The 285,032-nt window shown below is 46.4% G+C and overlaps 8 protein-coding genes and 4 long non-coding RNA genes across 19 annotated transcripts; 6 read left to right on the plus strand and 6 right to left on the minus strand.

The window, feature by feature from the left end:
• The first annotated feature begins 833 nt into the window (after positions 1-833).
• Positions 834-2,907, plus strand: LOC121135887. Its single transcript, XR_005872994.1, has 3 exons — positions 834-1,057; positions 2,087-2,277; positions 2,820-2,907. It is a non-coding gene; the product is annotated as an uncharacterized LOC121135887 (long non-coding RNA).
• A 10,033-nt stretch (positions 2,908-12,940) lies between these two features.
• LOC121135879 lies at positions 12,941-22,573 on the plus strand. The gene is made up of 2 exons (XR_005872986.1): positions 12,941-13,241; positions 18,669-22,573. It is a non-coding gene; the product is annotated as an uncharacterized LOC121135879 (long non-coding RNA).
• Piwil4 (piwi like RNA-mediated gene silencing 4) lies at positions 15,230-57,678 on the minus strand. Of its 2 annotated transcripts, none has more exons than XM_040735264.1 (20): positions 57,492-57,678; positions 56,490-56,616; positions 54,398-54,526; positions 52,143-52,357; positions 48,091-48,212; positions 46,081-46,161; positions 45,269-45,466; positions 43,856-43,967; positions 33,145-33,235; positions 32,101-32,218; positions 31,028-31,139; positions 28,949-29,133; positions 26,424-26,496; positions 24,177-24,377; positions 22,974-23,077; positions 20,585-20,655; positions 19,224-19,377; positions 17,256-17,384; positions 16,505-16,652; positions 15,230-15,831 (listed from the first exon to the last, which is right to left on the minus strand). In XM_040735264.1, exons 1-20 carry the CDS (start codon positions 57,564-57,566, stop codon positions 15,715-15,717), a joined length of 2,562 nt encoding a protein of 853 aa, XP_040591198.1. In that variant the 5' UTR covers positions 57,567-57,678; the 3' UTR covers positions 15,230-15,714. The 2 variants fall into 2 exon arrangements, with proteins under 2 accessions (XP_040591198.1, XP_021090911.1); XM_021235252.2 differs by having other exon boundaries at positions 33,145-33,268.
• A 9,008-nt stretch (positions 57,679-66,686) lies between these two features.
• Positions 66,687-70,697, minus strand: Fut4 (fucosyltransferase 4). Its single transcript, XM_021235258.2, has one exon. It carries the CDS (start codon positions 70,285-70,287, stop codon positions 68,983-68,985), a length of 1,305 nt encoding a protein of 434 aa, XP_021090917.1. The 5' UTR covers positions 70,288-70,697; the 3' UTR covers positions 66,687-68,982.
• A 6,148-nt stretch (positions 70,698-76,845) lies between these two features.
• LOC101824480 (60S ribosomal protein L35-like) lies at positions 76,846-77,306 on the minus strand. The gene has a single exon (XM_040735271.1). It carries the CDS (start codon positions 77,263-77,265, stop codon positions 76,894-76,896), a length of 372 nt encoding a protein of 123 aa, XP_040591205.1. The 5' UTR covers positions 77,266-77,306; the 3' UTR covers positions 76,846-76,893.
• Positions 77,307-82,720: 5,414 nt separating this feature from the next.
• CUNH11orf97 (chromosome unknown C11orf97 homolog) lies at positions 82,721-97,070 on the minus strand. Its single transcript, XM_013123552.3, has 4 exons — positions 96,839-97,070; positions 94,389-94,493; positions 85,668-85,793; positions 82,721-82,983 (listed from the first exon to the last, which is right to left on the minus strand). The coding sequence occupies exons 1-4, from the start codon at positions 96,975-96,977 to the stop codon at positions 82,979-82,981; spliced, it is 375 nt and encodes a 124-aa protein (XP_012979006.1). The 5' UTR covers positions 96,978-97,070; the 3' UTR covers positions 82,721-82,978.
• A 36-nt stretch (positions 97,071-97,106) lies between these two features.
• On the plus strand, positions 97,107-109,944 carry LOC121135861. Of its 2 annotated transcripts, none has more exons than XR_005872982.1 (4): positions 97,107-97,297; positions 103,576-103,701; positions 109,025-109,226; positions 109,668-109,944. It is a non-coding gene; the product is annotated as an uncharacterized LOC121135861 (long non-coding RNA). The 2 variants fall into 2 exon arrangements; XR_005872981.1 differs by having other exon boundaries at positions 97,109-97,297; positions 109,665-109,944.
• Ankrd49 (ankyrin repeat domain 49) lies at positions 106,872-111,777 on the minus strand. 3 transcript variants are annotated; one of them, XM_013123547.3, is made up of 3 exons: positions 111,645-111,777; positions 109,651-109,999; positions 106,872-108,664 (listed from the first exon to the last, which is right to left on the minus strand). In XM_013123547.3, the coding sequence occupies exons 2-3, from the start codon at positions 109,906-109,908 to the stop codon at positions 108,203-108,205; spliced, it is 720 nt and encodes a 239-aa protein (XP_012979001.1). In that variant the 5' UTR covers positions 109,909-109,999; positions 111,645-111,777; the 3' UTR covers positions 106,872-108,202. The 3 variants fall into 3 exon arrangements, with proteins under 3 accessions (XP_012979001.1, XP_021090889.1, XP_005084087.1); XM_021235230.1 differs by lacking the exon at positions 111,645-111,777 and adding an exon at positions 111,411-111,634; XM_005084030.4 differs by lacking the exon at positions 111,645-111,777 and adding an exon at positions 111,154-111,404.
• A 27-nt stretch (positions 111,778-111,804) lies between these two features.
• Positions 111,805-159,770, plus strand: Mre11 (MRE11 homolog, double strand break repair nuclease). 3 transcript variants are annotated; one of them, XM_040735222.1, is made up of 20 exons: positions 111,805-111,935; positions 112,524-112,637; positions 114,048-114,180; positions 117,185-117,345; positions 121,576-121,663; positions 122,849-122,990; positions 125,970-126,084; positions 128,322-128,507; positions 130,639-130,810; positions 134,258-134,338; positions 137,028-137,154; positions 139,388-139,491; positions 140,408-140,581; positions 142,692-142,754; positions 148,449-148,665; positions 149,868-149,948; positions 152,801-152,859; positions 154,199-154,263; positions 156,436-156,511; positions 158,744-159,770. In XM_040735222.1, the coding sequence occupies exons 2-20, from the start codon at positions 112,618-112,620 to the stop codon at positions 158,798-158,800; spliced, it is 2,121 nt and encodes a 706-aa protein (XP_040591156.1). In that variant the 5' UTR covers positions 111,805-111,935; positions 112,524-112,617; the 3' UTR covers positions 158,801-159,770. The 3 variants fall into 3 exon arrangements, with proteins under 3 accessions (XP_040591156.1, XP_040591155.1, XP_040591157.1); XM_040735221.1 differs by having other exon boundaries at positions 111,839-111,991; XM_040735223.1 differs by lacking the exons at positions 111,805-111,935; positions 112,524-112,637; positions 117,185-117,345 and having other exon boundaries at positions 114,052-114,180.
• Positions 159,771-182,076: 22,306 nt separating this feature from the next.
• On the plus strand, positions 182,077-194,003 carry Gpr83 (G protein-coupled receptor 83). The gene is made up of 4 exons (XM_005084032.4): positions 182,077-182,863; positions 187,734-187,859; positions 190,017-190,150; positions 191,408-194,003. The coding sequence occupies exons 1-4, from the start codon at positions 182,483-182,485 to the stop codon at positions 192,030-192,032; spliced, it is 1,266 nt and encodes a 421-aa protein (XP_005084089.1). The 5' UTR covers positions 182,077-182,482; the 3' UTR covers positions 192,033-194,003.
• Positions 194,004-222,999: 28,996 nt separating this feature from the next.
• On the minus strand, positions 223,000-226,806 carry Izumo1r (IZUMO1 receptor, JUNO). 2 transcript variants are annotated; one of them, XM_005084043.3, is made up of 5 exons: positions 226,673-226,806; positions 225,395-225,538; positions 224,608-224,796; positions 223,727-223,862; positions 223,000-223,589 (listed from the first exon to the last, which is right to left on the minus strand). In XM_005084043.3, exons 2-5 carry the CDS (start codon positions 225,530-225,532, stop codon positions 223,321-223,323), a joined length of 732 nt encoding a protein of 243 aa, XP_005084100.1. In that variant the 5' UTR covers positions 225,533-225,538; positions 226,673-226,806; the 3' UTR covers positions 223,000-223,320. The 2 variants fall into 2 exon arrangements, with proteins under 2 accessions (XP_005084100.1, XP_040591200.1); XM_040735266.1 differs by having other exon boundaries at positions 225,395-225,535; positions 226,673-226,804.
• On the plus strand, positions 224,632-228,062 carry LOC110343517. Its single transcript, XR_002385824.2, has 4 exons — positions 224,632-224,739; positions 225,484-225,795; positions 226,581-226,630; positions 226,768-228,062. It is a non-coding gene; the product is annotated as an uncharacterized LOC110343517 (long non-coding RNA).
• The last annotated feature ends 56,970 nt before the right edge of the window (positions 228,063-285,032 follow it).

Here is a 285,032-nt window from a genome sequence, read left to right on the forward strand (position 1 = left end):
TGCTGGAGAGGATGTGGAGAAAGGGAAACACTCCTCCATTGTTGGTGGGAGTGCAAACTTGTACAGACGATTTGGAAATCAGAATGGCAGTTTCTCAAGACCCTGCAATACCGCTTTGGGGCATCTACCTAAAGGCTGTTCACTCACACCACAAGGACACTTGTTCAGCAATGTTCATAGCAGCATTATTTGTAATAGCCAGAACCCAGAAAAAACCTAGATGCCCCTCAACTAAAGAATGGATAAGGAAAATGTGATACATTTATGCAATGGAAAATTACTCAGTGGTAAGAAGCAATGTCATCTTGAAATTTGCAGGCAAATAGATGGAACTAGAAAAAAGCCATCTTGAGTGAGGTAACCCAGACCCAGAAAGACAAATACAACATGTACTCACTCACAAGTGGATATTAGACATAGAACAAATGATAACCAGCCTACAGGCCACAACCCCAGAGAACCTAGGTAACAAAGAGGACCCTAAGAGATACATACATGGATCTGCCTAGGAAAAGGAAAAATACAAGATCTCCTGATTAAATCGGAAGTGTGGAGGGCAAGAGGGAGGGTGGAAGGGGAGAGGAGAGGAGGGAAGTGGGGAAAATGTATAGCTCAATTAAAAACTGACAAAAAAATCTGTCTACCACACCCTCCACGTTCTGAGGGCTCTCCCTCACGTCACACGTTCACGCTGTCTCTCTCCCTCCCTTTACATTCATGCTGTCTCCATGTAAGGAGAGAAGCTTGGTGGGTATCTCAGAGAAACAAAAGAACTCCCACGAAATTCTGGATTATGACGACTACTGTCATCAGTGGCCAGTGGCCATGTTTCAGTTCATCTGTGACATTAAGAGCAAAGCCGTTTGTTCGGTAAGAAGCAGAGCAGGACGTGATTCACGGGGTCCCTCGGGTCATGCTGTGTGCCGCAGGCACCAGGGACTTGTCTTCAGCCGGAAGCGACTCTTGTCGAAAGGGGTTTAATACTTCGTGCCCATTGCTGGCTTCCACAGACGGCTTCAGTAGCTTCAGAAGGCGGACCCAGGCACAGAGAGCCCAGGTCAGAGACAGAGCCGCAGCAGCATCTTAGAAAAGCTTTCCGGGAATTGTTGGGGGAGGGATGCTTGGAGCAAGTGCGGAAAGGGAGCAGCACTGAATGATCCAAACCCTGATGGAGAGAGGAACGTTCGAGCACAGAACGTACCGGTACCCTCACAATCCGGTCAGAGCAGAAGGAGGCAGGGCCGGGAATTTGACCTAGGCCGTGTGGCGAAGCTCTCTTACCGATTCTTACTCAAGAGGAGCTGGAGTGAGACTCTGACGTGTCTTACCCAGAGGCTTTCTGCGCTTATGCACTAGGTGTGGCTCTCACCCCGAGTGTGGGCGCACTGCCAGCAAACTCCACCGTGAGCTCCACAGAGTTCAAAGACCATTCCCTCATTGACATGTTGGTGCTTGCAACCCTGGATGAGGTTCTGAAGTTCCCAGGGCTCCGGGTCACCTCTGATCAAGAATCCTATGGCTCCTGTGTATAGGACACTCTCGGAGCTTCAGAAGAGGCTCAAGACTGCCTTATGACAGAATCTCATGGTCATGGGCGGCTGTGACCAAGGACTGGTCATCTCTCTGTCATGGTGCCAGAATGACTCAGAAACACGCCCCAGAAGCTCGAGATGGCTCAGTGGCTAAGAACACTCGTTGCTCTTGCAGAACCAGGGTTTGATTCCCAGCACCCACACTGGGCATCCCCTGACCTCTAGCTCTGAGGCATCCAGTGCCCTCTTCTTTAATTAACACATAATTAAAATAAAAATAAAATCGATAATAGACTTTGGGTAATACCCCTCTTGCATGAGTGGAGTGACAAATGTACTGAGCTAATCTTTCTCTTGAGCAAGACTTCAGGTCATTTGCCACTCAGAAGTTCACACTTTGACCAGGTCTGAGGGTCCAGCCTTTTCCCTTGGGATTTGTTAAGTATTTCCTGCTCCAACTTCTCAAAGCCCTTCCCCATGTTTTCTCCTAGTTGTCAAGTTTTGTCACACTTGAGTTCAACCTAATAAGCCTTCTCTTTTCTCTTTTGCTTCAGGTAAGAATCCCACACCCCGCCTCCCCTCAAGAAGCTCAGCTCTCTTAACACAGCCTCCTGGTATATGGTACCAGGATCCCTCGGTGACAATGGTCTCTATATGATGACTTGTTTTGAGAATTTCGAAACTGCTCATGGGCAGCTCAGGTTAAAACAACTCTTCCACTTAATCAACTCTATAATAGACGTTGGTATGTAGTAAAATACATAGTTCTTTCTTGATACTCTCAGCACTGTACTGGCTATTTTTGGACTTTTCTTCTCCCACATGAATTATAAAGTAAATGTATAACGTGTTATGTTAGGACTTGTATCAGGATTGCACAGGCCCATGTTTTGAGGACAAAGATTTACCATACTGATTCTTCTCTCAGGGGACAAGTTCATTAAGATTAACTCAGCAAAGCTTCAACAACACTGATAATTTCTCAGTTAAAAAGCTTACAAATCTTTTGTTGTCTTATTGCTCTAGCTAGAACTTGAAGTACAATATTGAAGAGATATGGAGAGAATTGACAGCCTTGTTTTGTTCCTGACTTTAGAGGAATTACATTGAGTATCTCTCCATGTAGTTTAATGTCGGCTGTTGGCTTGATGTATATTGTCTTTATTACGTTTAGGTATGTTCTTTTATCCCTTATCTCCCTAAAACCTTTATCATGAAGGGGTGTTAGATTTTGTCGGAGGCTTTTTCAGCATCTGGTAAGATGATCACGTGGTTTTTCTTTTTCAGATTGTTAATGGGGTGGATTACATTAACAGACTTTCATATGTTGAACCATCCCTGCATCCCTGGGATGAAGCCTACTTGATCATGGTGGATGATTTTTCTGATGTGTTCTTGGATTCGATTTGCCAGTATTTTATTGAGTATTTTTGCATCAATGTTCATGAGGAAGATTGGTCTGTAGTTCTCTTCTTAATGTGTCTTTGTGTGGTTTGGGTACCAAGGTAATTGGAGCATCATAAAAAGAGTTTGGCAATGACCACAAAAGGAGATCAAAAGGATACAAATTGAAAAGGAAGAAGTCAAACCTTCACTATTTGCAAATGATATGATAGTTTACATGAGTGACCCGAAAAATTCTATCACCTTCATTAAAGTGACAGGATACAAGATTAACTCAAAAAAAAAGTCAGTAGCCTTACTATATACAGACAATAAATGATCTGAGGAAGAAATCAGAGAAATATCACTCCACAATAGCCACAAATGGCATAAAATATCTTGAGGAACTCTAACCAAACAAGTGAAAGACCTGTATGAAATAACTTTAAGTCTTTAAAGAAAGAAATTAAAGAAAATATCAGAAAACGGAAAGATCTCCCATGTTCTTGGATAGGTAGGATTAACATAGGAAAAATGGCAATCTTGTCAAAAGCAATCTACAGATTCAATGCAATCTCCATCAAAATCCCAGCACAATTCTTCACAGACCTCAAAAGGACAATCCTCAACATTATATGGAAAAACAAAAGGCCCAGGATAGCCAAAACAACCCTGTACAATAAAGGAACTCCAGGAGGCATCACCATCCCTGACTTCAAGCTCTATTATAGAGCTATAGTCCTGAAAGAGCTTGATATTGGCACAAACACACACAGGTTAACCAATGGAATTGAATTGATGACCTTGATTTTTGACAAAGAAGCTAAAATTATACAATGGGAAAAAAGCATCTTCAACAAATGGTGCTGGCATAACTGGATGCTGGCATGTAGAAGATTGCAGATAGATACATATCTATCCCCTGCATCAAACTTAAATGAAAATGGATCAAAGACCTCAACATAAAATCAGCCACACTGAACCTCTTAGAAGAGAAAGCAGGAGACACCCTTGAACGAATTGGCACAGGAGACCTTATCCTGAATATAACACCAGTAGCACAGACACTGAGATCAACAATTAATAAATAGGACCTCCTGAAACTGAGAAGCTTCTGTAAGACAAAGGACAGAGTCAACAAGACAAAACGCAGTCCACAGATTGGGAAAAGAGCTTCACCAACCCCACATCTGACAGAAGGTTGATCTCCAAAATATACAAAGAACTCAAGAAGTTAGTCACCAAAACACCAAATAATCCAATTAAAAAATGGGTGTACAGATCTAAATAGAGAATTCTCAATAGAGGAATCTCAAATGGCTACAAGGCACTTAAAAAATCGTTCAGCATCTTTAGCTATCAGGAAAATGCAAATTAAAACAACTCTGAGATACCATCTTACACCTGTCAGAATGTAAAATCAAAAACACCAATGACAGTTTATGCTGGAGAGGATGTGGAAAAAGGGGAACACTCCTCCATTACAAACTTGTACAATCACTTTGGAAATCAGTATGGCAGTTTCTCAGGAAAATGGGAATCAGTCTACCTCAAGATCCAGCAATTCCATTCTTAGGCATATACCCAAAGGATGGACATTCACACCACAAGGACATCTGTCCAACTATGTTCATAGCAGCATTATCTGTAATAGCCAGAACCTGGAAGGAAAATGTGGTACATTTACACAATGGAGTACTACTCAGCAGAAAAAGACAATGACATCTTGAAATTCGCAGGCAAATAGAGGGAACTATAAGAAACCATCTTGAGTGAGGTAACCCAGTCACAGAAAGACAAGCATGGTATGTACTCACTCATATATGGTTATTAGACATAGAGCAAAATATTAGCGGTCTACAATTCACACCTCCAGAGAAGCTAGTAAACAAGGAGGACCCTAAAAGAGACATACAGGGACCTCCAAGAAGGGAAAGGGGACAAGATCTCCTGAGTAAATTGGGAGCACGGTTGGGGGGAAGTAGGAGAAAGGGAGGAGAGAAGGGGAGGGGGGAGGAGAACATGAGGGATCAGGAAGGTTGAGTTGGGGGAAGAACAGAGAGGGAGAGCAAGGAAAGAGAGTCCTTATTAGAGGGAGCCATTATGGCACTAGGGAAATCTCCAGAGATCTACTAAAATGACCCCAGCTAAGAATCTAAGCAATGGTGGAGAGGCTACCTTAAACACCCTTCCCCTACAATGAGATTGATGACTACCTTCATGCCTTCTACAGCCTTCATCCAGTAGTTGATGGAAGCAAAATCAGTGATTCACAGCTAAGCACTGAGCAGAACTTCTGGAACCCAGTTGTAGAGAGGGAGGAGTGATGAGCAAAGGGGTTAAGACCATTTTGGGGAAACCCACAGAAACAGCTGACCTGAGCAAGTGGGAGCTCATGGACACCAGTCTGATAGCTGGGGAACCAGCATAGGACCAAACCAGGCCCCCTGAATGTGGGTGTCAGTTGGGGGCCCTGGGCAGTCTATGGTGCCTCTGGCAGTGGAAACAGTATTTATCCCTCATGCAGGAATGGGCTTTGGGAGTACATTCCCCATGGAGGGATACTCTCTCAGCCAAGATACACCAGAGAGAGCCTAGGTCCTGCCCCAAATGATGTGACAGACTTTAATGATCCCCCATGGGAGGCCTCCCCTTCCCTGAAGAGTGGGTGGGATGGGGGGTTGGTGGGGGCAATGGGAGGATGGAAGGGAGAGGAAACTGGGATTGGTACGTAAAATAGGATTGTTTTTAATTTAAATAAAAGTTAATTTAAAAATGCTTACAAATGTTTGCTTTGCGGTCTTAGGCATTTGATTATTTTCAGTGAGAAATTTTCCCACATTGTATAAATATTGGCTTGTAAGAGTAGAACTGGATTCATTTATGATTCATCTAGAGAAAATATAGTTCTGTAGGAATGCCTAGGCTTTATAATAGACCGCCAAAAGAAATTATCAGGTCTCCCTTCTCCTCCCTTCTCCTCCTCATCCTCTCTCTCTCTCTTGTTTCTGTTTCTGTGCTTTGGAGACAGAGTTTCATGTACCTTAGGCTGACCCCAAACTTTCCATGTCGCTAAGGCTGGCCTTCAATTCCCAACTTTTTGCCTCTGTTTCCAAGTGTTGGGACTGTACGCCTCTGTCCCACACCAGCCTCTCGCTCCTACCTTGAATGGAAAAGCCACTATTATATACATTATAACGCATTAATGCATTACACAATGTAGTTTTTAGATGCTTTTTTACGAGGCCAAGACTTTTCAGTTTTTCTTGCTTTGGTGTTTGTTGCCCTTTCTAAATCACAAGCAAACACTATGTATTCCTGAGCGCTGTTCGGTGCCCAGAGCTGTCATCCAAGGACTGTGCCTTTTAATCTGCTATTTGATAAATAACATAGCTGTTCTTTCTTATTTTTGTTTTTGTTTTTTACACAGCTAAGTCTTCTATGCCTTCCTGGGGGAAATCAAGCTTGTCCTTATTTTTAAAATGTTTCTTCTGCACTTATCTGGGTTTGCAAAGATTTCAGATTGGTTCCACGGATGTCTCTAGATGGGGTGGAATATGCTGTCCCTGACTAGTTTAGGAATGAGATTATATCGTCTCGTAAAATGATTGGAATGGCTTTGTCCTTGGCTATTATCTGGAACAATGTGTATAAGATGGGACGATCTGTTCTGAATGTAGCAATCTTTACCGCTGCTCTCCTTTTGGGGGAAGATGCTTTTGGTGACCGGGGCTTCTTGCTCTTTTCCTTTTAACACACCGGCGGAGATAAAACACCAAACGCCAGCTTTTCCTCTAAGCGGCGTCATTCCCCAGGTGATGCTTGCTTAGCCAACACAGCCATCTCTGGGGGCAGTGCAATTATATACCATTTCACACGTGAGGAGAGGCGAGCAGCTTGCTTGTCTGGCTCACCATCTGTAACAGAGCCAAAATCGATCCCAGCCAGTCTGCATTCCAACCGCAGAACTCGTCCGTCTAACCCCACACTATAGTGACTTTTACTACTCTTAGTCCTGCCAAAATGTTGTTAATTCACGTACTCTTAAAAATTATATAGCAATGTCTCAAATTTCAGAAAGATTAGTAAACGGGTTCTAATAGTCCCACATTTTGACTCTTGCTGAACCTTAAGTTTTTCCTTTTTTTTTTTACTGTGCCTCCTTTTGCTTATTTATTTATTTTACTATTGCTGTTGCGTATATGTGGGGGCGGGGCGGGGTGGCACACAAGCCGGTGTCAGGGGACGACTCTTTGGGGGTTAGACTTAGGTCTTCGGGCTCGTTCGTGAGCAAGCTCTTTTCCCTGCTAAGCCACGCTGCCTGCCCAGAGCCTGCTTTTTTAAATTCAAGAGTTTGCTAAAAGTTCATTCTCCTAGTCCACCCCTTCCCCTGACTCCGCGGGTAAAGCATTGGAGGTTGGGAGGATGATGAAGTAAATATAACCCACTGAGCTGAGTCAGCAGGGCTCCACGCTATGCTCGCTCCCGTATTTGGAAGTTTCCACAGTGGAAAGTAAGCAAAAGAGAAAGAACAGGACTCCTTTTGATGTTCCTGACGGATTTTAAAATTCCATTGTTTTCGGTAGAATATGTCTTTATCTTTATTCTCTAATTCTTTCTTTGGGTTTTCATAATGCTCATTTTTGTTCTCCCCACTAATGCTTAGCTAATGGCGGCAATAGTTCAGGGGTGGAGTGTTTGCCTGATGTGGTAGAAGGCGCAAGTACAGTTTCCAGTATTGTCGTGAGAAAACAGCTTAAATAATGTTCAGTTTTACTTTTAATACACACATCTAAGGCCACAAACTTCCTTGTAAATATCAAATTCGCTCTATCTTGCAAACTTTCCAGTTTGTAGTATCCTTTTTTTTTTTTTATTTTAAAGAAATTTCCAGTACAGTGTTTTTCAAGCCACAAACTGTCTAGGGCTGTCTCCACCAATGTCTTACAGTATCATCAGTTATTTGCAAATAGTGGAGATTGACTTTGCGCCTCTCAGAAGATCAGGTTTCACAGCTACTTTAAAATTATCTCCACAGGGTCAGTGAGATGGCTCAGCGAGTAAAAGTACTTGCTGCCAAGCACGAGTTCAATCCCCAGGCCCGGCATGGAGGGAGGAGAGAAGCAGCTTCCACAAGTGCAGACACAGGGCAGGCACTCTCCCAACACACACACACACACACACACACACACACACACACACACACACACACACTAAAGAACCTCAGTAAAATTATCCTTATCTTTATATCTATGTAGAATATTTGTGTTTTGGGTTTTCTCTTGTTTGGGTGTTTTTGTTTGTTTTTTGGCACAAAGCCTACCACTGATCCAGGCTGGCCTTGAACCCTTGATTCTCCTGCCTCAACTCTATAGTGCTGGGATTAGAGACATGCACCGCTATGATCACCGTGTTTGTCTTTTTAATCGGTTTTTAAGAAGCTGGTGTTAAAGTCTCCTTGCTTTTGCTGTGAAGTAAGGGACTATTAAGCCTGTCTTTGTAACACCTCGAGTCTTGTTGGGGGCCTGGGTTCAATTCCCTGCACAGCTCACACCATCTAATATCCTCTTCTGGCCTCCTGGGATGACAGACTTGTATGTGATGCACAGCTGTACGTGCAGGAAAACACCCATACACATTAAATTTAAAAAAAAAAAACGATTAAAATTTCCCTCCCAATGTGCTGTTACTGTTGCTGACATCTAGCTAACCGCTGGTTTACAGCCGATACAACTGAGCTTTACGAAGCAATACCAACTTCTTAGCTCAGCTTGTTTCTTTCAGCTTATCTTCTATCTTGCATGCTTTAGAAGATCTTTCAACAGCCAGGCACTGGGCCTTTCTTATACTTGAAGTTTTAAATTGCTCATTCGTGAAAGGCCAGCTAGCTTCTCAGAGTACCAGCTTCATCAATCCTTTCTCTTCAGATGTTAAAGATGTCATCTTACTTTCCCCTTTCCACAACACAGCCTGGGGCTGCTTCTCTGTAGGCACCGCACGTCTGTGTCTTTCCTGAAGTCTTGAGAGTTTCCTCCACTCTTGGTACTGTGCAGTCTGAGGATGAGTCTCTAGGAGCACGGGGAGCTTCTGCTGGGTTGAGAAGGGCCCCCGAGAGGCTGGTGTGTTCCCATGCTTGGTCCCCAGTTGGGGACAATAGGGAGGATTAGGAGGTGTTGCCCTGTGGGAGGAGGTGTGTCGCTGGGCCGGCTTTGAGCCATTCCCACTTAGCTCTCTCTCTGCTTCTTATTGTGGATCAAGATGTGAGCGCTCAGCTGTTCCTGCAGCCATGCCTCCCTCACCCTGTCATGAACTCTGAAACGGTAAGCCAACTAAACACCGTGCTTAGTAAGCTGCCCTGGTTGTGGTGCCCAATCATGGTAATAGAAAAGAAGACAATGCTTTGCCTCATTTTTCTATGACTATACATCTCAATTAGAACAGTACTGGGCATTGTCTCCTTGGACTTGTCCCTGCTTCCCCCTCATTCTCCGCGTTTTCTATGGTGTGTTGGTGGTCTAACTGACACTGTCTCTGCACCTAAAAGTGGCACCTTAAAGTCTGCCTTTCCCCTATTTACCCTGCTTTCAAGTTTTAGTTCAGTTTTCATAAACTCAAAAGGATTTGTGATCATTTGAATATAGAAACTTGAAGTGTGTGTAGTTTAAAAAGCATCATAACACTTGAACGCACACAGCAAATTGAAAACAAAGAGTTATGTTCCTCTGTATAACAGTTTCATAGGTGTTGATTTTAAAGAACAAACAAAACCATAAATGACTTATAAGTATGTTCAATTTATTTTCACCTATTAATCCAAGAAATATAAATACAAGCATGAAAGTAATGCCACCACCAACAAAAGGAATCCTTTTTGATTTGGTGGAATATACAAATTTTACTATAATGCCACCCTGAGAACACAATATCAGAGACATTGGAGAGAAATTGGCAATGTATATTAACAGCTTTTGATGTATTAGAAAGTTTGGGGGGCTGGAGAGAAGGCCCAGTAGTTGAGAGCACTGGCTGCTCTTCCAGAGGCTCTGGGTTCAATTCACAGCACCCAGGTGGAGGCTCACAACTGTCTGCAGCTCCAGGAGATCCGGTGCCTTCTCCTGACCTCTGGGGCACTGCACACAAACGGCACACAGACAACTCACACATAAAATAATACTGACAATAAAGATTAATTTCTAAGTATTAGAACTTTCTGACTCAGCAATTTTTCTTGCAGAAACCTAACCTCAGGAAGCTACCCCAAAACACATGGGGAGAAAAATCATATGCCATGTTTTCATAGCAGGGAACAATTTAAAATACAACAAAAATAGGGAAAGGTATTTGCTACATCTACACAGTTAACTATTAGTCACTAAGACATGCCTACAGAAAATTTGTAACCAAATAGAAAAATACAGCCGCTGTAACCTTATGTAGAAAATAAAGTTTATAAAACTACACGTACAAAACAGCTAAAGGATTAAAGCAAAACAAGTCCAAGTGTTGACCGCATGATACCAATATTGGTTAACTTGTTTTCTACCTATTTTGTATTTTCCACATATTTTACAGTGTAATTTAAAATTAATGGTTACACAAAACAAAAACAATTTCACTACACAGTCCACAAGAAGGATTTTTATTTTGTCCTTCATATTATTTGATCTTCCTCATTTCTTCATTGGGAACGAGTCTTCCCTTCATCCTCCCAGGACCGGCTGGAGGTTATTCTTGGCCAGTGGGCACCGGGGCACACTGGCGTGCCAAGCTCAGGTTAACGTAAGCAACGAAGCCCTAACTTTTGACAAAAAGCCTCAAGAGCAGCTGGCGTTTTGTTTGAGATCGTGGATTCTGCTGCAAGGTCTGTGAGTAAATTTTCCCATGGGAAACTGCTAAATCAAAACCTGGAATTGAAAAGATTATGGCAAAAATAAATAAATAAATAAATAAATAAATAAATAAAAGGAAGGAAGGAAGGAAGGAAAAGAAAAAGATTATGGAGTCCCACAGTCTACAATTTCTTTGTTTTGATTGGTAGACACCTTGAGACTAAAAACACTTTTTATTAAAAAACAAAAGATAGGCTTCACGAAGAGAATTGGGATCTCCCAAGCAGCAGACACCAAGAGAAACAGATGTCCGAGACCCGGCGGGGCGAGGCCATAGGAGGGAGACAGGTGGAAGAGAGCCTGGGCAAGCATGAAGACTTCAGCACCCTCATGCCTCCGGAAGAAGGAGGCGGGGAAGGAAGGCGGAAGGGAAGAATGGGCCAGAAATTCTAGCTCATCTCTGAGATGGACTTGGCCACGTTCAAAAGGAGTCAAGGTGTGAAACGGTGGAGTCTCCCGTCAAGCAAAAGAAATGGCCCGAATCTATTGCCTCTGCTTTGCTCGGGTGAGGCCTAGGCAAGCTTGGAAAGAGCCTAAGAAGTCCCATAGGAGTGGATCCCGAAGCTGGGACATTTAAAAGCTGTCAGTCATTCTCGTCCCTTGCAAAGGTTTTTATTAGGAAAGAAGACTTGGTTGTTGCATTCCATGGCACCTACAGAAATTCCCCGAAACCCTGTCCTTAAACACCAAATGTGAACCTCCCTGCACCAATGTGTGTGGATCCCTCAGGAGGCGGGGCCTCACTGGAGGAGGCGGGTTGGCTGTGACAGTCGGGAGGCGGGGCCTCGCTGGAGGAGGCGGGCTGCTGGAGAGACCCGCCTTCTCCTGTCTCCGCTTCTGATCCATGTAACAGAGCCACCGGCCTCTCAAGACACTCTAACTGAATGTCCCTCCTTCCATGATGCGCTCTCCCTTCAAACTGTGAGCCAAAATAAACCCTTCCCTCGTTAACCTGCTTGTTGTGAAGGGTTTGGTCACAGCATCGGGAAAAGAAACTGATAAATATCTTAAAAAAAAAAAGTGACGCTTTAAGGAGAATCTGAGACTCGGAGCACAGCACAGTGCCTGTCATGCAAATCTCCGGGCTAAACCTTGTCGTTCCCTGTCCTCTCATCTGATCTAATAAGGTGGTCCTCTTTATGAAAGCCAGCTACGTTGGGTTTGGCACTTACCATCCTTGCAAATACTACAAAACGGATGAGGGAATTTTAAAAGATGCCAGGAGGCTCAGGATGGTTATGTAATTTACCCAAGGCCACGGAGCTACCAAGTGGTAGTTCTAGGACCCAAACTCTGGGCCATCCCGAAGCTGGGTGCACACTTCCGTTCTCTTTATATATGGTAGCTTTAACGGGAAGCTGATTAATGTAGGCAATAGGAGGCCGTCACATAGCAGGAGAGCCTGAATTTCGATTTTGTAAGCCAACTGTCATTAACCCTGGCAGCATACTGGAACATGGCATTTTTCAAATGTTAAACCTGGTATTAAAGCCATTTGGACACCCAGGCTTCGCCCATGATCTGTGAAATCACTGTGTGTGTTTGGGGGTGGGGAAGCATGTAGCTAAACAGCAGAATGTTTGACTAACACATTTGAGATCCCGGCTTCAACCCCAATACTAAAGCAGCCACAACGAAAAGCTGTTTCTGTGGTAAGTTCTGTCTCCCATCGTGCAGTGCACTTTTCCTCGTGGTGTAGGCAGGGTAAGAGAGTCCCAGGAGCGATGAGAAGCCTACACATTGCCTGGCCTGTTGGAATCTGAATTCAAATGAAGATTTCTGGATCCCAGGCACTGGGCCGCTCAGCACAGCAATGGGAGAGTCTGCTTAAAGAACAGTGTGCGTGCGCCCTCTGGTGGGTCCAGGCAGAAAGGCATCCTTGGCAAGCGCTAAAGACCCCAGCGTTGGTGCATCAAAGCGCTGCACGCATCGATACAGGGCATCTGGTTAGGTGGGGCCTCTAGATCACCTTCGCTTGTTCATTTTTGTCAGCTCGATACTAACTACATTCACCTGGGAATCAGAGACCTCAGTCAACCTTACCCGATGGGCCTGTGGGACATAGTCTTGATTGGTTGATATGAAGGTGACCGCCCACCGTGGGCGGTGCCACCCCCGGGCATGTGGTCCCAGAGCTGCAAGAAAAAGCAAGGTAAAGAAGCCGTGAGAAGAAGCAGCCAACAGTGTTCCTCCATGGCCCCTGCCTCTGTCCTTGTAGAGTTCCTGCCTTGATTTCCCTCAGTGACGACCCGTGATGGGAACCAAATAGAGACCTTCCCTCCCCAAATTGCTTTTGCTCGTGGCGTTTAGCACAGCAACAGAGGGCAAACTGGGACAGCCCTTGAAGTCTGAAGGATGGAAACTGTGATGCAAACCGCCACGCCCTGCCGGCGCCGTGTCTCTTCAGCCCCCTGTACATGACACCTCCTCACACAAGGTACTGGCTCCATGCGACGGGGGCGGGGGAAAGGGGGTCTCCTTCCACTTTGCAGTGGTTCCGTCAAACAAGCGCGAGGACAACTCCATCTACACCACCCGCAACCTCGGCCCCGCTGGCTCTTTCTCAGTGGCTGAATGGTGTCATAGCCTCCTCATACCGCCGCGAGTATTAAACGTGGATGCCGAGCTGGACACCGGTCTGAACAGAGCTCCCCAGCACGGGCGGAATGGTTTTGGCAGGGCACACCTCAGAGGGCTGAGGCAGGGGCGAAAGTTTCAGGCCAGCCTGACTCGCACTGACAGGAGCCAGTCTCGAGACAGAGAAGGGGGAGGTGGAAGAGGAAAAAGAACAAAAAAGAAAGTTCTCAGCGCAATGTGACAAGACCGCTGCCCGGTGTCCCTCTGGTGCCTGCCTCCTCCTCGGGCCTCAAGAAGACCTGCCTCTCTCCTCCACTGTACCCCGCTGCACCCCGCTGCACCCGCTGCCCCCTATGCAGCCCACTGCACCCCACTGCACCCCGCTGCACCCTCTGCAGCCCGCTGCACCCCTGCACCCCACTTCACCCCGCTGCACCCTGCTGCACCCCGCCGCACCCTACTGCAGCCCGCTCACCCCACTGCACCCCACTGCACCCTACTGCAGCCCGCTGCCCCCACTGCACCCCATTGCACCCTACTGCAGCCCACTGCACCCCCTAAACCCTGCTGCACCCCCACTGCAGCCTGCAGCACCCCACTGCAGCTGCTGCACCCCGCCGCAGCCCACTGCACCCTGCTGCACTCCACTGCACCCCTGCTGCACTCCACTGCACCCCTGCTGCACCCCCCTGCACCCTGCTGCAGCCTGCTGCACCCCACTGCACCCTGCTGCAGCCCGCTGCAACCTTCCCCATGACCTCGACTCTGTCTGCACTCTCCTTCCCGGGTCATTCCACTACAGACCAGAGCTGTGGGGGCGGGGGGCTCCAGTAGGAGGAGTGCTGGTGAGGAGGGAGGACTCCAGAGGAGGAGGAGTGCTGGTGAGGAGGGAGGACTCCAGAGGAGGAGGAGTGCTGGTGAGGAGGGAGGACTCCAGAGGAGGAGGAGTGCTGGTGAGGAAGGAGGACTCCAGCAGAGGAAGAGTGCTGGTGAGAGGGGAGGACTCCAGAGGAGTGCTGGTGCGGAGGGAGGACTCCAGCAGAGGAGGAGTGCTGGTGAGGAGGGAGGACTCCAGCAGAGCACTGGTGAGTGGTGGTGAAGGGGAGGCCAGCAGAGCACCGAATGCCCAAATGCTGTCACAGGACATCTGGCTTAACTCTTAATAAGGTGGAAACCCATGATGCCCTTGAATAAAGCAGATTTGGAGCTGGGCAGTGGTGCACGCCTTTAATCCCAGCACTCTAGAGGCAGAGGCAGGCGGATCTCTGAGTCTGAGGCCAGCCTGGTCTATAGATCGAGTTCCAGGACAGCCAGGACTATTGCAAGGAGAAACCCGGGGGGGGGCTTGGCGGGCAGATTTGATTTAGTGATTGTGATGAAACTGTAATTAGACCAAGGAATTGTGCGCATGGGAAGCAGTTTATGACGTGGAGGAAAGGAGTGGGTAGTGGCTGCCAAGGAAAACGGTTTCTTTTTAAGGACATTGGAGAGAAAACTCTGTTTGTAATGTCAGAGGTCAGTGGGCAGAAGAGAGAATAGCGAAGGGTACCACCCTTCATTGCCGGCAGGGGAGCTCTGGCGCAGAGGCGTAGTCTTCCACCAGGGGGCTGTTAACAGGCAGGGAGGCCAAGTCTACAGGCACGGGCGCCCTTGTGTTCAGGGGCCCTCCCTCTGAATGGGAAGGGCACAGCTGCTGGGCCAATGAGATCCTGCTGTAGACCAAGTGCGGAATCCTGCTTCCGAGACAGAACACTGATTGACAGAGAGGTTGGTCCAGTGGTCCCCGTCTGTGATACAGCTACTTTAACTCCAAGGTTCATGTCACTCAACTTCAAATAACCATAAAAATACGATGCTCATATTTTCTTTATTTTGCAATAATTACTCAGGCCATTCTACGAAACGCTCTACAATGTTTAGAAAAACTGTGAAAACCTCAGGGAAGAAGCTAAATCTCACTTAACCACCATCAAAAGACCAAGCAGGCATTGTTTTAGTGAACTGTGTTGATACATCCTAAATGCCACAGTGAGAATTCACTCAAGCATCTGCTTTTATAAAAAGTACAACAATAAACAAGGGCAAAGTTAAATGACATATATGTATGGAAAAAAAGCCATAAGGAAACCCATTACTTTGGTGTTTTGCTATTTTTTTAAAAGACGCAGTGGGGGGGGGCATAGATTTGTTCTGAACTGTTTCAGCTGACTTAAAAAAAACTCTGCTCCCCAATACTTCAAATTAGGCTCCTTAGGCAGCTTGGGCAGATCTGTGCAAAACGTAGCAACTGCTCTTTCGGGCGTCTCCACCAAACCATGCTATTGGCTCAGCTGTCACAGGTAGAAGAGATTCTCGGCTAATTCCAAACTTGGTTCCTTGTGGATGCTCTGTGCCACCAGGAAGGTCAGCTTATGGGCGTACTGGCATGGTGCGGGGACACTGATTAAGCCCTGGGGAGGAAAAGGAGGGATAACATTGCAGAGAGAGATGTCAACGTGATTTTTTTTAAGAGTTTTTTTCACCTATGGGTTACTTACCTGATAGAATGTGTTCTAGATGGATGATAATTAAACTCAACCAACAGAGGGCAGCCACGGCCAGTGGAAATTTAAGCTCACCAGCAAGATGGGCTGGAGTTGGGGGGGGGGGAGGCTCTGCCTCACCATGTCGGGGCTGGGAGGATGCTATACAGGCGTGCCCTCAGCTTCCCGTTATCCTGTGTTCTAGAGGGGCTCAGAGCAAACCTGAGCCTTGAGGTCTTGCCTAATACTCAGGCCTACAGGCGGAGGCTGTCCTGGAACTCGCTCTGTAAACCAGGCTGGTCTCGAACTCCCAGAGATCCGCCTGCCTCTGCCTCCCGAGTGCTGGGATTAAAGGTGCCCTCCACCTTGGGCCCAGCAGGCCCAAGACTCTGGAACCTCACCAGGCACGGTGGTGCTGGCTTCCTGTCTTTCACAGGTAGCAAGGGATTGACTAAACTGCTATCCCCAGCCTTGCCCTAGGGAATGACACTTGTGACTGCTGTGTTTCTTTGGCTGAGCGGGCTCCTCCTACCATGGACTCCTGTGCTCACTCTTCCCTGTAAAATCAGGAGTAAGGCTTCAGTGAACAGCTGTCACTCACCTGCCAGTTGTAGTAGAGATGGCACAGTTTGAATGTCAGTCTCTGCATGTGGTCAGGCTTCAAGCCGTTGTCGTCGTAGATCACGTTGTAGTAGGTGGGGCTAACAGTCCCCCGGTTAGCAGTCTGACTGACCAAGTAGAAGTCGTACCTGCAGAGAAACAGGGAGGAGTGGAGAAAAGAGGTCACAAAGCCAATCAAGGTGAAACAATACGCGATGCGTGTGTGCTGGCGAAAAGCCGGTCTCTGGGGACTGGGGGAGTCCTTAGAGAGCAGAGCTCTGCAAACATGGAGCTCTGGGGTGGATCCTTCAGCTTCATGTGAATGCAAACCAACCAGGTGTAGCTGCCTGCCATCCATCTCAGCACTGGGGACACAGGGACTGCCTGGCCAGTCCCTCATCTCCAAACGCAGTGGGAGACCCTGTCTCAGCAAAGAAGGTGGAAAGCCGGGCTTGGCGGCGCACGCCTTTAATCCCAGCACTCGGGAGGCAGGGGCAGGCGGATCTCTGTGAGTTTACAGATAGAGTTCCAGGACAGTCTGCAAAACAATACAGAGAAACCCTGTCTGGGGGAAAAAAATAAAGAAGGTAGAGTGCAATCAGGGAAGACATTTGCTGCCAAACTCTGGCTCCACGTGAGCATGCACCCCTGTGCGCACACATACAGACACACGCACCCGTGTAGACACACACACACACGCACTCACGCACGCACGCACGCACGCTCGCGCGCGCTTTCCCAGCAACACTTGCCACTCAGCACGCGTTGCTTCAGAATCCACGACAGTGCCAATTGGGGGGTTCTGCACGATGTGGCCCGTCTCGGAGAAGAACCGTAGCAGGCATCTCTTCCTGACCACGACCACCGACAGTCTGCTGCTGCTGCAACCGAAAAGGGGGCACGTGAGGGCACGGAGGCCGAGCCAGACAGTCCAGTTTTGTTGGCTTGTTGCCGTTTGGTCAGCTTGTAAGGGAAATGAACAGAAATCCATTCTAAAACACTGCAAAACAAAGGGGAAATCTCATTCTCTAGACAGACAGACAATCATTTTAGTTAGGATCTATTTGGATTTGTGACAAAAGTGAACTGTGCCGCTGCCTAGCTTAGACCATTTAACAAACCAGAAGAGTGGGGCGACTTCAATTGCCTTTTCTTTCAGTATGGGGGGGCTGGGGGAGAAACAAGGGTCTCACACATGCTAGCCTAGTGCTCTGCCCCTATGGGGTGGAACCAAGGGTCTCATACATGCTAGCCTAGTGCTCTGCCCCTATGGGGTGGAACCAAGGCCTGTGCCACCCAGACTTTCAGCTGAGTCTCAAGGACAAATAGTTTTCACAGGATTATCCCTACAGGAGACATCCCCTGTATTAGCAAGAGCCTCCCATTTCCACCCCACTCCCTCTCTAAAGCTCATGTCTGAGGAGCCAAGGAAGAACCATGGTCCCTCTTCTCCTCAGACAGTCATGTAAACCCATGCTTAGGCTGGTGTGTGTAAGGATGGGTGAGCGGATGGACAGAGAGACGGGCGAATGGAGGAAGGGAAGCAAAAATGGACCGAATGCTGGACTGAATGCTCACTGGCCAGGTGCTAAATGTATTTTACAATACCAAGGCCAACTCCCAGTATGCTCTGTCACGGAAGGAACTTGGGGGAGGTTCGCTTTGAGCAGTTTTGGGATGCGAAGACCCATTTCGAGCTGTGTGCAGTATCCACAGTGCTCTTGGTGCTGACGACAACGCTCTCTTGCATATACAAATGAATAAGTAGTTAAGGATGTCTCCTATAACGAAACTTAAAGGTTAGTTCCTTGGCACTGTCTCTCTGGATCCATCTATCTCCACCAATGGCATCATGTTTACGTTTAATCTTGCAACTGTGACACAGTCGCCCGAGGTCTGGCAAGGGGCAGACAGATGTCCCTCTACTAGTTTAGCTACAGCTGCAAGAGGCATTGTCATTGTCAGCACACTGTCTGGCTTCGCCACCTCTGCACAAGTAACAGCCCGAGGCCAAGGCCATTCCTCCATGTGTTGACTGTGGGCTTTGGTTGATCATGATGGGAGTGTGTCCAGACCTAGAAATGCCTTGCCTGGGGATAAGATGAACCCTAAGAATTTTTAAGGCACCAACTTGAGAGCGTCGTCTTGGCTCTTTCCCATTCTAGAGTTTCCCTTGCATCTATCCCTCCACAAAAATCACTGAAGAAAGCTGTCCACGGCAACACTGGATCTGGAACATACCCAGGGCACTGCGTGATCAAGACAGTCTGGCTTCTGCCTGCAGAGAGGCTCCCTTACACCTATCCTGACTTATCTGTGCTCAGGCGACTGCTGTATCCAACTCCTGTCCGTGTGCTGATTTCAGACGCAGTTTTTAAGTCAGAGCTCCCACCCCAGTGGAGCACTAATATGCATTCAGCATCTTTGGTACCCTGATCCCGCGAGCTCTTGGAAACACTCTGCCAGCTGCTCAGAAGGATGCTTGCCTCCTTCTAGGGGCCCGATTCAAGGCCCCCCAAAGCTTACAGTACCGGGGTATTAATATCAGACCATCTGAACTACACCCTAGTGTCAGGAAAACCCATCCAGTAAGTTGGGTAGGACACAGAAACATAAGAAAGCTTCACTGCCAAAGAAATAAAGTCATGCTCACAAACGACACGTTCGGGACTGCAGGGGCATATGTCAGAGGTGTCAGAGAAAGAGAGGGGACAGAATACCTGACACCTGAGCCGCACTCAGTCACACTGCTCAGCAGCTGCGGGACTTCATATTCCAAAACTGTCTTTAGCTGCCCATCCCCCACACCGTCTCGGTATATGATTATCCTCGAGGGCAAATCGTGGTTGTGCTTATACCACTTGTTGAGGGCACCTGGAGAATGTGACATTGATGAGAAGAGAGTCGTCAGTCCAGGGCTACCAAAAATAACATCACCTTTAAATCACTCTGCTTTTTCAGACCACGGAAAAAGGCAAGACTTAGTCTGCAGTACTAAAATATGGCTAACCAGCACTATTCCTCCATCCCTGCTGTCTGAGCAATCACAAGGGTTTCTGTGGCATAATATACTCTTAGATTTCACATATTTCTTTACTCAAATTTGAATATTTAAGTGACAAATCAAAATTTGATTCACGCAGTAGACAAATGCCTAGAGCCAAATTAGCACTAATTCAACTTTAAGCCTTCGAATCTGCTCAGGACAGACTGGGTGTGTTTGTGTCATTTTCTTCCCTAATGAGAACTAAGATGAAAAAACAAGGAAATGACTCGGCCGTCTTTGAAAACAGCTCCTCGCACCAACTCCCAAGCTGAGTCTAACTGTCACAGATGGGATGGAGTCTGAAACATTTCCACCCACTCTAAATGTAAACTGCCTCAGAGCAGGCACCAGCCGGGAGACTTTCAGCAAGGATGGCTAAAACATTAGCCAGGTTTTTAAATGAAGAGAAAGTACCGGCATGCAGTAATCCCTTTTTGTGTGTATGTTGCATAATTCATTTCAGGAGAATTTACTGCCTGGGAAATTAGTTTGGTTTGACAGAAGATAATCACACTTCCAAGAGCAAGCCCATCAAGGACCATCAAGTTCACTTAAAAGACATCCCAAGCCCTCAGCTTTACAGACTGGAAGCTACAGATAAGAACAGGGCAGATTTGCATATGGATCCCAGGGTAAAGCCCAAAGTGGCTGGGCTTGTGGAGAGGACACAGCTCCTCACTTCCTGCCTCCCCTGTCTTCCTCTATCTTACTTCCTGCATTTCCCACCCTCAGGGCAAAGGGCTGGTCAACCCCCACCCCCGCCCCCTGCAGATTTACTGCTGCCGGCATCCTAGTTTCTCCAGTGCAGGCTTCTGTCTGCCCCAGTCTCTCCAGGGCCACCTGGGTAAGCATGCACTATTCCCTCTTGGCTTTGAGCTCAGCACACCACGACATAAACCCCACACCGTCTGTTAGCACACAGACGCGGGGATCTCCAGCTGGGTGAGAGCTGCCAGGCTTGGGCATTTGCTTCCATCCGGTCTATGGATTTGGGGTATGAAGGAACAGTCCCCAGAGTGCACCCCATTAAGATACCAGTCAAGCAGACTTTTAGGCAATCTGCAGTATCAGCGGCCGTTCTCTGAAGAACACATCGGGAAAACCACCTGAAATAAAACGCAGAAGGGAAACACAATTTCCAGATCCTGCTATAAACACGTCCATCAAGTTAGAGACAGAAGACAGCCACAAAAACCAGGCTCCTAACTCTGTGTATGTCAACCATCATGCTAAGTGGTCCTCTTCCTAGCTTGAAGTCATCCTTCAGATTCCAACCCTGACCAGGAAACTCAACAGCTGTGTGACCTTGACACAAACCCAAACTTGAACTTCTCTCTGTTCCAGGGGAGTTTAAAGGACAGTGATGAGCACCTCCTAAAGTGAACAGTTTTAACTCAACACCACACGGGAAGTATTTGCAGAAGGGGTCCTGATACAGGCTCACACCTTGATTGCAAGAGAGTGTGTCAGCTGAGCACATATTCTGCTTGTAAAATGTTCGGAGATTTCTCAAACTTTAACCCAGTCCTAGAGGTGACTCTCCCGGAGTGACCACCTCAACAAGATTAAGCTGTTGGGATTTCAAAGGTGGTCTTGAGAGTTGTTAATTAAGGCACATGGAAAATGAAAGTCCAGACACTCAGTGTGTGTCCGGACATGGATATGAAGGGTCCCCTCAAGAGCTCTGTATGCTGGAGGCTTGCACTTCAGCTGGTGGGGCTACGGAGTAGTGATTCCATCACCAGAGTGCTAACAGCATCAGATTAATCCACAGAGCTGATCTGAACTAACAGCTGGGTGTGTGCCAAGGACCGAGGGAGGCTTGGCTGGATGCAGGCCACTGGGGCCTTTGAAAGGTGTCTTTCCCTGTACACCCAATCCCCAGTGCTGCTTTCTGTCTCCGCCTCCCGGCTGCCCTGAGGTGAGCAGCTGTGCTCAGCACAGCTCGGATCTCATCCTCACCCCAGGTCCAGAGCAATGGGGTTGTGTGCGGATTGCCTGACACCTCTTTGTCCCGATTTTAAGAGCCATTCACGCGCCCCACACATCAAGCACACGCAAGTGCTAGGAAGAAAAATAACTGTGTACCGAGATATTCATTGCAGGTTGCAATGTTTGGAGCATTGATCTGATACAATCCCACGGAAACCTTAAGAAATAGTCGCTGTCATTCTCCCCTTTTAATGGGCAACTATGGGACCTGTAGCTAAACTTGACAATTGGGCCTCACTTGCAAAGTAAAAGGCAGACCAGGTACAACTGAAAGCAATCTGTTTTCAACACCAAGGGCTTTACATACTACATGCTACATGCTACATACTACATACTACATGCTACATACTACATACTACATACATGAGGTGCCTATTCACAGAGTGCTTCTCATCCACGCTTATAGCAACATGCACAAGAAATTTCCATGCATTCATGATCCAGGGATGTGGCTGGAGGACAAACAGTAACTCACCCCAGCGAATGTGTGAAAAACGGTTTCAAACTGGTTTCACTCTAACAGTGCCAATCACATTGTAATACACCGTGCATTAACTTAACTGTCCATATTTAAAATATGAGTAAGTAATACCGACTGGTACGTGTGTCGCATGTTCTTCAAAATGTGACTAAAACTCTGGTGGAGGGGCAGGGGAGACGGTTCAGGAGGTAAATGCACTGGACTTAACACCAAACCTAATGACTTAACACCAAATCTAGTGACCCGAGCTCCATCCCCAGGCCCCACATGGTACAAGGAGAGAACCCACTACGGTCTTCTACTGAAAGTCGTCTTCTGACCTACACACCACACACACACACACACACACACACACACACACACCATGACATACACATACACAAATTAATAAAATATTTAAAGATTGTAGCAGAACAATAATGGCAATAATGGGGGGTGGACTGATCAAAGTACTTTCCAGATGTTTCAAAATACAACGAGACACCTATGCTAGTGTTTCTCAACCTTCCTGATGCTGTGGCCCTTAAATACAGTTCCTGATGTTGTGGCGACCCCAACTACAACATTATTTCGTTGCTATTTCATAACTCCAATCTTGCCACTGTTACGAATTGTCATGTAAATATGCGATACGCAATCCCCAAGAAAGGGTTGTTGTGACCCACGGGTTGAGAACACTGGTCTATACCATTAGTGTGGGCTACTTTAAACTTTAAAGTGTATCCTAACAATACGTTTTTAAACATTTATTTATTTATTTTAGAATTTCATGCCCTGTCCCTAGATGAAGGCAACAAATGGCTTCAGAGAGAGAGAGAGAGAGAGAGAGAATGACTATTTCTCTGGGGTAAGCGCCTGATAGGTTACCCAGCCCAAAGGAGTCATCCCTAAACATACAGTCACATAAGCAGTCCTGAAGGGACGCAGAGGGTTAGGAGGAGGTTAAAGTACCTGGTGATCCTGGAGTTAATGCTGGCTACGAATCCGACAACCACCACATCCTTGTTGAGGGCGTCTCTACAGATGTCAATACCCACCACCATCAGGGACTTCAACTGTTAAAGCAAGTTAATCATGGTTTAATGGCATGAGCATCTTTCTCCCAGACAATGGCATTTTAAAAACTCTCCAGTTACCACGTTATTGAAGTTAAGCTATGTGTCAAAGAAATCAAGTTCCAGATGGGACAGACGATTATGCCAGAAACCAAAGAATGAAAGATGGGGAAGACTATGATAGACACTTCACTGAAGAGCCTAACTGACCATCAGCGTCCGTGGGAACAGCTGAGGCAAAGAAGGTGACAATCCTGTCATCCTCTACCTGGTGAGGAAGATCTGAAGATGAACCCCACTCTCGTGTTCCCGACTGCTTGGTGAGGATCCTCAGTTAGCTACTACTGAGGGAGTGGACACGTGACCACATCCGCCATGGCTGAGGAGGTACAAGGGACAGGCAGCATTGCCGATTCCCATTTCCCTCACTCACCAGTTATTTGATGAGTATCCGCTCCCGGTGGGCAGTTCAGACAGCAGGCTGTGTTCCCTCAGGGTGCAGGGCCACCCTCAGAAAGCCCACTCTACCGAACACAGGTACAGACAGGGAGCTGTGTTCCCTCTGAGGAGGCACACTCCACTAGACACAGGTAAAAGGAGAGGCCATGGGACGGCATTTAAAATGGCAGCCGGAGAGCCAAGAGAACACAAATCAGTCCTCCTCCGGGCCTGTAACACCCGAGAGCCTCTTCCACAAAGTCTGTCAGCAGCTAAGCAGAATCTCCCAGAGAGGAAGGGCACTGTCTGGCCCACTTTTGGAATTTCTCTGCCAAGGTTGCGTAACGTCATAACCCAGGGGGAGCTCAACCACACACGTGGGAAAGAGTGGACCACAGAGGGTCACGGGTTTACATGCCTGTCTCATTAACAGACAGAAGCAACCTGGAGCTGTCTGACTGGAAGTACGCAGGAGACACTGATTGCACACACCACACCAGTTAACTATATAAGGAAACCAGGCACCTTCAGGAGATCTGAGGACCAGCCCTCTGCCCCCAAGATATCAAGGGGCAACTGAGGCACTGGGCTCACACGACACTGTCTCTAATAGGATCTGGGAACTACTGGCTATGAAAAAGGAGAGTGTGACAGTCCTCACTGGAATCTCCACGGCCCACAGCTCGCCGCCAAGTTTGCAGGTCATCTGCATGGCGATCTTGGTGGCCACACTCATCATCATTCCTTGCTTAGTCAGGGTCCGGGCTAGCACACACTGGCTTGGGACTGGGCAGTCAGAGCTCAAATACTTTTTAATGGAGTCGTAATAGTTCTTCGCATTAGAAGGCAGAATGCACATCACCTAGAAGCAAAATGACAACAGATCAAACCCAGCTAACTACACTTTGGAGCAGCTTATGGGAAACATGCAAGTATAGGTTCTCCAAACATCCTGGCAGAAGAGTCAAGACAAAAGCATGGATTCTCTAGATATCGTCTGCTCCATGTTCCCAAGGAGCAAAAGCAAACATGGCCGTGGATCCCTTAATGGTCTTGGAGCCACTGATGAGTGAATCTGCCACTTGAGATGCCATGTTGCTCAGCCGGCTTCCCTCCAATTGTACCCATCACCCTGGCAAAGTCAGCTACACAGACACTCAAGCTGCATGGGCACATTCACAATCCCTTCTCATCCTCTCCTGTCCTGCACAGTCTCCTGGAGTCCCCCTCTTGCATGATCGCTCTCCAATGGTTAGCTGGCCACCCTGTGGTTCTGTAGGAGTGGCCTTGTTTTTAGGGCATTTGTACCAAGAGTAGTCAAGAGTAAAGGGCACCCTGTACCGGACCACCAAAGGGTTCTAAAAAGTGACGGGAAATGTCAGGAACTCTGGGTTCTGGGAAAGAACATGAGAGTATTTTGTACATGCTTGCACTTTTCTTTACAGGTTTGCATTCCATGAATTTAATGCTCTTAGAGTGATAATTCTCTTCATTTAGTGTAATATCCATTGAATGGGATGTGTGTGTGTGTGTGTGTGTGTGTGTGTGTGTGTGTGTATGTATAACAGAGAGAGATAATTACGGTGGTCTGCAGGTCTGCAGGGGAACTGAACAGGCTTGTGAGCAACTGCACGGTTCAGCTGTAGGGGCCCAGGCCTGGTAGATGAGTAAAATGCAATTTTTTTATTGTAGGCAGAAAGCTTCTTACTAACAGGGATGCCAATCTTAACTTTCCTAGGGTGTGATAAAATCATGCTTAGGTCCCAGTCTGCAAAGTCAGCTATACACGCATGCATGCATGCAAAGCAGGAATACGTGCATCCAAACACATATACACAGGAAAACCAACACATATGCACGCAGACAGACAGGCACACATATGGGTGTGCAAACAAATGAGTAAGCACATACACAAGGGTAAGCACACGCACACACAAACCTCTAAGCATGCACACATGCATATGGGTATACACACACAAACACCCAAACGCTACACTTGGGCAAGCAGCCACACACAGAGCGGCACACATATGTGCTCACATGACTGTTTTGGAAAATTGGGTAGTTGCAGATGCCCCACAGAGTCATACCATGCAGGAAAAAAATGGCCCCTTACCAAAGACGAAACCTACATCAGGTGGCAAGGACTCAGGGGACCTTGGACCCAGAGGCAACTAAGAGATACCTAAGGCTTGAAATAGTCCCCTGGACTACTGTAAGGACCGCAAATATCCTAACACTACAGGATGACATGGGGGTCAGTTTCCCTAAAGCATATGTAAAAGATGACCCCAGCAAGTTATAAACTATGTAGACATGACTAAGGCTTGAGAGAGTCGTAGCAGATTGTTTAAAAGTTGTTAGGGTTAGGAAAATCAAACACTGATAAAAATGCTGGCATTTATACTTTGAGTATTTTGAGGGAAGTGCACAGTAACTTCAAAACTTGAGATGGGTCTCATGTCAGCTTAGCTCAAGTCACCCGACAGGAAAGATGGGGCTGTAGGCAAGTCTGTAGGGCCTTTTCTTAATTAGTGACTGAGGGGGAGGGCCCAGCCCACTGTGGGTGGAGCCACACCTAGGCTGATGGTCCTGGGTTCTATAAGACAGCAGGCTGAGCAAGCCAAGGGGAGCAAACCAGTAAGCAGGACCCCTCCATGGCCTCTGCATCAGCTCCTGCCTCCAGGTGCCAGGCCCGCTTGAGCTCCTGTCCTGAGTTCCTTCAGTGAGGGACAGTGATACGGAAGCTAAGTCAGGTAAACCCTCTCCTCCCCAGGCTGATCTGGTCACGGTGTTTTATCGCAGCAATAGTAACCCTGACCAAGACAGCAGTATGTTCAGAACCTTTATGTTAGACTTCAGACTATAAATACTATACATGCAAAACCCGAACACACGTCACACTTACCAACTGAACGTCAGGGTTGACATGCAGCTGGATGGCTCGAAGGAATGCCGCTGCTTTTTCGTCTACTTTTATGCTACATGAGAAGATCATTTAATTGTCTTTTTAGTAACGTCATCATGGGGTATTAGAAAAAATACAGATGGGCTCTTCAACGGAACAGTCATTTTATGAAAAAAAATCCTTAGAGGAAGATGAAACCCTCTCAAATCTCATGCTGTTTCTCCAGTACGGGATGTGCCAAAATACTCAACGACATTCTGTTAGATTACTAAAATTAAGGTAAGTAGAAATTTCCACAATTGTACAGAATCCCCTTACTTAATGGTTTGCTATTCAACATTGGGTTAAACATAAAGTTCTGAAATTTCAAACCCGTAACTTCGAATGTCTGAAGCAGGACTGATGTTTCTAAAATGCTTCAGGAGTCACTGACCCACGGCTCAGGTGTCTGTCAACTCCCTACAGCTCACAAAGGGGTCACAGTGGCAGTGTTTGCCCTTACCTGGGAACAGCCTGTTTGGAGCCTGTACCTTCTAGCCTTAGTCAGTCATTCAGCCAGCAGGTACTGCCAATTACACAGCTGTATAAGGGGCCAGAGGCTACAGAAAGGATTCTTACGTGTACGGGTACTTGCCACTGTAGCCTCTACACGTAAAATAAAATTATCTGTCCCCCATGAGGTGGGCGGAGGGTTAATGAGGAAGAGCCTCAGTGCTCCGTGGCCTTTTTACACACAGCTGCCCAGCAGGTGGCAGGTCTCCTGCCCTCTTCCAGCAGCCACCCGAAAGGCTGCAAGCACTGCTTCAGCAATCCAGCGGTTCCGACATTTCCAGTGCGGACCCTCGGCCTCCAGCTCAGACACACTCATCGTCATCAGGTAGAAATGTTAGATGAAACAGGCCAGGCATGTGACTCTAGCTGGCAAACAGATGCTCCATAGATGAGAAAAGGTGGAATAAAGTAAAGGCTTTCACATAAGACAAGTCCAAAGACACATGGGCACAGGCTTCTCACCGAACCTGTGTGGCCCAAGGCCTGCCGTGGCAGCCCAGACCTGCTGACTGTGACTTCTACCGTCTTTCCCTGCCGCATTAACTCACAGCTCAGAGAAAGCGGAGAGGAGAAATCCAAACCTGACGATTTGTCAGCGGATTTGGTGGTAAGAGGAGAAGTCTAATGTGGTGTAAAACGAGACTTTGGGAAGGGCTGTGGCTGTGGAAGCTACATATGCTGCTGATGTAACCCGTTAGCTATTGTGTGTTTACGGGGTAACTTCAAACAACACGTAAGAGTCTGGCTCTCTACTAGTTCATCAAGGTTAATCCCATGGCAAAAGATGCTCAGTGTTGATCCTGGCTGTGTCTGTACCCACATGGGCCTCAGGCCTTTTCGTCCGCATTCCCATCAGCCAACTGAGCATCTATTGCAGAGGAATCACTCCAAACGCTCAGAGTGTGAAACGGTGGCCTGAGTTTTTGTTTGTTCGTTTTGTCAGAAAGCTGTCCTAACACTAGTCTTACTGTAACTTTTTGAAGCCTAAGATCTCTGAAGTCACCCAGGAAGTGCAATATTTACTTTTTGATATCATGCTTGCTAACGAGTTTTACAAATATCAGACCTGAAAGGTTAAAGTAGAGAAGGCGCCACGTGGACTTAGGTGTTCCCAACTGAGGGAATAAGTCTTGCCTATAAAACAAACTTTCACAAAGCCAGTAAAATGTATCTTAGCATTCTTTAATTTTTTAATTATTTATTATGTATGTAGTATCCTCCCTGCGTGTATGCCTACAGGCCAGAAGAGGGCACCAGATCCCACTGCAGATGGCTGTGAGCCACCATGTGGTTGCTGGGAATTGAACTCAGGACCTCTGGAAGAGCAGCCAGTGCTCTTAACCTCTGAGCCATCTCTTCAGTCCAATATTTTAGCATTCTTAAAGATTTACATATCTTTGTTTCCTGTGTATGAGTGTTCTGTCTGCATGCGTGTCTCTGTACGGCATGTGTGCCAGGTGCCTTTAAGAAAAGGCTGTCAGATCCCCTGGAACTTGAGTTACACACAGTTGTGAGCTGCTGTATGAGTGCTGGGAATTGAGCCTGGCCCCAATGCTCTGAACTGCTGAGCCATCTTCAGCCCTTAAAGTTTAGTTTTATAAAGCAATTAAGTAGATATAAAATCCAGCTTCTTGTGACTACTTTTGCCATGTTAGGAAATGCTGCTGATGCCTGAAGAGGTGGCTCAGAAGTCAAGAGTCCATCTTTTTCTTGCAGAGGACTGAAGCTCACTTCCTAACACTTACACTGGGTGATTCAAAACCACTTCTAACCCCAGGTCTGACACCTCTGCCTTCCATGGACACTCACATTCCTGTGCCCATACCCACACACAGACATATAGACACACACATAATTTTATAAAATAAATCTAAAAAAGAAATACTACTACAATGAATGTTTTGCAGCTATGCCAGGCATTATTTCTAACTTCCGAACAAATTAATACATGGAAAAAGTCACTGTATTCTCACATTTTTGGGTAGCCCACGTTAAATCCCATGGGACCTCCAACTCTCCTCAAGCAGCTCAGGAGGGCTTCGATCAAGTTCTCAGCCCTGTTGCAGCATACGATCAACCATCTATTCAAAGGCTGAGAGCTCAAAACTTTGCAAGCTCGCATATCCTTGGACCAATCAGCAGCAGATGCGGGCTGACACTGGGAAAAACCAAGATCATGAGAGGACCGAAAGAAGTTATTCAGAGAGTAGTTTAAGAACGCTTGTCACAGCCCGGTGTTGGTGGTGCACACCTTTAATCCCAGCACTAGGGAGGCAGAGGCAGGCAGATCTCTGTGAGTTCGAGGCCAGCCTGGTCTACAAAGTGAGTTCCAGGACAACCTCCAAAGCCACAGAGAAACCCTGTCTCTAAAAACAAAGAACAAACAACAAAAGAAAGAATGTTTGTCATTCAACTAGAAGACACAGACCCGAAGGACACATGGGTTTCCTGGTAGTAGAGGCTTTGGGAGTCACTCAAGGTCTGATGGGTCCTGTGCAGGCAACCCTAGATGAGACACACAGCTAGTGTCTGACTGAAAAAGAGATCTCGGGGTTCCCTTCCACTTCTGTTTGTCATGTTACATGGACATTCAGGCATGCAGGCTGTCAGCTTTGGACTTCTCGCTTAAACCATTCAAAAGAATGACTATTGACACTCTAAGTTCGCCATGCTATGGTGGATTAGGCCTGCAGGAAGGAGACTGTTTCAGTGAGAAACAGCTACACAGAGGAGCAGAGATGAGGTCAATAGTGGTTTCATGTGTGTATTTGTGTACATGCCTGTGTGTGTGTTCAAAGGTCAGAACCCACAGATTCGGAGCCCCAGGGAGCCCCCTGCCTCCCACAGGTAACTTACAGCTGTAATTGCTTCACCTAGCTTCTATGGGTGTTGGAGACGTGAACTCAGGTTCAACTGAACCATCACCCCAGGGCCAAGGCCACCAAGGTTACAGAAGCAATGTGATGCTTCTCTCAGTTTTTACAAACTGAAAAATGGTAGCAGAGAGGTGCCGAGAGCCAAACAGCAACAAGGACAGGTTTAGAACGCCAGAGGCTTTGTCACAGCCGAGGGACTTTCTACCAGGGACTGAGTTCCAGCCACTGCCAAGTGCTTCAGGTATATGGATGGGGTGCAGCTCCAGGAGACCTGGACACACAGATGGAAAGGGAAGGCTGAGGCTGACCCCTCTAAGTGGTCACACTGGGAACCGTGTTCATCCCAGTGTTCAGAGAGCCCCGCTCAATTACCTCAATGCTGCCATCATCCTATGGAAACCATGGTCCAGGGCAAAGTACCCACAGACCTTTAGTTCACTTGGTCCCAGGGTCCCTCTTGACCCAGAAAAGCATGGGTCAAGAGGCTAATAACACAGCCATCTGTAATCAAGAGGTCTCTACATTTTGTTTTTTTGTTTTTGTTTTACAAGACAGGGTTTCACTGTATAGTTTTTGGAGGCTGTCGGTCCAGCCCAGCCTCAAACTCACAGAGATCCACCTGCCTCTGCCTCCCGAGTGCTGGGATTAAAGGCGTGTGCCACCAACGCCCGGCTGCCTTTGTGTATTAGTTAGGTTATTTTGTATTCAGTTACGGTCTCTACGTTTTGATGCCCATTTCATGTCTGCAACCGAAGCCTGGATGAAGGGTGACTTCTCTCTTCACGCCACAGCTCACTTCTAAGCAAGCACCGTGTCTCCAGGTGAGGTCTGTATGAATCGCTGACCTTCTATGTGGAACTGGACAATGCTAGCTATTAAAGTCACCCATATCAGCTAGAATTGACAGGGGTGATCATGCTTGCTTGTTTGTTTTTAGTTGCCTAGTGTGACAGCTGGTCATAGGCAGTCTTGCAATGGTTTGAAACAGCAATTACAAAATACCTGAACCATGCCTACTGGATGACGCTAAGTTCACACAACTAAACTGACACCAAAGAGAAAATCAAAAGAAACTCAAAGTCTCAGGACCAAGACAGGGCAGGACTATGGTCTAACACATGTGACAGCCACACATTCAAGCAAACACTTTCAAATGAAAAGAGAAGGAGCACTCACTGTGTGGTCCAACAGCAGTATTTTTTCAGAAGGAACTACCCGGCCAGTTAGGGATATCTGGCTTCCAAATTGCAGTCCCCAGGTCTCAAGCTCAATTCGAGCCACTTGGTTTCTGTAAACACAGTCATTTTCAGTCACTTCAGTGTATGCCTGCTGAAGGTTTTCAAAAATCACAGATACAACAGTAACTTACAGAATTATCCAGGGGGTGATTTTCTATCTTTAGGGTTTCTGGCTCCTATTTCTCATGATATACATCAAATGCATGTAAATATATTTATTTTTGGCAGCTCAAAATAATCATGTCAACCCACTGTGCCCGCCAAGAACAGGAAGGGAGGGGAGGATCGCAGTGGGGTGCAGGGTCCCTAGGCAAACCCAGTCTCCCTGTATCTGCTCTTCAGTAACAGGTGACCTTGAGCAGACTGTCACATTTTTTTCAAATGCCTTGCCTCCTGAAAAGCAAGATGCAGATACTGTATCATACACTTGTAAAGATTAAAAATGGCAAGACTTGAAAGTGCTCACCACAGCGCTGCCTGCTGCTGCCAATGAAGGTAAGATACCATCCTAGAACGCACTATTTACCAAAGGGATTATTTGGAGTTGGTATATGCAGATTTCTCTTGGGAACATTTGAATGTGTTGGCTATGGAGAAGATGGGAAATGATAAAGGATAAGGAGATGCAAATTCAGCTGTATCTTCTAGAGGAGACAAGGCCGCAGCACCTATGAACTCACTGTGGGGTGGCTACCTGCACTTAGACTGGGCCATCGGTGTGGACAGGGGAGGGGCTCCTCCTCCTGGAGCTTAGGGCAGTCAACAGCTGCTGGAGGGGGGGGAAGCATATTCCTCAGGGGCACAGACACTGGTACAATGTCCCTAATCAAATAAATAGCACCCCCCATCTTTTGTAGGTAACCCAAATTAAATGCAACGGGGCACTAAAAATATATTACCCATGCATGTATTTTGAGTATATGAAATTTAGCTTCGGAAGATTCATAGGCTACACTTGTTGGGAGGAGGGCTGAGGAGGCTAGCCTTATCAACAGGACAGGCGGCCCGTACCTCTGGATGTCATCCACAAGCCGCACCAGTTGCTGCTGCCGTCCCACAGGACTGAGCCGCGTTTCTTCAGCCACCGCCTTCATCAGGTGGAAATCCGAGGTTGCCTGGCTACACAGGCCTGTGAGAGGCAAGCAAAAGCAACATGAAGAATAGCATGGGGAGAGCGGCTGGCACTGCTTAGGCAGGATTCCCACTCAAAGTAATAAGACGCACCACCCGCGGAGCGCTGCAGAGTAGATGTGCAAGCCCGGGAGTCATTGACAGCCTCTAATAGTTGAGTGTGGTGACACACGCCTACAATCCTAGCATTCGGGAGTTTTGGGCCAGCCTGGGCTACAAAGCCAGTTCAAGGTCAGTCTAGGTTATATGACTAGACTGTCTCGTCTGTCTCTCTCTCTCTCTCTCTCAGGAAGTTTTAGGCTGGAGGGATGACTCAGCTGTTAAGACCACGTGCTGCTCTTCCACAGGACCCCAGGATGGATTCTCAGCAGCTCATAACTGTATGTAGCTTCAATCCCAGGGGATCCAATACCCTTTCTGACCTCATTGGGCACCAGAAACATGCGTGACACACACAGCCAAAACACTTATACACATAAAATAATAAAATAACTAAAGTTCGGGAGACAGAGAGATAGCCCAACAGTTAGGAGCACCGGCTCAGGCAGACACTCAGGCAGGCTCTACTACACAGTAGAAGCTGATGCATGAAGAAACTAAGGGTCATTCTGGTCTCACTCTAATAAAATAACTCAGCTAAAAAAAGTCCCACAATTTCCTTCACTAGTAAACTTCAAAACAGCAGCAACAACAACAACAAAAAAAAAGCAGCTTGGCCTCTGGGAGTGGCCAGAGTCTGGTCTGACATCAAGTTTACACGTTGAATGCATGGCAGGAAAGAGGTTCCAGAGGGCACCTCACCCTCCCATTTGGCCCAGCTATTGTTTAGGCCACTTAAAGGGCCCCTTGTCCCGAGTTGTGTGAACACTTTGGCATTCAGGTAACGTAAGCGGAGGCCAGTGGTGCTCCTGACATAAGCCTCACCTGTGAGAAAGCAGAGCTCCGGGATCAGGTGGACCATCTGAGGCTCCGCGTTATCCTTTCTCTTCCTTTTCAACAGACTAACAAGCACGGGCTGATTTAGGTCAGACAAAGTGATATTGTATTGCTATAAAATACAAGATTAATGAGGGGACAGCAAATGCGGACACACAGCAGAGGGGCATTCTCCGTTACAGGCAACACACAAACCCCCAATGAGTCACTCGGTAAATCTCTTACTGCTCCTCACAGCCTTCTTCCCGGGACTCATCTTTCCCACCTCTAACTACCTTTTACGTTGAATTGTGTTTTAATTTAATGCAGTGAGTTATATGTACGTGTGTGTCCGTGTGTGTGTAAATGCACTTACGCCATGAGACAACTGTGTAGTCCATTGTCTCCTTCCATTATGTGAACCCCGCTTCCTCTGGGTCTCCTCCAGATTCAAGACAGCCTTCAGCTGTCTGTATACACATTATGATTGAAGCATATGCTCCATGGTACTAGCCTTCTAAATTCACCTTAACGTTGTTTACCCACTGATGGGGAAGTCCTGTGTGTATGTCAATAAAGCACTGTTGGCCAATAGGGAAGCAAGATAGGTGGGACTAGGAGTCCAGGAGGATTCTGGGAAGGAGAAACACAGGGAGTCAAGATGTAACCGCCATAGGGGTAAGAAGTCCGGAACTTTGCTCCAGTAAGAGAAATACTTGGATTAACAATTATGGGATAAATACTTAAGTCAGAGCTAGCCAGTAAGAAACAAGCAAGGCCAACAGCTTCATAATTAATACAGTGTCTTGTGTGTTATTTGGGGACTACAACACAGCAGAGCCCAGGTGACTGGTGGGGGAAAAAACCAAAGCGGCAGACAAGGAAAAGGCTTCTTTCTACAAATGGTAATCAGGAGTGGGATCATGAATTTCCACATAGAATGACAAAAGCTTTAAAGGAATTTTAGAAACAAAAGAACGGAGAAAAGCATGGGTTCTTGGTAGCAGCATTTTTCTCAGGTGGGCTCTGTTTTGCTAGCAACAAGCAGAGACTCATGCGGCTCGCTTAAGGGAGTCTTCCTGACTCAGCATAAGAAAACAAAAACAAACACACAAAAAAAGCCCAGCAAGGTTCTTTTACGAGGCTTTTACATACAGCTGGAAGTGGCAGTGACCACATCTCCAAGCTAATAGCTTTTGCTGGATGTCAGCATAGACTGAGACAGTGAACTGGTATCACACTTATGCCCGCCATCTTAGAAAAACTGCAGTTTAAACAGCGGCTGTTTTAAGAGATATGACACGTGGCCAGAAAAACAAAGATTTACAGTAAAGTCACAGAGAGTCTGGATACTGTATGCTATTATGTTTTTCAGTTTTTTGATTGCTAAGGAAGGAACAACTACTAAAGTACACTTGATTATAAATGCCGCTGAATTAATTTAACTTATGTCTTTTGAAAATGCCTTGACTTCAAAATTAAAGTATAAGGATATGTTACTTGGGAAAAGAGTTTTTGTTTATGTTTCTACAGGAAATGGAAAGCTATGGATTCCTTCCAGGCTTCTGTGGTTTGATGAACCAAGACCCCCGGAAGCAATGGCCCAAGTGATTCAACATCTAAAACAGCTAAGATGATACAGCTTTACAAACCACAAAAATAAGGACTTATACTGGTTTCTGAGTTTTGTCATGATCCCTATGGTATGAACAGCCTCCAGCACAAAGCAGCTTGGAATGAGCGACATCCAAATCCCCATATTGTTTATAAATCTTTGTTTTCATTTGAATGGGGTTGTTTATAATTGGTTAATGATCACACCAATCTCTTTTTAAAGGGAAAAGGGGATTATGGTATGGAAACGAGTACTTTGTTTTGGTATGGTTTTTCATTTATTGATATAAAATTTAAGGTCAATTTTATGATGTGTATATTTCTCCTCTTGATTAAGTATTGTATTTATACTAATCTTTTAAAATGTCATGCATAATTAAATACAAACTATAGATAGTTACTTATATTATTCAGAATTTATAGTTAGGTAAGTTAGGTTTTCTAGATATACAGAAATATATTTGAGATAGATAGACAGTCTTCAAACCTTTCAAAGACCTTCAGAAAATAGCATTTAAAATGGTTTAGGGTTTCTCTTAACAATGAGAAATGTCTGCTCCTGGCATCACCAATTACGTCTGAGAGGAAGATGGGCAACGAAGAAACTCGTTATGGAGTTTGCTTTCAACATGGCAAGATTAGCCATTTGGGCAAGAAATGCTTTTGCCTGGACTGTTTGACTGTTTATAAACTGGGCATACAGGACCCACAGAAAAGTGACTGTTGAACGCAAATAGTCCTTCAAGGTTCCTGCTTCATGGAAGAGTCTACGAGACTTTCTGCAGAATGACTGACAGACTGCTGATGCAGATGGACAGTTTGAAATTTTCTGCATGTTCCAGACACACTGTGGCCTATGGGCTGAAGATGGATGCCCCAACATTACAGAGAAACTTCAGGTGACTGTCCAGGCAGCAAGATGTCTCTGTCAATCCTAGTGTTTATATATTATCCTTCTGTGGTCTTTGATAGAGTTGAAGGCAGATAGTTATAATTATAGTTTTCCTTAGTTATGATAAAAGGTAAGGTACATATAGAACTTTGGACTCACAAGGATGGGATGGATGATATTTTCTTTAAATCTTGCTAAATGTTGATAGACAAAATATTGTAACTGTGTTCTTACTTGATAACTGTTCTGTTAAATGTAATTTGACTTTGTTACAGTTAAGACTTTTCTTTTTGTTTAAACAGAAAAGAGGAGATGTTGGGGAAGTCCTGTATATATGTCAATAAAGCACTGTTGGCCAATAGGGAAGCAAGATAGGTGGGACTAGGAGTCCAGGAGGACTCTGGGTAGGAGAAACACAGGGAGTCAAGATGTAACCGCCATAGGGGTAAGAAGCCCAGACCCTTTTCTCCGTTAAGAGAAATACTTAGATTAACAATTATGGGATAAATACTTAAGTCAGAGCTAGCAAGTAAGAAACAAGCAAGGCCAACAGCTTCATAATTAATACAGCATCTTGTGTGTTATTTGGGGACTACAACGCGGCAGAACCCAGGCGACTGGTGGGGAAAAGCCAATGTTGCTGGCAAGGAAAAGGCTTCTCTCTACAACCCACAAGTTGCAGGCAAAGGTTATACTGTACTCAGCTTCCCAAAAGAGCAAAATGGTTTTTGATACCTGGATGGTAGGGAAGTAGAAGCAGTTTAGCACTGACAAGGGGGAATTTGATACCCAGCTCTTCTGTTCATTTGTCTTATATAAAATTAGTATGCCAGCAGTTTGCAGGTGAACTACTCACACAGTGTGTGATCACACTCCTCTCCATACCCTTCCTAAACTTGAATTTCACCTTGCCAAAGTTCATTTCCAAAGGCAAATCATAACTAATATTAACTTCCAGTATGGCTAATGACAGGACTAGAATTATAAAATTATAGTCTACAAATTACCTAGGAATTATATTTTACTACCCATCATAATTATAATTAAGGGCATAATATGCAAACCTTCTCTAGTCCTATAAGGGCTTTTATTCTTTGAAATAAAAACCAGTTCAGGAATAGGGGATTAGAGTTTGGAGCACAGCAAATGCTGAGGGAAAATACTCAGAGAGGCCTTTATCAAGAGTCTCTACAGGACTTCACTGATTCAGTATAGGTGGCTGGAACATGGTCTTCCTCCCGGGAACTAAGGTGGACACAGAAACAGAAGAGAAACAGTCCTTGACTTTTCTGGTAACGACATCTGCGTAGCAACGCTGCACACAGGAAGGACCACATCCGTGGGGACAGACCCTGCATGGCCCCTCATAATGAAACTGCAAAGCATCAGATGAGTTCCTGAGGGCTCCACAGTCGCAGAGCTGCGACTTGACCCCTCACTCTGTGCCACACCAGAGCGTGCTGGGCTTGAGCTGGTAAGTCAAGACAACGTCATGAAGGAGGCAGAGTCCAAGAATAGAGGACAGTCAAGAGCAATGGAATCCTACAGAACAGCTCTGCCTAACCCGGGCTACTTCAGGAAGAAGGTCTTCTACTCATGACTCAAAGACAAGCATTCCTGAAGTGGCTGTCCAAAGGTAGATTTTTTTACCTTCTCCCTGGACCCAATTTTCTAAGAATTTTCAAATATTTTCCATAAGGTAATGTTTTTCACTTTGAAAATTAAATAGAAATTTAGTATGCATTTGCTACTTCAGAAAGTAGGACGTTTTGAAATCAGACATAATTTTGTTTCCTTTCCTTCCTAACTAAACAGAGCATGCCACAAAAAAAAAAAAAAAAAAAGGACTGGGTCTTTTTATGGTGCCCGTTTTAGAAAATGATAGATCCTAAAATACATTTGTTCAAATAAGAACCAATTCACTGATGTGGTGCAGAAGCCCAACCATTTAACAAAGTACGGGTTTGGAGAGAGAGCATCAGTACAGGTTGGGAAGGGGGTGGGGGAGGGAAAGAGAGAAACATCGGCCAAATGAGAGGCCCCAGAAGCTGAGAGAGGGAGGGAGAGAAGGAGGGAGGGGGGAAGGAGGGAGGGACACACACACACAGAGAGAGAGAGAGAGAGAGAGAGAGAGAGAGAGAGAGAGAGAGAGAGAGAGAGAGAGAACACATCGGTGTTTGAGAGAGAGAGGCCCGGAAGCATCAACACCAGTAGCTTCCAGAAATTATTTAAAGAAGTGCCTCTGGGAATGCCAGGAGACAGTGTCCTGGCTACACCAGGAGACAGCATCAGGACTGTGGGAGGCCCAGGCCACCGCTATGAGACAGCATCAACACCGTGCTTGAAAACTGAAATAGAGGCAATAAAGAAAACACAAATTGAGGGAATTCCTGAAATGGAAAACCTGGGTAAATGGTCAGGAACTACAGATGCAAGCACACACAACAGAATATAAGGGATGGAATAGAGAATCTCAGGCAATGAAGAACGACAGAGAAAATGGATTCATCAGTCAAAGAAAATGTTAAACCCAACAAATTCTCAACACAAAATATCCAGGAAATCTGGGACACCATGAAAAGACAGAACCTAAGAATAATAGGAATACAAGAAGGAGAAGTCCAGCACAAAGGCACGGAACATGTATTCAATGAAGTCAAAGAAGAAAACTTTCCCAGCCAAAAAAAAAAATGGCATACCTATGAAAGTACAAGAAGATAACAAAACACCAAAAAGGCCCCTCACCACATAATAATCAAAACACTAAAAACATTTAAAACATACAGAATAAACAAAGAATATTAAGAACTGCAAAGGAAAAAGGCCAAGTAACATTTAAGGCAGACCTATCAGAATTGCACACAACTTCTCAATGCAAACTGAAAGCCAGAAGGTCCTGGTTAGGTGTTATGAACACACTAAGAGACCACGGATGCTAGCTCAGACTACTATATCCAGATTTCTATTATCATAGATGGTGAAAACAAGATATCCCATGAGAAAACCAGATTTAAACAATACCTATCTACAAATCTAGCCCTACAGAAAGTTCTAGAAGGAAAACTCCAACCCAAGGAAGTTAGTTACAACCACAAAAACACAGGCAATAAATAATCCCACACTAACAAATCCCTAAGAAGAGAAACATACACACACACACACACACACACACACACACACACACACACACACACAATACCACCACCACCACCAAAAACAAAAATAACAGGAACTAGCAATCACTGGTCATTATTATCCCTTAATATCAATGGACTCAATTAGCATATAAAAAGACACAGACTAACAGATTGGATACGAAAACAGAATCCATCCTTCTGCTGCATACAAGAAACACACCTCAACTACAAAGACTTATTACCTCAGAATAAAGGGTTGGGAAAAGTTTTTTGATCAAATGGACCTACAAAACAAACTGGTGTAGCTATCCTAATATCTAACAAAATAGACTTCAAACTAAAATCAGTCAAAAGAGATGAAGAAGGTCATATTTGTCACAGGAAAACAGTCCATCAAGGTGAAGTCTCAATTCTGAACATCTATGCCCCAAATACAAGGGCACCCTCATTTGTAAAAGAAACATTACTAAAGATTAAATCATACATAAAGACCCACACACTAATAGTGGGAGACTTCAACATGCCACTCTCACCACTGGACAGGTCTGCCAGACAGGAACTTAACAGAAATATAAAGGAGCTAACAGATTTTATGACTCAAATGGGCCTAACAGACATCTATAGAATATTCTACCCAAACATAAAAGAATATACCTTTTCTCAGCACCCCACAGAATCTTCTCTAAAAATCAATGACATACTTAGTAACAAAGCAAGCCTCAACAAACAAAAATTTTGAAATAACCCCTTGTATCTTATCAGATCACCATGCTTTACAGTTAGAAGTCAGCAACAACACTAGTTGCAGAAAGCCCACAATCTCATGAAAATTGTGGAGCAGGGGGAACAGTTCTCCATGGCTGATGGGAGTACAAACCTGTACAGCCACTTTGGAAACCAGTATTGTGGTTTCTTAGAAAACTGGAAACCAGTCTACTTCAAGATCCAGCAATTTCACTCTTAGACATATACCCAAAGGATGCACATTCATACCACAAGGACATTTGTTCCACTATGTTCATAGCAGCATAATTCGTAATTGCAGAACCTGGAATCAACCTAGATGCCCCTCAACCAAAGAATGGATAAGGAAAATATGGTACATCTGCACAATGGAGTACTATTCAGTGGTTAAAAAAATAACATCTTGAAATTTGCAGGCATATGGAAGGAACTAGAAAAAGGCATCCTGAATGAGGTAACCACCCAGAAAGACAAACGTAGTATGTTCTCATTCATAAGTTGACACTAGGATGTTAGACATAGAGCAAAGGATAACCAGCCTACAGGTCTGAAGCCCAGAGAACCCAGGTAACAAAGAGGGCCCTAGGATCTGCCTAGGAAGGGGAGAAAGACAAGCTCTTCTGAGTAAATTGGGAGTAGGGGGAAGGGGAGGGGGGAAGAGGAGATGAGAGGAGGGAAAGGGAGTTGGAAAAAATGTATAGCTTAATAAAAAAAGTGGCAGAAAAAAAACCAAAGTACAGTTTTAATGCACATACTCAGAGCGCACATTATACCCAAGACACCTTACAAGCTGCTGTGCAAGCCGGGCATTGGTGGCGCACGCCTTTAATCCCAGCACTCGGGAGGCAGAGGCAGGCGGATCTCTGTGAGTTCCAGGCCAGCCTGGTCTACAGAGCGAGTTCCAGGACAGCCTCCAAAGTAACAGAGAAACCCTGTCTCAAAAAAAAAAAAAAAAACACACACACACACACACACACAAAAAACCAAAACCAAAACAAACAAACAAACAAAAAAAAAAACAAGCTGCTGTGCAGCCAGGATTCCAAAGGCCACCTCTGCTTGAAAGAAAACATGCCCCAGAAGCAATGCGATAGCTTGGTGCTTGCCCACCTTTCGCCTGAGTAACAGGAAGTAAAGCCAGAGAGCTTGCCACGGGCTAGGTAACACTTGACACTGAAGCTACAGTATGACCTAGTGACAGGGGAATGTGTGACCTAGTGACGGAAGGGAATGGTGCAGTGTGGCTGCTTCATGAAGGAAGTTCATGAACATCATGCACAGAGGTGGCGGCGGCGGCGCCACTAGGGACCGGCGAGTGGACAGGGATACAGGCGGGATGGATGAGTCAGGATGCTGAGGGAGATGAGGCTAAAAGGCAGGATGGGGCAGGCTGTGATTCTAGAGATGAGGAGGAGGAGGGAAGCAAGGGACCCCACCACCTGCCTGTGTGCAGTGTGCAGACATCAGGTTAAAGGCACTGGACAGGCTACTGCCGTGCTCACTGCTTCACCACGCCAGGAAGGAAGGAAGAAACGACGCTGTAACAGCGAGCTTCCCTAGACCCCCTCACTGAGCTCTGAGTTTAGCTTCCCTAGACCCCCTCACTGAGCTCTGAGTTTAGCTTTGCCTAAGTTACACAGCTAGAGCCCCGCCCTTCTCATCTCTAGGCTGAGGTCCTTCACCACGTCCCCGGGCAATATACACAGCACGCTCTCTCCAGTGGCAGAGGCGGCGGCGAGGAGCAAGGAGACCACGGGACTGACCACATCACCTGCCCGCCAATGCGCTGGGACCAGGCTGAGGAAGCGTTCCAGAGAGAGTGCGGCAGTGAAGATGGAGAGCTCATCCCAGGGGCAGCTCCCTCCGTGAGGAGGTGCGGCAAAGAGGAGGGGGGAAGAAAGCAAAAAAAAAGCGCTTTCCTAGCTGAAACGTACAATTCTAAGAAGAATTGCGGAGGTGAAAGATGTCCGCCTGAGGCTGCCACAGGACACTCAGGCAAATAAATAAATTAATTAATACATTCAGGAAATGGAAATGCAGAAACAGGCAAGGCAAAATTACTGGATCTGAGCAGACTCAAACCACAACGGAGAGAGCAGCCTTGTGGGAGTGAATGATGGTTCTTCAAAAGGAAGAAAACAACGTCAGAAGAGACCGACCTGAAACTCAGAGGAGAGCCACAAAGGATGTGACCAAGGAGTCAAGGAAGAAGGAATCAGGTCGGATGGGTGGGCGTGGCCACAGAGGTCTAATGTCATTGCAAGATACAATACAGCACTGTAACTTACCGTTATCCTTCCCCTTGAGCGTGGAATGCCAGGAGGCATTCCTCACGTCTGACTGTGACTTTCTCCACCAGCCACACTCTCTCTCACCTCCCTCCTCTCTGCCCTCCCCGGCTTCTGCCCACCTCTGTTGCCCTGGCTAAGTCAATGGGCCCAACTGTTTCAGATTCCAGAGGAAAACTGTGTAATGTGTGTCTTTCTGTGCCTCGATTCTTTCATTTAACATAATGATCCCAGGAACACGATGTAGGAATGTCCCAAATGTACATTGATGGGGGAAGTCCTTCTGTGTACATGTTGTCTTACTAGTTGATAAATAAAGCACTATTGGCCAATAGGGAAGCAAGATAGGTGGGACTAGGAGTCGAGGAGGATTCTGGGAAATGTAGTCAAGAGTAGAGATTCGCCATGTGATCCCGGGAGGAGAGGACACAAGTCTGGCATTTTTGGTATGATAAGTCCTTATAAAAATACATATTAATAATTATGGGTTAGAGCTAGCCATTAAGAAACCATAGCAAATGGCCAACAGCTTCATAATTAATGTAGCGTTCTGCATATTCATTTGGGACTGATGCGGCTCTGGGACCAGGCTGGTGGGAAGAATACATGTTATAGTACATCATGGAGATGTGTAACTGTCTACCCATGGAAAAATAAAATAATTACTGGAAAGTAAGGGGGGAAGAGCCACTGAAAGCCTCTTAGGCTAAGAAAGGTTGAGTGATTTAGTCCCTCCTGGCAGTATTTCTGTAGTATTGAAGCCAGATGCGCGACCAGTGACAATTGCAGGAGGAAGAACTAACGAGGGCTTGATGCCACCACAGTCATTTTCCAAAAGTGGCTAAGGAGGAGATGAGGGAGGGTCAAATTTGCTTTCTGTTTTCCAATGCATCTGTAAGATCTGAGAGGTCTCAATGATCACAGAGTAAACAGCTCCACTGCCAGCCTGGGAAGGGAGGGCGGCAGAGCTGTGAGTGAGCAGAGCTTCCACAGGCAGCAAGACATTCACCAATAAATTGCTCCTGAGTGTCCACTACGGGACAGGAACTCCGCTGGTAACCCAAGGTGCCCAAAACAGTTCAAATCTCTCCTTGAAGAGAGATTCCAGGGGAAAGAGCAGGCCCTGCCCTGAACAGTGAAGCTGAGTTCAGGGATAGCAAGCCTCCCGGATCAGCACCACAGGCTCCCAGGGAACATGCCGCCTGGCTGAGAACTGAAGGCTGATCAGTGCTTGTTCATCTTAAAGGTATCCAGAAAGAGGAAGCAATGTGTATACATGTAGGGGGGGCAGACGGAGTCAAGAGCCACAAAAGGCCAGTACCCCCATACCCAGAACGGTTTAGGAGGTGGGGGTGTGTGAGAGAGACAGGGGGAGAGGAGGAAGTGGGGGGGAGCCAGATCAAAACTCCACAGGAAGCTTACAACTGACTCCTAAGAGTACTGGAAACATTAAAGCTTGGGTGTGACATGACCAGATATGATTTTAAAGCCGACTACTACAGGAAGAAAGAATACTGGGGCAGGGTGAGGATGTTAGACAAGCCAGAGACACTAAGGGTAGAGCAGGGACAAGTAAGAGGATGAGTTATGTGGGAGGTAGACTCGCCCTGACAGTTCAGGGAATCTTCTGGAAGGAATAGTGTTGTAGTCTACATTTGTGAAATGTCCACTACAGACTCCTGTATTTGAACATTTGATATCCAGCTGGAAGCGTTGTTTTAGAAGGTTGTGGGAGCTTTGGGAGGTGGAGCAAAATGAATTGGGTTACGGGGCTGGAGGTGAGGGGCAGTCCTGAGATTTTTATACTCCAGCCCCAAGTCTGGTTCACTGCAGTGTGACCAGCCAGCTTCCTGCCCCTGCCCAGTACCTTTCCCCTCTGCTCCCTCCCACTCTTTCCACCTCATGGTGGAATGACCCCCTGAATGTGAACCAGAAGAAACCAGTGTCCCTTAAATTGTTCCTTGTTAGAAAGGTTACAACCACAAGAAAAGTGACTAAAACAGAGAACGCCCTCTCCAGGCTAGGGAGGCAGGAATCACGCCTACCTGTTTGTAGTAATCCATGTACGTGACCTCAGAGCCGTCCCGCTTCTGAAAGGCATGAGTAGGCTTCACAGACCAGTCAATGTCATCAATGCGGTATGTTTTGTTGTTGTATCTGGTAAATTCAAGACACTTGGAAAACACTTTGCCAATACTTAGCCTTAGGCGCATGGCTACCACACCACAAATCTTGGGTTAACTCAAGATACAAGATCCACTCCTGAGACTGTGGCAGACACCGCTACAAGCAAAGTCACACTCTTGTGCCACACGATCAGCTCTTACCAGAGAAGAGTGTGAATTATTCAGATCTCTGCATTCCAACTGATGCAAGTCGTAACCCACAGTGTTTGTCTCACTGACAGACTGTAGTCATTCTTAAATGCTCCAATGACGAAATTCCATTCGCCTTCCCTGCCCTCCTTTAGTGTCATATGTCAACTCCCAGGCAATCTTTATGATTAAAAAGTACCAATGCATCTGGCTAATCACGCGATTCTGGAATCCTGTTAATCCCTCACCTGGGATTGACTCTCAGCAAAACAGGAACCAAGTTCCTTTTCCCCTTTAGCACTGTGGCCTGGCCTGCAGCAGAGACCTCCCAGAACTCCATGTACCTTAAAAGGTGTTTCCAAAAGAATGTGGCAAGCTAATGTGCCAAAATATACATGGGGCAGGATGGGGGAGCACAGAGGAAGCATTCCAGTGCCTGGCATGGTAAAACACGGCTAGGCTGTCCCTCTATTGCTCAGCCCAAGAAACTGGCTCTAAGATGAAAGTCCAGACCAGGCTAGTCACTGGGATGGCCCAGAAAGGAAATCAGTCTTTGACAAGCTTTTGAGAACCCAGGAAAAGATTCCTAACCTGTTGGTGTTTTGTTTGGCTCAATAGTCTTTGAGGGAAAAACTACACTGATAAACCTAGGAACTTGCAAAGGAGTAAGCAGCTCCTTTGTCTAAAAGGCCTCAGAATCTCAAGGGGGCAGCAGTGGGGCACACATTGGGTCTTGTAACACAACGAATGACCATGAAGAGGTGGTCCTAAGTGGAGCATTACAGGAAGTGCCCAGAGGAGGGTGAGTAAGTGGGGCCCTCAGGAGCTCCAGAGCTGAGTATGGGAAGGTAGAGATCTGAAAGGGGGAACGAGACCCTGGGAACCAGGCAGAAGTCCCGGAACAACACAATGCAGGCTTCTGAGGGCCAGATGGAAGAGGAAGATGGCTGGAGAAAGCATACAGTCACGTTGACTTGGGGCAGTCCAGAAGTCAGAAGTGACTACAGGGACAGGTCTTCCATACGGGCAAGCCAACTGACAACGCCCCTGCCCCCCCAGTACTCTGGCCAGTGTGGCAGGGACATTCTGGATCCAAACACCCCTAAACATCCACTCTAGAAAGCAATCGGGGCCAACCCTTACCGGGTAAGAACAATGAGCCCCACTAGCTGTTTCTGGCACATCTCAGTGAAGTGGGACATGCCGGTTCGGTGGCAGAGATCAGTCATGAATTCCAGAACAGTCTCGTTGCGGAGGACTTTGTAGCTCACATCAGCATTTAACAGAAGTCTGCTTTCAAAGTGGGACACAGAAATAGCAAACCCAGGCCACAGGGACAACCTTCAAAAACAAATGAAAAACAACAAGCACAGTTCTGAATATTTAAAATCTACCACGGGGAAAACCTGTAACCACTCTAACAGTGAGTTTTCATTCTAGTTCACTGGAGGTCGTGACTTTGTTGTGTTTGTTTTGTCTTTTGTTTTGTGTCTTTTATTCCAGTTACTGACTTAAAACACTAGTATTTTTCAGCTGGGGTTTCTCTAAACAGCTTTAGGATAAAATTCCTGTGAATAATAAGATTCGAACTGAGCTTCAGACCCTGCATTTCTGGTGGGAGCTGGGCTGAGTGTGCAGTGTTCACCAGATGTGTTTCGGAATGCAACGCTCTGCTTTGTTCCCGTCTAGCCGCAGAAAGCTGAGTTCCGAGTTCCTTCTGGAATTTATGGCCTAGCACACTAACCAAAGAACATGAACTTCTAGCTTCACATCTGGGTTCCCTATTCCGCAAAACAAACCAAAGAAAGAACACTTGAAACTTTCAGAAGCCCATTACATTCCATATTCCCGACACGTGACTCCTCATGGGAGGCAGAGAGACAAGGTACTATTTCAGAAGTTACACTACTCATGTCTTACCATTTCGCAGGAACAGAAAACACAAAGAATCCTACTTGTACTGGGGGATCTCCACTGGTTCTGAAGGCTTATAGAAGTTCCGTCCAATTTGGTACATTCTCAACTTTTTAAAGATCCTGGAAGCACAGTTTTGGAATCTTTAGTAAATACTAATAGTGTAATTCAGTCTGTGGAGGATGGGGAGACAGTTTTTGATAAACCACTCAAGCTCCCTGGGTGCCCCACATCATTGTGACATTTTCCTCAGCAAGTGTCTATCCCGGTCACCTCTGGAAAGGGGCGGTGGTGTCCACTGCATGGGGAAATGGAAGCAGCTTTGAGTCAGAATACTGGACTGCCGACCCTGGGGAGTTGGCTACTGACGTCACCGAGGCCAGTCTCCCATACGTAAAGCACAGGTTTGTGTGGCAGTGCCTGCTCGGGTGAGCAAGGAACAGTATGATGAAACACACCGAACGCACCGCCCACATGTGGGCCGGTGCAGCACAGTCCCCTCACAGGGCACAGAGGGTCAAAGAGACTGGACGAGAATCTGATTAACTAGAAAATAGCATGCTTTCTAAGGAGGAAGTTACTTTCTGTGCCCAGACATTCTGGAAAGCCCCCAAACTCCCTGACCTCCTCCCCTCCAGGCTGTTGAGCATCTCTGCAACAGGGCCCGAAACACAGCATCCTAACACACGCAGTGCCGTGTGGAACCACACACACACACACACACAACACACACACACACACACACACTGTGGAACCTAACACAGTGCTGCGTGGAACCTGACACTCACACACACACACACACTCTCACATACACACTCACGACACTCACACACTCACACACACACACACTCTCACATACACACTCACACACTCACACAGACACACACACACAGTGCTGAGTGGAACATGACACTCACACACTCACACACACACTCTCACATACACACTCACACACACAGTGCTGAGTGGAACCTGACACTCACACACTCACACTCACACTCTCACATACACACTCACGACACTCACACACTCACACACACACACACACTGTGGAACCTAACAGTGTTGAGTGGAACCTCACACACACACACACACACACACACACTGTGGAACCTAACACAGTGTTGAGTGGAACCTGACACTCACACACACACACACACACACACTCACGACACTCACACACTCACACACACAGTGCTGAGTGGAACCTGACACTCACACACTCACACACACATACACACACACTCACACACACATATACACACACTGTGTGGAACCTAACACAGTGTTGAGTAGAACCTGACACTCACTCACACACACACACACACACACACACACACAGTGCTGAGTAGAATCTGACACTCACACACTCACACACATGCACACACATACATAGTGCTGAGTGGAACATGACACTCACACACTCACACACACACTCTCACATACACACTCACACACACTCACACATACTCACACACCCACACACATACTCACACACACACAGTGCTGTGTGGAACCTGCTCGATTGCTTTGGAGTGTTCACTTGCTCAGTTTCCTTTTGTCACCTCCAGGCCCAATGGAACATCTCCTTTTACCAAGTATAGAGTGGCCCAGGGATTCTGCATTGGTCAAATCCCTTCATCCTCAAGGTAACTGTGGACCACACGACCCTCGGTCCATTCTAAAGATGTCGAAAGCTTATGTACAACTAGCCCCCATCCACACTCCTGCTTCGAAGACAGACGTGGGGCTTGGGATGGAGCCAGGGCAGAACACAGCTAGTGACAGCCGTGTATGTCCCAGACCAGCCAGCTAGTGGAGAAACAAACCCATCATCCGGCCAATTCCTGCTCAGTGAATTTGAGTCTGGGGTAGGGGTGGGGAAAACTAAAAGCAACTAACTTTTGGATAAGTCTGAATAATGAGGAGTTGACCCATCGGTGTCCCATCGGTGAAAGTCATCCTACAGCTGCCGCTGGCACGTCCCCCACCCGGCACACCTCAGTCCCGTGCCCCCCCCGGGCTCTAGGCCGGAAGGTCAGGCAGCTTACTTTCTGAAGATGACGTTGAAGAACTGAATGCTCACTGGGGAGCTTGAGGGCAGCTGGCTTGTCAGAGTGAGAGTGATCTTTACCGTCTCACCTCTTTGAGTTTCGCCTGTCAGTTCTGTGACCTGGGAAAAGGGGTTGGTGAAAAGACACAGTTTATCCTCAAGTGTTCCCAACACAGACACGGTAACGAGGTGCATACGCGTGAACAACTACGGAGCCTTGGGTGCCGGTGTGTGGACTGACCCCATCCACATCTGGGGGGCAAATTACCTTAAAACACGGATAAAGACATTCCCTCGAGAAAATCCCACCTGTGTGCATATAGAGAATCAATGTACGTATTTTTAGGAGGCAGCAGACGGCCAGGCCCCTTTCAAGATCATGAATTCCTGAGATATTCCTCAAAAGGTTTATTCACCAAGCAGGAGAGGAAGCCCTTAAAGGAAAACAGCCAGAAGGAGGAAGAGAAAGACGAGGGGGCAGAGAAAATATGGGTGCTAGGGTGGGAAATTTCATTCTAATAAAAGCTTGCAAAGAGCTGCTGGAAGCCTTGGTGCTGGCCTACACTGAAACTGTTTTAGCAGCATAAGGACCACAGGGATAGGCTCTGTATCAACACCCCAACTAAAGAAAACCCTAAGCCCCCGAGGGCTGGAGGAATGACTGCTCTGCAGGCATCTTGTTCTTGCAGAGGACCAGAGTTTGGTTCTTAGCATCCACCCTGGATTGCCCACAGCTGCCTGGAACTCCAGCTCAACGGGATCTGATGCCCTCTTCTGCACTGAGGACAGCGCGCATGCCCACGCACGCAACCCCCACAAACACACACACATACACCTCACAGAATTAAAAATAAATCTTTAAACAGCTACAACCCCCATAACCCCACATAGAATTAAAAATAAAAATATTTAAACAGCTACAAAAAAAAAAACCCCTCAAACCTCTACACCTTGCAAAGCTCAATACATTATTTTAAAATACAAACATTCACAAATCAGTCAGTAAATGTCAATGGTCAGGGGTTTTTCAAAGGGTAATAGATTAGAAGTCAGCTCACTAGCAGGCATCTGCATATTCCCACCCACCTCCTTCTAGTTAGTGTTGGTTTTTAACAGAACCTGGACTACCTAGAAGGAAAGAGAAACAGAAACTGGCGGGAAGGTGGTGGGGAGGGGGACGGGGAGGGGGGAGGGGGAAGGGGGTGGGTCATTGCCCTGCGGAGACTCCTAGTCTCAGATTTGTCTTACAGAAATGGCAACAGTTACAGAGACCTCACAAGGTCAAGGTCAGGAGAGACATCCTGCTCCCAGCCCCCTGGGGACCGCAGACAAAGGACGTGGACAACAATGGATGTGCTATTAGCTGAGGGGAGATGGCAACAGACAGTCTTAGAAACTGTGCTTCTCAACAGCTTCCCAAGATCAAACACTTCCTCCGGATCCTTGATCCATCCTCTCTGACGGAACACCAAGGGCTCCTGGGCTTCCTCCCTGTGTCCCGGACCTGCCTGCCCGAGCCCCAGGCTGCTAAGCTCCCCTTCCTCCCTCAGCCACCCACAAGTTCCAGTGCATTCACACAGCACCGTCTCTAAGTGGTCTCTGCTGTTGTGACTCCGCCACCATGGCACATGCTTACACAGACTAGGGAGGCTGCCTCTTTCAGTGTAGTGTGTGGCCTGGAACCTGCTTCCTCCTTGAAGCCTCTCCACCATCTCCACCACGGGAGTGAGTCCAGCTGGAGCTACAGGACTGTGAGGACAAACAGGGCACTCCCGGATCTTATCTTAAGGGTCAAATACAGAGCAGCACTTTGGGTTTTCATTCCAGCCTTTTGACACACTGCCCAGGCTAGTCCATTACTCTTCCCACCCCCTTTCAGGAAACTTCAATAGGATGTGGCCGGGAGACTCTCTTGTGGTGCTTCACCAGTCCAGAAAAGACAAAGTCAAGTTCTCCCTACCTTCAGGGCCTCTTCTACACCTGGCTGGTTAAACCTCAATGATCCAGGTTTCTCAAATATGCCCTTCCCCCTTCCTTCTGTCACTAAGCCTTGGCCCTTCCCCACGGTCCACCTGTCTCATCCTGAGACCCTTCCTGAGACCCTAATCGTAACTCTTTTCACCATGCTCTGGGGTGCGATCCTCAAGCTCTCCGAGCTGCAGGGGAGATAAGAGGGTTAAGCGCACCGTGCCAGCAAGAGCCTGGCAGGGCACACGGTCTACAAATGGTGTCTGGCGGATACACCAGCAGCACAGAGGCTAGCCCTGTGGTGCTCATCTAAAGGGCCACCAAGCCCAGAACCCTTATCTATCTACTTAGTAAGCGCTCGATAAACGTTAGCACAACAAAAACACCGATGACCGCCATTCTGCCTCCCTGTGTTCATTTGCAGCTCTGATGTAACCTTTTAAAGACTAAGACCCCTGGTAGTGTTTACCTTTATTTCCCTTCATGGTGCTAACACCTTGCTAAGTACACAGTCGGCTCTGTAAGTTCACAAAGGTTGCCAACAGATGTGAGTGAACGAGCCTCTCAGCAGACAGGTGGAGTACAGGGTAATACTGGGAGGCCATGAGGCAGCCGGAAGGCAGCTTCCAGAAGTACGGACAGGAATGGGATGGGATGCAAAGGGACTCTTCAAACCCTAATTAAGCACCCTAGGAAGATAGAGACTGGGGAGGCGGGGGGGGGGGATTACCCCCCAGTACAACAGAGAGAGCAGTGTCACTGTTAGGATGCTCACTGCGGCAGACTGACAGGACACACACCAAATAAGGGACGAAACAACCTTCACCTGCGCCCAGTGTCACCTAATATGGAAATGGGCCAACAGCCCCGGTGAGCCACAGGCTTTTCTTACAGCCTACCCTGTCACCTGCCTCCTCACTGACTGTCCCCAGCATGGAATGTGTCTGGCGCACGCGGCACGTCAGTTCTGAGTTGAGAAGATGAGCGATGCTCACCTATTCCTGGCAGGGGCAGAACAGAATTTCTCCAGCTTCGCTAGAAACAGCTGGGGTAAGCCTGACCATTCCAGTGACCTCTAACACCACGGAAGCTACAAAGATGGCTCTAAGGACAAGCTGACCTTAATCCTACCGAGGCACTGAAAATACATGACACAGGATAAGAAGACAGGTCTCGTGCTACCGATGTGTCACTGGACAATGGATTTGAAGGGGAAAAAACCCTTTCTAAATGCAGATTCCGATGTTCTGAGCCAGCAGATCTCACGACTTAAAAAGGATAAAGGAATGCTCAGAAACTCATTTCTTGTGTAAAATCACAAAGACTTACTTGTAACCTATCAATGTTAACCCGTGCTGTTGACACCACAGTGCTTAAAAACACTGAGCTCGCTGGCTAAACTTTCTCACTGAAAGCATCAAAGATCTTACTGTAATGCTTTAAAGCCTGGTTCTTTTTTCTCATAGTAATTCTAGTCTTCTTTTTAAAATTGAGAGACCCATGCCTACTGCCATCTCTTTGAGGACTGGTAATGTTGAAAATCTGGGGGGAAAATGGGTAAAGGAAGATTGAAACATTTAACTGTTTCAATGGTCTCATTTTGCAGACACTCAGATTGACAACAGCAGCTCATGTTTCCTATGACAGGGAGTTATGAAGACAGGATGGTTCTACATTCAGAAACTGACATGAAATTATCTGACCACACAGGCACCCTGCACAGGGGCAGAAATCCATAGAGTCGTGGAAATGGTGATTCTGGAGGTCCCATGGCTTGGGGAAGGTTTCCAAGTTCATCTGTCTTAAGAGTCTGTGGCTCTTGAAGGCTTAACATGCTGGAGCATCAGGTTCATGTATGACAACAATGGCTGGCGACATCTTAGGAAACTTTTGAGCTCTCAAGCAAGGGAGCAGGGATGAGGAAGGTGAATAGGAAAACACCTTCAAACTATCAAGAAAATCAATGATCTTCTCTACACATACATAATAAGCAAATACGTCCACACGTGTACACACACACACACACACACACACACACACACACACACACACACACGCAGTGAAATGATGACCACACTGTACCTTCTGGTCCAGTTTTTCTGAGAGGAAAAGAATGGTGCCATCAAATGCTTTTGCCTTGTCCAAGAGTTTGCTGTGACTATAAAGCAATGCAATCCTCAGTTTCTTAGAGGCTAAATCCGGGCTATATGTGACATGGTACTGGTACAGCTGCCAATCCTGGGGCAAATCTAAACTAAAGAGATTTGTAACCAGCCGCAGAGGTATTCCACTGGAACCTGGAGAAGAGAAAAGACGTCTTTCACCGGAAGAGCACACCATATTACTATTAATCATATCTTGAAAACTGACCGTGGACTGTGGTTGCTATAAAGCAGGGGCTTTTCGTCGGTGGTGTTGGATGAATGTCTGCATTTTCCACCTGGCAATTCCACTGGGAGTTACTGTGAGCTCAAGTGCACAGTGGGCCTCCAAAACCACAGGAACAGATGTGATTTTCCAGGCATCTGAAGGCAGCTGCCTGCATCCCTCCCTTCCAGATGAGTCTCTGCGACCCAGATCAGTTATCAGACAGTCTCAGATTCCACTCTGAGACTACAAACACAACAAAAACAAAATGATCCCGTTCTCACCACGAATGATACAACTCCCAACCTCTAAGAGACTGAGATAATCAGAACAAGGATTTAGAAGATTCTGACGAAGTTCCATCAGTAGTTAGAACGCTGTGTAAGGTAGAGGGAGGCTGTAAGACAGAACAGGAACTCCGGTACAGAGCAGCGTGACTTGGGCTTCTATGGTACAGGTACATGGAGTCCACACGTGCTTACTGGAATCCCTTCACCTAATACATTTTTGCTCGGAGTTTAAACGTCTGCAGGACAGAATCAGAGCAGGTCAGAGGAGAGCTGGCTGGACAGAGGCCGTCACAAGCACCTCCCCAGGGGACAGAATCTAGAAAAGTACCAGTGACATTTCCCCACTTGTCTTGACAGAAAATGACTACACCTGTATCTTTTTTGTGTGTATTTGTACCACACAAACACACTACCTTGCTTTTTCCATGGAGAAATCAGAAATGCAAATGAGGAATAAATGGTACTTATATACTTTAGTGCTCCCTCGGCCTGGGCCTACGATACCTGTGTCTGGCAGAGGCAAGAGATAATTATGCCACTTTTGCTTAACAACAAAAATTTTGTTCTCCCAGATGCCTAGTGAATGGCAATACATGTCAGCGTGTCATTACATGGATGAAGAAAAGTCAGTGTAGACTGTCATTAGTGAATGGCAACACATGTCCACCGGTCATCACGAGGACAGAGAAAAGTCCGTCTAGACTGTCAGAACCTTGGAGATCACCTGTGCCGGCGTTTTCAGACTGCAGCAAGCAGCACTAGTGCCAAGGTCAGAAAGGTGTGGGAGTCGGTGTGCTTCTCTGTGGGAGAGGCTAAAAAGGCTGAGGTCAGAAAGGTGTGGGAGTCGGTGTGCTTCTCTGTGGGAGAGGCTAAAAAGGCTTGCCGTTGTGTGTTTGCTCACCGGCATGCACGTGTGTGCACATGGGGGCTGGGCAACTCCTTCGAGCTGGCATTCCAGGGGTTTGTGAGCTGTCTGGCATGAGCGGTGAGATCCGAATGTCAATCCTCTGCTGGTGTGTGCTCTCAATGCCAGCCATATCTCCTCTTGGCTGGTGTGTGTGCGTGTGTGTGCGTGTGCGCGTGCGTGCCCTCACCACCAGCCCTCTCTCCAGCCCAAGCACAACAGAGTGGCCCCAGAGCGCCTGTATGCACCAAGGTGAGTACTTTCTGTGAAACGTTAGTTCCGCTGTACAGCTACTTGCTAGATAATAATATCTGTTTCTTGTTATGCTGCTTTTAAAAACTCAAAACAAAACAAACCAAAAATTCCCATTAGTGACAAGGGAGCCACGACGCTTCCTGCAAATCCACAGAAAACCACAGACCCCGCTCCTCAGAAGACACTTTGGGCCACATCTGTGTACGCAATTTCAGGAGCCTGGAGTCTGAAGGACGACGTATCCCCATTGGCTGAGGTCTCCTTTCGACACTGAAACCCCCACAGGATGGTTCTCCACATAGGATAAGGGTTGGAAAGAGAAGACACGTCTTTCCATGTCTTCCCCAAGTGAGAAGAGGGCATCTTTTCCAAAAGTGGAATCCGATTTGAGGAACAGTTTTGTGTTTCCAAAACTTAGCTTAAACAACGCCTTCAACAGAGCAGATGCTCAGGTAGTAGCTCTTTAAATCCCAAGGCAAGACTTGGTAACCTCTAAAAAGTAACAGGAAGGGGCTGGCTACCTGCTTTGCAGTCTTTCACGTGTGCCAACTTCTCCCTGGTAGAGACACTCAAATCTACCAAGTCCCGTCTGACTTTGCCTCTTTCCGTGAAGGAACGTCCACCATCATCAGAAGAGACAGCAACTTCATCTGGAACAAGAAGATAACATAGTATGGTGGGCTGTGTGCTCCCTGTACACCAAAACCACGCTGTCAGTCAAAACGGGTTTTCCCAGGATGTGCCTGTACTGCTAACGCATCTCTTACTATACAGAAGACTTTAGCCTCAACACTGAAAATCAGAGGAAGTATGGGGTGCTCAATTAGGAGTATTAGTGTTAGCTTTTGTAATACCATAGACTTCCTCTTCTTGGCTCAGGAGACAGCTCCCTCCCTGTCCCAGACCCACCTGCTAGCAAGTGACAAGTCCTCCCTCTCTAGGGCGATGACACTCTGAAGACATCCAGGGGGATCTCCCACTTTTCCCAGTGGGGGAAAAAAACCATCCCCATGCATAGCCATCGACAATCACACTAGAGAATTCCTTGAGATGACAGGGCCCACCTCAGCGTCTACCATTTACATTAGATCACAGAACACTGAAGTAAATGTCTCCACCTGAGTGACTTCTTTAAGTGAGTACACAGGATGGTAGCCTTTTAAATGTCTTCAGCACTTGGAAGATAACTTTAAACCACCAAAATCCAGGGTTCTATGGCAAAATAGCACACACAGCGTTGTGCTGAACCTCTGAGCTTTGAGTTCATCTGTCCTGTGATATAGTCGCTGTATGCGATGTTCCCAAATGCTCTTTCCGCCTGCTCCAAACTTCCTTCCAGACCTTTCTCCATGGACATGGAGTCTCTCAGGAAAATTTAAAACACGAAGAAACCAATTTTTGAAAGTTCATTTAATTTTCAGATACTGCACTAATTTTAATTGATCATCTAGATCTCTCACTGATCTAGATTTTAAGCAATTTTAGACTTAAACTACCAGGGCTAGGGAACCAGCTCAGTGGTTAGAGCACTTGCTTTCGAGGTCTTGGGTTTGAGTCCTAGAGGCCATGTCAGGTGGCTCACAATTACTTCAGGGGGATCAAATGCCTCTGACCTCACACACAGACACAGACGATACAACAATTAAACACGAGATCATTAATTTAAAAAGTTCAAACTATTACAGAGAGGTGGTTCTCAGACACGGGGAGGCGGGGAGTGGGGAGTTATTGTTTAAGAAATAAGTTTCAGTTTTACAATGCAAAAGAGTTCCAGAGGTGGGCGGCAGCGGTAACTGTACAGTGTAAATAAGCTTTAAACCCCAGGACTATACACTTAAATCACAGCACTCGGGAATCACAGGCAAGTGGATCTCTTTGAGTTTAAGGCTAGCCTGGTCTACAGAGCTAGCTCCAGGGCAGCCAGGGCTACATGGAGAAGTCCTGTCTGGAAAAAACAAACAAACAAACAAAAGAGTTAAAATGAAAAAAAAGTGGGTTCTATGTATATTACCATAACTTAGGGAAATCAACAAAAATTCAGTCTGTGTTCAAAAATGCACTGTTTCCATCCTGTGCAACTCACAAGAGTGAAACTGTTAGCGGCTGTAACAGACTGGCCAGCACTCTGCATCTCAGAGAAACCTTCTGTGCAAGTAGTACATTCTCAAAGCGGTCCAGACCACCCAGGACTGTGCTCGTGGGCCTGAAAAGCCCCACTCAGGACAGATGACCACACCAGAGATGGACTCTGAGAATCCACGGGTCCCCAGGTGCTCACAGCTGGAAATCAAGGATGCCACTCCATGGTCAGACTAAGGGACCTGGTAGACAGGTTTTACCCAGGGACATGAAATGAACTGTGTTCTCCTCCGATTCATTTCAACCCTCTGAAGTTAGGGGGAAACAAAAGAATCAGAAAAAGTGCTTCCCCGTTTGGATCCCTGTGTCCCAAGCGTGACCAGAAAGTTCAGAGTCCACAAAGAACATGTGAGGGGGCCCCTCTGGGAGAAGGGAAGAGAGTGGTCGGTGGGGTCTAGTGTCTCAGGGCTTGGTGGGACCCTCTGCTCTGCTCCGGCTGAAGGAGGTCAGGGAGACAGACCCAACTGCACTTACGTGGCTGTGAAATCGATCTACTGCTCGATGCCTGACTGTCCCCGGAAGCAGCAATGCTTGATGCCTGACTGTCTCCAGGACTGGCAATGCCCGATGCCTGACTGTCCCCAGGAGTGGCAGATGTGGCCTATACAAAACAAAAAGTCTGTTTAGATTCAACTCACAACCCACAAGTTGGTGTCGTGTCTGACGGCTTAGATTACCATGATCCAGGAGCAGAAACCCTGAGGGACAAGGGGGAGGGTAGTCATTCTTCTCAAAAGGCTAACGAGGAGCTGGAGTGCTCTGTTTGCCAAGCTTTTAACCTGAGCCCAGATAACAATGTCAGGCCCCAGAGCTGTGAGATGTGGAAGCCGGATCCTGAGCATAGCGATGCCCCCTGGAAATGAACTGAACGAAACTAGTTCGCAAAACGGGTTAGGACAGAAGCCGTTGATATTTTCTCTGCAGAAACTTCCCTTTCCCCAAGAAATTATTGTATCTTGGCCTGTTTGGTTTTTGTTTTACAAAGATAAGAAAACACTAAATGACAACAAAGGTAAAAACTACCAGCTCTGGTCCAAATCTAAAAGTTTCTCCAAATAGTGGGTGTGTGGTTGTTATTCAGGATTGGCTCAGTCTGGCCACCCAAATCCAGCAAACAGCCACACTTGCTCAACCAGCAGCCGTTGAATCTAACACCTGAATTTGATATGATTTCTGCTACAGTTACCAAGACCCTAAGAGGTAAGTGGGGAAACTTCCCTTCCCGGTTTTGACTGTCTTTCGCTCATTCTTTCCTTTCTTTAACAATTTGCAACCAGCTGAACTAAAGCTAAGAACGCGGAGGGCAGTTCCACGCCTGCTATATCCACAGTGCTGTTTGCACTGCCGGATCTCAACAATAGTATCCACTTGAGAGGAAAAAGGTGGGACATCCCGGGAAAGTCGGAGAAGAGAGGCTGGCAGGGGAAAGCAGTATCTGCGATGGACGCGGGGAGGAGGACGGGGAGACACACTCACCGTGAGGTCTCCTGGGGAACGGGCACCATAGCCAGTGGTGATGCCTCGCGCCCTCGTTCGGGCCCGTCCACTCATGTTCCCGGGGACTCGGAGGCTTTCCTGAGCTCCTGAGCCTCAAGAGCGGTGTTTTCTCGTTGATGGGGAAATGGGGAGGCCGTGACTAGGAGGTATTCAGTTCCCGAGATAAACAGCAACCCGAGCACCCGAGCGTGGGCGTGCAGAGCCCGTGGACCCTCAGAATGCAGGAGCACGTGGGACGGGGGCGGCCTCCAGTGGCATTTCAGGAATATCTCTCCCCCTCCCCCTCCCCTCTCCCACCCTTCCTCCCCCTCCCCCTCCCTCTCCTCTCTCCCTCTCCCCATCTCCCCCTTCCCCTTCCCTCCCCCCCCCCCTTCCTAGAAATGGTGAAGCCATGTGACCCAATCTTAAAGAAATTAGGTTGGGGGCTGGAGAGGACAGGGCTTAGTGGTTAGGAGACTTGTTGCTCTTTCAGAGGACCAGGGTACGGTTCCCAGCACCCCACACAGTGACTCACAACTGCCTGGAACTCCAGTGTCAGGATACCCGGCACCCTCTTCAAGCCTCCTTGGGCTCCTACATGCTCCCAGTGCACATAAAGACACACACACACACAAATATGTTTTTTAAAAGTGTAATTCAGACCAAGGGTGTCCAGAGTCTTGAGAACCCTTAAGAGATGCATTGCTGGCGGGATGAGGGGACACTTTCAGGGCGACTTCACTGGGGACAAAGCTGCTTGTGTGACAGTGGATGAGTCACTTTAGTTAAGCCTGATCTGTCTCCGCCTGTGAAGAGCAGCACCGTACCAGAGGCCTGCATGGATTGTGTTGGGAGGTCTGTGCGGGCTTCCTAGGTGTGCTCACTGTTGTGTGAGACTCACAGCTTTCTCTGAGACAAAAACCTTGTGTTTTGGAGGGAGGCTCCAAAAGATTCATCAGAAGCATCTGGATAATGGACACAGGCTAGGGAGAGGGCGTGAAACCCGGGGTGTACTAAGGGAGGTGAACATTCCACCCTGCAGACGAGCTCTTGGGCTCAGGAAATAAACAACTCAGAACTTCACGTGGCTCCTATAGCTGACCAGACACATCAGGCCTCTCCATTCTCAACCGTGCAGAAGCCGTAAGGAGAGCTGAAAGACGTTCTCGAACTGGGAGAGAGACCTAGACCAGGCCAACGGAACAGCCCAACCCTCTGAGCTGCTTGCAAGTTGTGCAGTGAGCTCTGGGCTTCCAGTTTCCGTGAATAGTCACCGTTCACATTTGGGTTTTTTTGTTTTTGTTTTTTGTTTTGTTTTGCCTGTGATGCAGCTGTCTTTGAGTCATTTCTACTCCTGTAAGTGACTCATCACCCATATTCCTGTTAATAAACCCCAATAAAACTCAGTCCAAGTTAGATTTTGGTGTCAGCCTTGCTTTGGTCTGTTGTTGGTCCCTAGCCCGGGGAGAGCGGGTGTTCGTTCATGTCCCCCCAGGAAGTGTCAGGTAACACTCACATGAAATCTGAAATGACACCCAACAGAGCCGCTGGGGTGCGAACCGTTTCAGCCTCCTGGACAGGAAGAGCCTGAACCTCATTTCCCCCCAGCAACAGGAAGCACTGCCAGGTGTGTAAACAGCAAGGAAAAACGATGTGAGAAGCAGCGGTTAAAAGCCATGGCAGCAAAGACGCTAATTCCGCCCGTGTCCTAGAATATTCAAAAGTGGACAGCCAAGTCAAGTAGGATGCAGTTCAAAGCATAAATGGAATAAACAGGAGCTCTCTTGGAACTATCTAGACTAAAGCCCAGAGTTTGAAGAAAAACGGTGATTATTACTTAAAGAAAAACACTCACATTCATAATAGCCAGATCTTGGAAACAACCTAGGTGCCCCTCTATCTAGATAAACAATGGATAGAGAAAACGTGGTATATTTGCACCATGGAATACTACTCAGTGCTAAGAGTAAATGACATCCTAAAATTTGCAGGCAAATGGACAGAACTAGGAAAAAAAATCCTGAGTGAGGCAACCCAGACCCAGAAAAGCAAAATAGTATGTACTCACTCATAAGTGGATACCAGACATAAAGCAAAAGATACCCAGCCTACAATCCACAACCCCAGAGAAGCTTGAACCCTCTTCCAGAAACAGATGGAAGCAGATGCAGAAATCCACAACTATCCAATGGGCCAAGCTCCTGGAGCGCAATCGAAGTGAAGGAGGAGCGATAATATGAACAAATGAGTCAAGAGCATGATGGGGAAACTCACAGAATCAGCTGATTCGAGCTAGTGAGAGGTCACTGACTCCGGTCTGACAAATGGGGAACCTGCATAAGACCAAACTAGACTCCTTAATATAGGTGACAATGGTGTGACTGGGACAATATATGAGGTCACTGGCAGTGGGTCCAAGATCTAACACTAATGCACAAACTGACTTAGTGGAGCCCATTCTATATGGAGAGACACCTTGCCTAGCCTTGACACAGGGGTGTGTGCGGTAGAGAGGTGTCTTGGCCCTGCCTCAGTGAGATGATGGGACAGACTTAGTAGACTTCCAAGGGGAGGCCTTACCCTCCCAAAGGAGCAGATGGGAGGGGGGAAGGGGGAGTGGAAGGAGAGGAGGGAGAGAGAACTGGGATTGGAATGTAAAAAATAAATTGGTAAAAAAAAAAAGAAAACTACTCACATACAATCTTCTTATCCTATGTCCCAGTGAAAAGGGAAAAAAGGGGGAGGATACGGGAAGACAGAGGAGGAGGAAGGGGGAGGGGAGGCAAGGAAAGGAGGAAGAAGGGGGAGAAAAAGATGAGGAAGGAAGGGAGAAATTAAATGATAGGAAACTGTTGATGCAAAAATACCTCTCACCGGGCCTTGGTGGCGCAAGCCTTTAATCCCAGTACTCGGGAGGCAGAGGCAGGCGGATCTCTGTGAGTTCAAGACCAGCTGCTTCTCAGAGCTAGTTCCAAGACAGCCTCCAAAGCCACACAGAGAAGCCCTGCCTCAAAAATAAATAAATAAACACATAAATAAATAACACACCTCTCCATTCCAAGGGAATAAGAGCTAGTTTACTCTGGAACCAAACTATGGGTGACTATGGTCTGAGAGCATGGGGCTAGGTTACCCCAGGTTCCAGGTTCCAATGTGGAAATAGATTCATGGGATTTTTTTATGGCAACAGAACAAAGAATGTTATAAATCACAGCGCTTTTAACATACCTCAGTGGAAACATCTGGGAGGCAGGTTCCTGAAGGATGGCGGGATCTCCACTACAGGCCCTAGATGCTATAGCTTATTCAGCATTTGTAGACACAGATTCTTCTTAGGAGTTCTCATTCACAAAAGAAACAACAAACAGGCAGGCAGTAAAAAAGAAGGAAGAGGGAAGGGGTTTCTAGAATAGTCTTAGAAAGTCAACCATCACGTACATTCATCATTAGTGGTGGGTCACCAATCCCAACCAAACTTCAAGAGAGTGAGCTCATGACTGTGGATACCAGGACACCAGGACCAGTGGCTGTCACCATCCCACTACCTTTCACTGAAGGGCGATGACTGTAGGGAGTATGAGCCTAAAGTATCCTGTATGAACCAGGAGCTTTGCAAATTACAAGTCTTAGTCAGCTAGACCTCTGGCAAAGAGCATTTGTTCAAAAGCTGTGTATTTGTTCCTCTCCAAGAAGGTCTGACAAACTGTAGGGCTTCCAGCATTATCTTGAGGCATTATTATTTGCTCACCAAGATAGTAGGTAGATATGGGAGCCTTTTAAAATGTTGATTTAACCTCAGGGGAACCAGAAAATCAGGAGGTATGGACAGGTGTGTCTAGTTGCTAGGGAGAACAAAGTCTCCTATGGGGCTTAGTCATTTTGAAGGAGCTACTAGAGCACAGCTCTCAGTTTAACTACAGTATTAGTGACAACCGTCAGGTAGACAGCATACGGAGGCCATAAGCTCCAATGCTGGCTTCTCTGTATAACATTACAACTTCTTAGTTTGTACCTGGGGGGAATGCCCCCTTAAATTGCAGGATTTTTATGGGCTTCCAGGGTTTCTATGAGGACTCTAGACTGAGGTTACACATGCTCTGATATTTATTCCTGTAATAGACATACATTGTGGCAACAGCATATGTTGGAGTTATTTGTTATTGACACAAAAGCCACAGATTTCACCTTAAGAGAAAGTAGAGATGGTTTATTCTGGAGGCATTAGAGTGACCATAGCTCGGAAACACAAACTTAGGTTACCTGAAATCCCAGGTTCCAGCCTGGAAGCAGCTTTAAAGTTTTTATAGTGTAAGAACAGAGAAACTCAGGAGGGCCTAGACCCTGCCCTGGATGAAATGACAGACTCTGGAGATTCACCATGGAGGGCCTCACCCTCCTTGGGGATCAGAGTGGAGATTGAGTGGGGGACGGGGGGGGGGGCCGTGGTGGGGAGGACGGGGGAGGAGGGAGGGAGAGGGAGCTGGGATTGACATGTGTAACAAGCTTGTTTCTAACTTAAAAAAAGGGTACAAATCTTTAATAACAGCAAATTTCGTTCAGAAAAATTGAGAAAAGAGAGCGAAAAAATGGATAGACTTATTTAATGCTCTCATGTATAGTGCATTAAATAAGAATTTAAGTTAAAAAATAGGAAAAACCCATAAAAAAGGAATATTAGCCCATAAAAATGCAGATAACAGGTAAAACAATATGAAAAACGAAACCTCTGATTTTTCCAGTTTTGTCTAGATAAATATTTTGGTAACATTAATGAAAATAGTAACCATTTCCATGTTGAAAATTAATAAATTATCAGTTACATGGAGTTGTCACTTACTAATGTTATGAGTACTGACCTTCAGAATTCACCACACTATGGTGATGGCCTGGGTTTGTAAGCTCCACACAAACAAATAAAGAAAATAATTTAAAAAAGAAAAAGAACAGAGAAACTCATACATTAAGGCCAATTAAAAACCCATTGGTGAGATGGGCGAGGGGGTGCATGCCTTTAATCCCAGCACTGGGAGGCTGAGGCCAGCTTGGTCTGCAGAGTGAGTTCCAGGACAGCCAGGACTGTTACACAGAGAAGCCCTGTCTCGAAAACAACAAACAAACAAAAAACCAGACACACTGGTGAGTACGTCAGAGAGCAGGTACACTGAGGCACGGAAAGCTTTCCTATAGGCTCAGGATGCTACCTGATGACATTTTAGCTTTTGGATTGGTAGAAACTAGTTGCTTGCTAGTTTTGACCACAGAGGAGGGCAAGAACTTAGCCCAGGGGGCTGGAGAGATGGCATGGGGGCTGGAGAGATGGCTCAGAGGTTAAAAGCACTGGCTGCTCTTCCAGAAGTCATGAGTTCAATTCCCAGCAACCACATGGTGGTTTACAACCATCTGTAATGAGATCTGGTGCCCTCTTCTGATGTACATGGAGGCAGGGTGTTGTATTTGTAATAAATAAATAAATCTTTAAAAAAAAAAAAAGAACTTAGCCCAAGGGAAGGTCATTAGCCTCTGGGCCTGCAGCTTTCCAGCCTCTCCCTAGCACTGAAATTCTGATCGGCCAATGGTCTCTGCAGACAGGCTCCTCCCAGGAGTTGCCCTGCACAGACAAATGCGGCTTCGCTTTGGAGTTCACACTGTCCAGTGTCCATTTCCCTGCTGAGAACATCTGAGTGTGGTATCCCTGCCTTCATTGAACTCACATCTCCCAGCCGGAGTGCAGATTATCCATTAGCAGTCCACATCTCCTGCTTAGAAAAGGTCTCTCGCATATGCTTAGCCTGTGGTCTAATGGGACATTCTCATTGCCATAGTATGAAATGAGACTCAGCAGTTTAAAATTGCATCCATGGACTCACTCACTGTATATGTGGTGGGTGGGGGCATGCATGTGCCGTACACGAATGTAGCAATCAGAAGACAACTTTTGGGAGTCAGTTTGCTACTTCCGCCATGTTGGATGAACTCTGATCATCAGGCCGGTGGCCTGTGCCTTCATCCACTGAGCCATCTCATTGGTCCAAGACACAGTAATTTTAAAAATGCCAAAGATCTCAAAATGTATGCCATGAAAATCCAATTCACTAAATATTAGATGAAGTAGCCTCAGGGCTTTACAGGCAATGAAAATGTGCTTTATACCCCCCCCCATTTTTCCTTAAAAGAATGTTGATGATTGTTCCAAAATGTCCATTTCTTTAAAAGTGGAAATTGAGAACTAATGACGTATGCTAACTGGAATTGAATGAAGGTCAATAAATGAGATTTTCTCCCCCCAGATATAAAAGTAGCATTCATAAACATTCAAGAATCTGCTATAATGAATCTAGGTTTTGTTTATTCCTTGTTCAGGGAATTCCCACTTTGATTTCACTTCCACTTGCCCACAGAGGCTGTTTCAAGCTGCACAAAGGTTTCTTCTCAGCGAAAGCACAGTGGACGGCCCTCTTTAGGTGGGCATGGTGGACGGTGTTCTGATGGAGGTTGCCCTTCTGTATGTATGTTTCTCTTATTGGTTAAGGAATAAAACACTGTTCAGCCAATAAGGCAGGAAGATAGGCGGGACTAGGAGACAAGGGGAATTCTGGGAAAGGTAGGCAGAGAAAGCCCACCAGAAAGAGTCACCATGTAGGCTGCCAAAGGAGTAGCAGGTCCAGGCATTCTCCAGTAAGCCAAGACCACGTGGAAATACATAGATTAATAGAAATGGGTTAATAACTAAGACAGAGCCAGCCAATAAGAAGCCCTACCCGCTGGCCAACAGTTTTATAGCTAATACAGCATCCATGTGCTCATTTGGGGCTTCGGTTCCCTCTTCTCCCCTTCTCTCCCCTTTCTTCAGGCTCATCTTCTCAGGCTCTCTTCACTTGGGTCTCACTGACTCCATGCCCACTCACCCTCCGCACTCTCCAGACAACTGTGCACTTGTAACTTATATGTTAGTCTTCTTTCCTGACAGCCCTGCTCCTGTTAGACGGCCACGGTGATTCTTTTCTTTGGTACTTAAACGAATTTGTCACCATGTGTGTCCTGGAGAGGACAGAAGAAAAGAGACTCTGTAGTCTTTGCTCCAGCTTCACGTTTTCCTCTGTCAGCGATCCTTGTGCCCTCTATAAAGAATAAAGCTCGCCGGGCATTGGCGGTGCACGCCTTTAATCCCAGAACTCGGGAGGCAGAGGCAGGCAGATCTCCATGAGTTCAAGGCCAGCCTGGTCTACAGAGCGAGTTCCAGGACAGCCTCCAAAACAACACAGAGAAACCCTGTCTCGAAAAATCAAAAATAAAATAAAAAAATAAAGCTCACCTTTTCTGCTCTTATCCCACCACTCCGCCGTTGGGCTCCCAGTCTTTTTAGTCTACCCAAGCTTGACATTACTTAATGTGGTGGACAGAAGCTAATAACTACACTGTCGGGAACATGGGAGCATGTGGGGAAACAAGTGTGTGCCCTCACAAACTGGTCACCATAAAACGAGAAAGCTGAGCTCTGCCTGGGACAGCTCCACACAGTACAGAACCAGTGAACGCACAGACTCCACCCTACCAAAGACTGGATTTGTTGAGCCGGGCAGTGGTGTCGCACACCTTTCATCCCAGGACTTGGGAGACAGAGGCAGGCAGATCTCTGTGAGTTCAAAGCCAGCCTGGTCTACCGAGCTCGTTCCAGGACAGCCAGAGCTACGCAGAGAAACCCTATCTCTAAAAACAGAAAAGAAGGAAGAAAAACAGAAAGAAAAATGTGGGATTTGTTAATAGACCACATGAATCGAAGGTCCCTGAGAGCAGGCAAGAGTGGCCTGAAATGTATACTGCACTCTTACTCACCAAACAACACCAAGAGCTTGGCTTCTCTCCTGGGTATCTGGGAAGTAACGCACGCACGCGCTCGCGCACACACACACAGACACACACACACACACAGACACACACTCACACACTCATTGAAGCTGAAGTCCACATTTTCCCCTCCTCCCCCACCCCATCCCCTGGCTTGCTGCCAGTTTCCTGCTCCTGAGTGTGAACCACCAGAGGATAATTAAGTCTCTAAGCTCCAGGGAGCCAATTAGCAGAATGAGAGCTAGTAGAACCAGAAGGCCCCAAGAGCTTTTGTTCAGGCCCCCTTATTTTGCAGTTCAAGTGACAGTGGCTCAAAGGGTGTGACACACACATTACTGTCACCTTAGGCAAGTCCGTTAGAAGGTCTGGACCTTGGTGCCTCCCTCTGTGCGAGGGACTGGAGGTGATTTCAGCTATGATTTCTAGGCATATCCTCAGGGCCAGGGCTATGTCGAGGGGCTTATTTCACCCCCTTCTGTACCTCCATACATGATTACCTTCAATTAGAGATGAGATCACCAAAACACAGAAAAGCTCAATAATTTGTCCAAGATCAGACAACTAGGGAATGCTGCAAAGCTGGTCTAGGACCAGTTATATCCACCTCCAGAATTCTTAAATCCTAATTATTAAATCCCTTTCAAGGGATGCCCATCAAGTTATACTTTGAAAAAAACAGTTAAGTTTCCCAAATATCTTGCATCATCTATTAACAACCTAGAGGTGGTGGTGAACTCTGACCCCAGTGTCCCTGCTGGGTTCTGCATCCCCCAGGCTGTTCCTGAGCTCCCACAGCAGAGGAGCGTACAGACCGTAGGCTGTCCGGTCTGCAAAGCATACAACAGTCACTCTGGCCGATACAGAAAATGTCTGCTAAGCTCTGGTCTACAGCCTTCAGAGATTTGGTTCTGCCATGGCATAGCACTTAACAGCTTTCCTGGGCACACATCATTCTTCAGGATGGTTTCCTAGGGGCATTCACATTACAAAGGGAGCTACAACTCAGAACTTAATAAGTCAAGCCACGGTCTCAGGTTCTGGCTCCCAACTGCAAGCTCTTTCCTGAAGTCACCCTGGCACCCTAACTGTCTTCCTCTTACTGTCAGGGAAGGGCTTGAGAAGACAAAAGAATCTAAGCACTGCCAGCAAGTTCTTCTGGCTACAGAGAATATCCTTCCAGATTCCCTCATGGAATGAGGGTCATCCAGGGGTAAAAATGTTTCATTTGGGACCACTTTGAAAGGAAAGTATGCCTTAAAAAAGACTCATGACAACTACAGAAAATACATTTGAAATACATAACACATTCAGAAGCACTCTTCCTCATAATAAACATTCTGTAAACATAGGTTAATTTTATATGATTTAATGCAAAATGTATAGGTGAAACAATCCATAACAATTTAATTGCAGAGCTTTACCAAAACAATTTTTTTTTCAGGAAAAAACCCACAGGCACTTCTAGTCTGAAAATACAAGCTTAGTAGGAATCGTATGCTGCTGAAATACGGCTCAGCTTCAAGAACTTACTTGAAATACACGATATGGTAAGACTAGCCTTCCTTTTGTCAGATTGCTTCTGAAATAGATCTTGATATTTAGTTTCAAGGAATGTAAGATGCATATGAGGGCATCCTACAATCACTGCAAGGGAAGGAAACATGCTTATGAACACATTATTTGACCAGCTGCTTGATACATGTGAGGTATCACTACTTCCTTACCTCTGTGCTCAGGGTCATTCCTCGGCCTGGTGTCCCCCCAGCTGGAAGGCAAAGCTTAGCAGATTACTAAGTTCTAAACTCTCCCCCACTGCGCAGTGTAGATCCCAAATACACTGAGACCCCTGGCCAATATTTCATCAATACTCATTTAAAAGCAGAACTTGTAAGCTGGGTGTGGTGATGCACACCTTTAATCCTTGTCCTCGGGAGGCAGGGGCTGGTAGACCTCTGAGTTCGAGGCCAGCCTGGTCTACAATGAGAGTTCCAGGACTGTACAGAAAAACCCTATATTGAAAAGCCAGAACAAGCAAAACCCAGAGCTTTCGTTTTGCCTTTGCGAGGTGGCTGGTGCTCTGTAATTTAGTTGAGCCCACACTGTAACACTTGAAGGAGGAAATGTTATTCATGCCTTTAATTACTCCCTTTATGGAAGGCAGAGAATAGAAGCACCTGGGCCTATGTGGGCTTTACAAGCTTTCGTGTAAAAGCACTTGAACTCAGAAAACTGTCCTAACGGAACAGCAGAATTCTGCATAAAGATAATTACCTTGGACCCTGCCCATAACAGTGATCGAAGATCCTAGCATGAGGCCTTTTGATTCATGAATGATGCTTTATTTTTGCGACTAAAATCCCTGTTCACTGAGGCAGTGATAGATTATAGAAGCCCCAAGGGAAGGCACTTCTTACAAGTTTCTGTACCTCCCTGGGGAGCTCAAGCCCAGTGTTTGGCACAAGTAGGCACACTGACATCTGTTGAACTTGGAAAGCCTGTGGGTGTATTTTCAAGATTGGTCCCACAGCATAGGCTCAAAGGCACCAGAACCAGTGTACTGAGATGCAGATTCACAGGGGAACCTGCAGATTTAACAAAGAACAGTTAATTTGAAGGCACTAGTTCAGTTCCATATAACAACAACAACAACAAAAGAAAAAAAACTGGAAACAGAACAGCCATAGACAAATACCACAAAAGTTTTTTTTTTCCTTTTGCACAGACCCATAGTTCATCAGAATCCCTTTTACTGTTCTCTCTGCGCAGCGCTGCTGACACTGCCGAAGGACTAACACTCCAGCTTAAGTTTCAGGTCCAGCAGAGAGAGACATCTGTGGACATGATGTTGTTGTTTGTCTCTTCCGTTGTAAACACTGCTTAGGAAAAGGGCAAGAAGATCATGTGTGCTTTTTTCATATCTGTATTCTTAAATGTTTTTTTTTTTTTACTCCAGGTTATAGGAAAGCGTAGAGACAGAAGAAACCATTAGGAGACGATCGTTCACATTGTGAAGGGACTTTCCATTTATTTCTATTGAAATCTGCACTCCCTTGGGGCCCTGAACTTGGGGTGCCACTGAAGTGCAGCTTTTCAGGAGGTTTCCAGAGTGAAGTGAGGTGCACCCACATCTTCATCTTGATTCTCTGCTGAGGATAATCTTGCCTCTTGTTTCCAGTCACAGGCTGGGGACCACACATAGCTGGTGAAGGGAATCCATGGCTTATCTTTTCCAGGATTGGAGGGTTTGAGGAATCCAACCATCACAGAAAGACCCACTCGTGGGCACAGCTCTTCCGCTGCACACCCACCGGCTTTCAAAAGCAGTGGACTGCCGCTCATTGACTCTGCCAACCATGGGTCAGAGACCAAATATGTCTAAGATTTAGAGGCTACGTGGACCCCATGAAGGCCCGTGGCCAGAAGGGAAAATGACTTCTCCACACGGATGGCAGGTAAGGACATCATTGCCCCTTAACAGACAGACAGCCCAGCTCTCCATAAAAAGTCACAAGGGCCTGGGAATCTCCCCCATCCCATCCTTGCGCTAAACAGTATTAACTGGTAACTCATCTTTTCCCCATCAAGCAAAATTGGGTAGTAAGAAAACTCAGCCAAGGAGGTGTAGTCAGTTCATAGCAGAGTGGCCTCACCGCTCAAACCAGCTTGCCAAGTTTGGGATGCTCTTGGCCTGGTCCCCAAAGGTCTGCACAGCTTGGCATGTCCGGCACCACGGCTCATCCCAGAAAGAGGTAATGTGTACCGCATAGCTCCGGCGCCAGTGGAAGTAGCGGCGATAGACAGCCAGGTTTCGGTCCAGAAAGAGCAGGTAGGCAGCCAGGGAGGCAGCACTAGGGAAGTCATCCACGTGGATGAAGGATCCACGAGGCACGAAGCGCTCATAGTTGGCACGGTCAGGACCCAGCACCACTGGCACAGCCCCGGCCAGGAAGGCATTCCGCCACAGCTTCTCAGTGATGTAATCCACGTGCTGTGAGTTCTCGAAGGCCAGGTAGAACTTGTAGCGGGCCACAGTGTGTAGCAGTCCGCTGGCTGGCACTGGTTTCCCGGTTGCTGCTCGACCAAACACGTCCACAGGCACATGCTGGATCAGCTGGCGGTAGTAACGGACCCGTGCCTGGCGCTCATCCCAGTGGCTCACAACCCAGGCCACCAGACCCCGCTTGCGGGCCAGCGGGGGGCTCAGGCCTGGCGGCTGATCAGTTGGATGGCTTCTGGGATAGAGGAAGCCATAGGGCACGAAGACATCCGAGTCGGCCCGGTAGGACAGCGTCCAGTTGAAAAGGTTCTTAGCCAAGTCCCGCAGCCCAGGGGAGTGGGAGGGCGATTCGAAGTTCATCCACACCCAGCGTTGACCCGGGGGTCTCGAGCCTGCGGTCTCCAGGGCTTCGCCCGCTAGCATCGCCGCTCCCTCCTGGTCGTCGAACACACGTGGCTCCAGTGCCTCGTCAGTGCGCACTTGGGCGCCCCAGGGCGGGGGCCAGTCGGGGGGTCCCTTCACCAGGTCACGGTGGTGGAACAGCACTGCCTGAGCCTCACCGTAGGCCGCGCGGTCGGTGAGCAAGCGACAGCCGCTGATGTTAAAGCGCAGGTTACAGTCAGGGGGAGACGTGGGGTGGCCGCCGCGCCCCCCAAAAGGTTCCCACCAGAGCAGCACGCCCACCGGGCGCGGCGGGGTTGGAGATGCCCAGGGGAGCGGCGGCAACTGTCCCCAGCAGATGCAGGCGGTCAACGCGGTGCCGAGCAGCCCGGCTACGGCCAGCGCAGAGGAACTCCGGGGTAATCCCCAGCCTCTGCGCACTCGTGCGCGTTGCCGGGTCCCCGGCGTCCCCATGCAGAGCCCAGAAGCGGCCGCCTCCGCTCGCCACGCGTCCACCGACCGCGAGGGGCGGCACCGGCTCTCGTACTGCCGCTCGCGGCCGGCCGGGGCCATGGAGGGGGCGGGCCAGGCATCGACAGGCCCGCGGGCGGTGCCGCGCCCCTCCCAGGTCCAGGGCGAGGTGTGAGCGGGGTGGACAGCCTGGCCCGGCGCCACCCTGTCCCTCCCAGACACTTCGCTCCCAGACCTGCGGGTCCGGGCCCAGGGCGTTTCCTGCTGCGCCTGCGCTGGTTCCCCAGCTAGGGCTCCTGAGCTCCTCCAATGCTCGCCACCGTTGCAACCTCACCCGGGGTCCCGGCCTCACGGTGCGCGTCCGCTGTCTCCGCGCCTAGGTGGCCTAAGCTCTCGCTTTTTAGAGTTATGGACTCCAGAGCTCCCCAGAAGTCTCGAGGGGGTGGTATGGTGGTGGTGGGGGATGCGATTCTACTGCAGAACTCAGAGCAGAATCAACTTCCTTCCGTATTGCCCGCTGCCGGGCCAGTGATGCCTGGGGCGGGAGGGGGTGTGGGACTCAAGCCCCAGAACAGCTGGAATGGAGTCCAGACCTCGTGCGCATGCAAAACAGGCCGGCTGTGGAGTCAGGCACCTGCCCGGAGCAGTGTGACGGGTCCCAAGAACGTCCCAAAAGGTGCTAGTGGGTCCATCGTAGTACAGAAGGCAAGTGTTATCTGAGCTATGGAAATAGATTCTTTCCTTGACTCCCATCAAAAAAGAAAAAAAAAAGATTTTAAGGATTTTATTTCACCGAAACGGATCATATACATGACTTTACCCAAAACGGCAAGCTAAATTTGCTTCGGTTTCTCCAGCCCATGTATTTACAATCTAATCCTTTTTTAGATTGTGTTTTACTTTGTATGTATGGATGTTTTGCCTGTATGTGTACTGCGAGCATGCCTGGTGCCATGGAGGTTCGAAGAGCGCATCGGATCCCCTGATTGTGAGCCACCATAATGAGCACTCTGTGAGAGCAACAAGTACTCTTAAACACTGAGCCATCCATCTCTCCAGCCCCCCAAACAGATTTCTGACCATGAATATTCAATGGAAGGATGACACATAAGAACTTTTTTTGCTTGTTTGTTTGTTTGTTTGTTTTTTTACGAGACAGGGTTTCTCTGTATTGTTTTGGAGGCTATCGGTCCAGCTTGGCCTCGAACTCACAGAAATCTGCCTGTCTCTGCCTCCTGAGTGCTGGGATTAAAGGCGTGCGCCACCAACGCCCAGCGACACATAAGAACTTTTAAATATAAACAGACAAGTCACAAGCAGGCGTGTGGAGCACACTGTCATGGGGATATAGCTCCACTTTAACTAATACTGACTTGAGATGTACTCTGATTTTCATAAGCAATTTGATGCCACTAATGTGAGCGTGGCTGAATGCCTTTTGTATAATCCTTGAGTTATACAACTTCCATCATGGTCTCTGATGCAAAACCAAGTGATCTATAGGAACTCCATTACTCCATTCCCCTACCCCCACACAATTGCTGGCCAACTGCTTTCCTGGGACTTCAGGCTGAGGATGCATAAACCATGAATGGCCACTGAGGCCCAGTGTTTTGAGAACATTCTACTCTTAGCAGAGTGAATTAGGATCATTATTTTTAAGCCCTTAGGAAACAATTTCTACTCCCAAGAAAGTAATGCAAAATACTTGGGACTGTAAAATGGTGAATCAGATAAATGTTCTTGTGCCCAAACAAAGGGTATGTCAGTTCTTCACGTGTATCCAGGCGGTTACAACCAGGCATCCACATCTGCAATCACTTGGAAAGCTTAGCCCTAGGGCTAGACTGTGACCTCCTGGGCTACACCCTCTCTTATTATGATGTTACTCAGCTGTTATCAGGTGGAATTCTAAAGGGGGGGGACTGATTTCAGTCGAGGAAGCAATTTAAGAAGGGTTTTAGTAGATCCCTGATGTGCAGCCCACGGTTCCAGCTTACAGTGTGGTACCCATATAAGCTCTGGAGAACCTGTTGGAAACAGAGCCCTTCATATCATCAGTACAGGGGGGCTGGAGAGATGGCTCAGCGGTTAAGAGCACTGACTGCTCTTCCAGAGCAACCGCATGGTGGCTCTCACATATCATCAGTACAGGAAACACACCTGGATTTGCCCATCTGGATGCATTTTCATGGATTTGTTTTATTTTTTTCAAATGTTTGTTACATTTTGACAGGATGCCTGAATGCCATGGTACACACGGGGAGGTCAGAGGACACCTGGCAGAAATGGAGTCTCTCCTTCCACCACATGGGTCTTGGGGGGGAATCAAGAGTCAAATGTAGAAGCTTCTAGAAGCGTCTTCTGGTGGCTCTTCCTACCAGCACTCAGCAAGAGAGTGGTCACTACGGTTTACACTCATGCGCCTAGTAGTTTTCTCTTCCTGCACCTTACAACATTTTATAGTGTTTCTAGCGTAATGTTTTAATCAAAAGATGAAATTCAACAACTTTTATTTGGAAATAGAAGTTTCAGTAATTTCCCACTGTCTGTGTTTGAGCTAGGGCCTCCTGTAGCCCAGGCTGTCCTTGAGCTGACTACATAGCCAATCTCCCTGCCTTCCCTTCCTGAATCCCGGGACCACACGCACGATCCACTAGTCCTGGCTTCCTGCTGCTTGTCTTTATTAATATAAGAGCTATAAAGGAACAAACAGCATGTTCTAAGCAAACAGGGGTGGGTTGCTTTCCTTTTAGGCAACAGACAGGCTCTGGTGAACAGGTGTGTTGGTCAGGGAATCACAACAAGCTTTTCACTACAGATGTTCTTTTATATGTTCCTAGAAAATCATTAAGCCATCAGTAAGGGATGAGCCCAGTGAAGCCGGAGTGGAAGGGAACACAGCAGGGAACGTGGGTCAGGGAAGCTGTGAGAACACCGGTCTGTCCCTTAGACCAGATTCGATGGCTCAAGAGTCAGGCCACGCCTCCCTGCCGCTCTGTCTGGAAGAGTTAAGAAGCCGTCTGTGCAATATGACTTGACAGGTTTCAGTCTGCGGTATCTGGCTCTTCTGTGCTCGTGTTTACATGTGCTATATTGAATTAAATCGTATCATGATGCATCGCTTCCTGGAAGAACCCCATCGCCCCAACTCATAAAAGTCTGATATTTATCTTGTTGCTCTCGGTAGAGGAGCCTCTGGATGCCTCTATCATCCTCTCCTGGCAGCGTCCCCTCCCCCTCCTGTCTCTGAATGAAGCTCCTCTCTAGATTTTTGTTTGTTTGTTTGGTATCTGAGATGGGGGTTTCACTGTGTAGGCCTGGCTGTCCTTTAACTTGTGCTGTAGACCAGGCTGGCCTCTGAGATCCGACTGCTGGAATTAAAGGCGTGCCCCGCCACTGTCAGCTACTCTCCAGGTTTTAAATGGAGGCCTTTACCTCCTTGTAGGATGCTATCACAAATATCCCCATGTATTGTATTGCTTCTGTCTAATGCTCTTCCTGCCTTCTTGATGCCTGCTCAAGGTCATTTCTCTAAACACACCACATCTTCTATGTGTCACCTGCTTTTCCAGTCCAACCACTGCTAGTCTTCCTCTTTATTCAAAAAAAAAAAAAAAAACAAAAACGACTGTTAGAATTCAAATGTGAACCAAAGAAGGCCTAACCTGTGGCAATAGCTGTGAGGATGGGAGATTATTAGAGAAGACACCTAGGTGGTCCTCTAGGGAGGTTCTCTAGATACTGCTTGGGAAGGCTTTCTGGATTCCCACATGTATCTGTTGCGTGCAAATTACCCCTTGGGTGTGTTTGTGTTGTTTCACGGGGAGGGGATGGCGGCTGTTTCAGTCACAACTCCATCAGCAGCACCAAGCCAGTCACCGAGCAGTTGTCATGCTCCCAGTGACTTCCCACAGAATGGACAAACAGATGAATGGTGGCTCTTACTGTATTGCTGAAGTCATCTGGCCGAGATCATCTGTTCCCTGTGAGAAAGATGTGACTGTGGGAATGGCTTCCTGTGACCTTGAGACACCCCAGAAGCATTCAGTGGAAAATTACACACATGTGTTAATCAAGATTCAAACTCATTCAATTAGGACACTAAGACTGATGCAGCCCAGACCAAATTTACATTCGTATAACAAAAGCCAGGGAAATGTGGACTCTTTTCAGAACCTTCGAAAGACAAAAGAACTTGGAGTGACCCCATCTAGATTTCATGGAACAAAAATGGGTAGAAATTGGTTCCTTGAAAGATAATATGAAGACGGAAGTGATGTGAGTCAGGCAAAAACGTGCCTCTCTCGGTGTGTGAGAGATTTTCTAGGGGATGAAGGGGCTGGGCTAAATGAGCTCTCGAGCCTCCCAGTTCTCACAGGACGTTACTCAGGGGGAGTCAGCTTTCAATTGTCGGCGTGAAATAACGGCCACGTCAGTTATGAGGAAGGGCTTTGGATGCTGAGGTTTGTGTAGAGAAACACTTTACACACGGGCCAATGGTCAGGTGCAGGGGTTCAATTCACAACGTGCAAAGGCTGCCTAGTTGCCTCCGGTTTCGTAAAGGACCGGGCTACCACCCTAATTCCTGCATTCGAACACGTTGTTTTGTTCTTCCCCCATGCAAACAGGTCATGTGACTTTTCTGTTTGTTTTTGTCTCATATTTTGAGTCAGGGTCCGTCCCATGGAGCCCCAGCTGATCTCAATTCACTGGGCAGCCAAGGCTGATTCTCCTGCCTCCACCTCCAAGAGCTGGGGTTACACGTGTATGCCACCATGCCCATCAGGAGACCACACCAGCTCTCCCTAAGACTACCTTAGTGTTGCCTACCAGAGAGAAATGGTGTTTCCCGTGGAAGCCCCGGAACATGTTCTGATGGCCTCAGTCTGTCCCTAAACTCAGGGAGAGCCCGGCTGCTCTCAAAGGCGCTGACATTTTGGGGGTGGGTGTAAGGTTTCTGGAGCTGAATGCAGGCCTCTCAAATGTGCTTTCCTGAAGAGAGAGAGAGGCAGTTCAAAGTCCAATCTGATAATAGTAAGTTTGTGCTTATCCTAAAGGGGAAGGGCCGGTGAGCAGGTGTGGCAGGGAAGGCAAACAGGCAGGGCTGTTTCTTTGTCAGGAACACTTTTTTATCTGCCTGACTGAGGAAATGGGCAGGGAAAGAACATTCAGATAAAGTTGTTGGGAATTGCTTAGGATGAGCATCAACTGCCCTGTTATATTCTCTACGATGCTGCTGGTGGTGCGTGTGTGCTTATATGTGTGTATGATGTGTGTGTATGCGCATGTGGGGTTATGTGTGTGTGCGCACGCGTGTGTGTGCAGGGTTGTATATGACAGGTCAGAAGACAGCCCTAGGTACAGGCCTTTGCTTTTCACCTTATTTGAAAGGATCTTTTGTTTCTCACTTCATATACACATCAGGCAACCGACCTGTAAGGCTCCCAGGATTCCTCTGTCTGCCATCTTGAATCATGCTGCTCTATTTGGCTCTGCATAAGTCCTGTAATCCTACATAGAAATCTGAACTTTGCATACTTGAGTAGCAGACCCTTATCCTCTGAGCCATCGAGTCCCTGCCCCATTAAATTCTTGATAGGAAAAAAAAATGAACACATGTGCTTTTCCCTTTTGTTCAGATGAACCATTTTACTAGCCTTAAATTGTTACAGTCTATATATAAGAATTTGTTGCATTCACTTTATAGTTTTACGCGTTATGCACACATTCTCCCTGTACTCTTCCTTGACTGAACTAGTATTGCAAGGATTTTGAGTGTTCAGAAAAATGAACATAAGTAAATTAGAGGCAAAATCAGAAACACTTGCTCAGTTTTAAACATTCCAACCATTTGTCTCTGCATTTTTCCACACAGCTCTTTTATAATCACGTACAAAAGTTATGGGATATGGAATACAAGACTTACTCAAAACCAAGTTGTTCTGACTGGGAAGGGGGCTGAAGCCCAGCCATCTCTGAGAAACAAGTGCTGGTAAGGTGCCACCAGAGACGGAGCTGAAATTCTCCCTGGACTCAGCGAGATGGGCCTGTGCTTGCTCACGCCTGGGGTGTGCCCCCCCAAGTTCACTGACGGCAGGGCAAGGGAGACAGAGCTGTTTGTCGTCCACGTCAGTGCAGCTGGGTGGAAACAGATGGGGATAGCTCTGAAGGTCACATTGCTGTGTGTGCCAGTTACTTTTCTGCTGCCCTGAAAAAGAATGCTATGACCAAGGTAACTTTTTGAAGGAAGGGTTTATATGAGCTTAGGGTTCCAGAGGAAGAAGAGTTCATCATGACACCAAGTGACAGGCGTGTTGAGAGTGAAAGCTGAGAGCTCACATCTTCCAGCACAAGTGTGAAACGAAGAGAAAACTAGAAATGGCGAGAGCCTTTGCATTCTCAAAGCCACCGTCAGTGACATACCTTTCCAACAAACCACACCTCCTAAACCTCCCCAAGAGTGCCGCCAACTGGGAAGCAAATGTCCAAATCCATGAGCCCATGGGGGACATTCTCATCCAAACCACCACACCATGTATTCAAGGACCTGGAGAATATCGATTAAGAAGCATTTTCATGACTGACGGAAATGTAATTCTATCATGAGCACCTCCCTCTGCTAGCCAGCTGTAACATACACTATGTAGTATGCAATGTCATGAAAGTCTTTTTTTTTTTTCAGTCTCGAGCTTTATTGCCGTCCCATCAGGCCTTGACCGCAAACTTGCGCAGCGGGTACAGCCTCTCCTTCCTCTGCTGCTTCTTGGTCTTCAGCTTCTCCTCGTGTTTGGTGAGCCGGCGGAGCATGGCTCTCGTCTTCTTGGGTCGCAGGTCCAGAGGCTTGTACTTCTTACCCTTGTAGAATTTCCTGAGGTTTTCTTTTTGAGTCTGGTTAATTACGGTGAGGACACGGGCAATGGATTTGCGGACGACTCGTATCTTGGAGAGTTTGGACGCGGCACCGCCCGTCACCTTGGCGACGCGAAGCTGGGACAGCTCCACCTTCAGATCGTCCAGTTGCTTCAGCAGCTCCTCCTTCTTCTTGCCGCGCAGGTCCCGAGCCTTAATCTTGGCCATAGCTGCGCTGCTCGCCGCTGAGACGTCCTGGTCCGAGAGCTGTCATGAAAGTCTTAAAAAGAAAATTATTTTAACATTATATACACCAATGGATACTGTATACATGTTAACTGTTAGACTGTGCCGCATATGGCTTGTGCCTAATGAATATTTACCAAATAGGTGAATGAGCATTGCTATTAATTTTGTACTTCATGAGGTACTAGTTAAGTGATTCAATTTCTGCAGGGATCCAGATAATGCAAAAGACTTTGAACTACAAGGTGATGACTAAGATTACATGTGTGTGTCTTAAGTGTTGGGTAAAAATGATAATGACTGACCAAATCTAACCAGCAGTGTTCCCTTCAACCCAGATATACTTGAGTTGGCACAAATTCTGTTTCAGGAATCTAGACCAATCTGGCTTAGTCTCTCTGTGATAACTGCTGCTCATCAGAGCATTGCATTGTCCACAAAGTGTCTAGCCACTAGCTTGGGTGGCCACCTGCCAGGTGCTTTGCAGATGGGGGCTTGGGTCTCAGCTAGCCTCCTCCTCTTGCTGTCAGACCTCCAGTTCCCCCACAGACCCAGAGCAGATGTCAGGGAAGAGGATGGAAAGTAAGCCGTCTGCTACATACAGTAATTCTCCTTGGTGGAGGCACTCTTCTCAAGCAGCTGATGGGTTGACCAGCACAGTAGGAGGTTTGGCCTCCATCACACCCATCCCTGTGGTCCTTCCTCTGAAAGGGGCCTGGGACCCTTAGATATCAACAAGTACTTGTTGGGTTAAAGCGGACGAGATGACAAACCTATAAATTATTGTATGGCACAGAAAATGGCAGAATAAATGCAGACGGCTCCTTGGCAAGGGTGAAAAGTATTTTCTGAATGTTCAGCTTACACATCTGTATAAGCCAGTTAGGTGCCAGGCACATGGTGTGTAACTAAACAGATACAGAAATTTCTGCCCTCACAGGACATGGTGTCATGTTCACCCTCTCCACAAGAGTCACAGCTTCAGAAAAAATTCTGTATAGGAGTCTAAAGGTTGACATTGGAAGCTGTGCATGGCTTATCCTCCAGTAACCCTGCCACCCAGGACCGAATTTCCTTGATTCGCTCTTTCGTTACTTTCATGTTGATCAATGTTGTTTTGTGAAATGGGGTGTCTTTCCATTGTTGCCCACGCCATTCTCTCGCCCCAGCCTCCCGAGTAGCTGGGGTACAGGCACGCCATTGTACCTGCTAGACATTACATTAGGTGCCTGTCAGATGGTCAACCAAGACTTCCGGGTTAAAAGGAAGCAAGTCTCGTATGCATGAGGCAGTAGGCCACCGCCATCCTTTCTCTGCTTTACTTGCAGAGATGAAATAAGGAACTGTAAGTTAGAAGGGAACTCCTTGGCACACGTGCTGTAGGCAAGAACTGTAATTAGAGGAAACAAAGCTACAGGCAGCTGAAGAGTCCTTTAGTTTCAAAACACAGGGAAGTCCACCAGCCCATGAGCCCTGGCAATACACAACGAGGCTGAATCAGAATTTTAGTCCCTTGTGACTTTTTTCCCAAGTGTATTTTATTGTGGTAAGAATGTTTAACAAGAGGTAGGCACCTGTAACAGGTTTTTAAGTATATGAGACAATAATGCTGTCTCTAGCCATCCATGCTTAATGGCTCCACAAAGTTAGCTCACCCTGCATCTGCAAGTTCTTAACTTTGTTGGTGGTGGTTGTGGTGTGTGTCTGTGGTCTGTGCATGTGTGTGTGCAGGTACACTCGTGTGAGTGTGCAGAGGACAGAGGTACGTATCAAGCGTCTTCCTGGGTCACTCTCCACCTTGGTTTTGAGACAGTTTCTCACTGAACCTAGAACTCATAGCTAGTAAGTTCCCAGACTCCTCCTTCTCCACTAGTGTTACAGACACATACTGCGGCACCCAGTTCTTATGTGGGTACCTATAATTTGAACTCGGAGCCTTGTGCTTACAAAGCAAAGAGTTTACTGACTGAGTCATGCCCCTAGTTCCTGTACTGTTGATTAACTAAGCTCTATCCCCACCTCCATTCTCTTCTGTGTCTGACCATTTAAATTCTTAGAACTAGAATCCTGCCAAACAGGTCACTCTGTGAATGGACTTGTTTCATGTACCATTAGGTCCACTAGGATTATTCATCTGACCTCCAATTCCCTGTGGTGTGTGTGTGTGTGTGTGTGTGTGTGTGTGTGTGTGTGTGTGTGTGTGTGTGTGCGTGTTAGAAGCCAGCCTGCAGCATTCTGAGAACTAAGGAGGTGGGGGTTGTGATGAGCAGTGTTTCCTTGGAACCTAATTACTTTGTCTTCACTCAAAGTCCTTCTGGCTTACTCCTTTCAAAGTGTGAACTCCTGAAGAAAATCAAAGGAATCCCCTGAAGTGGATGGGAAATTAAAATGTCAGACTAGAGACACTGGCAGAAGGCTCTACAGGAGAGGCATGGTCACACAAGGCAAAGCCATATCATGATGCACTACATGACATAGAACATACATGGAAAATTAACAACATGTGAAATCACAGTTAAGGCAAGCATATTTCACCGAGGAAAATGGTCACAATGTGTGGTTGTGTGGGGGAAAAAGTGTGAGCTGTAAAGTGTAACGTATAGTTTTAGGAATACAAAGTCCTAAACTTCCTCATAACTTCTGTCTCTAAAATCATTCCAGCTGTGAGATGCAGGTGTTGACATCATGAACCAGGGTGCAGAGAGTGCAGAGTTTCGGTTTTATGACTTGACTTCTCATCTTCATTCTGTGGCTAAACTGGGAGATGGGTGCTGAGCCCCTGGGGGGAGGCATATCCCGACACTGAGGTAATACTCAGATAGCAACTGAGGACGCTCAGCCGAGCCAGGAAGGTTGGAATGTGGCCAGTCAGGGGACAATTTTCAGAGTGCACTTTTACCTTCCACCTTGCTTTGAGGCAGGGTCTCTTATTTCTGCTCCCCTGCTCCATTCTCCAGGCCATCTGGCTCATAAGATTCTGGGACAGTCTCCTGCCTGCACCTCACCACAAGAGTGTGGGCGTTACAGATGTGGATTAGCACATCTGCTTTATATGGCTCTGGGCATCACTGGCTTGCACAGCAAGTGCTTTTCCCACCAAGCCATCATTCTGACCCATGTTTCATTCTGAGATGTTTATTGTTACTTCATATTATAAATGATGCTGGCATGAGAAGCCCATGCATATGTCTGCTTGAGAAGTGAGGCAGTGACTGTAAATTTAACTGCAAAAGCAGTCTGGTCCTGGAGTAGTAAGGACGGAGGGCGGGAGGTGATGTCTGCAGCTTGGTGTTGGCCAGCCCTGGAGGCAGATCAGGGCAGGCAGCAACCCTGGAAATGCATGGCGTGGGGAGGGGTGGCTTGTTTATTAGTAAGAGTGTGGTGAGAGCAGAAATCTGAGCATGTTTGTAAAGTCACCCTGGGAACCTGAGTGGGAGCAGGGCTTCATTCCGACGGAGTGACTCTCAGCCAGCGAGTCTTCTCTCCATGTGCAGACTCACCGAAAGCGAGGTGGCTGGGAAGAAAGCAGAGCGTGAGGTTTTAGCTGGAGGATTAGTCGAGCTTTGCCCTGGTGCCTCTTGACCACTCTAAGATGCAGTCTCTGGGCTTCGGCTTCTGGCTCACAGTGCTGGTTTTGAAGTAACCAGTGATGATGGAACCTTCCGGAACATGGTGGTGGCTGCAAACACATCCACACCCACCCCTTGTCACACACACACCTCATTCAGGGTGCTTTAGCTAAATGGAAAATTTTGTATTAAGTCTGGAAAAGTTTGGATCTTGACTCAAGACACTTACTGTTTCGCAGTGTGGATGTTTTTAAGCAGAGGCAGGGCATACCAGTGAGCAAATCGCCACCCCCTTCACTCCACCGGAAACAGGGCTGAACGTGGGGATGGGAGCTGAGGTGGGCTTATGCTGAGGTAGGATAACACAACAGCTAACACTGGAGAACAGGGAGACAGAATCTTTACTGTCAGACGGGTCACAAGGATATGAGATCAAAAAACTGGAAAGATCCAAATACCCATCCAACAGACTGACCCATGAGTAAACTAAGTATGGTGTGCTGCTGTTTCGGAGGTCTCCCTCTGTAGCTTGGCTGGTCTAGAACTCACCACAGAGCCTAAGCCACCTCCAGCTCTTGGCAATCCTCCTGCCTTAGCCTCCAAGTGCTGAGATTATAGGCTGGAGTAGCCACACCCAGCTTTATACACACTTTTGCAGAATTATTCATGATGCACAAATGAATCCAAGTTAAGCACTGTTACATTAAATAGGATAATAAATGCATATACTTTAGTGCAGTGGTTCTCAGCGACCCTTTAATGCGGTTCCTTCTGTTGTGGTGACTCCCGACAATACAATTACTTTCACTGCTACTCCGTAACTGTAAATTTGTTACTGTTATGAATCATAATATGGGTATCTGACATGCAGGATATCTGATGTGTGACCCCTGTGAAAGTGTCATTTGGCCTCCCAAAGGGGTCATAACCCCCAGGTTGAGAACCACAGCATGATGTCAAAATAAGCTTAGAAGAGGAATAAACATATCATTGTGCTGTTCATGACTCTGAAAGCACAATTACACCTTTTTCCTTTGTATTTCTGTTGTTGCTGTTGTTCGGGTTAATCTCATGTAGATCCCACTGTCCTCAAACTCACTATGTGGTCAAGGGTGACCTTTAACTTTTGGTCCTCCCAGTGTTTACCACAGAACCGTGGCTTCAGGCATGCAAGCAAGGACTCTGCTTACCACGCCACACCCCAAGCCTCCTTTACATTGTGCTTTTCTGGGATTAAAGGCATGCGCCACCACCACCGGGTTACTTTTTAAAAATTTTTTAGATTTATTTTTACTCTATATGTGTAATGTTATGCCTGCATCTATGTTTATGTATCACAGCTTGTAGCAGCCACAGAGGCTAGAAGAGGGTGACGGATTCTCTAGAACTGGAACTACAGTTATGATCCACGGTGGGAGCGTCGGATTCTCTGTAAGAGCAGCAAGTGCTCTCAATGGCCGAGTCATCTCTCCTGTCCCCTTCACATTCTGTATCTTCCAATTTTCCATGCCATGTGTATATTTCTAGGAAGTGAGCGAAAGGGTTTTTCTCTTCTTGTTAAACTCCTTTTAAACTCAAGGTTTTATATGTGTGCTTCATTTATTCATGTAAAAAGATAGTCTGGCTCCTTACCATCTAGCAAACAAATTCTATAGAAACAATGAGCTCTATTGAGCTGTAAGAAAATAATTGTCTTTGAACAAAAGCTCTTTCATTGGTCATTCATTAACTAATCAGTGGGTTCTGTGCACTCTGTCTGTGTGACACATGTCTGGATCACCTCTATACCAAACAGGAAACGGATTAGCCCACTATAGGTAAAGTTTCAAGTTCTTAATGTTTAACTTGAAATGAAGAAGATCTGTGCCTTTGTTTGATAAATTTAATAGAATAAGTTGAATAGAAGCTTAATACATCTCAACTGTGAAAACTAAAAACAAGTATTTTTTTCTTAGTACATTTCCCCAATAGTGTTTTTTTGTGGCTTTGGACTGGCTTGCATATTGGTATCACAGACTAAAAACCTTTTTCCCATACATCTTAAATTGAGAAACAAGCTTGGGTTTCTTCTGTCTTTGGACATTAGGAGAATGAAAGTTCCATCTCTGTAGAAGGGTTTGTCCGTCTTATCCTAGAATCAGAAAAAGAGTATGTGAGCAAAGTGTTTTATTTGGGGAGATGATCTTTAATCCTAACCCATTTCAATCTAGGTTTAGTTAGATTGATCCAGGATCCGCATGGTGGCTCACATGCAGAACAGATTGTGAAAGCCACACGCTTCCTTGTAACCGGGAAGCCAGGGCAGCCTTCAAGCCTCCACTGCCCTGCTGGAGCATGGTTTTGGACAGTGTCAGCATTACTCAGGTGCTGCTTGAAATTGCTGGGGCCCTGCCTGACCTGAGGCAGAATCGAGTTATCATAAAGAACCCAGTAAGTCATGGGCAATTCAGAGGTTAAATGACACCCCACCCCACCCCCACCCCCCACCCCTCTGGCCTGTCTCTCTCTCTGGTTTGTTAACATAGTGCAGAATAAAGAAGTGAACCAAACCCTGAGATGTCATGAGGAGGGGCTGTGAAGTCTCTAAACCAGGCTTTAGAACTCACTGCATAGCCATGACTCTAAACTTGGGAGAGTCACACTATCCTGATCTCTCTCTCTCTCTCTCTCTCTCTCTCTCTCTCTCTCTCTCTCACACACACACACACACACACACACACACACACACACCAGAGAGAGAGGGATGAGGGAAGGAGAGGGAGAAGGAGAGGGAGAGGGAGAGAAAATGTCTGTGTGAGATTGTGTGTGCATCATGGAGGTCAGGGGTCGGTGTCAGTATTTCTTGATTTTCCCAACCTTATTCTTTGAGACAGGGTCTCTCCTTGAACCTGGAGCTCATTGATTTGGCTGGGCTGGCAGGCCAGTGAGCTCCAGGGATTACAGGTTAAATCAAGTTTACTAAAAGCACTGATTTCTCTGTGGGTTACAAAGGGGCTCACCTCTCGGATTCTAATGCTGCCTTGCCACAGCCCTGGCACTTCTGCCCGGCTAACCACAACTATGTGATTTGATGTCTTCGCCCTATTGTCCAGGGGCCAGAATCTCCATAATGACGGCCAGTGGCCAGAATCTCCATAATGACGGCCAGTGGCTATGGCACAGTCTGGGAAGCCAGAGGGGCATCAGCTGGTAATTTCCACTACAGTAGCTCTCAGACCAAGGATCATCATGTCCTTCCTACCACCAAATTTTCTTACCTGGAAGAAGGAGCTTACCATCCTCAACTTTTGATCATGTGGGCTATACATATAACTATGTAAATTTCTTGCTGTCCTGCCTCGCATGTGGTAAATAATAGCAATTGTTTTATTATTGCCAATCCGTGCTGCATGGCTGAGTCTTGTTTGAGTTTTGGCTTTGATCTTGTATCTGAGTTCTCAGTAGCTGCAGCATTCGGATCCCACAAGCCCATAACGGCCTCCTCCTTTGTGATACTTGTGTTATGCTCACATGTCACTTAGCTCAGTCGGTACCCCAGTTTCTGACCTCTGGGCACAGGAGCACCTCGTGGTTGAGGACATGGGCTCTGGAGATGGGTTTCCCGGATTCCAGACCAGTCCTTCCACTCAGAAACTAGGCAGCACTGGGTAATTCTTCAGTCTTTCTGTGCCTCAGGGTTCTCGTGTGAAAAATACATTATGTCTATTCCTTATGGCTGGTGAAATGCTTAAATAATATAGTAAAATCTGAAACAATAGTGTTTATAGCATTTGCTGAGATGATTCGTATCCTAGTTAAGAACACACACACTGGGCTAACTCAGTGATTAAGAGCACAGTGTCTTAGCCAAGGACCAAAGTCTAGATCCCAATATCTACATCATAAAATGCCTTTAACTCAAGCCCCCAAAGATCTAATCCTGTGTCTGACCTCTGACCTCTGTGGGCACTTAGTAAACACACACACACACACACAATTTTTTAAAAGAAGAGAAAAGAGAAAAGCAAAGGGAAGAGAGGAGAGGAAAGGGGAGGAAAGGGGAGGAGAGGAGAGGAGGGGAGGGGAGAGGAGAGCAGAGCAGAGCAGAGCAGGGCAGGGCAGAGCAGAGCAGAGACCCATGCTTGGCTTCTGTGTGCTGCCGTTTTTCCATGGACCCGGAGGTATCTCACTGCTGTGGACTGTGTGTCCCTATACTATCTGCACATCACTCCTGTGTCAACACCCCTGTCTCCTTCCCATGTTCTGCTACAGACGCTGTGACAAACAGACCCCGTGACAGTAAGAAATGAGGAATGCTTCTCTCTAAGCTTGTGGCATTTGAAGAGTACATATACAGGTGACCCGTTTACCTAAAATAGGGTGAAACTACGTGCCCAGTTCCTCCTTAACTCCCTCACTTCCCTTTCATCATGTTCAGAAGAAAGGAATGTACACGATTCTTCCCTTAGAGCCTGGCTGTACTCAAGAAACTCTTGTACAGAAGGAGTAAAGAGAACAGTCAGTCGTGTGAGTCTGGTTATGCATGTCTCTGCTGTCTGTAGAGGTGTCTTTCTTTCCCCGACTGCTTGAGTCCCAGAATGACAAACTGGTAAGTATGTGACCCGGCAGAGCAAGCTGGCTTTTGGCCGAGCTTCTTAGTGGTGTACCACTTGTTGGCAAGCTGAGCGATCCCCGGGTGCCCACGGAAGTCAGGGTACAGGGCTTACTTCTCAAGCTGAGCGATCCCCTTACTTCTCAAGCTGAGCAACCCCCTTACTTCTCAAGCTGAGCAACCCCCCCCCCGGTGCCCGCGGAAGTCGGGGGTACGGGGCTTACTTCTCAGTCCTCCGTGCCTTGAGTAGTACTTGGCTTGCGGGAGTGAATTGTTTCTGCTCTGCGGTCCTAGCATCATGCCTCCCACAGGGAGGTTCCTTTTAATGCTCCAAATTCCATCCAGGGCCACTGTGAATATTTTACAACAAGATAAGTAGTGTATTCTCTTCCCAGCACAAGGTGTTTCAAAAGTATTTTCTTTGGTTATTACGCTTCCAATTACTTGGGTAGAGGTGTATTTGACTTAATTAATCAAGCCGCCCTAGGTCTTTCTCCTCTATTTAATCTTTAATACATTTCATGCATCCAACTATTATTGCATGGAATTAAATCACTATATGCTGTTACATTTGAGTCTCCAGAAAGATATGAAAGGCCAATACAGTAACATATGCTACAAAACAAAAGAATCAAGAATAAATAAAACAAATGCTATATATTATTGTTTTCCATATCTGATTCTAATTTAATTCCTTCGATAAGTGGGAATATTTCCACAAATAAGAAAAACATTCACAAGACTTGAGAATCTCCTTAATGCCGTGAGCCAGGTGTGGCTTAATGTCCCCGTAAAAAAAAATCCATGACAACTCAGTAGCTCCTGCTGTTACAGTGCTGAGTACCTGGGAAATGGCAGGTCTGGAGTCCTGAAAAGGATGTCTGCACATTAATTAGTAAATGCCTGCACATTACTAATGCTTTATTCTTGGATCCCCCTCCATATACTAAAATCATCGGTCTGGGTATTTCTTTAACTTCTGTACTGAGAAATGGCCGCCACCAGGTTGGCCTGTAAGGCATTTTCTTGGTTGGTGGTAGATGAGGGAGGGCCCAGCTCTCTGTAGGTGGTGCCAGACTTGAGCAGGTGGCCCTGGGACACACGAGAAAGCACACTGAGCAGCCAGCAGCATCCTTCCATAGCCTCGGCCTCCCCTTCTGATGGAGCGTGACCTGAGAGTTACAAGCTGACATACGCCTTTTGTCTTCAGGTTGTTTTGGTCTTGGAGTTTAGCACAGCAACAGCAACCCTGACTAAGACCATTTAACCACGGGGGAAAGCACAACCCACGCTGACTGAGTTAGTGAGCTCGGGCTAGCTGCAATGACGTCGTCGTCTTGTTCTGACTTTGAGCATGCAAATTGCATTGCCGAGTATTCTCCAGAGAGGGTTTCCCACCCAGAGCTGTCTCCCTGACACTCTCATGACACTTGGTCCCTCCATAAAAGACTCCACAGTAAGTAACGTCTGGGAAGGAACGCAGTCTCTGGACTCAGGGCAGACTGGGGTTCAGGCCTCGCTCTCCCGCGGCCAGCTGTGAGCCTTGCACAGGTTGCTTAAACACACCATTTCCCGACATTTGAAATGGGGATAATAATGCCGCCTCGAAGGCTCTTCTCCAATGTGGATGAGATGGATGTTGAGTGCTTTGTGTTCAATAAATGGTTGCTGCCATCTTTACAAGGACAGTGACTTTACTGTTCAAGGGTGAGCTCAGACTCTCCAGAGCTACAGCTTGGAGGACTCACCACGCTGAGTGTTACCTGTCAGGAGGGTAGGCAGTAGCTGGCACTGCCTGTCACGATGAGTGCCATCCTTTTTTCTAGGTCCTTAAAGAAACACTTCACAATGTCCTTCCGTCTTACAAAACTGAAACCGTTCTTCGCATCTTATCTAACCTAAATCTCCCTTCCCGTTCAAGCCGTTTCCTCTTGTGTCCTGGCTAGAGACGGGAAGAGCTCCTCCCAGACGCTGCTCCCAAATGCAGGTGAAGAAGCCTGTGAGAGACCAATAAGGTAGCTATGGATTTACCCTCTGCCGCGGGAAGATCTAGCAGGCAGAAAGCAGGTTAGGCAGGGTTCTGCAGACCAGCCACAGTGAATTGAACGTCAAAGTGTTGCATCCATCAACTTTGGCTCCACTCTTGCCGATAAAATTGCAGGTATGTTGAAGGTTACAACTGAACAGAAAACACTCAAAATATTCCTGCAGGTGCTAAGAAGTGTTTTAAAAAAACCTCAAAGGAAAGTATAGCTGTGCATAATTGATTACTGCTTTCAATGACGAAGACTAATAGAAAAACGATTAGCAGCACCACGCGTTTGATGGGATATTTGGGTACAGAAGTCACCAGAGCTGGCATTCAGGTAGGACAAAAGCAGCCACTGAGCCCTTAGAGGCGGCCACCCCTTTGGGCGGAGTGACCTCCCTGTGCTCCAGGGACAAGGCGGCTGGAGCCCAAGGCCGCGACAGACCCAGAAAAGCCTCAGAGCTGTCATACCTGGCTAGGAAGGGGAAAGAGCAGCGCGCACTAGAGATGCCAAGCCTGTCCTAGGGCCTTCTAGAAATTCTTTTCTCTCCTTGATCATTTCTATTCGGAGAACTTTTTCTGTGGATTCTTATCCTAAATTTAAAAATTAGAAAACCACGTATGCTTTCTCTACCCCCTAGAGAGTCTCAGGTTGAGCTCACAGGTAAGTTAAACTTACCTTTAAAGTATGCTTATAACTAGGCGGTGGTGGAGCACACCTTTAATCCCAGCACATGGGAGGCAGGTGGATCTCTGTGAGTTTGAGGCCAGCCTGGTTTACAGAGAAACTTCCAGGGCGGAAGAGCTATTTGTTACACGGAGAAACTGTCTCAAAAAAAAGTGTATTTTTGATGCTTTTGGCTGTCTGTGGTCTGAGTGGTGAATGGGAAGGCTTGAAAGGCCGGTTTTGAGCCATATCTCCTATACTTCCCTGTGTAAACATGTCCAGAGATTTGATCGGGGGAAGGAAAACTTCAAGCGATTCCATTTCCTACACTTTTGACCTGCTGCCTGGTGTGTAGTAAACCCCTTACACATTGTAGACACAATCTGACCGGACTTTGAGGGCAGGGGGTCAAACCCAGGACCTCGTGCATTCTAGGCAAGTGCTCTTTGACTGAGTTGTACCCCTCAGCCCCTTTCTAGTTCATTAAAAAAAGAAGAAAACATTTATTCATGTGCGTTGGTAGTTAGCCTACAGATACGTCTGTGTGAGGGTGCCAGATTCCCTAGAACTGGAGCTACAGACAGCCGTGAGCCACCGTGTGGGTGCTGAGAACTGAGCCCAGATCCTCTGGAAGAGAAGCCAGTGCTCGTAACCACTGAGCCGTCTCGCCATCCCACCTTTTCTGGCTCTTTAAGACAGCTTCTGATATAACCCAAGCTGAACTCAAACCCTCTATGTAGCCAAGAATGACTTTGAACTCCTGATTATCCCTGCTTCCTTTTGAATTACAGGCATGAACCTGACTTTTTAATGTTGACAAGTGGCTCTGATAAAATATTCACTTGAGAGAAAATAGAGTATTTGGAAGGTGAACTTGGCATATGGCCAATGGTTTGAGGTCTTGATGCAGACTAAGCCTTGCTAGATGTAGGTTATGGCTGCTGCAGGGGGAGGGGATTTTGGAGTTGCCCTGTCATTTGGTGAACACTGATGCAGAGGACTAAGTTGGCCAGGTGGGGTGGGGTCAGGGGGAGGAGTTTCGCTCTAGACTTGCTGATCCTGAGTGCATAAGGGACACCCAGGAGAGAGTCTGCCTAGAGACACAAATGCCAGGAGTGTCCTAGTGAGGTCACAGTAGAGGAATGTGGGAAGAGGTAGTGGAAGAAAATTAGAAGATGGTGGGTATTATCCTGGGAAACCCAAACGTTGGGCATAAAGAGGGGAACAAGAGTCCCAGGGGGAACAAGGCGTTCCAGAGAGAAAAAAGCAGGACAGCTTAGTGTCATGCGGTCCGGGGAAGAACCATCGGGCACAGTAAACTCTGAGCCAGTGAGGAGTAGCCCAGCCCCCACTGGGCATGGCCGTGTGTCACCAGAGACACCATCGTGAGTAGAAAGTCAATGGGTTTGGGATGAGACTTGAATTTGGAGTCCGAGTCTGCCACTTACTGTATAACTCTAGACAACCTAAAAATCTCCCAGTACTCCAGCCAGCAGAGGAATGTGACTTACTCTAGTGTTTGCTTGTTTCAGGTTTTTTTTTTTTTTTTTTTTTTTTTTTTTGGTTTTTACGAGACAGGGTTTCTCTGTATTGTTTTGGAGGCTGTCGGTCCAGCCCGGCCTGCCTCGAACTCACAGAGATCCGAGTGCTGGGATTAAAGGCATGCACCACCACCGCCCGGCTTGTTTCAGTTTTTTTAAGATGGATATTCTGTAGTCCGTGTTGGCCTTGAACTTGTGATATATCCAAAGATGACCTTCAACTCCTGATCCTCCTGTCTCTGCCTCCCAACTGACAAGAGCTTAATTTTAAACAGTGAAAAGACACTGCAGCAGTTCGAATGTGGAGGTGACATGATCGGTCTTGTAGAGCATCTGTGTAGAGAGCAGACCTAGGGACCACAGTGGAAGCAGCTATAAGTGCTGAGCTTGAGAGGCGGAGGAGATAGAGGCGGTGAAGGTCACAGCTCGGGAAATGTAGGGCTCTTCTGCACAGGGAGTCAGCCAGTCATCTAGGATGGAGCTTGAGGACCTGACTTCTAAATGTTACCCTAATCAGGTAAGTGGACTGTGTGCCACTCTTGATGTGGGGAGGACCCCAAAGAGTGGGTTAGGAAAATGTCTGGGTGCAGAATGGGAGCTCTCTTCAGGATGTGTTGACTCGGGGAGGTTGATCAGACAACTATCTGGAAGGATGCTATGCTTACCACTGTCCCACCAACAGCCAGGCATCCATTTGGAAAGTCAAGCAGGCTCTGAGGCGCGAGGAGGGAAAGAAGCTAGAAGGAATACATTGTGGAGTGGTTATAATTACAGGGACATATGTATGGGAGGAAAGGGCTGGAGTCTGGGTGAAATGGTGCACACGTCTGGAACCCCAACACTCAGGAGGCAGTGACAGGGGCATCTCAGTGAGTCTGAGGACATCCGGGCTATGCAGAGAGTTCCAGGACACCCAGAGCTGTATAGAAAGATCCTGCCTTGAAAAGGGGGGAAGGGGGGCTAAGTTATCCATATTTTGGAGGTTAAGCAGAGGCAGAGAAGTTATGGAGAAAAGGTGGTCAAAGAGATAGGAGCAGAGCCAGGGGGTGGGGCTCGGTGGCCTGGAGGCCCCGTTGAAGCTTTAGAGGGGAAAAGGGAGTAGACACCTGTGCCGGATGCCACTGAGAGGCTGGAGGAGTCACAGCTTTGGCCTTCAAAGGGTATTTGCAATCTGGAAATGTCTTCAAACTCATGGGACCAAAGTGTACTTACAACGGGGAGGAGGAGGAACAATGATGAATAAGGACACAGAGGCGGCCTGCCACGAGCACTCACCCTTAGCATCCACAGATAGCTACTACTGCATACTTGAAAGCCGGATGCAGAATCTGGGCTGTATGTGACGACGTGTGTCTTTGGGAAGGAGAAGCTACAGCTGCCATCAGGTACTCAAAGAACAATGTGTCCCCACAGACCCGGCCAGAAGATCCAGTGGCTAGTTAGGGACTGCCCACACTCCTGCTAGACAGGAGTTTTTTCACCCTCTCTGGGTACTGGATCCCTCCCTATTCCAGAGGAGCCCTTTAAAACCCTTTGAGAGTTTTCTGGTCGAAATAGTACCTTTGTGCGCCCTCTGGTGGATGCTATAAAATGCAACCTGGATAGCTACATGCTATATTTGGAAATACTTAAAAAAATAAATATTTTCTGTTCTCTTAGGCTGTCTTACAGTCAAATGCACTCAGTAGGAATGATACAACACTGTTACCTCCCCCCAGAGAATGTCAAATATGCTATTTAGTTTCTATATGGTCCTTAAAAACAGCGAAGCTGAATCCAAACTATTATAATAACTTGAGGAAAGGTTATCACCACAGTGCGCGTAGGCTGGATCGTTCTTTCTACATCCACTCACAGCATGTGTAGTAGACTTAAAACGTTTCTTGATGATCTGTGTCATCGGCGATGCGGTAGCCCCAAGAGTAAACACCATGGCTGCTTAGAAACGCAAGTGGGCTGGAGTCTGGACAATATACCTCGAGGTCGTCCGCGTCTCTTATTAGAAACTTCTAAGGGGTCTTCTGGTCCCAGGTGCTTCAGGAGCTGCCAGTTACCATTCAGACATGGCCAAGTCCAAGAACCACACCACACACACACAACCAATCCCCCAAAGGGCACAGAAACGGCATCGAGAAACCCCGGTCACGAAGATGCTCTTAAGGAGGTCGACCCCAAAGGAACATGCGCTTTGCCAGGAAGCGCAACAAGAAAGGCCTGAAGAAGATGCAGGAAACAGTGCGAAGGCCATGAGCGCACGCGCAGAGGCTACCACGGCCCTTGTGAAGCCCAAGGCGGTTAAGCCCAAGATGCCAAAGGGCCCCAGCCACAAACTCGGCTGCCTTGCTTTCATCGCTCACCGCAAGCCTGGGGAGAGGATGAGAAGCTACATGGCTCTGCCATCCAAAGCCCAAGGTTCAAACCAAGGCAGAGGCCTCGACCCCAGCTCAGGCTCCCAAGGTTGCCCAGGCCCCATAGAAAAGGTTTCTGTTTGCCAATGTGAAGACACATGAATTTTGTGACACACCTACACCCTATTTGCAAATGATCAGGACCCTATGATGTTTTTACAATATACTTGAGGCAAGATATGTTTTTAAAAAATGAAAAAAAAAGAAACTTTTAAGGGGACTGCCCCCCTCTGTGGTGATTTTATGATTTATTAAAGCTTGTCTGAGGATTCAGAAGGCAAAGTCACCACAAGCCATAGAAGCCAGCCAGGCACACACCTCTAATCCCAGCAGCCAGAAGCTAGGAGGTGGTGGTGGTACACACCTTTAATCCCAGGACTCAGGAGTAAGAGGTAGACGGATCTCTGTGAGTCCAAGGCCACCCAGATCTACACAAGATTGACTCAGTCTAAAAGAGAACTATAGCTCACGCGGCACTAGAGGGGTGTGAAAGACAGGATCAAGTAGTCAGGAGGAGGCGTTCATTCTCTCGCAATGCTGAGGGTCTGAGGCCTGGTGAGAGCTCCTGGAGACAGGCTCAGCCCATTCAGCCTGAGGGAGAGGTAAGAAGCTAGTGGCCAGCTACTTTGCTTTTCTGATATTCTGCTTGAAGTTTGAACCCCAATATCAGTCTCTGAGTCTTTTATTTATTTGTGTTACACCCCACTTCCCAGAACAGTCCACCCTAGAGGACAGCCAGTTCTTAGAACACTGGAGTCTGAGGTTCATGGTTCTTTCATTTACTTTACTTTTTCTTAGTATCGTATGTGTGCATGATATGTGGGGGGTGTCTGTCTGTTAGTGGGGGATGTCTGTCTGTCAGTGGGGGATATCTGTCTGTCAGTGGGGGATGTCATCGGTGGGGGATGTCTGTCTGTGGCGTGGATGTGGAGGGTACAAGACAGCTTTGCAGAGTTGCTTCTCTCTCCACCTTTATATGGTGTGGTGATTAGTTCTAATTGTCAACGACTAGACTCACCCGAAGAGTCTCAATGAGGGCTTGTCAAATCAGGTTGACCCATGGGATGTTGGTGGGGGATTGTCTTGATTATGCTAATTGACATGCGGAGACCCAGCCACACATTGGACAGCATCATCCCCTGGGCTTTCGGTCCTAGACTAAATTATAGAGGGCAAGCCGAGCGGTGGGCATGCATGCATGCATTTTCTCTCTCTGCTCTCGACCGTGGATGTGTCTAGCTGCTTCAAGTCCCTGCTTTGCCATCCTTGCCACGAACTGTGGCCCAGAACTGTGAGTCACATAAGCTGTCACTGCTGTATACCAGGGCTATGAAGGAAACTTAGGGGTTGTGGGTTCTAAGGACTGAACTTCCAAGGTCAACAGATTTTCTTTCACAGCAGGTCCTTTACCCATCGAGCCATCTTGCTGACCTTGATATGTCCTCTAGCAAGTTTAGGACCCAATGAATGTTGTTTGTTTGTTTGTTTGTTTGTTTGGTTTTTGGTTTTTCGAGACAGGGTTTCTCTGTGGCTTTGGAGGCTGTCCTGGAACTCGCTCTGTAGACCAGGCTGGTCTCGAACTCACAAAGATCCACCTGCCTCTGCCTCCCGAGTGCTGGGATTAAAGGCGTGCGCCACCAACGCCCGGCCCCAATGAATGTTGTAATGAAAACCTGGTTACTTGAAAGGCAGGAAATACTTTCCTAGTGATGAGTTGCCGAAAGGGAACCATGGGCATGAGGAGCCAGTCATCTCAGAATGATGTCTGTGAGGGAGTGTGGGCATCCCACGAACTATCATGAGAGCTATCAGTGTGTTACTCATGAACTGTGTCTTTCTAAAATGAGATCCGTGGGTGATTTGACCTAGTTCAGTGGCTCACATTCTGCTGGAACAGTGTCGGAAAGGGAGGCTCTCTGCATGAGAAACAACAGTCACCTGGGAATTTGGCCAGGAAGCTGCTTTAAACAAGATAGCAGGTAACCAATACAATGTAACATTTGGGAACCCTTGCCTCTGAGCAAATCAAAAATGATAATCTGAAGATGTTACTGTGTTTCTCAAGCCTGTGAAATGTTCTACTTACTATTAAATAGACTATCATCCACAAGTACGGACAGAAAAACATATATTGAAGATCTAGTTTATTTTCTTCTACATGTAGAGGTATACATGTAGAGGAATAGGCAGAAAAAATAGTTCTAAGATTTCTCTTTATCACAAATAAAGTAGCCATGCTGCCATCAAATAGACAAATTCATATTCATTTAGCAAACACACTTTCTTGTGGCTAAGGTTACCTGCAGGTGGGCTTTTCACGTGGCACTCATCCCTCTTGATAGAAAGTTCTTCTTCCAAAACCTCCTTGATTCTCTTATGGGGCTCACAGTACAAAAACGTCTTCCCTGGAAAGGTATTCACAATTGATTTATCACCAACTATGCCCAGCCTTCCAGCTATTATTCCTATGTGAATAGAGTTCCAAAAATAGCATGTCATCTCTTAGAAATTGCAGACAGCTTGCCCTGCAGGCTCTACTTTGGGATGATCTCTTTCATCACAACTTCTCATTTGGAAGACTTCATGCTTTTTTTTTAAGATTTATTTATTTATTATGTGTACACTGTTCTGTCTGCATTCATCCCTGCAGGTCAGATCTCATTGCAGATGGTTGTAATGGCTGACATGTGATTGCTGGGAATTAAACACATCTTAAAATAATGTTCTACAGCAACCTTTCTTTCTTCATTGTTTCATTTACTGTTGTTTAATTTGCATATTTGCATACAATTATTATGTAAGTGATGGTTTAATGTCTGTCTTTTTTTTTTTTTCAGACAGGGTTTCTCTGTATTGTTTTGGAGGCTGTCCTGGAACTCACTCTGTAGACCAGGCTGGCCTCGAACTCACAGAGATCTACCTGCCTCTGTCTCCGGAGTGCTGGGATTAAAGGCATGCACTACCTATGCCTGGCTAACATCTGTCTTTTAAAACCAGCCATCAATTCATAAAGGCTGAAGTCTTTCTGTTCCTCTCATTGGAATATCAGGACTGAGTTTGGCATAAAAGACAGAAACTGGGTAACGGTGGCCCACACCTTTAAACCCAGCACTCAGGAGGCAGAGGCAGGTGGATCTTTGTGAGTTCCAGACCAGCCTTGTCTACAGAGCCAGTCCTGGACAGCCAGAGCTACACAGAGAAACCCTGTCTGGAAAAATAAGAACAAATAAAAGAGATGGACAACAGCAGATGCCAGGTAGAATGTAATGAGTGCGTGCCTATCAACACAGCCCTACAACCTCCAAGAGCTTCCTGCTGTAAGTCAAGGAGCTGTAGCGAACTCAAGCAAATTCTTCAGATATTTAAGACCTGATGTTACTCTCACAAAAGTATGGCAGGCATTCCCTCTTGTTGCTGTTTAACCAACAGAGAGCAGGAGTGTGGTATGAGTGTACTTGTCCTGAGTGCAGACTGTCCCAAAGAGGACACGCTGTTTGGACAGTGACCCTGAGCCACTTCTGATGGTGAGGACTCAGACATACCCCCCCCACTCAGAAAAGGTACAACCAGACACATTTGGGCTCTCATTCTTGTTTCCTGAAGGTTAGAGTCATGTGAGTAGGAAGCAGGGAGTAGAAAGAGTAGAGCCCAGCGGTTTTAGATGGTGTCTGTGAAGAGTCACAGCCTTCACCAGGAAGGAAGAGTCTATACCAGATCACAGAGAAGAGCTGACTGCTCAAAGTGCAGGGCTCTTGGCAGACCGCTGTGCGGCAGCCAGGAGACTCAGCCCACAGAGGGAAGTGCTGAAGGAGATTTGGGGAACCTTGAAAGTGGAGAATGATGGAAAGCTCGTGAGGGAAAGGCCCCAGTTAAGAGAAAGGAGGTGCAGGAGGGAGGGAAAGGGACTGGAGACAAAGAAAAGAAGGAAGACAGATGTCCATGCACTATACCTCTGCTCATCAGCTCCACCAGCTTGGCCAGCAAACTGTCGTGTGCAGGAAACCAGGGGTGGAGGAATGGGGGGTGGGGGGTGGGGGTACTGCTGAGAGCTGTGTAGCTCTGTGTAGACAGGCTTGTGGACCTCCAACAACAGCTCATACTGATTTTTTTTTAGCGCACCTAAGCATCTTACTTGTGTTTCTTTTTCTCACGGTTACCTGTGGGCTAGTATAACTGTTGACATTTTATAGCAGGAAAAGCCTGGCATGGTGGCATATTGGTCCCTGGAGCTCACTGACCGGACAACAAGTAGTCATTCAGCCAGTCCAGCCAATCCTGCATGCAAACTTCCGGATCAGTGGTACATCCTGTCTCAACCAAACTTGGTGGGACCTAGGGTTGTCTTCTGCTCCCCCCCCCCACTCCTCCCACCCCTCCATGATCACCTCTCTGGGGATTAGTCAGAGGCTCCGACAGCCCTGGAAACTGTTGCATTCCTCCTTGGCACTCATGCATGGTCCCTTTAAAAATCAGAGCCTGTATGAGCCAACTCAGTTGAAGGCAGCACTTGGGCTCAGGAGTCCTTGAAGAGGAATGCCCCCTCCTACACCCTCGGCCTCAAGAGACCCGGGGTACATTGTGCCAGTGTCTTTATCTGTCTTTGCCAAATGGCTCTACATCCGTCTCCTAGACATCTTCAGGGCTTCGTCCAGTTCTGCCCTGGGGTCCCCAGCCTTGCTGTCACTTGTCCCCCACGGTCTCACGGTCCCACGTCTCCACGGCCACGGTTTAAGACTGGAGCTGAACTTACATTGTTGGCGGGGCTCTTGGGGGCCTCCCGGCTCAGCGCGAACCCTGCACCCCAGCCCTGGGGGCCTAGGCTGCTCCCCGTCGCGGCCCGCCTCCGCTGCTGTCCCTGCCGTCACCGCCAGCGCCTCCTGCCGCCTCATGCCACTGGGGTCTCCGCGGCCCGGGGCCACCAGGCCTCTCAACTCCGCCACCGGCTGCTCTGGAACGCGAGGCGTCTGAGGTTGCCATAGTGACCGCGGATGCTCCGGGCCTCTAGGGCTCTGTTAACTTCTCCCAGTCCCCGGGTGCTGGCGACAAAAGGCTGCGATTCCTTAGATACAGACCCGCGCCAAGGACCCAACTTCTCAAGAGAGGTGTTTCAGCTGCGTGGCTGGGAAACCGAGAGTCACAAAACTGAGGTGCCACTCAGCCAAGTCCGCTCCAAAGCCCCACGGGTCGGTCACCGCCTCCGACAGGGAAGGTATGAGCGCTGGAATGCAGCCCCAGGACCAACGATTCCCTACTATGAATTCCCAACTTTGGGGCTGCAAGTTACTAAATAACTGTAGTTTACGAGGAGTTTTGTATTCAACGTCCATGTCAGCCCACGAAACCCCCGTTTTACAGGTGACAAATCCACAGAACTGGAAAAGAAAGTCAGAAAAGTTGAGAGTTTGAAGCAGCGGCTACCTCCGTTTGTCTTTTTGAAGTCATTAAAACGTTACATTACCTTTTTAGAAAGCGAAATAATTCGACAAGGTTTTTACAAAATTCAGGAGACACTCCCTCCCCCAACATGTCTGTCTGTACTGCATACCAGTTGTAACTGCTTTTATTCTTCTTTTTTGGAGGGTAAGACAGGGCTTTTCTGTGTAGAGCTGGCTGTCCTAGAATTCTATGTAGACTCTGCTGGCCCTGAACTCACAGAGATCCTCCTGCCTCTGTCTCCCGAGTGCTGGGATTAAGGACATTCTGCCACCATGCCTGTCTCCCATCTTTACATTCCTGAACAAACCTTCATACATGTTTGCGGCTCATCTGTCACTGACCAGCCTCCCTACACCTAGACATTCCCCTGCCTCTGCCACCTGAGTGCTGGGATCAAAGGTGTGCACCACCATCGCCCGGCCCATTTTTATTCTTGATTGATAATTTCGTGTTTGCAACCATTAAACCACACTGGTGGCATAAAATAGTCTAGAAACTGACCTAACCTTGTATGAGCGCCAGATATAAGCAAAGGCATGTGGGTGTATGGGGTGTGACTGAGAGAGAACCTTTGGAGCAGTGGCGGGAGATAAATTGGATGTTCGTCTGGAAAAACCCCCGAACCTGGCATATAGCAAACACGAAAGCAGATTACATGGGCCATAGTCATAAAGGTGGAACACCAAGGCTTCTAGGTGATGTCTATTGAACATGTTCATGACCTTGGAGTTGGGAACAATTTCCTATGCAAGCCACGAAAGACATTAATCCAAAGAGAACAATGAGTTAGGGAACATAAAAATTAAGATAATCTCTTGACTAAAGTCACCGTTAAGAATGTGGGGAGTCAGCCGGGCGGTGGTGGCACACGCCTTTAATCCCAGCAATCGGGAGGCAGAGGCAGGCAGATCTCTGTGAGTTCGAGGCCAGCCTGGTCTACAAAGTGAGTTCCAGGACAGCCTCCAAAGCTACAGAGAAACCCTGTCTTGTAAACCCCCCCCCCAAAAAAAAGAATGTGGGGGAGTCAAGTCACACACTGGGAGAACATTTCCAGAACACGTTAGCTAACAAAATAACCAGGATTACATAAAGAAGTCTCACGGGTCAGCACGGATAGGGAATAGAACTCAGTAAGAGCATGGGGAAGGATAAACAAATGGACAGTAACAAAAGGAGGGATCCCAATAGCCATCACACACGAGACACTGTCCGACACCATTTGTCATCAGGCCACGCAATGGAAGCGGCAAGGAGCTGTTACTTCCTCTGTGCTAGAGTGGCTGCTAAGCTAGCAACCAGGAAACAGTCACGAAGCAGCGGCACCTGCTGGGGGCACCTAGCAACCGGGCTCGCATTCTCAGCTGCTCAGTGCCAGTGGCCGTGGAGGGTTAGGCAGGATTGTGTGTGTCTGGTTGGGGCAATCCAGTGAGAGATTGTCAAAAACAAAAGTGTAAATTTATGTGACCAATATGAAGAGTCCCCCCCTCCCCCTGCTTCTACTAAGGAGGAATGTAAGTACTCTAAGTCCTAAGATCGGACACGTCCTAAACTGTGTGTACCAAAAACACGCACTAGAATGCTCTCAGCAACACCACTCACCAGAGCCCCAAAGACTTGTAAAAGAATTAGAAATAAGATGTACCTACTAGTTATTGTGTTCTTAGAATAGCACAATGAGAAAGAGCAAACTCCTTCGTGTAGAAATGTAGGAGAATCTACAGTTGTGATATTGTACATTACTCCATGGTGCAGTAGAAACTAAGTAGAGATGATGGAGTAAGACTAGTTTTAAGGAAACGCTGAGGGTGTGCAGGGCAGGCTTTGGGTCCCCAACTCTGTTCCGCACCTTGATCTGAGGGCAGCTACAAGGTTTGTCCATTTTGTATAGTTCATCAAGGTTTCTAAATGTTGTTGTATGTATGGTATATGTCTACAAGTTAACAATTAAGCATATTTTAGTTCGGAAAAACGTTTGTCTGAAATTTTACTCATTAAAAACAATATAGTTCGGCCAGGTGATAGTGGTACATGCCTTTATCTCCAGCACTCTGGAGGCAGAGGCAGGTTGATCTCTGTGAGTTCGAGGCCAGCCTGGTCTACAGAGTGAGTTCCAGGACAGCCTCCAAAACAATATAAACCCTGCCTCGAAAAACAACAACAACAACAGCAAAAAAAAACCCAAAACAGTTTATTTGATTAAATAATAAAGAATCACACAGCTCTTCTTTCCTCTCTCTCCAACATGGAAATCCGGAGGTTATTTTATTTTTGGTTGTAGTAACTGCATTCATTTAGGTAGTTTATTTCTTCTTCTTCTTCTTCTTCTATAATTTTGATTTTTGATTTTCCAGTCACCATATGTGTGTGCTACTTAAAATTCCTCTGTGTTTAAGTTATTGGTAAAAAGTATGCAGTACAAAAACAAGGTTTATCCTTTGTAATTAAATGAGAAAAGACCAAAATGTCCACTAGGTGGAAACAAAACCAAAGACCTAATTTAACACACACACACACACACACACACACACACACACACACGCACGCACGCACGCACGCACGCACGCACGCACGCACGCACACATGCGCAAATGCATAGAAGCATGTACTCAGTCTTTAGGAAAAGAAACGAAGGTCTTATACAATGTATTATGTGAAATCACATGACTTAATGGCATTTCAGTAAAAACCCAGGTGAACATATTTTACATTGTATGTTTACTTCTTTAGATTAGAAAAGGTCTCTGTTTAGGTTTTGAGTAATGAGCAAGTAATGGGGTGTTTCCTGCTGCTGTGTTTCTTTGGAGAAGCAGCTCCTATACTTGCTTTCAGCATCTCATCTCAGTTCCCTCAGTCCTAAGCTGCGTTCAAAGCCAACCAGCCCTCCTACTCTAGTAGGCAGCCGTCAGCTCAAATTCATTGAATGTTTTCAAGTGGATTAAACCTCAGAGCAATTGGATTTCCTTCCTCATCTGTCAGTTAACGGGGAAACTGCTCCTTACAAGGGCTTGTTTGCTTGGGATTTTGAAACTCCAGTGAATTGATATAATACAACTTTTTGGTAACTTACAAGATCCCAAAAGCCATCAAGAAAATATACTTCCTTGAATTTGGTCAAGAGGTCATCATGTGTCCCTACTTGCTATAGAAAAGTAAACGGATAAAATTAGTCACCCTTGGATATCCACCTTCAAAAAAGTGTATGGCCATGAGGTCAAGCTAACCCAAGTTATAGGAGAGTCTGTCTCACAAAATCATTCAAAGAAACCCATGCAATTGCAATATGCTTCCTGCATAGGACCTATATTCTGCTGAAAGACTATAAAAGAAAATGATTTTTGGAAGCCACGCCTACCTGAATACCATTATAATCAATAGGTAGAAAGTTCCAATCAGTCTTGAGATCTCTTGCCCAGCCATTCTGCAATCTGACTGTTGTCCATGTCACTAGACAACTGTAGGATTTGCCTTTTTGTCTATAAACGAGTTCCTCCCCACTCCCACCCCCCAGAGGAACATTCATTTGAAGGAAAAACAAAAAGTCAGCTTGTTACCTACATCTGGAAGTATTTCAGCTTTAGTTCACCGACTGGTACTACCCACTAATACCCCACTGCCCCATACTGCCGTTCAATTTCTAATCTTCAAACCAGGTAGTGTAAATCACCAGCTGGTTTTCATTGCAATGACTCTTCTTATTACACCACAAAGAGAAGTTTGCTCCTTAGAGTGTAATTGTACCTATGTGAGGTGGTGAAAACAGGTAAGCTCATTGGTGTGGGGTAGGAGTGTAGTTTCTAGGATGGGACATGGAAATGGGGACGGTTCACGGGGCATAGTGTCTCAGTTATGAAAGTGTCTTCGTTCTAGATGTCTACTGGGCAGCACTGTGCCTGTGGGTAGTGACACTTAACAATTTTGAGAGGGCAAACCTTATGATAAATGCTCTTCCCATAACAGCAACAACAACAAAAGAGGACATTTTTTACATAGAAGAAAAATAGCATAGGGTTTTGCATGGAAGGAGAGATCAGATTAACACATTTGTGGCCTCCATAAATGTGTATTTCACATGCGGCTTTGTGGTATACATATTTAAAATCTAGATGTAAATGACCACGTTTAAAAGAATAGGCTGGGGGCTGGAGAGATGGCTCATTGGTTAAGAACACTGCCTGCTCTTCCAAAGGTCCTGAGTTCAATCCCCAGCAACCACAATGTGGCTCACAATCATCTGTAATGAGATCCGGTGCCCTCTTCTGGCCTACAGGTATACATGCAGGCAGAACACTATACATAATAAATAAATAAATCCTTTAAAAAATAAAAATAAAATAGTGGGCTGGAGGGCTCAGGCATTAAGAATGCATACTGCTCTGTCCCAGAACCCACATCAGTGAGCAGGTCACAACTGTCAAATCTCCGGGGGATCTGACATATTCTTCTGACTTCTTCTGGCTCTCTGGGCACTTACCCTCATACACATACATGCAACTGAAAAACAAAAGTAAATCTTAAGATGTACCTACTAAACTTTTACAAACAAATGTGAAAAGACAAGTCTGTAAAATTCATTGCAACTTTATTCAGTAACACAATAAAATTTACATTTCCAATCATGCAAACTATTGAAAATCAGGATGTGGCTCTGATCTCCACTGAATCACAGAAATTGAAATTTTCTAAAAATAGTCATTTGACCCAAGGGATAAATTTCCTAGAGGCCAAAATTAGGAGTAGAGAATGTTTCCTTCCAAACAACACACAGTATCGGGCAGGTCTCTTTTCCTAACAGTATATGCTAGCTTGGTGTTTGAATGTATTTACATGAGTTCATCAGTGAAATATAAGAAATCTAAAGTAGAATTGATGACTCCCAATTTTGTAAGTATATAGTGGTTGTCCTAATTTCATTTCTGTTGCCATGACAAAATGTCCTGACAAAAAACAACTTAGGAAAGAAAGGTCTCTTTTTTTATTGTAACTGATGTGTGTGACCCCGTGACCTCGTCTGAGAAGTGGAGTTTCGCTGTCTTCCTCTGTCTTATTTTTTGAGGCAGAGCCTCTCACTGGACGGGAAAATAGCCTTCTCTGCTGGACTGGCTGCAGCGAGCCCTGGGGATCCTGCTGTCTCTACCTTACTGGTGTTGGGGTTCAGGTGTGTGCCATCGAGCTACCACACTTGGCTTCCTATGGGGGTCTTGGGGATCCAAACTCAGCTCTTTCTGCTCACAGAGGATGCACCTTACCCTCTGAACCATCTCCCCAGACTCTCACTTTTTTATTATTAAAATGCTCCTATGTTAGGGTGGCTGTGAGTGAAAATGGAGCTCAGAGCATTTTAAAAGGTCCCTGTCCTTCCTGGACTCAATATAATTCTCCAGTGTTCCCAGTTTCAACTCTAGTCCCTCTCAGAGATGAAATCCGGAGGGCCTTGTACGTATAAAGGGAAAAAAGCAAAACAAATGAGGTAGCAGCTTGCTTTTAGGCTGTGAGAGCCACCCCTTCCTTTAGGCCAAGTTTGAAGCCTCCAGATCCTGCTGTGTTGATGAGATGGACCAAAGGATGGACCAAAGGATGCGGCCACACTATTAACTCCACACTATTAACTCCACAATGAGGAGGACTAAATGAACCTGAGTTCTGAATGGATAAAATGATGAGCCAGAAATGAATGCTTTTATGGATTTTTTCATTTGCTCAGTATTAACAATAATCCATCTTGAAAAGGGAGGAAATGAGGAAACTAATCTGGCGGGCTTCAGGAAGATGAAAACAGAATGAGTCATAACCTGGCATTTCCCCACACGTTCATTTTGTCTCAGAATCTCATTTTTTCTCCAGTCCTTGTAACGGTTTTATTTATTTTTTGCTTATTTCTTAATTGTTTTTAGTTTGCTTATCTTTAACTTCTTATTTTGCATATTCCTTAATTTTCCTGTTGAAGTAAAGCTTTGATACATGGCTGGAGCCTTTGAACTGGGGTAGGAATTTTCTTCTTTAAGTCCAGTTCCTTGAATTGTTGAGAGAAACTCTATGCTGCTAATTTTACAGGAAATGTGTGAGAGAAAACCATAGCCCAGGAAAGGAGAACTGTTGTCAGTCTTCAAGGATGCAAAGTCTAGGGCAAGAAGGACATGTGTCCCTGACACACTGGCAAAAGCAGCTACAATACAACGGGTAAGTACTTTATATCGCGTGCACGCCTTGCAACATTTCAACAGGGTGAGACCTATGCTCATTTGTCTGAAGTCACGCAGAGGTGGCAGTCTGGGCTTTGCCTCAGGTTTGTCATTTACAGTCTGCAAAAGCCCCCAGAGCATGCTTCTCTGCCTTCCTAATGCTGGGACCCTTAATACAGTTCTCATGCTGTGCTGACCTAACCATAACATTGTTTTATTGCTACTTTGTAACTGTAGCTTTGCTACTGTTATGAGTCATAATGTACACATCTGATCTGTGACCCCTGTGGGGTCTCCACCCACCATTGCTCTAGGGATTGTGTTGGGAATCTAGATCTGTCTGTTGCATGCATTAGCCAGCACTCAAGTGTGGTTGGTGGCAGCTTGAAATGTGCCCAGTGTGAATCAAGAAGTGTTATAAAACACACTATACTTTGAAAATACACTATAAAAAGCAAAATGTCTCAGTTTTAAAACAATGTGTATGTTTCTCTATTCATTCATTCGTGTGTGGAGGAGACAGGCCAGCTTGTGGGAGTCAGTTTGTCCCAGGAATCAAACTTAGGTTCTCAGGCTTGGTGGCAAACCCCTTACCAACTGAGCCATCTCTCCAGCCCTCAGTTTTTAAATATGCATCTCATGTTGAAAGGAGCATTTTAGATGTATTGGTTTACATATATATTTTTTTCTTAAAAATTAATGTTACTCACTTTATTAGGGGAAAAAAAACCCTTAACACTATGTATGAGGCACATATTATGTTCCCATGCAAACAACATGGACTTAGATTCTCAGAAGTAAAATTTGAGGTTTTAAAAGTTTCCAGGAATTAAAATCATCGGTTGTTTATACTGGATCCTTTTTCTTCTGAACTTAACAGATCTCAAGTTGATTTAGAGAAAGCATTGTCTTACCTGTGCGTCTAAGAATCCTACAGGGTTATGCCATCTGCTAAATGCACTGTGAATGAGTCAGGGGATCATACTACAGACTAGCCAGCTCCGCAGTTCCTAGAGCCCCTTCAGGAAGGGTGATGACAGCCTGTCATCTGCCTGACAGTGTGCCTTTCAACCATCCATCCTTGGGAGCATGGGTGATAACATCAAGAGCTGTGTCTCAGGCAGCCTCAGACTTCTTTTGGTCCTATCTTTACCATGGTAGTGAAACACCATCAACTAGAAATAGTGCCCTCAGATCTCTAGTATAAAGACCCCACAAATCATCACTGTGATAGCTATGTTGTAGACTGGAAGGCTCTTTGGAACACCAACTAGTTTTGCTGTGGGCCTATGAATTCTTTCCACTGAACAATAACAATATTCTTAAGCATAAAAATTAATAAAGATTAAGCCCTGCCGGGTGTTGGTAGCGCATACCTTTAATCCCAGCACTCAGAAGGCAGAGGCAGGCGGGTCTCTCTGAGTTCAAGGCCACCGTGGTCTCCAGAGTGAGTTCCAGGACAGCCTCCAAAGCAATACAGAGAGAACCTGTCTCGAAAAACCAAAAAAAAAAAAAATTAAGCTTTTAGTTATGAAAGACTTTAAACTTACTTGGAATAATTCCCAAGATAAAAGAAAACTTGGCTTATAAACTGAGCTATTTAGCCTGCATAAACTGGAAAGTACGGGTATATAACAGAATCCAAAGTGAGGACTGTTTGTTGGCAGGAGTCTCCTAAATGAAAAAAAAAAAAAAGGAAGGAAACAAGCAGAATAGCCTTCTGGGAAAATGGGCTTCTATATGCCCATTGCTTTCTGCAAAGAAGAGTAGTCAACCCATTCCCTATGAGGAAGAGAAGTGTGGAGTTAGGACCAAGTTCATCCTCCTTGGCTAGATGACAAGTTTGGGTTACATGGAAATCTATCTTAAAAAGCCAAAATTAAACGTTTTAAATACAAAAGTTTCTTTGGTCTCGTATTTACACAGTAAGTAAGATAAGGGCAGGCACATGGCCCTTTCCAAACAGTGCTAGAACCAAAGACTCCTCGACTGTCAGGTAACTACGCAGCTTTGCTTAAGCAGTTTGAGATGTGCGGACTTTTTTTTTTTCTTTTTTTTCGAGACAGGGTTTCTCTGTGGCTTTGGAGGCTGTCCTGGAACTTGCTCTGTAGACCTGGCTGGTCTCGAACTCACAGAGATCCGCCTGCCTCTGCCTCCCGAGTGCTGGGATTAAAGGCGTGCACCACCAACGCCCGGCGAGATGTGCAGACTTTTTTCTGTCCCTTTTGTATCGTTTTCTTGGACAGACTTAAAAGAAAGCTGCCTTCCACTTCCTTGCGAAGCCCTTGTATCCGATACTTAAGAATAAGGGCACATTCAAGCCCCAGATCTTTTGAAGTTATCCTAATTTCTGAGTGTCATATGTAATTCATTTGTTAGCTTTCAAGAGATTTTTATTTTTGGTTTTTCAAGACAAGGGTTTCTCTGTGTTGTTTTGGAGGCTGTCCTGAAACTTGCTCTGTAGACCAGGCTGGCCTCGAACTCACAGAGATCCGAATGCCTCTGCCTCCTGAGTGCTGGGATTAAAGGCGTGAGCCACCAATGCCCGGCGCTTTCAAGAGATATTGTTCTAAAAATTGCTGCATATATACATATAATCATTTTATATATCTGGGCGTTTTGTCTGCATATCTGTGCACCACGTGGTACATGTAATACCCATGGAAACCAGACTAGGGCTTTGAATCCCCTTGAAATTAAATCTGGGTTCTCTGTAAGAGCAGTTAGTGCTCTTAACACTGACTCATCTCTTCAGCTCCACAACCATTATTTCATCTAAGTTGACTGGGTTATGTGGGTTTGCCCAAGATGAAACTGGGTTGACATTTAAAAATGACGTTGAGGCTGGAGAGACGGCTCAGAGGTTAGGGGCACTGACTGCTCTCCCAGAGAACCCTGGTTCCATTCTCAGCATCTGTGTGGTGGCTCACATCTGCCTGTAATGCCAGCACCCCCACACCCTGACACAGGAAAAAACGACACTGGAACGGACAGCTGTTCAGTGTGTTCTTTTCTTCTCGATATGAGCAAGCACTTAAAACACCATTGGGAAACTGAAGATCGTATCGTGCGGTTTAAGAGGCAGTCGCTGTGAAGAAGGCAGGGCAGTGTGTGTGAGGTAGTTGGTCACACTGTACCCAGTGAGGAAGCTGACACAAACACGAGTTGTTAGCTTGCTTTCTCCTTTTTATTTACCCTGGGACTTGAGCCCATGCGATGATGCCACCCACATCTGAATATGGATTCTGTCTTCAGTTAAACTTTTCTAGAAACTCCCTTCCAGACATGCTGCAGGCATATCTCCCAGGCGAGTCTAAGTTGACAATGAGGTGAGCCCCAGTGGCCTTTCCTAGGGCTCAAGCGCTCATGTTGGGGAGACCCTTCGGGACTAGAGGGGCTAGGGAGTCCATCACAACTGTGTTGCAGGCACCAGGAGGAGAAAAGTTAATGTAGTTTGAACAAAATGTGTCACAGATGCAGTGAAGTTATATGCAAGTTAGAAAAGAACTCATGACTTCTGCACTGTCAAACTCTATTTCTATTTACATTGTGTGTCACAACCCACACTCTGGCTGCTGTTTTGTAAGAAAGCCCGAGCCCCTTGTTGTTCTGGTCCATAGGATAATCATTCCTCACTGTTACAATTCCTCGTCCCTTTGCCTTTGCCATGGCTTGTACAAAATGAGGGCTGTGGGGTGGTGGTGGACACTTCCCGGAACTCATGAGTCTAGGTAAGTAGTGCCAATCCAACAGGGAGAGCGACAGGTGAACCCTTTGGAGGCAGTTTTAATCTCTTGGACCAAGGTACAGTTTTGTGCATGTCTAAGTGGAGACACTGACTGGCCATAACAATAAGGTTCACATGGGTTCACAGGGTGAGGTAGGACTGTCCACAGGATTATGAGGAACATGGTGGGGGAGGCAGTGTAAAACATTCAAGGATTAACATCTCCCTAACTGCTTTCCGAGAATGGCCTATATCTTACAAAACATTCAAACGTTCCCTATTTGTTTTAAACTTACAAAGATGTACGCCACTAATTTGTTAGTGTTTCTTGTTTAGAATGAAAGACACTGGAGATACAGAGAAGATAGCCCAACTGCACCAGTATGTTAAAGATGAAAATTTGGAGTTAGCTTATAAAAATATACATCAATACACTAAACACTGAACAAAGACCCAGAGTATGGGATATTTAAAAATAGTTTTCTCTTGGATCAGCACCAAAAAAAAAAAAATACCCTTAGCTTCTGTATTACCCATGTCCAGTTAAAATTACTTCTAAGAAAACTCACAAGCTCTGCAGCATTCACCACAGATGCATTCAAACACCTCTCAAATACATTTGACATCAAGGGTGAACAGGTCACTTGGAAGAAAACTGTGATTCATACAACAATAGTTCTGTATGAGACATCTGCTCTGTATAGGGGGCTATTTTACATCTCATCCATAGGAGGCATTGGTACTTTGAAGCTTGAGAGAATTACTAAAGCCATTAAGACGGAGGTGAAGAGTTTGTACAGCCTTCCGCGATTTCAAAGAGGTAGTGATAGATGCTTGTCCTCCTGGCGATATCGGAAGCAGTTTCCTGTGAGTTGTTCTTCAGGCCTGGCTTGATGTAGCGATTCATCAGGAGGAGTTCCAGGGTGTCCCTGCTGTCTCTGTTCCCAGCAGCAAGGTGCAAAGGGGTCAAGAGGCCTTTGGTTTGGGCATTGATGTCTGCGTCGTGCTGCAGTAAGAAAGAGGCCACCCTGGTGTTGTTCCACTTGCAAGCACTGTGTAGTGGTGTCCAGCCATCCACAGTCACTGCATGAACATCTGCCCCCTGAGCCACCAGCTCGCGAACAACGTCTAAGTGGCCACTGTAGGCTGCTCGGTGAAGAGGTGTATACTCGTCCTCGTCCCTAGTGTTCACGTCAGTGGCCTTCTCAGAAAGTAGCCTCTGCACGGTAGCAAGCTAAGGAAAAAAACAAGAGAACCTTAAAAGTCCAACCCAAAGCAAAACACTCAACAAGGGTAGTTACATCACCCAGTGGTTTAGACTTTAAGATTTCCCTTAAGGGGAGGAGGTAACTGATTGGTGATGAAACAAGTTACAGCTCATTAAACTCAGTTGAATCTCAACAACCCGATTCTCTGAATATCACCCCACACATTTATCCTACTCAGATAAACGCTTATTGCCCAATGCCATGGCCCTAAATGAACAAAGGGTTTAACTGTATATTTTACCTGTAAAGCAAGCCTAACTTTTATATAACATATCAATATACATAGTATATGAACCAAAAAATAAAAACCAAACTTCTTTTAACAGTAGGAAAAAGGGATGCTGAAGCAACATAAGACTAAAGAGCTCAACTTCTACTACAGACAAGCTCAGATACATGCCACGTTGCTGCGCGTCAAGTCTGGACATGGGCCTCTGACGGAATACATTGTGCTCTGGGATTATAGAGTGCCAAGCCCTTTCCGGTTTTCCTCTAACAGCACAGCCACGGGGGAACTAGTAAAATTAGGTACAAACGGTCAGGAGGGAGAAGTACTTGGGTACTGTTTTTGGATAACTCTGGGCAAACCTGCCTTGCCTTTTCTCACAGGCCTTTTTGAGGGGTTGTCATCTAATTTCCATCTTACCCTAATATCCTTAACAATACTTACCTGCGGAATGATCCTAATGATCTAATTAGAGGGTTGCTAATAATTACCCCCAAACCTCCCAACATCTAATCAGTTTATAATGTAGTGTGCATTTTTATATACACTATTTTATTTGATACTCCTACATACATGGGACAAATATTAAGCTGTCATTTTTAAAGACAAGAAATGAAAAGGATCAGAAATGGTAGAATATAGCCAAAGATAGACAGAGATTCAGGGGCAGGTCTTTGGGCTCCAAACTAAATGCTTTTCCAGCTATGTAATTGTTTCTTTTTTTACCCGATTTTTTTCAGCAGCCCAAAGAAGCAATTTGCTTGGGTCTTTTTCCATTTTTTTCTCTTGCAATTGATACCACTCTTCGTGTTTTTCCTCTTGGTCCTCATCTTCATCAGAATCGCCTACCCAGAGACTCTGAGTACCAGTGGGAATCAGGTGTCCATCGGTCTCCAACAATTCAAGCTGATTAAACTGTTCAGAAAAGTCCAAAGAGTTTTCTGGGTCTGGTTTTTCATCATCCCTTACTTTTTCTTTTTCCATTTTTGCTACTATTCTAAATAAAAAGCATTTCAAGCAGTAGGGCAGTCTTTCTAGAGACAAATTATGTCTGCACTGCTTGATTCACTCCAATCTGAAAACATAAACACAACAATCATTAGACATTGGTTACTGGGCATCAGCAACATGCATACCAACCTTGCAGACAAGATAGATACTTTGTCATAAACACTTTACTGTTTTCTCATAATACCCATTGCATTTACTAAGTATTGAACCTCAGAGGTTTCTGCTACCTATGATCATTTATAGTCTTTATAATTTAAAAAAGTTTTCTACTAATAGCCATAACTACCTTAATTTGAAATTATATATATATATATGTATATATATATATATACATATATATATATTAGGACAGATGGAATCCAGGTACAGTGAGTACATAGGAGGGCTGTAATTCACCCAGTCCTAAAGATTAAAAGTTTTCTGTGGGTAGAGATGATTACTCTGCTAGCTTGCCATATTAATTCATAAACTGACATCAGCTTAAAGAGCTACCCAGAATATAAGCATCAATTAAAGAAAATGAGAAGTTACCCTGAGAACCATTTATCAGTCTCTTACTGTATTTATTAAACTTTGTCATTTTTCATTGCTAGTTTCAAATGTTACCACTTCCAATCTCTGTTGAGCCGATTAGATTTCTCTCTAATGTTTATTCTTTTAGGTGCGATGTCTTACATTGTTCTGCAACTAACCTAACTAATCTTTTAAGGATAGGCCATCTTCAACTTAGATTTTTTTTTTGTGCCATTTGTATGTAACCCTGATTAAGAAGTATTTGTATCATTAAATTTAAGACCTATCATTTAACTTTGCTTTGAATGGCCTCTAAGAGTAGCTAGTCAGTTATACAAACGCCTCATGGTTTTGTTCTACTTAATTTTACGTATTTAGCATTTTGTTGTCCTAGTAAGCTTCATTACTAGTGATGAGAGCACCAAAATCACAACCAGTAACTTCTTAGGGCCTATAACTGCAGTGTAAAATGTAAAAACTCCACTAAGGTTTGTTAGATCTTGACCAGGATTTTTTTAGAAGAGCTATCAGAACTACTTTCTTGCCGTTTTCAAGTTTTCCTTTCATCTTAAACTATTTTCTAAAGAGTTGCTATGTCAGCTCAGTTCATTAAACGCTTAACACGTTAATACCAAAATATCACAGCACCTACCAGGCCCCCGCCCCACCTTCCGTTACGAAAACGCCTATCAACCCTGACTTTACCGTTCCAGATGTAAGCGACATACAATTGTCTTGGTATATGTAATTTAAAAACAAAACCCAGACGTATCTCCTGACTCAGGGTAGAGCCCTTAATGCATACTACTGCGGATGAACAGGGTGCTCCTAACGTAAAGGAAACACTCCACGTCGAGATAGACACGCACTGCCGCGACCCTGGTCTCAATGAGACGGAGCCCCACTTCGGGGGACTGCGTCGAGATCCTGGCGGGCTAAGGCAAGCAGCGGCGCATCAGGACCTTCGGGGGTCTGATGTAGTTCAAAGATCCACATTGGTTTTCCACTGCACTCCCTCCGAGGCTCGGCAAAGGTGGTGAGCCGGGGGTCCCGGGGCGGCCGTCCGCGGGAAAGCAGGGAGGAAAGGACTCTGGCCTAGCGGGCGAGGGCTTCCGAGTCCCACATCCGAGAGGCGACGTGGCCCGCCACCCTCGGCCGCCCGCCTGCCCCACCGCCGCTCCGGACACTCGCCTCACCTTCCACCGAGAGCCCCGCCGAGACCAGCGCTTCCGGGTTCTCCCCCCCTCCGCTGCCGATGATTGGCTAACTTGCGGGGCGAAAGACCTTCTGTGTCCAATGAGAGAGCGAGGGAGGCCCGTGACGCCGACGCCCCCAGTGGATCTCGCGAGAGGTGCAGGTGTGGCTCTCCCGCGCCAGATTCGGGTTTCCGAGTGCGGTGTTGTTGCCCTGGCGGCTCCCGCCCTTTCCTCCCCGAGCCGGGGGTGACCTGTGGTCTCGCTGGTGGGCTCCGACGAGTCCGGCTTGGGGTAACTTAGGCCTCGCGCCGGCCTTTCTGCGTGGGGGTCCACGGCGGAAGCCCCGAGTGCGTGGGGCCGTGGTGGAAGAGGGGCCGGGTGGACCGGGAGGGGTGCGGGCTCTGCGTTCCGGCCTGGAGCCCCGCGGGTGGTGGAGGGTCTTCTGCGGTGGCGGCGCCGCCTTCTCGGTGATCACCCTGAGCTGTCACGCAGACCGCGTGTTTGGTTATGCACCCTAGCTTTAAATGGGGGCTGCCTCACAAAAGCCCTGTTAGTGTTAAGTGTGTGTGTGGTCTCTCCTCTGAAGCCCCGCGCTGGCTGCTTAAATTTATGCACGCGCAGAGTTTTGATCCTCTCCATCCAAGGGATTTTTCTACACACCAATCTCATGTAGGAAACAGGAGAGAAGTAGTCACGGTAGTGCAATTAGGGCCTCACTTGGAAGATACGACGACTTTTCTCTATTTTAGGTCGTGAAACTGGGTAACTAGTCTTCAAAACTGCCAGTGTTTAGTTAAGAAGTCTACCCTGCAACTGAACTCACGTTGGTGAAATGTGTGCAACCTTTATAAAAATGTGTATTGTGATATTTATTTTTAGAATTCGGACTCGGGTGGCTTTTCTGACATACCTGAACCCTGAACCGCAGGGTACTTGAAGAGGAACTCTACTCCAAAGGAGCTCTACCATAAAAATGAGCCCCACAGATCCACTGTAAGCCTCGCTTATTAACGGTGACGATCTTAACAGAAAATGTGGCACTTTCACAAAAGCCGCAGCGGAACTTAATAGTGAACAGAGTTATCACCAAAAACATGGAGTGCTTAAAGGCACGCTGTATGCATCTTAGCAAACAGATAAATACGGCGCTGTAGAGGAGTTTGCTGCAGGGACTCATTACGTGGCCCTGCAGGGAAGCTCATGCTCTGTGCTTTGTAAAAAGTTCGAGTCTATAGATAGTCTTAAAAGTAGGTTGCTCTAGTATTGACTAAATTGGAATGAATTTGAACAAATGGAAATAAACAAAAGTACTATAGATGTTAGGTGGGTGGGGCGGGTGGGTGGGCTTGAACATTGATGAAGTCTTCCACTCCGGTTTCAAGTTCTTGCAAGGTCAGCTACTCTCCGGGCTTGCCTTGTTTTGTTTTTCACTTGTATAGCTAGAATAATACTGCGCCTCCCAGGCGAATTTTGCGGTCTAAATGAAAGAATTTCTGTGAGAACACATACTCTGGAAGCCTGTGGTTTGTGAGCCGAGAAGCTTGTGGAGCAGCGTGTCGAGGACTCCATGCATACAACTACTAAATTTCTGAGTTTGGAGTTGTATACAAAATATATTTTGAATTCATAGTGGTTCAGCGAAGATAGCCAGACTTTTTTAATGCCTTTTAGTCTTGCTTCTACTACGTGTGTGTGGTGAATGAGTTATCTTCTCTGTGTCTGGCCTTCGTATTTTTCAGAGATAGTGACCATACCTGCCTCTTTCCCTGTGGGGACTGAGATGAGATCTTAGATATGAAGGTATCTTAAAGAACTAAACTTAGTGCTAAGTTTAGTGAGTGTTAATAATGGCGAAGCTGCTGGTTCACATGAAAATACCTTTATCATATTTCGTTTGGATTTAAACAACTCTGTTTTGTTACTTGGCCAAATTTACTATTGGAAAACTGTGTAAAGAACAGAGTCAGGCAGTTATTTTCAGGGTTTGGGATGTAAGCAGCCAGTATGTTAGTATAAAATCTATTCTTAAGCTTAGAGGAAGACTTTTAAATGACTTGCCTGGAAAAGTGTACAGTCAGATAATAACAAGGGAGCAAAGCCTTTCCCGTATTTTGTGTAACAACGTAGGAACAGATCTGACAGTGTAAAGAACTGATTATAACAAGGCTATGAATTTTCAGAGGTGACAGGGAACACTTTAACAAATGTCACATTTGCTCTGTATTAGAAATGGAAAGCTGTTATCTTAAAGATCTGTTGAGTACTACAGACTTTCATGTCTGTAGTACTCAAGGCTGAGGCTAGAAAAATGATTTTGTTTTATGGTTGCTCTATTTTATGTTTAGGTCTCCATTTGCTTGAATATCCTTTTAATGCACTGCATTGATTTTTTTTTTAATACAGTGATGATGAAGACACATTTAAAATCCTCGTTGCCACTGATATTCACCTTGGATTTATGGAGAAAGATGCAGTTCGAGGAAATGATACATTTGTGACATTTGATGAAATTTTAAGACTTGCCCTGGAAAATGAAGTACGCTTGAGTTACATTTGTGTGGGCTCTACTGTGCTTCCTTGGGTAACAGGCTCTTCCATTAAGTTAGAGTTAATTGTATAACCTCATACATTCACATTTCCTGGCTAAGTGTCAATATACCAAAAGCCCAGTTAAAATTTCGAGTACTTCCTATTCATAATCGAAGCGGAAACTGCCTTGACAAATAACCTCCAAATTTAGAAACACAGGGTGTTTAGTGATGAAACCTGAAATAAAAAGATAGCTGTTGGTTTTCAAAGAACATACAGTCAACTGGAATATGAGACAAAAAAATCCCAAACATTCAAATACAAGGTTATTTGTGGAGAGGCCCATAGAAGCACCATTTCCTGGGATGTCAGAGGTAGAGGCTGTTTAAATGGAACTACATGAGCTTAGTCAAGGAGTTGACGTTCAATGTATGTTGAAGGAGAAGCAGTCTTTAATGTTGGGGACACAGAATGGACATTCAGTGTGAAGCAGAAATACAGGCACAGGTGTAAGACTACATGGACTGTGTTAGGTGACTGGTTTCGTTCGCCTCTGGGCTGTGTGTGTGCTGAAGAGGACTGAGAATGTAGCCCAGTTGGTAGAGTGCTTATGTACCATGATCCCCAGCACTACATAAAAATTGAGTGTAGTGGCACATCCTAATCCTAACACTGAGGGGTGGAGGCAGCAAGTTCAAGGCCGTCCTCCATCACTCCATTACTGTAGTAATTAAAAACTAGAACGGAGAGTATCTGAGCTGTGTTAATGAGGAGAGCTGCAAACATCAGACTCGGTTTGTGTTCTGTGCAGTGGAATGTCTTCTGGCAGCCTGGTATTGTAGCATGTATTGAAGAGCATTTTAATGCTTTTTAAAACTGGGGCGTTAGGGGTGGAAAGAAAAAGTAAACATGAGAGAAGTTACAAAGAGAAGGTGTGCATACATTAATTTCAGAATTTGAAAATGAGTCAAGTGTGTTGAACCTGGGTGGATGATGGTGGTGTTGCTAAAAAACTAACCGGAGGGGAATCTGCCATGTGGGAGGTTGTTGAACTCTGTCGGGGATTGCAGTGGGGAGCGTCCCAGAGGGTGGATGACTGTCCACAAAGCCCAAGAGGGAGCAGGAGAATAAACATGCTGGTGCCGTCTGCCTTACCAGCCGTTTCCCTCTGGTCCCCCTGAATTTCTGCTACCCTCCTCACTGTCCTGGTAGGCCCATAACAGTACCAGGGCTCTGGGTCCTTACAAGGGATGCTACCTGTTTCCCCTAGGAGTCTGGACCCTTATAATTGCCCTTGGTCCTCCCAGGGCTCTGGGTCCTTACAAGGGATGCTACCTGTTTCCCCTAGGAGTCTGGACCCTTATAATTGCCCTTGGTCCTCCCAGGGCTCTGGGTCCTTGGTTGCCCTGCCTCATGCACACCGGTGGTTCTTCTCCAGTCCCCTGTTGGCCAACTTTTCTGATTTATCACCTGGCTTTGGGTGGGGTGGACTTCTCATTTCACATTTTACTTTTGGGGGCAGTGGAATGGGGGTTTATTGAGGTGGTCTCAGTCCATGTTGCCTCTGAACTCAGAATAGGTAGCTAAGGGCAGCTTTGAAACTCTGGCCCTCCATCTCCTAAATGCTGGCTTATAGGCACTTGTCACCATAATTTACTTTTTTGAAGAGATTTTTCCTTTATACCTCCAAGCACTCTGTGACAGTATGCTGCTTTTTTTTTTGAATGGCCTCATGTGAAATTATTTTATTCACCTATCACTTATTTATGTTCTTTATGGAGAAATTCTATGTCAGTAAAGTCTTTTTGTTGCTTAGTAATGTGTTCTTGTGTGATGCCTAAGAAAACTTAGCTCTTAGATTTGGTTCCAGTACTGTTGTCCTTTGGCTAGCAGTGAGAAATTTATTTAATTTTATTCTAAGTTTCGATAAAGTCTCAGATCTTTCCCAGTGGGTTCAAACTTAACTTATACCTTGAAAGGATATAGGAGCTGTCAGGACCCTTAGAAATTGACTGAGCTTGCTGATTTTGTTTTCTGTTAAGCTGGACTCTTTCCCTGAGGGGACAGAAGCTTAAGGAGGCCTGTTTTCCTTCCACAGAACCCTGGGCATGCTTTTTTGTAACTCTGGGTCTGAAAGCACAACCTCCCCTCCAGCCTGGCTGTAAATTGCTTTGTTCATTTCTGCCTGTTTTCTGATTCCCTTCTCCCTCACTCTGCATCTTCCAAGTGCATATTGGTCTTTCAGGATTTTTTCTTAACTATTTGTTTTTGAAATCTAAATTCTTGTCTTTTAACTTCTCTTATATATGCACCCTTGTCATCTAGCTATTCTTATTTTATTCCTTTGTTCCTTGATCCTCTCCCCTCCTGCAAAACAGGGTTTCTCTATGTAGCTCTGGCTTTGAACTCAGAGATCTGCATGCCGCTGCCTCCTGAGTGCTGGGATTAGAATGTCCTCCAGCACTGCCTGACATTCCTTGATATTTTAAAGCTTTGTGTGTGTGTGTGTGTGTGTGTGTGTGTGTGTGTGTGTGTGTGTGTGTGAGAGAGAGAGAGAGAGAGAGAGAGAGAGAGAGAGAGAGAGAGAGAGAGAGAGAGAGAGAGGGGGAGAGAGAGCAAGAGAGCACATTACATGTTGGTATGTGAGTGCATGTGCTCATATGTGCATGTAGAGGCCAGCGGTTGATGTTGGATGTCTTCCTATTTTTTTGAGAGTCTCTCATTGAGGCTGAAGCTCAGTGTCTTTTGAATAATTGAAAACTAGCTGTCTTTGTCCTTTTCTGTCCATCTCCATTCCTTTGTGCTGTGACTCAACCTCAGGCCGACCACTGGGGTGCCCGCTCCCCTCTTTAAAAGAGAGCAGTAGCCTCACTTGGCTATGTTGCTAAGTGTTGTCTTAAAGTAGAGAGTTAAGGGCTCACATCAGGCTTGAAATCTTTTTTCTGTCTCTCTGTACTTTAGACCTTTGTTACCTTAAACTTACTAATTTAACACTGTTTTCTGTTGATTAGGTGGATTTTATTTTGTTAGGTGGTGATCTTTTCCATGAAAACAAGCCCTCAAGGAAAACCCTTCACAGCTGCTTGGAGTTGCTTAGGAAGTACTGTATGGGTGATCGCCCCGTGCAGTTTGAGATCATCAGTGACCAGTCAGTCAACTTTGGTTTTAGTAGGTAAGAGTACACTTATGTTTGAGGGAAGGTTTCCTTGGGTATGACTTCTGTATAATATATACGTCTGTGTTTTGTTTCTCGTTGCTGTTACAAAATACCTGACGAAGCAACTTTAAGAGGAAAGGGTTTATATGACTTAGAATTCCAGGTTCCAGTCCATCATTTTGGGAAAACAGCTAGTTGCATCCACGGTCAAGAGCAGAGAGACTGAGTACATGCCTGCTCACTGCTCAGCTAGCTTTCTCTTGTCTCGTATAGTTCAGGACTAAAACTTAGGGAATGGTGCTGCCCACAGTGGGCTGTGGCTTTCTTTATTGGTTATTGGAGATGAGAGCATTCCCATAGGCCAGTGGACAAGCCTTTACTGAGGTGCTTCCCAGGTGATTCTAGATTGTGTCATGGTGGTGAAACCAATGCGTTATCTATTACCTGTCAGCACTTTTGCCTTCATTCTAGGCAGTTTCTATAGTAAATGCAGTTTTTTGTATTTCTCAACTAATGTTGGGCCTACGTTTATTCTTAGCTCTTTCATCCTATTTGGTGTCTTATGGGGTTTGTTTTTGTTTTTCAGTTTTAAAACTTGGTATTCTTTAATCAACCTTCCTTCCTTCCTTCCTTCCTTCCTTCCTTCCTTCTTTCCTTCCTTTTCCTTCTTTTCCCCCCCAGTCAGGGTTTTTCTGTGTATGCCTGGCTGTCCTGGAACTCTCCTTTTAGATCAGGCTGGCCTTGAACTCGGAAATCTGCCTGCCTCTGCCTCCCAAGTGCTAGGATCAAAGGCGTGCACCACCACTGCCCAGTGGTGTTTTAAACACATGATTTGTGCAAGCTACTTTTCTATGCTAGCTAGTAAGCCATTTTTTTAGGCTTAGTAAAAGGGTTCCCCAATCCTGTTCTTTTGGCTGTGCTCATGGTTTCTTGTTGCTGCCCGATACAGGTTTGGTGTAGGTCTTACATAGTAAATCTCTTTTAATCTGCCATGTTGGGGATGGGGCCCAGGGCCTTGTGGATATTAAGCAAATACTCTGCCACTGAACTGTATCCCCAGCCCAAGCCATTGTTTTCTTTTTCACTGTTATAAGGATACCACATTATATTTTAGTGAGATGTGTTCTTAGTCGTACATGGTGTCAGGTTCTCTTTCTTTCCTTGTCTTTGATGACCTTGGAACTGACTGGCTAGTCTTTATAGACCTCTCATTTGCTTTTTTCTTGTTTTTCCTAGACAGGGATTGTGGGCTTGCAGGGAAGACTGTCACTGGAGTGAGGGACTCTTCTGATAGCCTCGTGTTAGGACCTTGTGTTGTGACTTCTGCAAGACTTCACTGGTGTCATTGGCCTTGGTCATTAGGCTAAGATGTCTTCAGGCTTCACAGTGCAAAGCTGTTTTTCTTTCCATTGCTCTTAGTTAGAAGTGAGCCCACACTCGATGGGAGAGGACTACAGTCCACTCTGGAGGAAGGAATGCCAGAGTATTCACGGGTATCTGTTAAACTACCTCTGTCCCTGAGCGCCTTCCTTAGCCCCTTCTATTTCCCTAACGTGTCCCACATATCCCCGTTGGCCTCAAACTCAGGATCTTCTTGCCTCGGTGTCCCTGTTAGCTGTGATTACAGGTGTACACTACCACGCATGCCCCCTTTTTTAGGCATATGAGAGAGATGAGCTCTTATTTATTTATTTTGTTGCTGTTGAGTCTGTGTCAGATTAATTGCTGGAAAGCCAGTAAAGCATGGTACTTAAGACATGGATTTCCTGGATGAGGTTATGCGTGCCCGTAATCTCATCACCTTGGAGACAGAGCAGGACTGTGAGGCCTAGCCAGTGTGGGCAAGCATCAGCTTCACAGACTCTCTGGCCTATCTCCCCAGCTACCAAAAGAGCATGGACTCTGCGAGGTGTCAGTTTAGATCCTGGTTCTGTCATTTAATGGTCACATGACTAAGTCATTCACTTACTGTGCCATGTACATACGTTATGGAGATTGAGTTATCGAGAAAATGCTTAAGAGTATTTGTTGACCTGCAGAAAGCATTCAGGTGACTGAGGCATTCCTTATTGCCTTCAGCTGTTAGCTGGAGTTGAATTCTATTTACCTGCTTTGGTTTCATCAAACACTTCACTTTTCATTTGCTCTTACAGTGGTGATGGGGGTTGATCCAAGACCTCACACGCCAGCTCACTTTACTAAGGAGTTCCCGCCCTTTCTCCTGCATTTTAATCAAGAATTGTTTTTCAGCAATTCAGGAAATTCTTTCTTTTGGTGGGGGAGACAGGATCTCATTATGTAGATCAGGTTGGATTGGATTTGAACTCACAGAGATCCAACTTCATCTTCCTCCCAAGTGCTAGAATTCAAAGCCTGTGCCCCTAGACCTGTCTTTTTTTTTTTTTTTTTTTTTTTTTTTTTTGGTTTCTCGAGACAGGGTTTCTCTGCATTGCTTTGGAGGCTGTCTTAGAACTCGCTCTGTAGACCAGGCTGGCCTGGAACTCACAGAGATCCGCCTGCCTCTTCCTCCCAAGTGCTGGGATTAAAGGCGTGTGCCACCAATGCCCGGCAGACCTGTCTTAATTTCAGGAAACTCTTATCTTTTACTTTTTCTAATAGTAGTTCTCATTGTTCTTCCCCATGTGCTTTATCTTTGACTCTCTTTTTTGATATGAATACTAACTTCACTTCATCTCTTTCTGTTGCTCTGGTTTCCTTCTGTCATATGGGGAAAACGACAAACGCAAAAGAGAAATCTGAAACAAGGAAATATCAAGTAGCCTGGTCAGATTACCAGTAATTAAAAATGTGACTCATGAACTAGCAGAGAGGGGAGAGAGACTAGGAACTCCAGAAAGAGCCTCATGTCACAGGCGGTGATAGCTCCCACCTTGGGGGAAATACCTATTATTCAATGAAAGTTCTACAAGAAATTATTAAGTATAGAAGGAAGTCTTCTACAAAGGTTTTTAATCTTAGAGTCCTGTTAACTTCCCAAACTACAAATTGTTTGTAGTTTGAATTTGAGAGGTCATGTATGAAATCCAGGAGCTAGAAAAAAAGATTGATATATTTGTCTTCTTAAAAAAATATATGCCAAAGGAATCCCAGAGAAAATTAAAAATCATAGTTCACTAAGGAAGAGTACTTATAGCTCAGCACAAATTAAGGCTGAATTTCCAATGTTGATTAAAGAAGTCCATTAGTTTATAAACTTCAGGCAGAGTGCACATAGTGCACAGAAATGGGGTAGTGTTAATGCCTGTCAAGAGAAACTGTCTTATTATAAGGCACCAGATGAATAGATTAAATGTTTTCTCACGGACACTGGTGTAGGCAGACAGTTCTCAGTTACCCAGGTGCTCATGTCCCGTCTCCATGACAACTGGTGAGTCTTGGAGTATGGCATGGGAAATGTTTTTTTTTTTTTAAAGATCCTTGGGTAATTAGAGCTTGTGGCAGAGTTCAGAACCACTGGTGTAGACTTAAAGGGTTGATAAGAACCATGGGCTGAGATTGGGAGGCGCGATCTCTGGTACACATTCCCTGTGGCATCACTTGGAAAACAAGGCCAGGAGGAGTCTAAATGGTGGGGGCCTGCTTGAGCTCTGGATAGTCAGCCCCCCTGTGGAGTATGTGCAGCTGGCAAAAAGCCGAGGAGAGCTCTCTGTGTACAGGATCTCTGGAAGGAGTTCAAGGTCAAGCAGGGACAGAAAGCCATATTGTGCTAGCATATGTAAGCAGGAAGGCATGCTCTTTTTAATACATATATAGGTAAATCCTGGAAAGACAGAAGAAATTGCTTACCCTTGTCCCAGAGAAGAGGAGCCTGATGGCTGGGGAAGGAGTGGGCGGGGACTAAAATGCAAATAGGGATGCAGTGGAGCTGGCGATGGACTGTGAATCCTGGTGTTTGGGATCCCAAAACCCCCAAGCAGCAGCACTGTTATATGAGAACGGATTGTTTTCTCCTTTCTTCCAAGCTATGGGGAGAACCCTGACACAAACAGTTAAACAGTTTAGAGACCTCCCACCTTCCCGGTGCTGTCTATTCTTAGACATTCTTACTCAGACATTTATACTTCCAAACATTTAATGTAACAGTTTATTTCCAGCACCGAGCTGGGATTGTCTGCCTGCCAGTAAGTGTTTGTAGTTGCCTAGCGCATTACTGCTTGGAAGGAAAGTTTTGGGGAAACAGCTTTTATCCCTTACAGAAACTTTCGCTCTTTTTTTTCTTTTAAGGTTTCCATGGGTGAACTATCAGGATGGCAATCTCAACATTTCCATTCCAGTGTTTAGTATCCATGGCAACCATGACGATCCCACAGGGGTAATTATAAATCTGTTGGAATCTTAAGAACGACATTGAATGAGTGCAAAGCGTTCCTCAATAATTTGCCGTCACATTGAACCATGAAGCCAATGTATTATTGTTGGTGATGTTTTTATATTTCTTTGTTTGTTTTAACATGGAGTAAGAGTTGTCGTATGAGAGAGTCATGCTGGTTTTCTCCTTGCGATACTGAGGGTGGAAACCAGCATCTGACACATGTCAGGTGACAGCTCTACCATCCTCAGCCCTCTTGTTACTCTTTGAGACAAGATCTCGTTAAGTTGCCCAGGCTGGCTTTGAGCTTGTGATCCTGCCTCAGCCTGTCGCTAGCTGGAGTTACAGCCCCCGATACCAGGCCTTGCTTTTGTTTCTTTGGAGACTGGCTCACAGTGAGTAGCTGGGAGCAGGAGTGACTATCTATTTAGAGCTCCTCAGCATACTTGAGCTCCTGGATTCTCACTGTAAAAATGACTGTTCTCTTTAGTATTTTAAGTCTAGATTTAATTATTTTATTCCCTGTTTGATATGGAAGTAAGCCTGGCAGTGCAGATACAAAGTACCTTTGTGTCTTCCGTCACTGTGTCATTAATGCAATCATATATGCCCCCTTCCCCCCCAAAATTCCATTTTATAAAAGTTCTGCTTCCTACCCCAAGGCACTGACTCCACAGCTAAACTTGTGTTTGGGGGCCAGGGCACCATGGTAGGGATGAGATTCTAGCTTTGCACCAGCAGATCCTCTCAGCTGCTGTGGATGATAGGTAGCTGGGAGAAGGTGGCAAGTAAACATTGGGCTTTTGTTTTGAGAAGACACTGCCATAATCTGGTTTTGTAATTACTGGTTGAGTGCCCTTAATTCAAAAACTATTAAGCTAAAAGTGTTACAAAGATCTCCAAGTTGAGACTCAGAAGTTTTTGGGCATAGATCATTTTAGGTTTTCGGTTTTCACCTTGGGATTCTCACCTGGTAAGATCTGCACAGGCTTTCTAAAGTCAAGAAAACCCCAAATCTGAAAATACTTTGATCCCAAGTTTTGTGAGCAAGATACACTTAACTTGTGGTCTGCAGAGTGTGCTTTTGCTGTGGGAGTGTGATGCTCACTTAAACCGTAGGGTGGTAGATTCTCCCCCAGGCCATCCGTTTCTGTGGACACACTCATGCTCTTTGAAACTTTCGCACAGGCAGATGCCCTCTGTGCCCTGGATGTTTTAAGCTGTGCTGGGTTTGTGAATCACTTTGGACGGTCAATGTCTGTGGAGAAGATTGACATTAGTCCAGTTCTGCTGCAGAAAGGAAACACAAAACTCGCTCTGTACGGCCTAGGTAGGTGGTTGGCTTAGGTCAGATGGTATCCATTGTCTACTTCAGTCAATAATTGTGTGAACGGTTATCTAATACAGTTTTAGAGAGTTTGGACCAAGTGTCTTCCAAAGGAGGAAAAGTCAGACAAATTTGATTATTCCTTATTGATAACTAAAAGATGGTGAAATGCTCTGCTCAAAGTGCTTTAGTATTTCTAGGGACCGATAACTATTCATACTCAAACACTTTGCCTAGTTTCTAGTTATTGTTTTGGACCTTTTCTTTAGTCACATTTGGAAAGCTAGGTGATAGCAATGCGCACTACTTAGCAGAACTGCTTTCGTTGTTGTAGACGTCTGTGGGAGGTCAGAGCATCCTGTCTAGCATCCTGACCCTAGCCTGTTTTGTTTGTGAGACTGGGGTCTGGCTACTGTGAGTTGTGACACACTAGACACGGACATGGAGGAAGGCCCACCATCAACAGATTACATATGTTAAAGCTCGTTTTGCTGTTTCACTTGTTCCGTGTGACTGGTAGAAAATGATTTATATATCTGGTGCATTAGAGGCTCACATTATCACCTATTCTACAACTGACACATTAATATTAAAGCAGATTCAGAGATATGCTTTACCCTGGGTGTGCTGTTTGTGCTTGTAACCCCAGCGCTGGGGAAGTGAAGAAGGGAAAATCCTTAGGGCTCACTGGGCAGCCACCATAGCCAAATCAGGAAACTGTAGACCAGTCGGAGGCTCTGTCTTCAAAACGAGGTAGATGGCACCCAAAGAATGACACTCACGGTTGACCTCTGGTCTCCACATGCACATTGGCATGCATGCTCACACAACACTCACACACACACACACACTCACACACACATACACACTCACACACACTCACACACATACACATTCACACACACACTCACACACACAGACACACACTCACACATTCACACACACACTCACATACACATACACATTCACACACACTCACACACACACAGTCACACACTCACACTCACACTCACATACACATTCACACACTCACACACTCACACTCTCACATACACACTCACATACACATTCACACACTCACACACACTCACATACACATTCACACACACTCACTCACACACTCACTCACACACACTCACATACACATTCACACACACTCACTCACACTCACACTCTCACACACACACACACACACTTTGCTTTATCAGTTTTCATTGTCCCCTCCCTCCCTGTCTCCCTCCCTTCCTTTTTTAATTTGTGTGTTCTTTGGTTTCTTCAAGGCAGGGTTTCACTATGTAGCTCTATCTGTTCTGGAACTCGCTCTGTAGACCAGGCTGGCCTTAAACTCAGAGCTCCACCCGCCTCTGCCTCCTGAGTGCTGGGATCGCAGGTGTGCGCCGCCACTCTTGGCTTCTGTTTCCATTTCTTTAGTGTTCTCTAGAAAAGCTTTTTTTGCTGGGCTTTATTACATGTGAATGAAAACTAAACACTGTTCTAAAGAACATATTTTAAAAATGCTGTATATTTTTCATCTCAAGTGTTTTTGAGGCTAGAAATAGCGTGTGAAGCCCATTGATTGTGCTTTATGTCTGAATCTGAGATAGAACACGAAGCCATTGGCAGGTTTGGTGTCTGTGGTGTTGGACATTGTGTCTGCAGAGAAATGGCTGGCTCTTATGTCTGAACTGTGTCTTGACTGATATCTGGAGCACCCCTCTTCCGTGGCATTTGCTTCCCAAGTTGTCTATCCTGTTCTGTCCTCCTTAACTGGTCCACTCCACGCTAACCCTAAAGCATGTGCTTTGTGTTCAGCCTGGTCCACTCCATGCTATACCTAAGGCATGTGCTTTGTGATCAGCGAGTTCTCAGCACCCGCCCCCCAATCTGGAGCCTGCTGTCCCTGTGTTGCTGACAGTCCTTACACCTGTGGGTGTTGGCAGAAGTGGGGTTCCTGCTCCCCTGCACTGACAACCTGCTGTCTGCACATACTCGGCTCCTAGGAAGCGGCTGCTGCGGGTTGCCCGTTCCCTCAGCCCGAGTCTGCAGGCTTTCCCAACACCTCGGTGCTTTAGCGTGTAGGTTTCCCCGACAGCCCTGCAGGCCTGTGTCCGCCTCACCGTTTACTGCGCACACCCAGACCTCTATGTGTCCATCACTGGCTTTTCTTCTCTAGTCAGAACGTGAGGTAGTAGCCTTGTTTAAACCCTCTCCAGCTCCGCAGCTGCTCTCTGTGTTCTGTGTCCGTGTCTTGGCCTTTCCTTCTAACAGAATGATGAGAATTTATTACTGTTTTGTTACTTGTTTTCTTAATGTCTTCTGCTAAACCAAGGCAAGCCTCTGAGTATAGGAAGAATTACTTAAAATCATTAAATTATTAAAAAGCACAAACTCGAGCCAGGCATTGGTGGCACACGCCTTTAATCCCAGCACTTGGGAGGCAGAGACAGGTAGATCTCTGTGAGTTCGAGACCAGCCTGGTCAACAAGAGCGAGTTCTAGGACAGCCTCCAAAGCTACACAGAGAAACCATGTCTCGAGAAACATAACAAAAAAGCACAAACTCAGTATATACAACAGTATCGGGCCTTAAAGTACATTTTAGAAAATCTCATCATTTTCATGTGTTAATTTCTGTGCATGTTATATGGTATGTCATAGTTGAAAAGTGCATTTACTTGACATTCATATTGAAGGGGTGAGAAATATGTTACTAGACATTCTGATGGGGATGTAAGCATAGAATTTATTTCTCTTTACATGGTTCCCAAAGTAGAAACTGTTCTTTGAATGCACCTGAGTGCTGTTGTACATGAACCTGGGGCATTTGTTAGTAGATACCATTTATACATGTGATTCCAGAATTCAGATATCTGAACAGGAAAATGTAGTCCTTTGAGAAATGCATACTTTACAAGTAAAGATTCTTCACCTTTTAAATCCACAATGGGAAAATCATTTTAAAATAGTGTATGTCTCTCCACAGGTTCCATTCCTGATGAAAGGCTCTATCGGATGTTTGTCAATAAAAAAGTAACCATGCTGAGACCAAAGGAAGATGAGAGCTCATGGTTTAACTTATTTGTGATCCATCAGAACAGGTAGAAGTACTCTGCGCGAAGCCCTGAGGTTCCCACCACCTGTCTGCAAGACCGTTTGCCTGGAATGAGTGAGACCCTAACAGACTCTTTGATGCAGCGAAGAGTGGAACATTGCCACCCCTGCCCCGTCACATCTGCTTCCTCATACCCCTTAGGAAACATTATTTGGGTTGTGAATTAATCATACCATGTGCTTTACTGTTGACTGTATTATCCATAGAAGATACTTAGTATATTAGGAATCGCAAGTGTTTAATATTGCATGTCTGAATGTCATCCTTCCTGGTGCTTAGAAGTGTTATTGATCTGTAGTTGTATTTTTCCTCTGTCAGTTAGCATTTTATTTCACATTGTTTTGCTTTATAAAATTTGATTCAGGGCGCACTTTTTCTACACACCTGTGTGTTTGTGTGTGTTGTGTGAATGCTCTTCCAGAAACATAGCTAGATCAGCTGTCTTTTGCTAGTGGTTGTAGGTAGTTTATTCTGTTGGTAGAGTTCACGGTAGATTGGGAGGAAGAGAAATCAGCATAGTGCGTCCTGTGATCCCTACAGTTGAAATGTGAGGTGAGGTGTTCAGAGTAATTACAGGAAGCTGGAAGGGAAGAGACACAGTTGGGACACCTCTGAAGACTCCAGGGATTTGGGCCTGACTGTGCAGTGTATTGAAGTGCATTTAGGCTAAATGCTGCGTCAGTGCAAGTCTTCAGAAAGCAGACTTAGGAGTCTGAACCTGTGTCTCAAGTGTGTTTTGGTATGCGTGAATTCCTTGAACCTTTACACCGCTGAGCATTTCCTTTTCTGCCTCACCTTGTCCCACACAGGGAAAAGAGGCAGGGAAACCCATTATTCCAAAAGACTAAGCCATAATGGAAGGTGGAAGGCCCTGCTGAGGGTTGTTGTGTGCCATCTCACTGCAGAAGACGGTGATGCTATACCACAGCTTGCCTCTCAGTGCAGTTCCCATTTTCCCTTTTGAAATTAATACTTAGGGAAAATAGGTTATAACCATGTGAATACCTTGTTTCCCATGACACTGTTGGGGACAAACTTGAGCCTGCAAGGTGACTGTGTCTAGCAGTTAGCATTGTGGTGTAAGACTTCGTGCGGTTTGTCTTTATTCTTGCCTTATTCAGTCATTGGGATTCTTGTAGGAAAAACCAGACCCTTCCTCATTGATTTTCCTGTGTTTTTATATCAAGGACTTAGGGCAGGGGAAAGGGGGAGAGAGAGAGAGAGAGAGAGAGAGAGAGAGAGAGAGAGAGAGAGAGAGAGAGAGAGAGAGAGAGAGCGCATCTGTGTGTTTGTGTTTATTAGTTTATTTGTTGAGCACTTACCTCACAAGATGCTGCAGTCTAATCTTGTATTTTCCTGCCCTCCCCTTGGAATCAACCACTCCTTCAAGGAGTTGTGATTGCTTTTATTGGCAGTACTTAGAACTAATGTTCACGTGAACTCTAGGTGTGCCTGTTGGTGCTGGATCTCTCAGCCTTGTCAGTGAACAGTTAATATATAGTAACACGTGTGAACATACCTAAATTTCTGGGCAATGTTTGTGTGCATAAAAAACCACAACCATAAGTTCATGCTGATTCCAATCTAACTATCTAAACAGTACTGTTTTGTCTTTTCCTTTGCATATTGGTGACTTTTTTCCCCTAAAGAAGCCTGGACTATTGGTGCATGTCAGTGTGTGTCTGAGGTTCAAACCCAGGCCCTTGCACATGCTTGGCGAGTGCTCTGCCCCTGAACGACATTTTTGTCCTATTTGTTCCTGTTGTTTATACAGAGTGCACAGAGAACCGTTGTCACTCCTCACGTGCGTGTCTGTGAGGAACACATGTCCCACCAGAGTGCATGTCTGTGATTTCTCTGTGGCTTTGGAGGCTGTCCCGGAACTAGCTCTTGTAGACCAGGCTGGTCTTGAACTCACAGAGATCCCCCTGCCTCTGCCTCCCGAGTGCTGGGATTAAAGGCGTGTGCCACCGACACCCATCGACAGAGCTCTTGTTTCCTGACTTGACCAAAGTAGAGTACTCTCTCTGTAAGCTTTGCCATCTCCTTTCAGTGTAGACCTGGCCCCTTCCTGCTTCCTGTCAGGCCTCTGGTTTGATTATATCCTGCAAGTGTATAATCTGTGCTTTGGAATTCGATACAGTACCCTTCTCCTTGGATAGAGAAAGAAGATCTGTGTAGACCTGCTGTGGACTTACGTTCTGCTCTTAAATCTTGGTGTAGGAGTAAACACGGAAGTACCAACTTCATCCCAGAACAGTTTTTGGATGACTTCATTGACCTTGTTATCTGGGGCCATGAACACGAGTGTAAAATTGGCCCAACCAAAAATGAGCAGCAGCTCTTCTATGTGTCTCAGCCTGGAAGCTCAGTGGTGACTTCTCTTTCCCCCGGAGAAGCGGTGAAGAAGTGAGTACTTACATACTCCAAGTCAGTTCCTAAGAAATCCTTGCTGTAGTCTGGTTACCCCACATCCATGGTGTTGACAGCAGAGAACAGCTTATTTAGTTTATAGATTACAGTCATTATGTAGGGGGGGGCAAGAGGGGAGAGGTGAGGTCAGAACCCAACTTTGTGGAATCAGTTCTCTTTTACACTTTGTTTTGGTTCTGCAATCAAACACAGGTCTTTAGGCTTGCGGGCAAGTGCTCAATCTGCTGAGCACTCTCTCCTCTGCTGAAGGCCACTTTGCGTATGAAAGTTTGCTACTGTAGTTGCACCGGTTTCTTTCTTTTTTTTTTTTTTTTTTTTTACGAGACAGGGTTTCTCTGTATAGTTTCGGAGGCTATCGGTCCAGCCCGACCTCGATCCACCTGCCTCTGCCTCCCGAGTGCTGGGATTAAAGGTGTGGCCACCACCGCCTGGCCCGTTTTCTTTGTTTTGAGGTGTTTTTTTTTTTCTTTAATTATCTCATTTATCTCTGAGTAAATTTAAAAATGAAAAGTGAAACAAACGCTTGCTGCTTTGAGAGGAGTACAGATATGCATAGTTCACTTTGAAAGTCATCTGAAAACTAAAGTGGAAGATAATAGGGAAGGGTGGGTAGATTTAATAAAATGCTTCACAGTAGACTCCAAGAATTGCATAAAATGGGCTCCCTACCAAAGCCCTAACTTTGCTGTGCATGCATTTTCCCCCCACAATAAAGTGGGAGCTTTTCAGTAAGTTCTGAGGTCTTGAACAGTTTCTATGTAGCTTGCCTGGACATGGTCTTCTTTCTCAGTTATAAAGGGAAGCCAGGGGCTGAACTATTTAATTACCAACGTCTCACCTGGCTCCCAGATTCTCCCTTTCCCTCTTCCTCTGTGACAAGGATACAGGGGCAATCACCATGGAGAGCAGTCCTGTAAGCCAGTGGAGAGTGGGTATAGCCTCTTGGGGTAAAGCATCCCAGCTCAGCCTCGGCTCACGCAGGGCCCTCCTCTCCTCACTGCCTCTGGGTTTCTGCAGCCTTACAGGGTCACCCCTAGAATTTCCACTCAGTGCGATTAGATTCAGATTTGAGCAGCTTAAATGGCAGTTGGCAGGATCCCTTAGAGGTGTCAAGGCACTGAAGATCTGGCCTGACTCGCTTCCTGTCCCGGCAGGGCAGTAACACGTGGCTGTGCTGACATGGTTAAGCTTTTTTACTGAGAGCGGTTGCTCGGTGGTGGTTGGTGGTGGTGATTTTGCTGCCTTTTAGGAAAATTCAAGACTAGCATTTATAAATTAAGTTTCAAATTATCTACTATGTAGACATTTACATGTTTTACAAAGTTTGTACAGAAGAACACCCTTGAAAAGTCACTTTTATGGTTTGCCATTACAACTGGGCTGTGGGCAGTTTAAGGATTGCTACTTGTTTATAAAAACTGCTTCTTATAAGTGTGCTGTTGTAGCATATCTAATATCTTTTGTGTCCGTGTTGGGAGGTGGCTTTTACGCTGTCATCTCAAGGTATAGTACAGGCTGACCTTGAACTCATAGTCCTCCTCCCTCCGCTCCCAAGTTTGAGATTAAAGAATGTGCTGCCGTGCCTAGCGTTCCAATTTGTTTAAGTTGTTAACATTTTGTGAACTGGGCTTCTGTGGGAGGCCTTACCCAGTGAATCTGCTCAGGGTTAGATGGCTATGGTAACGTTGGTATAAAGAGCAGGGCAGTGGGTGTGGGCTTGTGGCTTTCTCTGTGACTCTGTCATGATCAGGACAGCATTTTCTTATATTGTTGTCAGGTTTGTTCCTTTATGAAACCGTATTTGCTCAGACAGCAGATGGTGGAGTATATTCCTGTGAAAAAGAATGTTTCCCATTTTCTACTCTAAAAATTAAAATTAACTTGACAGAAACATCTACTTTTAAGAGTACTGTTTTATAAGAAAATATCTTACAAGAAGAAAAAAATGGAGCCTGTTATTTAAGAAGGGGTCACCGATGGCCTCTAACTTGCTATCCTCCTGCCTCAGTCTCCTGGGTGCCACGATCACAGGCATGCACCCCAAGCTTGGTTGAGTCGTCTTCCTGAGGATGTGTACTTTATGGCTGAGCTCTTGTTCTCCGTGTAGACACGTGGGCTTGCTGCGCGTTAAAGGGAGGAAGATGAACATGCAGAAGCTGCCTCTCCGCACCGTGCGGCAGTTCTTCATGGAGGACGTGGTCCTGGCTAACCACCCGAGCCTGTTCAACCCTGACAGTCCCAAGGTGACCCAGGCCATCCAGAGCTTCTGCTTGGAGAAGGTAACTGTCTGAGGACAGCAGTGAGGTCCATGTCGTTTGAGAAATCGCTGAGCTACTGTTACAGAGCTGAGCTGAGCAGAGCAGAGGGAAGCCACCTGTGTTTACTGAGCTCAGGAACTGAGGTCAAAGTCTTTTTGTTTTTTAAGTAGAATTACTTCCTGATTAAACTTGTTCCTTGACAGTTTCATACATGTATCATACATGTATATGATGTCCCCCTTCTCTCCCTTCTACCCTTGACCCCTGTCCCCCAAGGCTTTTCCACATGTGTGTCTTTTTGTTTTGTGACTCATTGAGTGCAAACAGGGTCATCTGTTTTGCCCTGGCACCTGGTGGGCTCGTCTTTAGTGAGTACATAATTGAAGATGACTGTCCCTTCTCCAGAATCCATCAGTATCCAGGAGTTGATCTAACTACTGGTCTTGTGCAAGCCTGATCTCTTCTGCCTCTTACATTCTGCACCCTCTGTTCAGTGGCTCCTAAGCCCTAGAGGAGGGAGTATAAATGAGTTTTAGGGCTGAATGTTTGGTTGGGTGCAAAGACCTTTTTTTTTCATAGAAGAATGCTAGATATAGAGATGTTAACTCTCCCAAAGTTCTTTTAAAGAGCGTACACATCCAGTTTCGTCTCTGCTTGATAATTGGCTCATCTTCCTTGTAAAGGCAGACATTGACTTTGGAGAAGGGGGGACATGATGGGCCCACATCTCTCTGATCTCCATTACACATTCCTCCCACCCTGAAAACTACTCCACATAAAAGCCAGCCTCCCTTTGTGGTGTAGATGGCTGCCATCCCTCAGCCTCTGTGGAGGCTCTGGGTGCCCTGTTGTGGTTGGGCTGTGCATTTTACCGTATGTGGACTGGTGACTTCCCCTAACTGCTCACAGTCTCAGTCCACGCCCTCTGCCAGCTGGGCTTTACGTTCTATTCTCGAGTAAGGGAGGAAATGCGGACAATGGGGAGGTCAGCGATGCATACTGACTGCCTGTGTGTGCTGTGTTCCGGGTACCACTTCATCCACCCACAGTGCTGCGTGTGGATAGGCTCTGCCTCCCGTTTTCCCTTTCTTTCTTCCTTTGTTCCCTCCTCCTTCTCCTCTTCCTTGTTATTTCTAGGAGTTAATCCAGGGTTTTACAGATGCCAAACCATTTCTCTGCCTTTAGTGCTTTCGCCTCCTAATCCGTGTTCTCTACCACAGCCTGGATCTCAGATCAGGCAGCCACAGCCTGGGTCTCGGATCAGGCAGCCACAGCCTGGGTCTCGGATCAGGCACTGGCCAGTGTCACAGCTGAAGGAACAGCGTGTGGCTTGTACAAATGAAAAGTGTTAGTGTGTGCAGGCTCCACACTGACCGGCTTCCCAGACTGGCTGGGTAGTGGGCTTCTCCAGTTTAGGCTCCCTCCTCTCAGATTGCTCTAGCTGTGTCAAGCTGGTGTAAAAGTAGCCATCACCGTCCCTTTGCCTGTAGTCATGGTAAAACACTGGAATCTTCTTTGAGGGTGAACCCACCTCTGCTTGAGCTCCACTGCAACCCTGCTCCCAAATTCCAATTTCTTGCCATCTGCCCCCCTCTCCCTTTCCCCCTCTCTTCCCCTTCCCTTCCCTCCCCCTTCCCCTCTCTTTTGAGACAGGTTCTTGATATGAGACCTGAGCTTGTGAATCTCCAGCCTGTCCCTCTCAAGTGCCAGGATTCCCAGCATGCCCTACCCTTAGGAGAATCATAAGAATCCTGATGGTTGCTAGCAACAGGGAATCAAGCCATGTGCACTGTCGTCATTCTAATATAGTGTGTGGTTAAGTTGTCACACTTGTGAGGACAAGCTTTTTTGTTTTTTTAATTTCACATATATTCGTGTTTTGCTTGCATGTATGTCTGTGTGAAGGTGTCAGGTCTCCTGGAACTGGAGTCACACAGGTGTGAGCTGCCATGTGGGTGATGGGAATTGAACCTGATGCCTCTGGAAGAGCAGCCACTGATCTGAAAGCCACTGAGCCAAGTCTCCAGCCCAAACTTTTTACGTTTTAAACTTTTTTCTGATTTTTGAAACAGCCTTGTTCTTTTGTTAGGCTGGCCTGGAGCTTACTCAGTCTTTGCGCCTCTGTGGTGTATGGCCCCAGGAGTGCCACCTGCTTGGCTCCCTAGCTTTTCTCTTGAGCAGCTGTGCTGCTGCCTGGCTCGTGGGTGCTCCGTGCATGCTCGTTGAACTGAGAGCTGGCCGAGCAGATCTCCTAGCGCAGTCACTAGCACAGGAGGCTGTAGACTGTAAGACGTTCAGTGCCACTTTCCCGACTGTACTACCTTCTTTTTAAGTCCTGTGTCCACCTGTGCTCATGGAGCAGCACCAGATACTGCTGAGGTAAAGTCATTGCCTAGGAGCCAGGCATGTTGATGCATGCCTGTAATTCCAGAATGTGTGTGTGTGGGGGGGGGGCAGGGAGAGCAGGACAGCATTGTAAAATCTCAGACTTGGAGAAGTGCTCAGGCTGACAAGCACCTGCAGCCATTAGGAAGATGTGCCGAAATTAAAATCTGCTCTCTCTGGAACGGTATGGGATAAGTGCTTTTGCTTTTGGGTCTCTGACCTGGTACAGCGTGAGACAGCCTCAGACACTGGAAACACTCATCTTGTTTACTTGAACTTTTCCACGGTGAACAATCCAAGATCCTACGGATTTCTGCAGTGTCTACAAGATGCCACTGAAAACCTTGAATTATTTGGTTTAAAGTTAAGGCAAGGGAACCCGTGTTGAAACATGAACAGAAAATTGAAACAGGATCAGTGTTGTAGATTTTCTTGTGAAGGAATTACATTAGAGATGGAAACATTGTTGAGAATGTTTGCAAAATAATTTGCTAAGGGATGACGTTGGTGGCACCACAGGGTGTGTTAAAAGATGCTGTCAGCGAGCTGGGACGTCACAGTGGCTGGATCAGTGCAGAACTCTGGGTCTAATCCTAGACCGAGTCAAAGACCATTGCCCCAATTCCTTGGTCAGATTAAGCAAGATTTATTTTCTGCCATACAGGGCTGTCTCCCTAAAGGGGCCTGAAAATATAGAATTGAACACAGGAGAAGGTCGGGTTTATATTGTCCAAAAACTGTATGACTAGGGGTTCTCAAGCGTTGGAAGCTTTCCAGGGGAACTTTGGTTATGTAGGAACTTGGCTGAACATTTAAAATATTTGGCAGAATATCTGATCTCATCAGGGTACATTCAAGGTGTGAGTCAACTCTATAGGGTGGGGAGCATGGCAAATTCCAGAAACAGGTTAAAGCACTTTGGTCAGCTTGGATTTTGCAGGAAACAGAAATGAACTTGTTCTACCTTATAACAAAATGGCTTCCATCCTTAGGATGGAGTCAGACTGGTCCATCACCTGCAGTAGTATAAACTGTGTCAACCAATTTACGAAAAATTTAATACTTTGCCATTTTTATTTTGAGATTGAAGAAATGCTTGAAAATGCCGAGCGCGAACGGCTAGGCAATTCTCTTCAACCGGAGAAGCCTCTTATCCGACTGCGGGTAAGTCCTTTGTGTGCATCAAACCTTACTGGTTTTCATGATATACAGACCTCACACGCTTTTCTGAAAGGTGGTAAGTCAAGTGCTCAGAGCGGGGAGAGCGTGGAGGGCAGTACAGGGGCCTGCTGTAGTCACGGGGTGTGTGTGTGTGTGTGTGCGTGCGTGTGTGTGTGCACGCGTGTGTATGTGTGTGTGTGTGTGTGGTGAGAGCGTGGAGGGCAGTAGAGGGCTTGCTTTAGTCTCAGGGTGTGTGCGTGCGTGTGCGTGTGTGTGTGGTGAGGGAGTGGAGGGCAGTAGAGGGGCTTGCTTTAGTCTCGGGGTGTGTGCGTGCGTGCGTGCGTGCGTGCGTGCGTGCGTGCGTGCGTGCGTGCGTGCGTGCGTGCGTGCGTGTGTGTGTGTGTGTGTGTGTGTGTGTGTGTGTGTGTGAGACAGGGGCACTTTACTCACCCTCAGTCACTCCTGAGCAACTTGTCTCCGCCCTGTCTTTGCTCACCTCCCGCCCACTCTGGGCCCCTTGGCCTTGCTGAAGACCCAGGGAGGAATCCTCCACTCCCGCTCTCCCAGAGTCTGCTCCCGTGCCCCTGCAGCCCGGTGGAGCGTTCTGTCCTGAGATTTCATTACAGAGTCTTCTAACTTATGTACGTGATGTACTCATTGTGGTTGCTGTGTGAGCTGCGCTGCCAGCCTGTCCTCCCCACAGCATACAAGCAGGTAGAGCGGGCTTTCATTGCCCCGCCTCTTCCTTTGCAGCAGCCCCCTGTGTGTTTCTTACTGTCTCCCTGTCCTAAGATATATACCTGCGGTCCTGACAGTCCGCTCCCCAGGCCACTGTCATCAAGCTCTGATGGGGCAGACCACCTCAGTTTTGCTACTGAGTTACTCTCAGACCCTCTCTGAACTGTCTCCAGCTCCTCCCCCGTCTTAGCTGCCTTACCACTCTTGGCATGTTCTGGCTTTGACAGCATTTGGTCCTGACTCCTCATTTATTTGTAACTCCTGATGCTTGGGAAGTGTGACCTTCAGCATCACCAGTGTCTAACAGGCGAAACTTGAGGTTCCACATTGACCCTGCTGCCTTCTGACAAGATCCCTAAGAGATTTGTCTGCACATGACCGTTTGAGAAGTCCTGCGATACACCCGAGGGGCTGAGAACCTTGTAGTGCTCAGTCGAGGCGGCTGGTGCCTCCAAGGTCAGAGAAGTCACAGTCTCACACTGTTGAGGCCAAGAGCCCTGTCATTGCACAGTCCAGGAGGCTGGTGCTCCAGCAGTCCCAAGCTGGCGAAGACCTGGAGGGTTCCTGGAGAGCCACTGGGTCCTCATTTTGTGGTCAAAGCCAGGAAATGCGCGTTTAATATCAGCAAGGGAATCAATAACAGAAGCAGCAACAGGATAAATCAACTGGGCAGCAAGAAGGCAGGCAAGTGAGGAAACGGGGAATAGTCTTCCTGTCGTCTTATCTGAGCGCCTACTAACCGGTGCTGCCCATATTTGGGGTGGATTTTCCCACAGTAACTAAGGCAGCGAAGACAAATAATTGTTCCAGAGGGTTCGTGCCCATGCTGCTGGGGCAGAGGCAGAGGCAGCAGGTGACAGGCATAGTGGCTGTCTTAGAAACTGAGGGCTCACATCTTATTAAGTGGTGAGTGCAAGTTAGCGGTAGTTGAGGCTTTTTGCTCTCAAAGTGTCCCTCCAGAAACATACTTCCTTGAATGAGGCCACACCTGCTAATCCTGAGACTATGGGGGATATCTCCTCCAACCTACCATAAGCAGTCATTTCTCAGAACCCACATCATGGAATCTTTCACTGCCTGGATTTTCTTGGCACTTGTCTTTGTGCAGTCTGGAGATGTCTCCCTAGGACACAGCTGAATAAGCTGACGTGCGTTGAAGGTGTTTTCTTTTGTTAAGGATCTGTCTTAGGGTTTCTATTGCTGCAATGAAACGCCATAACCAAAAAGCAAGTTGGATATGAAAGGGTTTGTTTGGCTATACTTCAGCATTGCTAGTTATCACTAAAGGAAGTCAGGGCAGGAACCTGGAGGCAGGAGCTGATGCAGAGGTCATGGAGGGTGCTGCTTACTGACTTGCTTCCCCTGCCTGGCCAAACCTGCTTTCTTATGGAACCAAGGACCACCAGCCCAAGGATGGCACCACCCACAATGAACTGGGCCCTCTCCCGGTGCTCACTAGTTGAGAAAATGCCTTACAGCTGGGTCTCATGGAGGCATCTACTTAACCGGCTTCCTTCCTATCTGAAGACACTACCCTAGTGTGTGTCAAGCGACACACAAAACCAGCCAGTACAGGGTTCATCCCTTTATTTTGAAAGTTGAAAAATGGACCTAAAAGGCCTACCTTGTTTTCAGCTAGTACCCATGCTGTGTACCTAGGCTGTCATGGGAGACAGACCACATTTCAGCATGCTGGGATAACATTTCCTTGTTTTCTAGAACAAGAAGTGCATTTGTGTAAGCTTCACCTTCTGAGTATTAGTCTGTCATCAGGACAAATGGTTTAACATCATCATGATCATTAAACATAGAATATGAGTTTGGAAATGTAAAAGTATTGAGCTTTTAGATTGATATAAATACTATAGACATCAAACTACAGATTTCAAACTATGGATGTCAAAAAAAAAAAGGGTATTTCTCAAAACCTGGTGCCTGTTTCCTGTGTTTCCAGGTGGACTACAGTGGAGGCTTTGAACCTTTTAGTGTTCTTCGCTTTAGCCAGAAGTTTGTGGATCGGGTCGCTAACCCCAAAGATATCATCCACTTTTTCAGGCACAGGGAGCAAAAGGGAAAAACAGGTAAACTGGTTATTTTAAAAAGTTGAAGAATGCTCTGTTGGAATTTGTATAAATCAGTCTTTGGCAAAATAAATGCAAAATAGTAGTAGACACTTTAATATTTGTAATGTTAGATAAAATAATGGTAAGGAGAATATTTTACCTTCTGAAAATGTGCATTTGGGGTATTTTCTGGTTGTTTGTTTACTTGCTTTTGGAGACAAGGTCTTGCTCTGTAGCCCAGTCTGGCCTCACACTCTGGATCCTTAGTGTCCCGAGTGCTGGGACTGCAGGCTTGCACTGACCTACACAGCATTGTTCAGTTTTAAATTTGTGGCCATTAATGAAGGCTTGGAGGAAGGCTTCTGTCTGCAAACACAGCTGTAAGTAACAGCACTCACAGACTTGAGGCATTTATTGTTCATAATACATGTTTCCTACCATGGATTAATGATCAGAGTACGTGCTTTGAACTTCTGCATTTTTAATATTTTGACTTAGTGTATATAGTGATTTAGGAAGACCAGACTTTTGAAGCCAGAAGTGTCCTGTAGTTTGGTATTTTTGATGATTGAGTAGTTCATTTCCAGTTAAATTTTATAAACAGTGTCCTGTTAACTAGAAAACAAAGTCATCGACTAATATAATGCCTTTTCATAAGAAATATCAATCATGTTCATTATAGAGAGCTCTTTTTACTAGTAAGAGAATTTTCAGCAGTGGTAGAAATTAAGAATGATAGGGTTGGGAGAGATGGTTCAGAGGTTAAGAGTAACTGGCTGCTCTTCAAGAGGACCCCGGTTCAATTCCCAGCACCCCCTAGGTAGCTCACAACTGCAGTTCCAGGAGATCCAATGTGCTCCTCTGGTCTCTGAGTCTTATACTTGGTACATAAGCATACATCCAGGCAAACGTTCATACATGAGGAAATAATGAAAAAAAATTAAAAAAGGGGGGGGCTGGAGATGGCTCAGTGGTTAAGAGCAGTGACTGCTCTTCCAGAGGACCCGGGTTCAATTCCCAGCACCCACATGGCAGCTCACACCTGTCTGTAACTCCAGTTCAGTAGATTTGGCATCCTTACACCAATGTATATAGAATGAAGTTAAATAAAGTATTTTAAAAAATTTAAAAAGTAATTTATGAATGCTGTGAATTCAGCCTGAAGCCATCTTTCAGATATCGAAGTAGGTCATATATGCTGCTGTAGGTACAGAAAGCCATATGCAAGAACTGTGTTTTGGATGTGAGTTTTAATCAGTTACTTATTTGTTCTTTGACAAGGACCTTACTCTGTTTGAGTTTTATTCCCAGTAGATTTTGGCCTGGGAATACTTTTTTATTTCAATTTGAGTTATTTGATGGAAATAATGTCACCTGGATGTGTCTTAACTGAAAGTCTATTATTTTGGCCACTTGATTACATGTGTGACATTATATAAATTAATAACTTCTCCACTGTTAAGACTCCTCATTTATAAAGCTGGAATTGTTTTGCAAATGGCCTTAACACAGTGTCTGGAAAATGCAGAATCGTTGTTGTATTTAAAAGTAATATTAACACTCTGTCTTGGAACTCAAAAAGGTGTTTGTCCACCTGTCAAGAGATGCACGGAACTAGACGGTGTCTCTGCCGTGAGTGGGTACTGTTGTACGTCTGCTGCATTTTTGTTGAACTGCCCTGCACAGGAAGTCAGCACAAGAGCGTTAAGCATTCTTCCTGTTAGTGTTCTCAAGAATGCCGACAGGTGCTCAGGGCTGAGAGTCAATGCAATTACTTTTACAGTCTGGAAGAGGCATTGTCATTGAAGCCAGTTCCTTTATTTGGACTGGGGTGGTGCGTGCGACGTCAGCAGCACTTTGGGGTACTGCTGGGATTTACTATGGGCCCCGGAAGTTCTGCTCACCACCTTTGTATCATCAGGGCAGATGTCTGCATAGTGGAAGAAGCAAGCGATGTGTCTGTTCTTGTGAGAGTGTTTTGACTCTGCTTCTTCCTGAAAGAGCTGTGGTGATGAAGGGCCTGGGGACAGTCTTAGTAGAACAGTGCCAATAGCCATGGTCCTTAAAGTGTGTATGGACTGTGTGTAAAAAGAAATAAACACAGAATAACACAAGGCCGTTAGCAAATTTGAGGCCTTTTATGCCTTAAAATTTATGTGGGGCCACCGAGGAGTTGGTGAGAGCTTGACTATTTTAATGTGTCATAGAAGCTGCTGGGTTTTTTTTTTTTTTTCTGTCCTCCTTTTTGTAGGGGAAGAGATCAACTTTGGGAAGCTTGTCACAAAATCTCCTTCAGAAGGAACGACACTCAGAGTAGAAGACCTGGTGAAGCAGTATTTCCAGACTGCGGAGAAGGTAGTTCCTCACAGCTCAGGTTTTTAAGAAGGGCTGACAGCAGATTTTAGTGTGGTGTGTGTATAGTGCGTAAGAGACGTGACTCACAGTGGTTCTATGAAGTAGCCAGTGTGAGGTAGTCTGTTCCAAAGTGCTCGGTGGGCATTGCTAATGTAATGGACTCATTGATGGCACTGGGCTGCACTTCTTGATCTAAGATTTTATCTTAGGTTTCAGTGTAGTTTTTTCATTTAGTTACTTTTCTTTTTTAACCAAAACAACCATATGATAGTACAGCTACTTGAACTTCTTTAGTTGTATTTATTTACACACACACACACACACACACACACACGTTTCGCTCTGGCACTTGTGAGGGAGAGTCTATTTCTTGACCTTACCCAGCCTCCAGCTGTCCTCGATTATCCTGACTGAGTCTCCCTTGTCCATGTGCACAGCCAACAGTGTTGCATCTCTGTCCATTTCCCAGTGATGCCTCCCTCTTCTCCTTCTTGAAACCCTGTGGGGCTGCCTGAAGGGCCCCTGACAATCTCGGTAGTTTAAAGCCAGATGATGAACAGCCTCAATACCATCTGTAGGTTAGACTTCTTCACCATGACACCAGGTCAGAGGTCACAGAGTGAGGTGGCGAAATTTTTACAGCCACCATTTTGCTTCCCGCAATGGTTTCATTCTCCATGGCTTTTTTCTGGGGACTGTCACAACCGTTCAGGCCTCTGAAGTTGCAACTGTATCTGGCTCCCCTCCCGTTTTTCTGGCCCTTTAATTTTTAGCCATTGGTCAAGTGCTGTCTGCTGAGCGCCCCCCCCTGGGTCTTATCTTTTCCTGTAACAGATTGTGTTTTCACTCTGGAGTAGTTACTGGCTGAGGAACAGATAGTACTTGTGCATCAAACAGCTTGTGTTTTCTTATGCAGAATGTTCAGCTCTCACTGCTGACAGAAAGAGGGATGGGTGAAGCCGTTCAAGAGTTTGTGGACAAGGAAGAGAAAGACGCCATCGAGGAACTAGTGAAGTACCAGCTGGAGAAGACACAGCGGTTTCTTAAGGAGCGCCATATTGATGCTCTGGAAGACAAGATCGACGAAGAGGTGAGCTTCTGACAGACAGACTCTCAAGAGTCCCGTTTTGTTTTGGTTTTGGTTGACCACTGTTTAAGTCTAATTAGTTTGGTTTCCTCATCTATAAAGTTGAGGGAAAAAGGAGGAATAAATTAAACAGTGTCTAGGCAGCACCCCGTAGAGTTTGACACGTAGCTGGTGCTGAGAAAAGGTTGGTTCCATCTTGGGAAGGCGTCCTTCCGAGAATGCTTCGGAATGAAGCTTGCAGCGTAAGAATTGCTGCTGTTTTACTTTTTTCATTAGTTTTGATTGGGCTTTTGAGTCTCACCTGGAGCATGTTTTCCCTCTGCATGTATTAAGGAGCAACAGAGAAAAAACTTCCATTGAGATTGAAATTTAAAATGTTGGCATGTCAAAAGCAAAATTAAAGGGTATGAACGTGGAGAAATTATTTGTGCAAAAGAAAAGGCTAGCATTTTCAACAGAACATTGAAAGGCTCATATGAAGCTTCAGAAGACATCAAACATTTCAGTAGAGCCATGAACAAAAGGCGTGAGAAGGGGGTTCACAGGAAGCATGACTGTCTGACAAGCTTGAGGAGGCTGTATTAACCGCAGTTAACTAAGGCCATGAACAGTAATGGATTTATGTGTCAGCTCTGCCTTAAGAAGGCGGGCGGGCAGTAAGTGCCCTGCTGGAACAGCTCGAAAGCAGTGTGGCTGTGGGTACTGGGGGCTGAGGAAGCCCTCTCTTTAGTGTGGCCCCAGGAAACTCAGTAAGACAGCAGGGAGACGGGAAAGACGCAGCAAAGTTACTGCTAGTGCTGACCTCCGGGGGAGTAGCCGGGAAAGTATTTTCAGTATAATGGTACAGACGAACAGTACTCTAAGAACGCAGAGCCGTACACACTGACACACTCATTTTCATCGCGTGCATGAGTGTGAGTAGAGACTTAAGGTTCCAGACACACTGGCAGGCATTGTAGTTACAGATTTGGATTACCTTCTCTATAGGACAAAACACTGTTTCATAAGTGCAGTCCCTTGCCTTTTGTCTTAATGCATTTAGCATGGTCCTCTTAAAGCCTTGTTGTGTTACGTGTGAATAGTATGTTCACTGCCAGGTGCCGGTCAAGTCAGAGCGGGTGTGTACTCAGCACCACTCACTCTGTGACTCTAGATGTGTTGGGTTGGTTGGTTTGTCTTTAGTAACACTGACTCGTGAGCTACACAGTGTGTGTGTCTGTATGTCAGTGGCAGCCAAGGGCGTGGCCTCTGAACTACACTGTCTGTGCTCAGAGTCAAAAGCCTCGTCATCTGTGTGCTGCTCCATCTGTAAAACGGGTTAGTCATGGAGTCTCCTCCTGGTTGTGAGGATTTAAACAGTGTCCAGCAGGTTGCCTCCTACCTGACACAGTGCCCTCCTCCCGCATTCTCTGTGAACGGCTGCACTTTTGGTACCCAGAGCACCGTGCCTTACTCTGCCAACCTTTTTGTTTTTCTTTTGAGACAGGGTCTCTCTATGTGGCTCTGGCTGTCCTAGAACTTACTATGTAGACTAGACTGGCCTAGAGCTCATAGGAATCCACTTGCTCTGCCTCCCGAGTGCTGAGATTAAAGATGTGCAGCACCACACCTGGCTTGCATGCTGGTTCCAGCAAGGTTGTGCTCTTGTCAAGGTTTCCTGTGACCGTTTTGCCAGCCCCCCTGTTGATCCCCCCTGTTGAGGTCCAGACTTCTTGAGACAGTTTTAACTTTTTCTTTCCTTAACGGAGTGTCCTCTCTGTTGGTGACCTTCGTCTCTCCATCCTCTTACGCTAGACTTCTCTGGGGCTCAGTCATTGAACCCTACATCTACGTACCCACTTTCTAACTTTGGTGGTGACTTCACAAGTCTCTCCCAAGCCCTTCCTCTCACTCCAGACTTTCACAGCTCACAGCCTCTTCCTTTGTATGGCGAACAGGTCTCAAAACACCCATTCTCTGCCCTGCTCTCCCAGTAGAGTTGGAGCGGATGCTTCAGGCGCACAGACCAAAAACCCATCAAGTTGCTCATGACTCTGTTCTCCGGTCACCTGTATTCTGATTGGCTCTGCTGTGAGAACATACACAGTGTCTGACTTTCTTTATTGTGGTCTAGGTCCGGCGTTTCAGAGAAAGCAGACAGAGAAATACCAACGAAGAAGACGATGAAGTGCGAGAGGTAATTTCCGGCTGCAGTGGCCCGTGTCCGTAGGTTGGGTATATTTGGACAGATTGCCCAAGGGTGTGTGTCCCGGAGTAAAGTCTCTGCGCCCTTGGTTAATGTGAGCTCAGCTCACATTCGTGACAAGTGTGTGGCTGTTGCTATTCTTCCCTCCGCTTTTATTGAAATATATTTGTACACGTGGTGGGCAGATTCGAAGAGTCCTCATTAATGAAAGTAGCATGTAGAGTCATTTCAAGTTAGAGTGTTGCAATCCTCAGTCTCCTTGAATGTCAGGAAAGGAAGATCTGAAACTGCTTGCTGAAGCTCTGGGCCTCTGTCTCGTGCTTGCTGCTGTCGTGATTGGAATGCACACTCCTGTTTTCTGGTTGTGTGTTCTTAGGTTTTGATTACTGTCACCGTGTCATGGTTATTTCACACACTGTTGACTCCTGAGGTTTTGTCTAGATTATTGTCAACCGGCGGTTTTCGTGGCCACTGTGCTGAGCTTCCTGCTTTTTACCAGCACATGTGGAAGAGGTCTGTTCCCTGACTACAGTGTAGTAAGTGAGGTGTGTGTGAAGGAGGTATTTATTAAGTTATACTGGAATTTGAACACGTTTGTACCTCAAAGTCTTGGCTTGGTGCCAGCCAGTGTCCTTTCAGGGGTCCAGGTTATCATAATACTATGCATGGCCAATCAATGGCTAAAATCGGGAAGCTTCTGAGTCCGTCAAACCAGGGCTAATCATGTGCCTAGGTGCACCTGTTGTGCTTTTTAATTTAAGGAAAAAAACAACTGATAAGGGTTCTCTTACATTTATTCCACTTGTATTCATCCTACAAGGGGCTCTTAAAATAGAAAAGAACGTGCTGGAAAGAAATATCCTCTGGTTCTTAGATCATCTGGTTAATCTTGATTAGCCCTTTTAACTGAACATATAATAAAGACAATTTTCACATTGAGTCCTTTTGGATCGAAGCCACTAGCCTTAGTTTTTCATTATCTTTTTTAAAAGGGTAAGAGCTGGGACTGAGGGTATAGGTCAGTGGCTGAGTGCCTACCTAGCATGTGTGAGAGTGTGGGATTTATCCCACCACCACCAAAAACAAACAACAAGCAAGTGGGACTGTGGATACTTCATACGGAAATGTAACATTTCAAACGGGAGTCCTTCAGAGGAATAAAACTGGCTTAAAACTTAGCTATATTTTTAAAACATTTACAGATAACAAGATTTCCTGGGCTTTTCAGTCTGTTTTCTGTTGCTGTATGAAAATTCCTGAGACCAGATAATTTATAAACTATAGAAATGTTTTGCGCTCACAGTACTGGAAGCTGGGAAGGCCAGAGAACATGGTGCCAGCATCTACTGAGAGTCTTCCTGCCGGGTTCTGATATGTCAGGTGGCATGCGAGGGAGGCAGTGAGTGTGTTAGCATTCTTTCATAACAGCCAAGTTACTGTAGATCTCACGAATCCACCAGTCCCATGAATAGATGAATCCATTCAGGAGGCCAGACCTCGTTATGCAGTGACCATACTGCTGATATGTGTGACTTTGTGGATGAAATTTAGAGCTCAGGAGAGTCTGGAAAGCATATTACACCATAGCAGTAAGCATTTCCAGAATGCTATAGGGTGCTGCCAGGGTTTTCAGCCTCAGCATCTTACTCAGGCAGTGAGTAATAGAGTTGACACTTTCCTAAGATGTAATTCACAACTTTGTCAGAATCTTTGAACTCAGAATGTGACTCCTCGTACCATGTTTCAGTTATTTTAACAGACAAATGGAAGTATTAGTCCTTTAATTTAGAGGGAAAAATAAATCCCATAGAGCTTCTTGTTCACATGAGAAAAACTCTTATTTCTTTAGACACAAGATGACTTGAAAACACAGGACCTGGACCAGTAAAGATTGGGTTTTATAGGTGCTGTGATCTCCACCCATGATCTCAACCCCACACCTACAATCCTTTAAAAATATAAGGCTATTCTTAGTCTGGCTTATAAAATCTTAGGTCCTTTCTGAATTTAGATGGAACTGGTACACCCTTTCCAAATGTGATTCTGAACCCCATGCAGAGTGAAAGCAGGGTTCACAGAATGGGAGGAGTGCTTATGAATTATACATACAAGGAGTTGGTGTCTACATTGCATTTAAAAAGGCTTCTAAAATTCAACAATAACGGCAACTAAAAAATGTACAAAAGCCTTGGATACATCTTTTCAAAGGTTTTCAAGTACTCCATCAGCACTTAGGATTCTAAGTATTCATAATGCAGAGACATGGCACCACCCACATTAGAGAAGCAAGATTGTAACCCAGGATGAGTATTGACACCTATGTGGAAAGCTTGGAGCCCTGTACCTCCTCGTAGGAGCACCTGGTGCCACTGGGGCCGAAGGCAGTGTGGCTTCTGAGAAAGATGAGATGCAGGATTACCGTGTGGTCCTCATACACTCCAGCTTAAGTATACAGCCAAGGGATTGGAAGTAGACTCTCAAGTGGATACTCATATACCAGTGTTCTTACAGTATGATTGACAGTAGCCAAGTTAGACACAGCCAGGTGTCAATCACTAGGCCATTGGATAAGCACAATGTATGCTCCTGCAAGGGAGTGTTAGCACACTGCTACAGCCTAACACATGCCCCAGTGTGCCTGAAATCCACACGCACACTGGGTGGGAAAGGCAGATTCAGATGGCAATGCAGCATTTCATCTGCCTCAGTCATAGGGGTGGAGCAGAACTGGGGTCCCCCAGGGACTTGGGGTGCCAAATGGGTAGAGATGAAGAATAAATCCCAGAGTCAGTAAATTCCAAGCCACTGCATAGAAGTGCTGAATTGGAACACTGGCTATAATATTTAAGAAAACGAAAGTAAAGATGGTATTCAGAAAAAGAAAAAAGGATTTAGGAATGGTGGTTGGTCACTCAAAACTGAGCATCACAGTGGGACATGAGGGTTTAAATGCTGTTGGGCGTCCCTGCTGCTTCAGAGGTGTGGTGCTAGCCTGCCTTCTAAGCACCGGGGTCCATGAGTGTGTATTCCCCACATCCCTCTCATCATGATATTTGGGCAAGGTCTTCTTTCTTGGGTCATGCTTCCTTTCTTTTTCTTTTTTTTCTTTAAGATTTATTTATTACACATACAGTAGTCTGCCTACATGCCAGAAGAGGGCACCAGATTGAATTGTAGATGGTTGTGAGCCACCATGTAGTTTCTGGGAATTGAACTCAGGACCTCTGGAAGAGCAGTCAGTGCTCTTAACCTCTGAGCCATCTCTCCAGCCCCCCCCCATGCTTCCTTTCTTAGCTGAGCATCTCCTTCACTCCTTTCCTAGGGCTGAGGACTGAATCTGGGCTCTCACACATGCTCGGCAAGTGCTGTGCAACTGAGCTAAACCCCAGTCTCCGCGAACAGCTTATTTTAATGTTTATGGAGTGTTCCTGTGGGGTGCCTGCTTATAGTAGGGTGGAAGCTATCTCTGTCCCCTCTCCCTCTTTCTTCTCTCTTCTTCCTCTCTCCTTCTCCCTTCGTTCTTGTATTTTTTGCCATGTAGAATATTCACTTGTTCCTGAAGCCTGTTGGCTTAAATCAGGACTAGTGGAAAGCTAAAGCCTTTTGGGAAGGAGAATGTGGGGCTTCCTCTTTGCATTCTGTTGTTATGAGTTGTACTAAAGCATACCCTATGTTGCCTGTCCTGTTAGTTACATGCCAGTCTTGCAGGGTCTCCTGGACTCTGTGCTCTGTTAGTTACATGCCAGTCTTGCAGGGTCTCCTGGACTCCCTGCTGTATTCATCAGCACAGTTCTGCTGTTTTCTGTGTCTCTGTCCTGTTGGACTGGCTTCGGGAACACTGAGCCCTTGTTCTGTGCTTCAGCACTGCTGAAGTAGCAGTGAGCTCTGTTCTTTGGAAATTTGGCTAGCTCATCTGTAAAACTTCCTTGGTGTCTGGATGGTGGTTTTTGTTTTGTTTTGTTTGTTTAACTTTATGCGTATGACTCTTGCCTGCCTGTATGTCTGTGAATCACAGGCCTGCCTGGTACCCTGGTAGACCAGAAGAGGGAGTTGGACTACCTGAAAAGGGAGTTACTGGCCGTGTGAGCTGCCTTGTGGGTGCTGAGAATCCAACCAGGCCCTCTGCAACAACAGCTAGCGCTCTTGACCTCTGAGTCATCTTTCCAGCTCTGGGATGGTGTTTTCAAATAATTTTCTCTAAAGTCTTGGATAATTAGACTGTTGATGCCATGCTTTTTTTCCTTGGGTCCCTTTAGGTTCTTTTCACGACTTGCATTACAAGTCATTTGTTTATCCTAGCATTGCATGTGCATGTATATGCATGTGTGGACATGTGTGCAGAGGACAGTCTTGGATGTCTTTTCTCTCTAGGGGTTGCCATAGGGTGTCCTCCTCTATGAGTCTCTGCCTGATGTTTCGAGACAAGGTCTCTTACTGAACCTGGAGCTTACTGATGTCACCGAGCTGACTGGGCAAGCAAGCTCCTAAGGTTGTCTGTCTTTTCCCTAGTGCTGCCATGCTAGGCACATGCTGGCCTGGCGCTCACAAAGTAGTCTGGGCTGTTTGTGAGCCCCCAGCAATCCGCCATTCTTGGCCTCCCCGGTGTTAGAATCACAAGTGTCGATCACTGTGCATGGCTTTCACATGGTGCTGGGCTTCACCTCATCCTAATGCTTGCGAGACAGGCACTTTGTCTCCGGAGCCCATCTCCCGAGCCCTTTCCTCACCTCCTCGAAACTGAATTAATCTACCTCCTTCCTCCCATATCCACCCCACTCCTGTCCTGCCGTGTCACTTAGCCCCCTCTCATGGCCGGTGGTGTCCCATTGGAGCCTAGGAATTCTGGTCTCCTACTAGTAGACTCATAGCTTGCTTTTTAGGTAAGAAAGGCAATTGTTACATCTCAGCACTTGTGACTTCGCCCTTCTCAGCTTCCTCCAGATGCCTGCATTTATTAACTGCTCTTCAGGGACAGTGTTTGTGGTTTTCAAGTTGTATTAAAAACCTGTTTTGGGTTTGTTCCCTTTGTTGTATTTTTGACTGATTGAGTGGAGAGGTTAGGGCACAACTTGCTTTCATTCTCTTTTTAATGAAAAATCTGTTGATTGTAGAGTTAAGAATGTTTGGCTAATTCAGATTTCTTACAAAATGAAGAAAATAGATATTCTTGGTTCTAAGATGTTAATTCTCAGAAGCCTTTTTGTAGCAATTTATAAGATTCCGTATTTATGTTTTCTGAGTATAAAAGTACTGTTTTAGGGGAATGACATATTCAAAAATAAGAAAATAAATGAACCCTAGAATTTCAGCACTCAGAGAAAAACTTGCAAGTTTTTTTCTCTCTTCTCCTCCTTCTCTTCCTTGCCCTCCTCCTCCTCCTCTTCTGAGCTCATTCTAAAAAGAGCCCTAACCCTAGCATTGTATAGGGTGAGGCTCCATCTTCAGCACTGCTTCTGGTTCTGAGAGTGCTGACTACGAAACCGAGTTTCTCGGTGGCCCTTGTAAGAGGTCTCCTGCAGGCTGTAGGACAGGTGCAGGTAACTGAGCGGGGTTGTAGAAGAGTCCTTTTGCATTTGCACAGCACACTTAGTGTTTGCGGCGTTGTGAGTGGGTTGAATGTCCACGTGACTGGACGGGCGGTGGGTAAGATGCTGCTTCTCCTGATGCACTGTTTCTGCTGTACAGGCCATGAGCAGGGCCCGGGCGCTCAGATCACAGTCAGAGAACTCCGCCTCAGCCTTCAGTGCCGATGACCTCAGTTTTGATATAACGGAACAGACAGCAAATGACTCTGATGACAGCGTGTCAGCAGTGCCTAGCAGAGGCCGGGGCCGAGGCCGAGGGCGAAGAGGAGGCAGAGGGCAGAGTTCCGCGCCAAGAGGAGGGTCTCAGAGAGGCCGAGGTGAGCACTCACCTTTGCCTTCCAACACTTCACACTTGCAAAGCTACAAGAGAAAGTCCAGATCGTGACCTTTGGTCAGAATCGAATTACAAGGTTTTGTTTCTAAAACAATTCTTTCCTTATTTTTTGTGACGTGCACAGCTGCCTGTAGAGCAACGGTGATAGGCACCCTGGGCTCAGATGAATTGTGTCTGGCCACATGCAGCACTGGGTTTTAGTTGTTTTCAAGCTACAGTGAAGCACTTCTCGTGTATGTATTCCCTCATGGATGGAGGTAAAGAACAGTACAGTGAATGAAGGAAAATGGCTAGTGAATCACAGCTCCAGATCATAAAAACATTGCTACTGTGAAGTCAAAAAACTATGTGCTCATAGTCTCCATGAGCTTGTTGAAAAATGAAAACCACTCTAAAAACTTGATTTCTAAAGGCAGTCACAGCATTGCTGGCATTGTTGTCCTGGGATGGTCCAGATGATAGAACATGGTCATCCAGTGACTTCCTGGTATGGTCCATAAGTGTATCACTAGAAACAGTTCTTAGGGCTGGAGAGATGGCTCAGGGCTTAGGAGCACTGGCTGTTCTTCTAGATGACCTGGGTTCAGTTCCCAACACCTACACAGCAGGTCACAATTCTCTGTAACTTCCCATGCCCTTTTCTGCTCTGCAGGATCCTGCATACATGTGGGGCACATAAACTTACATAAACACACTCACATACACATAAAAATAAAAGGAATAAAAAGTTTTAAAATGTTTTATCTGTGAGAATGTGAGCTGGTAACTTACATTGCGACTTAATATAAGAGCACTGAAGAGTTGGGCATGGTGGCGCACACCTTTATCCTAGCACTTGGGAGGCAGAGGCAGGTGGATCTCTGTGAGTTCGAGGCCAGCCTGGTCTGTAGAGCTAGTTCCAGGCTACACAGAGAAACCCTGTCTCAGAAACAAACAAAACCAAAAAGAGCTCTGAAGAGTCTGCCCATGATTGTGTTTACCATCTTTAGGTTTACAGGGTGTGTCCCTTAGCGGTAATGGAGCACCAGTGTGACCAAGCACAGTCTGCACTCTGGTCCTCAGGCTCTAGGTCTTCACCTACACTGCTGGCGTTCTGTGCATAGCTTGTTACTGAGTTTTCACTCCTGCGCGTGCTCACTTAGCTGCCAAGGGACTGTTGCTGACCACTTGTGACTCTACTTGCAGACCCTGGGCTGGAGACGGCCACGCGAGGCAGGTGCTCAAAGGCCACTACATCAGCATCTAGAAACATGTCCATCCTGGACGGTGAGTATAGGTAGTGGTGACCACACTTACAAACTCCGGCACAGAAAGACTAGACGTGCCTCATTAGTAAGTGACACTTGTGTCCGTTCACTGTCGTCAGCTCTGTTGGGGTGACAGTATCACTCTTTAGAGGTGTGTCTTAGGGCTGGGGCACGTCTACAGCTTTGCAGTAAAGCAGTGGCCTTGCATGTGCCAAGTCCTAGCCATCTCCCAGCTACTGAGAACATGAAAGGAGAAACTGAGAAATCCTTGCCATACATACATCCGAGTTACTGGTGCTTTCTAACTTTTTAGTATGACTTCACTTTCTCTGACAGATTCCCAAAGACATAGAGAAATGGGGGCAGTGAGGGCGGGTAAAGGTGAGAGACGCTGGTGGCCTCAGTGGACATGGGGGCTAAGCTGAGGTAATGAATCTGGCTGATTAAACACTTGGATCCCAGTGCCTTGTAGACACAAAACAGTTATTACTATAAAAAAGGGAAACAGTGACACTACAAAAAGATTTAAAGAGAGTCTCCTGTTGGCATTGTGGTTAAGGTGTCAGCAATTAGTTAAGCTTGGTGCCTTTTTCTCACATAACCTCCTCTTCCCTCAGCTTGCTGTCTCTGAGGGTCTTGTGCAGTTTTGCCAGGTTAAACCTAAATATGGTGTTCTTCTCTGTCCTGTTTAGGATGCGCTGAGCTCATAGGGGTGTGTTTCATTGTGTCTAGAAAACCCTCAGCTGTCACCCCTCAGATACCCTGCTCTACTCGCGAACTCCTCTGCAAATCCCTCCATCCCCGTCACCCTCCTCACTTCCGTTAGTCTCCCTTGTTCCTCTAGACATGCTGATTCTTTTCTTTTTGTCATAATTACGCCATTTCACCTTTCCCTTTCCTCCCTCCAACCCTCCCTCATACCCCCTCATATTCTTTCAGATTCTCTTTTCACTACTTGGTGCATGTGTATGTGCATATGGTGTTTTTAACCTGGAGGTGCTGGCTGTCAGCACCCCCGGAAGACACATCATCGAAATTATGCTTCTAGATGTCCACTGTAGGCAGAGCAGTGGACAGGTGGAACGGGGCATGCTCCAGAGAGCACAAGATGGTCCCTGTTGGGAAAAGAAGAAATTATATGCTGTAAATGAGAGTTGACAGCCAGATGTTTTTCCACTGGAGTTAGTCAGCAGAAGACAGTGACAGAGCAGATTCAAACACCCGTGGCCACTGCCTTTCCGGGAGATTTTCACCTGAGCCACTCTGTCTGTTTTCATGCTAATAGCTCTGGGTATGGCCACCTACTTCCTGCCAGGCTCTTGCCAAAGCAGTTTGCATTAAGTGCCTCTTTATCCTCAGAGTGATTTTCTGTGTGAAATATTGGCACTGTTTTACAGGTGAGGAAATTGAGACTTGAAAAAGCCAAGTCACTTGGCAGTGGGTGCTAGCTAGAAAGTCGGAATGGGTCCAGCTCCAGGGCCAGGCCTGCCTGCCTTACAAAGCACAGCGTGTCTTCTGGTGAACGTCACCTTGCTTCCTAAGTATCCCGTCATCGTTTGCTAGGGATCAAAGGGAAATTTCCTTGAGTTCCAGGACCTCAGCATTTGGGAACTGCTAGTAAGTCCTGCCAGAGTGTTCCTGAAAGCACTGGGCTCCCCGGCTTTTGTCTGTTTTCCCTTATTCTCCCGTTTAGAAAGCAGGGTGAGGCCAGAGAGAGAGAGAGAGAGAGAGAGAGAGAGAGAGAGAGAGAGAGAGAGAGGGAGGGGAGGGGAGGGGAGGGGAGGGGAGGGGAGGGAGGGGAGGAGGGAGAGGAGAGGATGGCCCTGGGCACTGCCTTCCGCCCTCCTCTCAGACAGCACAAGATCCGGCAGGGATGTGAGCTTGAGCAGAGTAACGTTGGGCTGGGTAGAAAGACCTCGCTCACCCTGAAGGGTACCTCGGCTTTTTCAGTGTCTGTCTTTGCCCTCTTTAGAGTGGAGGTTGTCTGAGAGAAGCCATGTTTGATGTTAGCAAATGACAGTGCTTAGGAGAAAACAAACCTCAGTCAGCTGTTTGGATCTGTTAGAAGGTTCGATGTCAGGGGACATGTTAGCCAAACTTCAAGTTTCTATAAAGCAAAATGTGAGGACTTAAGAAAAGTTTTATCCGGGGGTCAAGGATGTGTGATTCGTAGGATTCTCCTCTGGGGGTTCTCCTGTGCCCAGTGTGGCTACAAGGGAGAGGAGTGAGAGCTTGTGTCAGCTGCAAGCCTGGGAGGACCACTGTAGTCCACTCAGCTGAGCGGTTAAGTTACTGTAGTTAACCACTGTAGTCCACTCGGCTGAGCGGTTAAGTTACTGTAGTTAACCACTGTAGTCCACTCGGCTGAGCGGTTAAGTTACTGTAGTTAACCACTGTAGTCCACTCGGCTGAGCGGTTAAGTTACTGTAGTTAACCACTGTAGTCCACTCGGCTGAGCGGTTAAGTTACTGTAGTTAATCACTGTAGTCCACTCGGCTGAGCGGTTAAGTTACTGTAGTTAACCACTGTAGTCCACTCGGCTGAGCGGTTAAGTTACTGTAGTTAACCACTGTAGTCCACTCGGCTGAGCGGTTAAGCCTTCTTCTTCCAGGTGTTTTTATAAAGTATTTCTAGTGTGAGCATACGTATGAATTCTGTTTGTTACTATATTTGAACTTGAGATGGATTCTGTGTACTTCAAGTGTATATAGTTTCACAGCTTTTCAGATTCCAGACTATAATTGGTTTTCTAATTGTTCATCTTAGGTTTTTGTAGGTACAACTTAAAAACCCTTCAGCTGAAGAAGTGGGTAGATTTTTAAAAAAATTATATTCAGAACTATGTAACAGGCATTTTATCTTTTATGCTAGCTTTCAGATCTACTCGACAGCAGCCTTCCAGAAACATTGCCACTAAAAATTACTCAGAGGTAAGAAAATGGCTAGAGATTTGATTTTAGCAGTGTTTTCTGAGTTTTGGACTTTGTAATGGGGACAGAGTGTGAACATCAACACTGGTAAGAACTTGATTATTTAGGCTCTTTTAAAACTAGCAGCAAAATCCAGTGGTTCACATTATTAGAAGTCCATTAGTGTTGTGTGTTTTGAAGGGCAACACTGCTGAGCTAACGGCATCCAAGGAGGTGCTCTTTTCATGCCAGTGTGGCCTAACGATTGAGTAGACCAGAGTTGGGGATCCTTGTGTCCTGCTGCAAGTTCCACATGGGCCTTGCTGTCCCTTGGGAGGTAGAGAATTCAGGATAGGTCTGTCCTGCTGTCTCACCCTCACAATCCATGAATTTTTTTAATGATTTATTTTTATTTAATGTACATTCGTATCTTTCGCACACATATGTCTGTGAGAGGGTGTCAGATATTTCGGTATTAACAGACAGTTGTGAGCTGCCAAGTGGGTGATGGGAATTGAACCCCGGTTCTCTGGAAGAGCAGCCAGTGCTCTTAGCCACTCATAACAATCGATGTATGTTAAGGCCCAGGCTGGGACTCTCCTTCCTGTGCCAGAGGATTCTGCTTGGTGAAGGCCCATCCTACGCACTGCAGGCTGTGCAGCAGCGCCCTTGACATAGCCTGCCATTCTTTCCTAATCCGCACTTCAGTTAGGGGAAAGCATAGCACATGCCTGTCAGGTGTCAAAACAACACCAAACACAGAGCGTGATCGGGTGACATAGATCTTTGCTGACTCTTAACACGTCATATCTACCTATCTGCTACTTCCTGGTCTGGCACCTTATTTAAAATTGGAGCTGAAAGGTGGGCTTGGTAGCACAAATCAGTAATCTCGTCACTCAGCAGGCAGAAGCCAGAAGATTGCAAGTTTGAAACTAGCCTGGGCTACTTAGGAAAATCTTGGAGCTGACACACTTGAGGTCCATCACTTTATCAGAGCCTAGGAAGAAATCTGGGGGGCAGGGGTGAATCACGCAGCATTCTGTGTCCTTGGGGACCCTGGCTCAGTAATTGCCAGGAGAGAAGTGGGCCTTGGAGCAGCGAACAGCATCTGTGAAGGAAGAGATACCTCGTGGAGGTCAGGCTGGGTTTGCCTTATTCTCCCAGACACGGAGATCAGACCTCACTGCTAGACAGTTGCTCTGCCACTGAGCCACACACGGCTGAGTTTTGCGCTAATCCCAAGTGTTTCTGGAGTTGGCCTGTACACACGTCTACCGTCTACACATGCGTCTTGATATTCTGTTCTTCAATTCATGTGTTGAGATGAACCTGCTGCTTTGTGTCCTCCCTTCTGTAGACTATCGAGGTGGATGAATCTGATGAAGACGACATTTTCCCTACCAGTTCCAAGGCTGATCAAAGGTAGGCCAGGGACCTCCTTAAAATCAAAAGTACAATAATCCAGAGTTGCATGGCAATACATCTTTCTGTGCCAGAGAGGATCAATGGAATTCTTTTCATCTAGCAAAGTATGTAGACAGAAAATGGTATGGTTCAGCACTGCTGTTTCTTTTGAAAAGTAGCCTGTGATTCATGTCTCCTGGTCTTTATTGCCCAGCTCCCTTCTTCATGAAAGATTGTCTCTTCAGTAGTAGAGAATGCTTTTGTGAGTTCTGGATTTTGGCTTTGGTTTTTACTATATAAATTTTTCTGTGCTTAATGTACACAGGACTACACAAAACACATGAAGAAGCTGATAGGAACTTTGGAGTACTTATATGCCTGACTAGGTTTTCTCTAGAGTACTTATGAAGCTGACTGGGCTTCCTCTAGAGTACATATGTGGCTGACTGGGCTTCCTCTAGAGCACTTATATGTCTGACTGGACTTCCTCTAGAGCATGTATATGTCTGACTGGACTTCCTCTAGAGTATTTAGAAGCTGTCCGGACTTCCTCTAGAGCACTTATATGAATGACTGGACTTCCTGTGGAGTACCTATGTGGCTGCCTGGACTTGCTCTGGAGTACATATGTGACTGACTGGAGTTCCTCTAGAGTACTTACGAAGCTGACTGGACTTCTCTAGAGTACATATGTGTCTGACTGGACTTCCTCTAGAGCACTTATATGAATGACTGGACTTCCTGTGGAGTACCTATGTGGCTGCCTGGACTTGCTCTGGAGTACATATGTGACTGACTGGACTCCTCTACAGTACCTATGTGTCTGACTGGACTTAGAGAGTACTTAAGTGGCTGATGTGGACTTCCTCTGTAGTACTTACATGTCTGGCTGGACTTACTCTGGAGTACTTACCTGACTGACATGGACTTACTCTAGAATGGCTGAAATAGTCTTAATTCTGGAGGACTTAATTGAATCATTTTGGAATACTTATAAAACTACTTAAAAATCACTTTTTTCTCCTTAATTAGGGGGCTGGAAAGATAGCTCCGCAGTTGGCAGTTGAGTGTACTTGGTGCTCTTATGGACAGCCTGGGTTTGGTTCCTGGTACCGACACAATGGCCCACAGCCACTTGTAACTTGAGTTCTAGGAGGACACATCTGTCCTCTAGGCGCTGTGTGTGTGCACCTAGTGTGTGCGCATTTTCCTTACAAAGAAAATAGTCTGTAGCCCCCTTTTCTTCTGCTTTTCAACACTTTGTGTTTTCACATTCTGTTAGGTCTGATGGATGTAGCAGATTTTGATAAGGCTGAAGACTTAGATAAATTGTCCTGGAAGGGGTTGAACACATACAACTGCATTAAGGATGATTGAATGAGTTCATAATTGTGGGCAAAATGTTATGATTCGGGCCCTTGATTGTGAGTTCTTGTGGAAAAGCACGAGTGTCTGGGGACGGGGTAGAGATGCTCTGGAGAGCGGAGAGCTTGTCTCAAGGTCCTCTGTGTGCTGTGAAGGGTGTGTGCTGTGAGGGGCCCGGTCCTGTGGGTGTGACATGATTAGCGCTTGGGTGATGCTAGCATGTCAGACTGTGGTCTAGTTCTTAGATGAGCCCCTAGCTCTTTAAAAACCAGATGTTTTCCCATTTGACAGATGATGAAACTTACGTATAGAGGGGATAACATAGCCAGGAAATGGTTTTCTTTCTTTGCTTTTTTGTTTGTTTGTTTGGGTTTTTTGAGATGGGTTTCTTTGTGAGGCTTTGAAGCCTATCTCACTCTGTAGATCAGGCTGACCTCGAACTCACAGAGATCTGCCTGCTTCTGCCTCCCAAGTGCTGGGATTAAAGGCATGCGCCACCAACGCCCGGCCAGGAAATGGTTTTCTTACCATTAAGGTTTTGTTTTTTATTAGAAAATATTTGCTATAAAAACATTCAATAATTGAGAAACAAATAGTGCTGTTCTTAGGACTCCTCAGAGAAATAGAGCTTGTCAGCTGCACATACACACACAGTGTGAATATGTAGTGTATTATCTTGGTGTACATAGACATATAAAACTATATACATTAAAGAGAGCTGTGTGTTGTTTGTACTCAGTGGTTGCTATGGGATTGAGCACTTATAATTAGTAGTGCATTTTTGCAGTGTTCTCATTTACCTTTGGGTTTTTCTCTCTTCCTCAGGTGGCCAGGCACAACATCTAGCAAACGGATGTCCCAGAGCCAGACAGCCAAGGGGGTTGACTTTGAATCAGATGAGGTAATAGTCACGTCAAACTGTCTATGAAATGTAAGTGGAGACCACTGGCTAAGCGCTGCGGGTTACATTTTTAGGCTCCCTGATGTCCTTGCTGTGACCTGTAATGATAAAAGTCAGTAAGTGCCCATCAGTGTAATTACCCGCAAAGGCCTGTGAGTTTTTAAAACACAATGTTCGCTCTGCTCTCATTTGTCCCATTAACAGGGTCGGAGCTGGGTTGGCTTTTCCTTTTAGTTTCTGCTGTTCATATTTGGAGAGTCGGGTGATGCTGGTGCAGGGGCTTTTAAGGTTGCCCTGGTGAAATGTTCCCTACACCCACCATGTTCCTCACCCTGGACAGAATGCTACCTCAGCGCAGGCACTCGGCAAGGGCAGAGCAGAGCAGTGGTCTGCACCTGCTCTCACAGGCTTTCACTCACGAGCAGTGGGGAGAAGGGCATGCACCTCCCCGTGTCCATCTGCTGTTGGATGAAGAGGGGCTAGCTGGGAGACTCGGGACTCTGGCCTGGCCTGTTCCCACGGCTGCCACTTGAATCTCTGCAGGCCTCGCAGAAGATGTTTTTGTTGAATCTGCCTTTACTTTCATTTACTTTTTATGTTTTAAAAAATTATAGTCATAACACATAACATAAAAATCACATCACCGTTCATGGTGACATGTTGCTCCCAGTAGGGAAACAGGAACACATGTGACGCCCATGAATGGTAGAGTTTAAAATGCGTATACCAAGGGGTGAGAGGGTGGCTTGGTGGCCGGCCTGCTGCGTAAGCATGAGGACCTTAGACCTGTTGTCCAGCACTCACATAGAAGCTGGGCATGGCCACACGTACCTGTAATCCCAGAACTGGGGTACGGTGATGCTTGGATTCCAGGGGCTTGTAAGCAAATGCGTGTCACAAAAATGCATACACACAGAAGAGAAGAAAGTGTGTATACTGTTTCTCATTTAACTACAGAGAACTGAAGGCACATACCAGTTTTCATTCATGTCTTTAGCATGTGAATCAGCAAAACAGCTGAATTTGTGATCCTCAAGGCATCCATTTCTCACTAGAGAACTTGGTAAAACATGGATTTGTTAATGTCATAAGTAAAGTCTAATACTAAATAATCATTTCTTTTTATTAACATTAATGAAAACAAATGTATATGTAAACATTAATTTATCTTTCTAATATATAGCTATAAAGTACAATCCATTTAATACTATCTTTCATCAGATAGTTGTTTTTTGCTTTCTGACTGGGTTTGAACCCTGGGCCTAGGCAAGCCCTCAACCACTGAGCTGTAACTCCAGCCTTTTTTTTTCATTCCCTTGAGACAGGGCCTCACACAGTTACCAAGGCTTTGAACTCTTTCTGTAGCCCAAATGGGCCTTGAACATGTGATCCTCTGGCCTCAGCCTCCCCTGCAGTTGGGATGACATGCCTGTGACATCAGACCTCCCTAGTTTTCATTCTCATTAACTCTTAGTTAATGTCTGATATTCATACTTATTCTTATCATGCTTGTAGCCTACATCCCATTGGCTTGGGAACACTGGAATCAACTTTTTTTCTGCAAAAGCCGAAAGACAGCTTTGCTTGGCTCTTTCCTCCATTGGGTCGAAAGCAAATTATTCTATCATGAAATGGGTGACAGGAAACAGGAATCATGGTCCTGCAGACTTGGTGCTTTTTCCTGTGGCTTCTTTGTCTGTCACCTGGATTTCCAAGAAGGCAAACACAGTGATAAGTGTAATTGAGGCCAGCACGACATCCAGTGGGTAAAGCGACGGCTGTACAAGCCTGGCAGCCACGTAGGAGCCCTGAAGCTAACAAAGAGTGTATGGAGAAACCCAGCCTCATGACAGGGCACACAACCATGCATGCGTGCACATGCACATACGCATAATAGTAAAATAATAATAATAATGTGAATGAGAAAACTTCACGAATGGAGTAGAAGTGACTTGAATAAATTCTGTCCTAGATTTTCCATACCTTGTGTAACTTTATCATGATTTGTGACTGGGAGAAATGTGTGCATTGTGTTTTAGGGATATATGCAAGACCTGGTAGATTTTTATTCTAATGCAAAAAGAATTGACTTGGGCATTTACATTTTATAGTATCAGAGGAAATAGGTGAAAAAAATGTCATTTCCCCTGATTCTATTTTGCATAATAAGAATTTCTATCCTGAATCAACAGAGGATGAGTGGTTGCTGACATAACATTTGTGCCATTTCAGGACGATGACGATGACCCTTTCATGAGCAGTAGTTCTCTAAGAAGAAGCCGAAGATGATGTTTTTAATGGAGCATGATTGTCATGCTACAGGAAGAAGTCAAAGTGCCGCATGCTGCCTCTACAGCTGAAGATGCCCTTAACTAAGGAGTCTGCAAAGTCTGCCAACCAGGAAGCTAGTATATGGGGTTTATACTGTGTTTCCTGAACGTGACTCCGCTAAGCCATTTCCTAGCCCAGTGGTAAGGAGACTGCTGCTTCTCCTTAGTCTATAGTCTGGTTGTTGGCACTATCTAGGGATGCTTTGCCATGTCACCTGATAAACTGTTTCCTGCTGTAAGAGCTTTGCTAAAATGCCATTCTTGAGTGAGGATTGGAGAAAAAGCTTCCATTATTTATTTCTGCCTCATGTCAAAGACTGTCGGCCTCCTGTGTCACAGCTAGCAGAGTTGATGGGAAAGCTCACAGACCTGGTCCCTTCATGTTGTAAGTATTTCTCGGATCCGGAGAGCAAGAGCAAGGTCCTTCAGGGGAGCAGCCTGAGCCCGTGTCAGTCACCGTGTGTGGGTTTCAGCACTGGAGGATCAGCCGCGAAGAATCAGGCTGGAAGAGCCTTGTATTTCAGTAGTTAGTGTAAAGCTTTTGTTAAATACATTTCTTTTTCATTCGGGTTATGTTCCCATTGAGCAGTAGTCTTTCTCTTGATCTGCGTCATTAATGACACACTTTCTTTTTCTCTCTCATATACTTGTCAGGTGGAAAAGGGTTAGAGAATTTTTCTGTCTTAAAAGTATTGAAAGGCTCTTTTTAGGCAAAGCACCCAGCTGACCTTTGTGGTTGGGCCAGGCTGACATACTGAAACGGAGCTGCTCGGTGTCAGTTCCAGGGTTTCTCATCAGCAATACTTTATCACGGTGCTAGCTGTTACACAGCACCTCTGCAGAGACAAGCTGAAAACTGACTGATACAGCTGTGTCAAGTTCGTATTTTCATACTTGTTTTAGGAAAGAAATAAAAGTGTTACCCCTTCCGTGTTGAGTTAAATAATCTCATTCCCTCTTCCACACTCCAGAGGCCTCTGCTGGTCTTATTCATTTTATAAGTGTGTTCAAACACTCCTTGAGAAAATGCAGCACCTTCTGACACAACAGCCTGATGTTCTTCATAGACATTAGTGCTTGGGCTCAACATTGTTCATGGCCATCAAATTTAATCCTGCTGAACTCACCAAGTATTGGGGCCCAGCACCCGACAGCAGGGCTGCTGTACCACATTGTCTTGGAAATGGTCTGAGTTGGAGTTACACTCCCACACTGACGAGCTGCTCAGAACATGCTTTGTAACTGATGTGAGCTCAGGATTGTCAGCAAGGAGTGTTGACAGCAGAAGGCCAGGTCCTGTGAAATCCCTCGGGGCAGCTTACCCGCATCTTTATCACTGGAAATACACAGTGTTCCCCGGGTTTGAATGGGATGGAGACGAGTGGAGCTCTGTGGGGTGGAGGCTAGTGAGGAGGCGGTCCTCTCTAACGCTGAGTCGTGGGCAGCAGCAGCTGGTGGCTTGACTTGTGTGCCAGTGAAGCGTTCCTCGGTGAGTGACAGCGAGGACTCGGTCACTGAACTTCTTGACAGGCTCCTGGAAAGGAAGGTTAGTGAGGCTTTTCCTCTACTGAAAACCGTGGCTAGGGCGTGGACCGATGCTGACAGCTGCTGGGGGAAGTGAGTGCCTGGCAGGAGAGAGCATGGACATCTTCCGTGCGAGCGGCATGCATCACGCCCTAGCAGTGTGGTGAGAACAAGGGAAATGGCCGTGATTGCAGGTCACGTGTAACGGGCTATACCACAGAGCAAGCCTCGAGCTTGTTTAGAGGTGGTAAAATCTGGCATGGGTTCTTTGGTGACAGTTTTCAAACCTCTGGGTGTCGGGTGGATGGAATCTTCTGACCTGGACCAACAAGTTGTTCTTCAGTGGCAGGTTTCTGAGGGGGAGCACCAGGGATTCAGAAACTGAACAAGATAGGAAAGTTGGGCTCAGGAAGTCTTGCAAAGCTGTGTCTTTGTGCCGAGCAAGTTTATTAAGAAGGACAACATCTTCTATACACTTGGTTGAAAGAAAATGGGACATAGCAGAGAGCTGTCTTACAGTGAGATGAAGTCAGCAGGAAGCTAATCAAGCCACGTTGCACAAGGGGACACAGTGCTTCATAGACTGAGCATGCAGAGGATATCCAGTCTCTTCTGAGGGAAAAGATGGGCTCCCAGGAACCAAAACCTTAACTCCTTCAGGGCCCAGCCCCAGCCCAGATCTTGTCCAGTCTGCCCCCGGGCAGGAAAACAGAATTTGTCCTTTCATGGGGGCCTCTTGGAAAAGCCTTGGATCAGCCTGGTTCCCAAAGACCTCCAGACGGTCTTTGAGCACCTCCAGTTGTTCTTGTAGGATGTGATAGATCCACGATGAAGACCTTTGTCTTTTATGCTAACCAAAGAGTCCATTTCTCCCCGGCAGTGTTTCCTGTGAGTACGTGTGGAGAGGGCATGGTGCCTCTAGTTGTACAAGTCAAACCTCTAGACAAATTTTATTTCAGGAACACAGAAAACTGAATTTCATAAAATTGCTGATGACAAAATTATAGAAAAGCTGTGCCTTAAACTATGAAGTGAGACCTTGGAGGTGCTGCTCCCAGGAGCCAGTGGGATGTGATCACCACTGGAAAGCAGCGTGACAGCAATTCAGAGCACTCGCTCGTGCTGTTGGGAGCACTCAGGGCGTATCGACAGCAAATCTCTTGAGTTTTGCAGCGATTGAGAATGTATGCAGCGAAACTGTAATTATCCTTGATTGTGTGTGCATGTTGTAGTTTATCTGTTTCTGCTCATTACATGGGATGGCTCATTTGATGAGTTTCACATGGAAAGGTTTAAGAAGAATTGACAGTTGATGCCTTCATAAAGGAAAAAATAAAATCTTCACTGGAAAAGTTGGGTAAAAGTGGTCTCCTGGCATGAAAAAAGGTTAATGTAGAATATTTAGGAGTGTTTGAGGCCTTTAAGAGCTAACAGTAAAATATTACGAAAGAAGCTGGTTGGTGGTGGCGAAGACTTGGGAGGGGAGGCAGGTGGATCTCTGAGTTCCAGGCCAGCCTGGTCTACAGAGTGAGTTCCAGGACAGCTGGGGTTGTAATGCCCAGAAACCCTGCCTGGATACAAAAGAATGATATAATGAAGATGTCTTTGTGTTGGATGGAGAGCACCCACATTTCACCGTTGCTTGTCTTCCTCAGTCGGTATTGCCACAGCTTTAGTCTGCTTTTGGTAAAGCAGGGCACGTAACTGTCCGTTGCCACTAGAGTGTCCTTGGGGCTCACTAGATCTAAGTTCTCTCAAGTCCAGACGTGGGAATCGTACCGAATGTTAGGTCTCACCGAATCCCTGTCTTCAGATGTGGTAATCGTACAAATGTATGTCTCCAGACGTGGAAATTATACTGAATGTATGTCTCACCGAATCCCTGTCTCCAGACGGGGAAATCGTACCAAGTGTATGTCTCACCAAATCCCTGTCTCCAGACGTGGAAATCGTACGAGTGTATGTCTCACCGGATCCCTGCCTTCAGCTACCGCCTGTCAGCAGTTAGGCACATGCTGAGCCTGAGCCCACCCCTCCAGCCAGATAGGCTCCTGCCATGCTGTGCGCTCCCCTTGGCATCCTGGGTTTTCCTCCTGGCTTGTTAACCTCCATTCTCAACCATTGCTGCTTACCTTAAGGAGTAGCCACACTAGTTCTCAACGGGTGATTTAAGTGCGCTCTTTGATCTGCATCAAGCGAAAGGGTGTGATGCCAGGGGTGAAGGCAGTTTTTAAAGGGTCCTGGATGTTGTACGGTTGAGTAGCAGGCAGCAGGGCATCGAGTCTCATGGGGCGGCTCTGTTCCGTTAGCTGCTGTGCAGCACAGGCTTAAGCCCCTTGATCACAAGGCCTGTTTGCTTTACGTTACAACCTATTTAAAAGGAAGTATTGTCCATGCCACACTTTTTAAAGTGCCCTCTACTTGTTAATGTGTTTGAAGTGGTGGTGTCAGCATGTTTTTCCAGAGCCAGGAAATATACAAACAAATAAGGGCATAGCTAGTAGGGTGAGACTCACTGCTTTTTTCTTGAATCTGCTCCGGGAAATGGAGGTATGTGTTTTACATAAGTGCTTATCTGAAATGAATCAAAGTAGCCTGTCCCTCACCCCAGGAAACTCCAGTGTCTTCTCATCTCAGTAGGTCCCTGAGCTTGGCACTGGCGCTTTAATTGCACACAGTAGTTTTGAAACATTACTGCTCTGGTTTCCTTGGGGATGGAGCTCACGGTCCACTGCAGACTCTACCCCTAAGTTATACCCAAAATTTCTGAAATGTTTATTTTATAGAAAGTTGGTGAGAATAAGGGACTTAATCCCTCATTTAAATTTAACTTAATTTTTTTCATTTTACTATATATATATGTGAGTGTTACAAATATATCCATACATAAGTGCATGTGTGACTTATCTACCAATACATCCATGCATGTGTGACTTATCTACCGATACATCCATGCATGTGTGACTTATCTATAGCTATACCCACACTAGGTGCGCGTATGACTTCTCAGATTTATTAGTGCCTGTATGGCTTATCTCTGACCTTTGCACAGTAGGTTGTTCCTCTGCACATACTTGCCCCTCACTTCCGTGTGTTTTCAGGAAGCAAGGATTCCCTTCTGTACAGCCATGGCCTAGTGGGTCCGCACTTTACAGAATGCTCAAAGCAGTTTTTTCTCTAGGGTTTGGTTTTATTTTTTTGATATGTAAAACTTTAATATACTTCTTAGATTCTGAGCCATTGAAACTATATTCAGATCTTCCTTACCCATTTCTGGTGACCTATTGTTGTTAACTAGCTCCATTATAATTTGCCTTTTCAATATTTCTTTTTTTTTTTTTTTTTTTTTTTGGTTTTTCAACATAGGGCTTCCCTGTGGCTTTGGAGGCTGTCCTGGAACTTGCTCTGTAGACCAGGCTGGCCTTGAACTCAGAGAGCCGCCTGCCTCTGCCTCCCGAGTTCTGGGATTAAAGGCGTGCGCCACCACTACCAGTCTTGAAGTTACTTCTTTAGAGAAAATTCTTACAAGTTTGATCCCGTAATAGGAGTAAGTGCAGACGTTTCACGTGGTCTTGCTGAATTCTGTTTACAGAGGCTGCAGCAACAGTGTGAGGCTGTGTGCCCCTCACCTCCCAGTCTTTGATGATGCTTGGCTCTTAACCCAACTGTCAGAGCTAAACAGCCTCTCAATGCAGCTAGGCCTTGCATTTGTCATGAGCAAACATGCTAAAAGTGTCTGGGGACATTTCTGTTTCTCTTCGGAGATTGCTCAGTCGAATATTTTGTGTATTTGGGGGGAGATCTTAGTTTCCATTTAATATAAAAATGTGTTGATGTTATTGACAATCTTATGATTTTCCTGTTTTTTTTAATTTTTATTTTTTGAAATGGAAGTAGTCAGTGGTTTTTTTCTTTTTTCCCCTTTTTAATTTAAATTAGAAACAAGTTTGCTTCACAAGTCAGTCCCAGCTCCCTCTCCCTCCCCTCCTCCCCCACCTTCCACCAACCTCCACAGCCCCCCACATAATCCCCACTCTTCTCCCCAGGGAGGGTGAGGCCCTCCATGGGGGATGTCCAGTCTGTCATTTCATCCAGGGAAGGACCTAGACCCTCCCACAAGAGTCCAGACTGAGACAGCATCCCTTGATGTAGAATAGGCTCCCAAAGTCCAATTGTATGTCAGGGATAAATACTGATCTACTACCCAAGACCCCATAGATTGCTGAGGCCTCCTTGCTGACACCCAAATTTAGGGGGTCTGGATCAGTCCCATGCTGGCCTCTCAGCCATCAGTTTGGGGTCCAAGAGCTCCCGCTTGTTCAGGTCAGCTTTCTCTGTGGGTTTCACCAGCATGGTCTTGACCCCTTTGCTTATCACTCCTCCCCCCTCTGCAACTGGGTTCCAGGAATTCAGTTCAGTGTTTAGCTGTGGGTGTCTGCCTCTGCTTCCGTCAGCCACTGGATGAAGGCTCTAGGATGATATATAAGATAGTCATCAAACTCATAATCAGGGAAGGGCATTTAATGTAGCCTCTCCACTATAGCTTAGTTTGCCAGTTGGTGTCATCCTTGTAGATCTCTGGAAATCTCACTAGTGCCAGATCTCTCATCAAACCTATAATAGCTCCCTCTATTATGGTATCTCTCATCGTGCTCTCCTCTATTCTCCCCCAACTCACCCTCCTTCCCCATGTCCTCCTCTCCCCTCCTCTTCTCCCCCTCTCTTTTTCCCAGCTCCCTCTCCCCTCCCCTCATGCTCCCAATCTGCTCAGGAGATTCTGTCCCATTCCCCTTCTCTGGGATACCATGCATATCTCTCTTAGGGTCCTCCCTGTTTCCCAGGCTTTCTGGCAGTGGGATTGTAGGCTGGCACTTCCCTGTTACATATCAAAAATCCATGTATGAGTGAGTGCATACCATGTTTGTCTTTTTGTGACTGGGTTACTGCACTTAAGATGGTTTCTTTATTGTGGCTGTATTTATGTTGAGGTCTTTGATCTATTTGGACTTAAGTTTTGTGTGTGGTGATAGACATGGATCTATCCGCATTCTCCTACATGCCAGCATCCAGTTATGCCAGCATCATTTGTTGAAGATGCTTTTTTTCCCCAATGTATAATTTTAGCTTCTTTGTCAAAGATCAGGTGCTTGTGGGTGTGCGGGTTAATATCTGGGTTTTCAATTCGGTTCCATTGGTCTACCTGTCTATTTTTGTTCCACCACCAAGCTGTTTTCATTACTATAGCTCTATAATAGAGCTTGAAGTCAGGGATGGTGATTCCTCTGGACATTGCTTTGTTGAACAGAGTTGTTTTGGGTATCCTGGGTCTTTTGTTTTTCCATAAAATGTTGAGAATTGTTCTTTTAAGGCCTGTGAAGAATTGTGCTGGGATTTTGATGGGAATTGCATTGAATCTGTAGATTGCTTTTGGCAAGATAGCCATTTTTACTACTACTTTGATCCTACCTATCCAAGAGCTCTTTCCATTTTCTGATGTCTTCTTTAATTTCTTTCTTTAAAGACTCAAAGTTCTTGAGATACAGGTCTTTCACTTGTTTGGTTAGCATTACCCCCAAGGTATTTTATGTTGTTTGTAGCAATTGTAAAGGGTGATGTTTCTCTGATTTCTTTCTCAGCCCTTTTATCGTCTGTATATAGTAGGGCTACTGATTTTTTTGAGTTGACTTTATATCCTGCCACTTTGCTGAAGGTGTTTATCAGCTGTAGGAATTACCTGGCAGAGTTTTTCGGATCACTTATGTAAACTGTCATATCATTTGCAAATAGTGAAAGCTTGACTTCTTTTCCAATTTGTATCCCCTTGATCTCCTTTTGTTGTCCTATTGCTCTAGCTAGAATTTCAAGGACAATATTGAAGAGGTATGGAGAGAGGGGACAGCCTTGTCTTGTTCCTGGTTTTAGAGGAATTGAGTTGAGTTTCTGTCCATTTAGTTTGATGTTGGTTGTTGGTTTGCTGTATATAGCTTTTATTGTTTAGGTATGCTCCTGTTATCCCAGATCTCTCCAAGACCTTTATTATGAGGGGGTGTTGAATTTTGTCAAAGGCTTTTTCAGCATCTAGTGAGATTTTTTTTTTTTTTTTGGTTTTTCAAGACAGGGTTTCTCTGTATTGTTTTGGAGCCTGTCCTGGAACTTGCTCTTGTAGACCAGGCCGGTCTTGAACTCACAGAGATCCGCCTGCCTCTGCCTCCTGAGTGCTGGGATTAAAGGCATGAGCCACCAACACCCGACTTTCAGATTGTTTATATGGTGGATTACATTGATGGATTTTCATATGTTGAACCATCCCTGCATCCCTGGGATGGAGCATACTTGATCATGGTGGGATGATTCTTCTAATTGTTCTTGAATTCGATTTGCTAGTATTTTATTGAGTATTTTTGCATCAATATTGATCTGAAGTTCTCTAAGAAGTTGTGTCTTTGTGTGGCTTGGGTACCAAGGTAATTGAAGCCTCATAAAAAGAGTTTGGCAATGATCCTTCTGCTTCTATTGAGTGGAATACTTTGAGGAGAATTGGTATAATCTGTTCTTTGAATTTCTGGTAGAATTCTGCACTGAGGCCATCTGGCCCTAGGCTTTTTTGGTTGGGAGACTTTTGATGACTGCTTCTATTTCCTTAGGTGTTATAGGACTATTTAAATTGCTTGTCTGTTTTTTTTTTTCTTTTTTTGGTTTTTACGAGACAGGGTTTCTCTGTATTGTTTTGGAGGCTTATCGGTCCAGCCTGACCTCGAACTCACAGAGATCTGCCTGCCTCTGCCTCCCGAGTGCTGGGATTAAAGGTGTGCTCCACCACCACCCGGCCGCTTATCTGTTCTTGATTTTACTTTGATAAGTGATATCTATCCAGAAAATTGTCCATTTCCTTTAAATTTTCAAATTTTGTTGAGTACAGGTTTTCAAAATATGACCTGATGACTCTCTGGATTTCCTCAGTGTCCATTTTTATGTGCCCCTTTTCATTCCTGATTTTGTTAATTAGCGTGCTTGCTCTCTGACTTTTGGTTAGCTTGGATAAAGGTTTGTCTATCTTGTTGATTTTCTCGAAGAACCAACTCTTTGTTACATTGATTCTTTGTATTGTTTTCCTAGTTTCTACTTTATTGATTTCAGCCCTCAATTCGATTATTTCCTGGCACCCACTCCTTGGGGGTGAGTTTGCTTCTTTGTGTTCTAGAGCTTTCAGTTGTGTTGTTAATTCTCCAGTGTGACTATTCTCCAGTTTCCTTACGTGGGCACTTACTGCTATGAACTTTCCTCTTAGCACTGCTTTCAAAGTTTCCAATAAGTTGGTTATATTGTTTCTTCATTCCCATTGAATTCTAGGAAGTCCTTAATTTCTTTTTTATTTCTTCTTTGACTCAGGAATGGTGCAATTGCACATTATTCAATTTCTATGAACTTTTAGGGTTTCTGCAATTTGTGTTGTTGAATTCTAACTTTAAAGCATGGTGGTCTGATAAGATAAAGGGAGTTATTCCATTTGTGTGTGTGTGTGTGTGTGTGTGTACCTGTTGGTGTTTGCTGTGTTGCCAAGTATGTGGTCAACTTTTGAGAAGGTTCCATGTGGTGCTGAGAAGGTATATTCTTTGGAATGTTCTATAGATGTTTGTTAAACTCAATTGTGTCATAACTCCTATTAGTTCCTTTGTTTCTTTGTTAAGTTTCCATCAGGTAGTCCTATCTAGTGGTGAGAGTGGGGTGTTGAAGTCTCCCGCTATAAATGTGTGAGGTTTTATGTGTGGTTTGAGTTTCAGTAATGTTTCTTTTACGAACATGGGCGCCTTTGTATTTGGGGCATAGATGTTCAGAATTGAGACTTCATCTTGGTGGATTTCTCCTGTGATGAGTATAAAATGACTTCCTTCATCTCTTTTGATTGATTTCAGTTTAAAGTCTAGTTTGTTAGATATTAGGATTTGCTACCCTTGCTTGTTTCTTGGGTCCTTTTGATTGGAAAATCTTTTCCCAACCCTTAACTCTGAGGTAACATCTGTCTTTGAATCAGTGGGGTTTTTTGTTTGTTTGTTTTTAAATTTTCCCTCACAGAGTTTGCCAATTGCATGGGTAGATCTTTTACTTGCTTTTAATGATTTGATTCTTTATGTGAGACTTTATTTGACTCTAAAAGGAGGGAAAGTGTCATCAGTGTCACTTTTGATTCTGTTCAGTCAGTACCCTGGTGTAGGTGGAGTTTTCCTGCCTGGCAGCTGCTTCCCAATTACCACACAGAGGCTTCCATGAATTGTAAATGATTGTCCAATAGCTCAGGTTTATTACCAACTAGCTCTTAGATTTTAAATTAACCTGTATTCTTTAATTAAGCTCTGACGTGTGGTGGTGCCTTTATTACCAGGCCACGTTCATCTCCTGCTCCCCCGTGTCTGGCTACCAACCCCTCTGACTCCGCCGTTCCTCCTCCCAACATTCTTAGTCTAGCTCTCCTGCCTAACTTTATCCTGTTCAACTATTGACCATTAAGCTTCTTTATTAAACCAATCACAGTGATAAATCGTCACACTGTACAAAAGAATTATTCAACAGCACCCTGGGTATTGTATGCTAGGCAGCTGCTTTGTCTCTGAGCTTTGCATTCTGCCCACTTGTATAATTTATTGGTATTTTTTCTTAGACCACAGTGTTAGGAGTTTCTTCATGGCATTTTCATGCACGTAGCTATACTTTGTTCTCCTTTGTTCTTCATCCCACCCTCCCCAGGCACATTTCCCCCATGATTCCCTTCCTTCCTTGTTTAGTCCCTTACAGCCTTCTTCACACAGGTGCTCCCCATTTCTCGTCCCTGGAGATCGCTTCCTCCCTTCTCTGATATCCTTCCTGGTTGCATGATCTGCACCCTTGCATACACACGTATATATACAAACCAGCAAATGTGCTCGGGTACACACACCTTTAAATACAACTGTCATTCTGGACTGTTGTATTTAACAGTGGTTTCCAGTTACATCAATTTTTCTATAAATGTCACAGTCTCTGGAAAATTTGCAGCTGATAAAAAATTTTATTATCCATTCATCTGCTGATGGACCCCTAGGCTGATTTCATTTCCTGGCTACTGTGGCTAGCGGACCAATGATTGTGAATGATCAGGAGTCTCTGGAATACATCTTGGCCATGTAGTAACTCGGTTTTGTTTTTGAGACGCCTCCACTGACTGCTACAGTACTGCCCAGGGTACACTAGCTCCCCTTCCCCCACACTCATCTGCATTTGGTACCATTTGGTGTCTTGATGGTGGCCATCGTGACTGGTTGAGATGGCATCAGAAAGCGGTTTTAGTTTGCGTTTCCCCGATGGCTAAAGGTGTCAAACACTTTTTAAAGTATTTATTGGCCATTTCTGTTTCTTTTAGTTGTGAACTGACTGTCCATTCATTAACCCATTTATTGATTGGATGATTTGGAATTTTTTGTGCTTAATTTTCAAACTATGTTGTATATATCAATCCCTGTCTGATATGTTTGGCAAGATTTTGTTCTTTGTTCTGGTGATTGTTTTCTTTTATGTGTCACTTTTAAATTTTCTTATAATCATATTCATCAGTTCTTAGGAATATTTTCTATGACATTAGAAGCTCTTCAGAGTCCTTGACTATGCCTATACACACAGAGGTCAGAGGACAACTTTCAGGAAATGGTTCTCCTACCATGAGAATCCTGACAGCTCAGGTTGTCAGGCTTGTCTCCTGGTCACCAATCTCAACAGCCCCTAATAATTTGTGTTTACTATAGATGGACTTGTCTTTTGTTCCTACATCTTTACAATTTAATTTCATAGTTGATTTTTATCTTGTTTATTAATGATTAATGTTCTTACATCCTGTTTTAGGAGACCATCCCTACCATAAAGTCATGATTCTTTATGTGCCTTCTGGGAGTCCAAGTTGCCTTTTATATTCTATTGTTTAACTGAGAATTGATTTTTATATGTAGCATGAGGTAGGGATCATGCTTCATTCATTCTATTCCACAGCATCTGTTGAGGTGGGCACTCTTTCCCGGGTACTGCTGGGCTATCTCAGCTATTGAATTCCTATATACACAAATGCTTTTACATTCTATACCTTCCTCAAGGCCTATTTGAAATTAATTGCAATTAATTTAATTAGTTTTATGATGAGTGCTAAACTGAGAGACTACTCTGCTACTTTTGTTTTTATTCTTAAAAGCTGCTTTGGGCTTCTAGGCTTTTTAGGTTTTTCAAATACATTTAATAATTACATGTGCTACTGTGACCTCGTACAAGGTTTTAAGAAAATCTCATGCGTTTCAGTTTTATGGTTAAAAGCAGCTGGCTTAATTTAAACCTTGGTCTTGTTCCCAGGGTTTACTAAACATTTCATTTGACAAAGAAGATAATGTGTTCCCTAGGGCTAAAGCATTGTAGTGTGGGCTTAGCAGCATTCCTTCCTGACTGGACTCTCCTCTTCCCCTTGGAAATGCTACCAGCCCCGCTGGCCAGCTAGTGCTCATTGCCCATTTGCAACACAGCCCAGTTGAGAGAATTACGTAGTTTCTCATAGCCACACCTTGTCTGCCTTTCCTCCTTCCAGCCATGTGAAACTTTGGATCCCTCCATCTCTCTCCCCTCCGTCCCTCCCCCTCCCCCCTCCGTCCCTCCCTCCAACCCCTGTGAAGTATTGCACCCCTCCCTCCTCCCTCCCTCCCTCCCTCCGGCCCCTGTGAAGCACTGCACCCCTCCCTCCTCCCTCCCTCCCTCCCTCCGGCCCCTGTGAAGCATTGCACCCCTCCCTCCCTCTCTCCCTCCGGCCCCTGTGAAGCATTGCTGTCCTCCCCTGTTGTTTTGAGACTGATGCATCAATTACCTTTCTCGCCTCTGATCAAATGTTTGGCACAAGGCACCTTGAAGACAGAAGGGTTTACTGTGTTCTATTCTTAAGAGTATATCCAGTCCATCATGGCAGAAGAAGCATGGGGGCAAGAGCCTCAGGCAGATGATCAGTCACATTGTTTCTGTAGTCAGGATTCAGATGCGTGCTGCTTTCGGGCTGGTTTTTTCCATATGCCCACCCCACTTTTGGAACCAGATCTCAGTGCAGCCCAGGCCAGCCTTCAGCTAAAGCCTTTGCTTCACGCATGAGTGCAGGAGATTACAGGCAGGCACCACCACACCAGTTCCGTTCTTCCCACAGGGCCACACTTCCTCCAGTCCACCGAGGCTTGTAACGTAACTTACCATGACTTACCACTGAAATATTAGCCTCAGATCAAAAGTAGATTAGAAAAGAAACTACACACACACACACACACACACACACACAGCAAATCAAAGCTACGAGCATGAGTCTTCTCTAAAGGCAGAGTCTGGCCTGTGCAAGATGAATGTGGAGAGGGCTGTCTCTTGGAGAAAGGCATTTCAGATGACACAGGCTTCATATTAAACACTGAGCTATAGCCATTGGTGGGCCCTTCACCAAGTTCTCACAAGTGGTCTAGATAGAGTCTGGAATTGGGGGAGTCTGAGGGATTCTTGAGAAAATGTCATGTGCCTGATGGCTAAATCACTTTTATTGGTTTCTCCCTATATATTAAAAATGTATGATATTCTACAAGACCTGAAAAGAGCTAGAAGCATACAGGATATCGAAGAAACATCAGACAAACTAGGTTAATTCCTATTTATGGTTAAATCTGCTTTTCAAGGATTGGGTTACGCCCCACCTGTAACCTTAACTACAAATGGTTCTGTACTGCCTGTTCCAGGAATAGCAACCATGTCTTTGTTTCAGAAAGTTGTTTATAACCGTCGGGCAGTCCTACCTTTGTTTCAAAAGGTTGTGACTGCCTGCTGCTATGACTACCTTGTTATGCCCATCTTGCAACCATGTCTTTGTTTCGAGAGGTCAGTAGGACTAACTGGTTATGCTTATGATTCTGCCTATTTTGCCCACAAAATTCTCCATTTGAAAACAACCTACCCCAGAGTTATAAAAGCCTTGTCTTCTTGCATCCAGTGCTGACCTCTCAGACATCACCTTAGGGGAGGCAGCCTGTGCACATGAATAAAAAAGCTTTAATTAATTACTTGTTTAAATTAGTTTGGCCATGATGGTCTGGACCAGTGGTCTTTCCCCTCCTATCCTCGGGATTAGCAGTAGATGTGTGTGTTTGTGGGTGGATGCCTTGTTTCTTTAGGATACACTCTTGGGGATGAAGTGATGGTCTTGGTGTGAGGTTGTATTCAAAGACTCATCATAACACTTGGATGACTAACAAAAGAGTATGAAGGTAAAACGGAAGACTGGAAATTCAAATAGCTAACAGGCCTCGGACTTTTCAGCAGTGAAATTCAACTCTAAGTAGCTTGTCTGTGAGCATGCCACTGCTGGCGAAATAGGGAAGGAAGAAAAGCTTGTTTTTCCTCCATTTCAGAGGCTGGAACCCATAGCTCACTGGCTTCATGTTTTAGGCCCTGTAGAGGCAGAAGATCATGGAGCTTTGTATGATGGGGAAACACTCATTTCATGGCGGCTGGAAAAGCTAGGGATAAAATATATCCTTCAAGGGCAAGTCCCTCAGGGACCTGCCTCTAACCAGGCACATAGCGCTTCCATCCTCTCTCAGGAAGATTTGACGCCACCAGTGGTTAATCCATTGAAGAACATGGATCCCTCCCAATCCTAGTGACTCAAAGACATCACCTTGGGTCAGTTGTTACACTGAGACCAAGCCTTCAACATAGGAGCTTCTGGGAGCCATTTCAGATCCAAGCTATGGCATGAATGTGGTGACTTGAAAGAAAAAGACTCCCAAAGGCAGTGGCACTATTACAAGGTGTGGCCTTGGAGGAAGTGTGCCACTGTAGGAATGGACTTTGAGGTCTCCTATGCTCAAGCTACGCACAGTGTAACAGTCATTTCCTGTTGCTTGCAGATCAAGATGTGGAGCTCTGAGCTCCTTCTCCAGCACCACCATATGCTGCCATGATGATAATAGACTGAACCTTTGAAACTGAAAGCAAGCCACCCAATGAAATGTTTTCCTTTATAAGTGTTGCCATGGTCATGGCGTCTCTTCACAGCAATAGCAATCCTAACTAAGACAAAGAATATACAGCTTTGTCCTTCAGTAATGAGTACCAGGGCCGGGCCTGCCCTGGATTACCTCAAAGCCCACTAAGGTGGGTATTTTTATTAACTAAGGGAAAACAGTGCTCCAAAACTGGCTTGGATGAGTCACACAACTCTAATTACCGGAAGGTGAGTGCCCAGGTCTCACTGACCAGCCATCTCACCATTAGCTTATGGGTGAGGAAGGATTTTAGAGCCCTGAGTCAATGGAAGCATCCTTTTACAATGCTTTCACTGAATCAGGTAATGAAGTATTGGGTGGGGTACAGTCACCTAGGTGTTCTCTCCTGGTGCTGGTGGGAGTAAAAGGATATATCCTTCCTGCCAAACAATCTAACAAATTACCACAAGCCTTAGAACATTTCATCTCTGTTACCTGGAATTCTGAGTTTTGGACTCTATCCCAGCCTCTAATCTGGACCAGTGGGAAGGAAATGAATGAGACTGGGAGATAAATGTAAGTTCCCATGTACAAGTCTACAAAGATTTAATTGCTATTCATTATTGTGGTATTCCACAAGATAAAATACTATCCAGCCTTTTTTTTTTTTTTTTTTTTTTTGGACAGGGTTTCTCTGTGTAGCCCTGGCTGTCCTTGAATTTGCTCTGTAGATCAGACTGGCCTTGAACTCACAGAGATCTGCCTTCTTCTGCCTCCCAAGTGCTGGGATTAAAGGTGTGCACCACCACCACCCAACCTATCATTTAAGAGAAAATTTTAATTTCAAGTTTTAATCTTTGAATTAAAGTTTTTGAGAAAAACTTGATAATGAGGGAAATTTCTTAAGAGTAATATAACATGAAATTGATAAATTACATTTCATATATATATATTTAAAAGAACACCAAAATGTTAGTGGTAAGATTGTGGTTACTTAAAAGAAATGTAAGTGTGCCCCTGAGTGCGGGTGTCTGAGAGGACACAAGAGGGCGTCACTGTCCCCTGGAGCTGCAGTTACATCAGCGTGAATGCTGGGAAGGAGACTTGTCCTCTGCAGGTGCAGACATGCTCTCAGCCACTGAGCCTTCTCTCCAGCTCCGTGGTTGTATTCTTTATGCTCTTTGATATTTCTCAGGGTTTTCCTTTTTCATAAATACCATTTATATCCAGGAAAAAGAGGCTTTTAATGCTCAAACAATAGAGGCTTGCGGAGAGGCTACTAGTCTATTCCAGTACTTCCTGCAGATCAGCGGAGAGGATACTAGTCTATTCCAGTACTTCCTGCAGATCAGCGGAGAGGCTACTAGTCTATTCCAGTACTTCCTGCAGATCAGCGGAGAGGCTACTAGTCTATTCCAGTACTTCCTGCAGATCAGCGGAGAGGATAACTAGTCTATTCCAGTACTTCCTGCAGATCAGCGGAGAGGCTACTAGTCTATTCCAGTACTTCCTGCAGATCAGCGGTCTGTTCTCGGGGAGGGTGAAACTAGCAGCTCTGCTGGGCTTCTCTGAACACTTTGCATGCTTTTTCTCTTAACAGCGTCTATGCTATGTTTTCTTATATTCTTACATTAAGTGGTTGGTAAGAGCTGGCTCTGTGCCAGGCATCATGCCGAGTCATGGTATAAAAGGCAGGAATAGGCGCCTGCCCTTAAGAAAGCTGTGAGAGAAGCCATCTAGAGCCAGCTATTACACCATGCAAAAAAAGGCTGGTATGGAGGGGAGGGCAGGGTGAGTCCACCTGGTCCAGGAGGAGAAGGCAGGGTGAGTCCACCTGGTCCAGGAGGAGAGGGCAGGGTGAGTCCAGCCTGGCCCAGGAGGAGAGGGCAGGGTGAGTCCACCTGATCCAGGAGGAGAGGGCAGGGTGAGTCCACCTGATCCAGGAGGAGAGGGCAGGGTGAGTTCACCTGATCCAGGAGGAGAGGGCAGGGTGAGTTCACCTGATCCAGGAGGGGAGGGAAGGGTGAGTCCACTTGATCCAGGAGGGGAGGGAAGGGTGAGTCCACTTGATCCAGGAGCAGAGGGCAGGGTGAGTTCACCTGATCCAGGAGGGGAGGGAAGGGTGAGTCCACTTGATCCAGGAGGAGAGGGCTGGGTGAGTCCACCTGGTCCAGGAGGAGAGGGCAGGGTGAGTCCACCTGGCCCAGGAGGAGAGGGCTGGGTGAGTCCACCTGATCCAGGAGGAGAGGGCAGGGTGAGTCCAGCCTGGCCCAGGAGGAGAGGGCTGGGTGAGTCCACCTGATCCAGGAGGAGAGGGCAGGGTGAGTCCAGCCTGGCCCAGGAGGAGAGGGCAGGGTGAGTTCACCTGATCCAGGAGGGGAGGGCAGGGTGAGTCCAGCCTGGCCCAGGAGCTTTGGGAAACTCACTTAGTGTTCAGAATTTTTATTTAGCAATTAAGACTCTAGGTGTCATATAAATGGTACGGTTGTTTTTCTCACATAATTTAAATTATATTTTATTACTCTACCCTTAATCACAGTCTTTCAAAATGTCAAGTGAATTTTTGGAATAGTCTGACTGATGGGCCAAACTCTGACTCACATTCTGATCTGTGTGTTTGCTGCATGGTGAGCCTTTCTTAACTCTGTCTAAACGTGGTCATCAGACTTCCACCCCCATCGTGGCCATTCTCAGTCCACGCCTGCAAGTATGATTGCTAGGATTTGTCTTTATCATGGCGTGACTCTTATAAAATAGAAGTCTATAAAATGAATATGAAGGAAGACAAGTTTTCTTTCCTGAGCTCAGAATTGGTGCCCCCAAATGGTATTTTTTTTACAAGTTTTATTAAAGCATTTTTCAAAAGTGTGTACCAAATGACAGCTGTAGCTTCTTCTGCAGAGGGTGACTGCACATCTGTTCATTAGTGCTTTCCAGAAACATCTTTTAAAAATACTTTATTTCATTTTTAAATAGCATTTGTTCAGTGTGTGTGTCTCTCTCTCTCTCTCTCTCTCTCTCTCTCTCTCTCTCTCTCTCTCTCTCTCTCTCTCTCTCTCTGTGTGTGTGTGTGTGTGTGTGTGTGAGAGAGAGAGAGAGAGAGAGAGAGAGAGAGAGAGAGAGAGAGAGAGAGAGAGAGCTACGTGGAGATCTGAGAACAACTTGTAGGAATGAGAACTCATGGCCTTGGGATTGACAGCAGGCAGCTTTACCCAATGGGTCATCTCCCCAGCTCCACCTAGAAACAGCTTTAATAAAATTTTGATTTGGTATTTTTAAAAACACTTTAATCACCATTCTTCCTCTGTAAAACTCAATATTACTCAAGTGGCTTAAAAATCCTGGTTAATTCTCCTCTTTCACCTTCTGAGGGCCTTATTTGAAACAAAGCACACAGCAGGAATAACTGAAGTAGAAAAATAGCTCGGTGGCGATTAGCATAAAATTAGAGCTGATGCTGAAAAAAAATGAGCCAACATGGAATTGTAATTCCCTACAACACCAGTTCCATGCTCTGCCTCACAGGGACTGAGTCTTTGCTCCATCCAAGATCTAGTGAAGAAACGTCCAAGTTGGTTAGCTAGGAGCAGAATCAGAAAATAGTCATTATAGAAGATGGAGGTTTATGTGCTTTTTAATTTTTTCATGTACAAGTGTATACGTGTATGTGATGTATGTGTGATGTATATGTACACGGTGTATGCGTGTATGGAGTGTACATGTGTGTGGTATAGGCAGACATATTCTTGCAGGTGTACATGCACATGGAGACCCAAACAGAAAGCCAGATGTTCTCTGCCACTCTCTGTCTTACTCCTTAAAGCAGTGTCTTTCACTGAACCTGGAACTCATGGTTAATTTCTTGTTCGTTTATTTCTTTGTTTTGGCTAAGCATGCAGCCTGTAATCCCAGCTCCCCAGCAATCCTCCTGCCTCGATCCCCCCATTTTGGGGTGACAGTCATTCATTTGACTTCACCTGGCTTTTGTGGGTGCTTGGATTTCAATCCTGGTCCTCTTGCATTTGCAGCACGTACTGTTAACTGCAGAGCCCTAATATCCAGGAAATGTATCAGAAATGTAGTTTGCATCCTGGTACCCTGCCTGCCTCAGGACATACCCCTGCCTGGATTCTGCACTGCATGTAGGAGACAGTGTTAGGAATAAGAAAACTCTATTAGGAAAGACAGTTGTATAGCTACAGCAAGATGACAAGGAAAAATGAGCGTGAGAGACGGGATCTTGTGTTAGAGAGCACTACTGTACAGGGTGATTTGCATCTGGTAGGAAAGGGCCTTAGAGAGTCTTCAGTGAGGAGGTCACATTAGAACTGGGTTGCAGAGATGCCTCAATTGGCAAAGTGCTCACGCATGCATGAGGACATGTTAGAGCCCCAGAACTCATATAGAAAGGTTGGTTTGATATCCCACCACAGGAGACCTGGAGACTTGCTGTCCAAGTAGCCTAGCCTACTTGGTGAGTCCCAGGTCACAGAGAAAGATGGTCCTGTCTCAAAAACCAAGGTGAATATTGCCAGCAGAATGACACCCAAGGTTGTCTTCTGACCTTCGTACATGTGCTGTCACATACACAAACATGCAAACACACAAAGTTGTTTCTGGTCCTCAAGTGACAGAGACAATTGCCATAGGGTAGAAACAGCATTTTCAGGTGCATTAAGAAACAGATGAGATGTGGGTAATCAAGAATTCTCACTAGGTTGGACAGGAGAAGCTTCATGCTGAGCTGTGTCATTGGGCCCTATATTTGGATGCTTCCAGCTTCTTGGACTAAACAGCTCTCTAGGTTCTTTGCTTCACTTTGCATGCTGGCTAGTCTCCAGTCATGTGAGCCAATATAGTAAATCCCCCGTGGTGGTTTGATTGTGAATGGCTCCTATAGACTCATATATTTGAATTAGTCTCCAGTTGGTAGACCTGTTTGGGAAGAATGGGTGTGGCCTTGGAATAGGTGTATCACTGGGGACAGGCTTTTAAGTACCAACAGACCCATGCCATTGCTACTTTGTTTCTCTGCCTTGTGGTTGCACATCAAGATGTGAGCTCTCAGCTGTTCCTTTGCTCCACCTTGATTCTAAAACCAGAACCACATGGCTGAGGCAGCCAAGTTCTGCCGCTTGCTGGGGCTGGAATGTGGCCCCTTCTAAGAATTACATCTCCTCCATAAGCTTTCTGTTGTTAATCATTTCCTTCAGTGATTAAGCTTTTCTTTAATTTCTTTTCAGAAGTTGTAAGCTTAGCTCGGTGAGCATCTTGCCCTGAGGTCACCATTCTCTTTATTCCATTTAGCATCAGGCTTTTCTTTAAACATTTTACCTCTTTGAGCTTGGACTTAGCTCTATTACTCTTATCTTCAAACTGTATATTTTGTATTTTTCCTTGTTCAGCTTGCACCTTGTCATTATAAATCTGTGTAAGAGACCACTAATAACCACATGACAGAGTCAATACTAGGCTGTCTTGGAATCTCCTCTGCCAACACCATTAACCCAATAGTTTTCAATTTAGGCTCAGGAAGATTTTTAGGACAAGGGAGAAAAGTAGCCACTTCTTTGCCAAAATATCAGAACAGTCTGTAAGCCACTTACTAATATTCTCCTTGAGCTATGTCATCATAATCTACATTGTTCTCAGCACCACTGTCTTCCACACATCTACTAGTATGGCCCATTAGGCCATACTTAAAGTTTTAAACTGCTTTCCTAATCCAGAGTCCCAGTGTCCATATTCTACCAAAAGCAGCATGGTCAAACCTGTCACAGCAATACCCCACTCCTGATACCAACTTTAGTCTTAGTTAATGTTGTATTTCTATGAAGAGACACTATGACCACAGTAACTCATATAAAAGAAAGAATTTACTTGGGGCATGCTTACAGTTTCAGAGGTTTAGTCCATTGTCACCATGGTAAGGACCATGGTTCTGGAGAAGTAGCTGAGAGTTCTATATCTGGGTCTTAAGGCAACAGGAAGATAGAGACAGTGGGGTTGGCTTGGGCTTTTGAAACCTTAAAGCCCACTCTCAGCAACATTCTTCCTCCAACAAGGCCACAGCTATTCCACTAAGACCACACCTCCTAATCCCCCTCAAGTAGTGCCACTCCCTGATGACCAGGGATTCAAATATATGAGGGTATTGGGGGCCATTCTTACTCAAATCACTACAATGTGATTCTCAGAAAACGCTTTGCTTTAATTTTTTTACTGTTTTCACTTTCTAAATGTTTTTTAAACTTATTGTTATAATTTAGAAACACTTCTTTGAACCTGTGTGTAGTATCCTATAAGTTTTTGTCTCGTTTTTGTTGAAACACACTTGGAAAGTGTTGGACAATGATTCTTCAAGATCACTTGAAATAAACCCAGTCTCTGTACTTGGCATGTTTGGTTGTGCAATTGTGACTAGAGATGTAGAAGCCTAAGGACCATTTTCACATTCTGACTGCACTCTCACATATCTTCAGCTTTCTTTATTGAGAATGACAAAAGGAGGTGGTTCCTTCAGTAAGAACAGCACCTATCTCCCCATCATCTAGCGTGATGTAACTTACAGACTAACAAAGACACCCTGAAGAAAGATGGAGTAATTCAGCCTTGGTGTGGCGTTAGGTGAAGAGATGCTCTTGCTTTGCTAAAGGCCAGGTAGATGTACAAGTTCAGGCTAACCTGTGTTGCCATGCTAGGGATCCTGGAGTGCTCGGAGGCCCAGTCTAGCTGTGTGCAGACTGTCTACTTAAGGAAAAGGAGGTGGCTTGGACTCCGTGCCCACTCTTGGGCATGCTCAGTATGTCCTTTCTCTCTAGAGCAGAGGGCAGCTTCTACCTGCCAGCACCAAAACTGACTTAGCCAGGAGCCTTCTGCTTCTCAAACCTACTTTGGCTAAGTATTTGTTACTTGTTTTGTTTGATGCTTTCCCTTAGGATCAATCACACCGTCTCCCTATTCTAACAGGATAAACCTGTAGGACCTATCAGGTTCATCTGTAGAACTGGGAGACACCTGGCTTAAAAGGTGAGTACAATGTGAAAGTGAAGAAATGTTCTGGAACTTTCTGATAAAATAACAGAGAAATGTGGGCTACAACTCCAGGGAGGCTTGAGCCCAATGGAGGATCATTTATGGGTTTTCAATATATTCACCATTTTTCTTTAAAGATTTATTTAACCGGTTTATGAATATGAGTGCTCTATCTTCATGTACGACTTTATGCCAGAAGAGAGTACCGGATCCTACTATATATGGTTGTGAGCCACTATGTGGTTACTGGGAATTGAACTCAGGACACCTGGAAGAGCAGCCAGTGCTCTTAACCTCTGAGCTGTCTCTCCAGCTCCCCCGCTGTAGTTTTTGTGCTGGACTTACTGAACTGAATATCTGACAGTCATCCTGAATTCTTCCTCCAATCTGACATTCTTTCTCATCCCCCAACCAGCACCTTGAGTGCCAGATGACAGCTCCACTCCTAGGTCACTTGCTTCAAGTCCCACCCCCCCCCACACACAAATACTCTCTTGTGTTTCATGATGGTGACATTTAATAGACCCATTTCAAGCTGCTTTCAAGGGGGAGCTACAGAGAGTGCATAGGACCATGCCCACTGTTCCTGGAAAAGGTCCATAGTGAGAGATGACTGAAGCCTTGGTGGGAGGGGCCAGCGTTCCCGGGTTCGGGTGAGACAAAATGCGTGCTTTCTTGGGTCCATGCGAAAGCTCAGAGGGCACCTGTGTTGGAGACATTCGTATTCCAATCTCAACCTGAGGACTGCTCAGCAGAGACAGAGGACAAGTTAGAAAATCTCCAAGGGTTTAACTGACAGAATGAGCAGTTAAGGATGGTCTATCAAGATTAGTAGATACACAAGTAAGAAGGGACCTCTGAGAGGGACTGAAGGGACAGCGAGGGACCAAAGTATGCGTGACATGATAGTGGGAAGAACTATTTTGCCAGAGGAAGGGGACCAGAGAGCCAGCGGGCTGATGGGAAGCCGGGAGGAGGGCGAATAAGAATCAAGTGTTATGATACACGTGCATGAGAATCTCATAATGAAACCCACTACTTGGTGTGCTGACCATAATTTTTTAACAAAATGTAAAAAGTCTCATGGGAGAGGCAGGTGGGTGGCCCGGAGGCAGCTTCCCGAACTCTATGGTAGCGAAGCAACTGTTTCCAGAGGACTGGACATGGCGTCAAGCTCTATCTTTCTTCTGCTTCCTGGCTGTGTCATCAAGTGTTTGGAGTTTCCTTTAAAGCCATCAACATCCATCTCACATCCCCAAGGGCTGTCAATGAGACAATAGGCCTTGACTAAGCCCCACACTGAGTCCACGGTCTCGCTGGGAAGAAATATTCCAGGTCTGTTTCAGGATTTGCCGCATCCCAGGATCCGCCTGGATTAGGAGCCGCCTCGGTATTGGGATGTGCCAAAGTGCCAAGGCTACTGTTCAGATAGAAACCAACGTGGTGCACAAACCCGGCCTCGCAGCAGCGTGACCTCACATAGTCCCCCCAAGGCTGCTTACACCTGTTCTCCGGCTTGCTCTACAGAAAGCCGGTGAGCGTGAGGGAGGGGGGCGGCCCGAGTCCGGGCTGCAGAGCTGGGGGACCGGTGCAGGCTGCGCTGGGGACTGCGGTGCCCGGTGCAGCGAGCGAGCGGGGAGAGGGGCAGCTGGAGCAGAGCGCGTCACGGGAGCGAAGAGACGCTGCACAGCCCTATAGGCGGAGGCGCGCTGGCCGCTGCGGGAGCAGAGGTATAAAAGTGCTGTGAGAACGGGGCGAGCGCCACCGCGGGCTGGGGTGACAGAGGCGGGTGGCAGTCCCGCGCGATCCTGAGCCTCTCTGCATTCCGGAGTTCCCTCTGCGGTCCAGACTCCCCGCGGATCTCCGTTGCCTCTCCAGTAGGGACCCAGCGTGGGCCAGGTCCCTCAGAGGTCGGGGCTTCCTCTGGGCTCCGCGCCCCTCATCCCTCCTTCCTTCTGCCTGGCGAACCCCTGTAGACCGGTGCGCGGAGCGCCTGGCGCCCAGCCCTCGCGCACCGATCCCGGCGGGGAGTCTGGCCCTTGTGCCCAGAGCCACAGTGGCTGGGCGTGATGGTCCCTCCTGTCCTGCTGCTCTTTCTCCTGTCCTCGGTGCGAGGCACTGAGCAGCCGCAGGTCGGCACTGAGCATCCCAGCATGGAGGCATCCCTGACCGGGTCCAATGCCTCACACTTCTGGACCAACTACACTTTCTCCGACTGGCAGAACTTCGTGGGCAGGCGACGCTACGGGGCCGAGTCTCAGAACCCCACGGTGAAGGCCCTGCTCATCGTGGCCTACTCTTTCATCATCGTCTTCTCGCTCTTCGGCAATGTGCTAGTCTGTCATGTCATCTTCAAGAACCAGCGCATGCACTCTGCCACCAGCCTCTTCATCGTCAACCTGGCCGTGGCAGACATCATGATCACGTTGCTCAACACACCATTCACTTTGGTAAGGACAGACCCCCGTGGGCCCCCTCTCTCTTGCGGAAGCATGGGTCCCTTCTCTCTCCTCCTGTCATTCTGTCTCTTCCGAGTCCTCGCTACTTCCAGGCTCTTCCCCCTCCTCCTACCTCCTGTCCTCTGTCACCTCAGCCTTAGTTTTGTCTTAGTTTTGGGTCTCCTTTCTCTCCTGTCACTCACCAATATTCATCCCTTCCGCCTCTGTCTCCCCCTCCTTTTTTCCCTTCCTCTCCAAGCCAGAGTTTCTGCAGCTGTGTGGCACTGGTTCAATACACCAAGTGTTTGCAGTTGGCTCTAAAGGATTGACCACTCACTGTGTAACCTCCCAGGTCACAGGCATTCGGAATGAGCCCGGTAAATCAGGTCCCCGCGATGACAGCAGAGGTTATCAGGTCACTTCTTGTCCCTCAAGTCAGCCTCTGAAAAGCCCGTCAGGTGCCACTTGGAGGGGCCATCTGAAGCAGCAGCAGTAGTTGTTGACCAAGTCTGAAGCATCTCCCTTGATGCTGGTGGGTTAGCTGTGTCCTTCTGTGGCTTGACAGGGCCCCTGTGGGAGGCTTTTGCTGGGAGGGAATAGCATGAGGTTGGCCTGGAGCCTGGGGCCTGGGACATTTGCACAGGGTAAGCAATTGGCTCCCTCTCTGAGCTCCTGGTGCTGCTTCTGTCCCTTAGTGACCAGGGAGCTCATGGACTGTTTGAAACAGCGAGGGTGTGACTGAGCGATCCCGGGGACAGACAGCTCATCTCTAAAGCAGAGTTCCAGCCTTTCCAACATTTTGGGATAACTTGTTATTAGAGTTATAGCCAAGTACAATGTCTGTCTGTCTGTCTATCATCTCATACGCAAATGACAGACAGCACAAAGATAGACAGATGGATCCTCGCGAGCCCATGGCTCATGTGCTGTCCTTCCAAATCTTCCATCTTCAAAGCACTCTCGTGCTCCCCCACTCTCCTCCTGAGAGCATATTCACATAATGTAAGGAAACCAAGGCACAGAAGCCCAGCTCTTGCCCAAGGCCACCTGCAGAGTCAGGAGACCGCCCTTCACTGAAGCCCACTAGTGGGAGTGGGGACCCCTTGACTCACGTTCCGTTTCCACGGCCCCAGTTTCCTTCTGCCTGCACTCACCAATCGGTGGCCACCCAGGGCCCTCTAGGCACTGACTAAGGACATAAGGGCTTCCCAACAATGGCCTTGTGCCTTCCTGGCTCTTAGAAAAGCTGCTTCTTGGCTGTGTGTGGCTTCTCCTCGGCTTCCCATCAGAGAAAGGGCAAGCTGGGGTGGGTCTTGGATGAGAGCTGCAAGTGTCCAGGACTTTGTCGCTGCTGTTGAGAGGCAGGCTGCAGGGTCAGATATACATAGGCATGGGGGGGAGGGGGACAAAGAAGCAGTGGACCTGAAAGCTGAATGCCACAGGGACCTCGTGTGAGAAGGAGGGACTCTCTGCCTTTCCTTCATGACAAACCAGAGCAGCCTGGCTTTGAACCTGATCCATGGAACCTCCCCAGTCCAGACTCCTCTGGAGCCTCCGGGGTGTTGCTGTGGGCACACAGGTGGGTTAGAACCGGGAGAGGGGATCTTCAGATCCCCTGCCTTCTCAGCACGGACTTCCTACTGGGGTAAGGCATCGCCTCTGCCTGCTTGGTGACAGTCACCTCCTCCTGGGCCTCTCTTCCCAGCCACTGTTCCCAAGGCAGTCAGCATGAAGACTGACTCTGATCGTTGAGACGATAATGAACCCTTGCTGACAGCTCCCGAGACATGCAGACAGCGTAGTGGGGCCCGGAGGAGGAAGGCCTTCATTCTGACTCACCAGGGGGTCAAAGGAGACCTCGCAAAGGCAGGATGTGGCATTCCATCAGCTCTGCAAGAGCCAGATCTCCTGGGTTGAGATCAATGACCAGTACACACAGTATGGGGGGGGGCGGCCCAATGGAGGAGCCACTGAGCGCACCTTGTGTTGAGAGGACACTGAGTAGCTGGGGGAAGGAGGGGAACAGAAACAAAGGACACATCAGCTGAGCTGGGCCAGAAAGAGAGGCTGGGTCAGGTGTGGCTGGCCCGGGACCTCCTGGAGCACACGTGTGTCGGGACAAGGACAGGAGCAGGAAGCTTCTGGGAGGTGGTAAAGGGTGGTGGCCTGTCAGAAGTTTAGATTTACTCACAAATTGTGGGCAGGAGGCAGAGGGACTGAAGATGTCCTGCTTCTAGCCTCAAAGGCTCCCCCCCTCCCCGCCTCCCAGCCGCAGGACCAAGCCCTGGATCTTCTGTTTCCCTGAGGGGATGCAGCCAAACTCGACCCAACTTTCCTGAAAACATGCTGGCACACACCCGGCTCCTCCTCGTTTCCCAGCAGACCCTGATCCAAACTTGATGGCCTTTGACCTAGTCTCCCCGTATACGAGTCCGTGCTCATCTTAAGCGCCCCCTTTAAGTCACAATGGCAGTTTAGAGGCTAAGGTACTTGCTAAGTGCTGTATGCATTCTATACCCGTGTTCGATCAGGCATGGGTTTCATAAACACATGTGACAGTGTGAGCCTTCTTCATAGATGTAGGGCGTTAAGAATCAGAGACTCCAGAGTGGGGATGCATAAGCTTTGGTGGGGGAAGCCCGGTGGTCCACACTTCAGCACCTGCAATATTTCTTGGCTGGGAAGGCCAGGAAGCCTCCTGAGGGATTCTCCTTAGATACCAAATAGAGACATAACTGTGTCAGTCAAGGCTGGTCCGTCCTATGATCTGTCTGTCACCTACCGGCTCACTAAGATGACAGCAGGAAGTGACAAGCTCTCCACTGTAAATCCAAGGCACGAGAGAACTCCTGTCTCTTCCTTTGCTGGCTCCACCCCCTCCTAGTGACCAGTTTTCCCGGTATCTGACCCTCTGTTGGGCACTCCCTTCCCAGATCAGACATGCCTTGGTCAGAACTGACGCTCCATCTCCCCTGGATACATTCCTTACTCACAGGAGCTGCTCCAGGCTGAGTGAGCCTGAGTGAGTACAGGGCCCTGAGTGCTGCTGAAGGAGGACCTTGTCTCCCCTGGGGGTCGCATTTCTCCCCATCCTAACCTTCACCTTTCCCCGTATCTCCATCCCCGGTGGTCAGCTGCAAGCTTGGTACAGACCTGGGTCTGCAGTGTAGCTCAGTTGTGGATGGCTCGCATACTGTGTACGGCTCTAAGTTGAAAGACACACACACACACACACACACACACACACACACACACCCCTTCTAAACACACTCAACAGGCTGTATCGTGACGTTTTGAAGATGTTTCCCCCTTAGACTGGGTTCCATTCAGTCAAGAATTTTATTACACTTAAAAATGTTGTTTTCCAATTTCTAATAATCAACTTCCAACAATTTGCTGGGCAATTTCTCCCATCTTTACAGATTTTATAATAAGCCTTTCAGGTAAGGATTTTGAAACCACTTTCTGCAAATGGGAAAACTGTGGTTACCAGAGCAATAAATCGTGGTGGAAAGGCTAACCCCTAGAGCCCACATATTTCACAAGCTTTTCTGATACTTGATGGTTTAGGACCGTGATTGGGGTTTGGTGAATTCAATAAGCAAGAATGGGTTATGCTGGGGAAAGCCCCGAGACCTGTGCTTTGGCACAGTAGCTGGAAGATTCCTTGGCTGGGAGAACTGAGAGATCTCCTGAAGAAATGGTCTTCAGGAACCACTGAGAGGTGGAGATGGGTATCAGTAAAGGCCTACCCACCCTGTCCATCCCCTGATGCCTGTATCCTACCCACCCTGTCCATCCCCTGATGTCTGTATCCTACCCACCCTGTCCATCCCCTGATGTCTGTATCCTACCCACCCTGTCCATCCCCTGATGTCTGTATCCTACCCATCCCCTGATGTCTGTATCCTACCCACCCTGTCCATCCCCTGATGCCTGTATCCTGTCCATCCCCTGATGTCTGTATCCTACCCACCCTGTCCATCCCCTGATGCCTGTATCCTACCCACCCTGTCCATCCCCTGATGTCTGTATCCTACCCACCCTGTCCATCCCCTGATGTCTGTATCCTACCCACCCTGTCCATCCCCTGATGCCTGTATCCTACCCACCCTGTCCATCCCCTGATGTCTGTATCCTACCCACCCTGTCCATCCCCTGATGTCTGTATCCTACCCACCCTGTCCATCCCCTGATGCCTGTATCCTACCCATCCCCTGATGTCTGTATCCTACCCACCCTGTCCATCCCCTGATGCCTGTATCCTGTCCATCCCCTGATGTCTGTATCCTACCCACCCTGTCCATCCCCTGATGTCTGTATCCTACCCACCCTGTCCATCCCCTGATGCCTGTATCCTACCCACCCTGTCCATCCCCTGATGCCTGTATCCTGTCCATCCCCTGATGCCTGTATCCTACCCACCCTGTCCATCCCCTGATGCCTGTATCCTGTCCATCCCCTGATGCCTGTATCCTGTCCATCCCCTGATGCCTGTATCCTACCCACCCTGTCCATCCCCTGATGCCTGTATCCTACCCACCCTGTCCATCCCCTGATGCCTGTATCCTACTCACCCTGTCCATCCCCTGATGTCTTGTATCCTACCCACCCTGTCCATCCCCTGATGTCTGTATCCTGTCCATCCCCTGATGCCTGTATCCTGTCCATCCCCTGATGCCTGTATCCTACCCACCCTGTCCATCCCCTGATGATGCCTGTATCCTACCCACCCTGTCCATCCCCTGATGTCTGTATCCTACCCACCCTGTCCATCTCCTGATGTCTATATTCCATTCATCCTTTCCATCCCCTGATGGATGTCTGCATTTTACTCACAGGTCCATCCTGTCCACGGCTGACATCTGTGTCCTACCCACAGGTCCGCTTTGTGAACAGCACATGGGTGTTTGGGAAGGGAATGTGCCACGTGAGCCGCTTTGCCCAGTACTGCTCTCTACATGTCTCAGCTCTGACGCTGACAGCCATCGCTGTAGACCGTCACCAGGTGAGGGCACCCACCCCTGGCGCCATGCTCCCCTCCCTGGTTACGTCTGCCTGGCGTCCGTAAGGAATAGTCTCACAACAACAGTGACTCGTTCAGCCCAGCCGTCAGTGTGCACACTTGTCTCCTTGTCGATCAATTTCGACAAGGACGTGAGGGGTACTAAAACCTTTGGTAGCTGCAGAACTACAGCTACTCTGTTGTTGAAGTTAAGATTCACTGCTGGAATTTCCCATCTCTAAAGTTAATGAATCGTTTTGGTGGTAGAAAAATCAAACCCAGAAAGTTACAGACGGGAAGGAAGAAGCATGGAACTGCAGGTCGGAGCTGCAGGTCGGAGCTGCAGGTCGGAGAAGGCTCTTAACTGGGAGATGCAGAGTCTCCGGCCCAGACTGTGTAGGAGGAACACAAACCAGGTGTCTTGACAGCAAGAGCAAGCATGTGGGATGATGCCCCGTGGGGTAGGCACTCAGGGAGGACCCAAAGACATCCACTGTGAGAGAGGCTGGCTCTGGGCCCGGTGCATTGCACCTACTGACCCCATGGCCATTAGCACAAATTCTGATTATTCAGTGGTTCTCAAACTAATGCTGTGACCCTCTAATACACTTCCTCATGTTGTGGTGACCTCCAACCATAAACTTATTCTCTCTCTCTCTCTCTCTCTCTCTCTCTCTCTCTCTCTCTCTCTCTCTCTCTCTCTCTCACAGGGTTTCTCTGTGTAGCTCTAGCTGTCCTGGAACTCGCTCTGTAGACCAGGCTGGCCTTGAACTCACAGAGATCCGCCTGCCTCTGCCTTCCCAGTGCTGGAATTAAAGGCCTGCGCCATCACTGCCCAACCCATTGCTACTTCTTAACTGTAGTTTTGTTACTGAGTGGTGTCTCGGTTCCTAAGGCCATCAGAAATACATGTTTCTGGTGGTTATGACCCTCAGGTTGAGAACCACTGAGTCAGACCATGTTAAATTGGGGAACAGGTTCAGAAATGCACACATAGTTTTCCCATGATCATGTGACCAGGCTAAAATGAGGACCAACATCTGTCTGGCTCCAAGACATCCTGTGGCCACTAGACTGCCCTGCTCTGTGATGATTTAAACAGACCCACAAGGCAAGTACCCTGAGGACAAGAGAACCAAGCTTTGCTCTGAGATGACCCGAGAAGCATAGGGCCAACAGAGAAATGGCTTCAAAGACCCAACTAAAAGCATCATGCCGTGTGAGGAACAATTTTCTAGTAGAAATAAATGGTCCAAGTGGACAAAGCTTCCTAGGACACAGTGTCTCATGTCACAGTCACATCTAAGTGCTTCTGGGTGACAACTTGATAAGATGTTTTTGAAGGGGTTTGCACATCAGACAAGGAATGGACTGCCCATAGTTTTGATCTCTCTATTTCTGAAATGCCACGATCGCGTCTGGATCAGGTCTTCACACAGTCAGGTGCATCAAAGCCAGCGGGAAAAAAGTGCACACAGCTATTACTTCCCCCTGCTCAACCTCCACTAATTCAGTCAGAGCTTGGGGTACCTCTGCAGGACCCCATCTCACCAACGGAAACATTTTTAACTTCTATCTTTATTTAAGCTTCTTAGAGTTGTTGATTGGCTGGCACACAATACCAATTCTAAGATGCACTTTGGCTCTGCACCTGTGATGCTGGTTTCCTTTGGAATGCATGGAAGCCACTTTGTGCTGGGATTTAGTAATGGTCTTAATAGGTGGCATCAAATCAACTTTCTGCAGTGAGTGACAAGAGATTACTCCCTGTGGTCAGAATCCTCCATATCACCAGGGCTGTGGAACCATTGAATGGTGGGCCAGATCTCCAGGAGGTGGAGCTTAGCCTGGGGCCCCTCCTACCATCTCTGTTCCCTCCTCCCACCCCTACCCTGCTCTTGGCACGTGAAAGAGGCCCTGGGACTACCAGAGGTCACGAATCCACGCGACCCCCTCTCCCCATCCCTGGAGTTGAGCTGTGGCCTGAGTGACCTCCCTTCAATGCCTCAGCTGCCTGGTGCAGCTCAGGGGCCACCAAGGAATGTAAAGGGTGCTCAGCACTTGATAAATAAGACCTGTCTTACATAACCCATGAGCCTTGCGGCCTGGACTCCAATCTGCTTCCGACTTCAGGGGAGACACTCTTCTCTTGCTTTCTAGGTCATCATGCACCCCTTGAAGCCTCGGATCTCCATCACCAAGGGCGTCATCTATATTGCTGTCATCTGGGTCATGGCCACGTTCTTCTCGCTGCCACATGCCATCTGCCAGAAACTGTTTACCTTCAAGTACAGGTAAGGCATGTCAGTGGGGGCAGCCTGGGGAGTCAGGGAAGAGTGCACCATGCTGGCCTTCTCCAGAGTGGACCTGGACCACAATCACAGGAACCCAGCTGGAGCCCTAACTGTTGGGTGTACCTGCCCCAGTGAGTGGTTCTTACCAGCTCCCAGCCCATGCTTAATCTCTGTGTTGTTTTTCCCTGTGCAGTTCTCACCGTTAGCTCTGCCTTACTAGGCTGTTTGCAAGGATAAGGCAGTTGTTACCAGCTTCGGCCACCAGGAGGCATATGCTCACACAGCGCAAGATGGGTCTCCGCTCTGCCTTGTTTTAAATGAGCAAGATTTCAAGCCTCAGAGAACTTAGAAACAAAATAAGTGCGAGTATATACTTCTGAGGCAGGATTCTGAGACAGGCGTCTCTGCCAACGCCCAGTTTGGTCCTTAGCATGTGCTCTCCCCAAACGGGGAACTGGTTTTTTGAAACACTCATTTAAAAAACTGCCGTCTACATCATTACAGCCTGAGCCCGCACAGACCGACTGCAGGGAGGCTAGCTCATGTTCAGCTTCCGAGGTCTGTCTGAGTTGAGCACCTGGCTCACGGCCTCCACGTCACAAGCCCGCAGTTCATACGCAGACTGGGCAAAGGAGGGCTTTGGATGGCTTCGGCTACTCCCTGGGAACCGGCAGCCTCCCTTCCTCCGCCTCTTTCTAGAATGTGTAAGACGTTAACAAGCCACAGACATGACTAGAGGCATGTTTACTTTGCTGCATACTCTCCCTGCCTTCCATCTTTTAGTGATTTATCAGTTTCTCTTTGGGGTGAGAACTGAGGACAAAGGGGACTCTAAGATTTCCTCAAGAAAGTGCTGGTTTCCTGAGCAGTTACCCTGCTGTTTCCTTCCTTCCTTCCTTCCTTCCTTCCTTCCTTCCTTCCTTCCTTCCTTCCTTCCTTCCTTCCTTCCTTCCTTCCTTCCTTCCCTCATTCATCATCTGTTGATTCATTCACTGACTATCCTTGGGGCCCACTGTGTGCAAGGGATGATGCCAAGTTCAGGGAACACGGAGTCTGAGCCTTCCCATCCTCTATAAAATACTCTATACCCTGTGGGGAGATGGGATGATCAGGCCACAGTTTCAAGAGGACCGGGACAGACGTGCCCAGGCCTGGGGTAGGGAGGCCAGCGTTCCTCGGCAGGAAGTGGTAACACTGACTTCCCCGCTCATGGTCTGCCCTGCCCCCATCTTTCTTCTTCTGTCCCTCTTGGTCCAGCGAGGACGTTGTGCGCTCCCTCTGCCTGCCAGACTTCCCAGAGCCGGCTGACCTCTTCTGGAAGTACCTGGACCTGGCCACCTTCATCCTGCTCTACCTGCTTCCACTCTTCATCATCTCCGTGGCCTACGCCCGTGTGGCCAAGAAGCTGTGGCTGTGTAACACCATTGGCGACGTGACCACCGCGCAGTACCTCGCCCTGCGGCGCAAGAAGAAGACCACCGTGAAGATGCTGGTGCTTGTGGTCGTCCTCTTTGCCCTCTGCTGGTTTCCCCTCAACTGCTACGTCCTCCTCCTGTCCAGCAAGGCCATCCACACCAACAACGCCCTCTACTTTGCCTTCCACTGGTTCGCCATGAGCAGTACCTGCTACAACCCCTTCATCTACTGCTGGCTCAACGAGAACTTCCGGGTTGAGCTAAAGGCATTACTGAGCATGTGCCGAAGGGCGCCCAAGCCTCGGGAAGACAGGCTGCCCTCCCCAGTTCCTTCCTTCAGGGTGGCTTGGACAGAGAAGAGCCATGGTCGGAAGGCTCCAACAGCCAGTCGCCACATGCCCTCTTCCCAGGTCCAGTCTGGGAAGACAGATCTGTCCTCTGTGGAGCCCATTGTGGCCATGAGTTAGGGGAAGCAGGAAGAAGTGGGGAGGGCTCTGTCCTCTCGTGATGGACTGGGTGCTCACAGTGTCAGCGAGTCCCACAGAAGCAGAGAGACTCTTGGGTTCCTAGGAACCTGTCCAGCTTCCTCCCCCCGTGTGATGTGCATACCACCTAGAAGATGCCACAAGGTGTTGTACCAAGATCTTTGAGCAAGAGCCGTGACAGCCACCTCGGCTCCAACAGAGGCTGGCTCAGTCAACCACCTCCAGCTATCCAGAACCTGCCACCTTGCCCTTCCAACTGCTGAGCACTCGCAGGGGGACCTGAATCATACTTGGTGATCCAAATGCCCAGAAAACAGCTTTGCTAGCCGGGAAGAACAGGCACAAAGGCTTTCAGAAGTCATTGAACCAAGCATAACCACACATCTTCAATGGCTCTGGCTCTCCCCATCCATGACCAGACAGGACCCATTTTGCCTTCTTAAAATAAAGAGAAATTAATTAGTGTTACCACTTTTAAAAGTTCAGAGAAGTGCACAAATGAATTAAGATCAGCCCGATAGCCCATCGATTTGTAAAAATGCCTGTTAATGTGCTGTGAATTTGTCTGTAACTCTGCCCTGTGTGTGTGTGTGTGTGTGTGTGTGTGTGTGTGTGTTTGCACTTTTGAAATCCTGAACTACACATGCCCATTTAGATCATAATAATTGGCGAGAAGCAGACCACGTCAGGGTACGACTGAACTCCCCCATGATGAATGGGGCCCCTCAGTGCAACTGAAGAGAAGAGAGGAGGGCAAGCTGAAGGCTGCAGCCAACGGTGGGTGGGGCCTGCCCTCTCCTGGATGATAGCCATCAAGATGAGCAGCATAGGAGAGCTGGGGGTAGGATTCCCCCATGCCCACCACCCCCAGAAATGAGAGGGGCGAAGTACTGTCCTGTTTTCACGGGCAATGAGGGGACTTGCTTTCCAGTAAGCTGGAAATAATTGTGCTTAGACACCTCATCTGCCCGAGCTGTCTAGACAGGACATGTCTCTTTGTTGTCTGAAAGATGAGATTTTTTTCACACCAATTCCTGAAGGAAGATTCCCCTGTCAACATCACCTGAGAAATTCATGACTCATTTTCCAAAACCTACGGGCTTCTTAAAGCAACTTTATTCCCTAAGGGCCCATTGTTGGAGAAATCTCATTCCAGATAGTTGGTGTTCTCATCATCCTGCATGTGGTCTCAGTGGCCTCCAGCGTCACCTAGAGAGTGCTGTGTCGGGTGGACTGAATCTACCCCACCCCCCAGGGCCAGAGCAGCCCCTGCAGCTGCTGTGTGTGCTTTGGACTCCCATCTCATCACGGAGAGGTCTCCGTGGAGTGGGAAACTGAGTCTGAGGGAGGAGAGGCTCGTCCCAGACTCATTTAGAACTCTCAGTTGTTAACTGGAGCACAACTTGACTACGTCTACTTCTCTGTAACAAGGGTAGTTTTTAAATCTAGCTTATCCACGAGAAGGCTAGAAAATTTCCAAGATAAAATGGAACAGCAGATTTTTTTTAATGACTTGAAGAGGGCAGCAGGAGATTTCTAACTATAAAGTGGGTTTGGGGGTCACAGCTTCTGCATTTGCCCCGGTCCCTGTAATGTCAGCCTGTAGCTGTGAGTTGCATTTTCTATGTGGTGGTGGAGAGCTGGGGCACTCACTAGCCTGAGGACAGGCTGCAGAGACTTACCGAGCATGTGTCTTCCCCTGGGAATTGTGGGAAAAGCTGCAGTCATACCTCCCTGAGGGCAGCTAGAGATAGCACCACACATCACAGAGTCAGCCTCGGGTCTGGGTCTCCTGCTGGCACCTGTCTGTCCCCTTTCCTGCTTTCCCGTATGCTTCCAAGCAAACGTGACTAGTAATCATGAATGTGGTCTTTGTGAAGCCCGAGTTTGTCCAATCTGCTGTAAAGTTGCTTTGTTGTAAATCACTCTAGGTTCAGTAAAACCTCTACTGTGTGTGCAGGCTGTGCTTCTTGGACTGGTGACCGCGTCACAGCTGGCGACTTTAAAAATGGGGATTGCATGGATTACATGAAGAGCTCAGGAGATGCTCAGGGTGAAGCCCAGAATTTTAACTTAGGAAGTCTGGGCACGGAGAAGGTGAGGAGGGAGCAGAGAGACCTGACTCTTTCCCGGCAGCTGCCATGCCCTCTTTGGTGGTGCTACATCTGGGTTGTATGCTTGAACCCTGAGCTACATCTGTCTTTGGAGATGGGGAGGACAGAGAACAGCTACTAGGGTCTGCTCTCGATGGCGGCACCCTGTAGACAGCCTCCCTGGGTGTCCTGTGATTGATGCCATTCTAGGCCTGGAGCCCCACTATAGAGAAACACCCCGATGCCGTCTCAGACAACCGTTAACGTCAGCTTTAAAAACAGATGGAAATGAAGGTGACATGATGACCTAGAAGAAAATCGAAAAGAAAAGCAAAAGATTAAAGAGAGGGGGACTCAGATTTGTGGGTGTTTCTTCAGGCAGTGGATCTCACCCTCCCTGCATTCGCTGGGGTGGGCATTGGTATTTCTGTGTCTCAGAGGAGGAAACTGAGGTTCAGAAAACTTAGATAACTTTTGAAGATCACAGTCGAAACTGAAAAGCATTACCATCTTGGAGGTCAAATCCTGTGAAAGAGTAGAAAGGAATCCCATGTTTTTATTTTGATTCCATATTCTCCAAAGTGTCTTGATGGCAAGGTTTTCTATGGGGGGAGGGCAAAGTATGTTAGCCACCCCAAAAACCAGGCAAACCCTTCCTTAAGTTACTTGTGCCAAGCGTCTGGCAACACCAACAAGCAAAGAAACGAATGAAGAGCCTACCGTGGCTGCCCCACCCCGAGGGATCTGAGGAGACGGTTCGCTGGGGACACAGGCCTGTCTCAGAGTGGGCCCGAAGCTAGCAGACCCATGCTGCCGGGCCTGGTGCCAGAGAGACCAACGGTTAGCGTCTTTAGTGTCTCCGTGCACCCTCTAGGGCCATTTTCTCCCATTTCAAGTAGTAGTTAGGGAAAATGTTGCAAGGCGGAGGTATTTAAAGTGAGGAGGCTAGGCCTCCTCCTGGGCTACTTGCTGCTTTGAAGGGACAACATGGTTAGTGTCAACAACCTCTCCTTCACACCTGTTCCCAGCCCAGCAGGGACCATGTCAGACTGGTCGAGAATTTGAGGCACTCAGTTCGCATATGAGGAGACAGCGAAGGCGCCACAGACGTGAGGCTCATACAGTGAGCATCACAGTTGGGGTGGAGTTAGTCTCTCAGGACAGGACGTGGACATAGTGCTGGATTCTTCTCCAGGTTTTCACTCTGGTTTAGGGCAGTAAGGTGTCTACTACGTATTAAAAGTAACTCATCAAATCACTTAGCAGATAGCAAAGAGCAGGTCAAACCGGGGCTCCTGCTTAGAGTGTGCCACAGACCAAAGACTGCAGTGACCCTGTGGCCTGAAACCATCAGACCCAGCAACAAAAAACCCAAACAGTAAACCAATGAAAATAGGGAGCCAGAGGCCCAGGCTTTTTCTACCCCGTTCTTTCCAATCAGATTACACCCACATCTGGAGAGTTACAATAGTCCCATCATCACACCCTTTCTCCTAAGACCCAGGGATCTGATCAGAAGAGGAGCCCAAAAGACAGTGAGAGCCAGAGATGGCAGAGGACTATATTGAAGCAGTGTTTTCCCACGCTCAGTAGGACAGCTGCTTGGCACAGTGAGCCCTGCAAAGGATCTGGCTGGACAGAATCCCAGAGTAGAATCGGGAGGGAGTCAGGAAGTCCCACCCCTAGCTAAGGAGTCACTGCCAGTGGATAGCTGGTTAGGGAGGGTGAGGGTTGGTTTTATTTAAGTGCATGACCCCTGGTTGGCCCACCGTGCTCCAGTGATGGTCGCCCCCTCCCCCCACCTCCCCGGGAGTATATGGGAAGCACAAATTGGATTTGATGGCTTAAAGTAAAACAAAGAAGAAGAAAAGGTTCGAGGGAGGTGTGAGATTCTCAGAGAATTAGTAAATCTATTTTTAATATGCAAGTAGGCTCACCGTCATGACAACAAGGATAGGGCAATGGTGGCTTTCTTCTCAAACGCCCTTCTCGCCTGGAGGTGAAGCCTGCCTCTGCTCTTTGCGGAGCTTCTACACCACCGTCACTAACTGTCCCCCAATGTCTCACACTTTAAAACCCTGTTGTGGGGTGTGAGCCCTCGTGAGAGTCAGACCATGCACCCCGCTGTGCCGTCAGACCTCCCATGGCTTCTTGGAGTCCCTGCTGTGACTGGCTTGCCCTGGCATCTGTTCTCCAGGGCCTCCTTGCTACCTGCTCCAGGGCAAGCCCAACCTGCTCCCAGGGTTCCCTTTGTTTGGAAGACTTCATCTTCCCCCAAGGAAAGGTGCTTAGGAGCTCATATTTTTCGAGACCTTATTTGTCTGAAAATGGGCTTGAATTCATATTTAATCAGTAGTGTGTCCGAATTTAGGTAATGGGTTAAAGTCATTTTCTCTTGCAATTTCGAAGGCATTTGAATTAGTTTTAAATTACTGCTATAACAGATTACCACAGTCCTAGTGGCTTACACAGCAAAATTGCTCATCAGGGCTGCAAAGTCTGACATGTGGGCAGTTCTTTCTGCTGGTCCTGGGGAGGCTTCTGGCCTTGAGAGCTTCCAGAGGCCACATGCGAGCCTGGGCTCTTGGCCTCCTTCCTCCATCTGAAGCCAGCAGCCTGTTCTGGGCTGTTCCATGGCCACACTTCCCTTGGATTCTTTCTGAGATCCTCCCTCACCATTTTTCAGGGATGTGTGATTGCATTCCATCCACCCGGGTAATGCAGGATACCAGAAATCTTAAATCCATTTGCAAACACAACTCACCCCATCCTGAACGTATGTATACTCAGGGCTTAGACATTGAAAAGGTGGGCATTTTGGGGAAGGGCCATAGTCCTGCCTACCAGCACAGGGTTCTGTTATCTTCTGCTGCAAAGCCTTGATGCTTTCCTTTCTCTCAATTCTACTCAAGAGTGGATGATGCCACCAGCTAGCTTCTGTGGCTCTTTAAGGATGTTGTGGCGTTGGCACGTTGTTTTCAAGAGAGGATGGGCGTCAGGGACTTCTACCTGGCACAAACTGCTCTCATGCTTGAAATCTGTCAGTTTGTTAGTATTTCAGCTCTGCTGGGCAGCTCAGAAGCCGATCACAGAACAGACGGGAGCACAGTGAGTGCACAGGAGGCCAGGTCTCCCGATCCCATGATCAGGAGTCCAGCCAGTTGGAGGGAGGGAGTGCTGCTTCCTCTTTGTACCATGGGTACTAGAGTCTCCTCATTCAGCAATGCCATCCTGATCCTCAATGCCCTAAAATCCATGAAAGAAGGCAACTCCAGATTCACTCTCTTGAAAGTCTATAGGCTTCTTTCACACGGGGGGACAAATCTGTTGTTATCAATTATATATAGCACCCTGACCCTGAAGACTGACGTGTGGTGGAGGTTTGGGTTTGGGACTCTGAGCAGCAATGCCTCCAGGTGACACGAAGGCTCAGATATTGTGATAGATTAAGCCTTCGGGTTAAGCCTTCGGTATGTTCACTACTGAGTGGACTACAGGGAGGCGGCAGACAAGGCAGAGTGCGGCCATTTGGACAAAGAACGTCACCAAGGGCACAGTCTTGAAGAGTGTGGTCTGTGCCGCACGTGCTGTTAGCTGTAGATAGCATGAGGCGAGCAGCTCTCTCTACAGTGGGCTCCCGGTTCTGCCACACTGCAGTCCGCAAAGCAACAGAACCACAGGGCCACGGACGTGGCAAAAACATAAGTCAAAATATTTCCTCCTTAAATTATTTTTCGCGGGTATTTTACACAGCAAGGGAAAGCTGTAACACAAAGCTCTCTAGAGCTGAAATCTGAAAGCAGTTTGTCACAGGGTCTTGGAGAGGTCTCAGGACTTCTGGGATTGCTGGGGAATGAGGTTTGGAGGCTACGCAGGCAGCAGCATCTTGAAGAGGTGTTCTTGGCGACTGGGTTGGTGTGTGAGGACCAAACCCTGCTGGCCAACACTCAGCTCTTGGAGAGGGAGTCTCTGTTGTCTCAGCTGTCATGGGTGAGGCAGGTTCCTCCAACCCAGGGTCCGTGGGAAGAACTCACTGACCCAAACACAGCTTTGCCTTCATAAAGCTCACTTTGCCCTCTAAATTTCGTGACTGACTGGTCCCCATTCCAAACATGACATGCTTACCGATGACCCCAAAGGAGTCTAGAACGCAGGGCTTGGATTTTATCTTGATTTTTTTTTGTTCTGGCCCCTATAGCACAGGAAAGAAGTGGGACTGGGTGTCAGATAAACTGCCCCACACATTTGGCATGTTAGAGATTAATAGAAGGCAATATCTTTGGGAGCTTAAGACTTATCAGGCACAGTGACACATGCCTGGAATCCCAGCATTTAGAAAGTGACATACAGGGGCTGGAGAGATGGCTCAGAGGTTAAGAGCACTGGCTGCTCTTCCAGAGGTCCTGAATTTAATTTCCATCACCCACATGGTGGCTCACAACCATCTGTAATGAGATCTGGTGCCCTCTTCTGGTGTGCAGGAATATATGCAGACAGAACATAATAAGTAAACAAATCTTTTTTTTTTTTTTAAGAAAGTGACGTACAAAGGTTGTTAGTTCAAGGCAAACCTAGGCTACAAAGAGAGTTCAAGGCTAGCTCAGGGAATTTAGCCAGACCCTTCCTCCAGGAGGAGGAGGAGCTCTAGTTCTGGAATGACAGTTTAGCATGCTATGGTTTGGATCGGTGTCCCCAGAGGCTTATGCATCAAAGGGTTGATCTTAGTAGCTCCAGTGCTCTCTGGAAATGGGGAGGTAGGAGGTGGGGCCCAATGGAAGGAAGTTAGGTCACTGGGACCGTGGGACACCCAGTTCCTTCTCTTGTTCCCCCTCTGCTCTGCTCCGCCCCTACCAGGATGTACAGCCTCATCACAGGCTTGACGGCCACACCAGTCAGTAATGGACTGAAACCAGACTCAGCAAACCTTTGCTCCTCGTAAGCTGACTGCCTCGGGCCTTTGTTACAGTAGCAGAAATCTGACACAAAGGCTGCAGGTGAATACAAGGCTGACAGTTACTTTTCCTAACTGCTAGGAGGACACGATAGTGTTGCTTCTCACAGCTAGTGTTTGTGATAAGGGCTGGCTGCGTTCATTTGTAGGAAGCATAGCGCGTTACTTTAGCTTCTAATTTTCTAATCTTATTAAGATATAACCGACAATTCAGATGTCACCTCATGTAACTATCAGTTGCTTGTGGCGAGTCTTATCTACTAGCTACTGTTTTAGTGGCTCTCATGTCTACACCGTGCTGGCATTAGCCGACTTCACTGGGCTGTGTGACAGGCCTCCAGACGCCCTCACCCTGACACAGAGCTCTGAGCCCTTTAACTCATGTCACATTTCCCTGACGTCCCCATGCCCCTCACCCCTGGCAGTCACCGTCCCACGCTCTGCTGCTGTGACCCGATGTTTGGAGCCCACACACTAGGGACATCGAGCTGTGGCTTTACTTCTGTGTCAGGCTTATTCCACGTAACGTGTCGGCCGGCTTCCCCACAGGCAGCTTTTGATTCATTTACTTGTTTTATTTTCCCCTTTGTCTTTGACATTTGGACTTCTGCTACTAAGCATGTGGGTGTGTATTTGTCTCCGTTTATTTTGTTTAGAGCTCTGTTTAACCCTTCACTCTGAGGATTTGTCTTTTTTTTTGAGTTCTGCAAACTCACTTGATAACATCACCTCAAATATGAGCTCTTCCAGTTTTCTCTTTTTTCTTGCCCTGTAGCTCTTGTTATTTTTTTTTTTGTATTGTATTAGATCCTCACTGCCCCCTTTCTTGTTTGTTTCCTTGCTGTTTAGTTTTGCAAAGGCAGAGACTCATGTATCCCACACTAGTCTTAAACTCAATTTGTGGCCCAGGATAACCTTGAACTCATGGCCCTCCTGCCTCCCTCCAGGTGCCGGCTCATTTGCAGGGCCAGCTCCTCTTTGACTCCTCGCTTCTTCGTCAATCTTTTCCATTGCTGTGTCTCTGTGCTGTATCCTCCTAGTTATTAATATTTTAATTCATTTTCTTTACATGAGTCTAGTCCCCTTATTTATTTTTAAAAATTTAAATACTTTTTTCATGTTCCTACTATAGCTACATATCTATTTAAAATGTGTGTGTGTGCACGTGTGTGTGCGCGCGCGAGAGCAAGTAAGAGAGAGAGAGAGAGGAGAGAGAGAGAGAGAGAGAGAGAGAGAGAGAGAGAGAGAGAGAGAGAGAGAGAGAGAGAAGGTACTGAGGCCAGAGGCATCACATCTCTGTGGAGTTGGAGTTGCAGGCTGTAGTAAGCGTCCCAGTGTGGGTGCTGGGAACTGGACTCGGGAACTCTGCAAGAGCAGCGAGAGCTCTCTTCGGCCGCAGCACCTCCCCAGCCCCTAGCTATATAGTTCATTTTAGAACCGTATCTATGCTTTCTCTTTCCTTTCCTTGTTTATAGACCACATTTCCCTCTTTATCCCTCACAACTGCTCAGTCATTTTGTGTTAAAAATCCCTGAGTGATCAAGCTGGCAGCTGTCAACCCTTGGCCTGCTTTCCTGCTCTTTGGAGAAGGTGGGGTTCCATGTGTTTTGTGACCTTTGCCTGATTCATCTTTGGCAAGAATTGCTTTCTGTAGGCTGGAGGCACCAGGTTCTCACAGATGTCCTGATGAATGAATTAACAGTGTTGATGAATAGTCCTAGGATTTGCTCAGACTTTAGTGCCTCACTCCATCATAATTTTAAGTTACAATGTCATCTCCCCATACCTACGTGGAGAGGCTTTATGCCTTTGTGAAATAAATGTTTGTCTTAAAAAAATAAACTTTAGGCTTACAGAAAATAATATAGCTAGTACAGCTAATCCTCATTTATATATCATAGCTAATTTTCCTGAATGCCAACATCACTTGTATCTCAGGTAATAATCTAATATTGACATGTCATTCTGAACTAGTCTACGCTCCACGTTCCCTGAGGTTTTGTTTAGAGACGGTCTTGCTCTGTGATCCAGGCTGGTCTAAACTGCAGGTTTTTTTTTAATCTTGCTCAGGCTCTTGAGTGCTGGGATTACAGGCCTGTGATCCCATGCAGTCATACTTCTGACTTAACAGCCGTCTTCTGTCTACATGCATGCCTGTACTGAGCGGCACACGAGCTCATCCTGAGGTTCTCAGTTCTGACCCATTACTAATGGCTTTTGCAAAACAGAAATGATAACTTTCAGCAAAGTCTGGCTTACCAATGTTTTCTTTAATGCACAGTGTTTTTCACGTTGAAAGTGCTGTTGCTGTTTTTATTCTTAAGTAAGTAGATGCATGGGCAAATGCCCAGTTTCAGATGTTTCAGTTCCGACATTGAAATGCTGAGGGTAAAAATCGGCTCTCTGATCTTCATTCTCAGCTTCCCTCGCTGGTGCCTGCAGCAGCGGCCTTCCGCCCTTTGGATCACGGATGTAATTGCTTTCTTCTCTGATATCCTTCAACACCCTCTCGATCGTTCCCAATTGGATTTCTAATCAGGGATGAGTCAAAGAGAGGGAAGGGAGAGAGGGCTCTTATGTGATGGGGTGACTTCATCCCCTCTGCTGTGGGCAGGGAGTTATTTGTGTACACTTTGGGTGTGAAAACTCCTAAGGAGGCCTCTTTAACCACAGGCACAAAAGATACATTTGAGACCCTGGAACACTCTGTCCTCAGCCTCTGGTTCGCTAGGGATCCTTTCCACAAACTTCCCGTACGAGATCCCCTACACTTCCCCCAACTCAGCTCCGGCTCTACCCTCTATCCATGTAACCTATGTTTATTGATAGACATCGCTTGAACATTCTTCACTCAGATGATTCTAACATGGCAGCTTTCTCTTTGCTCCATCACCAAAGCAGTGGGTCAGAATTTCCTCAACCTCCTATGACTGCTGGACCACAATCAGACACGTGCTCACAGTGGTCCTAGCGTGGGTTTTCCTGCCTTGTTTCTGATGTGCGGTAGAAAGGACTGTCTTTCACCACAGAGTCTGGTCTTGTCCTAGACACCCTCTCTCACACTAACAGTCTCCCCTTCATCTATTGTGTGTCCTGAATTGTGTTAAATGACGTTTGTCCATGGCCACACCTGTTTGGTTTTTTCCTTTGTTCTATGGCCATGGTATATCGCATTCACTGTGGTTTACGTCCGATGATGAGGACCTAGCATGCTTGAGATGAACCCTGATTATGTGTGTGAGAAGACGGAGATGAACCCTGTTTATGTGTGTGAGAACACAGAGACGAACCCTGTTTATGTGTGTAAGAACACGGGTCACGGGTCTGAAGCATGATTTGGAGTGGTGGAATACACCTAATTCTTCCTGGCTGTTCTTCTTCTTTTGAAAAGTGTAATTAATTAATATAATACCACTAATAACAATTGTTCTCTGTGGTCAGCAGGAGAGACTGGCTGCAGTGCATTTATTCTGTCTTAGGACATTGAGATTTCTCTGCTTAAAAGATTCAGCTCCTAGCTTCTCCTCTGTTGAGCCTGGTGGTCCCTGGAGGTCTCCACAGTCGGCACATTTTAATGATAAGCCAAGGATTCGGGCCTTCTGCAGCCTTCCATCTTCTGGAATTTCCCTTTCAAATATCTGGTCGGGCTGAATAAGTCACTTTTTACAGTATCGCTTGTGGTTTTAATTGGCCTATTGGGGATGGGTTGTCAGCACTGCCTGGGCCAGGCCTTCCCCTCACAACTCCATCAGCAATCCGGCCTCAGCCTGTGGAGTGTTGGGAATACAGTCCTGCCCCACCATGCCCGGCTCAGCCGTCTGTTTGGTCACTCAGCTGTGTCATCGTTTCTCTAGAGGAATGGTCTGACCACTCAAAGCCACCTGTAAGTAAGCCCCACTCATTTCCATTTGAGATTTAAAAGTCATTTCTATCTTACTGCAGAGTCACCCATCTGTCCATACATTTTCCCTTAAATTATCTGAATATGCATAATAGTGACTTTTTGTTCTTCTGCTAGTTGCAATGGCTAAATCATCTCAGGGTGGCTTCTGCTGCCTGGCATTCCTCTAGAGTGGTGGTCCTCAACCTTCCTAATGCTATAACCCTTAACATAGTTCCTCATGATGTGGTGACCCTCAACTATGCAATTATTTTTATTTTCTGCTTCATAGCTGTAATTTTGCTACTGTTATGAATCATAATATAAATATTTGATGTGCAGGGTATCCTTGTGAAAGGGTTGCTAGATCTCCACCCACAGGTGGGTCTGGTGGGCTCCACTGTAATCAGATTAGTTCTCTCCCTTGCCTATTTCCCGGACGTTTTACTGGGATTCATCTGACCCAGCCCTTCCATTGTTTGTCCGTCTGAATGAAGTTTTAAAGACCGCTTTCAGCTTGGGCTATGCACTCTGACAAGCACTGTGCATTTGGCCACGTGTCTAATCACAAGGCTGGCTAAGATTTTTGCATTTCTTGGAGGCTGTCTTATCTCCATGCCTGAATCAGGATATTTAAACAGTAAGCCCATATTACATAATACATTTGTCCAAACCTATAGACCGCACACCACCAAGGATAAACCCTAACGGAAGCTCTGGGCTTAGTAAGGTGATGGCGCATCTCTGCAGGTTCATCAACTGGAGCAATGCAGACTGGGATGTTGATGATGGTTGAGCCTGTGTGGTGGGGGCATGAGAGATCTTCACATTTCCCACCCAGTTCTGCCACGGTCTAAAATGGCTCTGGAAAAGACGGTCTATCAGAAACCTATCAACAGCCTGAGCCAGCTTGCTAATAGCCCCCCCCTCCTCCTCTTCCTCCCCCTCCTCCTCCTCTTCCTCCCCCTCCTCCACTTCCTCTTCCTCTTCCTCCTCCTCCTCCTCCTCCTCCTCCTCTTCCCATTTTCAAGCCTGTTTCCCAAACTTTCCCATTCCTGCTTGTGTTGGTTGAATGGTCTTGGTAAGGGTGCAGCGGTGTTAGATTAGCCTGCTCCGGCTGACAAAACACCAAGGGGCGCAAGCGATGGAAGTCTGTTTTCTCATGGTTCTGGAGGCCAGACTTCCAAGGGGAAGCCATCAGAGCCGGTGTCTGATGAGGCCTGTCTTCCTGGCTTGTAGGTATTTGTCCGTGTCTGGACGGAGTCTGTGCCTCTGCCTCTTCCTCCGAGGACGCTAGTCCTGTCCACCTATGGTTTACCTCACCACTTCACGTCAGCCTGACTAACTGCATCCCTAAAGGACCCACCACCAAAACGTCACCTCGGAAGTGACAGCTCCACAAATGACTTTGTGAGCATCACAATTCAGCCGGCAGTAGGTATTCTTATAAACAATTTGTTGAGTGTTTCCCTTTCATTCACCGCGTTTTCGTCGTTTGTTGGATGGGCCTTTTTGAGAATGTGTGCAGGAGGCATCTGTGCTGACTTCCAAGAGGAAGCCATCGTGGTTGGCCAGAGATTAGAAGCCTGAGTTGACAGCCTTGATTCAGCGGGGAGGGGCTTGGTCCTGCCTCAGCTTGGTATGCCAGACTTTGGACTCCCAAAGGAAGGCCTTACCCCCTGTGAGGAGTGCATGGGGGTGAGCAGGGGGGTGGGGGAGGGCAGGGGGAGGAGCTGAGGATGGTAAGCAGAATCCTGAGTTAAGTGGGGAATGTCAAAAAGGCCTCTAATTTGTGATGTTGACAAGGCATTCCATCTAGGCAGAATGAGAACCCATGAGGGGCCCGAGGCAGGAAGCAGGCCTTTTGCGAGAGGCTGATTTGGAGGGTGACCAGGAGGCAGTGTGGATGTTTCCACGCAGTAGCGGCAGGGCTCCGTCAAAGGCTTGGGAGTAGCCTTCAGAAACGTCAGAGACCTACTGTCTCATGTCAGCAAGACAGGGCGATTTGTTTTTCCTTCCTTTGAAGGCAACATAATGAAAAATTCATAATGAAAATTCATTTGTGAAAAGGTGGCTCTAGATCCACCACAGAACTAGAAATAAACATGTCTGAGGGGACAAAAAAGGAATTTGATGACACCTTCAAACTTTAGCATGTGGGAGAATATATGCATTAATACAAAAATCATACACACAGAGGGCCAGGAAAGCAGGATAGACCATTTCACATGAATCATCCCTGAGGAAGACAAAAATCATACACACAGAGGGCCAGGAAAGCAGGATAGACCATTTTACATGAATTGTCCCTGAGGAAAATGGTTTTTGAGCAGGGAACAATTTTTATTTTGTTACTCAAAAATACATCTTATTTACATAAATTAGAGATTTATCTCAGAGGTGAGAAGTGAATTTCTGTTGCCAAAGTGTCAAGAGAACAGGGGAGTTGTTTTGGATGAAGGACAGAGATGTAAGTATTTTTAAAATAACACTTTAATTTCATTTATTTTAATTTTTTTCCAACTAAACTCAGCAGGAAGCAATAAGTATATATTATTGCCAGAAGGGGTCACAGAAGGAAGCCCTTCTCGAGCCGTCCCAGGATCAGGTTTAAAGACCTGGAGCTGCTTCCTCAGGAGGCCGGGCCTCTTTGTCCTTGGATGCGCTCCCCTGGGAGGAGGCCACAGTGGAGAGGCCCAGGCTGCACTTGACTCCTCTGTGTCTCAGAAGCCGGGATGGGCAGTAGGATGCAGGCTGGGTACCGTTCTCTGCTGGCGCCAGACCATATGAGGCTCACCTCCATCTCAGCCTGCTCCAGCCTATAGGTAGCCAAATGGATTTCTCCGAGCCTCAGTGACTCGCCTGCGCCCTGGAGTTGCAGAAGGGCTGATGCAAACACTGTGGCTCTAGTTGCTTGGTAGGATGCAACCTTTGTTGGCTGAAGGTCTTTGACTTTGCTCAGACAGGGACAGCGTGACTTAGGAAGCCAGCTAAGCTGCTATACCACGAGGTTCCCCACTCTATTTAATTAGCCTTCGTTACTGCGGCCAGACACCAGACAAGAAGCAGCTTAAGGAAGAGAGGGTTTATTCTGACTCAGGATTTGAGGGGACAGAGTCCACCATGGGGAAGAGACCTTGGTGCAGGAGCAGATGGCTGGTACGGTGGCGGCTGGAGGTTGAGATGGCTGGGCAGCCAGGAAGAGAGTTTCAGCAGGTCCTAGATGGGACAGATGCCATGGTGGGCCAATCCAAGACCTGCTGTGGACCTGGGGAGTAGCTGAGTTGGTCAGTCCAGGCCACTGGGGGTGGGTGGGCAAAGCCAGCTCCCCTATGCCCATACCATCGGGCTCAGTTCTCCTTCGCCCACGCTGAGGGGTGGGACCATCTCTCCCGAGTGCAGGGGGCAGTCTCGTATGAGGGTTGGGAGCGGTTCCCTCGTGCAGTGTTAAGAAAGAGACAGGGCCAGCTTTCCCAGGGCCCTCTGATTTCCTCGTGAGTGGTTCCTACGGTCCCCTGAAGTGACACAGGCCACTGACATCAACACAGACCCCAGTTGCAGCTGGACCACAGACCTAGACCTGGCCCTTGGCAGCAGTGTGGACCTGGATGACACCACGGCCCCAGGTGGCGGCGTAGGCCACCCAGACCAGCGTGGCTCCAAAGGCAACAGCATGGCCCTTTAACCTGTCTTTTAAGTGTTGGATCAGGATCATGCCTTCACATCCCCACATCCCGAGAGAAGGCTAGAGTTACTATTCTTGCTGTGACAAAATATATGACAAAAGTGACTTTAAGAAGGCTTTACTTTAGCTCTGGTTTGAAGGCAGAGTCCACACGATGGAGAAAGTGTATGGCTAGAGCAGTCCTTGCTTGGCAGCAGAGTAAGGCTGCTCACACATCTGGGCAAGTCCAGAAGCAGAGAAAGGAGGAATTCTAGAGGAATCAGCTGGTTTTCTTCTTTATTCATTAGCTATTTTACTTGGCTTTTTGAAGCAGGGCCTCACTATGCAGCCCTGGCTTTCCTAGAGCTCACTATGTAGCCCTGGCTTTCCCAGAACTCACTATGTAGACTAGACTGACTTCAAACCCACAGAGATTTGTAGTTGTTTGTTTGTTTATTACCCTTTGGGGGCCCACCACCCAGCTTCCAAATAAATACACAGAGACTTACTCTTACTTATGAACGCCCAGCCTTAGCTTAGCTTGTTTCTAATTTAAATTGCCGTTTCTCTGTAACTCCATTTTGCCTCTGGGATTTTTACCTTTCTTTGTTCTATATGTCTTTCCTTCCTTGTTACTCCGTGGCTTGCCGTGTGGCCGGAGGCTGGCCCCTGGCGTCCTCCTCTTCTTATTTTCTCAGTCTTCCCTCTTCTCTGGAGCCTCAGTTTCTCCTCCCATTTATTCTGTCCGCCTGGCAACACCGCCTAGCTCTATCTCCTGCCTGGCTATTGACCGTTCAGCTCTTTATTAGACCAATCAGGTGTTTTAGGCAGACAAAGTAACACAGCTTTACGGAGTTAAACAAATGGAGCATAAAAGAGTATAGCACACCTTTGTGCCATTAAACAAATGTTCCACAGCAGAAACGAATGTAACGCATCTTAAACTAGTGTCCCACATCAGAGATGCAACTGCCTCTGCCTCCTGAGCGTACCACCACACCTGGCTAAAAATATCTTCCGGTCTAACAAATGGGGAACCTGGGTAAGACTGAACTAGACTCCCTTAATATAGGTGACAATGGCGTGACTGGGACAATATATGAGGTCACTGGCAGTCGGTTCAAGATCTAACTCTAAGGCACAAACTGACTTAGTGGAGCCCATTCTATATGGAGAGACACCTTGCCCAGTCTAGACACAGGGGTGTGGGGGTGGAGAGGTGCCTTGGTCCTGCTTCAAAGAGATGGTAGAATAGACTAAGTAGACTTCCTGGGGGGGTGCTTGCCCTCTCTGAGGAGCAGAAGGGAGGTGGGGTGGGGGTAGTAGGGGGAGTGGGAGCAGAGGATGGAGGGGGAACTGGGATTGGAATGTAAAAAGTAAATTAATAGAAAAAGAACTGAAAAAAATCTTATTGTGTACGTGCACAACATGCGTGTGGACCACTGTCAGGAGTCAGTCCTCTCCTTCTATAGTGAGCTCTGAGACTAGATCTCAGCTGTTGGGCTATGTGACCAGGGCTGTCGCCCACTGAGCTGTCTTTGATCATTTTTATTCATTCCCGCTGAGTGGGCAGCACAGAATCACTGGGAAGGAATATTAGCTAAATGCCCGTGTAACAAGAGTGTTCACAAACACTTCTGCAGTTTCTCTCCTTCAAGATCTTTCCTCCACTATTCTAATAGCTCTTACGACATTTGGATGAGATCAGGAGTCTTATCGCCTAAGGAAGGAGGCTGTCAACACCACCTCAAAGGAGGTGACCGCAGAGGGGAGGTGAAGGATGGCCGCAAGCTAGGTGGAGCCCTTTCCAGCAGAAGAAAGGAGAGAGCAGCTGCAGTGCGGGGGGGGGAAGGAGGGGAGAGATAGGGCGGAGGGAGGGCGGATAAGAGGATGGGATGGAGGAAGGGAGGGGGAGAGAGAATATAAACTGTGCCCCCCTAAAACCTAAAGGGGCAGAGGGTAGACACCTGGAAGCAAATTGAAATATTCTGGGATGTCCAAGCTGGGCTCTCTGTTTTCAGACAAGTGTCGAGTTGTCTGCAGGCTCCAGAGAGAGCACACACCTGTCCAACGGTGGCAGGAGAGTAGAAAGCAGAAAGATTGACAGGGGGACTGCGTAACTGTCACCCAGTCATCCCTACGGTGGGCCGGGCATTCTGTCTGCACTGATTTCTTGTGGTCCCTGGCTTTGTCATTAAACCGCATTGGCCCATTTCCTGGGAAGCAAACAAAAGGCACAGGAAGAATTCTGCAGGGGACAGCTCCTCCCCGAGACGCACCCGAGCCTGTGTAGTTCAGCCACTCAGCTGGCTGCATCAAGTCAAATAATAGATCATTGCTCCTTAGGCAGGGCTGACGGGCGGGCATAAATGAATTAACCTCCTGAACAGCAGGTAGCCTCTGTTCTTCAGCAGAGTGCGGAGTGCACCTGGGAGAGAGTGGCGCTTATGCCGAGCAGTTACCCAGTTTTGTGCAGGAAATAGGCATGAAGATAGAAGGCTTGGGGCAGAGATCGTGGTCTGAGTGATGAGCACCGGGCAGTCAGCCATTTAACTATTAATTCATTAAGCATGGGTACTTAAATCCGCCAAGGACGGTGGCAGTAAAACTGAAAAGGCGTAATCGCTTTCCTCAAAGGGCTGATGATTAAGTTCCAGGGAGTTAAGAGATACGAGCCCCTGCTGCATGGCAGGACAAGCCAACATGGAGAGGAGGGGGCGGGTAATCCCGTCCCAGCAGTGAAAGACTCCCGGGCCAGGGGACCTGGCTTGGGCCTCATCTCGGCAAGGCACCTAGCATCAACTCAGTTTACTACAGCTGAGCTCCCTGGAGGGAGGGTTACCCCATTTCAGACTTGAGATCCCAGTTCCAGCATCCCCCCCAGTTCCAGCATCCCCAGGCCACCTACACTTGTGACTGAGCGCCTGGCCACAGTTTCAGGCTTGGACAACGTGATAAAAACATCACACAGAATTCCAGAAGGGCCTCCACCCACTAGACGCGCTTCTGTATGTGCCCACGTGTGTGTCTGTGCACACATGTGATTTGCGTGGAGGTATATGTGAGGACATGTGTGTAGGTGCACCCAGAGACCACCTGTCTGCCTCCCCAGTGCCGGGATTGCACGCATGTATCACCCTTCTCAGCCTTTAAAATGTGGGTTCTGGGGATTGACCTTGGGTTCTCATGCTTGCAAGGTGAAGAACATTTTACTGACTGAGCTATCTCCTCAGCCCATTGTTACAACGGATATGCAGTGTGAGGTCGAAAAAAGACACAGGGCTTCTATGACCTGTCCCTGGGGACTCAGGGTCTCACCCTCCAGGCATGAGAAGCTCCTCTGAACCCCAGTGTGCAAACCTGCCATTAGGATTTCAGAATGCTTGTTTAGTAGACATCATGCATTTGACTAGTGTGAAGAAAACACTCATGGGGGAGACTCCAAAAGTCTTAGGGTCTCTACGGCAGGCTCCAGGCTGAGCAGGAGACAGATATGTCACTCGGTGCATCTTGATTTAAAGCAGAAGTTAGACATCCATGTCAACCACCAACTTCTGTGGGACTTTGGGATGCTGTCAACTTTGACTTGGGCTGTCTCTTCTTTCTCTGTGCAACTGTCTCTTCTATCCTCAAAGCCATTAAAACTCAAGCTAAGACGACAAGAACCTATTGCGCTGATGAGGAGGTGGGTGAGTGACTCAGGTAGACCCAGGGCAGCGCTGGCACAGAGCCGATTGCTGGCAGGCTGGTCATTCAGGAGCAGAAAAGGCCATCGGTTGGGTGGGATGCTTGGCTTAAAACTCAGTGGCCGCCTACCTGGGACACTTTTGTTACGTCACTCAACCATCCGGGACTGTGGTTTCTTAGTCACAGTCTGCCCTGGAAGCCAGAGGCCAATGCCGTTTGCTGGCCGGTATAATGTTCTGAGAGACAGAGGAAACCCAAAGATGCTGGATGGACCTGGGAATTGAAGCCCTCCTTTTATGTAAGAGGCTGATTTGCTGCTATTCATCTGAACCTATCCTGTTAGGTGCCCTCCCTAAGTCTGCCATTCTAACCACTAAACAGACCCTGCCTTGGGGGAAGAGAAGCAGACATGTGTGGGCACCTTGCACGCTCTCTTGAAGCGAGGCTCTACCACGTTGGGACCTCTGAACTATGAGTCTCCAACCACTTTAGCTTGCTGACTCTCATTCGCCAATGGGGACCACAGTACCAACCTTTGAGGGCTGTGGTTAGAATGCATGCTAATGTGTACTGATGTTTTGCAGGCAGAGGTTAATTTACAGACATCTGCTAGTAAACACACCTGGCTTTGCAAAATAGGAGAGTGTGCTACACCCTTACTGTATTCAACTCTTATTCCAGCGAGTGGTTGTTGCAGAGCAAATGAGCCACATTCCATCCAAGGCCAAACAGCTCTTAATGCTGTTTATGTAATTACCTCCCTTTGTCGCTTTTTCTGTTGCTTTCCTTATTTTCTCTTATTGTGGTATTGTATGGTTCTCAGATAGGAAATCGTTTGCCCTGTCTGACAAGTTGAATTTAAAACATGGTAAGTGCCAACAAGTCAGGGATGACCGGAAAAGCAAAGAGGTTCTTTTATGGGCAAGGAATCCCAGGAAACTGTGGGAAGAAGAATGGCCCTGTCTCCACCTCCAGGAGCCCAGCATAGCTTTCCCTTGAGTCTCCACTGTTGTGGTAGCCGAGCAGACACCATGGCTTTTCCTTGATGAGTCTCCTCTGCGGGGGTAACATTCTGCCCTCCAAAGGGGTAACTCTAAAATCATTTAAGAGATGGGCCATCAGCTTTGGTTACATGGATTCCTGTCTCTAAAAAAGTAGGGGGAGGGTTATAGGTGCAGCTTAGTGGAACACTTGCCTGGCATGTACAAGGCCCTGGGTTTGACCCCCAGCACTGCAAAGATAAAGGAATTTCAAATGAAACGTTAGTAGGACTAACGGAAAAGTTGTTGAGGAATCAATGTATGGTGCATTCAACCAGAAAGGAGCAGGCAGACTAGAAGTCCGGGGAAACGGAAGAGAGGAGCGGCAGTTACCTTTCCTTCCTTTAGGTGTGATGAAGGTGGGGGTGCCACATCCCCCACCCTCCAGTGAGCCTGGCTGCACCGGGATGCCCACCATCTGGGAGAGCAGAGCTCGGCAGAGGCCTCCGTGGGACGTGTTATTTTAAGCCGAGTGTGCGGCGTGGAAATGGAAATACAGAGCAGAAAGAGCGGTGAACAATGGGTGGGGTGGGCAGCCAGGGCCGCTTTGCAGAACTCTGCACACTCTGCAAGACCTTCTCCATCCCTCTGTTTCAGATAGCCCAGTGCATGCATTCTGGCAGCATGGAAGGAAAGTAGGTTGTTAGTGACTTCTGAGCTTTACAGTTAGGAAATACGCTCAGAAGTTAAAGTAATTAAGACGATGGGGTGTGGAGAGGGCTTGTGAAGTGTGGTGGGGGGACCGCTAAGTTTCAGGACACTAGGGAAATCCACCTGCAAAGTTTGAACCACAGATCAGGGGACGGCGTGGAGTACAAGATCAGATTGCTTCTTACAGAGTTGTGTCTAAGTAAGCAAACTAAAAGGTTCTGAGTGGCTAATTCTCCCTGAGCCTGTTCAGGTGATGGGCCGTGATCATACTTAGAATTCTGAAACCTGCAACCTTAAGTGAATGTGTCAGTGACATGCAGAGTAAGCCTATGTTCCCTACACGAGCCAGCCAGATTTGTGTTTGCAGGCTCCTTGACTGGACTGTAAAGCCTGGGAGACAGGTGGGCCCACACCATTCTGCCCCAGTGTGTTCCCCTGCCCTGGGCGTCTTTAGTTCCAGCAAGGCAGCAGAGGGGTCCTTTGTGCTGCTCAAATCTGCTCTATATCACACACCTTTCATGAGAGACTAGCTGTGCATTTACATCCGGATCTCTTCAGGGTGAGCTGGGCTTGGGGCTTGAGCCCCCAGCAATGCTTGTTCAGTGGCTTCCTAGCCCCATCTGGCAGACCGTGGCTAGGAAGCCCACTCTGCTGCTTGGAGAGCTTAGGGGAACTGAACTCAGGAATCCCAGAATTGGTCACATTGTGCTGCTGGTTAGGACCTATCTGCCGCTGAACCCACTAGATGCCTTTGAGTTTTTTTTTTTTTTTTCTTGAAATGGAAGTCATCCCTGAATAATCCAAAAACTTTATTTTATTTTTCTTCTTTAATAAGAACTTTCTGAAGAAAATGTGAAGTGTAAAACTTGATATTTAAGATAATAAAGTTTTTATCATAAGAAACAAAAAAAGAGATGGGTTGTAACTGGAGAAATCTAGGGATCCAGGAGGGATTGGGGTCTGGACTGAAGTGTCAATCACACCCCTACCTATAGCCTGAGCAAGATACTCATCCAGGAAGAGAGGAGTCAGAACTCCCTTTCAACATCTCCGGCTGGAGGACCAAGGACATTCCAGAACCTGGTGACTATGTCCTTGTCAGAGACCCTGATCCTGAAGATGAGCTAAACCACATTTCTGACCTGGAGAAAATGTATGATAACAAATGACTGAAGTCACTAACGGTCGGGGTACTTTGTTACCCAATGCTATGGCTGACTGTGTCCTCAAAGACCACGAGAAGTCTGTATCAGCCAGACTGGAAGCTGAGCACATCTCTGTATTTCCAGTCCAGGGCTGGTGATGACTTGGTCAGTGACAGAGTCAGCTCCCTTACTCTGTTCCTCTTGGAGAGCCCGGTCAGTCACATACGACCCATCACTTTTCATCACCCTGCCTCTGGTTTCCCCAGCAAACTCCAATCTGAGCATGCTGAAGAGGTTCTCATAGCCTTTTCTTTAAACGGTGATACTTTCACCCCTACCTGACCTTGCTTCTCTGCTGAATGGCAAGGAATGGGGGCTGGGGCCCTTGCCATGGCAACCTCTGAGCACACAGCCTGTTTGCTCTCACTTGCCCCTGGGCTTGGGGGTGTCTTTGTTTCCATCCAGAGTTGGATAGCTTCTTGCTGGTCACTTTAGAAGGACAAAGCCGGCTTCTTACTTGAGCCTTCAGTTGACCTGATAGGAGAGGGGAGGGGGGCTGTGGGATGAGGTAGCCTGCGTGCTCAGAAGAGAAACATGGATTCGGAATGAAACTATGACACTCGCCCTTGAGAGACAGTGAGAGAAAAACGCCAGCTTGTAACCTTAGTGGTGTCTGTCACCACCTTCCCAAGAAGTAGCGCCAGAGCCACAGATGGTAAAACCAGTTCTGCCAAACCAGAGAAAGTAGCTGACAGTAATCACGGCCTAAAGCTATGGCACCACAATGCATAGCCAGGGCACGAGGGAGGGATTACCCTAAAGTGAGGCTCAGGCGGGGCTGTGTGGTGCTCAGGAAGAGAGGACAATAAGGACAGGAATACACCGGAAGGTCTAGATAACAAGCTTCCTTCCATCCCAAAGACGAACCAGATCAGTGGTTGGTTAGTTAATATCACTCATCTCCAACCCTGCGTGGCTTTGGGTTGTGTGTTGGTTACTTTCCCATTGCTGTGACAAATACTTAGCAAAGTCAACCTAAGGAAGAAGGGGTTTGTTTGGCTCGCAGTGTGAGGATACAGTCTATCACAGCAGGGAAGCTGTGGTGTCAGGAGGGAGGCACCTGGTCACGTGGGGGTTCCCTGGAGGCTTTCTGGCCAGCAGGGAATCAGGCCACGAAGAGACAGGAATGAAACGGTTCGGCCCTCCTCAGGCTCCAAAGCTGGCCAGGACTTTGAAAGGCTGCCACCAGTTTGTTTATTTTAGCCATAGTGAAGCACTGCACAATTTTGGGGGGGAAAGTTTTCTGATAACAATTAGCTCTTTCCTCTGAGTACAACAAAACTTAAGGCATGTTCACACCGAAACTCTTTACAGAGTACGTCTGGCTTCTCCCATGAAGATGGGTTCTGTTGACTCAGAAACCGTGCTCAAGATAAAGTGTCACACCTGCTGTGCAGCCTGCATCCGGGAATGTAGCGAGGTGGTCGGGATAGATGACACAGAGACTGGTCGGTTGCTTTAAGAAAACTTTATGCTCCCCAAGTTGGCTTAGGAGAGAGAACTCCCCAAGAAAAAAAACCCGCTTCCCTTTTTTAAGGAATTCTGTCATCCATCTACATACAATTCTCCAACAATTCTCCCAGACTTCTCACCCTCCTGACTGGTGGTTTAATCTCTGGCCCCAGAATCGGGGAGAAACAGCAGGGGGAACAGGAAGGAACATCTAGCCGTAGGGGGTGTCAAAGTCATGGTGTTTCAGTGAGCTAGCCCTTATCTGAGCCCTATCAAGAGCTTTATAGCACTGAATTGTTTTCAGTAAACATTATCTCACAGCTGCCTGCTCCCAGGCCGAAGGGGAAGTGGGTTTCTGCTCAAGGTCTGGTGTCCCCACAATAAAGGTCTAGGGAGAATGGCTGAGGTGAACATAACGCCCATGGGAGTCAGAATTGACATGGCCCTAGGATAACATAGAAGTCACTCAGGCTGTTGTGACGTACAAGGATGAGTTTTGTGGACCTGGAAGCAATGCTCAAGATACAGAGGGAAAAGGTCTGGGATGAGCAAACATAATATTCTGGGGGGGGTTGGGCGGAGCCTGGCTCAACAGGCAGCAAAGGACCACCAGGATATAACTACACCACCCCCCCCATTCTGGGAGGACTGCAAAGCATCTTCTCCCATTCGGAGAGAGAAGCAGGGTGTTTAACGTGTCCTGGCGTCTCTGGTGCTTATCTGCAGACACGGACCTCGTGCCCTGCGCGCGGTCACAGTGCACCGCAGTCGGGAAGAAGAGAGAGTTGACCGCAGCTCCATTTACTCTTTTCGGTGTGTAGTTGGAGACTTCAGCACATTGGATGGTGCCATCAATATTCAGGGTGACTCCTAGACATACCCAGAGGTGTGTCTCTTGGGTGAGTGTAGATACTGTCAGGAGGGTCATTATCAACCACCGCAGGGAGTGAAGATAGGTTTAGTTCTCTACCCCCAGGGAAGGCAAGAAGACAGGATCGAGGTGTTCAGCAGATTCCATTCGCCTAGCTGAGAAAGTGACTTCAGAACAGTGGTCCTGTTGGAAAGGGAGTGGCATGGAGGCCCCCTCTTCCTGGCATTCAGTTAGCATGATTTGTAGGATAGAAAGAGGAGCATCTGCTCTTCATTTCATGAGCCGGTGACTCTGACCTGTACACCGTCCTGTTAGCTCGTCCCCTTACCATCTCCTGCAGCTTTGACAGGGGCACTCTGGGTGGGGTGCTGCTCTCTAACACAGAAGGTGCACAGATGGGTAGAAACACTATGCATGAAAATCCCCAGCGTGAAGTAGATGTACCACGAAATGTGGTGGGCTCGGGATGCAGGATCCAAGCCGTGACGTGGCTACAACCTTCCCTTAGCAATGCTCTGGGATTATCAGTGAAGCTTAATGATGTGTAGAAAATGCTTCTTGCTGCTGGGCTTTTGAGAGCATAGGAGAGAGGCCCCGAGGACATCTTTCTCCAGTCTGCGTAGAAGGGACCCTCGATCTTCCACCGGGATCTCTGTGTGCACTCTACTTGCCTCCCTGACCCTCGTGTCCCCTGGCTGAAAGAACTCAGAGGGAATGCAGAAGATAAGACAATTTTGTTGCTGAGTGCAGCAGACCCTCAAGGGAGAGGGTGGACAGTGGTCAGAGTCCCCTGACCCTTCTGCATTCTAAACAGGTCTTACGCTTTTGTCTAAAATTCCTAGACATGCAGTTTTCCTGAAGGACTTTGTCTTTTCCCAGTGCTTGGGTCTGGACTGAGTCTTGAAGGAAGGCAGTAATATATCTACACAAGAAAGCCTCCTGCGTGCAGGCACGTCCAACCTGCAGCCCATGGGCCTCATATGCCTAGAGACAACTGTGAATGTGGCCCAGCACAGACTCTTAAACTTGCTTAAAACATCATGATGTTTATTGGCCTTTTATGTTATAGGCCTGTGTATTTTTTTAAAGATATTTTATTTTTAATTGTGCACACATGTGTGTGGTTTTGCACACGTGAGTGAAGTACTCGAGGAAGTTGTTGAACGTGGCCTGATGTGGTGCTGGGAACCAAACTCCAGTTCTCTGCTTGAGTGTGAACCCTGTAGGTGACAGTGTTGTGTAATGTCTTTTGTTTGTTTTTGGAGACAGAGCTGCTCTGTGCAACAGTCCTGGCTGTCCTGGAACTCACTCTGTAGACCAGGCTGGCCCAGAGCTCACAGAGATCCACCTGCCTCTGCCTCCTGAGTGCTGGGATCAAAGGTGTGCAGATCAATGGCCAGTATTGTGTAATGTCGAGGCGAGTTTGGTTATAGCTGTGTGTGGTGTTTCTGGAGCAAAGCCTTAGAGAGTTATCCATTTGTGACTTTTAGGACCATTCAGGGTGTCACACTTCTTTCCAGGACCAGAGATCCTTTCTTCTGACTAGCAATTATGACCTTTCTGCTCCAGTCCTTTGAGTATAAGGAAGTGGCCCACCCCCAGTGCCCTCCAAGCCAACTGACATCTAAGCAACCACAGAACACTGCCATTTTCTTTTCTTTTCAGAGATCAGAACCCTGTTTCCCCGGACAACAATCTATGCTGCATGCTCTATGTTATTGAAAGAGTGCTGATTAAAATTATTACACTAGAAACAAATATATTGGCAAGTAATCTCAGCTTCCCAGAGCTGGGAAATGGTCTTTGAGCACGGTGATTGCGTACTAATGAGCCCCTTGCACCCCGTTGTACCCCACAACTTCCCGAAGTCATTGTGATACTCTGAGGGGTTGGAGGGAGGGGGCTACACGTGACTTATGTCCACAATGGATTAGCGAACCAAGCTATTTGAGAAATGAGCCTCTTCTGCCTTTGTGTTCAGGTCTCTGATCTGACCCAGCTTCCTGAGGCTTTTTGTTATGGCAGCAGATTCTAGCCGGAGAAATTGCTCTCCCCCCACCCGCCAAGCTTTCCCCTGAATGGGAGTAATCACAGCCTGTTAAGCACTAGGCCCTTCCTGCCTAAAGCAGGCAGAGGCCCTGAGCCCATCAGCTTCACACCCAGCAGCTGCCCTAGCATCCTCCGCCAGGCACAGCCTGCATCTCTACGGACAGATGTGGGGCTCAGAGAGGCAGCAACGATTTAAGCTTCTTTGCTTTTTCAACTGTTGCTAGCGCCAGCTTTTGGGTTCCGTGCGAAGCATCCTCACCCTGAAAATAATCCTCTCAGGATTCTGAATCCCACTCTCAGATGGAGTTTGGTCCTCTGGAAAGTTTATCCTCGCCATATGGCGGAGGAAAGATAAGCCGCCTGGGCTGTGAACTCGGAAAGCTGGCCATGAAGACCAGCTGCCCAGACCCTACGCTGTGGCCAGAAAGCTCCCAAGGGCCCAGAGTTTTGAGTGTCTAAGCTCAGCAGATGGTTACAGCCTGGCGCTAACTGAGTCAGAGATCGATATCTGAAGCATTTCATTCTGAGACTCCTTTTAAATATTTTCTGTCTTTGTCTGTCCCCATAGGGAAAGCACGATGCCCCCATGAACCTTGCCCAGCCGTGGATTCATCCTCCGCCTGTCTTCTCTTCCCTTGCTTTATCTGAACTCCCCGTTTGTCCCAACTACACACCCCAGAGCTGGCTCCTCTTCGCCCTCGCAGGGTCCCCTGGGCTCCTTTTTCTAACACATGCCTTGTGTATAGCTCGAGATTGTTTTTGACTGTTCTCTTACATTTTTTCGCTACCTTTCATTAAAATATCCATTTCCAAGGACAGGAATCCTGCTGCTTCCTCACCCAGCCACGTAAGGAGACAAGATGTAGTCGAAGACATTGGGAGAAGACGGACTCAGTGTGCCCGTATCGGAAGAGAAGGGGGTCCAGTAACGCCTCTCGGTCACGTCCACCTTTGATGGCCAGGCATGAGGTTTAGGTTTAGACAGAGAGCAAGAAATATGCGTGACCACGAAGTCATGGTCAAGGAGTAGACCCACACACGCTTGTCTCCACTCCAGTCTTCCCCATAAGGTGGTCTGCTAAGAATGGTGTGACATTTCCTCTCAGGAGACAAGTTCCTGTGACTGGCACCAGGTTCCTGACTGTTTTTTTTCCTCCCAGCATCCTATTTCTAGGGAAATTCCACCTCGTCGAGGACCAGTTTCAGTAGTCCGATAAGGAGATGGTCACCAGGGTTTCTTCAGAATATCTTCATTCCTGTCACACAAATGGCAAGACCTGGATGAATAACTAACTGTAAGCTTCCTACCTTTAAATTATTTGTGTGAGTGGGGCTGGGTATATGAGCCCATGTGCACATGTGAGAATATACGGAGTCTGGAAAAGGGTTTTGGCTCCCTATGAGCCAGGATTAAAGGTGCTTTGGGGGGTGCCTGGCTTGTTATGTGGGTGGCAGGGTATGCATTCTGGTCCCATGATTGTGAGGTGAGTGGTCTTGGGCATTGGGTCATCTCTCAAGCCCCTACCCTGCTTTTTAAATCCATGATTCCAATTGGAACCAAGTGGTTAAAAACCAAATACTATTTTACCAGTCATATGGGGCTCAAACCACCTCATGTCCAGCAATGGCACACATTTCAGTGAGAACCCAAAGCCTTCTTCCCTACCTTTATTCTCTGCCAAAATGCCATTATTAGTTATTATTAGCCACAGTGCTCTCTCTCTCTCTCTCTCTCTCTCTCTCTCTCTCTCTCTCTCTCTCTCTCTCTCTCTCTCTCTCTCTCTCTCTTGGTTTTTCAAGACAGGGTTTCTCTGTATTGTTTTGGAGGCTGCCCTGGAACTTGCTCGGTAGACCAGGCTGGTCTGGAACTCACAGAGATCTGCTTGCCTCTGCCTCCCAAGTGCTGGGATTAAAGGCATGCCCCACCAACGCCCGGCTTAGCCGTAGCTCTCTTAATAGTGTGCCCTGAATAAACAGCCTTTGCCGGGACTCCTCCGAGTGGGCTTCAGAGCTCTCCATTCTCTGAAGCAGAGTCTTCCACTGAACATCCCTGCCCCACATCCAGAACTTTCCAGCAGCATACAGACAAACACACAGGAAACCAAGCCAACTCTACAGAATGAACCTAGCCCTCATTCTTACATGCAGACTTGGGAAACCAGCTGTGCAGGCAAAACATCAGAGAACAGAACAGAGTGACCTTGGGGGATGTGCATCTCTTAGAGACTAGAAACAAGCTTTTGAAAAAAATTTAATTAGGTCTTCAGTGAGACTAGAGAAGGTATTACATCCACAAAACCCAAAACAGTGGAATATGAAAAACAAGGGAATGGAAAACATCTCTTGGAAATAATTAAAGAATGGATTGCTGAAACTAAAAAGATTAGAAGATGAATTCAAGAAACTATCAGAACGAGTGTAAAAAGGTAGTCTGAATGTATAGAAGAGAAAAATCAGTTTACAAATTAACTTTGTGTAGCAAAACGGTTACGAGTGGGTACTTCTCAGCCACAGTCACGGTGGATAAGGTGGGGGTGTCTGGGGCTCTAAACTATGTGTCAGAGGTCCTTGGGCCCATATGTGTTAGCTCTGGTCAAAACAATTAGAAACTCAACAGATCACTTCTCTTTTCATGAAACCACTTATCCCAAAAGCAAAAGGGGGCGGGAACCTGTCTCTCTAGCCAGCATGAGCTCTCCAGGTTTACCAGCCTCACCTCTACCCTCGTTTCCTTATTGAGCTCTCCCTGGTTACCAGCCTCACCTCTACCCTCGTTTCCTTATTGAGCTCTCCCTGGTTACCAGCCTCACCTCTACCCTCATTTCCTTATTGAGCTCTCCCTGGTTACCAGCCTCACCTCTGCCCTCGTTTCCTTATTGAGCTCTCCCTGGTTACCAGCCTCACCTCTGCCCTCGTTTCCTTATTGAGCTCTCCCTGGTTACCAGCCTCACCTCTGCCCTCGTTTCCTTATTGACTTCAGCTCCACTCCATGCCACCGTGGGCCAGGCTGTTCAGTGCAAACTCTGGAGACGGGGACCAGGGGGAGATGGGTGTTGACTGTACTGGGGATCAGCTGGAGATGGGCAGTTGGTCCGCTGGAAACAGGGGTGGGGGGTGGGATTGGCTAGGATTAGTGTAGGCTAAAGTTGTGGAATCAGCTGAGTCTAGGGTCTGCTGGAGCTGGGAGTTAGACCTGACTGGTTTCAAACATACCTTGGCCGTGCTCTAATCTGAAAACCGGAGGAAGGGCCTTGCATCAAGGCTTCCGTAAGACTGGAGTGGAAGACCTTGTGTGTTGCACACTTAGAGAGCCCTTCCTGTGCGGCAAGTGGCCGGTGGATTCTGACTAACAGAACCTCAATTTTAACTCTGCTTTGGTGAGTTTTACACTTACAACTAAAACCACTTTAAAAATCATAAGCTCTTTACTGTGTGAGCAAGACACCCTCAGATTCCCTATGGCCCTCCACTGTGAAGAGAAAGATGGGGGTGGGGTGTTCCTGTATTATATGTTGGCTAGCTTCAAACTTGCAGCAATCCTTCTGCCTCAGACTCCATGGGGCATGCCACCACGCCTGGCTCCCTGCGTGGAGTTTTGAAGGTGTACGGGCTTACTCATTTATAAGCCGTTGGCAGCTCTGCTCCTTGGAGCCTCTGCCTTGGAGCCTCAGGGGGCTTTGAGAACATCCTTTTTCTGTTCTCTGTTGGAATTCAAGCCTGGCTTCAGGGAGGCCCTCTCAACACCCGTCTTGCTGCCTCCTTCCTTCTAGACATCCTATGTACAAGTTTGTTCCCATTATTGCTGACAGTCACCCCTATTCCTGCTCCACACTTGGTTTTGCTGTTCTAGCATTCTCCCGGGGACACATCTGTTTCACGAGTAAGCAAGCAGAAGAAGAAGAATGCAGGCTGAGTTTATTGATGAGCAGAGTTTGTTTCAGTCAAGAATCAGCAGTCTTGAGAAAATTACCTGCTCTGTCCCTTTGCCACACACATACATACAAGGTGACAGGGAAGTCTGATGAGCAGTCAAGAATCAGCAGTCTTGAGAAAAATCACCTGCTCTGTCACTTTGCCCCCCCACACATGCACACTCACACACAGACTCACACATGCACACGCACACACAATCACACTCATGCACACACCACATACTCACACAGGTGCACACACACGCACACACATGCACACACTCTGACACGCACACTCACACAAAGTGCCAGGGAAGTCACTGTCTAGTTCTGGGAGGGCTCAGCTTCAGGCTCTAGAAGATTCCTAGCTCAGATGGGTGCTGTGAGCCTACTCATAGGAAAGACTTGAAGCCAGTGGCCCTTCTACAGTACTTCTGTCTGGATACTACTCTTTGCATGATCTAGTAAATGGGGCCCCTGACTTTTCCTCGTTTCCTTTCTTTTCTGCAGACTAAATCATCTGGTCCAACACCTCACTCCTCTCCACAGGGGGAAAATCCAAAAGGATTATCAAGTGTTAGAGAGCATGTGCAAAGGCCTTGGGGTTGGGGATTTAGCTCAGGGGTGGAGCATGAGCTTAGCAAGCTTAGACCCTAGGTTCAGTCCTCAACACTGGGGGAAAAGACACTATCAGAGAGCAGAAAAGTCAGCTTGGAACTCCAGTGTCCAAAATTCAATACTAGAATGCTATGGCTGTGGAATAAGAGGAAGAGGGGGCTAGAGCATGGCTAGAGTGCTTGTATAGCTTGTTCAGGATCCTGAGTTAGCTCCAGAGCACAGCATGAAACCAGGGGTAGTGGCTGTTGTAATTTTTAAAAATCCAGCTTGAGAAAGACACCATTCGACAGAGTTCCAGCAGGGTTTTTTTTTTTTTTATTAAGGGGAAAGGATTGTAAAAAGGGGAAAGGGGAGGGGAGAGACTGACCTCTGGGGACAGGTGCAGCAGGAGAGAGGAAAGAGGGGCAGAGAGAGAGAGGGAGAGAGAGAGAACAGAGAGACAGAGACAGACAGACAGACAGACAGACAGACAGAGAATGAATAGGCATAGGTGGTGCTCTCAGTGGCTGCAGCTGAGGGTGTATCCTGTCAGAACCCCAAAGCAGGCCGGTACAAATGTCTGAATACTAACGGTGGCATATGTGTATGATCCCAGCAACTACAAGATGGAGGCAAGGAGACCAGAAGTGTAAGGCCATCCTTGAGTTCCAGGCTGACCTGGGTGAGAGTCTTTTTGGAGAAAAGAGGGACGGTAGGTATGAGCACGCATGTGCACTCCCCCCCCCCACAGAGTGTGGGAGTACCACATTCCAAATGGCCAATTAATATTAAAAATCCTGATCCCCATTAGTAATCAAGGAAATTAAAATCTTAATGAGGACAAATCAGCTCCCTCTTTATACACCTTGGGTTGGTACCCGTGGGACGAGAGCGCATGGAGAGTTTCCCTGTCATTTTATTGAAGGTACCACAATAGGGCAGGAAACTTGACTGTCAGCGTTGTCTCTGTCACACGATAGCAAGTGCCCGGAGTCCTATAGCAGTGCCCACTCCTAACGGCAGGAAAAACAGTCACCTTAGGCTGCTGGGTACCAGCCGCCACCCGGGCCAGTAGAGGCAGAGCCAAGCAGCAGAGGGGGACCCTGGGAGGCATGTCAAGTTCAGGCACCAGTCTGCTCCCCACCCTGAACAGCCTGAGGGAGGAGATGGATGGCCGAGGCTCAGAAGAGTCAAGGAATGTGGGTAGGAGAAGGGACCCTCAGGAATGGAGCAGCAGGCACAGAGAGAAGGATGTGAGGGCGTAAGAAATCTCCCGGGGGGCTGAGGCCGAGTTGGCAAAGTGGAGGGCCGCGTCCACATTGGGGTTGCCCTGGGCGGGCTCGAACCACTTCTGCAGACACCGCCCACTATTCCTGCGCTCGGGGCTGGCCTTGAACGTGTTGCTCCAGATCTTCTCACACAGATCGGCTGGGGTGGGGAAGTAATCCGAGAAAGGGCGGCAGGGCGCCGGTACCGGGCAGCTCTTCTCTGCGGGGGGTGGAGGGTGGTGTCCCCATTTCCCATCGTCCCTTCCCTCCCGCGCCCCCATCCTCGTGGGGGGATGTAGGAAGGTTTGCATCCTTGCCCGGGTTAACAGCCCCCCAGGGCCGGGTCAGTGCATTCACCTCGACTTGAGTCCGGGCCACTAAGCCAGTCGGATTTGCAAGTGTAGGATGAGCTGCAATCTTCCCACCATTCTTCGCAATCCTCCCAGCACAGAGGCACGCGCCAAACCCGCTCTTCCTGCCTGTTCGGGACCACCTGGGTGCAGATGCAAAGAGGGAGACGCCTAATCCTTCATAAAGTCCCTGAGCACTATTCTTTTTGTGTGTGTGCACGTGTGTGTGTGTGTACATTCTGTGAGTGAGAGTGTGTGTACATTCTGTGTGTGTGTGTGTGTGTGTGTGTAGGCTGGAGGACAACCTCAAGTGTGGTTATTCAGGCACCATCCATGCCACATGCTAGTTTAGAGAGAGTCTCTCAGTGGCTCAGAGCTCACCAAGCAGGCTAGGCCGGCTGGCAAGCCCCAGGAACGCACCTGTCTCTGCCTCCCTAGGGCTGAGATTGTAGCAGCTCACCCTCCACACCTGGCTTTCCATAGGGGTTCTGAGGATTGAGTTCAGGTGTTCACGCTTGTGTGGCAAGTGCTTAATGACTGAGCCATCTCCCAGCTGTAGGTTATCATCATCATCATTAGTTAAATTGTTAGTATTATTGAACAAATGAGAACCATGAAGCTGAGTGGCTATCTGTCCTGGGCAGGAGACAGAATTCACACATCTCATTCTGCCCAAGTTCATCCCTCCGCCCACATCAGACAGTGTCCCCCCCCAGGCTATCCTTCAGGGACAGAGGCGGCTCCCTCTTCATCCCTTCCCAGGCCTCTGGCTCCGCTCTTATCCCTGGAGGAACAGCCCTCTCCTTATCCCTACTGGCCTCCTGTGGGTGCCAGCGTTTGTTTGGTTAGTGGAAGGCTGCCTCGTGGGTTTGCCTCCCGCCCCCTCACCAGCTGGATCCAAGGCCCCAGGTTAGGGGAGCACTCGTGAAGGCAGACGGCCTGGATGAAGTGTTTGTGACAGCCGGGGGTCAGCAGCCCGCAGTGCATCATGCTGAAGTTAAAGGACGAGAGCTCGTCAAGGTGGGCTTCCCAGCTCGTGGAGAAGGTGCAGCAGGCATTGTCCTTCCAGGGACTGCACTGGAGGAGGAGGAGGGAGAGGCCGCAGGGTTGAGGGTCTTGGGCAGGAGGGTGTCAGGAGAGGGGACACCTTGAGCACCTCTGTAGAGGAGGGACCCTGGTGTCTGCCAACATGCACCTGAAGGACGGGAGGCACCTGACCCCCGACCCCACCTCTTCTTTGTCTTCCCGCCACAGGACATAGTTTCCTGATGTCGGCTCCAGGGAGGCAATAAATCCAGGAAAGCAAATAGAAAGAAGTCCCGGGGGACTCAGGAACCCGGGATGATGATGATGGGTAGGAACAACGTAGAGATGAAATGTTCCTCCTCCCATAGCCCTGTAATTGCCTTTAGGAGACCGACAAGGAAACAAGTAAGCCCTGTGTCTAGCCGGTACATGTTGGCAGGAAGGCTTGCATTGATCCATGGTTAGCCAACAGGATCATCACATAGCCTGTTCCAAGTGGCCAGAGCAGCAAAATCCTGAATGAATAAAGCCCAACTAAGGAACCAAATGATCAGAGCTGATGGGGTTCGGGGACCACCTTGCCTGTATCCCTTCTCTAATACTTCTAAGAAGCCACCTTAGCCCCCGGGGCCAGCTCTGGTCCCACTACCTCCAAGAAGAGCTTGTCTTCCGGGCCAGGCTCTTGCTTGTGGTGCTTGGCTTTCATGCAGACGTTGACCGCCTTGTCTCCTGCCACAGTGGGCACGACTGTCCACAGTCCCAAGAGGATCTGCCACCACTGTGCCATGACCTGCTGCAGAGAGGAGCCCGTGATAGAAGACACCCACCTCAATCCCTCCACGACACCAGGCACTAAAGACGGAGTAGGGGCTCCAAGGCTCCCTCAGGGTCTGGAACACTCTGGCTGCTCCTAGAACCCTCTGCGTAGAGCAGCATCACAGAGTGTCAAGGCAGGTAGACACCCCACTACCAACCACCGCAGAGACGCAGAAACCAAACCAAGCAACAAAGAGAGGGAAAAGAAAAGAACAGCTCTGAAGAGGAGGGCAGGTAGGGGATGGTACCAGGCCCTTCTACACTTAGACGCAGCTTGCTAACTCAGTGATGCATAGTCTAGGAGTTTAGAGCTTGGGTCCCAGCCCACAGCCAGGCTCTTGGCCAAGTAACCAAGTCCCAGAAAACAGATTCTCCTTGTGGCCAAAGGACATGGTGGGGTGGGGTGACCAAAGCAAGCCTTATCCATCGAGTGCTAACCCTAGTTCTAGTCCCCAGGAAGGTCCACACCAGGCCCACAACTCCCCAGAGTAACTTGTCCCCACCCTGTCCCTCCAAGCAGAGTCCTTTCCTTAGAATAGTACCCCATTCCAGCCAGCCCCAGTTTAACTCAAAGCCACCCTAAGCATCAGGCTGGGCCCCCTGCTGGCCTCTCGGAGCTGGGGCCCCTTCAGGAATGAGGTTTTGGGGCGCCTCCCCCTCTAAGTCCTCCCCCTAGCACAGGAGGCTGGCCTGTACCTTGGTATCTGTTGTGTTTCATTTCCAGTTCTCTTCTGGGTTGTACTGGCGATGTGTTAGGTGGGGGCGGGGGGGGGGGTGGACTGAGAGATCCCCCCTCTGCCAAAGCAAAGGGGCATCCGGGGCACCCTGCTTTAGGAATACACCATTCAGTCTTTACCACCCAGGACCTCACAGCTCCTCTGCCCTAGTGGAAACCTGCCCTAGACACAGGCAGTCTAGCCTGAGTTGAGCACCTCAGACATCCTAGGTACTGGAGACCCGGACTCCACTGTGGAACCCAGCCTCAAGTCTAAGCCCAAGGCTGTTCTTTCTCCCCACAGCTCCAGCTCCATGTTGGCACAGAGAACAACTCCTCTCGAAGCCTAGGAAGGTAAGATGGGGAGAGGAAGATGCCAGCCCTCTTCAGACTCACATTCAAGGCAGGGCCCTCCTGGTGCTCCTTCCAGCCCCACAGAGGCGAGCAGGCTGACTGCACCTTTAACACCTTTCCGTTTCTACGAGATACAGGTGAAGAGAGCGGCAAGTGGCCAGAGCTGAGCAGCCTCCGTGCATCCAAGAGTTTGTCTTGTAGAGAAACAACCTTGCTGCACCGGAGATCCCTGCAGTAGGCGGCAAGTTCAACTCTCAGCCCTGCCTCTAACCCGTGAGAACTTAGGAATAACAGACTCTCTGCCGCTCTGTGTGAGAGCTGTTGACTATTGGGAAAGAGGTCACGTGAAGGTCTTGGCACGGAGGAGTCGTAGCGGCTTTCATTCTCATGTTTCGTTCCCTGACTTTCCCTCCCATGCTCTGTTGTGCTTGTCTCTTCCTCCACTCAGACGCCTGGTGCCCTGAGTAGCAGTGTCCTCTCTCGAAGCCTTACACACACACACACACACACACACACACACACACACACACACACACGGCATAGCACACAGGATGCAGGCACAGGCAGAGTCTTGGAGACCCAAGGATTTAAGCAACAAAGCAGAAACAAGAGCCACCCCTCAGCAGGCACAGGGGCGGCCTGCATTTGCACACAGTGTGTGTGGTCTTTGACCTCGGCTTCAAAGGCTCTACTAGAGGTGATGCCCATATGTTTGCTGGTGTCTTATGCTCTGTCTCCAAAGGAGAAGCAGCCAATGCCACTGAAGTTTTATACTAAATAAATAAAATAAAACCCTCGTGTTTTCCACCGAGGAAGACAAAATACAGCACATGAGGTTCAGCTGCCAGCCAGTCAGTATTCACAGCATATTAATCATGAGTGGGGGGGCATTTTCCACACCTGGGTACTGAGTACTGAGCACCAGGACTAGCCGCGGCGCTGGAGGCTAAAGCGTTGGCGCGCAGCCTAACTTACTGCCTGCAATAATCCCCCAAATGAGCACTCTCTTTCAGAGGTAGGTAGGGGAAACTGAGTCACAGAGAATGAATTGGGATCTGAACTAGGCTTGTTTAACTTCGTAGCTTATGCTTATGAACCAGGTGATGGGGAAACCTGTGGGACTGAAGGGTAGGGACTGTCCAGGGCTCCAGTCTTCTTTAAAAAAAAGTGAAATGCCAGTCATATTGTGTATGTGTGGGAGGTGTGTGCTGGGTGGGTCTTTTGGGGGAGGGCAGGGGGCAGTGTGGTCACCAACCCTACCTCCACATGCTGTCTTCAGGAGAGCTGAGAGCCTCTTCCTGAAGTCAGACACCACACGGAAAGGCATTTCTGCCATGTGGATGTCTTTGCATTGGTATCTGCAGGGAAGTAGAGGCAGGCACTCATGCCCTGTTCTTCGCAGACAGTCAAGAGACCCTTGGCAAGTAAAAGATTGGTGCTGAATGTTGTTTTACATGGCTGTGGATGCGGCGAGCGCAAGAATCCAGAAATGAGTCACACACGTCGTTACTGAAACGGAAAACTGCCCTCCACAGGGAGGGGAGAGGGACAAAGAGGGACTGGCTAGCCGCCTCCAGGACAAAGCTGTAGGAAATGAGCTGAAATTATAGCCATCGAGGACGCAGGTGGAGGGAGGGAGAGGCGATTGCAGTGGCTGCCTTTTAAGAGAGCCGGCAGCCCTGGCGTCTGTCCCTGGAGGAGCAGTTTGAGGTCCTTGAGCAGAACTCATTTTGCCTTATTGTGGCTGCGGCTTCCAGAGAAATCTGTTTTCTGACTGAAGGCCGCTGGCTGCTGACGGAGCGGCCACTAGAAAGCAGCTGAAAACAACAACAGAGCGATTGCCAGCTAGGGGAGAGGTGCAGGACACACACACACACACACACACACACACACACACACACACACACACATACGAATGCACACACACATGCACACACACACACATGCACGTGTGCGCATACACACATGCACGCACGCACACATGCACACATATGCGCGTGTGTGCAGACACAGTAGGTGGAGTGACCTGAAGTCTCTCTCCTTTGGGGTCACAGGATGCTGGCTGGTGATGTCTGTCAAGTCTTCCCACCATTTATCAGTTTTCCGAAGTGGTGAATTTGAAGACAGACAGAAAGGCTAGGACCCTCCAAGGGTTGGGAGTCAGAGGCAGCAGCAAGGCCTGTCGGGAACTCAGGGTTCTTGTTCCTGAGCACCCTCCCCATCCCCTAAATAATTAAAACTCTTTTACGAGTTTGCAACTCGGGCAGAGGGGCAGCATGTCACTCACTCCCCTTTGTCCGTCCAAATGCTGCAGTGTTGGTTTACCCTCCCGAGTACCTCTGCTTCTCCCTTGGCTGGGGTCATGCTTGGGTACTCAACCCTGCTCCCTGGCTCCCTCCAAGGCAATATCCATACATCAGCTAGGATGACAAAATTCCCCAGGGCTTCATTACAAAACCTTCCAAACATAAGGGAAGTTGAGAGGATTTTATGGTGAAAATCCACTTTTACACAGTCCACTTTCCTTTGGGGGGAGCATTTTTTGAACTAATCATGTATCAGATTCTTGAGGGATCAGTCCTATGAGTATCTCAAGGAAAGAAATCAGTGTTTGAGTAATTTAACCACATCCCTAGCTCTTAGAGTTCAATGTCTGTCACAATTGTCCTTTTTCTTTTATCTAGAATGAGCCTTCAGAAATGTGAAGATGGTTGCCATACTCACAATCTTTGTATACATTAAGAAAAGTCTCCATGGTACATGGGACCTTTTAAATCTGGTCCCAATTTACTTTTCTATTCCAATCCACGGTCCTTTTTTAAAAATTTAAGTTTACTATGGTGTTTGTGTGTGTGCTATGGATGGGTAGGCTTGGATGCGTGGCCAGGTCAGAGGACAACTTGTAAACTCCATTCTCTCCTTCCAGCTCCTCTTGGGTTTCACGGATTGAACCCAGGTTGCCAGGCTTCACGGCAAACACTTGCATCCTCCGAGCCATCCTGCCAGCCCCTGGTCCTTTCTTTGCCCACATTCCTGAGTATTTGATTATCGAACTCTGCAACTGCCCTGTTCCTAAAAGGTGGCTCCTCAGAACGGCTCACACCTTCCATAGTCCATTCAGCCTCAGTGCCTGGGAACCCCCTATTAGTTCTGGCTTCCAGAAGGGACAGCCTGTCCCCACCAGCCAGGACGCTCCATGGTCCCCATGGGTTGGGGAGATCTTCTCCCAAGTCCACCGTCTCCTTCTACAGCTGTTCTCACAGCTGCCTTCTGCCCCCGTGAGCACTGGCCACAGCCTCCCTCACCTCTTGTCTGGACTCAGTCAGGCAAACACAAGCCTGACGTTGGTCCAGACAGCTCCCTACTTTAACGTGACTACCCTGCCTCTCTCCTACTCTCTCCCCTTTGCTCTCCTTCTCCCCCTGGTTTAAAGTGGCCTCTCCTGTCTTTTCTCATCTGCTTCCCCCTTTTCTCATTTAATTCAAACTATGAGACAACTTAGTCACTTAATTTTTTTTTTTTTACTTTTGCAGTACTGAGGATTGAATTGAGAGCCTTTCTGTGCTCCACTATTGAGCTGTGCCCCGGCCTCCTTTGTCTACCCTCTTCCTTTTCTCTCCTTCTTCCTTCCGGTCCTTCTCCGTTCCCATTCTTCCCTCTCCTTCCCCCTGATTCATCATGACTACTCCCCATCGCACTTCCCCTCTCTACCCCCTTCTCCTCTTCCCTCCCATTTCCCTCTCTCGTAATTCTTCTCCCTCGCCCCCACACTCTCATTCTCTGATGATGGCTTGAGATTTCTGGCTGTTTAATGCTGGGTCTCTCATCGCCACTTGAAAAAGGCTCCATTTTAGGTCTAATCACAAAACGGAAATGAGTGTGAAGCCTACCAGGTACTGAAGAGCATCCAAGTAGAGGGACGGCAGATAGAAAACATCAAAGTTCTGATGGAAAGACTGGCTGGAAATTAGACACACGAGCTGTCTTTTTGTTATATTCACACCCCGCTGTGTTGTTGGGTCCCAGCTCCCATGGATTTCTGTGCATTGCCTGTCAGCTGACAGGCACAGGTGCATCCTGCTCTCTAGTCCTGGCCTACAGTCCCGGCCTTGCCCACCTGACATCAACATCTAGCACGAGGAAAACACGAGCTCTTACACCTGAGGTTTCCTCCACTGTGCTGTAAGTCTGTGTATAAGCCTGCTCCTCTTTGCAGAGAGAGAGATCTCTTAGCACTTGCAATAAAGACACACACACACACACACACACACACACACACACACACGTATTTTCTGGCGATAAAGGTGACAGATGCATTCTCTTAGCACAAATGGTTGGATGTCTTGTCTTTCATTTCCCAATACCTTGGATTGCTCATGGCGCGGCTGCCACAATTGGAGGTCCCACTGAGATCGGACTTGTTCGTGGCACGGACGCCACAGGCTTTGCTGGTTCTCCACACCTGTCGTGGCAATGAGGTTTATATGGTGTTTGCAGTGTGTTGTCTGTCCCAGAATCCTACCCTGGAGCTACCTTCGACCCACACCCCTCATCTGTTCCTGGTATCCTCCTCTCCTAGCCATGATTCTAAAACCCTGTGTTTGTTCACCGCAGCTCCTCTAGACATGGCCTCCTGGTCTCTTCCTGTCACTCCATGTGATCCACTCATCAGATTCGCCCACCACCTGCATTTGTTAGATCTAATGGGCAGGGCCTGACAGAGCTCATTTGACATCTCTCAGTAGCTTGACAAAGGTAATCCCCCAGCCTCATCTTTGATTCACGGGGCTCTACCTTCTCCTTGTGTTCTACCCACATCTCAGAATTTCCATTCCTTGAGAAGCTGCAGTCTCTCCCATGAGCCTGTCCTTGAGCCCTGTTCCAGGAGGGCCTCTTCCTTTCTCTCTGGGCCATTTGACCTGCAGCATGGCTTCTTGGTTGTCTGTACATGGGTACCTAAGGCACCCTCCCCATTCCTGGCCACAGTACCTCATGCTCCCAGACCCCCATTCTACTCTCCCCAGCTCCTCACACCCCGCTGCACTCCGCTTCCCACTCAAACTGTTTGCTCGTGCTGGTTAACAGACCTTTCCTCTAGTCCCCTGGGCCAGAAGCCTATAGATACCGTGGACTGTTCTTCTCCCACTGTATGCGTTTTAACATAGCATGCAAGGCACTTCACGGTCCAGCCACTGGTTACTATGGAAACCTCCCCCATCCCCATCCCCATCCTATGCATTCGTCATTCTGCTCTCTGAATAAGCCGCCATTCTCTGCCTTTGCACCTGCTAAAGCTGTCTGCCGGGAAGGCCTGACCCTGCTTCTTCACCAGCTGTTTGCCCTGTGGGGCTCCATTCTGGTGTCACACTCCTCAGACGGCCTGCCCTTGTCCCTGCCTAGTGCTGACCTCCTCTGTGGCCACCCTGGACACTCTGCTTTAGGATTGCGTTTACTATAAGGTAGTGTGTCTTCAGCATACTTACGACGTCCTTTTGCAGACTCTGAGTCCCTTGAGGGGGAGGACTCGTCCTGCCCCTCTGTTCCCAACCTCTAGCGTGTTTCACGGTACATAGAAGGCTTTCCTGTGTTTGATCAAATGAGTGACAGGTGCAGTGGCCCACGGGGCTCCAGCCTGATTTTGTGGCAAGTGTTCTTCCCACATTGGTTCATTTTCGGTCAAGGTTCTGTTCTACCAGCCTAGTATACTCAAAACTAGAATGTGTTTGGGCAGGGCACTAACCCATCAGTGGCACCATTGAAGTATTTTTTCCAAGTTCCATCTCAAGCCTTTCCCCGGAGACCTTGAGCAAGCATTCCTAAACTTGTGATATTAGACGGGGATGGTTTCAAATGGGAGTGACATATGCAGCCCGGTGGCCCCAGTTAGGCATGTCCACCCAGAGCCTGACCCTTATCACCTCCATACCCTCCCTCTATTCACCCTCTCTAGCATCCCAGGGACCTGAGCTAATGTTGGTATTAGCTTTAGGATCAAAGTCACAGAGACAGGATCCCACACTGCAACTAAATGGGATTGTCTTTGATGCCTGTAGCTCTCTGTGGCTACTTCCCATTGGGTCCTCACTTAGGAAATTCCTTCCTTGTCCTGGATGTACCCACAATATTTTTCAGTTCTTCAGTTGACCCCTTATTTCCAGGACTGCATCGGAGAGACCCACATCTGAGTTAGAAGTCCTTCCTGACGCTCCCGTGGCCCTCGGTGTTACTGTTATCATGAACTAGCCTCTGCTCTTTACTAGGCACAGATGGACATGCTCTGATCTTCCTGGGCAGTAGATAGCTTGCCTAACAGCTTCGCAGGTAAAAACACAGTGGGTGTTTGTTAACTGAACAGGAGATTATTTTTGTACAAAAGATCCAGGATTCATTTTTTTTTTTTAACCAAGAAGCTACCAGCAGAAACTCTCAGAAAGTCAAACTTTTGTATTTGGCCACAGTGAGTGGTGTGTGTGTGTGTGTGTGTGTGTGTGTGTGTGAGAGAGAGAGAGAGAGAGAGAGAGAGACAGATAGACAGAGAGAGACAGAGAGAGAGACGAGAGAGAGAGAGAGAGAGAGAGAGAGAGAGAGAGAGAGAGAGAGAGAGAGAGAGAGAGAGAGGGAAAGACAGAGAGAGAGCCTACAGACTTCCTGCTTTTTTGCTTTAAGTGCTTTTCTGTCTGTCCCTGACTTCTCAGTTCCTGGAAGGAGCCATCAGGTTCATCTCCCCCACAGCTCAGCAAACGCAACCTCATTTTCTCTCCTAGGCACATTTATGATCTTAAGTTTGAAGAATGGAATTAGTTTATATTTCATGGTTAAAAAGGTAAATGTATACCTTTTCAGATTTGTTTTTATTCTTTATGTCTCTGTTATACATTGAAAATGACAGGGAAATCTCACAATGTATTTTAAACTTTATAGGAATAAATTGGTAAAGAATAATTTTAAATTTACATCTATTTATTATGTCTATTTATTTCTTTATTGTGTGTATGCGCATGCACACACGCCACAGCATGAGGGTGGAGGTCAGAGGACAATCTGAAAGGAGTTGGTTCTTGCTTCCCATTGTGTGGTGACCAAACTCTGAACCTCAAAATCACCAAGAGACCTGATCCAATGCAAAAGCAAAGTCTTTAATTTATTAACAAGGTAACTGTATTAACTTGGTTTCTCCATCCACATCCGACACAGTGGGTGGAGCCAGAAGGACCCAGAGGGACCATGGGGCAGGGAATGTACTGGGGTAGAGCAAGGGGAGTGTCTGCGGGTCCACAACATTCTCAGGACTGGTGCACTTCTGGGCTTGGGCAACCTGTCCTGAGTTGATTGGTCAACTGCAGGAACAGTTGCTATGGCTTATAGGCCCTCCCAGGGTGGTTGCTAAGTTCTGCATTCCACTGTTACAGTAAAGCACACCAGCTAACTTCTGATTGGTTCCTTGCCACATGCTTCCTAGTGACTAGGACAAGGTCTGGCGTTGGGGGATCAGCACATGTTGCTGAGTCAGAGACCTGCCTCTGCTGGGTCTTCTCTGTAGCTTGTTATGGCTGCCAAAGCTGGGGGCTAGATGAGGGTCTGGTCCCTACAGTGTGAGTTCCAGGCGCTGAACTCAGGTTTAGTCGCAAGCACAGATGATAGCCTAGCCAGAGATGAACTCTCTAAGCGACCATTAAGTAGTTTCCATTCCTAGAATAGTAATTCTTATGATCCTAGACCCTCAAGTGGCATCTTTTGAGACCTGAAACTCTTGAATAAGAATAGATTTTTGTTCTTATGAGAGTTAAAATGCCAGAAAATATGAATGGTTATAAATATTCAATGACTCCAGTTTACAAAGCTAGACTTTTCACTTGCTGAAAAGTCCCTTATGTTTGAGTTGAGGATTCTGTGTTTCTGCTTAAAGCCAGTGGAATGTCTGGTTACCACAGATACTAGGCATAAGAGGACCATTGATTGAGTCATCTTGCTGAGCTATTCTTGAAGACAAAGCATGGCACGTATCTGCAACTATGTGGGGGAATTTTCACCTTAAATACCCTGGCATGGCAGTCTGTTTGAATCTGGAATTTGTTTGATGAAACTATCTCTACAAATGGGTGAACGTGTCCTTTGGAAGGGCTGTGGTTGTCCAAACACATTTGCCTTACCCATGTCAGGCACAAAGGGAAATTGACTGAGATATCTTAAGTGTCTATCCAGGTCTAGGTCCTATACCACACCTTGGACAAGTCTCATGTCCTTGCTTGTCTGTAGTTTGAAATGTTTCTTCCTTAGCCCTCCCCCAAGAGTCCAGGCTGACAGAGCATCCCTTATTGTGGGATGGACACTCAAAGTCCATTTGTATGCCAGGGATAAATACTACCAAAGGCCCCATAGATTGCCTAGGCCTCCTCACTGACACCCACATTCAGGGGGTCTGGGTCAGTCCCATGCTTTCCACACAGCCATCAATCTGGGGTCCAAGAGCTCCCGCTTGTTCAGGTCAACTGTTTCTGTGGGTTAAACCAGTCTTAATTCCTTTGCCTATCAGTTCTCTGTTTCTGACACTGGATTCCAGGAATTCAGTTCAGTGTTTGTCTGTGGGTGTCTGCCTCTGTTTTTATCAGTCGCTGGATGAAGTTTCTGTTTACCAGACTCTCTGCCATGGGATTGTATGCTGGAACTCCCATAATTCATGGCTAAAATCCATATATGAGTGAGTACATACCATGTTTCTCTTTTTGTGACTGGGTTACCTCACTCAGGATGGTTTCTTCTAGTGTCATCCATTTGCCTGCAAATTTCAAAATTCCATTGTTTTTTTTCCACTGAGCAGCACTCCATTGTGTAAATGTACCACATTTTCTCTATCCACTCTTCAGCTGAGGGGCATCTAGGTTGCTTCCAGGTTCTGGCTATTACAAATAATGCTGCTATGAACATTGTGGATGTATGAATGTGCATCTTTTGGGTATATGCCTAAGAGTGAAATTGTTGGGTCTTGTGGTAGACTGATTCCCATTTTCTTGAGGAATCTCCATACTGATTTCCAAAGTAGCTGCATGAGTTGGCACTCCCACCAGCAATGAAGGAGTATTCTCCTTTCTCCACATCCTCTCCAGCATAAACTGTCATTGGAGTTTTTGATTTTAGCCATTCTGACAGGAGTGAGATGGTATCTCAGAGTTGTTTTGATTTGCATTTCCCAGATGGCTAGGGATGTTGAGCACTTTCTCAAGTGTGTCTCAGCCATTTTAGACTCCTCTATTGAAAACTCTCTATTTAGTTCTGTACCCCACATTTTGACTGGATCCTTTGGTGTTTAGGAGACTTGCTTCTTGGGTTCTTTGTAAATTTTGGAGATCATCCCTCTGTCAAATGTGGGGTTAGTGAATATCTTTTCCCAATCTGTGGGTTGCCTTTTTGTCTTGCTGACTGTGTCCTTTGCCTTACAAAAGCTTCTCAGTTTCAGGAGGTCCCATTTATTAATTGTTGATTTTAGTGTCTGTGCTACTGGAGTTATGTTCAGGAAGTGGTCTCCCGTACCAATTTGCTCAAAGGTACCTCCCACTTTCTCTTCTAAGAGGTTCAGTGTGGCTGGATTTATGTTGAGGTCTTTGATCCATTTGGATTTAAGCTTTGTGCATGGTAATAGACATGGATCTATCTGCAGTCTTCTACATGTCAGCCTCCAGTTATGCCAGCACCATTTGTTGAAGATGCTTTATTTTTTCCATTGTATAATTTTAGCTTCTTTGTCAAAGATCAGGTGTTCATACATGTATGGGTCAATGTTGGGGTGTTCAATTCAATTCTATTGGTTTATCTGTCTTTGTGCCAATACCAAGCTGTTTTCAGGACTAAAGCTCTGTAATATAGCTTGAAGTCAGGGATGGTGAGGCCTCCGGATGTTGCCTTGTTGAACAGGGTTGTTTTGGCTATCCTGGGTCTCTTGTTTTTCCATATAAAGTTGAGAATTGTTCTTTCAAGGTCTGTGAAGAATTGTGCTGGCATTTTAATGGGTATTGCATTAAATCTGTATATTGCTTTTGGTAAAATTGCCATTTTTACTATGTTGATCCTACCTAACCAAGAGCATGGGGGATCTTTCCATTTTGTGGTGTCTTCTTTAATTTCTTTCTTTAAAGACTCAAAGTTCTTTCAATATAGGTCTTTCACCTGTTTGGTAAGCATTACCCCAAGGTATTTTATGTTGTTTGTGGCAATTGTAAAGGGTGATATTTCTCTTATTTCTTTCTCAGCCCTTTTATCATCTGTACATAGTAGGGCTACTGATTTTCTTGGGTTGATCATGTATCCTGCCACTTTGCTGAACGTGTTTATCAGCTGTAAGAGTTCCCAGGTAGAGTCTTTTGGGTCACTTATGTAAACTCATATCATTTGCAAATAGGGAAAGTTTGACATCTTCCTTTCCAATTTGTATCCCCTTGATCTCTTTTTGTTGTCATATTGCTCTAGCTACTACTTCAAGGACAATATGGAAAAGATCTGGAGAGAGTGGACAGCCTTGTATTGTTCCTGATCTTAGAGGAATTGCATTGAGTTTCTGTCCATTTAGTTTGATGTTGGCTGTTGGTTTGTTGTATATAGCTTTTATTATCTTAAGGTAAGTTCCTGTTATCCCAGATATCTCCAAGACCTTTATCATGAAGGGGTGTTGGATTTTGTCAAAGGCTTTTTCAGCATCTAGTGAGTTTATCATGTGATTTTTGTTTCTCAGCTTGTTTATATGATGGGTTACATTCATGGATTTTCATACGTTGAACCATCCCTGCATCTCTGGAATGAACCCTACTTGATCATGGTGGATGAGCTTTCTGATGTGTTCTTGGATCTGATTTGCCAGTATTTTATTGAGTATTTTTGCATGAATGTTCATGAGGGATATTGGTCTGAAGTTCTCTTTCTTAGTTGTGTCTTTGCGTGGCTTGGGGATCAAGGTTATTGAAGCCTTGTAGAAAGAGTTTGGCAAAGTCCTTTCTGCTTTTATTGTGAGGAATGTTTTGAGAAGAATTGGTATAAGCTGTTCTTTGAATTTCTGGTAGAATTATGCACTGAGGCCATCTGGCCCTGGACTTTTTTTTGGTTGGGAGACTATTGATGACTGCTTCTATTTCCTTAGGGCTTATAGGTCTATGTAAATTGTTTATCTATTCTTGATTTAATTTTGGCAAGTGGTATCTCTCCAGAAATTTGCCCATTTCCTTTAAATTTTTGAATTTTGTGGAGCACATGTTTTCAAAGTATGACCTGATGATTCTCTGGATTTCCTCAGTGTCTGTTGTTATGTCCCCCTTTTCATTTCTGATTTTGTTAATTTGTATGTTCACACTCCGCAGTTTAGTAAGTTTGGACAAAGGTTGGTCTATCTTGTTGATTTTCTCAAAGAACCAACTCTTCGTTACATTGATTCCTTGTGTTATTTTCTTAGTTTCTACTTTATTGATTTCAGCCCTCAATTTGATTATTTCCTGGCTGTCTACTCCTCCTGGGTGAATTTGCTTCTTTTTGTTCTAGAGCTTTCAGCTGTGCTGTTAATACTCTAGTGTAACTATTCTCCAATTTCATCGTGTGGGCACTTAGTGCTTTCAAAGTGTCCCATAAGTTTGGGTATGTTGTGTCTTCATTCTCATTGAATTCTAGGAAGTCTTTAATTTCTTTTTTTTAATTTCTTCTTTGATCCAGGAATGGTGTAATTGTGCATTATTCAATTTCCATGAGTTTGTAGGGTTTCTGCAATTTGTGTTGTTGTTGAATTCTAATTTTAACACATTGTGGTCTGATAAGGTGCATGGAGTTATTCCAATTTTTTTGTTTGTTGAGGTTTGATATGTTGCCAAGTATGTGGTTGATTTTTGAGAAGGTTCCATGTGGTGCTGAGAAGAAGGCATATTCTTTTTTTATTTGGACAGAGTGTTCTATAGATGTCTGTTAATCCCAGTTGGGTCATAACTTCTATTAGTTCCTTTGCTTCTTTGTTAAGTTTCTGTCTGGTAGTCCTGTCTAGTGGTGAGAGTTGGGTGTTGAAGTCTACTACTATAAGTGTGTGGGGCTTTATATGTGATTTGAGTTTTAGTAATGTTTCTTTTATGAACATGGATGCCTTTGTATTTGGGGCACAGGTGTTCAGAATTGAAACTTCATCTTGGTGGATTTTTCCTGTGATGAGTATGAAATGGCCTCCTTCATCTCTTTTGATTGATTTTATTTTAAAATCTAATTTGTTAGATATTAGGATTGCTACCTCTGCTTGTTTCTTGGGTCTATTTGATTGGAAAATCTTTTCCCATCTCTTAACTCTGAGGTAATGTCTGTCTTTGAGGCTGAGGTGTGTTTCTTGTATGCAGCAGAAGGATGGGTTCTGTCTTCAAATTCATTCTGTTAGCCTGTGTCTTTTTATGGGTGAGTTAAGACCATTAATATTGAGGGATATTAATGACCATTGATTGCTTATTCTTGTTTGTTTTGGAATGGTTTATGGTGGTGGAATTATGGATTTCCACCTCTTTTTTCTTATGGCTGTTGGAAAGGTGGGATTATCTGTTGCCTATGGGTTGGGGTCTTCCTTCCAGAACTTTCTATAGGGCTGGGTTAGTGGATACGTATTGTTTAAATCTGGTTTTGTCATGGAATATCTTGTTATCCCCATCTATATTTATTGAAAACTTCTCTGGGTATAGCAGTCTGGGCTGGCATCCGTGGTTTCTTACTGTTAGTAGAATATCTATCCAGAAAGAGCAGTAAAGGGTCAGCCCAAGTCATCCAAGCACTCTGATCTTTGTCAAGCAGCAATTCCAGGATGTTTGGAATCCCCACCTTGACTGAAACCAATGCTAGACATCAATATTGCTGTGATCCTGTCATGCTGGCATGTTGCTGTTAAAACTCTTGAAAACCTCGGGACAATAGATGGAATTCTTGCAGAAGACTGTCTCCTCTCCATGCTTGTCTCCTTTTTCTTAGCAGCAGTGGCTTCTAGAAATTCTCGTTGTGGTTAACTGCAACTGTGCTTTCTTCTCACAACACTGTATTCCCATCTCCCAAATCAAGCTCTTAGTTCATTGCGGGGATTATAATCCCCCATAAAAGTGTGTGAGGAGCTGTTGAGAGAAGTTTCAGAGCTAGGCTTCCAATTTAGAGCAGACGAACCTTCAGACTTTCTAAGTCATGGTGCTCTAGCCAGAGTTCCAGCCTGGTAACCATAGAAACTGGGTTACAAAGTCCCTCCATGTTATTTTCTGGAGGAAATGGTTGAGGGAGCGGTGGTCCCTCTGGGCTTTAGTTTTCTTCTGTATATCTTCCTTTCCTTCCTGCTCTGTGGCTGCCTGGGTGGCTCCCCTCCCTGATTCCTTGCTCTTCCTTCTCTCTCTCTTCCCCCATTTACACATGCTTTATGCCAGCCTCCCCCATCTTTCTCCTGCCTCACTATTGGCCGTTCAGCTCTTTATGAGGACCATCAGGTGTTCTGGACAGACACAGTGATGCAGCTTCACGGAGTTAAACAAACGCAGCGCAAACAAATGTCACACACCTTAAATTAATGTTCCCCAACACCCATCTGCTTGCCGAGGGTAACGATTAGGTCATATATGGATGATGTGTGGTGTGTTCAGCACAGCACTGAGTAGCACTGTGATTGCTGGAGGAATGGATGTGCTAAGAACCCTGCACAGGAATTATAATCCATTTTACAGGTGACCTTGGAGAGATGAAGTAAGTTGCTTAGTTTTGCATCTTTACCACCAAACTTTAGTAATGCTTAGCTTAGCCTGACATCATAGTGTTTATGCTATCAAGTATAAGAGGGAGGGCGACTTCCACCCACACCTGGGAAGGGGCCAGTGCATTCCCAGATGTACACTGGGCCATTGTGTCATGCTAACTAGAAATATCCCTTGGTTGTCTTTATTTGGATATTAAATGTGGCTTAAGGAGAAGTGGTGTGCTCTGATGGTTTTTGAATCCATTTGTGTAGGCATTTTAAAATCCAACTATATTGTAGATACTACTGTGAAATATTTTGTGTGTTGTTAATTCAGTCATGAACAATGGAATGAAGATTTGATCCAAATCTCTCTGTAAAATTCACATTCTCCATATTCTGTGTTAAAAGAGGGGAAAGGTACACTGAATTCTCCTTTAGCATTTAAAACTTATGATTATTTTTGAGATTATAATTATATCATTCTCATCTTCCTTTTCCATATATACCTCCCTGCTCTTTTTTTTTTAATTTTATTTTCCAGTTTAAATTTAGATAAGAAACAAGGTTGCTTCACAAGTCAGTTCGAGGTCCCTCTCCCATTCCCTCCCTTCCTCCCGTGCCCTCCCCCCCCACCCCGTTATCCCCTCATTTCTCCAGGGAGGGTGAGGCCCTCCATGGGGGTGTGCATAGTGTGTCATTTCATATAGGGCAGGGCCTAGACCCTTCCCCAAGAGTTCAGGGTGAGAGTGTACCTCACATTGTTCTATGGGAGTCCAAAGTCCGTATGTATACTTGGGATGGGTACTGATCTGCTGCCCAAGGCTCAGTAGATTCCCTAGGCCTCTTCACTGACACCCAGATTCAGGGGGGTCTTGATCAGTCCCATGCTGGATTCCCAGGCTAATGCCTGGGATTCAAGAGTTAACCTTTGTCTGGTCAGCTGTTTCTGGGGGTTAAACCAGCCCAGTCTTAATCCCTTTGATCATCAGTCCTCCCTCTCTGTTACTGGCTTTCTTGAGTTCAGCTCAGTACTTAACCAAGGGAGTCTGCCTCTTCTTCGATCAGCCACTAAATAAAGTTTCTGTTTCCCAGACTCTCTGGCCATAGGATTGTAGGCTGGCACTCCCCAGATCTATGTCTAAAATCCATATATGAGAGAGTACATGCCATGTTTCTCTTTTTGTGACTGGGTTACCTCACTCAGGATGGTTTCTTCTAGTGTCATCCATTTGCCTGCGAATATCATGATTCCATTATTTTTTTCTGCTGAATAGTACTCCATTGTGTAGATGTACCACATTTTCTCTATCCACTCTTCAGGTGAGGGACATCTAGGTTGCTTCCACGTTCTGGCAATTACAAATAAAGCTGCTATGAACATAGTGGAACAGACATCTTTGTTGTATGAATGAGCATCTTTTGGATATATGCCTAAGAGTGCAGTTGCTGGGTCTTGTGGTAGGTTTATTCCCATTTTTCTGAGGAATCTCCACACTGATTTCCAAAGTGGCTGAACCAGTTGGCACTCCCACCAGCAATGGAGGAGTGTCCCCCTTTCACCACATCCTCTCCAGCATAAATTGTCATTGGTGTTTTTGATTTTAGCCATTCTGACAGGGGTGAGATGGTATCTGAGAGTTGTTTTGATTTGCATTTCCCGGATGGCTAAGGATGTTGAGCACTTTCTCAAGTGCCTCTCAGCCATTTTAGACTCCTCCATTGAAAACTCTCTATTTAGTTCTGCAGCCCACTTTTTAATAGGGTCCTTTGGTGTTTTGGAGACTTGCTTCTTGAGTTCTTTGTAAATTTTGGAGATCAACCCTCTGTCAGATGTGGGATTAGTGAATATTTTTCCCATTCTGTGGGCTGCCTTTTTGTCTTGCTGACTGTGTCCTTTGCCTTACAGAAGCTTCTCAGTTTCAGTAGGTCCCATTTATTAATTGTTGATCTTACTGCCTGTGCTACTGGTGTTATGTTCAGGAAGCTGTCTCCTGTACCAATTCGTTCAAGGGTACCACCCACTTTCTCTTCTAAGAGGTTCAGTGTGGCTGGATTTATGTTGAGGTCTTTGATCCATTTGGACTTAAGTTTTGTGCATGGCGATAGACATGGATCGATCTGCATTCTTCTACATGCCAGTCTCCAATTATGCCAGTACCATTTGTTGAAGATGCTTTCTTTATTCCATTGTATATTTTTAGCTTCTTTGTCAAAGATCAGATGTTCGTACGTGTGTGGGTTAATACCCGGATTTTCAATTCGATTCCATTGGTCTACCTGTCTATTTTTGTGCCAATACCAAGCTGTTTTCAGGACTATAGCTCTATAATAGAGCTTGAGGTCAGGGATGGTGATGCCTCCGGACGTTGCCTTGTTGAACAGGGTTGTTTTGGCTATCCTGGGTCTTTTGTTTTTCCATACAAAATTGATTATTGTTCTTTCAAGGTCTGTGAAGAACTGTGCTGGGATTTTAATGGGGATTGCATTGAATCTGTAGATTGCTTTTGGCAGGATTGCCATTTTTACTACATTGATCCTACCTATCCAAGAGCATGGGAGATCTTTCCATTTTCTGAGGGCTTCTTTAATTTCTTTCTTTAAAGATTCAAAGTTCTTACGATACAGGTCTTTCACTTGTTTGGTTAGCGTTACCCCAAGGTATTTTATGTTGTTTGTGGCAATTGTAAAGGGTGATGTTTCTCTGATTTCTCTTTCAGCCCTTTTATCATCTGTATATAGTAGGGCTACTGATTTTCTTGAGTTGATCTTGTAGCCTGCCACTTTGCTGAAGGTGTTAATCAGCTGTAAGAGTTCCCTGGTAGAGTTCTTTGGGTCATTGATGTAAACTATCATATCATATGCAAACAGTGAAAGTTTGACCTCTTCCTTCCCAATTTGTATCCCCTTGATCCCCCTTTGTTGTCGTATGGCAATAGCTAGAACTTCAAGTACCATGTTGAAAAGGTATGGAGAGAGTGGACAGCCTTGTTTTGTTCCTGATTTTAGAGGAATTGCGTTGAGTTTCTGTCCATTTAGTTTGATGTTGGCTGTTGGTTTACTGTATATAGCTTTTATTATGTTTAAGTATGTCCCTGTTATCCCAGATCTCTCCAAGACCTTTATCATGAAGGGGTGTTGGATTTTGTCAAAGGCTTTTTCAGCATCTAGTGAGATGATCATGTGATTTTTGTTTTTCAGCTTGTTTATATGGTGGATTACGTTGATGGATTTTCGTATGTTGAACCATCCCTGCATTCCTGGGATGAAACCTACTTGATCGTGGTGAATGATTGTTTTGATGTGTTCTTGGATCTGATTTGCCAGTATTTTATTGAGTATTTTTGCATCAATGTTCATGAGGGATATTGGTCTGAAGTTATCTTTCTTAGTTGTGTCTTTGTGTGGCTTGGGGATCAAGGTTATTGAAGCCTCATAGAAAGAGTTTGGCAAAGACCCTTCTGCTTCTATTGTGTGGAACACTTTGAGAAGAATTGGTATAAGCTGTTCTTTGAATTTCTGGTAGAATTCTGCACTGAGGCCATCTGGACCTGGGCTTTTTTTGGTTGGGAGACTTTTGATGACAGCTTCTATTTCCATAGGGGTTATAGGTCTATTTAAATTGCTTATCTGTTCTTGATTTAGTTTTGGCAATTGATAGCTGTCCAGGAAGTCATCCATTTCCTTTAAATTTTCAAATTTTGTGGAGTACAGGTTTTCAAAGTATGACCTAATGATTCTCTGGATTTCCTCAGAGTCTGTTGTTATGTCCCCCTTTTCATTTCTAATTTTGTTAATTTGCATGTTCACTCTCTGCTGTTTGGTAAGTTTGGACAAAGGTTTGTCTATCTTGTTGATTTTCTCAAAGAACCAACTCTTCGTTGCGTTGATTCTTTGTATTGTTTTCCTGGTTTCTACTTTATTGATTTCAGCCCTCAATTTGATTATTTCCTGGCGTCTACTCCTCCTGGGGGAGTGTGCTTCTTTGTGTTCTAGAGCTTTCAGCTGTGATGTTAATTCTCTGGTATAACTGTTCTCCTGTTTCTTCATGTGAGCATTTAGCGCTATGAACTTCCCCCGTAGCACTGCTTTCAAAGTGTCCCATAGGTTTGGGTATGTTGTGTCTTCATTCTCATTGAATTCGAGGAAGTCTTTAATTTCTTTTTTATTTCCTCTTTGACCCAGGGATGGTGCAGTTGAGCATTATTCAATTTCCATGAGTTTGTAGGGTTTCTGCAATTTGTGTTGTTGTTGAATTCTAATTTTAAAGCATGGTGGTCTGATAAGATGCATGGAGTTATTCCAATTTTTTTTGTAGCTGCTGAGGTTTGATATGTTGCCAAGTATGTGGTCGATTTTTGAGAAGGTTCCATGTGGTGGTGAGAAGAAGGTATATTCTTTTTTATGTGGGTGAAATGTTCTATAGATATCTGTTAATCCCAGTTGGGTCATTACTTCTATTAGCCCTTTTGCTTCTTTGTTGAGTTTCTGTTTGGTATTCCTGTCTAGTGGTGAGAGTGGTGTGTTGAAATCTCCCACTATAACTGTGTGGGGCTTTAGATGAGATTTAAGTTCTAATAATGTTTCTTTAACGAATGTGGATGCCTTTGTATTTGGGGCATAGATGTTCAGGATAGACACTTCATCTTGGTGGGTTTCACCTGTGATGAGTATGTAATGACCTCCTTCATCTCTTTTGATTGATTTTATTTTAAAGTCTAGTTTGTTAGATATTAGGATTGCTACCCCGGCTTGTTTCTTGGGTCCATTCGATTGAAAATTTTTTCCCAACCTTTAATTCTCAGGTAATGTCTGTCTTTAAGGGTGAGGTGTGTTTCCTGTATGCAGCAGAAAGAAGGGTTCTGTCTTCGAATCCAATCTGCTAGTCTGTGTCTTTTTATGGGTGAGTTAAGGCCATTAATATTGAGGGATATTAATGACCAATGATTGCTCATCCTTCTTCGATTTGCGATGGTTGTTGTTGGTGGAATTATGTGTGGAGTTTCACCCCTTTGTTCTTTTGGCTGTTGGTAGAGAGAGATTCTCTAATGCTTATGTGTTTCTGGTTGTAGTTAGCTTCCTTGGGTTGGAGTTTTCCTTCCAAAATTTTCTGTAGGGCTGGGTTAGTGGACACATATTGCTTGAATCTAGTTTTGTCATGGAATATCTTGTTTTCTCCGTCTATAGTGATTGAGAGCTTTGCCGGGTATAGTAGTCTGGGCTGGCATCCGTGGTCTCTTAGTGTAGGTAGAATATCTATCCAGGACCTTCTGGCTTTCAGCGTTTCCATGGAGAAATCAGGTGTAATTCTGATAGGTCTGCCTTTATATGTTACTTGACCTTTTTCCTTAGCTGCTCTTAATATTCTTTCTTTATTCTGTATGTTTGGGGTCTTGATTATTATGTAGCTAGGGGATTTTTTTGTGGTCCACTCTATTTGGTGTTCTGTAGGCTTCTTGTACCTTCATTGGCATGTCTTTCTTAAGGTTGGGAAAGTTTTCTTCTATGATTTTGTTGAATATGCCTTCTGCCCCTTTGAGCTGGATTTCTTCTCCTTCTTCTATACCTATTATTCTTAGGTGTGGTCTTTTCATGGTGTCCCATATTTCCTGGATGTTTTGTGTTAAGGATTTGTTGGATTTAAGGTTTTCTTTGGTTGATAAATCCATTTCTCCTAGCGTATCTTCAACACTTGAGATTCTCTCTTCCATCTCTTCTATTCTGTTGGTAATGCTTGTATTGGTAGTGCCTGTCTGTTTGTCCAGCTTTTCTATTTTCTGCCTTTCTTCAGATTGTGTTTTTTTTAATGACTCTATTTCAGTTTTCAACCCTTGCAGTGTTTGCATTGCTTCTTGCAATTTTCTGTTTATCTGTTCGTCTGTTTGTTGCCTTTTATGAATTTTTTGGTTTGTTCTTTCTTCCATTTCTTGCATTTTTTGGTTTGTTTTTTGTTCCATTTCTCGCATTTTGTGCTTTGTTTCTTCTTCCATTTCCTGCCTTTTTTGGTTTGTTTCTTCTTCCATTTTTTTCATTTTTTGCTTTGTTTTTTCTACCATTTCTTGCATTTTTTGCTTTGTTTCTTCTTCCATTTCCTGCCTTTTTTGGTATGATTCTTCTTCTAATTCTTGCATTTTTTGCTTTGTTTTTTCTTCCATTTCTTGCATTTTTTGCTTCATCTCTTCTTCCATTTTCTGCCTTTTTTGGTTTGTTTTTTCTTCCAATTCTTGCATTTTTTGGTTTGTTTTTTCTTCCATTTCTTTGAGGGATTTTCCAATATCCTCTTTTAGGGCCTCTATCATTTTCATGAAAGTGCTTTTAAGGTCGTTCTCTTCTGCTTCGTCCGCATTGGAATGTTGGGGTCTTGCTGGTGTGGAGTCTCTAGAATCTGGCGGTGTCATATTTGTTTTTCTGTTGCTGACTGTGTTTTTGTATTGTCTCTTTCCCATCTCTTCTTCTAGTGGGTGCAGAAAGAGCCCCTTACTGGTCTGGGGACCAGAGTTCCCTTTGGTGGGTGCTAGCAAGTCCAATAATCTGGTGGTTCTTCTATTCCTTATCCGAATGCTGGTCCCGTGGGTGGAGAAGAAGAACAGGAATCTGGGGCGCTTATCCTCTTACCTGGTCCCCTGGACCCTCTGCTGGGTCCTGTTGTACTTGATCCAGAACAGCTACTCCCCTGGTCTCCTTGGGTCCTCTGGTTTCCTGGTCTCGTTGGTGGGAGAGAAGACCTGGGGTCTGGGTGCTTGGCTCCCGCCGGGATTGGGAGCTCTGTGCAGGTCCCAGGCGATCTGCAGGCACTGGAACACAGGCCGGGAAGCCGGCCTGTTTACCTGATGCTGTCCGAGGAACAGCTGCTTCCTTGAACTCCCAGCCTCCTCCCCTTTCCTGGTCTCGTTGGTGGGAGCGAAGATCTGGAGTCTGGGGTGCTTGGCTCCCGCCGGGATTGGGAGCTCTGTGCAGGTCCCAGGCGATCTGCAGGCAGTGGAGCACAGGCCGGGAAACCGGCCTGTTTACCTGATGCTGCTGGAAGAACCGCCCCCTCCCTGCTCTTTTAAGATTCATGGTCTCTTTTTCACTAATTATTGTTGTATACGTATGTATTTATACATATATGTCTATATCTATGTAAGTAGATACAGACATTCTAATACGTAAGTATAACCTGCTCAGTCTGCATAATGTTATTTGTGTGTTTACTTTCAAGGTTAACTATTTGGTAATGGGTAACCAGTTGGTGTGCTCTTTCCTGAGATACAGTCTCACAGCCAGCTCCCTGGCTTTCCCAATCTTTCTGCTCTTTCTTCAATGATCCCTGAGCCTTAGGTGTGGGAGCTGTGTTGTAGATACAGCCGTTGGGACTGAGTTCCACAACTCTACATGTGATTGGTTGTGCTTTTCTGTAATAGCCTCTATTTCTTGTAAGGCAAAGTTTCCTTGATGCTGGACAAGGACTACGCTTATCTGTGGCTATGAGAAAAAATAATCCTAGTGTATTTGAAAATTATCCTGGTTTAGTAAAATAGTGATTGTAGGTTCTCCTCCAAGATCCATGACTTCACTAGCCCTGAATATTTGGCTAGCTTTCCAGCACCAGGCATAACTTCCCTCTTGTTGAGTGGGCCTTTGTTTTTGTTTTTGTTTTTTTTTCCTTTGTTTTGTTTTGTTTTTTTTTTTGAGACAAGGTTTCTCTGTGGCTTTGGAGGCTCTCCTGGAACTAGCTCTCGTAGACCAGGCTGGTCTTGAACTCACAGAGATTCACCTGCCTCTGCCTCCCGAGTGCTGGGATTAAAGGCGTGCCCCACCAATGCCCGTTGAGTGGGTCTTAATCCAATTAGAGCACTGTTGGTTACCACCAAGGTATCTGTGTCACTACTACATCCTTAGAGTTTTTGGGCCATGTGGTCATTGCTATGGTTCATAGGTGTTACATCTGCATGAGGCTGTTGTGGCTTCTCTTCTTTGGAGTCTTGCATGGCACTAGTCCTCAGTGGGGAGTCTTCCAGGCAGTTTATGGCTGAGGGCCTCTGGGCCTGGTGAATGGAGTGCATGGTATCTTCATTAAGAGGGGCTTCCATCTACCTCTGAGAAGCAACTAAGGGCATCAGCAATATCTTGTAATGTTTGAAGGGTCTCTTGGACAACCCTGACTCGAAATAGTCTCCAAATGATTGAAAAGGTTCCTGTCAGTACAAGATGCCTTTACCAAATGTGATTTCACCAAAGTTGCTATTGATATATATGACTCCCTAACAGGAGGAAACCCGATTTCTGATTGCATTTATAATGTCTGGATCTCCTTGATATTATATCTGAGTTTTTGCACCAAGGAATGGGATGGAATGCTTTACCCCGCTGCTACATCATACATTTCCTCATTAATGGTACAGTGAGTTTGAAGAAAGTTCTTGAACATATCTCTCTAGGTAAAATTGAGGTATACAGTGCAAGAGTTCTGCTCGTCAGTATACCATGAGAAACCAAATACCTGGTATACATTGAACGCAGAAACCACGCCATCCCTATGCCTCCCTTATCGGTGTTGTCTGGCAGGTACAACCTGTCATGTTTATGTTTTAGAAGCTGGCTGCCAATGCAGGCACCAGGCCCAAGGTGCCACCCTCCGGTGACCAGCTCATAAAGCTTCTGAAACCCCTAAGTTGAGAGTCCACTTCAATGGTGCCCCAAAAGTGTGGTTATCCTACTAAGGACAATGATTGCTATGTGGTGGGCTCTGGCCAAGAGTGCCATTTAGGCTGACTATAAATACGGTTAAATGGAAACTGGTGTTTGAAATGCCTGTGGTTTCCGCTCTGCTCTTCTTTGTGTGTATACTCCCTGGAAAATGTTTTCTGAAGATCCAGTTCCCCCAAATTTTTGTTTCTGGCCATGACCCAGAAGCTTGGGGAATTCCTGCATTCGCTACCTCGCGAGGACAGTGTGACACTTGGTGCTCACAGACTCTCAAGGTCCCTGCAGGAAGGAAGGCTGATGTTTGATGCTGGAAATCATCCCTGACTGTTCTCCCACTTTGTTCAATGAGGTCAGGTTTCTCAATCAAACCCAGAGTTCACAGATATGGCTAATCTTGATAGCCAGCATGCTCCAGAGATCCCCTTGCTTCCTTCTCCTTCTGAGACTGGAATTGCTGACAGACATACATGGCATTTACGTGGGACTCTAGGGATCTGGATTTTGATCCTCATGCTCACACGGCCAACTCCTCACCACTGAGCAAGCACTCCCATCCCCAATTATATTTTTGATTAAACAAAGTTGTATTTAGGATGAGGTTCTACTCAGAAAGGACCTTGTTTTGTCTGTAAGCTCCATGTCAGTTTCCAGTGAAAACCATTCCTTGATCTGTTCTTCAGAACAGCAAGAGAACCTCTCAATTTTGAATATTGTTTCAATTTAAATTTTTTTGAATTAAACATTAAAAATTTTACTTTCTATCTCCTGCTCTGTATGTTTTTAAGATTTTTTTTCCTGAAGGTTAAGGTTAGCAGTTACTCTGGTGATTCAAGTTAACATCTTATATTTCTAACAGTTTAGCTGAGGTGATAACAATTAATTTCAACAACATATGAAGTTCTGCTTGTGGGGCCTGGCACGGAGCTCTGCTGGTAGAGTGCCTTCCCGGTACACAGAAAGCGTGGATTTCATCCCCTGCAACACGTGAGCCAGGTATAGAGGTGGTATAGAGGTGGAATAGAGGTGGTACAGGCATCTGTATCCCAGGAGGTGGAGAAGGGATGTTCAAGAGCATTCTTTGTTACCTAGCAAGTTCAAGGCCATCTTAGGACAAAACAAAAATAAAACAAAAGTCACAGTCTCTCTGCTTGGGCCCGGCCCTGCTTCTACCTTCCTCTTGTCACGAATCATATCCTGATATGGCATATGCCCATTGGCATACATTTATAAATTTTCATCATTTGTATGAAAGGAAAGAGAAGCTACAAGCACAAAACACAAAAATCCCAGTTCTCATGTTTATCTGCCAAGCTGTCATGATTGGTATTATTTCCTTGCATGGCTTTGAGTTATTCTCTAATTTTCTTTCTGTTCATCCTTGGAGATACTCTTTAGCATCTTTCTTTTTTCTTTTTTTTTTTTTTTTTTTTTGGTTTTTACGAGACAGGGTTTCTCTGTATTGTTTTGGAGGCTGTCGGTCCAGCCAGGCCTCGAACTCAAAGAGATCCACCTGCCTCTGCCTCCCGAGTGCTGGGATTAAAGGCGTGCGCTACCACTGCCTGGCTCTTTAGCATCTTTCTAAAGGTAGATCTACTAGCAATGAACTCTGGGATACTCTTCACCATCTGTTGTAAGGCAGCTCTACTAGCAGGGAACCCTTGTGTTTTTGTTTTTCCGGAAGTGCCCGAATTTTTCTTTACATTTTAACAAATGAAAAAAGGAAGTATTTTTGATTGTCCATTATATACATGTGGTTGTATTTATGGTGTGCATGTTCACATTGGGGTACACTGTCCTGCAAAAGCGGGAGTTGAAGGCCAGTGGTTGATTTCAGGTGTCTCTCTTTATTGCTCGCCACTTAGTTTTTGAGACATGGTGTCTCATTGAATCTGGAGGTCACTGAGCCCCAGGATCCTCTTGTCTCGGCCCATCAATGCTGGGGTTAAGTCTTATGCTGCCATGCCTAGCTTTTATACTGGCATTGAATATCCAAGTGTTATGGTGGTGAAAGACCTCGGCATCAAAGCGCCGGGCACTGAACCGAACCCTCTGCCCAAGAACCAGGGCCAGACCACTGGCTGTAAATGCAAGAGGTGATTTATTGAGTACACAGGCACCTGCGGATGCTACTGCAACTCGGGTGCAGAGCATACCAGGCTTGCAGGGAGCACAATATTTATAGAGTTTTAATGGTTACATAAGTAACAGGCATTTCATTGGCTCATCTTGGGGGCAGGAGTAGTTCTCACGGACTAAGTTTCCTGGTATTACTTTATGAAAGACACCGGCATGCTTCAGCAATTATTATCCTGGTCCCATGACTACTGTGGTGATCATAGACACAACTGGGGGCAGGGGTAGTTGCCAAGGACTAGGTGTCCTGGTATTGCCACATAAAAGACCCTGGCACGCTTTCAGCAATTATTATCCGGGTCCCATGACTGCTCTGGTGACCACAGATCCTGTTTGACATCCTGCCAGCTGGGCGAGGCACCTGGTCTGGGTTTCTTTCATTAGGCAACGGCCTGGCCTTGCTTTTCTTTTCCTAGGGGGTCCTGGGTAGGGGTCTTTCAATGGAAACCCCACCCCAACCCCTGGTATCCATATACCCAGAATCTGGGATGTTATGGTGGAATCTCCCTTTCCAGTCTCCTCTCTGGGGCACTGGAAGGCCATCTGGGAGGTCTGGATCCATTAAATGTGGGCTTTTTCTAATTCGGTTTGATTTGGTCTGATTTGGATTGCTGCATTGGTGGAGAGGCTTATCAGGGTGTAGAAACTTTTCAATAATCTTTTCTTTTCTACTTATTAGCTAGCAAATATCCAAACCTTTTTAAAAAGATTATATGGCTATTGGGATTTCTCTGTAGATCACCCAAGTTTATTTTATTGAGGATATCTGTAAATATGTTGAAAAAAATTTAAGTCAGTTTTTGCATTCACTATAGCCTATGGCACTCATTGCCACAGAGATTTTCCAAGGTCAGCATGATCAGATTTAGCAAATCTGTGCTTTGTAGAAGGTACCTTCTAAGTCTCAACAAAGCTTCTGCCCTAATCACTTGAAACTCCCCATTGCAACTTAGGCCTCATCTTCAGCAGCATCACATGATGGCTTCAAGGACTTCTTCTTAACCCAAAGTTCCTAAAACTTTCCACATTCCTCTACTTCTAAGGGCTGAGGAACATCATCAGGTTAGCCGTAGTAACAACCATACTTCCTGCTACCAATGTTCTGTCTTAGTCATTTTTCTTGTTTCTGTGATAAAATATCCTAACCAAAGAAACCTGAGAAAAGGGGCTATTGGACTTAGAGTTCCACAGGAATACAATCCATCATGGAAATCCAGTATGGTGGAGGGGGCCGAGGCCGGCACCAAGAAGGGCAGAGTGAACAGGAAGCCAGGTTGGGCTATCGAGTACCAAGGCCCACCCCCAATGACACTTCCTCCCGTGAGGCCACACCTCTAGAAGTGGTTATCAGTCTCCGGGTCTCATCCCCTTTAAAGGTTCACCAACCCTTACACAGGGGTGTAGAGAGAAGCCTTTTCCTTGGCAGCAGCTTGGTAACCCCCCTTCCGCGTTGTAGTCCCCAAATAACACACAAGATGCTGTATTAATTATGAAGCTGTTGGCCTTGCTTGTTTCTTACTGGCTAGCTCTGACTTAAGTATTTATCCCATAATTGTTAATCTAAGTATTTCTCTTACGGGAGAAAAGTTCTGGACATCTTACTTCTCTGGCGGGCTACATTGTGACTCCCTGTGTTTTTCCTACCCAGAGTCCTCCTGGACTCCTAGTCCCACCTATCTTGCTTCCCTGTTGGCCAACAGTGCCTTATTGACATATACACAGGACTTCCCCAACACAGGGGTCACCACCAGAAAGCACAGATATTTATGTTATGATTCATAACAGTAACAAAATTACAGTTGTGAATAGCAAAGAAAATGAGTTTGTAGTTGGGGGGGGGGTTCACCACAGCATGAGGAACTGTATTAAAGGGTCACAGCATTGTAAAGGTTGAGAACCACTGGAAAGTTCCACAACTGTCCCAAACAGTGGCACTAATTAAGGACTAAGTGTTCAGATATACATGAGCTGGGAGGGAGGGAGGCACTGGATTTAAAGAAAAAAATCCCACCGTACAACATTTTTCATGAACTGTTGAAGTCAATTGATAAAGTCCTATTTAGCATTTCTTTTCTTCTTCTTTTTTTTTTTAGGACAGGATTTCTTCACATAGCCATGGCTGTCCTGGAACTCAATCTGTAGATCAGGCTGGCCCGGAACTCACAGAGATCTGCCTGCCTGGGCTTCCCAAATACCGGGTGGGATTAAAGGCGTGCACCACCTACCTTGTTTTTCTTTTTCAATTGATTTTTACAGTAGGAATAATTTTACTTGATGCACAGAACTTAAAGGGAAGATACATATGATTTTAAAAAGGTCCTTTTGATAGTTATTAACACAAATATGAACTAGGATGGCTCAAATGAATGCCAGCCTGAGTAATAACTAACGACATGCTCACTGAGCTTGTTTGGAGCTCGTAATAAGGGAGTGAGTGACCTTCTTACCTCAGACACCAGAGTATCTGACACATTACCGCAGAGCAAGAATCCTGCTGCTTCAGGGGAAAGTTCCATTCAGGGTTTTACCCACACCGATATTTTGGTGTGAATTGTTGCAATGCAGTTGTCCCTGAGACACCAAGTGACCACAGAACTGTTAATCATTATTTCAGACACCAAATCTTTTATTTCATTCACTTGGTTAATCAAAGCCTGCTGGGTACTCTTACTCACTGGGAAACACATTACTGTGAAGTTCAGAGCCACACAGTTAATTCGACATTAAATGAATCCACAAGGAATGGAACACTTTTCCTAAACACCAGCTCCTCCCTGAAGCAAGCTTGGCTACGATGCCGGGTGACGACTCACGGCAGTATAGCACATTTTCCCTCTGCAGGGTTTATTATTTTAAGACAAGCAACGGTGATTGGATGGATGCTACATAAACACCCCCCACAAGTGGCGGCAATGGGACGGAAGCCACTCAAACACACAGCACAAATGTCCTTGGCTTTGTCAATTTGATATCCCAGATATGTAAGCGTTTCCGGATGTGTCGGGACAGGATGGAACAGGAGTGGGTCAGGTATTCTGGCACTCGGGAGTCACGGAATACTGAATACACAGAATACTGAATACAGAATACACAGCTCAGGTGGAAAGGTATCCTGGAGCTCAGAGCCAAGGACCACCACAGGTTGCAGTAAGCTTAGCAGCTTACAGCCTAGCCTCAGGGAAAGGCTTCCCGGGTGTATGGGCTCCGCTCCAGCAGGACAGGGTCTTCCAGCTGGGGATGTTCGCCTAATGTAGCAGTTTTGCTCGGCAGGAGGTTTCTTGGGTGAAGTTGCTACAGTTCAGCTCTGCTCCTGGAGAGTGGAGAGCGGAGAGCAGGGAGCCGGGAGCAGAGTGTAACAACTCTGCTCTGCCAAGGAAGGTTTCCAGGGCAAGTGTTACAGCCCTGCTCGCTCTGCTCTGCTCTGCCCAGGGTTGCTTCTGCTTCGTCACCCCTGCAAAAGATCTTCACCCAAAGCTCATCCAAGGGGTTTGTTGGGAGGGAAAGATCCAGGAGAGTGGCTGCCCTCTGCCAGAGTGGCAGAGGACAGCCTGGTAGCACCAACAGACACAAGCTGAACAGACACAGGGTTTATATAGGACTTCCAGGGTAGGGATTGGTCAGGTTTTAGTGCTGAGCTCAGATTGGTTTCAGAGCCAAAGTGTGTTTCCTTCTCTGGTCCTTTTTTAGCCTTTTGGCTCCAATTTTAGAGCCAGGATGCATTTCTTTCACTGACTCTGATTCCAGGGACCAAGTGTGTTTCTTTGACTGCCCCCTTTTTCCCTACAAGATAAAGAATTCCTCCAAAAGTATGACCAGGGAAGGTAAAATGCTGTTCAATATGGCTTCTAGAACAATAATCTTCCAGAAAGAAATCAAATGTAGAATATGTGGGATATTATTTCATTCTCTTTCCTTGTGTTTTTAATCTCACAGTTTTGATTTTCATGCTGTTATTTATTTTATGTTTCCTTCCTCCCTTTACCTGGTATAGTCTGTGGTGCCCAAACTCTGAACCCCAAAATCACCAAGAGACCTGATCCGTCCGATGCAAACAAAGAGTCTTACTGTTTAATGAGTTAACTGTATTAACTCGCTTCCTATGCCTGTCTGACATAACGGGTGGGGTGAGAAGAACCCAGAGGGACTGTGGGGTGGGGCATTTATTGGGGCAGAGCAAGGGCAGTGTCTGGGGGTCCACAAAAGCCTCAGGATTGGTGCACTTCCGGGCTTGGATGACCTGTCCTGTGTTGATTGGTCAACTGGTTGTTATGGCCTCTAGGCCCTCCCAGGGAAGTTGCTATGCTCTGCAGGTCACTGTTGTAGTAAAGCACACCTAGAGACCACCAGCTAACTTCTGATTGGTTCCTTGCCGCATGGAGGGCATCTGGCGTCCTAGTGAGGGGCAAGGTCTGGGAAGGTCGAAAGTTCAGCCAGCACATGCTGCTGATTCAGGGGACTTTGTCTTGCTGGGCCTTTTCTGCAGCCTGTCATGGCTGCCAGAGTAGGGGGCTGTGTGAGGGTCTGGTCCCTCAGTGTATGCTTTTCTTCCCAGCATCTCTGTTTCCCCAGATCAGGAGGAGACAACTTCAGTGAGTCATTTCTGGGAGATCATTCTGGGAACTCTCATGTAGTCTGTAAAGTTTAGGCTACCACCTAGGTGACGGGCTTGACCTTATTGCTCAGATTTGTCCTTTGTGGCTGAGAAGTATTCTATTGTGTGCAAACACCACAGTTCCCACATGATGGATGGATATTTGGGCTGCTTCTAGGCTTTCGCTGTTTTAAATAAAGCTACCCTGAGAACCTTCCGCATATGTTCCTGTGTTCATGACTACTTATTATAAATGTATGTTCAATTTTGTAAGAAATACCTACACTGTTTCCAAAGTGGTGATGCTATTTTAAATTCTGGCAAGTAATGAGGCTTGCAGTTTCTCCAACTCCTTGACAACCCTTGATATTGCTCATTTTTTTTTAAACAGGTTATCACTCTGTAGGCTAGGCTTGCCTCAAAATCAAAGAGATCCTCCCACCTCTGCCTCCCAAGTGCTAAGATTAAACGTGTGTGCTACCATGTCGGGCTTGCTCATGTTTTAAGTATCAACCAGCCTGTATTTCGTTACAGTTTTAATTCATGTTCTTTGCTGATTAACCTTGAACACATTCCCACGCAGGTATTGGATGTTCATGTATTTTTTTTCTTTACAAAAGGCTAAGATGCTCCTGTATATCTTTATTTGATGAAATCTCTATTCAGGTATTTTGTTCATATTTATGTTGAGTCCTAAGAATAATGTAATCACAACGTAATTCTTTTTTTTCTCTCCCTGTACACTTGCTTTGAAATGTTTCTGGTATCTGTCAATGTGCAGAAGACAATTTTGATGAAGGCTAACTTCTCCATGACTTTGTTGTGCCCAAATTCTGAAACCCCCAAACCACCAAGAGATCCACTTCGATGCAAAAGCAGAGAGTCTTTTTGTTGTTGTTATTTAACGAGCTAACCCCATTAGCTCAGGCCATCCATTCATTGTGGAAGATGGCTGGAAAAAGACCCCGAGAAACCACGAGGCAGGGATCTTACAGGGCAGCATAAGGGGAGTGTCTAGGGGTAAACAACAGTCTCAGGATTGGTGTGCTTTCAGGTTTGTGTGACCTGCCTGTGTTGATTGGTCAACTGGTTGTTATGGCCCATAGACCCTCCCAGAGCAGTTGCTATGCTCTGCAGGTCACTGTTGTACACTTGTCTGTAAAGCACAGCCCCGCCAGCTAACTTCTGATTGGTTCCTTGCCACAAGGAGGGCTTCTGACCTTAGTGACCAGGACAGGCAGCAAGGTCAGGTGAGCACATGTTAGCCTGTCATGGCTGCTGAAAAGGGCAGCAGGTCAGGTGAGCACGTGTTAGCCTGTCATGGCTGCTGAAACTTCACTACCAGGATGCTCATCCCTGCAGAAGACTACTTCCCCCTCTCTCAGCACCATTAATTGAGTTCTGTGTTTCACGGGTCAATGGAAGAAAGAGGCTCGCTCCAAAATGTAATTCCAGCTTTAACAATAGCCTAGCAGGGCATGTGATGAGAACTGACTGATGAACTGACTCTCTAGGCTCTGCAAAAGTCTCCTTTATTGTCACACAAATTACACCTCCAGCAAGTCAATTTTGACATACCAAAACCTCTTATCTGCAGTTGTTTGAAGGAACCATTTGCCTAAGCTATGCTTAGCCAGGACAGGTTGTCCAAGCCCCAAAGTACACCAATCCTGAGGCTGTTGTGAAACCCCAGACACTCCCCTGGCTCACCCCAATAAATTCCCCACCCCTTGGTCCCTCTGGAGGCCAAAAAATGATCTCTCCTATTGGTCTGGCTTTATGTCCAGTTACATGGTCATTGATTCCCTTCAGTGTGTAAGTGGCCCTATTGAACCTCTGGAAATACCTTGAAGAGCTGATTATTCTTGCAATATATAATCTGTATAGAATAATTAATGAGACATTTTACCTTCTTTTATACTAAATATTTGATATCAACTTTGTACTTAGTGAACATCTCAGTATGGACTAGTCACATTTCAATTCCCACATACCTCATATGTACAGCAGCTGTAGTTTTGAACAGCAGGAACAACAGGTCTCCTGTGTGGAGAATGCTGGCCCAAACACTCTCAGCTGTATTTCCTTCACTGAACTATATAGTAGGCATAAGAAGCTATTTTTTATAATAGTTTGAACTGTAATTCAAACCTACTATATATATTATTAAATATATATATTAAAGTATGATTGATTAAAACTGAGAAGATGATACACATGGATATTTTATGTTGCCCAGTGTGGTAGTTTGAATGTATTTGGTGCCCATAAGCTTGTAGAGAGTGGCACTATTAGGAGGTGGGGCTTTGTTGGAGTGGGCGTGGCTTTGTTGAAGGAAGTGTGTCACTGTGGGGGTGGGCTTTGAGGTTACCGTGCTCAGGATATCACCTAGTGACTCACTCGAATTCCTGTTGCCTCTGAGTCAAGATGTAGGACTCTCAGTTATTCTAGAACCGTGTCTGGCTGGACACTGCCATGTTCCCTGCCATGATGACAATGGGCCAAACCTCTGAAACTGTAAGCCAGCCCCCTAAATTAAATGTTTTCATTTATAAGAGTTGAGGTGGTCATGGTTGTAGCAGACATCTGTAGTCGGCTGACTTTGTGCCCCATGTTGAGGGGCCATTTGTGGGAACCTGTCTTTGTGGGGCTTCAGTCAGATCCAGCTGACTTGCCCAGGGAGTGTGAATTGAGAAACGGCAGGTAACAATGCTAAGAAAAAGACCGAGACTCAGAACAGAGTCAGGAGGACAATCCAGTGAACACTGAGTGCCCCAGGTTCATTCTTCAACATTCTTATCTACCCCAACCAAAAAGGGGGAAATGGCAAAAGGCTTCTTTATCATGATACAAGGAGGAAACACACTTTCTTCCTTAATTCTCCAAACATTTGGTCACTAAGCCTTAGACTAAATCTCTCACTATTTAGATACGGCATTCACGCCTAAGAACAAACATCCTACAGTAGCCACGTATTAGACTTTAGGTCTTATGACTTTAACCTTGGAAGAGTAAGGATAGTTTTGAACTCTGTGACCTTAAGGCAAGATGACTTGAAGTCATCTTTATGGACCCCGACACATGGTGTCTCTTCACATCTAAGTAAGACAGCTAGTCAACAGAAAGACGACAGGAAATGAAGGAGGGAGGCTAGTTAAATACAGGAAAATGTGAGTGACACACGATCCAGAAAACCATCATGACACGTGATTCAGAAGGCCACCTGTAAACGGAGCAGCTTGATTTCTTCCTATCTCCGAAACGCTTTCTTTTACATTTTGTTTCGTTCGCATCTCTTTGTTTATTTCAGAAATTACTTATAATTTCTCTGTCGCCTAAAGGACGGGAGAAAGAACGAAACTGGCAAAGAGCGGCCCCTGCCCACAGGGACACACATAGATGAAGTAACGCAGAAGGGAGCGCCGGGATGAGGAACTTCACGTATAAATAGCTAAGTATATTTTTAAATGTAAACAAACCGGTACCAGGCACCTATGCCAGAGCCTGCTCCAACGAGTCAGTGGGTTACCTGAGTAAGGGTGCGGATGGAGAAAAGGCAGATAAACAGAGGCAGAAACACAGGATAGATTCAGAAGCCCTGCCCGGACCGTGCCTTCCAGCACACCAGGCAGCCCTGAGTTTAACTTAGATCCTGCTTATATCCATACTAGAGGCAAAGCAGAACAAAGAGCAGTGTAGTCAATTAACCAGCTCCCGGCACTGTCCTTGCATCGAGGAGCATCCGGGCTCTCTGTCTATCGTGAGGGTTCTACTAGTAGCAAGCAGCCGCATTATCTACCTGCGTGCCAACAGCTGGCATCAGTAGCTCATTAGAGAGATTATACACTATCCCGTGGGTGTAATCAAACTTTCTCATGCTCCCAAGGAGACTGGAGCAAGCAAGCTTGAACTTTAAATGTCTTGTAAGTCAGAAATAGACTCCAGATGGAAACCGAGTCACTTGTGGATTCCCTCACACCTAGTATTTGAAAGAGGACAACATTAGCTTCTTGGAGACCCAGGCAGACTTAATTCAGGAGGCAAGCTGTTTTCACAGACCATGCTTGCTTTGGGTAGAATTTGCCACTCTGACTTAAAACGCTACCCCTATGCTCGCCTTCTCATGGCTCTGCAGTGTGCAGAGCTCAGTGGAGTGAGCTCATCTCTCTCTGTGGTACTGGGGCCTGGCTAGCAGGTCCAATGCTAAGGCGTCTCATGTGACTGACTTGTCAGCTTTCACACCAGTAACTCGGGGGCTGCTATGGACCAGGGACCTCACCTCAGACCCTTTCCACACAGCCCACGTGGCTCTTCTTTCCCTCACTGAGCCAATAATTCTCTCTGCTGAGGACCACCACATTTGGATTTCAGCCAATGGTTCCTGAAATACCACAGAAGAGCTTCTCCGGTATCACTCCCTTGTAAAGGGAAGCCTTCCCGCCAGCCTGGTTCCAGAGCCGCATCAGTCCCAAATGAACACACAGGAGTCTATATTAATTATGAAGCTGTTGGCCTTGTTTTTTCTTACTGGCTAGCTCTGACTTAAGTATTTACCCCATAATCGTTAATCTAAGTATTTCTCTTACCGGAGCAAAGTTTCCGGGATTCTTATCCCTATGGCAGCTACATCTTGACTCCCTGTGCTTCTCCTACCCAGAATCCTCCTGGACTCCTAGTCCCACCTATCTTGCTTCCCTATTGGCCAACAGTGCTTTATTGACATATACACAGGACTTCCCCCATCATCTCCCCTATACATCCCACTGATTTCTCCAACTTGAGAACTCTTCACCTCAGCTCAAAAGGTCTTCCCACTTCTAGGTTTGTCCATCTCGGTTTATAACCAGCACAGAGCCTGCTGAAACCCAGCTCCTACGTATGCCTTCCCCAGCCCATCACAAGCTGAAAGGCCCAGAGTCTGAACTTACCCACCTAACCAGCTTCTTCTATTACTTGGCACTTGCCCTATATTCTCAGTCACAGGGAGAATAGTTGGTTAAAACTTAAGACCCCAGCTGTGTGAAAAGCTATGTTAAGACAACCACAGACTTGTGTAAACAAACCCCCTGTTAAGCTTGTACAAACACCATGTTATCACAAGTTGTAAATTCCTGGAATGTACTGTCATCCAGGACTTCACCTCAAATTGTAAACATTGTTTTATTATATAATCCCTGACCTTTCCCCGACACTTGCAGCTTTTGCTTTAAAAAGGGACCTACTCCCTCTGTTTGGTGTCACAGTGTCAGATCCTGACCTGCCTGTGGCCCTAACTGGTTTCAAGTTCTGGTACCCCATGGTGATGAAATAAAGTTTGCTTCTGGTTATCTGACTTTGGTGATCTGATCCCCATTATTTGTGCTACCCCAGGACCCAACAAAGCTAAGTACCCACAAGTCTACTATTCCAGATTAAACTTGATCCCCCAAATATATGTTAAAATCCTAACTCCTAGGTCCTATGAATGTCATCTTATTTAGGAACAGTCTTTGAGATATTAACAAATAAAGATAATGTCATAAGCATGAGCCTTAATCTGATAAGGCTGGCAGCCTTATGAAGACAAGAAAATGCAGAGAACACCCATGTAACAGCAGAGGCAGGGATTGGATCACACCTTTGCAAGCCAATGGCCTCTAAGTTCTGATGGCTACCCCCAGATATCAGGAAGAAACAAGGAAGGATTCTTGGTTTGTTCACACCTCTGTTTCGATTCTCTCCTACAGATTTTAGAGGGAACCCAGATTTGCTGACACCTTGACTTTGAACTTCTAGAACTGAGAAACAATGGATTTCTGCTGTTTCTAAGCGACGAGTTTGTGGTACACCAATAAGTCAGCCCTAGGAAAAATGATTACATTTCTATTTGAACTCCATCGCATCCTTCTTCCTCCTTAAATGCTGCCTTATCATTTCTAACTTTTTCTTCAAAACATCACAATCACTTTTAAAACCCAAAACCAAACTCTTTAAGTCTGATTAATAACATTTAATGGTGCCCTTCTGTGAAAAGGATGAAATTAGAATTCCTCAGTATGGCCTTCAAGGCCCTCGTGACTGAGATGGAGTCTTCTCTCCAGCCACATCCCTTGCCTGTATACATTCATGCCTGGGGCTGTTTGCACACCTTTGCAGCGTCACCCCAGTGTGAGATGCACGCTGTACCTTGGCCTAGTGAGCTCCAGCTTTTCTGTATCAGCAGTCATATGGGAGCTCATGGAGAAGTTTTCTGTAACCCGTTCCCTGCAGTTCAGGCAGGGTGCCGTATTTCCTCCTCCACTGTGCACACAGCACCCGCCGTACATCTCTGACAGCAACTCAGGATGTCCTACAGCGGCTTGTTTGGCAGGACACATGCCTCCTTCATTTCTATAATCCCCAGGACCTCTACACTTGATCCATGCTGATGCTGGGTGAATATCTGATGAGTGAGAGAATGTGTAAGGGGTGAAGAATGGTCTTCGAAGTCCACACTGGATATTCCAGCCAGAAACCTTCAAAAGATTCCTATCCAGTAAGGTCACATAATCTTTGGCATTTAAACTTGGTTGTGAAAAACAAGTCAATATGTGACATTTGATATAGGCAGGGAAATTAAAAATATCGTTTCAACCATAAATCCTGACCTTTTGGTCATATAATGAATGATGCGTGCTCACCTGAGATATCCCTGAAACATTCTTACTTTGACACATAATCTGTTTGGAAATTTTCTAGAACAAAGGGATAGAGATTATCTGTTTACTCAATCAACAGCTCCAGGTGAATCAGACTTGCCTCTGCCTTCAAAGAAGGAAGCAGTGTGCTCTGTGTCAGACCTAGATGTCTGTGCTAACATATGGCTTGAGGGGAGGGAAGGGGGTTCTTGAGTCCCTACACAACAGAATCGGAATCAATTAGGTGGATGGAACTTCTGATGCAGTCAAGTACTTACACACTCACCATTTTAATGTGTTTTATTCCTTGCTTACCTAACCATGTACTCATCTATGTGAGATGAATGTTTCCTGCCAAGGACAATATTCCTCAATAGAGGAAAAGCAGCACCTGCTAGCATTGTGTAGATTAGGAGTTTTTGGCATCAATTGATTTTCGTGTAACTTCTCCATTTACGCCGAACTGACAACTCATCTATAGCCATACCACCCTGAACGTGCCCAATCTCGCCTGAATTGACAGCTCTTTTGGACCCATCCCTTCCATTGCTGTCTTTAGACCTGGGCTGCGCTATTCCAGGGAGGTGATGGAGATATCTGATCTGTCTCTCTCTGTAGCCAGAGCATTCTACACAGTGCTCTGGTTGCCCTACATGGACGATCACCTTCCTCCTCCCCGCCTGGCCCATCAACTTCTCCATCTATATTCTGGACCCAGACCCTGTTTGAGGCAGAAACTTCAAGGCTTTCCTTGAGAGGAACCCACTTACTGGTCATGAACTTGGGCATGCAGCTAGCTCCCCAGAGATCTGGCTTCTCTTCCTTCTTGGGTGTAGTTTTCCTTTCATTTACATGCCAGGGCCCTCAGACTAGAGAGTACCACACGGTGTAGATCCTAGTGGCTTTCAACAAAGGGATGATCGCATGTGTTAACCATAAATTGGTAGGTATCAAGGGATCTCTTTCATGCAGCACACTTCTAGTCAAGTTGGGGTGGGGCTGAATGGATGGGTGTGTCCCTTGCTAGTTTGTCCCTCGTCTTCACCACATTTCACACCCATTCAGCAGCTGTCACTTTGCCCTTGGACAGGATGGCCACAGCACTGTGACCTGGGAACTCATCCCAGAGATTTGTGTGAACTTGGTCCTCTGTGAATCGGTCTAGTGGCAGAGAGCTACGGCAATCAGCAGTTCTGGGCAGGAGCTGGGAATGTCCCTGAACTGTAGAGAAGACAAAAACGAGAATGTCTCCGTCGTGCCAGTTGGAATGCATGGAAGTGCCAGATAAACACCTGATCAGAAATTAGAAACCGGGGGTTGGAGAGATGGCTCAGTGATGAGGAGCACCAGATGCTCTTTCAGAGGACCTGGGTTCAATTCTTCTGGTCTCTGTGGGTACTACATGCGTGTAGTACAAAGACATACATGTAGGCAAATACACATAAATTGTGTTTTTAATTAAGGAATTAGAAACCATCTACAGGTTCTTAACCTGTGGGTCATGACCCTTTTGGGAGTCGCATATCGGATACATTCTGCCTATCACATATTTACATTATGATTCATAACAGCAGCAAAGTTACAGTTATGAAATAGCAATGGAAATTTCATGGTTGGGGTCATCACAACCTGAGGAACTGTATTAAAGGGCTGCAACATTAGGAAGGTTGAGAACCACTGCTCTAGGGGGCAATGCCAGACATGAAGAGGAGACATAGAACGTTGCTGAATGGAGAGGTCCCAATCACTGGGTATTTATTTATCCTTAGAGGAAAGATGATTCTGGGTACAGGTAGGACTCCCTATGGCCGATGAGTGGAGTCATCACGCAGGGTCCCCGAGGCAGAAGCTGACCTCAACTGAACGATTCTGGCTCAATAGAAGTAAAAGTGTTTTGACAACTCAGGCTTAATAATAATCTCACGCCAGCAGGTGTTTATTGAGTAGCTGTGATATTGTGGACAGGGAGTGAGGTATTTTATTTGTTTTTATTAAATCTACACTTTCAGTCAGAAATAACAAATAGTTCTCACACTAAGCCTCTGGGATAACAGAAAGGAATCATCAAATAGGATAAATTTACAATACTGTGAGATCTGTGGAGTCTGGGACTAGATGAGTAAACAGGGATTTCAGTAGATTTCCAGGGGACACAAAGCAGGCAGGTGCCAACAAATGAGTGTCCCAGAACAGAGGACTTGACCAGGACACACTTCAGAGAGTTCGGCAGCAGGGGTGGTAGTTGTTCCCCACATGGGATCTCAGAGACGGTCCAAGCTCAGAATTAGCACGAAAGAGACCAGGAGAGATGCGGAGCCTAAGCACTGAACAACACAGCCACTCGCTCAAGCACATTTCTGTCGCCTGGCTTTTCGGGAACAAGTCAGCTCCCAGCAGCCACAGAGCTCAGTCTTGGCTTTGCTGCTGATCACAATAAATCTCCATCTCGCCGGGGCCTCAGGGCCAACCGTCTCTGGCAAATGGATGTCACTCACCTGCCGCAGGCAGGGAAATTAAAATACATGCATGTCTCGGTGGATACATATTCTAAACTGATTTTTGCCTCTCTCCACTCAGGAGAGAAGATTAAAGATGTTATTTCTCATTGCCTGCAGGCCTTTGCCTACATGGGCGTTCCCGATGCCCTAAAAACGGACAATGGCCCTGCCTATGCCAGCAATCGCTTTGCTGCCTTTTGCAGGGAACATCACATTGTCCATTCTTTTGGTATTCCTCACAACCCCACCGGACAGGCTATTGTGGAGCACACCCATGCCACTCTCAAACAGTATTTTAAGAAAATAAAAAAGGGGGAGTATGTTACCTCCCCCAATATTCAGCTATCCACCATACTTTACATTTTAAAATTTTTGACCATAGACCGTAATAATTTGTCTGCTATGGAGAGACATTGGAACAAACCCTCCCAGTCTTTGGGATGGGTCAGATGGAAGGATTTGATTACAGGAAAATGGCAGCCACCCACTCCCCTACTAGCTAGGGTCCCAGGGGCTGTTTGTGTTTTCCCTCCAGGAAGTGAGAAGTCCATTTGGGTCCCCGAACGGTGCATCAGGCATGTCAACCCCAATACTACTCCGGATACTAGGAATGCTCACCATGATAAAGATGACCCAACCATTGCTGAACACTCAGGTAAGGGAAGTATGGGCGAGGGGAGGATTTCCCCCCCATGTTGATGCCAGTTAGTCATTCCAGCTCCCTGTTCATCAATTTTTATAGCACCAATAACACATTGGGCATGGCTGCTGCCAATGAGAGATTAAAAAGTCAGAAACTAAACATTTTGAGTTTCCCCCTCCTAAAGGGGAATCTCTGTTTTATTAAAAATATTTAATATCTCCTGCATTAAATCTCCAGGCCTCCCCGGACACCAAGGTCGGGAAATAAAGGGGAACCTGAGAGATCACCCTCAGTTGGAGGGTGGATTGTGTAAATCTTAAGGCTTTTGCCTGAGGGAACATCCTCAGTTGGAGGATGGATTGAAAATGGGTAAATAGCAGGCGGTGGTGGCACACGCCTTTAATCCCAGCACTTGGGAGGCACAGGCAGGCAGATCTCTTGAATTCAAGGCCAGCCTGGTCTACAGAGCAAGTTCCAGGACAACCTCCTAACAATACAGAGAAACCCTGCCTCGGAAAAAAAATATGGGTGAATCAAAAAAATTGGTAACAGTAAACGAGGTACTGGTATTAAGTAAAGAAAAAGGAAAAGCCAAAGGTATATGGAATGGAAAAAATTTGTTTGCATTTAAGTTCTATTTTGTGAGTCATCTCTAAAAACTTTTGGCCAAAAGCCTGGCCTCTCCACCTTGCATCTACAGAGTTACAAGGAGTAGGTACAGCTGTACCCCATGACTGTAGCTCAAATGGAGGAAAGATGAAGGGCATACAGGACTTTTTAACCCTTTTAGTTCAAGGATTGGCTGGAGTTGTTCTGTTACAGAGATTTTAATTAAGGAAGTTTCATTTCAACAGACTAATCATGACCTAGGGAAAAAGGATGACTGAAAGATGCATGTATGTTTTGAATGTATGGTGTGGCCACACCGGTATGCATGAAATGTGATTGTGAATGTGTGAGTGTGAACTGCTTATATGATTAAAAGGATACTTAAATCCCTTCAAAAATAGTTAAAAAGCTACCTAGATTGCTTTAAATATAGCCAAAAGGAACATCCAGCCAGTCTGTTAATGTCTTAACAGAAAAGTTAAGATACAAATGATGCCTTGTCAGCTAGTGAGAGCTCTACCAGTTAGATTGGGAAAGACTGCTCACAGACTTCAAATAATTTTCAAAAGTTATTTGGACACAGTATAGTTTACAATCTTTGAGTGATTTTCAGAAGTTTTGGGGAAATACTTAATGGATATGTCCTTTTTAAAGGGCATCTACTAATAATCTAGATAGTGATCCCAATTCACCTAGATAGTTAACTAAGTAGGGTAGACAAATCCTTCTACTGTTATGGTCCAGCTTCAACAGTTCAAACAAAATTTAGAAAATAAAAAAGTGTAGCGAGCTGCCAGTGAGTTCACAGCTACAGTGCTACCACACTTCACAACGATCTGAGGCTAAGGGCTAAGGATGAAAATAAAGACAAAGACAGCAGTTCATTTGTACAAGGAGAATGGCATTTATTATTACAAGGGTAGAGCCTTATATACCAAAGGCAGGTATGGTGGAAAAACACCAAGGTCAGAAGCCTATGTTCCCAGGGCCCTCCCACAAAGGGGTAGGCCAAAAACAGGAATTGGCATTTAGACAATAAACAGGTACTTGCATGCAGGCCTTACTGGGAGGAGGGGATGAGATGTTTTGCTAAAAGCTCCTAATAACAAGCAGTCAACAGACCCCCATGGGGGAAGGGTGCAACAAATCCCCCTTTTATATATAATTAAAAAATGAGCATCTGGCTTAGGTTGCCTGGGATGTTAACATTTATCTTACCCGTCAATGAGAAGTCTGTCCAGGCCTCACAAACCCTCTGTCTTAGGTTGATAGATGTCCCCAGGACGTACCTGTCATTGATAACTCATTTGTCTTGCTGGCTCAACCAGGTCTGCACTGAGGGGTTGTCTGTTGACAAAGAAAGCATGATCTGCTTTGTAAGAAAATGGCACTGGGCTTGTGGCCTTTCCATATGGCAAACTAGGGCTAAAGACTGTGTTGCCCATGGCCATAATCCCGAGGGCTAGTGACCTACTCCATTTCTCAAGTAATAGACCTGTCTGTTGCAGTCCCGTTAAGATGGGGGTCTCCCAAAAGGGAGGCACCCTGATCTCAGTTAGAATAGCCAATTAAGTCCATTTGTTAATTAAGATTTAAAGTGCCCAATTGTAATTAGTATAACTTTGGGAATTTAAGGTAGAGGCATCCTCCTCTGGGGGTTTCTCCAGCATGCCTACCGTGGCAACTGGCTAAGAGATAGAGAAGCCAAAAACTACAGTGGCTGTGATGTCAAAGTCACTCCCGTGTCATGTGAGGATGAGTTGGTTCTCTCCTGAGTGTTCCACTGGAATATACATGACACCTGGGACACGGACCACCAAGGCTGATCAACAGCTTCTCAAACGGCATTCCTGGAGGAGATAATTAAACATTTCTCCTGAGGGAGTGTTATGAATAGCAAATGTCCAAGCGGCAAGTCCATCCTGAGGGCTACCTTTCTTAGGCTATGGTTGAGGCTGATTATAGCTGGATACATCTGACACTGAAGACCTGCCAGCATCAGGACAGGCAGGTTCCTCATTAAAGCCTAATGAGTCTATAGGCGGCTGATGAGTATCAGCAGGAACAGAGTGCACACAATGCTCTGGAACCCAAATTGGGGACTCACCATCTTGTGGGAAAACACAAACAGACCCCCGGGCCCAAACCAAAACCAGATCTGGTCCTCTCCAAAGACCTGAGGTCAGGTCTTTCCATTTAACTAGAGGTTTTTGCTGTACAGCAGACTGCCAATGACGATCTGCTGTGGAGTTGCCAGAAGGATCCACAATTTAAAAATTTAAGATATAGAGAATAAATGATAGAGTAGAGTGAGGGGAGCCAAGGTGGCCCCCAAGGTCCCCCTTCTTTACTTTAGCTAAATAGGCTTTTAAAGTGCGATGAGCACGTTCCACAATAGCCTATCCTTGGGGGTTGTAAGGAATTCCAGTTTTGGGGGAGATATCAAAATCTAGACAAAAGTGAAACCTCTGCTAACATAGGCGAGGCCATTATCAGTCTTTATTTGTTTTGGGACCCCCATGTACTTTTTCACCAGAGTGGGCAGAGGCGAATATCAGATGGGAAAAAGTATCTACAGAAACATGGACAAACTGTAATTTAGGCAAAAGTCCTCGAGGATTGACCCCCAAGTGAGGAACAGGAAGAAATCCTACACAAAGAGGGCAACCCTTGACTATTAGAACAGCCTGTTCTTAGGTAATCCCAGTATGAAAGCTCAAAGACCCTGAACTGAGATGAAAGTGCTTATGTAAGGATAGTGCTTTAGTGAGTCCTTGTAAAACCACACCAATTTGAGCATACCTGTCAGCCATGTGATTTTCTTCCATGAGGGGCCCTGGCAAAGGGGTGTGGGCCCTAAGATGTCCCACAAGCATAGGTTCGCTGCATTGCCATAGCAGCCCTTTTACCTGTAATAAACTTTCTTGTATCCTAGAGATGGGAGCGACATAGGCAGCAGTCTCTAAGGGTTGGATAATATGAGCAACATATTGACTATCAGTATAAATGTTTAATGCTTCCGTGCGGAAGAGTTGTAGAGCCAAGGCCAGGACTGAGGATTCAGCCATTTGGGCAGAAGTTGCAGGAATTCTGGCTGTCTTAATGATCGTATAAGACACAACTACAGTTGTACCTTTAGAGGAACTATCTGTGAAAACCACTTGCCCCTTAGAAATAGGCTGAGAGACTACAATTTTGGGGAAAGTTAAAGGATGCATTTTAAAAAAGGAAATCAAATTATCATGCCGGGGGGGGGGGGGGGTGCACGCCTTTAATCCCAGCACTCAGGAGGCAGAGGCAGGTGGATCTCTGTGAGTTCGAGGCCGGGCTGGACCAACAGCCTCCAAAACAATACAGAGAAACCCTGTCTCCTAAAACCAAAAAAAAAAATCAAATTATTGGATAGGTAGTGATTAATAAAATAACTCTGGGTAGCTGAGAGAATAATGGCCCATTATTATTTTGTAGCCATTTTATTTTGTGCCCAGGACAAAGGCACAACAACCCTATCTGGCTCCCCACCATAGACTTTTGAGGCAATCCTCCTTGCTCCAAACAGGAGCACAACTATAGCCTGGGAGTAGGACACCACAGATCTAGAAGGGGAGGCTCGAGGATGAACCCAAAGATTGGGACTCTCTTGCCAAAAAACTCATGTAGGAGCATGAGTAGTTTGTACCTTCTCCAGTGTCACTCGAAAGCCAATCCCAAGGTGGTCTGAAGATTCCCAAAGGCAGATAGTAATAGCTTTTCTTTTGGCGCAGCCAATAGTAAATCACCCATATAAATTTGACGCATGGTAGGGCTGTTAGCTATGCCTTGGGGCAAAACTACCCACTGATATCTATTATAAGGCTTTCTTAAGTTCAAAGATGGAACGCTGAAAGAAAAATGCTGACAATCAGCAGGATATAAAGGAATATTAAAAAACCAATCCTTTAAATCTATCACAGGCAGGTGCCAGTCTTTAGGGATGACCACAGGGATTGGCAGCCCTGACTGGCTGACACCCATGAGCACCATGGTCTTATTAACCGGTCTCAGATCTTGTCTCCAAGTGATAGGAATTGGAGGTATTTGAGGCTGTGGAACAATGAATGGCCCCCACTAAAAATGTCCCAGTCCTCTCCGGTCTCCAGGAGATCTCTGCACTGGGGGTTTCAGGCACAGGCAGGGGATTGCCCTGTATACCTTTTCAATATCTTTGCCTGGGCAATAGCCTTGCTCTCTAAGCATATGTTGTACAGGGGATGTGGTCAGTACGTCCCCCATGGCCTTTAGGATATCTCGGCCCCAGAGACTGATCGGGATGTGAGGCAAGATAAAGGGCTGAAATACACCAGAGTGTTCCTCGTCATCTTTCCAAGTTAATAGATGGGAACTTTCACTAGGTGACTTTGCTCTGCCTATGCCCTGTAAGCTGCTATCTGATTCTGTAACCTGGGGCCAATGGTTAAGAGAAACGATGGATGTGTCTGAACCAGAATCTACGAGTCTCTGAAAGGTCTGTCCCTCAATAGTTAGGGTCATAATTGTGGACACCCAATAAGCAATAGGTACCGTAGATCCAAACCCTTCTTCTCCTCTTACAGGCTTAAGGAGGGGATTATTAGTTGTAAACTTAGGGGACAAAATTACTTGAGCAATTCTAGCTCCTTGGGGTATAACAGTGACTCCCTTGTCAGCTTTTACTATTATTTTGATCTCTTCTTCTGTATCTTTATCAATAACTCCTGGAATGACTCTAACTCCCTTAAGTAGAGCGCTACTCCTTCCTAAAATCAACCCAATTCAGCCCGGTGGTAAAGGGCCCTTGACTCCCGTGTGCAAAGCTTGGGGTCCCATCTGAGCAGTCAAAACTGCTCTGGTGGAGGAACAGAGTTCCAGTCCTGTGTTACCTGGGGTACCTCTGACAAGGTCCTCGATAGGGTGGGTAACAGGTGTATCCAGGACTCCGTACACCTGGGAGTAAGAGGTCCGGAGAGGACCCCGGCTCCTGTTTCCTGAAGGTGGCAGAGGGTAGCCCTGTGCAGCAGTCTCAGATCGACAATTTCTGGTCCAATGATATCCTCTTCTACAGAGGGGGCAAAGACCTGGCTCTGAACGAGGGGGTGCAATGGAGTCCTTAGCAGGACAATATTTCTGAAAGTGGCCAGCTTGCTTGCATCTGAAGCATGTCTTAGGTCTAGGTCCCTCACTGTCCTTTCTATTTCCTTGTATAGCAGCAGCAATAACTTGTCCCATAATGTGATATTCATCTATATCTCTACAAATGCGAATATAATCATTGAGGCTCCTGGTTTTGTGAGGCCATAAAGCCTCCTTACAGTATTTATTAGCATTTTCAAAAGCTAATTGTCTTACTAAAGTCATAGCATTGTCAGTATCCCCAAATACACGACTTGTAAGTTGTAGCAGCCGGTCCACAAACTCAGAATAGGGTTCAGACGGTCCCTGTAGGATCTTAGAAAGTTGATCTCCTGCAGTCTTATGAGGCAAGGCTTTCCATGCACGGCCAGGAGCTGCTGAGATCTGTGCATAAACAGCTGGGTCATAAAGAATTTGCCGGCCTAGAGTTGCATAGGCTCCCGTGCCTGTAAGCATTTCTAAATTCCTATCAGGAAAACCTCCAGCCACATTGCTCTGTGCTGTCTGGTTACATAGTTCTTGGTATTGACCCCTCCAGATCAAATAATCTCCCCCAGACAGCTTAGCATGACATAATTGTTGCCAATCACTGGGGGTACAATTTAAGGCTGAAAAGGATTAAAAGATGGCCAGAGTGAAAGGGGCATGAGGCCCATATGCCATAACAGCCTCCTTCAACTGTTTTATATCCTTAAAGTTGAGAGGGAAATATTCTCTCTGACTCTGGCCTTGAGAGTTAACTGTCTCTATAACTGGAGACATAATTCTGCCCTTATTCATTTCAGGAGAGGCTGAAGGAAGACAGAGAGAACTGAGTTCAGGATTATAGGCAGGGGTACATGGCTCAAGGGAGTGTTAAGAGAAGCTTTTCCTTGCCAGCCGCTTTGGTTTACCACCTGCCAGTCGCCTGGGCTCTGCCACGTTGTAGTCCCCAAATAACACACAAGACGCTGTATTAATTATGAAGCTGTTGGCCTTGCTTGTTTCTTACTGGCTAGCTCTGACTTAAGTAATTACCCCATAACTGTTAATCTAAGTATTTCTCTTACCGGAGAATAGTTCCGGGCTTCCTACCCCATGGCGGTTACATCTCGAACTCTTGTGTTTCTCCTACCCAGAGTCCTTCTGGACTCCTAGTCCCTCCTATCTAGATTCCCTATTGGCCAGACAGTGCTTTATTGACAAAGGACTTCCCCAATAAGGGAGCATTTTTTAAATTTGTTTTTTAATTTGAGGATGCCTTTCTCCATCTCAGCCCCCAAAAAGGGAGAGGACTCAGAAGAGGAAACATTGGAAGCTTGAATTAATCTAGTAGACTCTAGGTCTTGAGCCTCTGTGAATGTATCCTTAGTTTTCCTGACTTGCTCCTTTATTACCATATTATCACTAATAAGCGCACCCTGAACAAGACGCCACAGAGAAAAGACAACAATTGATATGGCGTTTGGCCCTTCTTTATGCAAAGTTCTTTGTAGGTCCACTTTAACCTGGTTCCAATCAAGGGAATTAAAATCACCAGAGACCAACAACCAAGGGCTGACTTTATGTATGGTTTTTAAGAAGTTTTTAGCTGTCTTATGTCTGATAATTGTGCCCTGGCATTGTAACAGTTGTATCAAATGGTCCTCCAAAACAGGGTAGGAACTAGCAGCACCCATACCTAATATACTCACTCCTAACCTTAAGAAGAATGCTGGCTGGCTTTCTGTGTGGGTGGGCTCTCAGGAATTCCCTGACAATTTTGACACCAATGGGTCAAGTCAGGGCTGGAGCTACCTTCTAGGGCCTAACCTTTTAAATCACCCCTCTATGGGGGCTGACCCACCTTCTAGGGCCTGACTTTTTAAATCACCCCTCTATGGGGGCTGACCCACCATCTAGGGTCTAACTCAGTACCATAAACGTGGTACCCCTATCCAAATACACCCTCCTACCTTACTTACTGGCCAGCATTCAGTTTTTCTTCTTTTCCAATCTCTGTGGGACCTCCATCTGTAGTGAGCTGCCAGTGAGTTCGCAGCGACAGTGCTACCATACTTCACAATGATCGGAGGCTAAGGGCTAAGGATGAAAATAAAGACAAAGACAGCAGCTCATCTGTACAAGGAGAATGGCATTTATTATTATAAGAGTGGAGCCTTATATACCAAAGGCAGGTATGGTGGAAAAACACCAAGGTCAGAAGCCTATGTTCCCAGGGCCCTCCCACAAAGGGATGGGCCAAAAACAGGAATTAGCATTTAGACAATAAACAGGAACCTTCATGCAGGCCTTACTGGGAGGAAGGGATGAGAAGTGTTTTGCTAAAAGCCCTTAGTAACAAGCAGTCAACAGACCCCCATGGGGGAAGGGTGCAACAAAAAAGAGGAAGTAATGTCCCCAGTCCCCACATGACTCATCAATAATACACTCATTTAAAAAAATTTTTAAATGTGAATGTGAGTGAGCAATCTGCTTCAGACAGAGTCTGGCATGATGGAACTTGAGCAACCATTGCTCAGGTCAAATGGAGACATCCATGCACTAGACAGTGGAGAAGACCCTAATTTGGGGTCGAGGGCATGTTTGTGTTTTCTTGCAGGAAAGTAATAAAGCTTCGGCAGCTGTCAGAACATTTGGTGAGATGCATGGAGCAGAGAAAAACTGGACCTGAGACCGTGGGAGCCTACCTAAGCCATTTTTGTAGAGAGCTGCGAAGTGCCGCACCCTTAAGATGGTGCTGGCTTCTGCCTTTTGCTAGCCTGACATCAAGTGCTCTTTTTAAGCTGTGGGCGGGCACTCCCTGGGGTCAGAAGATTTGTTCAAGGTTCCTGAATAAACCGCTTGTGAGAAGGATTCCTGAGTCGCGTCTTCCTTGCTGGTCGAGGTGGTCGTGACAGTTGGTGGCCCTTGGGCGGCCAACCCCGGTAAGCCATGTGGCGACAGCAGATAGGTCCACATACGAGGAAGCAAGCCTGATATCCAGCCTTGACCAAATAAGGAGTTGTTTATCACAGAGAGCACTTGCTGTCGGGCTAGCAAAAGGCAGAAGCCAGCACCATCTTAAGGGTGCGGCACTTCGCAGCTCTCTACACATTTTGAGTGAGATCTCCTAAATTAGTGTTCCTGACCCTTGATGTCATAGAATCTACAGCCCGAGAAAGAAAGAAAACAGTCAGTTCAAGATTTCCAGTTTCTCAACAGGCCTGCTGCATCAACCTCCTGGACCCATGAGTTTTCATCCCGAAGCCAGCAGAGAACTGGAAGATTAACAGTCTGCCCTTGACACACCTTGAAACAACAGAATTCATTTTGCCAGTTTTCCCTTTGGGGAAAAAAAGGACCCATTTAAAACATTTGGACATTGGTATGGACCATGATGAGTGGCAAAAGCCCCTTTTCAGTATTTGAGTAGAACTCGGTCACTTAAAATATCAGCCTTGGAGTATCCTGTTCCTGGAATCGTGCCTATGCCAGTGTATTTTTCTGGAGAAATGCAACTTGTCCTAGTGCGACAAAAAGGAGACTTTGGCCCAAATTGTATATTCAGCTGAGGCTACTGACGTTAAATCAACAAGCTGCATCACCACAGGAACAAATTGGTACTCTGTAAATAGTGCAACAGCCTCTTGTTCATATTTTTTATCATGCTACATGTGTAACATCAATGAGTGTACCTAATGTATCTGTGCAAGTGCACTCTCTAAATGCTTTCCTGAGCAGATCTTAGAATGATTGTAAACTTTATCATTGTTTTGACCATCAAATTGTAACTGTAAATCACATGAGGGTTACCCTTGTAACAGAGGAAGGATGGTAGAATGCTATGGCCCAGATCTGGGGATGGGTACGGTGATGGAGAGGTGCTATATCAATGGGGGTCCTAGGAATGGTGGCAGTAGCGGTAGGCATTCTGGCCTTATGCCGAGTTCAAACGTGCCTTGTTCCAGAGGCAAGAGATCCATCACCAAGTGTTGCTCAGCTAAGCCCATGGCAATCCCAGTAGCCATGAAGTCTGGTTACAGATGATTCAAGAATGAGGTTCTCTGATGATGGGCAACCTGGGGGAAGAGACTTCCTGCCTAAGACAGGGGTCGCCAGGTCCCCCAGGGACGGGCAAGGGAGGGTGACCCTACTTGACCTAAGCCAGGAGTGCCTCTTTAGAAAATAAAAAAGGGGGAATTGTGGGAACAGACCTTGGCCGGAGACCCACTTCCCCATCAGCCTGGGGGCGACAGCTGTAAGACAGTGTTTACTAAAAACATGCTTACTGAAAACAATCCGGTGTCCATAAGAAATGTTTACTGGAGCAATAAGTTCCTGACAAGGGTTCGCCCACAGGAATGCCCTGACCTCGACCTTTCCAAAGACTAACCGCCTCTTCTGACCCACCCAAGTCAGTCTCTGGTGTCAGAGCAGAACCAGCCAGGGGTAAGGGAGGGAGAAGAAGCTTTCCTGGAGGGAAGCCTTTCTTGGGAAGTCTTCTTGAACCTTTTTGGGGCCTGCTTAAAGTTTTCATTACATCATCGACTGGTCTCTGTGTCATCAATCCCAACACCCTCCGCACATTCTCAGACACAGGCTGTGCAGTGGGCACGGTAGAGCACTGGTGCTCTTGTGTGGCCTCTACAAACCATATGCGGTTACCTTCCACCTAACATACTCTGATCATGTGCAATAGCTCCCAGTCAGCCCTGTGCATGGGGGAGGACCCCCTGTGTCACTGATCCCCAAAGTGACCTTCTCCTTTCTTTCCTTAATACACAAAGATCACAAGCATTTTTAGGAATAATACCTGATTGATAGAGAAATAAGGACCAAGATCAGAAAACAAAATAAAGAATAAACCAAAGGGGCTGGAGAGATGACTGCAAGTATGAGGACCTGAGTTTGATACTCAGAACTTATGCCCAAATAGTCAGGCACGGTGAGGCAGAGACAAGCAGACCCCTGGAGGTTGCTGGCCGGCCATTGTGGTCTGTGTGATGTTCGGGCCAGTGAGAGACCCTGTTTCAAAGCTAAGGGGGGATAGTAGTTGCAGAATGACCATCTGAAGTTGTCCTTTTGTTTCTATACATACCTATAGGTAGGCAAATGCATACACACACACACACACACACACACACACACACACACACACACACAACTGTTCAAAGTCCAAAACAAAGTTTAAAAAATAAAACCTAGCATCAGAATAAATCTATCTAGAATGAGAGGAAAAAACCCTTAAAACCATTTTTATTAAGAATCTCAGAAATCTCAAGTGAGATTTTTGTCTGTGGAACATGAGCAGGCTGCACTAAAAATAGAATATTCAGAAAATAATTGCTTAGGAATTAGAAATGTAATTTCTGCTGTAAAAATTTAATAGCTGCACCAGATAATAGAATTAAAGAAATCTGTCAAGAGCATGAGCAAATGAATGGGGTTACAGAGGAAAGACACAGCAGGCCAAATGGGGTCTCAACATCTGCCCAGGGAGGCATTCTAGGTGATAAAAGAGCACACGTCAAGGTGATTTTAAAAAATAGGGCTCGTATCTTTCGTATAAAGTATCTTTATCAGAAGCTGTACAAATGGGGGGCCAGGGCAACGGTTCTGTGGGCAAAGTGCTTGGTTTACAAGTGTGCCGAGCAGAGTCAAGATTCCCCGCCCTCCACCAAGAATAACCCCACACTGAGTGGGCAGAGACAGGTGGGCATGGTGGGGTCTCCCTGGCCAGCCAGTCTAGCCAAAATGACAAGATCCAGGTTCAGTGACAGACCCCGTGTAAGGAGAGATAAGGTAAACAGTGATCGAGGGAGACAGTCAGCTTTAATCTCTGCTCTCCCCCTCCACACACCCGTGAGTGGATGGGTGTACCTCTCCCACATGCAGATGGCACACATGTGCACATACACGTCTGTGGAGATAAACGAAAAATACAGAGACTCAGCTGTGTAAGTTCCCACCATCCCCCTCCTTCCACAAGGAAACACAAGAGCTTCCACATAAAGAAAAGTAAAGCTCATGCAGAATGAACTCCGCCGCCCCCTCCAAAGAACGTGCCTCAGGCCGGTGGGACACTGGAGCTGGTGATGGAGCTGGCTCCAGCACAGGAATCCCTTGGAGGTGCTGGCAGAAGGGCCTGGGCACCTTCCCAGTGCTGACAGTCCCAGCGTGTGCTTAGAGATGAGCTTGCAGCATGTAGAGCATCCAAGCCCTCCGTATTGATGAGAGCTACAGCTGACCAAACAAAGGAGCCCCGATGGACCCAAGGCCTGCGTCACACTCAGTCAGAACACAGATCCAGGCCTTCCCAGGTTCCCAGAGAAACTGCCGTACCTGGCTCAGGTAGCATCCATTCGAGAAGCTCTACTGATGCCCTCTTTCCCTCTCCAGTGTGGTTCGCAGAAGCCCACTTAGAACAAAGGACTGGGTATAAGTACAGCATGCTCCAGAATGTTCCCTGAAGGGCTGATGAGCCTAAGCTGAGGCTCCCACATGTGCCTGCTCTCCCACGCATGTATGGCTCCCTCCCTAAGCCAGGCACCTCAAGACAGTAAGACGAGGGCTTGCTCGAGGACATTCGGGAGGCAGGGATGAGCTCCCACAGTCTATCCAAAACAAAACAAGATGAATTGGGATTTACTTGGAAACTGAAAAAAAAAACGCTAGAAAAGAATTTAAGAAAAAAAATAGAATTATTCCAAGACAGCAATGAGAATGCCAACTAGAAGAAGTTGCATGGAAAGCTTTTGAACAACTGGTTCAAGTTGGAATTAAAATAAAATCTCTAAGAAACAAGTGGTTTTTACTCAACAAGTGGCCCTGAAGCCTTGGAAGCATCCAGTCATTTAATAAATAAGGCCACATTTATCTCTCAACAAGATAAAAGGAAAAATCTTTAGAACACCGAGGAGAACGCGCACAAGAAAGCGCTAACAAAGGAGCACCAAAGAAAACATCACGATTCTGAGCAGGTAGGACTCAAGACAGTGCATTTGGCTGGCGCGTGTAAGAAATCTGTGAACCACACAGGGTGAGTGGCATAGAGCGTCCCAGTATTTGGATCATAATAAGCTTTGTGTAACTGTAACTTTGGCCAAGATATTTTGGGTTTGGAACCAGTCTGTAGACAAGACAGGAGACACTTAGCTCGAAGTTACAGGAAGAAACGAGAGATGTCAGCAGCTAAAAGAGCCTGTTTCGCAAATTCCGAGTTAGAAGTCAGGTGGGTGTGGTAGCAGCCTGTAACCCCCATGGTTCAGAGGAGACAAGGAAGGAATTATCCAGGGCAAGGCAGCTAACCAGACCACCTCAAAGGAAGAGTGAGAGACCCTTCCTCAATACATAATATAGAGTGACAAGGAAGACACCCAAGGTTAACCTCAAGACACACACACACACACACACACACACACACACACACACATCATGTGTGTATACACTACACACACGTAAAACTAATAATAAAAGTACAAACAAAATTCAATCTTATAAAAAGTGACTCACAGGAGATGGGATGCTGGTGGGCCCTGAAGTCCCACATACCCAGGGACTGCTGTCTTGGGTATTGGTGCAGAAACCACATCTGAGTGTGTTAGCTTATTCTGCAGTCACCCATTAAGTGCATTGCACACTCTCACCCGAGAGCCGGGTCCTTAGAGACCCCAAGTCAGACAAACACGCTCCCACCCTGAGCAAGCTTGTAGGACCTCAGTGGGAACAGTACCAGAGGCCAAAGCTCACCCTCTCTGGCAGAAAGAACCTCAGAGAGAACCAATATAAGAATTGGTATTAGAAATGCTGGAAAATTCTTGCTACCAGCAAGTTTCACTGTTCAATCAGAAAAATTTAAAATTCAAGTCCCCTATCTATATGACACCCCACACCCGTAAAGGCTCAGGGACCATCACCAGAGAGGGGGTGAAAAAGTTGTAAGAGCCAGAGGTCAGTGTGAGAGAAGAGACAGCCACAGCTCCTCACCAGGGAGCCTTCTTAACCTTGGAGCCCTGAGATGCCTGGGAAAGAAGGCACAATAGGAAACCTGCTTCTTCCTTTCTCTCTATTCTTTTGGTAGTCTATTTTTAGAGATGCCAGGATTTCAGAGACATGCTTTGGCTAATAATGCTGACAGTTTGGACACTGCATAGTGGTTAAAGTGAGATTTGAATTTGGATAGAACTTGATGTTAATTTGGCTGCACAATTTATCAGTTGTGTGAACCCAGCTACTTAAATCTGTCTCATCTAAAGTGTGTCAATTAGGTTACATCTAAAGATCGATAATCAACATTGTTCACATAGGTTGCATTAACTATTAAATGTAATGATACTTGTGACATTTCCAGCCAAACACTAGACTTTAAAGTAGTGTTTAATAAACTGTAGTCATTATTAGCAGTGAAATCTATACATTTCCAAGTTGCTTGTTTGTATCCTACATAAATTTATTTTTAATGCTGTGCTTTCAAAATTATAAAATTGATAGAATGCATCTACTCTCATTTTGAAAGCCTGGACTTGCTTTCACAGCACAAATACCCTTATAGTACCAACTGTGTACCAAGGCACAGAGATAAGCCTCCTCTCTGACCAAATGGGAGTCTCAGACCAGAGAATTCATTTATGGCCACATTCACCCTGAAGGGACCCCCGGCCCAGCCTTACACAGCCAGGAGTCTTCTGTATACACCCAAAAGCCAGGAGGACAGTTGTAACTGGCTGAGAACTCCACAATAAAGTATGCTCAGGCTCACAACCTCATTTAGGGGTTTTGATATCATCTAACTGGGAAGCAAACAAAAGCTCACAAGAGCTTCTAGAGAACGCTCCACAAAGCTCCCACCTCCTGGGAGACAACCAAACCCAGAGTCCCGAGACCCTGCCACCTCTTCCTTCCTGCAGCCAGATGTTAGCAGCATGGGGGCTGATGCAGGCGGCCCTGCCCTGCCCTGCTGAGCCGGAGGATGCAGAGCCCTGGAAGAACCGCCAGGTTTGTTGTGAGCAGCATGGAGGCCCTGGAGTCAGGCAGCACCCAGTTCCAGGAAGTCATAGGACGACATCACCCAGGATGGGCCAGTATCTAAGGGGAAGTTAAAGGTTCAGGCATGACACTGGCCTGCCCTGTCACCTGGCCGAATGCACTCAGGCAGCACCCTGGTCAGCCCAGGGGTCCATGAGTACAGTCTGCACGCAGGTGCAAAGGACCCTTTAAGAGACAGACCCCGCCCACTTACTCTCTTTTCTCTCCACGTTTTTACTTCTCCCTCTTCCTACTCTGCTTCTCCCCACCCCCGCCCCCACCTGGTCTGACACCAGGTGATTTATTTCTTATACATTTAAACAGTAAAACTTGGGGGGTGGGGAGTCTCCATGTGACAATAATCACAACAAAAGTTTTAGGCATGGCTGCATCAAAACTTCCATGCCAAGTACATCTCTTTAGCAAAGCACCTGTGACCTTTCCCACAAGAAGGGGCTCTACTGACTGAGAAACAGTGCTCAGGAGTCTGCGCCTAGGGAGGGTTTGTAATAAGCATAACAGCAAATTCTTTTGCAGAGTATGTGGGACCTCTTTTATGAGTATGGGCTCTATTAACGGAGAGACAGTGCTCAGGATTCTGGGGGATCTCTTTACAAAAAAAGCAGAGACTACCAGGTATTAACATATCCATTTCCAGCCTTCTGGACAGAAAATGGGTGTCAGTTTCTTCTGCTGAAGGAAAAGGCTGCTTGTTTAACGATTCTGGTGTCTTGTGCTATCTGTAAGCTTGTGCTCTCCACAGGAAACTGTGAATGACAAGCCACACACAAAAGGAATCAAGACGACACACCCTGCCAGACAGATCTCTTTCCCTTCCCCCATTCGTCCTTTCAGTGACCATGAGGGTGACCCTCAGAGGGTCAGTGGGGCTGTGAGCCCTGGGAAGAGAGAGGAAAAACACACATGGTTTGCTAAAGTTCCAGGCCCACAGTAAGCATTAATAATAATAATAATAAATAAATAAGACCTGTATAGCAAAAACTTTGAGTCATTAAAGAAAGAAATTAAAGAAGACACCAGAAGGTGGAAAGATCTCCCATGCTCTTGGATAGGAAGGATCAACACAGTAAAAATGGCAATCTTACTGAAAGCAATCTACAGATTCAAAGCAATCCCCATCAAAATCCCAGCACAATTCTTCATAGACCTTGAAAGAACAATAATCAACTTTATATGGAGAAACAAAAGACCCAGGATAGCCAAAACAACCTTATTCAACAAAGCAACATCTGGAGGCATCACCATCCCTGATGTCAAGCTCTATTATAGAGCTGTAGTCCTGAAAACAGTTTGGTATTGGCACAAAAATAGACAGGTAGACAAATGGAATTGAATTGAACACCCTGATATTAACCCACACATGTATGAACATCTGATCTTCGACAAAGAAGCTAAAAATATACAATGGAATAAAGAAAGCATCTTCAACAAATGGTGCTGGCATAACTGGAGGCTGGCATGTAGAAGAATGCGGATCAATCCATGTTTATTGCCATGCACAAAACTTAAATCCAAATGGATCAAAGACCCTAACATAAATCCAGCCACACTGAACTTCTTAGAAGAGAAAGTGGGTGGTACCCTTGAATGAATTAGTACAGGAGACTGCTTCCTGAACATAACTCCAGTAGCACAGACACTGAGATTGACAATTAATAAATGGGACCTCCTGAAACTGAGAAGTTTCTGTAAGGCAAAGGACACAGTCAGCAAGACAAAAAGGCAGCCCACAGAATGGGAAAAGATATTCACTAACCCCACATCTGACAGAGGGCTGATCTCCAAAATTTACAAAGAACTCAAGAAGCAAGTCTCCAAAACATCAAAGGATCCAATTAAAAAATGGGGGTACAGAACTAAATAGAGAATTCTAAATAGAGGAGACTAAAATGAAATTAATTGAATTTTTAAATGATCTTTTTATAATTACACATATCTGTGTCTCTGTGCATGTGCCTTTGTGCATGTCTATGTGCATGTCTATGTCTGTGTATGTGAGCCTGTGTCTGTATGTGTGTCTGTATATGTGGCTGGATATCTATATTTTTGTGTGCATGCTTGTGTGTTTGTGTGCTTATATGTCTATGTATCTGTATGTGTGTGTGTGCGTACACCCATGTGTAATTGCATACATGCTACAGCACACATGGAAATCAGAGGGTAACCTTCAGAAGTCACACCTCCTCCTCTTCTTCCATGTGGGCCCTGGGGATCCAACTCAGGTCGCCAAGACTGATGGCAAGCGTCTTTGCCTACTAAACCAAATCCCTGGCCCCTAAGTTTGTTAAGTGGGCTTTTAAGGCCAGTGTAATTAACCAAACACTGTAGGTGAGGACACCACGCTCAGAGAGTTCTAATAAATTTCCCAATACTACAGAAGTGGAGTCTGAATCCAGTGTGTGATGCCAGCGTAGCTCAGGATGGTACATCCCTCGGAATTGACATGTGGGCTGAAGGCTGGATTCACACCGGGCAGTGCTTGCTCTCTTTAACTGAAGTCAGTGCATCGGGGCGGATTTGCCAGTCTTGCAGACAATCCTCCACACCAGAGCTCACCATTTGCAGAGTTACAGCCCAGGGCAGTTGAGGTCACACAACAGCAAAGCACTTGGTGACTGGCCCTGCCAGGCCTTGTCACCTTTGCTTCTCCCTGGGACAGTGCCAGGGCCTGCTCTGTCTGCGTTGGACAGGTCAGGGTGCCTGCTATGCTTTCACGGAAACCTGAGGCCAGCTTGGAGCAAGTTTGTGGACACATGGCTGTGGGAAAACTCACAGAGCACCCCTGGAATCACAGCCTAGCTGAAGAGCCCCATTTGGGGTGTGTGGGGTGATGATGGTGAGGGGTTGGGGCAGGACAAACGGACGGCTGTGGTGCATATTTGGGTGAAGTAAGACAGACAGTGGGAAGAGACGGGACAGCTTAGCTTGTCCCAGCACCTGCAGTCTGCCTAGCTGTTCAATCACTCACTTACTGGTTCTTTTGTGAGCCCCTCCCCCACTTACCCTTTCCTTCACTGTACAGTCAGCATTGTTGTCTCTAGGGAGAACTTGGGACAGACCCATGGTGTGCCTATCTGTTCCTGACGAGAGCTAAGGAACTCATAAAGGCCACATCTGTTAGCTGCTCCCTTCTTTTCTTTCCTAGATAAACCCAGCAAGAATTCAGTTTATAACTCGCCTGAGCTTCACTCATCCTGATCCGGAGTCCCATTGGAAATAAGGACTGTCACGGGTAACTCTGACTGAGCCTTTTCAAATGCTAAGCAGTGTCTAGTATCTTAAATCATTTTACTTCTATATTACAAGAATATGGACAGATAGGCCCTGGTAGTGCACTCTTTTTTTTTCCAGATAAGATATCTTAGGCACAGGGGGCTTCTGCCAGCTTCCTGACATCACTGTGAGAGAGGGTTGAGATTTGTATACAGGTCTGTGGATCCAGAGCCTCCTTCTTAGCCACTGCACTATCGTGAGGAAGCACTGGCCATAGAAAACACTTGAGCATAGGCAATGCTCTTTGCTGGCTCCCATGATGGGATTTTAACCCCCCTAGAGCGGTCTCTGATGGAAACTGTTGAAGGCATTCATTCCTCGACACCCTCCTTTGTGGCCGTTCTCGAAGTCAGCTGTGCTCAGTCTCTGCTGGGCAGGGAAGAAGCCCATTTTGTCCGGAGGAGATGCCGGTGGAATCTTATGAGAACTGTGGCAAACTGGATACTCTGGGAATAAAATCCTGTTAAGGGAGGCTTTTTCCTTGAGAGAAGCCTTCCCGCCAGCCTGGTTCTAGAGTCGCATCAGTCCCAAATAAACACACAGGAGGCTATATTAATTATGAAGCTGTTGGCCTTGCTTGTTTCTTACTGGCTAGCTCTGACTTAAGTAATTACCCCATAATTGTTAATCTAAGTATATCTCTTACCGGAGAATAGGTCCGGGCTTCCTACCCCATGGCATCACATGTCGACTCTCTTGTGTTTCTCCTTCCCAGAATCCTCCTGGACTCCTAGTCCCATCTATCTAGATTCCTATTGGCTCAACAGTACTTTATTGACAAATAACAGGCAAATAACAGGACTTCCCCAATATCTCCTCTTTTCTGTTTAAACAAAAGAAAGGTCTTAACTTTAACATAGTCAAATTATATACAACAGCTGTCATGCAAGAACACAGTTACAACATTTTGTCTATCAACATTTAACAAGATTTAAAGAAAATATCATCTATCTCATTCTTGTGAGTCCAAAGTCCTATATGTAGTTTATCTCTTATTATAACTAAGGAAAACTATAATTATAACTATCTGTCTTCAACTCCATCAAAGACCACAGAAGGATAATATACAATCACTAGGATTGACAGAGATATCTTACTGTCTGGAGAGTCACCCGAAGTTCCTCTGTAACGTTGGGGCATCCATCTTCAGCCCATAGGCCACAATGTGTCTGGAACACTTCTCAGCAAAGCAGGAAATTTCGAACTGTCCATATGCATTTGCAGTCTGTCAGTTATTTTTCTGTGTCCTGCAGAAAGTCTGGTAGACTCTTCCATGAAGCAGGAACCCTGTAAGACTGAGTTCAGCAGTCACTTTCCTGTGGGTCCTGCATGTCCAGATTATACAACAGTCAAGCAGTACAGGCAAGAGCAGTTTCTTGCCCAAATGGCTAATCTTGCCATGTTGAAAGAAAACTTCATAACAAGTTTCTTCGATGTCCAGCTTCCTCTCAG

Source organism: Mesocricetus auratus, unplaced genomic scaffold (assembly GCF_017639785.1).
Source record: "Mesocricetus auratus isolate SY011 unplaced genomic scaffold, BCM_Maur_2.0 Super-Scaffold_100044, whole genome shotgun sequence".
Classification (NCBI taxonomy): Eukaryota; Metazoa; Chordata; class Mammalia; order Rodentia; family Cricetidae; genus Mesocricetus; species Mesocricetus auratus.

What these genes read in the sequence shown, in the direction of transcription:
- Piwil4 (XM_021235252.2), bottom strand. Translation starts at nt 57,566, where the DNA reads ATGAGTGGACGGGCCCGAACGAGGGCGCGAGGCATCACCACTGGCTAT. An exon ending in ATTAACTCCAGGATCACCAG is followed by an intron (nt 20,656 to 22,973) that starts GTACTTTAACCT and finishes GTTTTATTTCAG; the next exon opens with GTGGTTTTCCCGATGTGTTC. An exon ending in ATCTCTACTACAACTGGCAG is followed by an intron (nt 15,832 to 16,504) that starts GTGAGTGACAGC and finishes TTTCCTCCCCAG; the next exon opens with GGCTTAATCAGTGTCCCCGC.
- Fut4 (XM_021235258.2), bottom strand. Translation starts at nt 70,287, where the DNA reads ATGGCCCCGGCCGGCCGCGAGCGGCAGTACGAGAGCCGGTGCCGCCCC.
- LOC101824480 (XM_040735271.1), bottom strand. Translation starts at nt 77,265, where the DNA reads ATGGCCAAGATTAAGGCTCGGGACCTGCGCGGCAAGAAGAAGGAGGAG.
- CUNH11orf97 (XM_013123552.3), bottom strand. Translation starts at nt 96,977, where the DNA reads ATGAGGCGGCAGGAGGCGCTGGCGGTGACGGCAGGGACAGCAGCGGAG. An exon ending in CCAAGAGCCCCGCCAACAAT is followed by an intron (nt 94,494 to 96,838) that starts GTAAGTTCAGCT and finishes ATACCTTTCCAG; the next exon opens with GGAAGACGTTTTTGTACTGT. An exon ending in CGTGAAAAGCCCACCTGCAG is followed by an intron (nt 85,794 to 94,388) that starts GTAACCTTAGCC and finishes AAATATTCACAG; the next exon opens with TGGCCCTGGATGGAATTTGG.
- Ankrd49 (XM_013123547.3), bottom strand. Translation starts at nt 109,908, where the DNA reads ATGGAAAAAGAAAAAGTAAGGGATGATGAAAAACCAGACCCAGAAAAC. An exon ending in GGGCTGCTGAAAAAAATCGG is followed by an intron (nt 108,665 to 109,650) that starts GTAAAAAAAGAA and finishes TTTTTTCCTTAG; the next exon opens with CTTGCTACCGTGCAGAGGCT.
- Mre11 (XM_040735222.1), top strand. Translation starts at nt 112,618, where the DNA reads ATGAGCCCCACAGATCCACT. An exon ending in GACTTGCCCTGGAAAATGAA is followed by an intron (nt 114,181 to 117,184) that starts GTACGCTTGAGT and finishes TCTGTTGATTAG; the next exon opens with GTGGATTTTATTTTGTTAGG. An exon ending in GGAGCAAAAGGGAAAAACAG is followed by an intron (nt 137,155 to 139,387) that starts GTAAACTGGTTA and finishes TCCTTTTTGTAG; the next exon opens with GGGAAGAGATCAACTTTGGG.
- Gpr83 (XM_005084032.4), top strand. Translation starts at nt 182,483, where the DNA reads ATGGTCCCTCCTGTCCTGCTGCTCTTTCTCCTGTCCTCGGTGCGAGGC. An exon ending in TCAACACACCATTCACTTTG is followed by an intron (nt 182,864 to 187,733) that starts GTAAGGACAGAC and finishes TCCTACCCACAG; the next exon opens with GTCCGCTTTGTGAACAGCAC. An exon ending in TCGCTGTAGACCGTCACCAG is followed by an intron (nt 187,860 to 190,016) that starts GTGAGGGCACCC and finishes CTTGCTTTCTAG; the next exon opens with GTCATCATGCACCCCTTGAA.
- Izumo1r (XM_005084043.3), bottom strand. Translation starts at nt 225,532, where the DNA reads ATGGCACAGTGGTGGCAGATCCTCTTGGGACTGTGGACAGTCGTGCCC. An exon ending in AAGACAAGCTCTTCTTGGAG is followed by an intron (nt 224,797 to 225,394) that starts GTAGTGGGACCA and finishes CTCCTCCTCCAG; the next exon opens with TGCAGTCCCTGGAAGGACAA. An exon ending in TGGCCCGGACTCAAGTCGAG is followed by an intron (nt 223,590 to 223,726) that starts GTGAATGCACTG and finishes CACCCCCCGCAG; the next exon opens with AGAAGAGCTGCCCGGTACCG.